This window comes from Aythya fuligula, chromosome 1 (assembly GCF_009819795.1).
Source record: "Aythya fuligula isolate bAytFul2 chromosome 1, bAytFul2.pri, whole genome shotgun sequence".
Taxonomy (NCBI): domain Eukaryota; kingdom Metazoa; phylum Chordata; class Aves; order Anseriformes; family Anatidae; genus Aythya; species Aythya fuligula.
The window spans coordinates 62,797,541-63,085,898 of NC_045559.1; the positions used below are offsets into that span (position 1 = coordinate 62,797,541).

At 39.6% G+C, this 288,358-nt stretch overlaps 2 protein-coding genes and 1 long non-coding RNA gene across 18 annotated transcripts; all 3 read right to left on the minus strand.

Annotated features, from left to right (window-relative positions):
* Window positions 1-26,873: 26,873 nt before the first annotated feature.
* BICD1 (BICD cargo adaptor 1) lies at window positions 26,874-199,605 on the minus strand. 16 transcript variants are annotated; one of them, XM_032205279.1, is made up of 11 exons: window positions 199,333-199,604; window positions 109,077-109,289; window positions 77,864-78,016; window positions 73,921-74,358; window positions 67,134-68,228; window positions 58,268-58,419; window positions 50,815-51,132; window positions 49,669-49,859; window positions 35,969-36,044; window positions 32,511-32,516; window positions 29,651-29,811 (listed from the first exon to the last, which is right to left on the minus strand). In XM_032205279.1, the coding sequence occupies exons 1-11, from the start codon at window positions 199,543-199,545 to the stop codon at window positions 29,724-29,726; spliced, it is 2,943 nt and encodes a 980-aa protein (XP_032061170.1). In that variant the 5' UTR covers window positions 199,546-199,604; the 3' UTR covers window positions 29,651-29,723. The 16 variants fall into 16 exon arrangements, 13 of the variants coding, with proteins under 13 accessions (XP_032061161.1, XP_032061170.1, XP_032061180.1 ...); XM_032205297.1 differs by having other exon boundaries at window positions 29,743-29,811; window positions 35,969-36,054; XR_004254278.1 differs by having other exon boundaries at window positions 29,749-29,811; window positions 32,511-32,942; window positions 35,969-36,054; window positions 199,333-199,605.
* A 40,473-nt stretch (window positions 199,606-240,078) lies between these two features.
* Window positions 240,079-248,221, minus strand: RESF1 (retroelement silencing factor 1). The gene is made up of 4 exons (XM_032185388.1): window positions 248,107-248,221; window positions 241,884-247,393; window positions 240,900-240,974; window positions 240,079-240,549 (listed from the first exon to the last, which is right to left on the minus strand). Exons 2-4 carry the CDS (start codon window positions 247,351-247,353, stop codon window positions 240,407-240,409), a joined length of 5,688 nt encoding a protein of 1,895 aa, XP_032041279.1. The 5' UTR covers window positions 247,354-247,393; window positions 248,107-248,221; the 3' UTR covers window positions 240,079-240,406.
* Window positions 248,222-248,241: 20 nt separating this feature from the next.
* Window positions 248,242-263,874, minus strand: LOC116488077. The gene is made up of 3 exons (XR_004253130.1): window positions 263,842-263,874; window positions 253,316-253,469; window positions 248,242-248,271 (listed from the first exon to the last, which is right to left on the minus strand). It is a non-coding gene; the product is annotated as an uncharacterized LOC116488077 (long non-coding RNA).
* Window positions 263,875-288,358: the final 24,484 nt, after the last annotated feature.

Genomic DNA, 288,358 nt, shown 5'->3' on the forward strand with positions numbered 1-288,358 from the left:
GAGGACACCTATTTTCTGCCTGTTTGTATTACTTTCACCTTGAACAGAAAAAAGACCAGGCCTGATATGAAATAAACATAGAGCCAATTAAGTACAAATCCCCTTACCTTTTCTTATCACACAGCCAATTTAGTCAACACAACCACTTCTATTGAATCGTAGCATTACCAGGCACAGAACATTTGCAAAAGGTTCACAGTTAAACTAAACCTCAGAGTTTACTGGCTGTAAACCAGTACTCAGGAGTTTCAAAGACTTCAAACAAAGTCAATGTCATTTGACCTTGTACATCTGACATTAGTCTCAGATGTAGTTCTTTCCTACATCACTCCATTTTACAATTTTACTCCATTAGAAGCAATGCCAAGTGGGGTGCTTCATTGGAAGACCCACAAAAAAGAAGATAAAGGAAAGCATGCAAAACAGATTTCTTTGATGGTGGACAATAGGGCAACCGCAGCACTCGAAGTCATAGGACCCGTCGTCATCCATTATGCTCCTTGGTGCGGTCACGAGCACTTCGCATACGACCAATACTGCTACCAGCTCACCATTCTCACCAGATATTAAGACCTTACCACCTCTAAGGAGCTCCTCAAGTTATGCTGCTGCTAAACCAGGGCACAGTGCACAGTCCAGAGGAGCTTGCCACTGCTGGAAGCCAGCAGTCGACACCAGCACAATGCTGGCTTCAACATGTGTCTTGCCTTCATGTTGGTGGACCTCATCCAGTGCTTTATCCACCTCCATCAACAGAGGGCTACAGGCAGCTGCTGCCATTTTAAGGCTCCATAGGTACCATATACTCTTACGTAATTTTCACATTTTCAACACAGCAATGCTGAGCTGTGTGTGTGGCTCAAGTTTCCAAAGAAACTGAATAAAATTGCTTAAATATAAATTACATTTATTACATTAAAATTACCTTAACTGAACTTGGATAAAATTCAGCCTTAGACTTCAAAAATCAAATTCTTGTCATATACAAACTCTTGTCTGAGTTTGTATAAACTCAGAATATAAAGTTACCTTCATTTGCCTCAGAAGATGCAAAACAAGTGTGTGTGGTTTATTAGGAAATGGGGTAATATTAAAAAATATATTTTTTTAAATCACCTTCCAAGTTAATACAGACCAATAGTAGAAGACTTGGCTTTGCTCTTCATATGGTGTTTTTGCTAAAGAAAAATAACCACAGGTAGCGATCAGTTGAAGGGAAAAGCAAATCTGTCTAAGCTTGCGTTAAGAAAAATCTCTCAGTGAATCAATATGCTGTGTAAAAAGGATCTTCAATTTATTTTTTTCACATTGTAATCACTGCAGCAACCATCATACAAGACTCAAAAAGGCAGCCTAATTGCTGCTAAATTAAGTGTTTGCTACTGAATTCTTCGATAATTTTTTTACAATGCCAATATGTATTTGGATCTCATCATGCTATGTAACATTAAAAAAAAAAAAAAAAAAAAAACATTCTGTAGAGAGATTGTTGTATTTTCATTATTCATTCCATTTGTTCAGAACAGAAAGAGCCTGTTTTCCTTCTACACAGTGCTGAGGCAGAGAAGAAAGGCAACTGAAGGAGAACCTCAGCAGACAAGGCTCCAGTACCACAGAAACTGCTGCTTCCTGTGCCAGCTCCTTGAGACTGTGGAAGACAACAGCTGCTGCAGATGCTGCTGGTCAAAGCACCTACAGAAAAGTCAGCCAGAGAGCATTCTGCATACTACACTATGGTGATAAAAGCATGGCTACAGTAACCATGTGAAAAGGGGGAAAAATTTAGCTTTAGAAATTATTTCAGGCTCTTGATATATTTCAATATTTGATTTCTGTATCAATAGACAAATGCAAGTCCCCAGTAAGTTATCATCAACATTTTTAATGGAAGGGGGAAAATAAAAATGGAAAGGAAAATCTGACTGCCAGAAACTTTTCTATAATCTATTAAGTTACCCTATAATACCAGATATACGTTAACCATTACCTTCAACATCTAAATACTAGAGGCAAGTAGTGTAAGAATAGAAAATATTCCAAAGCCAATGATAAAAAGAACTGGTAACTTCACTGTCTCACAGTTTGCTACCTTTGGCCTCCTGCACAATAGCCACTTTGTTAGCAGGGTAAGCAGGCAGCATTATGTAAACATACACGAGGGCAGCTAACCCTGAAGATCCTCAATTTCTTCAGTCTTTTTCCCTGATACTCCTAAAATGCATGGCCAACATGGTTATACCCAATGCAATATAGAAAACAATGGCTAGGAGGCATTGTTCCTGCTCTTTACTTGTTAATATGAAGAACAGCAAATCATGCTTAATGTCTGAAAGAAATAACATTATACGCTTGAAGGCGTTAACCATATCCAAACATTTAAACCCAAAACATATCCATATCCAACTGTATCCAAACACTTAGCTCAAGTTCAGTCTATCAAATCACATTAGGGTTTATAATGGCCCTGTTGTTTTATGTATAGAGAATATTTGTAGATTACCAACAAAAGCTGCTTAAAAACTGCTATACTGCAATGCCCGTGACAAAGCCAGCACATCGGGAAACCATTCCCCTCGGCACCACAAGACAGCAGAGCAGCTCGCTGAAGCTGCCCCTGCAATAGGAGCACTGTGAGCTAGCAGACACCTAGTGTTTGATGCATTCTCCTCAGAGAAGTTTGTGTTTTCTTAATGACATTTTTTAGTTCTTTCTTTCCTGCTTTAACTTTTAACAGTATTCCTTATTTTCCAGGAATTTTAGGTAATATTTGTTTGCTTTCATCTCCCAAATGGGTAAACACTGACCCAATGCTTCTTTGGGGGAAAAAAAAAAAACAATTTTTTTCCACTGTAGTTGAGGTGCAGCAAGTCACCTATAACCTTTTGAAAAAAAGGTAAGAATATCAAGCCTCCTTATTTTACATAACATTTAAGATATTATACCCTTTCAATTGACCTGAAGGGTCCATTTCCTAATAAATTCTAATTTAACAGGTTATATTTCCATAACAGGGTTTAAAAACAAACAAACACTCGAAAATCCACTAACAGGAGCCATGCTACAGTTAAGGATCACACCTCCCATATAATATAAACAACAGATCATTCAATGGCATAACATCTGCATCTAGAAAAAGATACATGAAAAATATATGTCTGCACATAAACATGAACAATTTGCTTCTATCTACTTAAATACGTATAACTGAAGAGTCTATGGTAAAAGTAGAGACTCCTTTTCATTAGCAGTGGATTAGCTAGTTTTATTCTATGTGGCTTGTTAGCAGCTGCTGTAAAGTAGTTTAACAGTTTTTAAAGTTTAACATGCTTACCAGTTATCAGAATTCTCCTGCCTTCTCTCAGAGAGATCTTCCTATGTAAGCCCACACACCAAGAAAAATTAAAAATTAAAAATTACTTGCGTAAAGAGTTATTTCAGCACCATGCACTCAGCTTGCAGTCCACTCTCCTGACTTGTGGTTACTAAATTGCTCCTGCTTTTCTAACCCCTTGTGTACAGTACCTGGAAAAACCCCTATCAGAAAGCTGATCCTGCTTCTACACCCTTAGCCACTGTAAACAACATTGTATTTCAACTTCAAACAACCTGCCCTTGCACATGTACAAAAAAGCCTCCAACTGTAACACTGCAGTTACTTCAGCTCTTTGTATTGCAGGTTCCAGCTCTGTTAGCCTTACCCACATCTTACTAAGCATGCACTTCTTGACAAGCATGATATATCCTCACTTTTCATATTTTAAAAGTATTTTCCCTTCCTTAAACAGAAGTTAATACTTGACAGTAAAGAACTACTTGGATATCTTAAGGGGGGAAAGAAAAGAAATTCCTCTGTTTTCATCCCAAACTATAGATTCAGGGTAGCACGTGGGGCATACAGGCAGCCCGAATATTACTGGCATGAATAACGAATATATGGGAAGCAGATAGGGGCAGGTATGCTTTTTTTTTTTTTATATTTCTGGTATGTACTTTTCCAATAGCAGAGCTGAACTGAGCACTGTGTGAGATAGAAGACTACTAAATACTTGCACCACCATAGTTTCTATCTACTTCTGCTCAGTTCTCTAATCTCCTTCCCAGAGACCAAAGGAAGGAAATAGTGAGATTTTTAATTTTTTATTTTTATTTTTTTAAAGCCAACACTGTTGTTAACAAGAGCACTCTACACAACAGGACAGTAGAGGGAAGCTGATTTTTTTATTATTTTTTTTTCTGCAAACTTGCTCCAAAATGTTATTCTAAAAGAGAATTTCTGTAATTTGTTACTGAACTGAAGAATATCTCCCAGACACCTCCAGGTTAAATTAAAGTGGCACTTATGACACTTACTAGGCATGAACAACAGAAGTTGATTTTTCATTTGCAGTGTCATACATTCACTTCTCTACAAGCAAGGGGTTGGATTCTGTAACTTGACCATATTCAGGACATGGCCAGATGTATTATCTGGAATAGAGTTAAGTTAAACTGCTGCGTCCCAGATTTGTTCCCCATGCAGATACTTCAGCAGCACTACCAAGGCAGTTTTGCTGACACTGGGGATTTTTTCCTCAGTGTCAGCTTTAAAATCACTTTCATTTTTGAAAGGACTACGTTAATATTCTCTCACAAAACCATAATGAAAACTATGGATTTTAAAGAATAAGAGTCTAAATTATTTTTACCAAAGAAATTTTAGAAGACTATGAAGGCTGTGTGATGTCTTATACTGGGGGATCTCAGCTGGACTCACAAATACCGCACGCTACTTCACATGAATGCTGAACATGTCACCTTGACCTGAGCAGAAGGAATCAATAAGGGCTGAGCAAATCCCTTTAAACATCACTGCTTAACCACATGCAGAAAAAAAAAATATAGAATCAGACAATTTGAGATGCATGGGTCATCCACAGAAATAATCTTTGGTTATCTAAATGATGTAAATACTAAAATCAGCAAATCATAAATCACCTTCATATCTCAACATTTTTAGTAAGTTACAGGGGAAAAAAAAGAAACAACAATTAAGATTAGTTTTACTTGGGATCCAGTTCAGCCCAACTGCCGAATAGCATTTAGGAAATAGAGGGTACAATATTCATGGTGCTAAGATTCACGTGTTATGCACCTCATTTCAAAATACAGATAATATTCAGAGTTTCAAATGGTAAGCCTACATTTCTGTTGCAGCTCAACTGCATTTGCTGAAAACAACCGAAGCAACCCCATATAAAACTAGTTAACTACAGTGTCAGCCACATAAGAAAAACAGAGATTATACTGTTAAAAGTAAGCAGATATTAATTGTGTGGAATTATTCCTTCCTAGTTTTAAGGTCAACAAATGCTTGGTTATTTAAGCTGTAGCAAAACCCTCAGATGAGCCAAGAAGTTCGTCTGGGTTTGTAAGTTTCAACTTCCCTAATAATGCACTGAATGCAAGTATCATTCTCGTTCTTATCATCAAAAGTCTTTTAGTATATCCTGTGCACAAGCAGTAAGCTCTTATAGACAGTAAGAAAGATAAACACTTAAAGGGATTAAGGGATAATTATCAACACTGAAGTTGAATGCCAAGGGCACCCTGTGCCAACACCAGCTAGGCTTCTTGCTGGCTACACAGAGCAGACGGGATGGACTTTGAACTCCCTCCTTCGCCTGCATGTCAGCAGAGTTATTCTGAAGATATCCTTTAGGTTTGATACGGGTCCAGGAAAGGATATAAGGAAGTTTTGAAATAGGTTATGTGCACAACCAGCCCCTTGGACTGCTGTGTTTTGCTTACACCCTTCCATTCAACCCAACCACAAAAGCTGTCACAGAGTCCTAGTGGCATTACCTTCTGCTCCCTGATCTGGCGTGGCAGTCCCTGAACAGCATGTGAACAGCCAGCTCAGTCGTTAGCATGCCCTTCACTTGTAAGCCTGGTGAGCATATTTGTCCACTGGATCAGATGGACATCAATAAATTATAAAGCACACTGTTTACTGCATAATCACTCATTACTCAAGAAAGCATGAAGGTAATTACAGAGCAACAGTTGGTCCAGATAACTGGGAGAACTTGATGAAAATCAACTTAAACTTCTGCAGTAATGAACAGGAATAGCTGTTCCACTTTCTAACAGGAACAGCTATTTTTACTGCTAAGTAGATACAACTTAACTGCTGTAAAATTTAAAATGCATCTTAATTCACAGTTAGACATTTAAAGGAAAATGAGCCAAAACATAAATGCTGTATGATTTTATGCACTAACAACAGTTCTCATTTTATTGTTTATACCACAGAATCTCATGTCTTATAAGGACTGCCCTGGAACCGTGTTTTCACCTGAGAATTTCTAAGCTTTTCTTTTCAAGAGATAAAAGCCCTCTTTCTTGAAAGGCATTCAAAGAGTTTGCTCTTAAAGGACCCCTAACTCTTGAAAACCATCACCAGGTATCTGTCCTCCTACATAAATTTCTTGAATATGACAGAATTGCTAAAATAGGTAAGCATTCACCTATGACGATTCTACCCTCACAGAGGGAATATGATTTCTTAATGACCAGAGTTATCAGACTGAATAAAAAGGAACGTAAACTATGCCTGTACTAAAATAGGGGTGTTTAGGCAAGAGTCTTCTGAAGAAGGTCTAGCAGTATAACTGCATGCAACTGAAAAAAAAAAAAAAAAATCAGCTCTATCCAAAACAATGTGTGTTTCCTGTATCAGTGACTTTATTTTGATTCCCAAATCCCCAGTTCTGAAGATGAACGTAATTAGCCATTAAGTTTCATTTCCTAACTCAACTGCTGATGTTAACACAAATAATGGACTTATTAATATTCAACTTAGAAACTGATGTACCATAGACAAGACAGTGAACTATGTAGTACGTGGGTACAAAGAGGAAAAATAGTCTGATTATTCACTGCAAGAAGTTGACATTAAGTCCTCCTGATACAGACAAAACATTTAGAGAGCCATATCTTCAAATATTATTATTTAACAATTTTACAATTTGGGTCATTTATAGGTTTTTTGGGTTTTGGTGTTTTGGTGTGTTTGTTTTTGTTTTCAAATCTCTTGTAAACTCAAACTTTGTTTTTTGATTTAGAAAAACAGTTTTCCATGGTGAAAGAGAACTTTGGAGCCTGAAATAGCATTAGAGACTGAATGACTCGGCCCAGAAGGAAAATAAAGTTTACCAATATACATGTGAAGCAAATGGAAAAAAGTCACCCTTATCTTGCACATGGGCTGGAGCTTAAAGAATTGGCACTTCCCAGAGGGAAGAGAGCTCAGTCGGTCAGAACCCTTAATCAGAATCAGCAGCAGGGGGCTCTGCATTCTCTACCTCCCTCTTCTACCTCCAGAAGTCACTGAGTACCATCACGATAATCTGCTCTCAGGTCTGCAAGTTTGCCCAGATATTGATCTCTCATACCTCATAGAAAGAGGAGACATGTACCAAAAGACCACAGACCATAAAATGGTTTGGTTTGGAAGGGACCTTAAAGATCACCTAGCTCCAACCCCCTGCCATGGGCAGGAACACCTTCAACCTCCTTAAAAAGTTGTCTAAGGACTTGTGTTTCCAGCTCTGCAAGGTCCCTACAGAGATTACACTGAAGCTCCACCAAAAATCCAGCTGGTCCAGAGAAAACATGCCTCGCTAACCCAAGTGAGAGGGGAGAGGTTCACCACTAAAGTAGGACAACTGCCCACAGCAACCCCGGGAAAGGCCTGGTATTGCAGCACCACAAGTAGCACTCAGAGGCACCTCAGACTCCCCAGGTTTCGAGTAGTCTGTAGCTAGATATAGTTACCACATAATTATATAGCTACAAGGCTGAGTATAGCTGAAAATCCTGACCTGTAAGACTTGGTCATGATGGTGACTAACAGAATCAAAAGCCTGGCATGGAAACTTCACACACTCCACTGAGGCGAAGTTGAATATTTTTTAAAGCAAGAAGAAATCAAGCCTCTGAATCAGTTAGAATTACTTTTAATTGCTAGTCAACAATTTCTCTATTCAATATTCATCTACCTCTGGGTACACTGGCGCCTATTTGAGAGGGGGGCACATGCCTGTAATTATCCATGAGAAGAAGGCTAGACCTGTAAGTCTGATGCATTGTCATCTGTGCTTCAAGACAACATTTATACAGAAGTCAGGAATAAATCACTGGATTTAATGTCTCAGATTAGAGTTCCACCACATTTTCCCTCCTTTCCAAGCTATTTAGCATATTTTATATTAACATCTGTGACACACTTAGCATTAATACTTCGTACTAACACTTTCTCATCACTCTGCCCAAGTTTCCACTCCATGTCTTTTGCCTCCAATTTTAATTCATTTTATACTCCAGTTTATACAATTCTGTGTAATCAGAGGCAAATTGTTCTGAAACTCATTAAAAATATATACATCTTTCTTTATGTATCTTGCTTTGCAAAATACTGTAGCAATTTAGTCCCTCTCCTCTTCTGCTTTTACTCATTTCTCTGTATCTTCTGTTATTGCCTGTTGTTTGTTTGTACACTGAGACAACATGTCTGATTTCTAATTCATTCACCAACATTTCAACAAATCCCCAACCTCCCTTCTCCACACTAATTTCTGAAGTAGTTTCTTCTGCAGAAGCTACCTGTATTAAAATGCTACTTCCAAAGCAGCTACTTCAACAAAACATTAAAAAATCCTTTTTCAATTTCCTCTTTTTATTTGCTTGGGTGATTGACAGAACTATAGCTCTGGGATACCCTCTCTGAGCAGAATTCTGTCTCTCCTTGTCAGAAGCATGCAAGTTTGTTGATAATGGCCTGAATATATCAAGACATCCACAGCTACACATTTGATTAAAACGCTTCTACCATCAAGAGCTCAAGGCAAAGTTTAATTCTAGATTTCACATGATGGAAGGGACCATTATGATCATCTAAATGTAATTATACATCGTAGATTGACTTATATTCAAGAGAAATACTATATGCGGTGTCCCACACTTGAAGAGAATGCCATTTTTCACTTCACAGAGGAATGTCGGCTACAAGATTTGTAGTCAGTAATTGGGTTAAAGTATTGAATTGATAATAATGTTCCAAAGAAAATCTACCCATTAATAAGATAAATAGAAGAGGAAGGGGGGAAAAAAAGTATCTTATTTTAAAATAATTTGCTTCGTATTTTTCCTTCCTTTCCCTCTGACAAATACATCATGTCGGGAAGATAATTTGTCTTCTACAGCAAATACTTAACATTACTTTAAGACATAACAGTGCAAAATACAGCAGTTAAAATGCTTTATCACAGCTCACACTGTACTCAACACATACCAACAAACAGCATCAAATAAAAATACTGCCCAGCTTTAAATGGGATTTTGACTGAAACGCTGGGAGATGAGATAGCTTGTCACCACAAGTTAAGAAGTGGGTGAAAAGTGTGACAACTGCAGTTTTAGGAAGCACAGATATTGACAGACAAAGGACAAAAAACAACCAAAGGGCAAATCATTATTTTCTTGTGTGAACAGCTTACTTTTTCAATATTTATGCTTAACTGGTTGCCCAAAAATAACAGTCCCTAAGCAGGTTCACCTCCAATTCAGAAATCTCCAAACCATATATTTATTTATTTTTATTTATTTATCTGCAAAAGCAGCATGATCCTGTGATTTCTGTAAAACAAACTAATCTGGATCATGTATGCAAGCTATTACCTTCCTAATTCAGCTATCCCTAAAAACACTTCAGGAATGGTGTTTACCAGCACCTTTGTTTTGGGTGGCACACTCCAAAAAAGCCTTTCCAGCAATGAGCTGATTTATATTATTAATAAACCCTTCAAATTCTTCTTTGAAACCCTCTGTGGTTCAAACCATTAGCAAGTTGAGCAGCTGCAAATTAGAAATTGAATTTATTTAGGGGAATCACCATCCTGATCTCCAGGAAGTCAGTATTACAAGACCAACAAAAATTACTGGTTAGAGGAGATGTTGCCTAGCAAAGGCTAAACAGACACACCAAGACAACCCAAAATACAGACAAGCAACTTTCCTGATAGCCTGTAAACTAAAACATGCACTCAAAGGGATACCTTGATCCTAAATATTTGGAGGAGAAGAAAAGGAAAAAAAGACTTAGAAAAATGTACAATTACATTCTGGAAACCAAGTTTAATTTCATGTCACCTTCCACACAACACATTTGCTTCAATAGGACGCACACAGGATTAACTTGGCCCACAGAAACAGGAAGTTGTCTAATAAGAGCAAACAAGGAAATTTAATAGCTAATGTATTTCTGTGCAAGTTCTGCATAAACCAATTCTTTCTACTTTACATTGCCTTATTTTTGAAGGGAGTAGAATTTTTAGAAGCAAATTCCTATATGTTCACTCTCCTTCCTCAATATTGTGAAGTGTCAGCTCTCCGTGAGATATCTCAACTTTAGAAAGATTTCAAAAACCCTGCATTCACCAGGAAAGCATACAAGGCAATCAGCTCTTTTGCAGTGGCCTCTAATGCATCTCAAGATCCCAACCACTGCTTAGATTATCCCTAATGATCATACAGGTTTTCCCTGAACATACTCAATAGCAAGAAGATTTTCTGTCACCACAGACCAGTCAACATCATACAGCAGGTAACACAAAGGAGAGTTATAGTCTGAAGTTAATCACTTTATTTTCAAAAATTAAACTAAAGAAAACCAGCAACAATGAAAATCAACCAGGCAGGCAGTTTTCATAGACTAGAACAGGATGCTACTAGAGTCTTATCTCATACTGCAAGAAGGAAACCCAAAGGACTAAAGAAGTTTTGTTAACATAATCCCATAAAATCATATCAATTTAACAGGCAGGGATGTAACAACATCAGCAGGATTTATTTTTTCTTTGCCTGTCAGTTTTATGCAGATATCTTGCTGCAGTAAGTGCTGTCCTGAATGTAAATTACCTTAGCTCCCCAAGAACCACGCTGTAATGTCTGAGAACACCAATGTACAGTACAATGCCAGCAGGCATATTTAGGCAAAAGGGAATGTGACAAACAGTCCAGAAAGGGTGTGAATTTGCACTTAAGTGAACAAAGCCAAGGAACCAGTGCAAGATTTGAAGTTCACAGGAAGTTAACCTAGTCTGTGCATAGCAAGGATAGAGGTGAATATACCAGTAACAGAAAAAAAAGCTATTTATGTCTATGAAAGCAAGTTACAGTGTCTTTGTGTTCAGAACTGTTTTCACTACACAGATAAATCAAGTTAAATCAGTGGATATACAACCTTCCAGGACAGTGTAATCCAATGCGGTATCAAAGTACTGCCATGCTCACACTTTGCAGAGCTGTTGGCTTGCAAAAGGTGCTGAACAAGCAAGCAATAACTTACACCTACTTCTTGGCAGACAGCTATTTTTGAGTTAAAACACATGCTTGCATTTGAAGATTTGCTCCAGTTAGTATGAATTCTAACTTGGCAGGGAAAAAAAAATCCCAACGGTTATTTGTTCAGAAATTGATTTATTAATCATGCTAATTCTACCGAAAGCTCTCCTCTAAACTGCCTCCAGATATCAGCCTTGACATTTCTCAACCATTTCAAAGTATCTCTGAAGATTACAGTACTCTTTTGTTCAAGTCCTTAAATTAATATCGAATTCTAAACGGAAGTCATTTTCACTCAGTCCTGTAGGTTGTTAAACACACCAATCTTTATCAAACTTCAATGCTAACAGAATTCAATTGCAATTTTGCTTACAACAATGAACCCAAATGATTTGGACAATCGTATGATGAAGAGGAGAGAGAGATTTCCATTAGAAGTTGGACACTTAGATTGAAAGACACAATAAAAGACTGATGCCATAACATACAACTTAAGCAGCCCATTTCATCATTAAAGGCATTTTCAAACACCACCATGAATGGAAATACTTCCAGATCTTATCTCCCAGCACAGAAAATCTGCAATATTCCCTTCTTCACCAGGCCAATGTCAAAGGCTGTGAGGACATTCTTAAGTGTAAGGCAATTGCACTAGGTCTTAAATCTTCTCACTAAATAACACACAATTTGTTAATCTGATAAGACTTCTGATAAGCTTGCCATATACAAAATCCAGATTTTCTTTCAATGTATTTATACACTACAATAACTCGTGATACACCTAGATTCTTCAGTTGCTAATCAGATGCAGACCTGAGACAACTTTAAGAGTCCAGTCCTCAGGCAAAACATAAATAACTACTGTATTTCACAACACCTGGTGGAGACTGACTGGAGATGTGAGGTCTATAGTAACTCCTCCTTCCCTCCAGAAAGGATTTCAACCAGGCCAAAGGTATGCTCTGGCTTTACAAGGCCTCTTAAAATCCAGTTAATGTTTTGTAAGCTGGAAAAGAAAACATAAGCACTGTATTTTATTTTTTTTTTTTTAATGGGAGAAAGAACACACCCAGCTTTATGTTGCACCTGAGGATTAAAGTTTGTACTTGCAGAATCAAGGCAAGAATCATAAATTATCTTTTATCAGCAGCAGGTGCAGGTTGCATTCTGACCACAAAGAGGCTATGAAACTAGCCTGGAAACAAGTCTATGAAACTATTCTGGAATTACAGGGTGATGGAGTACATTCTGCTGTAGTCACTGCCTACCAGAGGAGCAGGTAAGGAGCTACAGACCCACTAAGACCTTCATTTCCTCATCTTCATTTTGTTACTTTTTTCGTATTAGCAATCATATTAGCAATCATGATGCAAGGAAGTACTATGATCAATGATACAGGAGGATGAAATCCTTTAAGTCTTCCAACTACAAATACAGCTGCTAATTCCTATTTCCAGGTGTAATTATGATACTCTATTCTTATTTGTGCATACTCATGTTCAAATTAAGCATGCCTCTTGCCTGGGAATTCCTAAAAAGACAACCCCCCGACATCCTGTTCCGTATATTTCATACATTGCCGTTCCCAGCGATACAACACGCGTGCGCTGGAGCTTTCAGACTTTGTTTTGTCCGCTTTGGCCTTCCACATCCATAAAGCCGAGCTGCTGCGACATGAGCACAGCACGTCACGCCTGCTGGAGCGCTTGCTGCCATCACATCGCAGGATCACGTGCTGCATATATACGTATGGGGGTGTGCATTAATCTGCTCGTGAGCAAAAACTTTCTGCAATTCTTGAGTGGACTTTCAGACATCTTACTGTTACAGCAAGCCCCAGGTAACACCTGCAACCAGCCTGAGCTTATCGTTGCTTTTAACCGCGCTGCGCGAAGCTGATGTGGCTGCCTTGTGGAGCGTGACAGGTGAAACGCTCCTGGCACAGGTGCGCTGCTGAAAGAAAGGGGCAAGGAGAAAGGAGGAGAGGGAAGGGCAGCCACGGCTGCGGTGGCCAGTACCAAGCACCAGGCAGGTTCACCACCGCAGCAAGCCCGGCCCGGGCAGGGGCTGGGGGTACCAGCGAGCCGCACTGCCGGGCACCCCCAGCCGTGTCCCCGGGGCGAAGGGCTTGGTGGAGGGGCCGATAGGGGTCGTGGGGACCTGATAGGGGCCGTTACCTGCCGGCGGCCCCCGGGCGGCCTCCCCCCACGGGGGGCCGGCGGGGCAGGTGCGCGCTGCTCCGCTGGAGACGACGGCGAAGCCCGGGGTGGATTTCCTGCGGATGGCTGTCCGCCTGAAGTTTATTCCCCCGGCTCCGCTCATCCTCGGGGCGGGGGAGAGACACAGAGAGGCAGAGTGAGGGATAAACCCACGGGTCCTCAGCGCCCCTCCCGCCCGGGGTCCGGCGGGACCGGCATAGCCCCCAGGGCAGCGGCGGCTTCTCCGTCCCCCACCCGCACCGCGGCTGCGGCCGCCTCCTGAGCCGGCCCCTTACCTGCTCCCCGCCTCTCCCTCCCTCCCTCCCTACCTGCCCAGCCCAGCCCTGCCCGCGGTACCTGCCCGGCAGCCGCCGGCCCCAGGCTCGGCCCCCCCCCGGCTGCACGGAGAGTCCGCGGCCGCCGCCCTGCCCGGCCGGGGCCGTGTGGGAACTTCCCCGAGCCGCCGGCCGGAGGAGCGAGTTCCCCCCCGGGGAAGTGGGCGCCGCGGGCGCGCAGCCGCTGCCAGCTGGGGCCGGCACAGGGAGCGGCCCCGCCGTCACGGCTGAGGGGGCTAGCCACCTGCACCGTGTCCATTTCAATAGGTGTTCCCTTCCCCGACATTGCAGCGGTTTGTTTCTCCTCGCTGTGCGCTGCCCTCTGTCACTGGTCACCTCTGAAATGCCTTGCCTAGAAGGAGGTCCAGTTCCTGTGGGATTTGTTGGTGTATGTAAAAGAAATCGGCCATAAAGTGTTACCCCTCTGCTAAAGAGAAAATCAGAGAATATCCTGAACTGGAAGGGACCCACAAGTATCACTGAGTCGAACTCCTGGCTCCACACAGGACCACCCAAAAACCAGACCCTGCATCTGAGAGCGCTGTCCACATGCTCCTTGAACTCTGGCAGCTCGGTGCTGTGCCCACTGCCCTGGGCAGCCTGTCCCAGTGCCCAACCATCCTCTGGGTGCAGAACCTTTCCCTAACCCCCAGCCTGACCCTCCCCTGTCCCAGCTCCATGCCGTTCCCTCGGGTCCTGTCACTGTCCCCAGAGAGCAGAGCTCAGCACCTGCCCCTCCGCTCCCCTTGTGAGGGAGCTGCAGGCCGCTATGACACCTCCCCTCAGCCTTCTCTGCTCTGGGATGAACAAACCAAGGGACCTCAGCTGATACTCATACATCTTGCCCTTCAGATCCTTCACAAACTTTGTAGCCCTCTTTTGGACACTAATATTTTTATGCCCTTCTTACATTGTGATGCCCCAGACTATAAACTGTACTCAGGGTGAGCCTTCAGAAGCTCAGTGGGACAATCCCTTCCCTCAACCAGCTAGCAGTGCTGTGCCCGATGCACCCCAGGGTACAGTTGGCCCTCCTGACCACCAATTCACACTGCTGGCTCATGTTCAGCTTGCTGTCCACCAAAACCCCCAGATCCCTTTCTACGGGGCTGATCTCCAGCATCTCGTCCCCCAGTCTGTATGTACGTATAGCCAGGGTTGCCTCTTCCCAAGTACAGAATCTGGCGCATGCCCTTGTTGAATTTCATATTGCTGATGATTGCCCAGCTCTCTAATTTGTCCAAATCTTTCTGCAAGGCCTCACCGCCCTCGATGGAGTCAACAGCCAAAACCAAAAGGTTGATATCTTGAAGCCCCCTCTTTCATGTCCAACAAAAATGAGGTAGTCAGATCACCTCCTAGATTTCGTGTTCTTGCAAACATTGGGGTTTCCTTTTGCAAACATACAAAGAAGCTGTGACTCAGAGGTAAAAGACTGATTTATTTCCTGACTTCAGTCACCTGAGCTGGGCTGGGCACATGGAAATGACTATACCTGTGTTGCGAAGAGCAGAAGGTACTCCTGCTGACTTCATTGCACCAGGAGAGCTACAGATTCTTGTAAACTAGCTATGTATGGTTAATGGATATGTACTAAAAGATCAATCATTAACTTTTTCAGATAAGTATCTTGTTCCAGAAGACTGGCACATGCTTAATTCTTCATCTGGACTCATACTGAGTAATCTTCAGTATTTAAGCATGGAGAGAGAAGAAAAGCAGAGAATTTCTCATTAGTAATTCCCAAAGCACTTCACTGAGCAGGCAAGTATGAGGCTCATTTGACAGGGGAGGAAAATGAGGTATTACAGGGAGAAGTTATTTGCTCAAAGTTGTCCAAGATGCCAGTACAGTAATAGAATACAAAATGGTAATTTATGGGAAAGTGAGACTCTAAATAGAAGACCTTTCTCTGTTTGTGTTATATATGATAACTAAACTGACATCAACGGAAGTTATTACCTGATTGCTCAAAATGCCAATTGTTAGCCAGGCATAATTATCACTAGTTATTAAATTTTGTACTTGCCCCTTCAAACATGGAGTTCTGCTCCTGGAAGGAAAACAGCTAAAGAAACAAGGACAAGTACACACACCCCACAAATCCTACCCAAATGGTATTAACTTTGTTTTGTATGATGTTTTCAGTGAGTGGTAAATTACTGCAATGTGACTTGGGAAAATAAAGAAAATACCCCAGAACAAAAGAGAATACCTCAGAGAATCCTGGTATCTCTGTGCTGTAGCATCAGCAGATTGGCTGCAAAAACTCGTTTTGCTGGGCAAATCCTTCTTCAGAAGGACACTGAGGTATGTAATGCAGTGAGGTGACAGTCTGTGATAGAAGGAAGTCATGCAGTCAGTGGATTTATGGTAATTTTAGGGCATTTGTACACTGTGGAGCAGTACAGGCCTCTCAGAGTAGGTAATTGTCCCTTTACCCATCACTTAGCCACAGCACAGACCTGGGCCAGCTGGTTGAAGCTGGCTTGAACTACTGTCCACCAGCAACATGTATGTTCTGCCTGCTACCACGTGGTAACAACTGGCCTCCCTTCTGGCATGCCCTTCCCTTTTTTAACACACTGCTCTCAATCTCTCATGTTCTCCATCTCTGGGGAGAGACAGACTTCTGGCAATGTCAGGAAGAGGAACAACATCTTTCTAATCATAAAAAGTCAGAAATAGATGTTATCTTGGAAAACACCACCTTGAATGATTAAAAGTTTAGTGTTACAATAGGAAACAGGATCTGAGAAAAGAAAATATTGAAAAAGCTTAAACACAGACAAAGCTGCCTATTCTGCTTAAAATATGTGACATTACTTGACTAAAAGTCCTGCATCGGACCTCCCACCCTAGACAGTGTGTGGGAAGAGCTACATACCCCTTTGCTCTATGGCAAGAGAGGTAACCAGTAAGCCACAGCTAACCCACATTCAAGTGTGGGCAATAGCTAGGCCATCTGGCTCTAAATCTTTCTGTGAGGGTGGTGAGAAATGCAGTGGTGGAGAACTCATTTAATTATACCTATTTGCATGTGGGAGGTACAACAGGAACCATATGGAAACCCACAGAGGTGCAAAAGGTGGCAAGGACAGCTGGCAAAAAAAAAAATAAATAAAAATAAAATAAAATGAAAGAGCAAGTGAAGGGCTTGAAACTATTCACTTTGTGCTGCTGGATGACCAGAGCATTCAGGACCTTGAAAGAAACAGGACCTTGAAGTCAACCTTTCTTTAGTTTGTAAAATGCTTCACTTTCTCTCTGTGTAAACCATTGGGCCCTCAGTAAACGTCTTTGTAGCAACCTTTTCTTCTCCAAATGGAAACAACCTTCAGAAGACTGGATTTTGACTGCTTGAGACTGCTTGTTTCTATTTTTGCATCTGGTTAAGTTTCTTTATTTCTGCTAGAGCTTATCTTTATTTTCATCTGAGTTACAGTTTAAATCTGTTCCTGAATTCAGTCTATGTTCCTGGCTTCAGGTTATGGCCTCTAGCTTTAGTTTCCCTGGGTACTTCCTTGTGCTGTACCTCTCAGTAACTCTGTGGAGTAACATATTTCTGGAGCACTAATCTACACCCCAAAGAAAGAATGCACATGAACTCGGCACCTAACAAAAAGGAAAGTATAGTGTTTCAAAGAATTACACAACATTACCTTAGTTAGAGTAGCTTATTTAGAGCTGATGTGGACACTATGTTCATTGACATCTGACAGAAAAATGCCATTCTCTGTTAAGTACTAAACAAAAATTAAAATGGGCTTTATGATATAAAAGACCCATACTTCTATACAAAGCTAAGCAAGCCAAATCTTGACTAAGTCAGGATATAGATCATCATATATTTTGCATCTTCTGTGAACTAAATATTGTATAACCCACAAACCAGTTCTGCCAGTAGGGAAGTACAATGAAAACAAGAACTGATATACCAAAAGATACGGTAGGATACTAATTAGAGAAGAATCTCACGCATCTCAGGCCTTCATGCACATTCCAGATGAAAAGTTTCTTCTGATGGCAGCAGCAGCACAATGCACAAAGCAGTTGCAGTGTGTGCAACAGAGATGCACAGAACAAGCAAGTAAATGCGAGGGAGTTACTTAAACTCAGTTAAGTCAGCAGGCAAACACAGGATCCAGCATTCAAGGACATAATGTGAATTTTAGCCTGAGGCTGTAGACTCTGGCTTCTTAGTCTGGAGAATGGTTTACAAAGATTAGAGGGACTCAAGCCTCGTGCTTGCTCCCTGTGCAGCACCCAGTGTGCAAGTCGGAACAGGGAGACAATTTACAGTTTTATACTGGCTTACACTGACAGATACACCAAGCTGTTTTGTTATTTACTCCCCACCACAAAGTGTGGTACACGTGGTCTCTTAAGTGTGGTTTTACATCTACGTGAGAAGGAGCTGTAGAGTCAGTAGTATGAATTGTGAGCTAAACATCAGAAGTAACCCATGACAAGCACTCTAGTGAGTTTTAGGCAAATCCTAGGTATTTGCTGCTGGAACAAAAAAAAAAGGATGGGTAGGTACTCACCAGAAGAAAAGCCACAACAACTCCTTTTAGCCCAGTCAATAACATTCTTCATACAGCTCTCCTGTTTTGTCTATTTGACTGTATAAGACAGAACACAGATGTTGTCATCTGGGGCCCTAGCAAAAGTAGTTGGGGACCAACCAGCAACAGGTTTTGTAGGCTTCCAACCATTCTAAGAACCATATTAAGCCCCTACAGCCAAGGTTTCCTTCTCTACTGCAGAGTAGACCACCAGATGAATGCTCATATATGTCTGCTCGTGTATGTAGCTCTGCAAGAGTACCACTGGGATAATGAAAGGAAGAAACCTTCCTGCCTCCATGTTAATTTTGTCTTACATTTTTTTTTTTTCCTGCTGTGCAGAAGCATGTTCTCTTTTGCAAGCAAATTCCTGTAATTTGTAGAAATCATGTTGAGATAAAGCTATCACATATATCCCTTAGTTTTACTGAAGGGTTGCTGCTTAGAGGAGTAATTGCTATTTAATCAGTTTTGTTAGGTAAGTCTTGCTGAATGGCATTGCTCTAACAAACTGATTGCTTTTAGAAGTCTCAGAATATTCTTCATTATCAGCACCACAGGTTAACAAAATATGTTTCCCAATATCCAGTGAATGCCAGACATTTAGATATCATTAGCAAAAGTACTTCAGCTTTGATTTAAATTAACTACAGCTGAAAGCGAGCTTCAGTAAGGTCATGTTGGTAAAAGGGAGAGAGAAAACAAGATATGCTTGAGAAAATGTTATACTCTCCTTCTGTTTCTTATTTCCTTCTGCAGGAAGACCTGACAGCCACTATGAAAAAGAGTTTAAAAAACCCACCATAGGCTAAGTTCCCCATCTGAGACATTTGAATGAGGTCTGATTTCCAGGGCCAGCTCTTCAAGGTGTTCCCCACACCCCATATCAGTACTCTCTCTAGCTTTTGCCAGAGTGAGTTATATTCACTGCTGGGAAAAAAAAAAAAAAAAAAAAAAAAAAAAAAAAAAAAAAAAAAAAAAAAAAAAAAAAGTTAGTATATTAGAAAAAAAACTGATCCTGACAGGGCCCACAAGTTGCCTGAGGTCTGACAGGAAACTGTGTGCCAGCTTTTACAGCTTTTACCAGAGGCTGCCAGGGAGCTGTCTGGGGACTGTGCTAATTGCGCTGATGGTGGCAGCAGCCAGCTCCTCGCTGCCATCTCTTCTGAGCCCCGCAGCTTCTCCCTCTTCTTGGAGGGGTCCATACCTAGTTAGGTGATGGGAAAGTCGGTAGTGACTCCTGGGACCATGAACCATGAAACAAAATGTGCTTTGCCATTGCTTTGCGTTTATTCACAGTGCCTCCTAACCTCAGCTCTTTGTTGGTGCTATGATGTATGGGGTAGTAGTTGCTTAAAGAGCCATATATGCTGTTACAGTGCTGCATACATTAAATACTAGCTGTTCCGTCTACAAATGCTTACCTAAACAGTAAGCAAATGTTTTGGTCCTCTCCTTAACAAGTCAAGCCCTAGAGAGCAACGGGCTGATCAAACATTTGAAAAGAAAGGCAAATTATTAGTTCCAGCTCTGGAAGAAAATATAATGATCTCAATATTGCAGTACTCCCATAACTTTGTTTCTTATTGTAAAAACCAAGCTGTCAGGTACTTCAGATTTCTCCTAACGAGGAGGCATATGGTACAGGCACAGGAGTCTCAGCATGCCTCTTAATAATTTATAGTGACTTTAAACAGAGAGACTTCAAAGCTGTTGCTGCATTTGCAGACTCTTCTAAGTTAGCTGCCTTCATCCAGCTTTGTTTTCATTCTTGTATTCCACAGACTCCTTGGATCTTTCTGGTTTGAAAAGTGATTATTTGGAACAAAAGCTCTGAAAAGGATATAAATGTTGGTCCCATTCCACTTAAACTCTTTCTTGTATCCCAAATCTCAAAAGTAGCATTCCATTCATATTTATATATATTTTTAATGCATTTTTGGATAACTATATGGCACAAACAGATCTTACCTCCAGAGATCTAACATTGTCTAATTTTGGAACTCGGTACTTCAAGCAAATTTTGCTGTATACATCTCAGGCTTTATGCACTGCAAATTTGTTTACCTTTACCATACAGAATTGAAACATGCTTTTATATTCAAGCATAAACAGCACTATGCATAACTGCATAGATAAAGGTTGCTCATCTTATAGATGAGAGGAGCATGGACTGAGACTTCAGAAGCTCTAGAATCTTAAGTCGGACTCTGTCACATTACTACACTCATGATTTTGAATACAGTTGTTAAAGGAATGCAGTCAATTTAAAGGAAATCCGAGTTCTCTACCAGAAAAAGAACATCTACATGTTACTGCGCTGATACTGTTGGGGGGAAAAATGTTTTCATCTTTGGCAGTGTTTTCATCTTGAGCCTAGTGAGTCAAACTGCCTTTTTAGTCTACAGGTCTGGCACACACGGAGAAGGGGGACATAGGCCTAAATAAACTAAAATAAGAAAGTGAATATTAAACCTCTGCTATTTATAGTGAGGGTCTATTATTAGCAAGCACTGCAGGGACAGAGATCCAGCTCTGAATGAACTCAAATACTAGAGAAATGCTGGTTCTATAGCATGGGCTAGCACACAGATTAAATAACTCACCTTGCTACCACATCTAAAACACTTGGTGTTCATGTGTATGCAGGAGAGATACATGTGGAGAGATGGAAAGTTAAGTGTATGGAAACTTTTATTTTATTGCATGTTGATGATGTTTTCCATCCTCCGAGTCTCAATTTGTCTATCTGTAGGTGAGAGATAACAGTACCCATTTTGCAAAGATGTTTTGGCAATTAATTAATATGCATAGAGTGCTCTGAAGATAAAAAGAACTAATTTGCATTTGGCTTAGATAACAGGAACCTTTGAAAGCAGTGGTGGCTTCACAGAGGCATTTTCTTTTTCAGCAACTTAGGACTTTGAGATTGCTGGTATTTGTATGCAGTGCATTTATATAACATTATATAATAATTTTAAATTTTGCATGGTTCAATTTGAGTCACAAGCTGGTTACAAGAGCACAAGACACTCCATGTTGTGCCCACATTCCTCTAATCTGCTCCAAACATGTAAATACCCAATATCCAGATGGAGCCCTTTCAACTCCAGTGGAGCACTGCCCCGACCTGGGGATCTCTTTAGATCACATTTCAATGGAACAAGCTGAATGCCAGGTCCATTCACTCGACCAAATCAGGTTTCCCATCCGACTTTGAATTACCTTAGTCAAAACCCATCTGACTTTCAGAGTATGTTTCCCATTCTAAGGTCTGCTGGCAGCACCTGTAAGGCCATGAAGGAGAGCTGTCTCTTCACCTCAGAGCACTAACAAACTGCACTGCTGTAGGAAGACGCCTTACTTGGATGGATGGATCAGCATTGAATCATTTGTGCGTACAGAGGTTGTGTGTCTCTAACAGAGGTTTCCTATTTCTATAGCAAAGCATTTTATTTTTGTATAGGTGGATAGAAGATGGGTACTGTAAACACAGTAGCTCTTTTTCTCCAGTTGCCATATGCCTTTACCACTTCTGTAAGGTGAAACAAAATATAGGGCCTGCACTCTCTGCATTCAAAATTTGATCTTCAAAGGGAGCTCTGTACTCACGTGGCTCTCCATCTTATATTCCTAATCTCATTAAATAGTCTCAATTTTAATACTTTAACCAATATGACATTGAACACAACTTAAAAATAAGACAGCTCTCTCTTAAGTAAGGAATCCTACGAAATCATTTAAATGGCCACAACTCTCTCTTTATTCTTTTCCAAAATTTCCTTATAAGTCACTTGTGGGAGATGAAGCTTCCACCCTTACATGGAGCTTTAGCACAAATACTATTCTCTCAATCATGTATGATTATACCAATAATTTTAAAATTATTTTTATTTTTCTCTGAACCTGGTTAGCAAACCTTATTTCTGAAGCTAGATACCTCCAATATAATATAAAAGAATCTATAAACAATAATGAGTGAAATGTATGTTTTCTAATTTACTGCTTCAGAAAAGAAGGAATCATTATTGCATAGGTCAATATTTTTTTACCGGATTATTAAGCTTCTGCTGAGTTGTCAGCTGTAGTATTGAGCCATATTTTTGTGCAAAGTTAGGACTTTCTTTTTACCATCAGGCAATCGCTCAGATGTTCCACTGAGAGGAAAGCACTTGTGACTGCCTTTAGCATACACAAATAGATGAGATCTGGTTTTATTCCAAACATTTTTTCCCAAGATAAATATAATTATAATTATCTATTTTAGCTCCATTTCCCCCTGTATTTCATTCTATATATAGAACTTTCTCTTCTACGGTATTCACAGACTACTAGAAGACATGGATGTCAGGCCCTTCAACCTGTCTCTCTTCAATATTAGTATTTTTGTTCTTATTAGTGGTTTCCTGAAATCTGGGTTTCAACATTGCTCAAAAAAAATAATAATAATAAAAAAAATCTTTAATACTCTCTAATATTGAAGGGGAGGAACACCTGGCAGAAGAAAACTGTATCCTGAGCAATCACACTTTTGCTAAGATGATCACATGACGCCTTTGCCAAAGGCACTTCCTGCAAAGACCACAGCCAAGGTGGTGGGCTGAGAGACCTCCCCGTGCTTGAGGAGAAAAAGGAAGCAAAGAGAGAAGTGGGAAGGATTCAGGCAAGTAGCAGCTCTCACGCTGTCACTGTGCACAAATCCTGTTACTATCCAAAGCACCTCACCAGCCAGACGAAAACAAAGCCCACTAGTAGTTCCCATTGAGTCCAACATCACAGAGGCCAAGCAGGCTTGGAGGCACAATCCTTACTCCGGGCCTTTTCCTGGCCTGTTCCTAAAAGCTGCATACCGCTGCCTCTTGGGGACCTAGGGAGCTGCAGCGGCCACCTGCCTGCCACGGCCACGCACCTGGAGCACTGCAGGACTGGCTGCCAAGGGAGGGCTTTTGACCCCCTTGCTGTCAGAGTGAGGCACTTCCACAAGGGAAAAAGGTTTTTCTGACTTTACAATCAGCCATGATATGCTGTACTGAATGTGGCGCGCCCAGCCCAGTTTTATGCTGACTTCAGCCCTTACTTTGCTTACATATCTCCTGAGGGTGGAGATTTACATCTTACAAGGCATTCTTGTACTGAGACCTTATTCAGATGTTGGAGCATTTCAGAGTGCTCAAATCTACTGGTAACTTTATCTGGGGAATCAGTCTTTACTGTAATATCTGCTTCAGTCTCAGAAAATAGAGGAAACACATTTTCTTTAATTCTGATTCCCCTTTCCTTTAATGTTGATTTCCCATTTCAATTTCCTTTCCTTTCATTCCAATACCTTTTAAACTTACAATTACAGATCTTTAAGAGATAAATAAATGTAAAAGCACAAGCCATGAACACACTGCAAACTGACAGAAATACAAGCAGACCAGACAGCATGGAATTAAATGAACAAAAATGGCCAGTTTATTCACTGGAACAGTTATGCATTACACTGTAATTTCAATTTGAACATAAAGATGTAAGAATCGGTATATTGGCTTTTTAAATTATTTTCTTCGGCACTAGAGTGTTTTTCCCAACCATTTGACTGCATGATCATATTACACATGTTACAAGCACAGACTTTATGAATCCCTCACAAGGCATTAATCTGGGATTGTCTACAAGGACAGGAAAGAGTTAACATGGGAATTACTTCAATTTTAAAAACAAATGATGCATTTTTGGAAACAAGAATTATTTAACTTTTTTTTTTGCCATTTTCTTCTTTTTTTTTTTTTTTTTTTTTTTTTTTTTTTTTTTTTTTTTTGCTCTGCTTTTAGCATAAAGAAGCAACAAGAAGAGTTTCCATTATTCAGTCTTTAGCAAATGAACATATATACTTTCATATTCTTCACCATCTAGAAACACTTCATCATTTAACCCAAGAAGGCAGGACAACATAATGTCAATTCAAATAGGATTAGCTGAGTTATCACAGCAGAAAACATACTGTATACAAATTTGTGTTTGTCACAATCTCCACCAATGTTAAAACTCTTTTGAAAGGAACACAGCAATCTGTATGGTCAATTAGATACAGAACATCATGCAAATGGAAACATTCAATAGATTACAAAAGTCACAAAACATCAGTTTTCATTTTTTAAAGTTGTTTACAAAGGATCAAGTTAATTAACCCTTTAACAGTCAGACCACAGGGCTGAAAAACAATAGGGCAATAACTAATAAAATGGACTTAATTTATCCACTGGTATAGCACACAGAGCCATACCTGTGGATGGGGAGGAAAAAAAAAAAAAAAAAAAAAAAAGCTAGATTACTCTTATTTCTTATTCACAGCTGATGGAATAACAACTAAGCTAGCAAGCCAGTCTACTCAAAAATTTTATCAATTACTTGTTTTCGATGATTTCCAAAATACTCTTGAAATCAAGTAACTGTATAATTTGGTTTACAAATGCTGAGAAAAAAACACTCTTCTCCACTGTTTCTTTTATAGCAAATAATGATAATCAAAACAAATATGGTGCTTCATGGAAAGACACTTCTGAAACAAAGCCCTGTCACCCCAGAGTCTGCTTGCACATTGACTCCAGTCATGGAATATAGGATTTTTGCTTTACCCTTTGTCAGTTTGTCACTCAATTGCCATTATACTTCATGAAAGGGATTTTCAAGAACTCCACAGGAAACAGATTAAAATCCAATAAGGATTTAAGCCATGCACCTCAGAATGAAAGATACAGAGTCAGTGATAGTCCTCTTGCCTTTCTAACATGAGAAATATGCAGATCACACAAGAATTAAGAATTTTCTAGCTTAATTATGGATATGGAAAAGCTACATGATGTTAAGAATCTCATGCACGCATTTTATGTTGCATATTTAGATGCAGTTATGCCTGAAGGCAAAAGGCAATTGCTTTTTTTTCGTTTCTTTCCACAGGATGCTTAACTATACTAAAAAACAAAACAAAACAAACAAGCAAACAAAACCTTAATGGTTAAAAATAGTCTGAATACTATATATCCCTTTCAGACTCACTGCACACACAGCAAGCAAGGGAAAACTGAAGAAAAGTGATGACCAGCATTTTTAAAGAGGTAACTATAGCAATTACCATTACTTCCAAGGTAAAACATCAGTGTCTGCCATTTTCAAACACAGATTTCCTAAGTAGAGAGAAATTTTACAATAACCTATGTGGATGCACATCTTCCATCAGAGAAAGGAAACAGCCCTCAGAAGGGTTGATGCAATCTATACCTGATGGTGATGATGAATCCAGCTATAGCGGAACTGGCAGCGCAACTCTTGACACTGGCATGGCACGCTGAGCAATAAGGTTGGTATCAAAGTAAGGGCCCAGGCTCCTGGGCGTTGTTCCCAGCCTGCTGAGGACTGGTCCATATTTTATAAACAGCTGTACTTCGATATTTACAACCTAACTAGCACGAGCAGCCTTTGTAGGTGAGGTCACGTTGCATAAGTGAGGTTATATTTTGTAACGTAATCTTTCTGTTAACGCTTTAATATGGTAAATGGCTTAATCAAGTTATCAATCTTTCAAAATCAAAAGTAAACTGAAGGTCATCTTGGCATTAAGAGTTGCAGCATTACATTAGTTATAGTTCACTCTATGAGCCCTACTGTACAGCTATGGTTACATTAATTTACCGTGAAAAATGTGGATGGAGCAAGCACAGAGGTGCCAACCTGTCAGTCAGAAAGAATATCACTATCGCCTCCACATAGAAGGCAGAAACTTCCATATGATTAGCATGAGAAATGATAATATTTCCTCTTTCTGTAAAAGCTTCTATTAACCTTCTGATAGAAAATATATTTTCCATACTATTATATCTTACATCTTTCATTCCCCTTATATTTAAATCTTTTTTTCTTTTTTTGTTTTTTTTTGTTTTTAATTTTCCACACATTTCCTATAACTGGATTTCCAGACTTTTATCATTTCACTGAACAAACAATATTTTTTTCCACTGCATTGGAAAATAAAACTCAAAACAGAATGCTGCAGAAATGAAAAGGCTATTCTAAATCCAAGGAAATTTCAAGGCCATCACAGAGAACAAAAACTACATTTCAGTAGTATGCATGTGTCCTGCTTAGGACACATTTCAGCAGTTCCGAGTATACTCAACCATTAGGCAATATATATACCCTTTTCTTCTTAATCTTTAAAAACCAGGATAGATAACACCACATCATAAATTAATTTTAAACGGACAGAGTATAATATTTTGCAACTCAAAACAAACATACAAAAAAAACCCACTTTTGTGTCTGGTTTTGTCTATGTAAATATTTCCTACAAAATATCTCACAAAGTTGCATGCTACCAATCACTATATAATAAAGAAGAGTTTATCATCTCAAGTTCAAGATATGTATTTTATTTTGTAGTGGTTAACTGACAAAAGTTGTCCCAGGGACCTACACAGTTTTGTAACTTACAATGCAATAACTACAGCCTTTTGTACATTTAAGTTGGTTTGTTTCTAGTTCTCTTAAATTTCCAACATTTACTTGTTTTATTACATATTAAAAAATGCAAATTGAAAACTTAGAAATGAAGAATTTAAAGCTTAAGAGAATAAAAAATTTAATAAACCCACTTATTTCTATAAAACAGGACCACAATTTCTATACCATTAAATGCTGTTTTGTAACTCTTGATCCACATGGACATACCAGTACAATGTTTCAGTTTCCCAAAGTTGCTCTGCAAATTACAATTGGAAACAAATACGTTACTAAACAAATGTTCCACTATATCATTTTTTCATAAATTCATATCTATATAGAAAGGAAATGTATTTCACTGAATTTCTGTTTAACTAAAATTCAGGGCAAATGTTTGCTTTGGATATGAAAATAGGAAAAACTATTCCAAGTACAGCCCGCAGTAACTCTGTTCAATGTGCAATGCAAATTCTTTTTTTTTTGTTTAACAATATACAGAGCTTTCTTTGTTGGACGTAGCCATTGCCATGTTTTACAAGGTAACTATACCTGTCTGGCAATGTCAGGAATTGTGAGGTGCTCTTGAAAGGCAACATTTGCCTCAGACACTTTTTTATTATTTTTTTTAATTTTAATAAAAATCAAAATAGCAGCTAATCTCCATGTCAAACTATGATAGCGCTGAACAAGTTTTACTTGACTTTTGTATGACAAGACAACACATCAGTTAAGTACGATACTAAATAGTTATGTAAATGTATACAAGAAGAACCATGTGAACTGCATGGAAACCTAAGCAGAAACACTGGTGAGTATTGTCTGTTTGATCTGGTTAGAATTTGATATCAGTCTGTTCCTATTTTCCCCACCTTTGACTCTGAATGTTTTGTTACAATAGCTCAGCTGCTTTGCCAAGGCTGTACAACATACACAGTTGATTACATAGAATATTTCTATTTACAGCACCTTCATTACTGGTACCATGGAAATAATGATTGTTAGGCACACTGATTGGTCACTGATTCTTTCCTCTGCTGATGTTTTGTGTATCATAACATTTGGTAAGCACTGTTGCTAACAGAAGACTGAGTTCATTTTCTCAGATTCAGGCAGAATATAAAAGAATTATTCCAACCATATCTGCAGCATTTTTTTTCCAGCTGCTCTGTACCTAAGGCTGTACTGTGCTTCTCTCTTGTAGATCACACTCATGCTGCAGGGAAGGAATAAAGATGTGGAAATATCTAAGCCTTTCTTCCGTAAATAAATTAAGGCCACCTGACCGAGCAAGGAGTATGCTATACCAACAAATAGGCAGCACTGAGGACTTCTCCTAGCTTATGGCCAAACAGGAAGACCACGTGTGCTGAACACCTTACATAGCCACTTGCCTTGCTGTCAGGTATTGTGCAAAATAAATTCTGCTATCCTTGGTTTTGTTCTGAAACTCATTATTTAAAAACAAACAAATAAAAAATGATTTACTCAGCTTTTACAGGAAAGAATCTTTAACTAGGAGCACTGTGCACTGTTGCGATAGAGTCTGCGTAGCGTAGATCACCTGAGTATTTGTCATAAACTGACATTAGCTAAGGTTCTGTATCTGTTGATTTTTGGCAAGGAAAAAATGCACTACAGTAAAGTCCTGCTAACTTTGATCCACCATTAACCCTACCTGCAGCAGTTATTTCACCACAAAATACTTCACTTGAAGTGCCTACAACTTGGCCTTTCATACTAGCCTTTCACAGTAAGGCCTCAAGCTAGTATCCTGAATATGGGAGCAAGAGGAAAGAATGTTTTTAATTAGCACACAACAGTTTACTTGTTTTAGATTTTTTTTCTCAGATACCAAATAGAAAGCAGCCCAAAAAAACAGCACCAATTCATCTACTTGTCTGAAATGCAAAAATATAATCACAATGCAAGGAAACAACTGAAAACAAATCAATACATCCTTTCATCTCCTTCTTAGGCTTAATAATTATCTTTCAGTGAAGAGCTAAAACAAAATCAGAAGCTAGTGAAATAGGAATCAAAAAAAAACAAGTGCATAAACAATATCAGTGCAGCAGCAAAATATACAGTCATTGTTAACATTTCAATTCCACCCATTGCCAGCATTTTTGTGCAATAAGAATTGGCCATATGCTGGCCAATGCAACAAGCCTCTTTTTAATATTAACACAGTCATTCTTTGCTTAAGCTATTTCTGCTTGTTTTTTAAAAAAAAAAATGAATTAAATACAATTCTCACAAAAAAGACTGTATTTTATAAACACAGAATTATGGTGCAAATAAAGTAAGAAATAAATATCACACCCTTAATGACAAAAGGAAGTTTGAACTGGTTCCTATGGCTGAACTTAGAGGTTGTGAGGGTAGGATTTTAGTAACATACTTTTTTTTTTTTTTTTTTTTTTTTAATATTGGCTTAAGTCTCTCATTGTATCAGAGGTAAAGCCAAGCAGCTGGGAGGAATAACTTTGTTGAGATATTAAATTTCACTATACTTTAGTTGTGATAGCAAAGTTTGAATACAATCAGAGGAACCATAAAAAGTCTTCTTGATAGGTTGGGCTCTGTGCTTTGTGTTCTTCTTCTCAACCTTCCCTCACTTGCCAGAGCTGTGGATATGAATCCATGCTTGTCGATGCCGCAACAAGGCAGGATTGTCTACCTGCTTGTTGGGAACAACCCAAACCTTTGTTGCATGAACTCCACTCTGTTTGGATTTTCTCTTACGTTGCATATGAAGATTAGGGATAAGGAGGAGGCTTAGAGAGACAGTTGAGAGGGGCACACTGAGAGCTGGAATGTGGCTGCTCTTCTGGAAGAGCACTAGGACTGAAAATTAAAAAGAAAAGAGAAGAAGTGCTTAAAATACATAGCAAACATTTTACAAGCATGTCAATTGTACAATGCTTGAAACAAATTCTAAAAGGCAATGAAACTGCATCTTTAAATCTGTATCCTCAAATATACAGTATAAAAAAATCCTCAGCGCACACACACTTGTTGGCACCTGGATTTACACATGAAATACCATTGATAGCCTGCCTGACAGTTTCTGTATGCAATTGTTGTTTGCATGCTCTGATGAAAAATACTCTTTGGAAAAATAAATGCATTTGTGAAATGGGAGAACAAATTTGAAGGGCGATATACAGGTGCCATCTTTATGTGAATGTTAAGAATTGTATATATACAACTGATTAATTGCTCTAAATGAAGGAAAGTGCTAAATTGGAAATCAGGTTTCAACACTTCGTGAAAACATGTCCTCTTACTAAATGCAACCTATTATCTAGTACATTCAAAGAAATACAGGGTAACTTTCCTCATCAGGCGACAAACATTATGTATTTTGTAATCACCACTTCCAAAGAGTTTTTGTTTTACATTTTTGAATCCTCTTCAATTCTTTTTGTTGTTGTTGTTATTTCACTATTTTTCATGAACAACTGTTCCGATGACAGCATTCACCTGTCAAGCCTCTACACATGCATTTAGAGCGTAGCCTGTAATGTATTGCAGAGGGATCTGAACTAGCTTTCAACAAACGTGGTGTGGTTGGAGTAGCAGTCTAGCAGTGGCAGCCCGAAGATAAGGGGCAGCTAACAGGAACACACCCTGCTTCTTGGTGCAGAGTTCCAGGATGCTCCTGCTAGAAAGCTTCAGATATGCAGGCTGTCTCACTTAAGTCAGCCATCTACACTACACAGCAGCAGGCAATGAGGACACAGCTCAACTGAGTCCCATATCATTCTGCAGCCTTAGCCTGTGAGGATGAACTTCAGCTCATCTAGCTGATGTCAAGCTAAGTGTCAGCCATTAAACATTCAAGGAAAGCACACGGCAAAACAAGATTCAAAAACAGAATACAAATAAATGGAATTCGTTTTTAAAAAAAATGTCTAAGAAGAATTTTTACTTAATGCTTCTTTAAGTTATTCCAAGCTCAACAGCATGATGTATGATGAATCACAATCATTCACAGCCCTTTCTTCAAGAAAATTTGCCTTTTCCATTTTCCTTCTTTAGAAACCGTGCTGTTACACATTATCTCTACAGTACAGACTATTGAGTGCTGGCTGAAGGAATGCAATTAGTCTATTGTTGGAAATGAATCAATTTGAAATGCCAGAGGTATTTGCAAATCTGCCTTTGGAAATGCCAGCAGTACTGAAAGCGTCTGTATTTCCACATATAGCATCTACTTCAGGAAACAAAGAATGGCATTGCACTTTCTTGAAGACAAAAACAAGTGTGTATCATCACCATTAAGAAAGATGATGACAATGTCTGTTTTCAAATCAGGGGAGCCAAGAAGATTATGGCCAAAAATCCATAGGTATTACAATTCAGCAGGAGCTGGAGTCCTTGCATTGCTGAGCTTATTTGAAGATCATGGACTTCCATGTCTTCAGTTAAACTCTGTCACATTTGTGTTCCTGAAGATGAGCTGTCTGATTTGCAAAATGGCTGGTGAGAGCAAGCTATAGGAGCTTAGGACCTCACTGGCTTCATTTTGCACTTGGCTGTCTGAGTAGGTCAGTCCCAAAGTGTTTACTGTTTTTTTAGGACTATGACTCCTCAGTTTATATATAGTCTAACATTAACCACCTAGGCATAAATATTTCATCCAAAATATTTTCTTGAAGCTTAGCAGTTGGACTTGTTTAATCAAAGACTGAAAGAACTCAAACCTAAGCATTTCTTTCCATGGCTGTAATCATCCTTTTGTTCTGTCATATTCTGCAACATATAAATGCAGATAGAGAACCTAAAGTGGGATCTGAGTGAGATCATTACCTACTCCTCTCAAATGAGCCTGTATCAGGAGTGACTTAAGATAGACTCAAAAGCTCTGCGTTTACTCTAGAACTTATGAAGAGCCAGCTCCAGGCTTCAGCACCTCCTAAGTTTTCAAGATAATCTTACTAAAAGCCCTACTCTTAAGACTTTCAGAGAAATTAAAGTGAATTGAAACTTTAATGTGACATCCGGGGAAGATGAACAACAAGGTGGTCATGTTAGCCTACAAAGATTGCCTGGCTCTCCTCCCTTGCTGCCCCATTGCTTTTTTATGGAGGACTTCTGTAATTGTCAGAAAGGAACAGAAATTGAATATTTTCCTTGCTCACTAGCAGAGATGTATTTGTCTTTTGGGGGTTCCTTCCCAGCTTTAAAAATAAACTACACACGTGTCTATGCTTCGAAGCAGAGGACTGGTAAGGAAACAGCCATAGTTAGTACTAGTTATTTAGAGGAATGGCCTGAAACAGGACCTCTTCAAGACATTAGATTATCCTCTATACAAATATGTGCAGCTTCATTAATGTACTGCCATCACTTTTAGTACAAAATCATCCCTGACTGCAAATACTGTAACACAATTCCAGAATATGCTAGGTTAGGAAGCAATGGGTTTAGAATTACTTTTTTTTTTTTTTTTTTTCTTTTCACAGTAATTCTGTGTTACTTCCCACTTTCAAATACAAGCACATTTCTATGCACAGAAGAAATATAAAACTTTGTCTCACCATTCCCTTTTCAACCAATAATAAATATTAGGGGCATTGGGAAGAGAAAAAAATGATTACAAGGTTATCAGTACAAGTACCTTTGCAGCAACACATATACACCCACCACTTACAGGCCTGGTAGATTTGAATCTTATCCTAATACTCTACTGTTACACCATTCTCCCTTCAGAAAAACAGTACATCCAGTTCGGTAATGCAGATTACTGTAGCAGTGTCTAAACAAAAATTACATCATCCATCAGGCAGAATCAGCAAGTGACACATGGCATGCAGTGTGCTTTTTATGGCAGTATAAGTGATCGTGGTAGCAGGTCCTGGAGCTGAGCTATCAGGCATATTGTCAGTCACAGGCAGTAGAGGCTGGCAGGTGATATTAAGGACACGATGCAAGAGAAAGCCATGGAAGAACCTGAAGCTGTTGAGTTTTAACTGAGAATAAGTGAGAGTATTGTTACATTCTGGCCATGAAATATGTGCTGCTCTTAAAATACTTAGTTTTAATACATTATTGTAAACCTCTCTTTAAAGGCTGGTATAATTTGGAGATACATCCATTCAGTTGACGGATGAGGTCTGTGTCACTCTTATTGCCTGTTTCTAAGCAGCTCTTCTTCCCCACCACAGCACTCAAAATGCTAATCATACATTTCTAGTATCATTCAGAAAATATCATGCAAAGCCCCTTGGTGTTAGTAAGTACTCTGTTCTTTCTTAAAGATGTCATTTGCATGCAATATTATATGGCATAGATTGTAATTGTAATAAATCAGCCATGGAAAATACAAACAGACCGGTGATATTTTCAGGATTGAACCATTTTGCATGCGTTACCTTTTTTCTTTTTTTTTTTTTAATCTTACTTCCTTAATATTTAATGCTATTTTTAGTTTATTTAATATTTTATACAAAATAAAAGCATTATTTCTTACAAAATAATTAATATTGCTTTCATTTTAGTGTTACGGGGATTTTCTTTTGTTTCTTTTTTAGATAACTTGGGTCTAGCATTTGGCCCAAAGATAGACATGTTCTTTATAATATTGGTTGACAGTAATGTTTTGTTCTTGTGCAATATCAGACAGATTTCTACAGATGCTAGAAAGGGATGAACATCATCCAGTAACTTTCAGTCCTGCATTTGGCTGCCTGCCTCACATTCCTGGACGGAAAAACTGAGGTGATGCATAGAAGGCAGTGTGAGATTTTCATGCATTGCTTCATCAGTTTACTTGGAAAATCTCTAAAGAAAGTTCTCCCAGATTCTCCAGACCAAGCTCTAACAGAAGTATGCAAATATAAGCAAAAAGACAGACAAATGTTTAGCTAACTATACAGTATAGCTATAATGTGTAGCTAACGTTGACTAAATGTATCTTGAAAATCTGTTCTTATTTTTTTTTCCAGTGTGAATCCTTTACACTGGATTCAGTGAACTTTCACAGTGACTGTGAAAAACCCAGAGATACGTAAGTCCCATTTAAAATTCAGTACAAACGTTTGATGAGGAAAAGCTCTCTATGTTTAATACTGAAGCTCAGACTGAATCTATTTGTGTTAAGTCAGGCACAAAAACTAGTTTGAACATGACTAAACATATTGCAGGATGTGGAAAGTGTCCGTGTGAATTACAAGTCTTAACAAGCTATTACTTGATCCCACGTGAAATGCCACTGAGATGTCACATCACTGCAAGAGTAGTGTTAGTGACTTAAAAACAAGCATACCTCTCTCTTAAAATGGGTGACTTTAGGGCTGGGCACAGCTTTAATCTCCCTCATTTGGTATCGTCACACAACTGAAAGCAGTTGTGTCACACCAGAAGAGACTATCACAGGAGGAAGAAACATATTACAAGCTCCTGTCTTCCTCCTCTCCTGGATTTAGAAAATCTGAACCAGTAAGTCTAAATTTTTTTAAAGGTTCATAAAAAGCCTTTATTTTTTACTCCAAACTTCAATTACTTTATATAAATCACTCACAAACATTATGCTGACTTTATTAAATCTGTTGTTACGCTTCACTGCTTTATGAGGCTATGCAGCTATATGGCTGAGACAAGCAAGACATCAGTGTTAATATACCAAAAAGAGTGGGGTGTTTTCACTTACCGGAAGAGTAACAATCTAATGGTAAAAAATGATAGTCATCTGAAGGTCAATAGTTCAGCCAAGTGTATAGGCGTGTGTTCTTTGTAGGATGACTGATCTGAATTTTTAAAAATGTTGATCATATAAAAAAAATTTAGCCTTTTAAATGTTATTGCTTCCTGAATACCATGGTTTTGGTTTGGAAACCTGCCAAGAAAGGCTTCTTGATGAACACATCCAGTTCTGGTTGTGGCTAATGAGATCTTTCTAACCAAGGAAGCATTCATGGACAAGCCAGAAATCCCTGAGACTTGCCTTTGGAACATCCCCTTCTCTGCTGGTTTGTCTGCAGAACAAGGCGATGCTTGCAAACAAACATAGGGCAGAAGAAGATCAGGTAGGTCTTCCCTTCTGAGAAGGGCATATAAAATTGCAGGAACAATTGTTTGTTAGCATTTAGGTGGGGCACAACAGAGAAGCACAGATGAAAAGGCTGTTCCAAGATTACTGAGGGACTTGTGACCTGGCAGAACACGCACAGCAGTGCCTGATGTGCAGCCTGAAAGCAGTACTGCACCCCTTCCCCAGCCTGTGTTATGGCAGACTTCCACACACGTGGAGTTTAGCACTGTGTGGGAAACAGCTTCGTTATACGTAATAAGGCTGTAGATCAGCTGGTTCTCTATAGATCGAGGTAAGGTCTAAAAATAAAGTAACCTGTTTCAAATTGCAGAATATAGTCAGAAGTGACTATATGCATGGAATATACCATGAACTGATAAAGATACTGTCATCTCTTTTTTCTTAGGCTGGTTATTATGCCTTGATTAACTCAACCACCTCAGAAGCATGACTTGGCCTTTGCACTACCTACGAGCATGGACACAAGAGATTACTTTTAACAAGATTAGGAACTGACTACGGTGAGACTGAGTTTCCAGGTTAGAGAGAGCTGAGAAGTGTCTGCTAAAAATCTCACAAGTGCCTTTAAAATACCACCTTACAGAAAGAGAAGTCTGTGCATAACTCTATAATCAAAACCCCCCATTTAAGTAAATATATCTAGCAAAAAAAAAAGTTAAATCATTACTGTTTTGGCATCACTGAGGAACTGTCTGTATAAAAAGACCAAATGAGGAATGCAAGATTCAATTTTGCATTCTTTTCCATGTTTACATGGATATAAGTGCTCAGATCCTGTGGTTCATGTTTGTATTTTCCCTGCAGAAATCATCACAGTTCCTCCAGTTGTTGAAAGTTTGCTATTAGTGAAGAATCGGAGCAAAGAGGCTTTGTTCAGGGAAGACAAGGGGAATTGCAGACATACATGCAGCTATGTGCAAAGAGAAAAGAGTTAGTTAGGATTACCTGACAGTCTGGCAATCTGGCCCCCTGGCTAGTTGTGAGCCGTGTGGCGGTATGGAGGCAGCAGGCTGCTGACAATCTACAAGAAACTGATAAATTAGACATATATACAGAGAGATTACAGAGCAAGGGGTTAGTAACAGCAGTACACAGGCTGTGCATCTGATGGGGAGATTTAGTGAGGAATGTTTGCTCGGTTCCTTATCTGACAGAAACACCTTTTTTGTGATAGTAGTAACATTACTTCTTTTCTTTTCTGCTCAGAAGTAGAGAAGACATTTTCACTTGCCTTCCCTTAACACTGTCAAATTTTTGTTTAAACAGACAGCCTAATGGGCTGTGTTCAGAATCTGGGTTTAAACCTCGTACTCATCGTTCTTCTGCAGGTGATGAAGCTGTTTTGCTTACATCTAATATAAAAAGTGTCAATAAAGCTACTAAAAATTTCTCCAGAGAACTTATATCCATACAAGAGATGCCTTCTCATTATGGTATTGGAGAAAATGTTTGCAAGAAAGTCTTCACAAGTTCTAAAGAGTGCTTATGAGATTTTTATTTTTTTTATATAAAAAGGAAGAGGGGAATTGTTACATTAGGTTTTCTCTATTATATTTAGATTATTTTATCAATATTCTGTGAAAGCATTTTCCACATAAATAACTTGCAAAGCTAGTTCTTATTAAATAACAACACAACCAAATAATCCTTTGAAGACAGAAAACAGCTTTGAACTCCATAATATTTGGAGGAGTTAAGAAAAGTAGCTGAAGAAGACATAACCCTGCTTTGCGGCTTACTAGTTTCCACCAAAATTTACATATCTCAAGATGAGCTAGCATTCCCCACATTAGTCTGGCCACAGCCTGCATGACTCAGGTTGTCAGAAAGTGCAATCATCAGGGTCCTTTTGAACATTTAAAAATATGGGTGAAATTCAGACCATCTGGAGAGCTACTGGAGATTACTTTTTGTCTCCAGCAGCGTTTGCAGATCTGTCATTAGGTCTTGCTGCTTTAACTTGATTCTCAACCTAAAACTTTGGTGGTAAGGAGTTACCTAAAAATGAGATTACACAATTTCATGTGATAGGAAAGATTTTTTTATTATTATTATTATTTCAATTGGCTACTACTTAAAGCTCAACATCAGTAGTCTTTTCTCTTTAAAATATGGATGACTTCTGAAATCCACATCTATTCTTTGTCTCAGTCAAGTGGAAGAACCTGTGAGTAATTTCCGATCAAGTCTTTAGATAATAACAGGTACAATGCAGAGCACCACAGCTTCCCAGCAACAATGGGCATCATATCCAGTACCATAAAATTTCCTTTATAAGACCAGAAAGCTTCTCCTTACTCCCTATGAAAATCTGTGCTGACCTCCAGTGGGTGGAAGCAACATACCCAAATTGCTAGTTTCTTCTTGCTTCAGCTAGCAGGAGAGGATTTTGGACCTATTTTCAAGCTCACAGGGATCTATTTCAGAAATATATATGCATAGCTATATATGCTGACACCATTGTGTCAGGAAGCAGAAAGGATAGTGGGCCATTCTCTCATATGCCAGGATGGTCACTGTAGTCCTGAGAGCAGAGGAGTACACGAATTTGCAACATACCTGAGCTAAGAATTGAAGGGGCTGTCACTTCAGCACAAGGTTCAGATAAAAGTGGTGCCTGACAGACAGAGCAGGCTAACTGTAGAAGGGTAATGATGGTGAAAGAAAAAGTTAGTCTTATTCTAAACAAACTAATTTTCAGAAGTCCAAAGCAAAGTTGTCCCTGACAGCTTAAAGGAGGTAGTCAGTGAGAAACCGAAGACAGCAGAATTCTATGTGATGAAAAGGTGTGGACAGGTTTCATAAATGCAGAAGGAATTGTTCTGACAGGCTTTGCCAGGAACAATGAAAATGCCTAATTTATGATCCTACACTAATATCTCAGACATCCTGCAAATATTTTATGAAGCCTCTTCGTCTGCTAGATTTGGCAGAGTGCATAAATACAGAACCAGATCCTGTGAGAATTATGCAACCTGGATAATGACTGACATGAGTAAACTCCCTAGACTTCACATGAGGCAGCAGCTCTACTTGGCACCAGCAGCACTCACAGAATCTGGCTCACCCCCAGTCACACCAATATGAAACCTAGTGATCCACATGAATTAAAATGGCTGAATTGTCTTCCTACACCCTCCAGGAGTGAAGTTTTGAAAATTATGCAAGGAAAGATTTAAGCAGAATGCATATGGATCACATCTATGCATTTCAAATTCAAAGGGGCTTATATCTACTTATGTCCAGGTAGCTGTGCCACAGCCAACTTTATTCCTTGTATGCTTAATCCTTTTAAATGTTTCAGAGCATTTGCAGCCTAAATTCTTTAATGCCATGACAGTCATAAAATGACTTCTTGTTATGTCATGTTGAAAGGTGAAAATGAGAAGACGGTATTTGGTCTTTTTGTTCTGCTGTGGAGCTCCCGTCTGTATCAAGTAAAGGATTGCTTATTTCTGAAATGCCCTGTTGAAGGTTAAAAGTTTCAAACATGTTTTTACTGGCTTTGTGGGCAACGTCACATACCATAAAAACAGGGAAAGACAGGCATGTGTGCTTGTTATAAAATAGTAATAATAATAAATTACATTGTTAGAGGCCTGTTCCCCTATTTTTCAAACCTGAGAGTGCCAGTCTAGCTACCAAGCAAAAGGACAGTTTGTCATTTGTGCAAAAGATACTCGAGGAACAGACATAGATTATATATGGTGTGTCCTCAGAAAAGAGCACCAAAAAATGATAAAGTTATTAAATACAGACTCTTTTATTTCTCTTATCTTCTCTACTTGCTGTGAGGAAATGAACTACTGAGGCAGGGTATGGGCTGGCTGATGTCCTAAGAACCCTTTTATGATTCTATGAACCTGTAATAAAGAAATGCAATTCAGTGACAATTTCAGTCATAAACAGCAAAGAGGAGCTATTCTACATGCACAAAAGTCATATGTCAATTTGCACTGAATTCAGCAGGACATGAAGTGAGTACTGAGTCCTACAGCAGTATCAGACAATGGTCACTATAGCATCTTTTGGAGCTTCAGAGGCTTGATTCCTACTGTAGATTAGGCCTGTTCAGATTTTCCAGTTCTTAACATTTCGGCCATTTGCTAGGAATGACAATGTGAAGGGCCCAGAGATTTTCTCTCACACATTAGTCACTGTTGATTTTCCTTTGGAATCTAATGCCCAGTCCTAATTGGGCTAATCAGCTCTTGATGTAAGAGCTTTAAAAATAACAAGCTTAGTGAAGCTACATCTGCTTATATGAGGACTGAATGTGCAACTATAAATTAGTTGCTGAGAGCAAATCTCAGAAAAAAAATATTTTCCTGTGCTTCCCTTTGGCTCAGCCACCAAAACAACACATTTTGCTCATGTCACAAGGTGTGCTCTGCCCTCCAGTCTATGAACTGGGTGACTCCAATCAACACAGGGCTGCTAAACTGGGTTATTAGTGTCTGAGAGGTGGGTTTGCCTGCTGTTGACATCAGCAATGTCCCCAGTGAAAATCCTATGTGCAAGCATTTTTAGTCCCACCTGTTCAAGACCAAGCAGACTGCAGTGGAACATTTCCGTACATTTTGACACTCAGTAAATTTGACAGCACTCTACAGAGATCGGTAAGACCAAGAATAGTAAAAATCCCAAGATAAGCATTGGGGATGCTGTGAATGAGTAACTGATATATAATACAGTTTTACGTGTGCCTGGTTTAGTAAATCATTAGAGAAAATTTTCTTTTATCTGAAAGGATTAGACTGAGTCAAGCAACAAACCAAAGTGGTGTTTTCCCTTTGTTTGTTTGTTTAAAAACAATTAGTGTCACATATTTGGTATTTCTGATATGGAAAACATTGGGAAATCAGTTCTTAATGAAAAGAAAATCTCTCCAGAAATGCTTATGGAAAAATGTGAGGCAGAGGCTTTTTTCAGTCTTTTAAAACAAACTTTTCTTAGTATCCCATTGACCACTCCAGGCTGCCTGGAAGTCCTTTTATCCTAGCAAAATGTTTTACAGCATCTATAGCAATTTCACTTTGTGTCATGCTACCCAATATTAACTGAACTTGCTATATGAAGTTTGAAGAATTTGATAACATGTCCATGAAGATGTTATTGACAATTTACTTGAAAACAGAAGCTGTCCCTATTTATATGGTAATTATTTTCTTCCCTCAGATGTCAAATTAATAGGAAAGAAGGAACAGTTAATAAGATGAGTCCAAAGTATTGGGCAAAGAACAAACCAGTAGTCTCCTGGTCATTGAGAGGCAGAAATATATTTTATCACACTGCAAGTCCTACAGAGACAATAAATCAATCATCTCTACTCAAAGGTAGGGAACAAGGAGAACTTCCAAACTCGAATGGCAAACATGATATGTCAAGAAGAACGGGGTAGAGGTTTTTAAAACACTTGTCCATCTTGCTGAGTTGAGATTTGTAGAAATGCTTTCATATTGTAATCGGAAAGGATGAGGCAAGTCCCAAAACTGTTTCTGTACTGAGGAAAAAAAAAATCCTTGTTTTGTATATATATAATTTTTGTACTTTGTTAAAACAAAAACAAAAAAATGTTTACGCAGTTATTTGACTAGTTGGTTTCACTTATCATTTATCTCTGCGTTTCTAATGGATGCCAAGAAAACTTTGACCTTCCTCAAGGCCAAGAGGAACTTTAAGTGGCAATGGTTATCGCAAAGAACAGCTGGTGAGAGGACAGCTGTGGTTCACTGTAGGAAAAAGACATGAACAATGGTACAGGTCAAAGATCAGAAGTCTCTCTCCCTTCTCCTGCTTCCAGGGTCACTTTGGGTCTGGAAATAACAGAGTCAGTTTTGCCCTGTACATAGCCCCAGCTGGTAACCCTGCCAGCTACAAAATGGGTGCAGCTCTGCATTTCTGCAGGACGTTCCTATAAGGAGAGAGCTACAGCAAAGCCACCATGCAAGCTCCAAGCAGAGCCTGGCCAGCCTTATGAACCCCAGCCCTCTTAGAGCAGGATTGACTCGGGTTGTCCCGGCCTCAGAGCAAAACCACCAGTGCAGGGGGGAGTTGAGCAATGGTACAGCGCCACTGCACAGCTCTATGACAGCCAGCCCTGTTCTGGCATCAGTAGTGCTCAGGAAAGCTGATAAATTTCACCAGAGGCAAGTTAGCTCTTACATAGACATTTGTCAGTACCCAAATCCTCTGGGTTTTCCCACTGAGTTCTCTCTTTTCCCATTAAACTGAAAAATGGATAGTTGATTGTAAATAGACAAATATATCAACCAAGTATCAGTTTTGGCTTATGTCTTGGTAAAGCTGACCAACTGTGAATTTTTTATGTCAAGTCTTAGAAATATCCAGGTAACTCACATCTTAAGCTTAATATTAAGAGAAATTTGGCATCTTAGATTATTGTTGGTTGGAGATGTTTCAACAACAAAAACAACAAAAGTATTCTTCTACAACTTATTCCTTAGTCTTCCCAATAACTATTTGAAGAATAAACCTTAAGAGATGTGAGCCTGCTGCTGAACTCCAATTTGCACACAGAGTGGAAGGCATCAACAATACCTGCACACAGAAGCAAGCTGCAGTAGGACAGCAGTAGGATGCATCTAAAATCTTCAGTTCCTATCACCTCTGCCTGTTCTCTTTCTTCCAAAGTTGGCCCAGGAAGGTCCCACAGTTTCTACACTCCCAAGCTTCTGACATCTGCTCCTCCCTCCTCTTCTTTCCTGTTTACCTTCCAGATGAGGTCAGACAGGACAGTAGCTCTCAGTAAATGTAACTGAGAGCCTTCTGTTACTTGCTTCTCGGATGATTGAGCTTATTGGAACAGGTAGGGTACTTAATTGCTATTTTCCTATAACATCTAGAGAAGTGCTACCTGCCTTACCTGATCTCCACAATGCAACTCATAGAGCTTTACTAACAACTTTCCATGCTATCTGATATATTCACATGGGCACACATAGGTAGTTCCCCAGAACATGTCAGGTTTCTTGGCTTCCAACTCTACAACAGTAACAACATACTTCCCCACACACACCCTTTATTTCCTTATTTTGCATGAGTTGACTTCTACTTTATTTTTAGACCTGAATTATCCCCAACATCAAGAGCTATTTCCCTATTAGCCCATGTGCTTCAGTAATAATGTGATTGCGACTGTATGTTGAGCTATCAAAGCTATGTGCCAGCCTTGCCCTTTGCTATAGCTCGTATTAAGAATACTATTAAAAATTAAAGGAGAGGGGAGGGGGAAAATGAAAAGGAAGTTTTTTTCTAGTCACTAGCAAAATTAGTGAAATGCATTTTTTTCTCCAGGGTTGGGCAAAGAACATTAAGAGACTTCTTGTCAGCTCTGTAGGTTTTTTCACACTTTTTATATCATGATGTATTTATGTGATTTTCTAAAACGGTTTCTATGAATTCTTTAAATAATTCCTCATTAAATCTGTCAAGAAGCGAAATAATGGGTTAGTAAAACAGTAGGAATGGGGATGGGTAGAAGCTGAATATACACATATATATATCCGGTTCCTTTCTTTTATATACAGTTCATAAAACGCACATTTGGAAAGGTCTGATGAGTCATGAAATACTTATTCACTAAAAAGATGCACACATTTTAAACATTGCAAAAGAGGAAAAGGAAGGTCATAAAAATACAGAAATCGTCATACTTCTGTCTTGTCGATCACTCATCTTTCATGGAAACATAAGTGTCATACATTTCAGAAGGCCACAAATACATCCAAACAAAAAGTACTTGCACTATTTTATAGGTAAAGGGCCTGATCCAAAACTTGAAGTTAGTGGGAACAGTACCTTGAGTAGGCTTTGGAAGAAACATAAAGTACAACTATAAGCTTTCATAGCCCTAAAAATGCAGACAGGAAAATACTTACAATTAGGGATACTAGTCTTGATTAAAGAATTGCTGGTGAGCTTACTCCATACATCACAACATCTTAAGGAACTGCTCTACCAGAGAGCTAAAATATCAGCGTGTCTAATTTAAACAGATACTCACTTCTGCTTTGCCTATTTTATGAGATGAGAAGCACAATATTGAATATTCCTGTATATTTGACGGTAAAAAATCAGTAAGTCATGAAACCACATTAAACCTTGTCATAAAAGAAAATAAAGACATATGACTTTTGTTACCAAAATTTTCAAGAGACTTGCAGAGGTGTTTCAGTTAATAACACTGGATTCCAAAGCCCAAAATTTTCATAGAAAGAAATATCTGGTAACACACCTTACAGATACGTGTCACCTGTGTACCTATTTTGCTAGAAACAACCAGAACTCTAATAAACTTTTATCAAATAACTTCAACAAATGATGTTAATATTTACTATTCCATCTAACAGTGACACCATAACTTGGATACAGAGATAAAAATGTCAATAACCTTTTAATGAAAATATACAACAGTAAGGCATGGGTTTCACTGCAATCTCTTTCTTATTTTTCTTTTTTTCTTTTAACCTTTTAACAATCAGATTTGGCTTTCTATTAAAAATAGGTTTTATTTTGGAACTGTTTTCTTTACACAGGGAAAAATACAAATAAAAATTAAATGTTCATAGAACTGCAGTGAATTCATGCCATAATAGCTAAATTATATTGAAGTAGCTAAATTATATTGAACAGCATGAAATGTATGGCTTTGATCTCATCTGTGATAATTGGAAAGCTAAATATAAGAAAGCAAAAGCGTAGAGCAAAAGGGTCCTATTCACAGTGGCACCAAGAGGTAAAAGTACATTTAGCCAGCTGATTTCTTCATCAGTTACAGCCAACTAATGTCCTTGGCAAGGATACTATTCTTCAAATTCAAAACGGCCTCCACAAGGACAATGTACCATGCTTGAAATAGCATAAACATGTAATGCTCATTAAGCTTAGTTAAATGAGCATTCAGATGCACAACATGGCCCCAAGAGCAAGAAGGTATATACATATATCTGTATATATGCACTAATAACACTTATTAAACAATGAACAATTATATACACAGATATGGCATATTTACAAAACCCACAGAAAATAGAAGAATGAAGAACAAAAAGTGAATATAGATAATAATGTCTGAATTATCTTTTTTTCTGAAGAGCATCATGTTCAGTAAAAAACAACAAAATAAATAAACCTAACTTTTAAAAACCCTGATAAAATCCCATCATATCTGTTTTTTCATGGAGAGCAGAGACACACAAGACCGGTAGCATAGGAGCCTTGCATTTGCCAGTAGCCTGCCTGATTATACAAGCTCAGACACAACATTCTCAAAAGTAAAAAAAATATGTGGAAAACTGTTCATGGGATGACCTAAGCAATCATGCAGATCTACAAAACACCCTCTTAACAAAATTCAGGTATCATCTGATAATGTTCCTCAAAGAACTTCTTCCACAATGATTTTCAAAATAAGCTATGCTTTCCTCGATGCTGAGATTTCTAACAGCCCTGCCATTTCAAAAGTGAAAGAAGTGCATAAAAAAAGCAAAGTTTAGGTACTGAAGTAGTGGTTACAGTAGCAAGGTTCAGAAATCTGTAAAGAGCTTTGTGACTCTGGTAATTAAATTCAAAAGCAAAGCTAGAACAATACTTTTTGTAAAATATTCCTAAAAAAAAAATAATGTGCAGAGCTACAGACCTTGAACTTATGACTTAATCACCACCTAATGAAAGAAGACTCAAATTTACTATCAAAAACATATTCTCCCTACCTTTCCAATGCTGTGAGGTGCATGGGTCATCTCTGTGGAGAGCCTCCACTGCGGAGGGCAGCATCAACCTGAACCTCCTTCAGCTATTTGCCCAATCCCTTCATTCAAAAGGGGAGGGTAAAACCAGCTTCATTTCCTACCAGGACTTTCTACTTAAAATATTCCAATTGAATGTGCTTTCCATGTCTTTGCATTGCCTATACAATGTGAAGAAGCCAGGACAGAATCCAAGAATCTTGTCCCGTATGGTAACTTCCACAACATTATTTTAAGAAAAACGAATGAGAAGGAACATAAGCTTTTGGTTTCACAGAGAATAACATCCCATAGAATATTTCTGAAAAATAATTTTCTAAACATTGCACCTTGAAAAAGCTCAAATTCCAGAGTGAGGAAATGGGAATAGCAACAGAGGGTATTGCTCAACCTTTCTGTCTGGAGAATTTATCCAACACCTCATATTTCATACCAAAAGCCTTTCCTCCCTGTAATGACCACCCTACTCAACAGACTCTCTGTCTCTGTAGTCTTAAGACAGCAGACTCTTGCAGTGTTAAAACTGTTTGTGCTATATCAAACACATCCCTACGTTCCCAGGTTTCCAACCTATTCTTCTCAGGTGGAAGCACTACAAGTGATTCTATGATTCTATGAAAAGGGTGGTTAACAAAGACAACTCAAGCAATTCCCCTTGACTTCTGACTTAACTGGAACACTTCTTAGGACTTTCATATTTGGGTGACTGAATTTATTTCATTTTTGTTTTTCTTGTCAGCTTTAAGAAATAATTTCTACCTACAGTTGCTCTAACTTAGCTCTTGGAGACTCTATTAGCAACTCTCTATAGGAATTTCTTTCCAGTTAGAATTTTAATAAATTTAGATTTTTTATTTTTTTTTTTGTAAGAATGCAAACAAACAAAAACAAAAACTAGTTGTTTCAAATTGTTAATTATATTTGATTTTCATGTAAGCATAGAGCCACAGCAGAAATTAATCTTTGATGACTGCATATTAAGAGTATATATATTTATATACTCTTAATTATGTATGATATGTGTCAAGCTTAGTGCTTGAGCAGTTGTGCTATTATATGGTATTCCTTGTGCTGTCTGTATCTTCCATTTGTGTCTCTTCTTAAGAGAAGTAAATGCCTTTCTGTAAACCAGCCTTGAAAGGCACCTGAAAATCAAGCAAACTTTCAGGTTTAATGTGCTTTCAGAAAACGAACTCTGCAAAATTAACTGATTTTAACACTAGCACTATTTTAAGTGTTTTTCTGTGTAAGATTTAGATACTGAAATTTGTCCTGTGGTACCTATAAATTAAAACAATATGGAAAAGAAGCATCTATCACAGTTTGTGTGGGGGGCACCTCAGTGAAGGGGAGACTCTCAGACAGATCATGGTTGACCCTTAAATCACCCCTGTTTAAGGAAGAATGCTGCAGGCATTGATTATGTTTTGTTTCATGAGCCTGTCACGAAACCTTTATTTTCAGATACATCAACACAAGGATCCTTATTTTAAACTAAAATTAGATAACTTTAAATTCAACTTTGAGAATGTCCATGCTAAAATAATGGACAGAAAAAAGAACAGTATCAGGGCACGTATAGTAGATTTTTCTTCTGTCCTGTTCTTTCCTTGAAGCACAGTTCATATTTGGGACTGTAGGATAGTAGGAGGCATCTAGCAACTTTTTTTTCAGGCCCTGTATATGGAAATTTGAAAGGCTTCTGAATGCAACTTCAACTGAAAGGTCATTTCTAATGCATTTTTACACCATCAAAAACAGTGTTAGGACTTCTATATGCCCTGAATTCTTCATGTAATCATGAACATAGCCACATGCAAAAGAAGGCTGGAGTTGTGTTGAGCAAATGCAATCTGGATCTGTCTATCAGAAGAATAAAGATTTTAAACTGTAAAAATACAGGTTAATAACAGAAGGGAAGAAGCAGCACACAGCAAAGCTAAATGTGTGCTATTACCTAGGGGAAACAAAACATGATACTTTGGAAATAGACTGAGTGATATTTTTAGCCACAATGATTAGGAGCCATTAGTTCCTAAATTCGTACTGCCACAGCTTGATGTCAGTAGGACACACGTGCTGATTTAAAGCTGAGGACAGTTAAGTGGAAGCCAAGAAAGAAATGATCATCTCTTTCTTGAGAGGTCTTTACTTCAGTTGGTCTTCACTAGTCTTCATGAAGTTCTTCTCTGAAGAAGGCAGAAAAAGTAATCCCAGCTTTCTGTGGAGGGAGCCAGTCAGAGCATGGGGCAGAGCATGGTGAGGTCAGCCTCTTCTAAACACCAAGTCCAGAAGAAAGTGCAAGAGGACAGGCATGGCCTGCCGACTGCAGGAGGAGCATATGACAGAGGAACCTGCCCAGTCTCTCTACCAACTTCAGTTCTTCTGGTTCTTGGTCTCCATCAAATGCATTCGCAGCTACAGCCTCCTAGCCCCGATGGCAGTGGGAGCTAATGGAAGAATAGGGAAGCCCAGACATCACGTGGGTGAAATCTTTATGTAAAGGAAACCTTTCAGGACTTTAAAAAGATGAAAAAATAAAAAATAATTTAGGCCTGAATCATTCCTCCTCCACTTGTGAGGACACAGCCTCAAATCAAGTTGTATTCTGGTCTGTAGTGTTTGAGTTTGGATGTTGCTCTTCTGCAATCTCTGTGATGAAGAAGCAGGTAGGAGTTGCTACATTGCTTGCTCACTTGCTTTACTGCACAGATCATTTGGGAAAAGAATCTCTTTCTGATATGAGGCAGACATTTTAAACATTCACTTTGCAAGCAGTAGAATAGCATCTTATTATACTTATTCCTTTGTTCTATTAACAACAACTATCTTCAAGAAATTGGTAAGATCAATGCTAATTCTCGACCTGATTCTGACATGAGCCCTGCTGATAACGGAATGAATGTGCTGAAAAAAATCACTGGTTTGAATGTGTTAGGCTCACAGAAATCAGTAGTACTGTCACAAGCCTTTATACTATGAATATTTAGAGATGGTGGCAGGTGAGACTCCAGATAAACATTATTTTCTGGACAACTCTATTTTTTCAGGCTGCTTTATCCCTTGGTCTCTGTTATTACAAAAAGTCAGAGACTGTGTCAGTGTCAATCAGCAGTTTGTGAACCTATGATGCTCTGTGAGGTATCACATGCTGGTCTATGAAAATGATGACAAAAATATAGTGCATGAAGACAGTCAGAACCCAGAGTTCCATATTAAAAAATCACATATTTTATGGTTAGTACTCACAATTTTGCAAAACAGTAAACTTGTCTCATCTGTTGAGCATTCTTCTTTTTAAATCATTACTCCTTCCAACCATCAGCATGCAAATACAATACAGAGGTCACAGGTCTTCAAACAAAGATCAAGTCCTTGAATTAAGGATTCTTAATGATTCTCCTTGGTGTCACAATCTATTGTAAATTGTAAACTAAAAGTGCAATTACAATTAGAAATCTTGTAAATTGTAAGATAGAAGATTTGTCATTTTGGGGTCTAATTCCTTTCATTTCCTTGGAATTCCAAAGCGAAGTGTTTGGTTATACAGGAAACTCAAAATCCACTTCTTTAAAGAGAGGTAAGTGTCCATCAGAAGTTAAACCATTCTTATTCTGTTGAAGGATGAAGAGGAAGGAACACAAGAGACACTGCCAGTGTTTAGGAAATGGATTCCTGTCTATAGGGTAGAAAATGAGCACGTGGGTTTCCCTTTCTTAGCATACTGCTGCCTTCTCCAAATCACAAGAATATTGGTATAACTGCTCACACAAGCTTCTTCTAAAGTCAGGTGGGTATGCCCGCATATTTTGGAGTGTTGCCAACAGAATACAAAGGAGTTGTTGAAAGCTCAGTACCATTTATTTTATAAATGTTGAAGTCTTTACTTTTCTCACTCTGCCTTTCCCCCCTCTAGGAAACAGCTCTTCGGTTTATTTACTTCAACAAGAGAAGGTTTTGTTTAGACTCTGCGGTTTTACACTTGTCCTCTGAGTGTTACTTGCATGGCACTTCTCAAAGGTGGCACTGAGATATATCTTGCTGGCACTGAGATATAATGTATTGTATGGCATTGTTCAGCTTTCCAGAACAGACTGTTACTTTAGCAGAAAGCACATTATGGGCTTTAACTTTTACATTTTCTACTTAAGCTTTTTGTGTATAAGAGATTTCAAAGCAAATGAACGAAAAAAAATTATCACCAGACAAGGGTGTGCACAGTTGAAGGCTGGAAGTTTGGCATGGGCACCGAAGAAAAGTAATTATTACTTTGTAAGGAACAGAGAGATGTCACAACCTTTGAAATGACATTCAGTTCGCATTTCCTTTCTACATATCGTTCTAAGCAGATACTACAGTTTGGCAGAAAATGAAGAGCAAAAGCTTCCTGTGAAGATAAACTTAATGATTCAGTTTCTATAAACTAAACCTCCAGTGAGTTTAACACTACACCTTAGAAACACCTCTGCTGCCATCAGGAGAGGGACACTGCTTAGGTTCGTGCACATCGCCAGCCACTCCATCATCAGTCCTCACCCATCTAACTCCTCTGTCCTGTTCGATTTGGGTCTTCTGTGGGGACTACCAACACAACCACCAGACCAAGCACCACCCGGGCACAGGGGTGCAGCCTCTGTGGATGCCAGCAGGACTGCACCCACCTATTCCACAGCAGGACTTCCCCCACTGCATCTGGAACCAGTTTGGGCCACAGCGAGCAAAATGTCAGCTCCTGCTGCAGGTGACACAGGAGGAGACATTTTGCTTTTCAGGTCACAAGAAGGTGCCCAAATTAGATTGCATCTGCAGTGTTGGGAGGACGCACTGCTCTGCTAACCACTCAGCACCACATGCACCCAAGGAAAAAATGTTTACCTGGTGTGGCCACGGTTAACCTTTTTTCCTTGCTGAGACGGTGCCCATGGATGAATTCACTCATGGAAGGGGGGCCCCTCAGAAGATATGATTCTGTGGAAGCGGGATGAGGGGGGGCTCTTAATAATTTCTGGAGGTAGGTCCCTGAAGTCCTGGGATGGCTCTGATCACAAAGGGAAGGTGAGAATAGTCTTGCAGGAGATCCAAGAAAAATACATATGGAAACAAAAGAGTTTTACTTTAATTACCTTTCAAAGCCTCACGAATGACAACATCATGTTAATTTGATTAACAGGTAAAAACAAACTAGTGTTGCCACCCCATGTCATTTCCACAGCAGAGCACCTTGCCTGCATGGGAAATCCTGGTCCATATTAGGGGAGGAGGAGATGAGGTTGACTTATATCTCAATATCCTGGAGTCGATATGTACAAGGCTCCCTGAATGTTCTCTGCTTTTTGCATTGTGACTAGAACGTACAAGAAAAAGGAATGATTATCTAGGACTTCTCTAACAGAGAGTCCTTTTCATCTTCAGAACCATGGAGATCCCCACACCTATAAAGCTTTGACAGGACAGTCACAAGACAAGATGAGAACTCACTGCTTGAACAGCAAAATATTTGCATTAGTTTATGAATTGCAGCCATCCCCCTTCAAAAGGTTGCTTGCTCCTATGCAGAAAAATTGATCGGAGTGAACACATCTGTATTCTTTTTGCGCTGATGAAGAGCAAGTGAGCACTAAAGCTTAACAAAGCGATGCAACTTCTTTTGTGTTAAGCATTGAAATGCTCATAGAGAACAATCCTTTTTTATTTCAGATGCTCATTATGGAAAACCTTAAGGAAAACTTAAGGGAGAGTTGTTAAAGAAAATACATTCACAGTAATATTAAAGACATACAAGATGCACTGAGACACTGACAGATAATAGTGCAAAAACTTTGCATTAAGAAGGAAGAAATAACATTGTGAGTAGGAGGATCAGAATGACATGTTGCCAGGCTTTGAATTTCATTTTCATATCTTCCCCACCTCCTTCTCCCCAAGTGCAAAACAAAAAAATAATAAGGTTTACAATTCAGTGAACGACTTTAATGAAAGTCTGGCCACTGCACTGTACTATAAAGATCACTGCATGCATACCTTTTCCTCTGAGTGCCACTGCTGACCAGTAAGTTTGGTTGCTGTGGGCCCTGACTATGCAGGAGGAAAGTGTCTATGGTTGGCACGGTGGCTGATGCCTCCTCACTTACTTTAGGGCTGCCGATCTTGCTCTTTCCAAGCTTGCCTTTGCTGCGTCGGGACTGCTCATGGTCAAACTCTAAATCCTCCAGTCGCTGGGTAAGGGCAAGTTTTTGTTGGATAGCCATGCGCAACAGAGAGTTTAGTGTCTTCTTCTCATCCTCTGCAGCTGCTAGCTGCCTTTGCATCTCATCCAGCTGCGTGACGTATTCATCACACCTGGGAAAACAAACAAGGCAGAAATATGGGGAACTGGTCCAAGAACCAACTTTACCAGTGATCATATTACCGGGCCTCAGTTGCAAGCATGGATTCAGATCCAAGCTTTTGTTGAACCTAACCCTGCAAGCAGACAGCCTGACAACTTCTCTTCCCACTTTGAACAAATACCTACTTGGATCTGAATGCCGAAACTTCCCATTCAGCAGTATAACCTATGTCTAGAATATCAGAGTATTCTATGACTATAATATGCTTCTAATGCACATAACTAGCAAATGGAGGATAGGCTTGGGATTATCCCAAGGTTAACCCATAAATAACAACTTGGGGGGCTGGTTCAGCTGGTAACTCACCATGGATACAGATGCCTACTTATTAGATAGTAGTATGTTCCACAGATAGTAATATCTACTACATAAAAATATTACCCAAAAAATGATTAAAAACAGACTAAGTATTTTGAACACTTCACAGATCAGATTTTGTGAAATTAGAAACCTTCACTTGTTTGCCATTTTTAATTGGTTAATGCAGTAATATTCAGGAAGCCCCACACTTGGAAACTATTTCACATTTGCTGTTGAGCCTTCTGGAGGTGTGCTCAGATATGAAATGTCATGGACACTTACTCCTTTTAAACCCTCAGCCTCTCTTATCTGCATGAAAAACTTTTCATTCTTTTTCATTAGCTTTAGATCGCTGAGATAGATTTTGAAATAAAACCACCTTTCTGATATGAGTCTGTTAGCATTTAACATCAAATCCAACTTAGTCTTGCTTTTTAAAAATGATTCAATTAAGTTAACGCAAAGAGCAAGGCATTTCAGAATTTCTTAGTCAATTTTTGAAGTGAAATAGTTTTGGTTTATTAAAAATAGAACCATCTAACAAGTAACAACCAAGAGTGAAAAATGTATACCATCAGTGAAATGATTCATGGCTAGCAGCACTATCTAACCATAAGACATTTGTGGCAACATCTAACATTTTTTCACATTAAATAATACAGATTTCATTAAATTTCCTCCCCACATGTGATATGTTTAAATCTAAGTAGATATGCTGTGTAATTACATAGCGTAATGGATGATGATTTACTTTTATCAGTACCATTCTCAGAAAACAAGCAAAGAAAATAATTTTAGGTTTCCTTCTCCGAATGGGTGAAGCAATAAATTTTGAATTATTACAAACTGAGTGATGAAACTTGTTTGTAATTTTAATCTTCTCCTTCAGAAACAGAAATAAAGCATACTCAAAAATTCATACTTACTCTTCACTCACATACACACACACATATATATATTGCACTCTCCTTTTGAATAATTTAGGCACTTTAACTGGAAGCAAAATGACTCAGCCAGCCATAGCTTCAGCTACAGTTTCAGTATTATATTTCTCTACAGGACCTTAAAAAGCGTAAGTATCTGTATTTTAGGCCTGAGGAAGAGAGAGATTTCTGAATTATTGGTTGGCTTCAATTCAACTTGCACCTATTTCTACTGCAAGTTATGAGATGTTTATTGATGTCTTAGCTAGTTTCTTTGATAAAGACATTAGAATAAGCCAGCATTCTAGAAATTAAAATGAATTCATTTAAAATAGAAAATGTCTGAGTTATCAGGGTTTTAAAGACTCATTCTTGTAAACAGATGGATCCTGTATCCACCTCCCTCTTTTTCTCTCCTGCTCTCCTCTTGTCTAGATGAGACTTCAAATATGCTTTCTATTAAAAATTAAAATTAAAAAGTAACATCTGCAGCAACACCTGTAGCACTGTGCCATTAAAGGAATGAACTGTCTTGCTTTAGTATGCCCATAAGCCAATTTTCTTTTTAGAAGATTTTTTTATTTTTTTTCCTCAGGCTTTTAAATATGTTCTCGTATCTAGACATCTGCTTTGTAAAAAGAGCATAACTGAGCAGTTAAGAAACATAACCTCCTGAGGGTGGATACCACTAAAGCAGATTTAGGCAAAAATGCTTTTCACTACCTGCTATGAACAATAACAAGATAGACCTAGAAATGTGGATATGCTAGATGCAGTTAGCTGGCCTCACACTCAAAACAAAAACAATCTCATTAATACATTTTCCAGCTGTTCTCGCTAACTATATGCCCTTCCTAGAAGTCTCCCCACAATAGCAATCCAGCATTCTTGGCAGTTCACTGCAGTGTTTGGGTGGTTCCAGTCATCTGACCTCCACCACAACTCGAAGTTTCCTATTATTTTGCACAAACACATGGCCCATTGTCTCTGTGTTTTGTTGCTCAAGCGCATATATTTTTTGAGAAATAGCGTTCAGAAAGGTTAAGCCTAAATCAGTCAAATGAAGGCCATAATTGACTTTAGAAACTGCTGAATTAACAGCCTCAGATCTTCTTGAAGTCTGCAGCAGTGAAGGTTATTCCACGTAGTGGGAGGTAGCCACTGCCTGCAGACATGGTCCTGTAACGAAATATTGCCTGATATATGCAAGTGAAGGATAAAAAGAAAGGTGTTTCCAATTAAAAAATAAAAAAAGCTTTACACATGTTCATCTTGCCTTTTACCCATACATTTTATAAACATTGGTGAAGTCTCACAGCATACAGAGGAAGAAAAAGGCTAAGAGCTCTTAAGAGAGAGGATTTCTGGCATGGTGTGGACCACTGCAGAACAAGCAGGGCTCCAGGATACACCAGAGCTCTCAATGGATCTTCTAGAAGTGCTAGAGTAGTAGTTCATAACAGGTTAGGTTACATCTTCCTGCATCAGAGCTCTGTCACAGTTTCTCCCTTGTCTCATGACAGGTGTAAGCTGCAAGTGACTAGTAAATTATCTTGTATGTTGGTCTTAAGATTTATGCAGTGTCAAGTTTTCACATATTTCTTATTTCTCCTGTCTCAGAAAGGAAGCAGACAGATGCATAAGCCTGTTTATTTTGTATCAAGTGATCCAAGAAGCTTACGTAGGATTTTTTCATATTTCTCTGTCATCTACGAATGCAAACCAAATACCAAGTCAGGCCTAGGCAGAATTTCAGTCACACAAATCATAGCAGAGCTTGAGCTAAACCCAGTGACATTGACAGTGAGAAATCCTGGCTCTACCACATAAGCATAATTCTCTTCTGCTCATGAATGTTTTCTCATCCAGGATAGCTCTGGGATCTGTCCATACTTCTTAACCCATGTCTTCAGCACAAATTTTCTTTAAGTATTAATCATAAGAAAACATCTTGATGGGTAGAGAATAAAATCAGTACATGTAGTGTCTGGAGTATGGCAATATCTTGAGTAATATTTCTCTACTTTTGAATATCTATTTAGCATAGGAAAATAAAAGTATGCAGGGACTCAGTAAAATTAGCTTTCTGAATCCCTTCAAGATCCTTCTGTACAGACAGTTGTTTCTCTCCTTCGTCACGAGACATTTTATCCCTTCCCCTCTCAGCTCAACCCCTACTCTAGATGGAAAAACTAGAGTTTTAAAGAATTTGTTTTTTATTTGCCCTCTAGAGGAGCACTGGCTGTCAGCATCACCACCCCACAGCTCACACCATGTCAGTGTCTCGGGGCTGTGGCAAGGGGCTGCAACAGAAGGGGCAGGAAAGGCTCACACCATTTTCTGCTCTGGGAATATCAGAAGCAGCACAGTAAATAAGTAGACAGAAGCTGTGAATCTGACGGGCAGCACATAGCCCTGCTATCAGGTGGGAATTTAAACTTTGCCCATTCCATGCATCCCACCCACAAGCAGCCACAGAAGATGACTTCTCCAGCAGAAGCTGCAGCAGCAGGCTTAATGCACCATTAAAATATATCAACAAAAGTGCTACTATGGAAGAGCCCTCATCAGTGGTGTCTACCCCAAAACATTACCACAGATATAAAGACACTGAGTTTTAAAAAGCAAAACAAAAAATGAACAGTTAAGGTGTTTAACAATCAGCTGTTCTTCACAGCTGGCAGATAAATTTCATCACTCCAGTTAATTCCAACATTCTGACCTTCTCTAGCTCTCTAAACTTTCCAGATAGATGATTAAAAGAGTCTAAAAAATTGAATTTCTTTGTCCTATAAGTGTGGTGTATTTTTTGTGGTTTTAAGATCCAAAAGGGTTGGTGTAAAAATTGAGTGATTTAAAAAAGCAGCTGTATCATGAGTTTGATAACAGAAAGTTTTTATACTTTTGTTTTATTTTTCTTTTTTGAAGTGTGTTTGAGGAAACAGGAGCTTGAACTGCGGTAAGAACATATTCTTGCAGGTCTGAATTAAATTCAGAAAGGGATCGAGGCTAATGAAGAAGGAAGAAGGAAGCTGTAGAGATCAGAACCACAGAGATTGTGGATTGGGAAACAAACAGTCCAGGAAAATAAAAAGAACGAAAGAGGTATAAGGCTGGACAGAAGGAACTTTGAGCGGCAGAAGAGATCTGAAGAAAGAAACTGAGGAATAGAAGGACGCACAAGTGTCAAGGGAAAATCACAAAAAAAAAAGGAAGACTCTTGCTTTCTGCATAGGGAAGCTTTGCAGAAAATTGTTGTCTTTACTGTTCAGACTAGAAACACATCCGCTATACTCTCCTTATAACGTGGCATGAGCTTTATGCAGTGGATATGATGAAGGATCCATACAATTCAGCACCAGAATGAACGTCCATTTTAGAGTCAAGTGAACAGAAAAGAATGGGTTATGAAAAAGGATATTGCTCAATCAAGCAGCATGTAAAATCATTTTGACACCTATGAAACAACTCTACTTTTAGAGAGATATTCTCCCTATAGGACAAAATCAATAGTATCATGTGATGCAGGATTACCATGGAAATCACTGTTTTATTTAACATAAGACTATATATATAAATATACATATATATATATGTATATATACATTCAGCATTTATATATATATATATAAATTTTTAATATAAAATATATAATTTTTTATATTTAAATATTTATATATATTATATATATATATATATAAATATATAAATGCTGAATGTTGCTATCATATCAAATGTTACTGCATAGAGAATCTCGCATTCTTCTATTTCCAAACAGGTTTCTCTTCTTGAACAGACATTTATAGTATATTGTCTCTTTGTCAATTAAGCAAAAGCTATTCCAAATGAAGTACACAGAATGAGTCAATGATTTGAACATTTAGGAAAATTGATTTAATTATGAAGGTCATTAGATTCCAGGGTAGGGAAGGAAAAGCAATATTCTACAACAGAAAAATCTATAGAAGCCCACTGATATGCAAGATGTTGCAGTGAGTGACTTTTAATCACTGTCTCTACAAGATACTGGTCAAAACGTATGACCTCAAGGGCAGGAATACATCCATAGGTCCTGCAGTGAGTTTTTAATCACAACTGCATGGCATTTACCAACAGTAGTCGATGCTCTGAGTGGGGGTTATCTCTACTAATATTAGACATTTACAAAGTGGAAATTGGTAACTCAGCAAGTGACACAGATTCCTTTTACAGTTGTAGAAGAGACATGTTTCACTGCATCCTACACAAGATATCTATAATAGGCATCTAAATGAATGGCACCCTTTAAGCTTAATTCTTGCAGAAAAGATGCTGCTGCCTCCCGCTGGCTGTAGGGCATGCCTTAAATCCAGCAGAAGTGTGCATGTGGGATGCCTGAATACAGTAAAGAGCACTCAGTACACCAACCTAATATTCTCTTTAAGCATCAGCTTCCAAATCTTTGCAAACTTGTTTCACCTCACAGGCTGAGATTTAGACTCCACACATGACCCTTGTTTGCTTTATGCTCGTGATGCCACACCTCTCTTCAGGAGTTAGTAGCCCTCCAGGTAGCCTTATAGAGTTAGTACATTCATTTACCTCCTAGAGTAATGAGCCGGTAAACAAAGATTGACACGTGCATTTCTAAAACACACACAGAAGTTTGCTTTCCTGAAGGCATTCTCTAGATGGCAGTGAAATGAATGGAGCTACCTTGGTTCACACCACCTGATGAGTTGGCTCTTCATTTCCATTATGGCACTACACGTACTCTTCCAACGATGAACCTATGATGAATTTGTACACAGCACCAAAGTCACAGCATGGAAATGGCCCCTTCTCCATCCTTCCCACCTCTCAGCTGCTGCTGCTACCATGACTAAGCAACAAAAGACTGAAGAATGGTGGAAGAGGTGAGATAGCACCTATATAGTGCAGGGAGCACACGGGCACAAGGCATGAAGAAGTCTTATCACTTATGGACTAAAGCACAAGCAAGAAATCTTCATTGTGTTCGATCACAAACAGGGAGAAGAGGGAGGGGGAAGAAATAATAGAAAAAAAAGTCCCAAGATTGCTGTTTTCTTTGCTTATTTGAGTGTTAAGAATTTATTAATGGAAGCACTGGATCTTCAAAAACGAAATACTTGTAGCTAACATTTTGAAAAGCACCTAAAACCAAAAGCTCTTTTAAGAATGTATGGAAGAAGGAAAGAAGAGAAATGATTAATTACTGTCCTGTCAGGAGGACTTATGCTACAGAAGGTAAGTGAAATTTTTATCCTGTGTAGAAGTTAATAAATTTGATATTACAGCTGGAGAAAATAAGAATTCATGTTGGAATGTGAAATTGCAGTGACCTCACAATTATTAGTGCTGGATTACAGCACAGGCTGGTTGATGAAATAGATTTTTCTAGTGGTAGGTAATAAATCTCATGATAATGAAGCCGTAAGATTCTGAAGATCTTCATTAACCATACGACAGCTTTATGTGACAGAATCACTGTGTACTTCTGAATGTGAATATCAGCCATATAAATCTCCTATTTGATTTTCACTTAAAAAAGCCCTATAAATGCAAATGGACTGAAGGCTGATATTGGCCTTTATAACACTTTACTCAAGGTTGTATTGACATTGCTATTCTCCAGCATTATTTTCCAAGACATGCATCCCAGTAGCACTTGAAAGCTTGCAAGTTTTGCACAGCAAGCACTGCAAGACTCGTTCACCTTCATCCAGCAAACCCTTGACCTTGCAGAAAATAATTTCTGTCTCTCCTCCTAAGTACCGAACATACACAGGTATGTCTGTTCTCGCTTTGCACACTTATTTACTTTTACAGTGTTGAGTCAGACAGTGAAATCATTTCCCTTACCTGGTTGCAAACATTGCTCTCAAGGATGAGAAGGTTGCTGCATCTTCCTTCAAAGCCTTAAGTTCATTCCGTAGCTTGGTCATGGTTTCAGTCACCATTGCTTTTTCATTTTCATACTTATTCTTCAAATTGGCTAATGCCACTTCAGCTGTCTGAAAACACAGATAAGGATATTTGCTTATGACAGAGATATCTGATAACAACTCAGATTCCATGCTTGCTTTTACTTTAAGTTTCCTTCTCCATTCAAACAGCAAAAGAAGGTTAGACCTGAACCGTGCCCTTTAATGGCATCTTTTAAGTTGTCCTCCATAAAGTCAGGAAAAGGAGAAAGCAGTTGAAAGGACAAAGCCAATTATAATGCGCTGGCTACAACTCAACACCTTAAATGTCTGTGCAAAATGGTTCAGCTGCATGTTGAGGGCTCAGGCAAATGAGCAAGTTACTACAGCTTAAGGATTTGCTACCACATCCTTGAGAAACAAGGTGCATCTCTGACCACGTTGCAAATGGGACACACGGCACATTAGACTCAGCCTTGGTATCTGAGGGCTGAACTGACTTGGTTTTCCTCATGCTTTCTGCCATGGCTTTCCTTGCATGAGGTGATTGCTAGGGTGTGACAGCTGGTTTTCATGTCTGAACACTGGCAATACATACTGTTGAGCTACATTATTCTGTCAGCTTTAATTACTACAAAAAAAAGAACAAAGAAAGCGTAAATTACAATTTTCACTTAAAAGGAAAGCAAGGCTTTGTAGCCACCTATTTCTTTATTTCTGTGCTTCCTTCTTTCTTTATTTTGTCCATTACCTCCACTAGAGTTCTTCACTTTCCTGACTATCTAACTACATTTTAGTAATTACATTTGTCTTATATTTACAAGAGTTGAATCTTCTGTTTTAGTTATGAAATGTAGTATCATTTTGAATTTATTCAAAATACGTACTTTACAGGGGCTTTACACTACTGCTATGAGACATTTTAAATTATTGCCATTGAATTACCTGAAGAAAAAATGTTTCCTTTTGAATTTACCTAGAGTGGAGGGGGCGGGTATTATTTTTTCACTTCACTTAGTGCAGAATAAGTTGTAGCATTTCATATCAGCAATGAGTTTTCCCTGTTGATCTTGTGGGTTTGTGAACCATCATAAGGGGAAAGAATTGTGGAAAACATTATTTCAAAGATGCCAGCAAAGGGATGCTAATGACCAAATACTTGGAAACTGATTTTAAACTCAGTTTTCTGAATCTTGTCACTAACAATGCCTCTTAAGAAAAGGACATTATTAACATCTCCTACTAAAACACAACTCTATTCATTTGTACCTGGGGAAACAGCAGTTACAAATGGCCACACTAAAATAAAAATTCCTTTTTTTTTTCAATTATATATCCAGTAATAAAGTTTTCTCTACTTTCACACTAGTTTACATTGAGAAAATTAAAAAAAATGCTAATAACTTCCTGAAATTTTAAATATTTATTGTTTCATGTCAAACTTGAAATTATCAGCAACACATTGTAAAATAAAACAAAACAAAAGCCACTTAGGGTTTGTAGAAGCCTTGATGACATATGCTTTGTTATAATGTAGGATGGTACCATCCTACGCCTTAGCAAGAAGAAAACAGAAATCATCAGCTTTCTGTGTTTCCAGCCATGAGCAAAAATTAACACATAAATTAACATGGAGAAGAAAGATTAATTATGTTTAACAAATATATATTTTTTAAAACAAATCTAGAATGTAGTGAGTCAGCAGACAAATTCCTTCTTAACAGGTATTATTAAATCAGATTAATTTAAGAATTTTCAGGTCACTAATGAGACAGAAGTGATTTATGAGAGCAGAGCTAGGCTCTGTTGCTCAAACTGAGTTCTGCTTTGGCCTAAAGCAGGAATTCAGATGTCTTTGTTCTGCAAGAGAAGGCCAGACTACTGTCCCTTAACTATGGCAGTTCAAATACAGAATTCACCTATTCAAGATTTTTCCTTTGTTTAGGAATAAAAATGAGTTAAAGATATGTGCTGTGCCACTTAATGGTAGGCTTATAAAAAATAAATTAATTGTTTCAGTATTGGAAACATACATATTCCCTGTAAGATTTTACACAACAGGGGAACTGTGTGCAAGGACTAGAGCTAGTTAACTGCAATCAATGCCCTTTCCTCTTGCCCCTCCAGTTATTCTTCATAACCAAAATTCTCTGTCTCAACAGAAACCAAAGGGGAAAATGTCATTCTGCAGAAATTCATGAAGATCACCTCCCGTGCAGAAACTCAATATTCATGTTCTGGCTGGTTGTGCTGATCTAGCAAAACAAAGTTTCAGTGCCTGCAGTTCAACTGACCTGTTTGCTCTGGCCATTTTGCATTACCAGAGAAGTGTGCTAGAAAGCATTAAGTGTTACAGCTCAAGACAAGGCAACACTTTATTACTGCCTTTTCTCTGAATGATTTAGAAAAACATAATATTGGTATTCTGAAGTGGGAAAGGATAACACTAATTAATTACTTCTATTTTTCCCATAGACAATCAACAATTTTATACCCAGTAGCTTTCATGTAGCTGCAGTTGAAATTTATTTTCCAGGTATGGTAGAACCATGAGAAAGTATGTTTTTCCATCACTAAGGCCTTAATATAATTTTATTGTAATAAAAATTTAAAATATGCAGAATATAACAAAATATGTATTTTATCATAAAACAACAAGGACCTCAACAGTCGTTTCTCATTGTTAACCATTTTAATAGGTTCTTTATATATGCCTAACAAGCTTTTCAACATGCTTCTTTGCAGGCTGCCCAGGGTCTCCCTTCTGAAATTCTCCTAAGTGAAGAATCACGAGCAAATGTACAGACCAGCAAAGCAAAACTGAGCAAAATGTGTTTTTAGTAGGCAAGACAAAGTAGAAAGTAGAAATCAGGGGATGCTTCTGCTACAAATGTGCAGACAGGCAACCACAGCCAGTGGAGCAGAAGGGCATTGCTTTAATGTGATGTTCAGCTTGCTAAATCAATCTGTGTAAGAGCCTGCGTGCAGCAGTCTATGCGGATGCTCAGGTTACCCAGAGCTCATCAGTTTGGGACCTGGATGCTGACTGAGGCCGACTGCTGTCAGACTCCCTGGCTCTGAGGATGCTATTTTACAATGCAGCTAAATCAATCTATATTGGCTAGCTGCCACTGAAAGAATAATCACCCAGCCTTTCCCCATCCCTAACCTTTGCACACCGGATGGTTTTCTTCTGTGCTTACCACCAGCTGATCTAGGGAGCTGAACAGGCAGAAAATGAGCCTGAAGCACCTTGGAGACAGGATGCATGATGGGGAGCATGGCTGAGGGTACAAAGGGTGGTTGGATCCCCTCTTGCAGAGTATCCATGTGTCTGGTTACCTCTGCTGCACTGCTAGGCTGTGCTGTGAGTACCATACCCAGGAATAAGGCAGACTGAAGACACAACTTCATGCTGTTCTTCCTCCAGCAGAAGCTACAGCCTAAATTATTTGTTTGTTCTTTCTCATTACCAATCTCCAAAACTGTGCCCACTGAACCATGTGTGTGACTGTGCCTGGAACCAGCCCTGGGGATAACCTAGGATAATCTAGGGAGGGAGCAAAGAGCTCCAACAAGTGGACTCCTGCCAGTGTGATACACCATTAAGGAAGAGAGCTAGGGTACACCGAGCTCACCATACCTGTTCCCCCAGAATACAGTTGCAGCGTTTGGGCCTTCAGGAGTTGAGGTGAACACATACCCAAGGTGCTGCCAGAACTAATAAAGTCCTTTTCATGCCTTTCCTTATCCTTACAGAAGAGATGCATGCTCAAATCCAGCTTCCTAAAGGTTGCCCTCCTGAAATCCATGAACATAGCTCATTTTCTCTATATAGATTTCACATTTCAGGAAGACTTCATATCTCATTTACTTTCTATTAAGAGTAGAAGAAGCAAACCAAGTAAAACCAAAATATTGCTGAAAGAATATTAAGTCCTGCAGTGGTAAGTACAAGAAAGGAGAACAGCAGCTTGCCATTTTAGTGCAGAAATCACACATGATAATGAATCTGTCCACCCAGTTTCAGTGTACAAATTCCACTGCACTGTCTATATAACAACTGAGCTTTTGTTTATAGATCAGGTGCTGCACATGTGGTGTTACCCAGCCCAGTTATCTGAAGGACTTTTACCGATATCTCAGTTATGGAAGCTGCAGACAGCATAGTTATTGCCAACAATATGGATGTGAAAGTCTTCCTTACTCATACAGCTCCTTCCCATTCAATTATTTACCTACAAGAATGACTGATCATATTTCAGTCACAATTTCAGGATAATAAATTACCCATACAGGCATGTTTGCTCTCTGTAAGCTATTAGAAACCAAAATCAAAACCATTACTGAACTGGCCCTAAAAGTTATTATATCATTAACTTGATATTACTTCACAATTTATGCTTCCTGTTAATCCTAATGTTACTTGGTTTTGCTGTATGAAACTGGTGCTGACACAGTAATTACAGCTACAAATAAACAGATACATAAATCAAGCTGAAGTAAGCAAGCAAGCTAGCAAGATATATGTTGTGACTTGCTATCTTGAGCCATTGATTTGTTTAATAATCAATTTCCCTGGTCTTAGGTTTGTGGCTTCTCAGAGCAAATCATGTCCTCTTTTCTATCTTACAATGTTTAGTGTCTTCTATTTCCGGCCCAGCCTAATGCTAAAATGCTGATGTGAAAATATTACTAAAGAAAACACAGCTAGATTAAAAAGAAAGACTTTAGCATCAGAGATTGTCAAATGCAGAAAGCTAGGCAATAGCTTATCAGGTTCAAACAAATTTATTGCATGTTGTTAGAGATTTAAAAGCTGTAACTGCACTGCCAGAGTGCCCAGACCATTGCAACAGGAGCAAGAAACAGAGATTCCTTCAGTGCTTTCCTGCAGTCAGGTAATTTCCTGTAGTCAGGTAATTTCCTGGTAGGAGAAGTGAACACAGTTCAGGTTTGTTCTTTTTTTTTTTTGCCTTTTCTTTTGTCTGTTTTTTTTTTTTTTTTTTTTTTTTTTTTTTTTTTTTTTTTTTTTTTGACAGCTGTCTGTCCCTGTACCTGGATAACAGGGGATGTTAGCACACTGCAAAGAAATGTATGGCCAGGAAAGCCGAACATTTTAAATGGAATGTTGCAATACTTCTGGTGGTCACTAGATAGCACCAGTGCTTCCCCAATAAAGGGTGTACCTCCGTTACTGAAATCCAGCCCCAAATACCCAGGGCCCGGCTGCTGATCTGCCCCCAGGATTTGAATGTTGGGATGCTCTAGAAAGGCCAGATCTTGTAAATTTTTTTCCAGTGCATTCGATTGTGCTAATTTTGCCTTCCAAAATTGTTCAAAAAATAAAAAATAAAAATCACCTTAAGTATCTCACAGTACGATGTACAGGATGAAAAGACATCACTGCATGTCAACATCAGCTTCATTAGGTCTCAAGGGATGTTTTTAATAAATTACAATACAAACATTTGTGGTTTTAGAGAAAATGAAAAAAACTGATTCAGATGTCCTCTGTAGGCTTATCTAAATTGAACCCAGAGAGGAAAATATCCCCAACCTTTTGCTGCTTAGAAACTTATTATTTTGGAGAGGAAGAACTCAAGGGGATGAATCTTGACTTATGTTTTCTGAACATGAGGTGTGTTTTTGGCTGCTTTTTGTCCTTGGGATACACTCATCGCCAGAGTGACAGAATGGCAGTACTGCTACACCACAATTAACTCAACCCCCATCTCTCTAACTTTAAATTTCTTCACCCCTTTTATATTATTACACCTTTTAACTTGAAAGTTTGAGGATATTGGTATTTGGTTTGCATTACAAGAGTTGATACCCAGTTGAATAGCTACAGACATTTATGCTGTTACCCAACAAAGAAAAGTTTAGCTGATAGCACCTTCTTACTCAGTAAATCTATCTTTCCTATTTCAGTGAGCACACTTCAGGATGATGTGTTACTTCTGACAGTAATTTAAAGAAAAAAAAAATCTTTAGAAAGATTGAGCTAGATTAAAATAAATGATAGGTCTACTGTGAAAAAAAAATAATCTTTGTTTTGGTATCTAAAGATGTACTTCAATTACATCTTAATTACATGGAAAATCCTCATGTAATTGCTCAGAGCTATTATTACTTAGCTAAGGATAGTACTTACTTACTCCAATTAATATTTAACATGTGTTGTATGGGGGGGGAGGGGTGTGCATGGTATAAATGACTCAATATATACTGATATATAGATGCAATTTAAAAATCCCCAGTACCCAGAGATACAGCTACAGATCCAATCATCAATTAATTTTCAAACTTTAACTTCAGATTCATCAACTTCTGGGAATTTTAATACTGAAATCCTATCATTATCATCAGAGAATAGGATACCAAGCTATTAACCAGGATTTATGCCCCCATGTGGTTTATACTACACATCTTTAAGATGAGAAAAGTCCTGGGCAATCTGGATACTCTGTCCCTGCAGAGTCTTGCATTCACATGTAATTCTGTGCATAAGAGGACTATCTGAAATAAATAGAATTGTTTGCATGTTCAAATTTAACTTCTTAAAATATTTGCAGACCCAGAATCTATCAGATACAAGGGGTTTGGGAGGATATACCATGCAAAAATATTGTGAGTATTCTTGAAAAACACACCATTATGCGGTCCTCTTTTGGCATTTAATATAGAATGCTGCAATTCTCAGCCTATTTACATCAGTATAACATCAAAAATAAAGAGGGTTTGATGATTTGATGGTAAGACCCTGATAATTACAGGCCTGTCAGTTTCACTTCGCTGCCTGGCAAAATTATGGAGAAAATTATTCTGGTAGTTATTGAAAAACACCTGAAGGACAATGTGGTCACTGGCCATAGCCAAGGCGAGTTCATGAGGGTAAGGTCCTGTTTAATGAACTTAATTTCCTTTTATGACAAGGTCACCCATCTAGTTGACCAAGGGAAGCCAGTTATGTAATCTTTTTGGATTCCAGTAAAGCTTTTGATACTGTTTCTCACAGTATCCTTCTGGACAAAATGTTCAGCATACAGCTAGATAAAAACATAATGTAATAGGTGAACAATTAGCTGATGGATCAGGCTTGAAGAGTTGTAAGTAAATGGGGTTACATGAGACTGGTGGCCGGTCACTAGTGGGATTCCACAGGGCTCCATTTTGGGGCCAGTTCTCTCTAATGTTTTCATGAATGAGTTAAATGTAGAACTAGAAGATGTACTGAGTAAGTTTCCAGATGATACTAAATTGAGCGGAGCTTCTGACTCCATCAAGGGTAGAGAGGCCTTACAGAGAGATCTGGACAAACTAGAGAGCTGGGCAATCACCAACAATATGAAGTTTAACAAGAGCAAGTGCCAGATTCTGCACTTGGGAAGGGGCAATCCTGGGTATACGTACAGACTGGGGGATGAGAGGCTAGAGAGCACCCCTGCAAAAAGGGATCTGATGGTGTGGTTGATGGCATTGAATGTGAGTAAGCAGTGTGCCCTGACAGCCAGAAGGGCCAAAAACACCATGGGGTGCATCAGGCACTGATAGCTGGTTAAGGAAAGGATTGTCCCACTCTGCTCTGAGCTTTCGAGGGCTCATGCTGAGTACAGTTTATAGTCTGGGGCATCAAAATATAAGAAGGTCATAAAACTATTAGTGTCCAAAGTACGGCTACAAAAATGGTGAAGGGTCTGGAAGGCAAGAAGTATGAGGGGCTGAGGTCCCTTGGTTTGCCCAGCCCAGAGCAGAGCAGGCTGAGGGGAGGCCTCATGGCGGCCTGCAGCTCACTCACGAGGGGAGCAGAGGGGCAGGCGCTGAGCTCTGCTCTCTGGGGACAGCGACAGGACCCGAGGGAATGGCATGGAGCTGGGACGGGGAGGGTCAGGCTGGGGGTTAGGGAAAGGTTCTGCACCCAGAGGGTGGTCGGGCACTGGGACAGGCTCCCCAGGACAGTGGTTGTGGCACCGAGCCTGCCAGAGTTCAGGAAGCATTGGACAGCGCACTCAGACACATCGTTTGGTTTTTGAGTAGTCCTTTATGGAGCCAGGAGTTGGACTCAGTGATCCTTGTGGGCCACTTCCAACTCAGTATTCTGTACAATTCTGATTGTTTAAGCTGTTTAATTTTTCAAAATACTCACTTGAAAATTTTAACTCTTGTAAAATATAACTTTATAATTAATCTGTCTCAAAAAAAAAATGCAGTTACTGTTTCAGGTTGCTTTATCATATAATGATGTTGTCCCTTTTCTTAAAAATAAACCAAAAATTTTATATTCTAAAGGATAAAAAATGTTACAATAGCAGGAGAAGTTATAAGAATAATATTTATTTATTTATTTATTTATTTTAAATCCAATTACCTGTAAATAAAATAACCCAGCATTTCACTTGGTGTTTTATCACAAAAATGCCCTGCTCTATACAATCCAAGGTGACCGCTTGCACTCTTACACCTGCCATTCTCTTCAAGAGGTGTGCTTTAGCTTTCTGTTTTTTAATTTAATTTCCTTAAAGTTGCTGCAGTGCTTGACTGTAGTGGATCCCTCCCCATCTCTCTCCTCTGCTTTTCCCTCACTCTCTCTGCTGCCTGAGCCCTTGTTTAAGATGGGTGCTGGAAAAAAGCAGAGATGGAGAGCTTAGAGAGGAGGTAGGGTGGTAGATAAGAAAGGCCTGCCATCACTGTGATTGAGAGGCTCAGTAAAATCTCTCCCCCTGAAATACTGATGGATAAGCTTGCAAGTGACCTGTGTAAATAACAGGCACTCCTAGCCGGCTCCCTTTTTGGTACCTTACCTGCTTGTTGGCTTTCAGCACTGCTCTCAGGGTTGCTATCTGCTCCCGCTTGGTACTCAGGAGGGATTTCAGCTTCAGTATCTCTTCCATTAAGGCCTCCTTGTCTTTGTCAATCATGGGTGCCAGCTCCCGAGCTGCAGCACGCTGGCGCGACAGCTGCAGCGACCGGTCTACAGCCTTCTGCAAGTGCTTGATTTGGTCCCTTATTATGGCATTGAGGTTGTAGATGTTCATCGGCTCTTTGCGAATGTCACTGGTATCGGAGACAGGGGAGGAAGGAGGGGCTGTGATGACAGGGGAAATTGTAGGTGTTTTAGTTGGGCTCTGCTCCTTGCCAGGCTCCATGGCCTCTTTTGTCACCTGCTCGGTTGGGGTCCTGGCTTCTACGGGCGATGCCATTCCCCTTCTGGCAAGTCGTGGGGAAAGGAGACCTCGAGGGTCATCTGGTCCTTTCAGGCTGCCACTGCGGGTGACTCTGCTTTGCCTGTAATAGTCCAACATAACCCTGTTTGGTGTCTCGTTGTTGCACAGGCAGACATGATGGTAGAGCTGAGCCAGTTCTTCACTAAATGTCACTAGCTCATCCTGGGCGGTGTTGAGGGTATTGTGGTTTTCATTCGCTATGCTTGTCATCCTTTGTAATTCCTTTTCCATGTGGACCATTTTTTCCTGGCTTTCCTTGGTCGACTTCTCCAGGGTTGTCACCTGTTCATCATATGTCTGGATTCTGCTCTCATACTTGGCCTTCTCTTCAGTGTAGTTTTCCACATGTTTATTATATTTCTCCTTTAAGGCTTTGATTTCTGCTTTAAGGTCTATCACCTCTGTAACAGCTACTTTGTATTTACATTCTAGAATCTCCAAGCCATTGATGTCCACTTCATAGTCATGTGCTTCCTCGCTGGGATCTCGGCCCTTCTCACAGTCATGCTCTGCTTTTAGCTCCTTGTTGCTTTGCAGCCCCCTCATGGCATTGACGTGTTCCGTGAGCCTGTGGACTCGCTCATGTTGCTCGGTCAGGGCTCCCTTTGTGTGCTCCAGCTGCGTCTGAGACTCTTGCAGGTTGGCCAGGAGAATTGCCTTCTCTCTCTCCACCTGCAACAGAGTCAAAGTTAGACACCTGGCATCTGATCCTACCCATGCTTTTCTGCTGAACGCCAAACTCAGCCAATCATGTTCATCACTTCCATTCCCCCACTCTGCATATGCAACCTGAGGGCTTCCAAAAGACTCGACCCATATATCCCTAAGCCATGAAATTAAATCAAAGAGATACGTGTAACTTGTAGAGGATTATGAAGTCCCAGCTTCTGCTGCCATATGCAGTATCTCACACATTGCCCACGGAAGAATTAGTGCCCAAGCCCTAAGTGCATAGTCAGCTAGCGTGATAATACTGGATTTATCAAGACATATGTTCCCTGAATTTTAATAGGCATAACTGCATCACTGTCAACTATAACATGTTACTCTGATACATACACATCTCCCAGTGGAGTTTAAATTCACATTTTCTGTGAATAGCTTTACCATCCTCCACAATTTTTATTTATATCTTTGGACTGTTGCAAATTTTCATAAAGGAGGGCTTGATTACTGAATGCAAATACAGTAAACAAATGGCTGTGTACATTTCCAGAAATTACATCAAATAACCCACCATGTGTGAATACAACGCAGATCAGGAGCCTGAACACATGAAGCTTCTAGGAAGCCCCATTCCCCAGCACTTCAAGGAAAGCAAAATCCATCCTTTTAAGGATAATGCAGAAAAAGTGGAATTTGCAGTATAATTAACAAACCACTGGTTCTGACCTATTAAGTTCCTTTCTGAATAACCACAGAGAAATGTGGATATTGAAAAGTGGAAGAAGACCTAGAGGACTCTTCTTGTAGTTTTAAAGCACAGCATCTTCAAGCGAACAAGAAATATCTGCTCAGATATTCACTGCTCATAACACACCTGAATGATTCTCATTTCAAATTTTAGTGTAATGTTCCAACTTTTTCTTCTTTGCCTTCATCCTGTTCTGAGCTGTGAATTGGAAAGCAGAGGAAGGCACAGGGGCATGGCATGATTCTCACTCTCGTGGCCTTTGCAGTAGGATCTGGAGCCTATCAGGCTGACTGCTCTTACTCTGCTGCAGTATCTCAGCCCAGTATTTAGACGTGCGAAGACATCATGTTCCACACTTCCATTGTGCATGACTGAATTACTAATTCAGAGAATTCAAAGCTGTCAGTTCTGAAAGACCCTTCAAAAAAGCATTGCCTTCCCTATCAGCATCTCCCCAGGTAGTGTTTGGAAGAGTCAAAGCAGCCACCATGAAACTCACTGATGGAAAAGAAAAGCCTTTTAGAGACTTTGAGCTTATTAATGTTGTCTCACAAAATGTTTGAAACAGTGGTTCAGACTCTTGTTATCTCATAATGGGGCTTCTGAGCAGTAGCTGCTGCTCAAAAATACTAAGGTTACTAAGGCATATGATGATCCCCTGGCTTTACAGAAAAGCTTTCAAAACATTGCCTCAATTATAACTTGCAATCGATCGCAGGCAAAGACCGTAAGATTAAAAATAGAAGCCACGTTAAAAACATTTAAATAGTCGTCCTAGTTTTCTTGTGTGCAGGTGACTGATGACTCCAGAAGAAAAAAAAAAAAAAGCATCATCATTATTTTATGACCCATGAAAAATCTGTCTCCTTAAATATAGGAAGCGCCATTTAGGCACTACATAGCCTGTGCTGTAATGCAGAAGAGGACAGCTGAATGCAATAAGTACACTGGTACAGCTGTTCCTGAGTTGCCATGCCAGTCTGCCTTTAGCCTGTCGTGCAGCTCACCACTGGTGTCATCCCACTCTTGCTGAGCATCTGGTTTACCGAGAGAAAACGCAAAACAGCACAGTCCTCCCTCCTGCCGAGTCACCTTCTTAAACAGTGATGGCTCTGTGCAGATTTCCCTGCCAGGCCTATCCTGGGGACCAACACAGAGCTACCAGCAAAAGCATTTTCATTATCTTCCCTATGAATTTTCCACTGAGTAGCCTGCCTGAGGTCTGCTCTCCCTGGCAGCTCTCAGCTGAATTCTAGTTGCTACCACCTGGCACAGAAGGCTGAAGTGTTAATTACATTATCCTCACCAGCTAATGGAGGTATTTATTCCTTCAGCCTGGTAAGGAGAGATACATGTGAGCTTCTGGTAATTTAAAGGACCGTCTCACCTTATGGTAAGAAGAAGCATGGATAATGATGCACGCAGCAAAGACAGTTGGCTTTTTAAAGCATATGTGTCCACATGTGTGGGTGGGTATGTTCACATGGAAGCAGGCAATTAACAGTGGATTCCACCACTGTAAAAATTAACAGCCAAAGAGTTCTTTCTTACATTAAAAACAAAAACAAACAAAAAAACTTGGTGCTAAAGAAGCACTGTGTTTCAGTGTCTGCTTAAATTTATCAGACAGAGTCCTACCAGATTATTGACCTCAGCTGTCATATTCTATAATGAAGAAAAACTGCAACAGAGCTAATAGGGATCATTTACAATAATTTTTCTGCTAAACATAAATGGGGACTGGAAACAAACACTTCTTTAAAATAGGAAGGATTGTTTCCAGAGAAAACATGCAAATTTAAAGCCCATACACCATCTTGTACAGTAAGTAAAATGAAATACACGGATCTACTGAATTTTACTCATTCTAGTTCAGTAATAATGGATGACATTAATCCACTTCTGCCTGAAGATAAATACATGCTCCTACTTCCAGGGATAAAAAATGAAGCCCCAACTGAGCCCACAGTGCACCTTCTGAATATTAACAACTCTGCTGTTTCTAAGGACAGTAGTTACATTTATTGTTCTAGACAATAGTCTTTTTTCCACACAGAACAAATGTTTGGGAATAGGCTGCTCTTCTTCCATCTGTTTTTGTTTGGTTTTGTTTTGTTTTTATGATAAAATTAGTAGCTGTGGAAAGGATCCTTGTCATTATCTTAAAGTGAAAATAAAAGCAATACAAAAGTATTTGTACCCATTTTGAAGTGTATCCTTCATTTCAAAGATTTCAGTTTGAGAAGTTTTCCTTTCCAATTTGTTTTATAGTTTGCAGTTATGGAAGCCAATTATAGCATTGCTATTTAACTTTAAAAAAAAAAAAAAAAAAAAAGAATATCAGTGACCAATTCCCGGTGGGACTGGAATAAACAAAAAGGAGAACTCACTTCAAGAACGTTGAATCTTAGACACATCATTTTTGTCAGAGAGTAACAGGCAACTGGAGGAGTGTCAGAATCTGGGCTGATTGACACTTTTTCTTTTTTAAAAGCAAGCTTAATCTAAGTTTTATAATGTTGGCCTTGGGAAAGCACCAGGAAGAGAGGAGTCCTAGGCTTTAAAACTGGGATGGATAATTCTTCCCACTGGATAAGAAAAGTGAAAGCAGAACAGAAAGCCTGGAGCAAATGGAATATGAGAATTTTCATCAAAACATTTATTATCTAGTGGATTTAAAAGATGGAAAGTTTTCACTTGCAATTGAATCTCTTCTAGGGACCAGCACAGATCATGGAGAATCAGCCTCTTTAGAATTTGCAAAGTTGCAAAACGATCTTTATCTGTCATGATAACTTTTTTGGTCCAGGCTTCTTTTTGAGAGAGAAGACTATGAAAACTTGCCACACACATGCACAAAATGGCAAATCTTAATTTGATTCTCTCAAAGAAGAAGCCCACTGTCCTATAGACAACAATGCTTCCCAAGGAGAGGGTCGGTTCTTTCAGCACTCTGTCATGGTATAAACTTCTTCTGAGTAAAGAAGAGGAGTATGTACCAAATACTGAGACATGACTGTATGAACAACACATGGCAAAGACACTGCTGAGGAGAAAAAATCCAATTTCACTGAAGAATTACCTTTTGTCAGTTTGAACCCAATTAAATCTCCCTCTTACCATGAGGAAAAACTTTTGATGGAATTTTTCACAGTTAATTCGTGTGACCCAGGGTGCACTGATACAATGAAACAGAGAAGATGATTGCTTTAAAAAGAGGACACATCAGCAGTTTGTAGTAAGCCTTCCCAGTATCTAAAGAAACGAGGTTTCCAGCTAGGGACAGTCTCCCTTTTTCAAACCTTTTAACATCACTAGAATACTAAACAAAAATGGAGGCTATTTCCATGAGCTGCTGGAGCCCAAAGAAGCCACTGTGACCAAAAAATGGTTAGATTTATCTTCTAGGGTCCTTCTACAGTCCTAAGATGGACAGCTAGCAGGTAGTGACTGTCAGAAAGCTGACTCTTTGTTTAAGGAGTGTAAAAGAAGTAAGTAATGTTAAAATCACAGATTATAAACACATTTACAGTATCTTTCAAGTAGAAGCCTGCTGATTCAACAAGCTTAATACTTAATATAACCAAGAAAAGACTTAGCCAAACAACCTTGTTTTTTTAATTTCCCAACAGCTTTCGCTTTATATTTTTATTGCATACTCTTCATTGTAAATTATGCTTGAATATAGTTAAACTGTATATTAAAATATGAACATATCAAAGCACGTTTTTCTGAAAACAGGTATTTTTTCTTAACATTGTATTTCTGAATAAAATCACAACTTGCATATAATATGTATGTAGAAGCAAAATATACATGCTGTTTCTATTTTAATACTGGAAGAGTCTCTACCAGAATTTTTCACAGAAATAAAATTCCAAATTTCAAGCTTTTCTGGTTAAAATATGTATATTCTGCATCAAAGTAAACTGCACTAGATGCCATTAAATTTTTCCTTGTCGTAGCTCAGATCAAAACTTCCCATGGTGAGTTTGGCAATTAAATAAATAAAACAACACTGCAGCAAATACAGGACAAACTCATGAGGATTTTATTGTTATCCAGCAAGAGCTGAAAATTGGGTTTGCTCAACTTTACCTCCAAATCATCTTTCATGTTGTAAGCAGATCTTTCTTTAGGAGAGACCCTCTTTGTCATCTCACAGCTAGAAAATGCTGGATGTTTCTCTGAGGGTGCCAAAACCTTTCAAGCTCTTTTGGCAGAGCTGATGCTCAAAAGCTTGGACAGACCCCTTCACTGTGTTGCACTGTACTCCTTTCTAAGATAATGTCAGCTCTGGGCTATCAGCTTGAGTTTTAATTTGTGTCACACCCCAAGCTCCTATTCTGGTTATGTCTGGGCTGAGCCTGTATAAATTGAAAATAAATGATCAACATGCACTCACCTACGCATCTGCTGGCACTGCCCACATGGACAAGGCCATTGCGTGACACCTCAGATGCTCTGTGAGTGCACAGGTATTAAGAGGAATGCTTCTCCCCTTTTGTTCTCTCCTGATTGCATGCTAAGTTTAATGGCAAAAAAAACCTCTGACTTGCAAGGATCATAATTAAATCTACCTGTATTTCACTTTTTTCCAGGATAACTTTGGTCATACTGAAGAGGACGTTATTCTACTTGCAACCTCAGTAATATTTCCCATTATTAAACCAGGAAAAGAGAATCTAGCCACCTGCAACTACAGTAACTAAGTCCCTTTCTACTCTTCCCAGTAAACATCAGCTCAGATGATGCTGACTCTGCACAGACAGTTATTCTGTCCTCTAAGGTTATTTCTGGCAAAATCTGAATATGGAGAAACACCAAAGTAGAAATACATGTACATGGTCAAGAACAACATTGGGGTAAATTGAGGTCAATGCAAAAACTGGCACCTGGGTCCATATGATGTGTGCCCACAAGTTTTAGGACATTAAATTGAACTCTTACCTGCATGAGTTGCTGCTTCAGTTTCTGTATTTCTGATATGTTGAGCTCACTGAAGAGGTCAGAGACAGGGTGCAGAGATTCTCCTTTCCTACCCGTGGGAGTTCGGTAGTCACCATTGAGTTTCACAAGAGGCCCATGGATATGTCCGTTCATTTTGTCATCATTGTTGGGCTCACTCGCATCCTCTGCAAACTTTAATCCATCTACTGATATATTAATATGGTTATTATACATACTATCATTGAGGTTGATATACTGGGAGAGTTCCTTTCTCAGATTGTTCTTTTGCTCCCTTTCATTTTTTAAAGTTTCCAAGGCTTCCTCCAGCTGATGCTCAGCTATCTCCTTCAGCCGGATGGCGTCTTCTAGCTGACTGTTAAGCAACACTGTCTCCTCCTCAAATCGTTTAATCTCATGCTTTAAGCCTTCATATTCAACCTGAATTAGACAAGACAAAGAACATTCATAATACTAAAACTTGAGTCATGAAAACCTGCCATTTATCAGCCTTATTGAAATAGGTACTACAGAAAATATAAAGTTAAATACCAGGCATTGCCTGCAGCTGCAAAGAAATGTCTGCACAGAAAACGCAAGTGCAGCTTTCTCTGTTGAAGACTCAACTGCTCACTTTTTATGGCAGGTGTGAAACAGGAAATGTTACACCTTTCCCAAATAACTTATGACAATAAACAATGTATTTCATGGAAAGAAAGCTGTTTAGTAGCAGGTGTGCTAGTAACCATAGATTTATTACGAATTACCATTAGCAATGTTGGTATATCATGGTACAAATAGATCTCAGGTTAATATAGGCTGATTTATTAATTACAAGTGTTCCAAAGATTACTTCATATCTAAATTTTTACCAGATGTGAAGTCACTCAGGCATGGATATTCTAAAGTACCTTGGTGTCTCAGTAGTGTTCAAAAATATTGATGGAAGGAGCAGAAACTGCAGGAGAGACTCAACTCCTCTCTGTGTTACATGTTCTCCTTTATTCAAAAAGCATTTAATTTTAAAAATTGGACATCTAGCTATTCACACAATCACTTTAAACTCTGAGATGCCTAAACTATAGTACATTCAGCCACACAGTCCTTGAACTGTGTTTAGGGATGCCATTTTGGAGCACGTGGCAACCTGTTGTTGCCTGAAACACTTCCACCACCGACCTGGCACTGCTGCACCAGCCTTGGAAGGACTCACGGGTCCTTTGCCTTTGACAGCCCCATACACATTGCAGGATTTTATCAGTGTATTTACGTGCAGTGTGGGCTGAGGTAATCAGCTCTCTTCTTAAAGGCAACTCTGACATCTCCCACAACAACAAAAGTGCAGTCCTCTCTATTGCACCTAAAAAGAAGCAAAGCCTACAGAAAACCAATTCTAGCTTGAAACCAGTTGCTCAGCAATGTAAAGACAGTGCAGAAGTTCCCCAGAGTGGCACATCTTCCCTTGCTGGCCCTCCTCATCTTCCTTTTCACTGCTAAAAAATCCCACAGCATTGAAAAGGAAGACTGATAAAAATGATCATACTTAGATTTTTAGTTTAATATAAGCATTTAGTCATCCACCATTTCATTTCTAAGTGCCAAAAATTCCCTGAAATTCCCTGTATTGGGTGAAATAATTTGATGGTTTAGCAAAGAAGGAAAAGAACTCTGAACTTTCATGCTTCTATAAAAATAAAAATAATAAAAAAAAAAAACTTTTCATTTGAGATATTTCTAATTCAAATGAATATGCATTACTATGTGCAATTTTAAGCCATTGTCTAAAATATTTTTCATTTGATATATGTATGTATGTATGTTTTTAAACAAACTATAAGATTCTGGTGAATACAAAAACATTAGCCATTCCTTTTGGAGTAGAATGTTTATCAACCTGTCAAACGTCTGGTACTCATAAGCTTTTGGAAAGGCAAGCTTAAAAATCAAAGTACTAATCTTCAAATCCAGAGAATGAAAAAAATATTGAACAACAAAGAAAGTTTCCAAGTTATACTGAGAGAAAAGAAAAATCTGTGGTATTTTGAAATTTCCATTTAGGTACGAGGTATCTTCTGTGATTGTAGAAAGATGTTCATCTAAATATATATATAAATATTAAATCCAAACAAGTATCTATGTTTATAACTTAAAGACTTGGAGGGAAAGAAAAAAAAACAAACCGCAACAACAACAAAAAACACACATCTTCCATTTTTCCATTTTAAGTCCATATGAAAACCAGAGTTCTACATTATCCATACAGTAACCATATCATAGATTCTTGCTTACAAAAGCTACAAAAATGATGACAGTTTCTCACCAATACTTGTAACATATGGTTTTGTAAATTAGAGTAGTAAAATATAAAATGCTCTTGATATTTTATCTTGTAGATTAAAATTGGTTTTGGAATCACATGTGCGTGGGTATGTGATACAAAATGACTGACTTTTTATGTCATTCAAAAATGTGGCAATGCTTTTTCTCTCCCCAGAGTGCCAGCATTTGATTCCATTAAGAATGATATACTATGACAAATACAAACACTGGTAAACAGATTTTCTTCTGGGGGAAACTATGATGGTCCTTAAAGGGGTATTTATGTTTATTTTTCCTGTGAAGATGCCTCCTATGAGGTTGATGTGGAAAAAATATATTCCTCAAAGGCAAAATTTGCTGGCTTGTTAAGTAACTCTGACATAAAGATGATCTGCTAGAAATTCAGTTTCAGAGTGTGAAATAAGGGAATGACACCAACTTGCATTAATTGTGCATTCTCTGCAGCACTGCTCCATTGTTCTACAAGCTTCAATTCCATTTGTGCTAGTGGGGTAGAATAGCAAAGACAGATGAAATAGTGCTGCATATTCCTGCTGGAATAAGGCAGCCTTACTAACAGACTGCTGCCAGAAACTGCCGGTCTTAGCTATTTGATAAATGAACCATTACATAGCCTAGGATATAAAACAGGGTCTGCAAAGCAGTACTACTGCAATCTACTGGAAGTTGGGGAAATGCTGTTACAGAGCACTATGTTATGCTGGTGTGGGAAGTGTCTAAAAGAAACTGTTTCATCATCCAGATTGAATACGTACTTATTTATCATGGCAAGCTCAGTTTTCTGACATTAGAACAAATCTCTTTCATTCAGTTTAAAAGACAACTGTGTGCCTGATGACTTCCTCTGCAGTTTTTATATCCGGAGGCAATGGAAACTGTACTTTTGTAAAGGCAAGAGGACAGACCCAACCACTGTTTGCATCTGGATGTAAAGGGCTGTGATTTACCAGCTCCTGGGGGAACATTCTGCACTGCAGTGAGAATTACCGCATGCTGCCTTGCTGTCAGCTGCATGTCACTGCCACAGGGAAAACATAAAAGAAACTAGGAGCACCTGACACCCCTTTGCCTATTTTTGGAGCATGCCAAATGTGCAGGTTAGCATTGCTGAGCAGAGAGCAGCACTGGTACAGGAAAACCCAGTGAAAAGAAAGAAAAAGGAGAACAGGTAAAAGATTATTTCCTCTTTTCTCCACTTCAGACATGGAAAAGGAACACAGGAAACAAAGTAAGAGGAAACGGAGGGCTGACCTGCTCCTGCTGCTCGGCATGGAGGTCAGTGTGCAGGGAGGGAGGGGAGGAAACACAGAAAGGGAAAAGATGCAATCATGGATATGGTAATCGTTATCCCACTATTACAAAGTTCTGTGCAGAAATAGTCCCTCAGGATTTTCCCAAAACTGAGGTAAGGGCCACCTCATATGTAAAAAATGGCCAATAACACTGTTACGGAATAAACATCCAGCAAAAATCCAACTAAAAAAATACCAATACACATACACACACAAAGAAACTTCTATCGAAGTGTTCTGATTGATCACATCATGGAAACCTGAGAAAATGCCGTCATTTTCCAGCACAGCACCTAGAGTCTCCCAGTGCTTACTTGGTTCTGTTTCAGAGTGGACACCAGCTTCTGCAAAGTGATATTTTCTTCTTCAAGTTCAGTGTAGTCCTGCAGGAGCCTCGCCTCTCGAAATTTGTACTCTCGAATTTCATCCTTCATTCGTATCCTCTGCAGTTCTACCATTTCATTATTCTGGTGAGAGAAAAAGCAAGCACGTTAACATTTGTGCACAGCCCCTTTAACGATACACACTGCCTTTGGAAAAGGCCACACAAAAAAATTAATCCTGAAATAGAAAGGATTTAAGAGTCCAAATTAAAACAGCATCACCCTTTGAACTGAGGCAAAGCGATACTCTCAGGTGTGTGCCAGCAGCACAGTAATGAGAACATCTGATAAGGAAGCTTGATTAAAACAATTTCAAGATTAGATGTTTATTGAAATGGGAAGCCTGGCAGGGCTTTATCATCTCATTAGTTTTATTGCTCAGTGATACAGTTGGATCTAAATAAAATTACCACCTGTTTTCCACCAAAAGATGCTCTCCACATTCATACAGCAAAGCAGTGAATTACAGCATCTATTCTGCAGAGACATCTGTTACTCACTTGCTCGTATCAGCAGCATAGGCAGGTGTGGGACTCGCCATGCAGCCTGCTGGAAAGCAATTGTCCAAAACGGACAAAAGCCTTGGTGTGTGGGGCAGGACTTTACCTGCAGGGCCTGGGAACACACGAGGTCACCACTTTCATTTTTCCATTAGCAAATGTGGTTCCTGGACAGCCTTACGGGAGGTCATGAGGGATCGGTTGCACCAAGAATCACTTCCAACAGATTCCAGGCCTGAGTGCTTTTTACATCAAGGGTCAGGATGTTCTGGAAAGCCCCCTGAATCTGCTGACATAACCCTGATAAGAAAGCACTGTGGGAAGGTGGAGTTAACACAGCTGGAGGAGAACAATGACTGACACAGCGAGTAGGAGCAATGCGCCCCTCTGCTGTGATGAGCAGCCTGGATTTTCCTGATCAATAGAAACAGGTGTAATCGGTCACAGCTTTCTCCTGCTTCCAGCAGTAACTGAACACCGCTGCAGAGCTCCTGGAAGGAAATACTGCTGGGTCTCTAATGATGGGGCAGGGCCTCCTCTCTGCTGGGGTGCAATAAAGAGCACGTGGGGGAAGCAGTAACAGGTTTCTTTAAAAGGTTTCTGTGTGGAGGGAGGGCAATATATGCAGCCTTATATCCACCTGAAAGTGTGGAATGTTTAAGAAATCATTACAGCAGAAATTGTAGTCTGTGAGCTCTGAATATATCCATCTCTGCAGCTGACCCTCTAGTACTTAGAGATAAACCCACGTGGCCTGAATTCATAATAAACGGAGTTTTGCTTAGCATCTAGCTTAAATAAATGGTAATAAAATCCTGGGAAATAACACTACAAAGCATGAAACAAAAAAGAGTTATTAAGGTGACTCTTTAAAATGAAGCCTTTTTGTTAAAGAAAAATTAAAAAAAATCATCATCCCCACTCTGGCAGCTGTGTAAAAAAAAAAAAAAAAAATCAATCTGATTTCTTAACTAGAAACATGCCTTTGGTTTAAAAGATCCCCAGTGGCAAAAGAGTGACAGAGCATGAGATAAAAGTAACTCTTTGCAAATATTCTTGCATCCCTCACTTTCTAGTAAACTCATGAGTGAACTGTAGAAATGGCACCACAGCTTATTTCACAAGGTGAAGGCTTTTTATACCACAGAGCTGTTTTCATATATGTTGTTTCTGTCAGCACATCTGCAGCGGCAGTGTTCACTTATGCTTTTAGGTGTGGGGACATGGGCAGGACTGAGGCTGGTGGTGGGCAACACTGAATGCACAGCTCCGCCATGTCAGGTATAATCAAGGTATTCTGCAGTTCCCTGGTGTTTGCCATCAATTTCAGTCTTCAAAAGGAAGGCCTCTTCAAAAGAAGGATAGAAGGGGAGAGTTGCTGGTCAGAGCATCCTTTCCTTGCCTGCCTGCCCTATCTCTGCCTGCAGCACTGCTCTGTCACAGGGGACAAAAACTCATCTTACTTTGAAAAGATGATGAAATATTCTCTAACGGAAAGTGCATTTTATCATGGAAAAAACAGACATGGATAGTGGGTAATAATGGTGGTAGGGGATGGTTGGACCAGATGGTCTCGGAGATCTTTTCCAACCTTAATGATTCTGTGATCATTTTCCCTGCTACGAGATCTCTCCTTCTGTTTGCAAATGTCTGCATTATGCTGGCAGATTCCCAGCTGTGAAGTGCTCAGTTGCTTTCACCGTTTTGTATGAAAGGCAGTGAGTGCTTTCACATTACGGGGCAAAAGCCTGCTGTTGTCACAGTTTACAAGTGAGTAGCCACAGGAGATGCCAGACTCCCATTCTGCTTTCATTCATATGGAATCCCTGTGTGTTTTGTGCAGGTAAGCTGTTCTTCAATCTATACAAATATCTCATGCTGAGATTGTACTTTGTTACTGTCAGTAAACAGGATATATTTATTTCCATCAAATGCTCTGGCTAAATGCATTACCTTCTCATGAGTGTCTACTGCTATTTTGAAATATTTTAAATATTTTTTTTTTCTCAAGCAGACAATACACAGTTATAGAAGACATCTGGCTGTACTGACACAGCGTCATTAAGGTATCAATTTTTATTTGGTCATTGTATCAGCCCTCTTCTGAAGTGACTTGGACTTGTATGAGAACAGCAGGAGAGGATATAAAAACACAAGTCTCTCAGCAGGGCAGTTATCTATGTGAACCACTAGAGGACAATGTGACCCAACTTATTCTCCAATCAGTAAAATGATTCATAATTAAACTTAACTGGTAATCAAGCACTGAATGTTGAAACTTCCAGGACAGAGCAATTGATACGGGTGCTTTTACTAGGGCACAGTCTCAGTAGTTTTTACACTTTCAGAGAGGATTCTCCTATGAACTACTGCATCTGTAAATAAAAAACAATTTAATCCAAGAGGTGGAGCTAATGACATGTGAGTAACATTTTAATGTCTGGAAGTTATTTTTGCTCCTAGTCACCAGAAGAACATAGTGCAATGCTTCTAATGGACCCATGCCAGAAAAGCAAGAGGAAAAAAAAAAAAAAAAAAAAAAGGAAAAAAGAAAAAATGATAAGGCCTTTTTGTGAAACTATAACAAACAAACAACAGAGTCCTTGTCAGCATTGCATCTAATTATATGCGAACAGTAATTGTGGAAGATGTCAATCACATCATTCAATGCATGTCTAATGTAACAGAACAGACCACGAGAAATGAAAGACAGAGGGCTCCAGTTCAAAAATTGTGGAGCTAATGTTTGGGCTTTTCCCTACATTTTTTCATGCAAATTTTCATGAAAAGCTTTCATGAAAAAGCTTTCATCCTTACTGCAGTAAATTGTGCTATTTTTCATCCTACAAAACAGCCATGTAATCAGAAACTAATTAGATGCCCCAAACTACCCTGACAAAATCACTACTTATCTGCTGGAAAAAATGCAAGCATTAGCATGATACTGTGCGTTACTTTATAATTTTCATAACTCATGAGTAAGAGAACAATGGAAAAATTATATACTTCCGATTTAATGTCACTGTGTTATGGCTGATGCAGTACAAAATCTCATTTGATCTGATGACAGTTTTATTGCACTAGCAGTAAATTGAATCTAATAGAAAATTTACGCTTAGACTAATATCCATGATCTTATGTGTTTGTTGATAAGTCTCGCTTTCCTTTAAAGAGGAAAATAAAAAGTGCATTTTTTAGGAAAAATAACAATAAGCAAATAGTAGAAAATAAAGTTTAATAGAGTTCAAATTTAATTACCAACAGGTTGACTTTGCATGGGGAAATGGCTTAGAGGGCTACCAGCACAACTTTGACAAAAAACAGGTTTGGGTCTTCCTTCAGGATTATCCCATCACAAAACTAATCCTATTTATAAATGATTTTGTCTTCTTGCTACATATATTGTTTGCATCTATTTGGCAACATCAAACCATAAATAAATTCACAATAAATTAATGAGGAAAAAATTCAAACTCTAAACTATCTTTGATTCATTGCTTTTAGCAAATAGAATCATAAAATCATTCAGGTTGGAAGAGACCTCCAAGATCATCTGGTCCAACCATTCCCCAACCACTAATGTCACCCACTAACACATGTCCCCAAGCACCACATCCAACCTTTCCTTGAACACCCCTAGGGATGTTGACTCCACCACCTCCCTGGGCAACTCATTCCAATGCCTAACTAATCTTTCTGAGAAGAAATTTCTCCTGATTTACAACCTAAACCTCTCCTGGTAGAACATGAGGCCATTCCCTCTAGTCCTATCGCTAGTTATCTGCAAGAAGAAGCTGATCCCCAGCTCCTCACAACTTCCTTTCAGGTAGAGAGCAATAAGAGCCTCCCCTGAGCCTCCTCTTCTCCAGACTAAACAACCCCAGTTCCTTCAGCTGCTCCTCATATGGATATACACTTAGAAACTTTAAAGCTCAATTACACCTCCTATTTAGAAACCTCTGATGTGAATTGTGGATACTTTTTCATCTTCCTTAAGAAAAGGAAAGTCTATTTCTGCATCCTACAGAGATGTCTTCTACCCAGCATAGCAGGAAGTGAGAGGACACCACTGGAAAGCCATCCCTCCTCCTTCCTATAGAAGGAAAGAACCACAAAGGGACTTGCCATACCAGGCATGAAAAGTTCTGCAGACTTGCACACCCACAAAAGGAAATGGTTCTCCAAAAAAGTAAGAGTCTATACTCACTTTACTCAACAGGGGGCAAGGAGAATTGGGGTAAGTGTAGCTTTGGAAAATCCTGGATAAAGGCAAAGCATGAGGTTTCAAGCAGCACTGCCAGCTAGCAAGAAAATGGACAAAGAGAAAATGCTTTATCAGGTAGGATATCAAAATAGTGCTGTGCAATAAGGAGAGAGGTAATCTTGTTAACTTCACTGGCTGAACCAACAGGGCGGTGAAGCATCTGAAAGTGTTGGAAAGCCAGTAATGGCCTCCAGAGATATCCAGCTTGCCCCTGGCACATCCTGATTTTTCATTCTGAAGCAGACAGAGAGAAGAGAGGACAAAAAGGGGAACAGAAGAGCAAGGACCATTTTTCCTTTTATTTACTGTCAACTATTTTCAGTCCCCGGATGAGGTCCTCTAGACTTGCCTTGAAGTTTCTCTACCGCACATACAGGATTACTTACTTTCAACTGAAAGAATGATATTTTCAGTGTTTCAGAGGATAACAAAAAATACAATGGGATTTTGTGGATGACCTAGTCTCTCCTGGTCTGACATTTGTGTAGACTTTGCAGCCCTGATCCTGCTGATGAATCATAGATGTAGACACCCTAGCAGAGTAGAGACAGAGCGTCTCTTATAGAAATGTTTGTTCTTCCTTTTCAATATGTAGATACCTCTATATCCCAAAATAAATTACTTCAGAGATTCACTTTCCTTACTGTAAAAAGTCTGCATCCTCCTTTTTAATCTGAATTTATCTGATTTTGTCCTTCAAAACATTTAATCCAGGTGGCATTATTAGAGTTCATAATATCATATATGATCTAACCATCTGTATTGGCACACTACTTTAAAAGCACAAACACCTCTCCTACAGTAACCGAGAGCAGAAACCACTAATAATTGAAATGTTTGATTCTGATATTAAAACATTTTCCTTAGCTTTTGGTATACTATGCAGTCTCAAAAAAAAAAAAAAAAAGACATACTATTGCGAACAAGATCTGTAGAATAATAAGTACCTATAATCTTTCCCTCTTATGCATTTACTTGCACAATGACAGCATTATGACAAACAAGGATAAAAAAAAAAAAAGTGTTTGTTAGCTACAGTATGTTGAATAGAAAGCAGATTAAGATAATGCATGTTTCAAATTGCCTCACCAGCAATGGCTTTTAAATAAAGTGTTTTACAATCCACCTAATAATTTCACCGCCTGAGATTTTCAACACATTTAATTGGATAGATAAATCTAAAGAAGTTAAGGTGAATTTCTATCAAAAGCAATTAAATGGCCCATTTATGTAGTCACTACAGTTTGAAACCAATAATATTCAATGTTTTAAACCCTCCTACATATAAATCCTTATAAAATACTTATTTTATTGACTTTCATATGTAAGTATATATATAAATATAAAATTAACAAATGTTCTTATTATTTAGGCATTTAATTTTCCTTCTCTGTAGCAGGGGTACATAATATTTTAAGGACTTTTGTATAAATGAAGTATAAATATCTAATCATATATATTTACCTGGTGAACACATGAAAAATAATAGTTTGATCTTGACTGCATTAGTAGCACTCCATATTTTATATGGGCACCTTTAACAAACACTGTTGCAATATTCCTAAGAGTTCGTTCAAAGAAAAATAAACTTCACTTAACAAAATTGTATTAAACCAATGTACAAGGAAATCCAAACTCCAGGGTTACAGCACAGTTCAGTTCATATGATTCTTTCACATATCTGTGGAATGAAGTTGTGCATTTAAACATGAGCATGGCAAATGCTAAAATATTTGGCTGGAATAAAAAAGTTTTGCTGTGAGAAAGACATTGTGGAGGTCATTTTGTTTCAAGTTAAAATTCTGCTACTTATCTGTCTCCTGAAGCTCTGGTGGCATTAAACATTTCTGATAAGTGGGAGTATTTGTTTTTAAATGCCACATTGGCTGGGTCGAAGAACGAATTAAATACCTGGGCCTTGAAGCAGGCTCATAACAGCATCCCTCAAAACAAGAGCAGGCAAGGCAGGACTCGCCACCAAGAGTCTTTCCACAGTCCATTCAGACCAACTTTGGTCTTCAAATTTCTACTGGTTCCAGTGGACCACAGCCGTCCAGGGACCACCTCCGGCCCAAAGTCCAGTCCTGCTCTCTCCCTGTTACCCACTCTGCATCACTAATTATCCCATGCCTGAGCATGTCCTATTATAAAGATATCCTGAGTATGTCCTATTATAAAGATATTAAAAATAAATTGCGCAGAAAAAAAAAGTAATTTTTTTTAAAAGGTGTGTGTGTATTCATTCTGTGGCATTTTGGATTACATAGCCTTTTTTTCTTCCCAATTACAGACTTTCCTATGAGTGTTGTCACTTTCTAGCCACAATTAAGGAACCCAACAGAAGTGATTCTACATGACAATGCCTCAAGGCAGGGTTTTTGATGAAGGATTCACACAGGCCTTTTCAAGCTTGTCAAGAAACCCAGGGCTTGTTCTAAAGCTGAGCAGATCACTTGGGAGAGGCATCTGCCAGCTACACCATCCCTTTGAGAGGCCATCTGTCAGGTGCAAAGTGCCAAATTTCCTTCTAGACCCAACGGGGCACTGGCTGACCGTCAAATGAAAAGTTGTGCTAACAGGGTGTGGATTTGTGCTCCTCTGTTTAAGCTCATCAGTGGGACAGCTGCTGTTCCTGGTCCTGGACCCCCTTGGGCCAGCACTCTCTTCCACATCATCAACCAGATCAGGGGGCAACAAGCCACCCTCAAAAGCAAAACAAAGTTGTTTTTCATGGCATTTACTCCCTGCTACTGTTGGCAGGGTGAACACAAAGACACTTGTGCTAGCAGGAGGTAGGAAACAGGAACACGTACCATCTCTATTTTGGATATTCTTGCTGCTCAGCCACAAATACATAACTTACTTGAAATTCCAGAGGCAGAAACCCAGACCCATCAATGTAAACTGCAAAATTTATATAGCCTCCAGCAGGACTAAGATTTCACTGTATGAGGAGTGGAGAGGAGTGAAGTGAGTTGCTGAGGATGGGAGGAAAAGACACTAAAGGGGATACATACAAGAACCTAGATAAGAGGGGTGAGCTTTGGCTATTTTTGCACCCATTACGGTTGGTTGGTACAACAAAATATACCCCTGCTTGCTTTTGTGCTGCTTTCTGCTATACTACTCCACCTTTTGATGTCAGGATGTTTTCAGAGCTCCCTGCTTTAACCTCTCTCTGAGCGTGCCAGGCAGCAATTCCAACCTCCTATGCTTCAGGCACAGAGCTACACTCTTTGTACGGTTTCCATTCCCCATGGCAACTGCCTCCCCTCCTTAGGACTCAGAGCTATTTTAATTACAGCTTGCTGCTAGCTCAATCTTACATCCCTCATATTTCTTACACCGGCAACCCAGCTGCACTGCCAAGGGACATGTGCGTGGGGCCTGTGCTCTCAGCTCAGCCTTGCCATCCTGCACTGCATTACAATACCATCCAAGCTCTGCTTTCTTTCAATTTGCATGCCGAGCCAATCACCAGTCTTGTAAACACCAGCTAGAAGTTGTAGTAACAATGACTGCTGACAAGTGCCTTTGCTTTCCCCAGTTGAGCAGATCAGTTTGCTGTGGTAGAGCCCAGGAAGCTGAGAGCCTGTGGACACACAGACCCAGTGCTGGGCAGCAGAAAGAATACATCTGGTCCTGGGGAGAGTGCAGCTAAGCTAGCAGGGGGCTCAGTTCAAATTAACCAGGCAGGTAATTAATCCTGATCCACAGCTCACAAAAGATCATGGAAACCATAGAAAAATGGATCACAGAAGGGCCTCTGGAGAGCATCTAGTCCATTTGTCTTTCCCTAAATAAGAGCAACTACATCTATGTCATTCCTGATATGTCTGATCTCCTCTTAAACTCTTCCAACAATAGATCCCACCACTTTTTCCAGAAACTTGTTTCATTACTTCACTTTTGCCTTTCTCGTAACACTCTCTTGAATACTTAATCTGACCAGGTCTTTTGCATTGTATTGAGAAAACAGTTTTTACTCTCCTACCCACAAAAGACAGGAAAATAAATACATCTCTTCCTTTCTGCAGGAGCTTTCCATTTACCCACCATATCCATCTTTAGCCACCTCTCCCATACAAACAGAAAAACATGCTAAAAGTGAAGATTTCCAGATAGCTCCTACAACAGAGAAATCCTGTAAGATGTCCTTGCATGAAATATAGCAGGAACACGGAGAGATGGGTGATGATGATAAAGGTAACTAGATACCAGGGAAAAAAAATAATAGGAGACCCCAATTAACTCTCTACATTCCTTTTAGTGCAAGGCTCCTCACAAAGGATTGAGAGAGGAGGAATTCATTGAAAGAAGCAAAAAAGAAACTTAATATCTTTTAGAAAGTAGTATGAATACAGTATGAATAAATAACTAAAGGATACAATAAATAAATAAAACTATTCACAGGTAAAAAAGCCTATTTCTAGTAGTCATCTGCTGAGACACTCTCTGTTGTGCTGCAGAGGAGCTGCAAGAGTTCAGCAAAGGAGCTCTGTAAAAGCCCATGCTTATAGCACAGCTTTCCTTGTTATAATTATTCTTACAGAGTGCCAGCTGCAGAGGTGTTTTAAAAGCGCCTTGTGAACGTGCACACACCTCCTTCACAATTCCAACAGACTATTTCAAGTTATCATTGAAAAATATCTATATTGTATAAAAGGTTGCTAAGAGAGGAGGAGCAACAAGCAAGTAAAACTTGAGTAATTCTCATTCTTCTCCAGAAGGACAGAGGCGTTTTTTTAACAAACATATCTGTGCCACAAAATTCAAATGTTATCGTGTGGCCAATTATGTCACTAATAAGGCAGAGTATTTCCTAAAAGTCAGGATTAATTTCAGTAATTAAAATCCATGTAATGTTATCCATCTGCTGCTAAAACAAGCACAGCATTCTGCAGCAAATTTGACCTTGTGCACAGAACCCCCACCAACCCCCACACACTTATTTTTGTGACAGTAGCACAAACATCAATTCAGAAACAGCAGTTGATTAATATTAAAAAGATGAAAATTGACTTGATGACTAATGCCTTTTTACTCGAAGACTTGGCATTTTTATTTTAGGTAATAAATCCGAGTGACTTAGGTGGCAAACAAGCAAAGATAAGTATCTCATCTGTCTATAAACTGCATTCTTTAGGACTGAATTTTACACATAATTTTAATTCATTACAGCAAACACGGTAATTCATGAGTACAAATGCCTTTGTGAAAGATTTGATAAAGTAAACCGCACTAAAGATTATCTAAATTTATTGATAAGGACAGTGAAAATACCTGTACTCAGAAAGTCTGAAACATCACACTGCTCTTGACAGTTCAACACAAATTGGTTTGACACTTAATCTTGGCTCTTATAATCTGACCTTTTCTTTATTTATTTTAATACAGACTGGATATTACACAGATCCACTTAATATACATGTACATATTACAGTCTACATGGGTAATTTTTACAGGGACAGTTTTCTATCTTGCACTCAAAAGGCACACAAGATTCTTGCCTTTTGGCACACAGAACAGAAACACAGATGTAAAATACAGTCCAAGGGCTGACTATTAACGACATTCTCTGTGAGAGTTACTCAAGCATGTTGCTCGTGGCAGCACAACCTTAGAATTAAATTATTCTTTTGGAAATTGAATAAACACTGAACATTATGCAGTGCCTGCAATGCACCAAAACAAGAATTAAATGCTGTAAAATACTCTCCAAGAAAATGTGGCATTTATGGTAAAATATTAGTTTGACTCTGGATATTATTTTATATAATATATATATATATATATATATATATTTATCCTATGATTTTGTATTCCCCTTTAAAAACACTGTTGTTTTCCTTTCAGCATATTTCCAATGACTATCGACTGACTTCCATACAGCTGATGATGGCTGTTGGGCTGAAAACAGAAGCCTTCCACTGAGAAGGATTATTAAATTATTAATAAGACATGGTTAAAAGAACAGAACTGGGAATGCCCACAGAAACTTAAAATGGCCCTTTATTTACCTAAAGATAGCATTCACTAAATCGCTGCTGATTGCCCCTGAGGACCTTGTAGCACGAAGAGGACAGCGTCTTACGACAAATACAGAGTGACCACCATGATTCTTAGGGCACACACAGACAAAGGGACTTGGCAGCTCTTGGACTGTAAAATCCACAGTTCAGCAAGACAGCTAAGCAGCTTCTCCATCCTGGCTTAAGTTATGCTCAAGGACTTTGACAAATGAAGACCTACTCTTTTTTCAGATTTATGGAGAACCAGGAAAAAAAAAAAAAAAAACACACTGATATGACAAGTAGACAGGAAAGCTATTTTACTTTTTTTTTTTTTTTCTTTTTTTTTTCTTACCTACCTACCCCAACATCAGTGTTTTCAAGCTCTAAGCTTGCAAGCCTGCTGGTGTCTGCCGGATAAAACAAGGGTGCCAGCCTGGCCACCCCACTCAGCCCCCCCCCAGGTGCCCCCCTGCAACAAGGGAGTGCTGGGCTATGAACCTCCAGCTGTTGCCAAGAAACCTCTGTGGCAGCAAAGGATTGCAGTCCAAAGTCTTAATTGCTCCCTCACGTTTTCTAATATCCCAGCAGGACAGAGCTGATTGATAGCTCTTGCTTCATTTGTGGGTATTTGTTTTTTTCCCCTTATTTTTATTACAAAATATAACAAATATTGGAGGAAGGCTCCAAGCTCATTTTTGTGTTCTACAATTTCCCTATTTTCTTAAGCACTCCAGTAAAATCTAAAAACAGTTTGAGCAATAACTATTTAAATGCAGGCTTTTCGGTTCTGTTGTACTTTCTATGCCTCGATATAGCATAACTGAATTCAGGTATGTGCTGCAAAAATGCAGCAGAATAATCAATCTAGTGAAACGACAGCCATCCTCATGGGGGAAAATCAGCACCACACTTGAACTAGGTCAAAATTCAGACAAGCAACAGGAATAAGATGAGATTTATGAACCTCCCTTTGTAAACTGATCAATATATTCCCTGTCATATAGCCCCACAGCTGCAGACCATTCTCAGCTTTTTCTTTGAAATACAGCTACCAGTGTCTCTAAAGACAACAGCCTCAGCTGCTCACTGGTCCTTGTGCTTTTAATTATCACACTGAGCTTTAATTCACCCAGCATCTTGACTAGAGAATTGACTTTGCATCTTCCTGGTCATTGTACGCCTACATACAAATACACACATGGTACATGCAATATGCATCATATCTGCACACTTGCACCATGCTCTTTGTGCAGTACAATGTAGGATGCCACCAAATACATCGGCAGAATATAACAACTGTGGTATAACAACTTTTGGCAACACATTTTCCCTGTCAGGGGCTGCACGTTTGGTTAATAGTCTCTACCTTTCACCTTTGATCACATGGAAGTTTCTGCAGCACAGGTGATTTTGCTTCAGCTTGTATAGAGTGTAAGCACTGGTTGTGAAAAAATGCAGCCATGAAAAGAAAAGTTAACCTTACAGCTGCATCTGTCAGTTCTTCGTCCTGATCCTGCCTCTACTGATGGAGGCTCCTTATGGATGAGTGGCTGAACTGCCACACTATATAAACACTGTCTGTGAAATGTAAATGGTGCCCATTTTGGTGATCTAGAGAATGGCTAGCATCCCTTTGCAGTAATTTGGCATCTGCTGCAGGAGTGGCATAACTGTAGCAAGCACAGGGAGAGAGATGAGTTGCTTTAGGCAAAGAACATCCCCACTTAGTAATCATAGACATTAACAGCATGGAAGGTACTGGGTTTTAATTAAGCGTGGTCTTCAACCTAGATGCAAGTCAAAGACTCAAGTTAAAAATACATTAAAAATCCATTTCTTGCTTGGGTCCTAAGAAAGTAGGAACTTTATTTCCCTGTGGATCTTTCCAGCTATTACCACTAAATGGGAAACCATTGGAGACAGCTCTCATATAGCAACAAACAGATGAGGATAACATCAGCCACTGAATCCTAAATATTTTGCCCACACTCCTGAGCCCCTCAGAAATCACATTAGCTAAGTTTTAGGAGTACGTAGGCACAATTCAGATGTATTCTTTGGTATTAGCCTAGCATGTTGGATCACAACTCCTAATATGGATTACTTTGCTTGCTTTCATAAATAGAAGTGACACAAAGCCTAAACCTTTTTTTTTTTCAGTCTCATTAAGGGACTGCAACTGCTGTAGCACTGTTCCTTTGGGCTGCTGTTTGACATTAAGCTGAAATTTTATTTAGGAGCTGCTTTACTAAGCAAACTATGTACTTAGCTAGTTTTTTAGCAAAAGAGATGGATTTCAAAGAAAACTAAATGCTGTTCCAAACACTGTAGTTTTTCTTCCTGCTCATTCCCTTGGTGGAGTGTTTTTGGTGACCCAGACAAAGCCCTGCAAATCGTTTCCAATCACTTGTCTCAAATGTAAACACCATACTGTAAGCTTCTCCTGCCCTTACTTGTTCTAAACTCACCAATACAAACATCCTGCCCTGCCTAATAACACTGAAAATTCAGAGTTCCCAGGCGATTTTTTCTCTCCATTACCATCTGTGGATGGAAGACTGCCAAAATATATCTTTTTACTGCCCCTCCAATTCTCTCTCCTTAGTCCATTTTTCTTTAACTAGAGGTATGAGCATGCTTAACATGCAGCAAAGACTAATTGACTAATTTCTCTCAAATATGTCATTTTACCTAAGCAGGGGTTAATGAAAGACATACATATAACCATGTATAAGAGCTAAATTTAAAGTGGCCAAAAAAAAATAATAAAATGATCTTGCATACTGCTTATTTGCTGTACTTCTTCAATAAAGTGCATTAGTACCCCAGTGATGACAAATGTTTCAAGCTGTTATTTGCTATAAGACAGGAAAAGTATTATGCCCCAGTAACAAAAACCAGTAATGGAAATCAGCAGCAGTCTATCCCATGGTGCAGACTTGTGAACAGAGGGACAGGCCAGTTTCTCTCAATGCTGCTTTTCCCCGAGGATTTATGAAATTGAGGATACCTTCTTACAACCAAAGTTTTTCTTTTTTTTTTTTTTTTAATCAAAGTTTTCTCCCAATTTCTCCTTTTATTTTAAAACTATTTTCTCACATTCATGAAGGAAACTTAATTAAGAAAAATAAAACAAAATTTCACTTTGAAAAAGAAAACCCAAGCATCAGTAAAACATCTTGGATATTCTTTGCTTTCAGCTTGTGAGAAAGAGAGGCTGAGGAACACTGTGGACACAATTTTTTATCTCACAATTCATATGACAAATTAAGATGATCGCCCAAGATGAAAATTCATGTCTGACCATGCATGAGCTTACATTTTAATTTAACATGTTAAAACCATACAACAGAGAAAGTAATACTGTCTCTGCATGATGCTTAATTGAGCTCAGCCTCATCAGGTGCTAATACTGTAATGTGTCACCATAAGGATTTTTATACTTATCCACAAATACCTGGGAAAAATATCTTTTATTTATGTTTGACAAAACCCTAAGCATTAGCTCAAAATTAAGAGTAGTAGTCAAGATTTGTCAGAGCTTGACTAATCACACCTGAATCTGATTTTCTTCCAACTACAGAATCACACACGCACATTTCACTTAGGTCTAACAGACTATGGTAAGAGATATTGCATGCCACACACCCTGGCATCAGTCCCTTTCTCTTCTACAGAAATCCTGAGTCTGATCCAAATCCAGAATAACCAGTGGAAGAATTCAGATGGGAAATTTAAAAATACTGCTAATTTGGTGAGCTTTGAATCAGAGCCCACATTTCGCACAAGTCTGGAACTGGAAGGTTTGAGTAAGACAGTAGCAGACCACAAAGTATACACTGGTCTGTGGCTCAACTATGTTCTTGCAGTGACCTCAAGGTCAAGCATCAGCACTCTAACAGGCTCTGAGCAATACCAAGGCCTCCTTTTCTCTCTTAGCCCTGGGAAATGTTTCAGAGATGCAGCTCCTGACTGTACCAGGTACTTCGTCACACCATCACTGGTGCTGATTGTGCACCGCACTGATAAGAATGGTCAAGGATCTGGATAAAGCATCTCCTGGCTCAGTACAGCTCTTTCAATACACTGAAATGTCACAGTACTTATTTCAGACAGGAACTCTTCTTTGTTCTCAAAGGTGAAAGAGGACTGCTTTATATAAGGCAGTCTCCATTAATATGGGCTTTCATGGAAGAACAAAAGGCAATGATGCAATTTTTGCTGCTTGGAATCTCAATTAGAAACTTGGATTTAGCAATAGCACACAGCTTCAAGAGTAACTGGGAAATGGGAGAAAGGAGTTGATGCAGAAGGAATTTCTTGAAAATTGAAAAGCTAAAAAAAAAAAAAAAAAAAAAAAAAAAAAAAAAAGCAAGATAAATTCTTTACATACTCCATCAGGGGAAATGCAGAACATTGCTAGTGTTTTGTGTGTGTGAGCACAAAACAGATGTGAAAGAGGTGCTACATGACACTTTGTATCTTCTCTTACAGGATATCAAGAAGAACCAGACAGATTCATAATAACACAGTTAAAAACCAATCAAGAGCATTGGGAAACAGATTACAGTATTTGAATCTTGAGTAGAGAAATCAACATGTTTCAGTTAGTATTGGGAATACAAGAATCCCAGGAATTTCTGAGCTTTAGGATGCAACACAGATCACCGAGTGTAAAAAGAGCCTTCAAATGCAAGGGGACATTCAGTAGTTGAATATAAGAACCTTAGCCTTTACTCCTTAAAATCTCAATTAGGAAAAAAAAAAAAATCATCTGATTACAGTAAATTTGTATAAATTATATATCTTAAGAATTTAGAGCATATTTAGAACACAGTGCAAACATCTGATTATCAGGTAAAACGAAACATATATAAGGAGTTAGGAAATTCATAAAACAAAACTTGGTTTTCAAAAAGGAAATTCTTACTGCAGGCAGAATTTATTTACATAGTATTTTATCTCTCATATGAATAGGATTAATGTTGCTATAAGAACAGACTTGTTAAATCAGCTCGCCGAGTATGCAGGGAGCTGAGCAGATGGTAGCACCACTGACGCAGCAGCAGAAATCACTAGTCCTCACTTATACAGATGATCTTGATCATTTCCATAATGTGAGAAAATGACTCACCTGTGAAATACAATGTTCTGTGGTTGAGGCAGAAACTTTCAGTTTTGTTCCCTGGAATGGAAGATTACAGACTATCCAGACATCGGCATTATATTATTACCAGTTCTGGAAGGAATCACATACAGTATACCCCATCTCTGCCAATTTGTGGAGCTTCCTTTCTAAGGACTATTTATTTGACAGATCAAGAATAAACATTCTCTAACTCAACTATACATAGTTTGCTGCTGGCTACTTCAGGTTATTTAGTTTCTTTGTAGCTAGTTTTATTCCTTGGATAAGATTATCTTGAACTTCAAGGAGGAAAAGGCTAGAAATATATATTTATCTTGTCCATAAAGAAGACTTGCTTAGAGTACCCAGTCAAAATTTGTATGACAACATTTATTTAGAGTAAATCCTTTACCCATGCTAGGTTTTGGGCACTTAAATTTATTCTGTGGTATGAAACGTCCACTGAGGGGAGGGAGAAAGGGGGACGACACTTTGATCTTTTCATATGTTCCAAGGCAAAGGAGAAAAGCCTTAATTATAGGAGTTACTGGAGTACTTCATTGCCTACATAGCACAGCAGAGCTTTTTCAGAAAAATAATTGCTTTTATCACTGTTTTCATTAACAGCTAAAGCTCACGAGTTAAGTGCAGCATCACACACTAAGGCCAAGAAAATCAGCTTAATTTTACTGAATGGAACAGAGCAGTGTATGTTCTAGGTTTAGAGCTCCCTCGTTTTTTCTTCAACTTAGTGTGGCAGTATGCAAATGGTTAAAAAGTAACATTTAGTAATTTTTGGTAGCAATTTGTGTATAATGAGGCAAATATAGTTCAGCTGAGGTCAACATTATTGCATTAAGGATTAACTGCAGCCAAGGTCCATAAACATATGTACATGTATGCAAACAAATCTTTGATGAATCTTCATAATGACATGAGACCAGTTCCTGAGAAAAAGGGGTGTGGGGGATGGCAGGGGAAGGGAACAGCATTTAAGGGCTCAGAAACTCCTCTATCACATAAGCAACTGAAGAGAGCCACATTAGGTCACAGACTCAAACAGAGCTTCTAAAGTCTGATCTAGCACCACAAAAATTACTGCTTGCAGTCAGCTGTCTGTACCTTACAGAAAAACAGCCTCTGAGGGTAACTCACAGTATAAGAAGGTTGGACATTTTCTGTGTGTTACAGAACTTTGTTCCCATGCAATTCTTGCATTCATTTTTCAACAGCAACTATGAGTTTTAATGTCCTTGAATCAAGGCAAGTGCACAGAGCTGACAGATCATGACTTTTCTACAGTGCTGGAGAGTTTACACACTACACTCCCCTGAATCCCTGCAAGGGATTCCTTAATTTAGTCGAAGATTCAATACATCATGAGTTTGCTTTCAGTCTATTTTTGCACTGAGGACAGTCGAAATGTGGGCATCTGGTCGGAGCAAGGCAAAAGGTTTTAAAAATATATAAGGCAACAGAATATACTGAAAGTCAATAATGCACAGGTAAGAAAGGAATATAGTACTCCTGGGATGTGATGCATGGGAAAAGGTGTTTGAGTATGCAAGAGAAGATACGCATACAGTTCTCCCTTTACTAAGAAACAACAGCAGGTGAGATTTGCAACTGCCATTTCCTGGCTGAAACAAAAAACTTGGTGGCATCAGATCTGGATATTTTTTCATTACTTGCTCTTCTTAAAAACACAAACACCAACCCTACTTACATTACACAGCAGTGACACTGGCAAACAGTGAAAAGCCTGAAAACCCATCAATACAGAGACAACCCATCTGTGGAAGGCTTGCATACGCCCCTGTAATGTTCATTATCTGAACCAGGGCAGATGTGCCATCAGTGCTTTGGTTGTTCTGGCACACACACAGGGTCCCTCATAACTCAACTGCTGTCCTGCTTGTCTGCTCCCTGAAGGCACACTGGACCTACATTTTCCAGTGACGCTTTCCACTTCGAGGTGTGGGAAGATGCAAGATACTGATACTGCATGGACCTGCTGGCCAGCTGTGAGAGCAGGGTACCATGTGTACCAGGAGAAGCTGTAGCACAGAAAAAAGGTAGGAAGGAGAGAATTCACATTTTGCTGAAGGGCCAAACTAATGCTTCAGTGCTTTTTGTCATCTTCCAAAAGAAAACAAATAAAAACTCTAGGAAAACACTAATTAAAAAAAAAAAAAATCAATTTGTGTTCTGAAGAACATGAAAATTGTGTCGTAAACAATCAAAGGTAAAATGTCTACTTCGTATAATTTTCTTTCTCAGAGCAAATTATTTTTCCCCACCCTTGGCTGAACCATAATAGGCTATCAGCTCGGTGCAATAAAGCCCAACATGATAAAGTGAAAATTGCAGGAACAAAAAAAAAAAAGTATCTAACTAGGCAACAGTTTAGCTGAAAACACAGGCCCCATCTGTAAGAGGTGGCAGCAATAAATCATGTTTAGAAGTTAACCTCGATCATGCTGAAATAATGAAAGTTCCTAACAGATTACAGGCAGGAGATGTAAAGCAGAAAGCCAGAAAAGGAGAAGGCACACGGTTCTGCACTGCAACCCCAACAGCTCCTGAGTTATGGGCTTCAGCGGAGGAAGTGACATGTGTTTATTTTACTCTACTGTTGTTTTCACAACCCATTTTACCACACCATTGAACGACACCATTATAGGATCTGACCTGTTTTTCAGCTGCAGCATAAGCTTTAAAAAGAATTTGACCTTCAAGACCTCAACAGAGACAATGCTTGGAGCTGCCTCCACTACTTCAAGGTAAACTAAACTGGGAGTTTTCCTGTCAAGTACAGCATAAATAACTATTAGACAAAAATGCTTAAATATGCATAATAAAAGCTGAATGCAGTTTTAAGTTTCATTAATATGACAAGCTTTAATATTTCAGAAGTTGTAAGACGGTATAGCTCATACTAGAGTTTTGCTGCGGTGCTGGACAGGAAAGAAACAGTCATGGCTAAATTTCCTTAAGTACTAACATGTAATGAAGAATAAACCAACCTATTGTGTTCTTACTGGTCTGAGCTTCCTTATAGCCCCCCTGGGAAAAGATCAGTCCAATATTATAGGAAAAGCACCATGATAATCCAGTCTTTGTATCTGGTTCCTGATTGAATGAAAGATCACCTCTACAGTTCACTCTAAGTTACTGCCATAATTTTAATGGAACAACAACAGGGCTGAAGAAAAATCTCCAATTAACATGCTACCTTTGGAAGCAAGAAGTTTTCCAGTTTAGGTCAAAGAACAAATTTTGCTAACTATTCTGCCTTTAAATAGATGATCATGGCTCTTCCTGCCTCAAGGCACAAAGTTACAGAGGCAGTAGCAAAGAATCATCATTTCTGATTATTTCTAAATTCAGCTGAGAACAAAAATGTAAGATTACGGTAGGGGAACTTAAAAGTTTCAGTTTCTGTAATGCATTTATTTGGTCTTGAAATATGGTTCTCAAAAGTAAATGGATATGAAAGACTAATTAATCCACATTCAAAATACAGCTGAATCTGAGCTGATAGTTGGTTTACTTTGTCTTTCTGATTGCTGCAATGTGAAACTAGGTAATAGTAGTATTTGAATTCCTGCAAACTAGTTCTTAGCTCACCCATGAAATTCACAGCCTGAATTCAGTGGGAGGCAGGTGGTGTAGCTGACCTGTATCACGGCTGTTGATACAATAAAAGTTTATTGCTATTGATAACATAGTAAAAGGAGGATGATTTCTTAAACAGAAACATCATCAGGTTTTCCCATTTCTTATCGTAAGCTTCCAGACACACATAGGCGTGGCTTTTTGTTTCTGTTTTTACATTTTAAACTTCATAACACGCACTATCATTACTTCTTTCCCTTGAGGATGTTAATACAATTTCTAATGGACTAACCATATAATAGTATTTCTAAACTCTATCAGCAACTTTGGATTCAATTTCGTTTATAGCCTATAGAGTGATTTATTTTAAAACAGAATTATAGCTCTGCTGTGTAATTCCATCTTGTAACAAATTTGGTGAAAATAAATTATGTAATCAGGCTGAGAGGAAGACCCAATCGTAACTTGAGAGTGCAAGGAAAGTGGTTGTGGAAAGTTCATAATTGGCTTTTTGAAAGTGTTTGCAAAGATGAAGCCAAAACTACAAAAAAACGTAACAGATAAAAGCTGTCAGAGGATAAACTTCAAATCGCTAATGACATCTATAGAGCATAGGCAAACCAAGCTGTATTAAAAAATCATCTGTACCTTCTAGTCTCCAAAATAAAATATTCTGATATCTCAAAGATCTACAATAAAAAGTGTCAAAAATACAGTAATTGTATTAAGTCTACATTTCTTTTACCGCTTACTCCACAATAAAGTGCTTGTTATAAACGCTGCCAAAACAGTGAGCACCAGTTCTACAAGACGCCTACGAACACATCTCGAAGTATCATCAATACTCCTATCCCTATGCTTCCCTATATATTTTTCATGTTTCTGCTTCAAAACACGCTTAGATGTCTTTGTGAACTGAAACTTCTTTTCTAACATCTTGCAAAGGGTCTGCAGGTCTGTGTTCAAAGTCTTGGATAAGAAACAAAAGCCATCCATTTTCTGTCAGATTTTTGGAGCAAAGCCAGAATGGGTTTGTGAAACCTTGCTGTTGACTTGATATATACCAAAATATTGAATCTCTCTCTATAGTATATTTGCAATTATTTGACAATTAACCCCTATCTACACCTATTGTTTAGATCTTCCACTTCTTCTCTGCTTTTCTTATCTGTCTTCTTACATGTGAATGCCTCTTTTGAGAACTGCAGATATTCACTGCACATGAAACACCAGTCGAGAAAAAACACTTTGCTTCCTCCACATTGGCCAGAATTCTGCCCTTGTCATTTTAATCGAGTACAGATCCTAAGCACAAAAACTGTACTTCTCACTGCTGTTGTGTTGCCACTTCCCTTGGTAAAATGAGACAGGAGAGAATATGAGCAACAACTGTAAACTACCCTGTATCACTATTCACAAAGTATTGCATTAGCAAACTGTATTGTATTTGAGTCCCATTTTCATGAAGAGGTATTTAAGACTGACAAGATGTACAAGCTGTGTCCCATTTTTAACTCATTCCACTCTGAAGCTGACACTATAATGTCACAGCAATCCTTCACATAAAGTTCACAGCCAATATCAGAACAGACATCCTGACCGTGGCACTGAAGTGAAAAATGACACATTTATTATGATGCCTTCAAGACACATTTGGCCGAAAGAGCCAATGTACCATGCTTCAAAAGGAGAGGAAAGTCTACAGAATTCATTCTACAGAATGAAAGAGCAGTGAAGGCAAAAATTGCATTCATATCTAGTTCTACCTATTTGGTGTGGTTTTGAAACAATGATGTCACAGAAGCAGACAAACTCCGATTATGTATGAGCATCTGCACGTACACATCTAAAACATTTGCCAGCAAAAGTGCATTTCTCTCAATCCTGAAGCTTAAAAGTGGATTTGACCATCACAATGAAAGGGTGATAACACTGTCTGACCTCTGCCTGACTCGCTGCCCTCCTCCTGGACGCTGACTGGCACTAACTGTTGAGAATGACTAAAAATAACTGGCTTGTCTCATATACTATAATAAGGGCAAAGGGAGAAAAAGTGGCATATTTGAATTTCTTGCTGTTCACCCTCCTGTCATATTTATTTTTTTTCCCCTTGAGAACAGAGTTTGTTGCAGAAAACACAATTAACACACATGGTGAGAGCCAAGAACTTATTAACAATTTCATACCAGTGCCAAGCTGGTAATGAGTTTGGGGGTTTGAGGCAGAAGAGGGAACTGAGTATGAGAACCTGCTCCACAAAGGGCCATATTTAAGCATGGCATCACATTGCCACACAGGGCAGACTTTCTTTTCCGAAGACGTAAGCTGTTAATTATCCAAAGATATATATTTAGGTGTGTCGTGCTCAGACTCATTCTGCATAACAAATTGTCCAGTCCTGGGGTCAGGTCATCAACAATGCTCTCTGCCCTGGTTTCTAAAATATTTCCCTAGGAAAAGTTAAATCTCATTTCTCAAAATTACCTAGTAAATCCCAGGAGAAAACCTTACAAGTAAATCAGTATTGATTAAAGGACAAGGAAAAAAAAGCACCAAAAATAAATGTGTTCATTGAATACATAAGAGCAGATGTGGAAGCAAAGTACCTTGGCTGATAATTACTATCCATGTGTGATCAGCATGTATAAGTTTCTCTCAAGGTCCAAGTACTAATCACAGCTTCAAAGAAGACTGTTAGCTGTTTCACGTTTGTTTGGTGGTTCCCATCTCTGAATCAATGTCTCTACAGTGCCACCATTTCCACACCCCTGAAATCATGAGCGATGTCAGAAGTTAAGGAGGAAGCAGGTTATGAAAACAGCCAGCGATAGATACAAAAAAGAAAATCAACAGCAGAAGGTTAAACTAGGTAGAGCTACAATGTGCATGGGGACTCCCAGAAGAAGAGAAATACAACTGCACCATTTGTGCACTGATCGCTGGGAATACATCAAGTTTACTGTTTGTATAACCCAAAGGAGTCCTTAAGGCATAAAACATTCAACAATTGCCAGGCACATTTTAGCACTGAAGAACTGGTAAGAATAGTGTCAGTCTCTCAGAAAATATTTAACTCTTTTCTTTTTTTTTTTTTTCAATTGGGAACTACTCAGGATATTTTCACTGGCAGTCAATGGGAATTAATTGGAATAGGGACAACACCTTATTTTCATCCTATGCTTAATATCCTTTATCAGCAGCACATGCTGCTGAGGCTTACGCTCTACTTGCCCATTCACTCATGGGGGTGAGGACTTTCAGCAAACATTTCTTCTGCTGCTAGGTTTATCTCAAACAGAACTTAAGCCTTTGGACTAGAGCTTCAGAAAGTCTGGCAAGCAGAGTACTTCACACTTAATCCTAGGCAAATGAATGAAATCACAAGGGTAAAAGTAATCACTGCTCTTGGGCTATTGCTCCCGAGGAGTCTAGATCACGTTGCAAGGATTCTTTAAAAATTGGCAACACAGCTAATCTGAGTGCTGCCAAAACCTCTTACTCCATGCCACTTGAATAGATGAATGCACAAGTTATTCTTAACTAGAAAATTAATAGTGAAAAGAGTGAGTCAGCACAAGCAGTTCTTATAAGAAACATCCAGAAACAAAAACAAGTCAGCAAAGTTACGCATTAAAAACAAAACCAAAGGTAGAGGATGCTCAAATCTAACATTTTCTCAGATCAGAGCGTTGTTAGTCCAATATCCTACTTCTGGCAGTGGCTGCTTACATGTACGTAAGACACGAGAACTGGAGACACTATACATGTATGATGATGCTTTTCCTGGCATCCCCTCCCAGCATCACTCCACTGAGGAACTGTCTAAGCCGGGCACCAAGTCTGAACCTTCAGATGTAATAAGCAGTGATGGTCCCATTCTCCATGTTGTTTCTCTCACTCCTTTTAAACTCGTTACCTCTGGTCTCCACAGCTGTTCTCAGTGTGTTCTCACAGAACACCTTGTGCATGGGTGTACACAAAAGGCTTTGAGAGGTTACATCAGCACAAATAAGAGTTCATTATTTCACCAGACTTTATGTAAGAATGGTTTATTGCCAGGTCCTGATTTGATTAATCTGTGCCTAGAGATTACAGAGTACAGCTGAGTACAGAGTACACCCTCTTTCATTTTCTATTTGAGGCCCTGTAAAGGACCCTTTCTGAAAGAAGCTAGGCATTTGAGCATTTATAATAAGGCACTCTGTATTTATGCAACAGACCCTCGGTTATGCCCTATTATCCTGCCTGGCCTTTTTTTGACCTCCCTACTGTCCATTGTTTGGCTCTTTTATTCACAGTAGGGCTAAACGCCTGAGCACTGCCAAAGAAAACAGTGTCATGCATGTGTCAGATCACAAGTTTGCATCCTAAGTCATTATTCCAGGCTCATTAACAGGAAACACAACCAGCCAAATCTGCATTTGGTAGACTGCAGGTATATTTGGATGCGAGAGCAGCAGACCGAAGAGCTGAGGATTACCCTAAGAAAATAACATCACAACAAAACATACTTAACCTGCATGGGTAATCTTCATAAGCAACAAGTGCAATATGAATAGGAAGAGTATGTGCTTGGAAACACAACCAAATTTATGAGCAACTATAGGATTATAAACCACAGATCAGGAAATATAAAAGTGAATCTTACATGTCCACCTTTGGTTTCACTTGCTGGAGTTACTGGTTCATTGGCCAATGTATGAAACAAGAACCTCAAGATAATGTTTGGTGGTATCTAAAAAGGAGATGAAATTGAATGACAGATTCATAATTAAACCTTTATCTGTTAATAAGGGAAAGGCTCAGGAGCAGCCAGGAGCTTATCAGACCTGGACAGGTCGTGTTGTCTATACTTAGAGCTCCTTCTCTGACAGATAGACAGTATCAGATACTAGCGTATTTATCCCTCTCACAGCACAAGGAGAGGTTGGGTAGGATTACAAGTCACAGGTTCATTTATTTTTCTCTCTCCAAGACATAAAGCCATTTTGTTTCTTTCCAGAAAGACATTCAATGAAGTTCTGTGAACAGGGAGAGCGATAAGAAAGTAATGCGTCAGTGTCCAGCCCTACAAAATAACACCCTCACAAAACTGCTGCACTAAGTAGGCCAAAATTAGTTACCAAAAGCTTTGTCTGCAAACACTACAGAAGAACAGGTCTCCAGTCCATCCAGAGCACAGGCAAGCATCTTCACAGGAAAAGCATTAATATCTGGATGCTTAAAGAAACTGTTAGCATGTTTTTGAGGATGCTCAGGTAAGAAAGACACAAGGGTATATTGGAGTTTGATTTTAAGGTCAGCAATATCTAGTAAGGTTTTCTATGTTACAGAACATTAGGCTATTTTATGATAAGTAGGATTAAAGTTGATCTGATTACACTTTCTGTAAGCCGAAGAAAATGTGTGTGTTTGTTTTTTTCTCCTTTGACTTGAGAAATTGAAAAGCTTGCTAAAGCATTAGCACTGTCAGCAAAGGAGGCAGAAAATATTCTGAGTGTGGCTAGGCACCAGCAAGCTAGAAAATCTCCCTTCAGCACGCTTTCTCTAAAAAGAGGTGAGGGAAAAACACTTCCCCCTAGGCAAAGTAGCAGATATATATTCTAAGACTAATTTAGAGCCGGTTCAATCAAAGAATACTTCCAAAATAAATGAATGTAAATATAGTCAGTCAGAGGAACTATGCTAATACTAGAGGAACTATGCAAATACTACACTAAATTATGATGAGAGAGGTCTCCTGACAAGAGAGACAGCTTTTATCTCTCTACCACTCCTTGGCTGCTCTGACCTCTATAGCAATCTCTATAGACTGCTCCAGCATCACACTCCTGCAGCTCCTTTTCAAAAAGCAGCGTTTGCATGGAGGTACATTAAGATGAAGACGCCACTAGCGATACCAACTCTGAGTACTTCAGTATTGTTTCCTTTCTTCTTCTCTATAAACAAAACCATTGCTACAAGTACCTGCATAATGTGATAAGATAAATACATTTATGATGAAGGCTTTATCTGATCAGTGCAAATGCCAAAAGAAACTCCTGTTCATCAGCTGGATGGCTGCATGGAGGGACAGAATAACACCATGAGGGAGAAAGGTGAGCTCATGGAAGGAGGTTGCATGCATTGCAGCTGTCATCACTGCAGTAACTTAAACCACCTTGGTGGCAGAATAATGGTTAGATCACACACACAGGTTTCCTATACAGTGCATGAAGAAAGCTAGGCAACTAAGAGGGGAAGCAAGCTAATAACACTGGAGGGAAAATATCATTATATCACTACGGCCATGCTGCTAAAAAGTGCTTCCCACAGTGCATGGTTCATAGCAGTGAATCCTCTCCTGCACTTGCTCACCTTCTCCAGCTTCCTACAGTAGTTAAACTGCTATGGACATTGGAAATCTGGGCTGAAGACCACACTCTCTCTGAGGGATGGAGACAGTGAACCTTTGTTGAGGGCAGTCACCTCACAGAGGAAACACTGGGGTTCTGGTCTCTGCTCCAATTAATATTTAAGTATTTCTTATTAAACATTAATTGAAAGAGAGACAAGAACTAGTTACCTATTCCCAGCTGAGTGGCTGTAGCCTTTAGGCTACAGAGTCATTCATTATAAGCTTGCTCACTCTCACTCTGCCTGACCCACAAAGTACTAACTATCCCCCAACAAAGTGGAACAGCTTCATCTGAAGGAACAAAGAGAAATCTCACCCCAAAATTGCCTGTCAACTGACTGCTGGGGCACTTTCTTTGGAGAGAGAAGTGGATTCATATTCCCTCAAGCAGAGAATATATTTGCGTTTCAAACCTTACTGCAATCATGGAAACAGAGTAGGACATCAAGAGCACCCATATCTTCCTCTGACCAGGTTGACTCTAAAAATACCCAGGGTTGGGGAAACATCTCCCCAGGGGATTCCCAGTGGCACCTTCAGCCAGTTCTCAATATCCAGCAACAGTGTAGTAACAAACTTGAGTCCAAGCCAGAGGTGCTCCTGAACATGCCTCAAACAGACCACTGGATGGGCAGAAGATTTTACAGCTGGAAACTTAGGCACCTATTGACTGAAGGAGCCCCAAGGAATAGATGGCAATTGAATGAGTCTGCCAAGGATCTGGTTTGGACCTACTTCCTACATTAAACAGGAAGCAATATATACCCAAATCCCATTATAGTCTAACCCAAGAACAACCAAAGAATGTGAGATTGGTGTGGAGATTTATTAGATATGTGCTCACAGCTGAAGTTTTTAGGTTTTATTTTGAATTGTCAAAAATGAGAGAAAATCTTAATTCTTCTGACTCTTCAAAATGAGTAAGTATCATTTCTAAAAAGAAACTAGTCAAAAAGGATTTTTGAAGGTGTATTTAGTATAAAATACCATTTTTTTGCATTACTCACGTATTTTTCACAAAGATGCATTTCTAAAATGGCTATAGCTAGGAGTGAAACTTAACTAGCAGTAAAACTAGCACCCAGCACAAGTGCTCACACTTTGCATCGTGCACAGGTTCCCCTCAGGAGGAGTCCAAGCCATCACTCCCTGATTAGCATGAAGTACAAGATCTTAGTACCACTAAAGTGAATAAAAATTTAGCTATTGATTTCAGTGGTATGGGTGGCTATGCAATTTAATCTCAGACTTTTTTCCACCTATTTCAGTACATAATCCCTCACCAATTTGTTTTTATTCCCTATCCACATTCCACTGCTCTCCTCCCTGGTTTTGCCCTCCAGAATCTCAGATGTATGTTGTTGCCATGGCTCATTAACATTTTAACATTGCCATCCCATAAGCCTCCCTGCTCGTCTGTTACCTCCTGGACTGCAGGTAACCAACCAGGTGAAGATTTCTTTCTACAAGCTGCAGTGCTATTTAGTAGTACAGACTATGGAGTTTAACCTTTTGCTTCCCCACATTTGTATGCTATTCTTCCTCTTATTCACTATTCCTATTCCATATATGCATGAGTGCTGGGAAGAGTTTACCAATACCTGCCAATAAGCAGCTTCTTCAGGCACAAAAGCATTCATCCACCCATATTGCACAGCTCCTAATCCTAGTCTTATAACACCTACAAAACTGAAACTGTACTATTTTTCATATCCGTTTTCTACCACTTCCTTTCTTCACCTCATGAGGTTTCCCCTGCAGTCGCCACTGATTTTGGGGCAGACACCCAGCTCCAAGGCATTCAGCCTCCTTATAAAGGAGGAACACGATCTCATCACAAGAACTTTCTGCTTCAGCTTCTGAGCTGGATCATCTGTACTTGCATAACCACCTCTGTCAGTAGGTTATCAGCTTCTCAGGGCAGTGACTTCATCTTTGTTATCCATCAAATAAAGTCTGCTTACAGTTATCTCAAGGAAAGATTTTTTAGTGGCACAGATGGAAGAACCAGTCCCTTGTCTCCTGACTGCAAATAAACAGTGTTTTTAAATTAGAAAAAGCAATCACTGGAAAACTAGAAAATGATGAAAGACTGTGTTTTTAAAGCATGTTTTTAATAGTTTGTGTTTTGTTTTGTTGTTTGTTGTTTTTTTTTTTTTTTTTCACTTAACATTCATTAAAGGCAGACAGTTCATACACAGAAAATGAGCTAATGACCATACTGAACTATCCAACACAGAGCGGCCATCTATACAAAATCTGTGATTCATAAAATACATTAAATCTAGTCTCTGACTTCTAAAAATGATTTCTCTGGCATCAGTTTTACCATCAGTATATTTTTCTGGTTCAAATTACAGAAGTTTTAACAATCACCAAATAACATTGTGTCCCATGTCTGAGATCTTGGTGGGAGAAAAAAATCTACCTAGTTTCTATTACTTGACTTACTTAGATGATGATAATACTTCTACCCAAAACTTCAGGAATTTTTATTACATAATAAATAATAATACCGGTGTTTCACTCTTTTGATCATTTTAACAGGGATCTAGAAAGACATCTAGGTACAGAAATTCTTGGTTCATCCTTCACCATCAGGGTGAAACAATTTCTTCCAAACCAAGTGTTTTTTCTAGTGATGAGGATTGAAAATGGTTTGCTTTCCTAGACTGAGATGTGTTATTTCCAGAGACCCGAGCCTGATACAGCAAGAAAGATCCAGGTCAAGCCACCCTGCAGACATCAGCTGTGACAATATGGCATGCTCTTGCAAAAAGGCATGATTTTTTAAACTCTGGGGCTACGGAATTCCCAAGATTTTTAAAAGTCATCAGCATTCATGCGAGTGTATTCTGACAGTTCAGAAAATGCTCACATGCCTTCACACGACTATGGATTTCCATGCAGATTCAGAAAGCTGAACTTATCCAGAAGAGAATTCCCAGGGAATGGAAGAGCACTGACTGTGTTATTTAGGGATGTGGGACTGGTAACAGGAGGCTGATTTTCTGAAGACCAAGGAATCAGTCTTCAGTATCATAAGGGACCCAGTACACAGCTAAAATACCATAAGTTTATGTTACTTATTCATAAATGTTATTTCTACCTATATGAGAAACACACAGATTTTTGTTGTTGTTGTTTGTTTATATTTAAGTCTAAAGGTAAAAGGAATGATTATTTTTGTTTTTAGTTTGCAAGACGCTTTAAATTTATAAGAACACTTCTAAATTGTGTAACATTGGTGGATAGGGGTGGAGGAAACAGGACACAACCAAGTAACTTAAGTCCAGAATCCATCTTTATATTGCTTAGCAGAGCTGCTCAGATAAAGACCATCCTTTCTTCCTTTTTTTTTTTTCTCTAACTAGATTGTCAAATATACTGGTTAAAGAGATAAATGATTTTCTTATTGTAGCTATCAATCAATGGCAGCTCTTCTAATGACTGCTTTTACACTAAAATGTACCAGATGTTTCATTAAAGAATACTTTTTTTTTTTTTCTTATCTTAGTCTTATCAAGATTTGGATTAAGCTAAGTCTGCCTTTTCCTATTAGCTGTACCCAGAACCAAAGAGACACCATTTTATACACACAGCAGAAAGACAACTCATTTCTGAAGCCACTTGGATGTTACTGCCTTAGGACTTATATGATTGGACCAAGGTATACTGAGCTGGGAACAAGGATGAGATCTCTTTGAGCACAAGGTGAAATATCAATGTAATTCAGTGTGACAAGGTTGCTAACAGCCTAGGGTAGGTGTCAATCACCATCTATCTCTTATATTCAAGCAATTAATTGTAGTAGTGTCTGTTATAAGCTTGGTAAGTGAAGGCACAAATCCCATTTATGTTGAAATACATTGATTGTATTTCCATGAAATAAGTTCAGCATTGGACTTCATCTTTGTGGTCCACTATCATCTTATAAATAAATGGTTTATAAGCCTGATTTTTATTCAAGTAAATTCCTTCCTCACACTGTAATTAACTATTAGGGCTTGTTCTGTTTAGCATCTGAACACGAAATAACTGCAGCTGGGCTCACACTAGGAGTTGTTATTACCTCAAAAGAGATGAGGACAATCAATATTCTAGGGAGGACAGGTACTGAAACTGCCTTCTGAATAACTTACAGGTCAATAATCATGATAGAAAATGGAAGGGAGTTTTGTATTTGAAGGAATCCCAAGGAGACCCCTGAGGAAGAAATTGTGTACAAAGATGAATGTGTATCCTCTGACTTGATTGTTTGTCTGACTGAATCCAGGTCACAAGCATCCTGCTCTCCTGCAAGCATTTGGGTAACCAAATGATTCAGTAGGTGTGTCAGCACAGTACTGTGTAGCAGACAGTAGGAGAAGCTTTTAGCATATGATTTTAGGATACGTAGATATAAACTTGATTTTTTTTTTTTTTTGTTAACCACTATGACCAGAATTATAATCACATATTTCAGTTTAGTACTGGAAATAAATAACATATTTACCTCTTACTGAAACCCGACTTGTACTACAGGCTAGAGTTCAGTGCAACCATTAAATAAGAATATTTGTTCCTTTGGTGGTTGATAATCTTTAAACCGAGAGTAAAAGACTCAGTCCTAGGGTTTCTGTAGGTTAAGAGGATACCATTCCACTCAGCTACAGAAAACGTAATTTTAAAAAATACAAATTATTAAATATTAATAATTTCTCTTTTGAAATTAACCAATAACCACTGTTTCCCATGTGGAAAATAATGACATTTGGCTTCCTTAATGTTGCCTATTTTCTGAACATGAGCATGCATTTTCATTTTTACTGTACAGTACAAGAAAGCTGTTGAAAGCTTTATCTAATCGCACCAGCAAGTCCAAACTACCTGAGTAATGATGCGGGTAGTGGGAAAAAGAGTTGCGTAAATACTGGAAATTTTCAAAAAATAAAAAGCATTTATATAAAACACACCTTCATGTAGGTGCTATAAAATGCAATACAAAATCCTAAGAGTACTTTGAAAAATTATAGCTTCCTAAAGCAGGTTTTAATATGGTTTTTTGTTGTTGTTAAAAAATATTTTTTCCCTTCCTTTTCTAAACCACATCCCCTCATGCTGGCAGGTCTCTGGGATAATCAAAGACTGATGGGTGTTTTCACATGCTGTAGCATTTTCATGATTCAGTGTCGTGTCATCCATGAAAAATTACTCCTTTGCTCCCTGCACGCACCCATTTACCTCTTTCAAGTCTTGGACAACAGCAGTGAGTCTCTCATTCTCTGCCTGAACGTTGGTGACCACGGCCCTGCTCTGCTTCAGCTCATTCTGCATCTCCAAAATCTTCCCCAGGTAATATGCTTCTTTTGATGCAGACTCCTGGAGGAGGGTCTCTTCACGTGTTTCCCCATCTTCGGCCACTTTACGGTGAATTGAGAAGGACTGTCCAAATGCCTGCGAGAGGGAAACAATGCATACTATTAAACTACTGAAGCCCTAAAAAAAAAAAAAAAAAAAAAAAAAAAAAAAAAGTTATCAACAATAATGAACACCTGCATAGCCAGAGGGAATGAAATAGATTGGTGTCCTATACTCTGACCTAATAAATACTGCCTTAGCAGCTTCCTAGCAGCTGAGGGCCACCATCTCATTTAGCTGAAATGAAGCATCTTGAAGCTATTTCCAATTTGCAGTATGGATTTATGGCCCCTATCCAGGCAGTCTCCACTGAGATCAAGATGGTGCACTGCTAACTAACTCTTAATTATTGCCTGTATTTTATCTCTCTTGAATGAGGCCAAGTGGTTATTGTCAATACCTTTCTTCTCTCACACTGCAAAATAAGTATGTTTTCTTTTAGAGAACATAAACAGCTCAAAATCTTTCTCAATTGTTTTCCATTTTCAATGTTCTTTTCTGAGGGAAGCTGACCTCATGGTATAGAAGAAAGGTTTCCTATAACTTGAAAGATAAATGAGCTGAGTACCAAGCAGAGGTCGTATATGCTATGTGTAAGGTAAACATGAAGTTTGACTGCCACTTCTTTTTATTTATTCTGAAGTACTTTCTGCTTCAGCTAAAACAACACAATATTCAAGTATTTAAGACATTTCTAAATAAATAGGCACTTTTTAGTGATTCTCTTGCTCTTCTCATTATTGGCCTAGGGTGAGCAGTTGAAAAAGGTTATATTTTTCAGTGACAATATCTGAAGGAATGTTATTTGCATCAGCTCTGACACAACTTTGAAGAAAGCAAAGTACAAGCCATGATATCAGAACTGAAGGATATAACATTTAACCGTGAAAGACAGAGGGAAAGACCTTGCAATAATATAGTCTAAAATGTAATATAGAAAAATAACATACATAAAACATAAATATTAATATTAATGATAAAATAATACTTAAAATAAAGCCAAAACCCATTTTGTATTATCTTTAAAAACACATCATTTGATGAAAATCGCACGGCCTAACTCTGGTAGAAATTTACAAAACCAAAACCAGGCTCCTCATGTCATGAATATTTAGCTTAACAAAAGCTCTCTCACATATCTTAATTCAAAGAAAGTGTATTTCCACTGAGAAACCACGTTCGTGTTGTTGCTGTTGTTGTTTTCTCCCAGTGTTAAAGAGGAAAGCCATTGTAATAACTGGTTTTACAGAGGGAAATTCTCCATGAAAGCTTAATCTCTGCCAAGACCTAAGAAACCACATAGCATAGTATATATTTGCACCTGCTGTAACCAGTGATCTCTTCTGCCTTCCCATTATTAAGAACTCCTCACCAAACAAAAATCATTGTTTTACTGTTATTTATTGCCTTTCAGAACACGTTCTAAGTTTTACTGTCTCTGCAGCAGCCCCTTAGAAACTTCAAAGCAAAACCCCGTATAAAAACTTTGCAGCTTTTAAGTCTACTTTACTTAGAGAATCCTGTGAACTCAGCATTAAAGGATTCTAAAAATATTCAATAATGTATTAACCCAGCTGTCTTCTCTAAAGACTGCAAGTTACTGAAATAGCAAGCATCAGCAATTTGCTGAATAGGATTTTCCCAATAACAAGAAATTCAATTTAATGAGACTGTTGAACAGTGATTCAGTCACTGTCTGTGAATAAGACAACTTTCAAAAACACTGCTAATAAATTTTATCTTACAACGCATACTTATATTCAATGGCTCACTACTCCTAATTTGAGACCTAAACAGAAAGCTCCAGTCTAACAGATTCCCTAAAGGACAAATGCAAAAGCCATGTACCCAGGGAGGAAAAAATAAAAAAAAAAAAAATCAAAGCACAGCAGGACAGCAGATAGGACAAACAGGGTTCATGAAGAAAGGGAATCTGGAGCCCTTTCTGGTAGAGGACTACCAGAGCACCATGGATTAAAATCAGTACACGGCAATAATGGCTTTCCAGATACATATTGTACTTTCCTCAGATGAAACGAGGGTGCACTTTAGCACATGATGTCTGAGAATGGCCATGAATACAGATTTTGGGGAGGATGGTTGGTTGCATAGTCCTCAGAAACTCTCCTTGTCTTTATTTTGGGCCATTTTGGTTTTGGAAAATAAATAAGTAACTAGATAGATAAATAAATAAATAAATAAATAAATAGTCTCCTGTTCTATGTATTAAAACTATCCTGGGGCACCCACAGAATTTAAGATGGCAAAAGATTTATCTAAAAAAAAACATTTTAATTTATACATGAAAATTGAAACATTTCTGTGGCGTGTTTATAAAAGTGCCGTTGACATTTTCCAAATGCAACTATTTGTATTGGAACCATTGCAACAGCACATAGAGCCTCAGCAAAACAGAAAAACCAGTAATTAACCAGGTATTTTTTCTCCATTGCATTTTTCCTGTAATATGATGAATAAATCTTTATTTCTTAAAGGAGGACAAGACAAACGACTGCCAAAAACATCTGATCTTCTCAGTAGATTAGTGAACTCACAGTATTTTGTTTGCACTGCATCAAACATCCATTTTGTTCTTTTACTTAAGGCAAATCATTTAATCATATCAGCTATTTCACAAAACATTTTAAGAGTGACTATAAATTGTTTTGGACTTCTGAGCTGATCTTCAATGCTGTAATGTGTTACGTTAGCTAAACATTTGCTCTTACACAGCATAACCTCACCCCATTGACTGAATCTTCACCTCTGACAGACATGGACATCATATATGAAGGAAAAGGGAAAGTACAAACATAATACACATACAGTGCATAAAAACATAACTGAATTTTCAAAATTTTAAATGCAATTTTTGTTAGTGTAACAAAGTTACTGTGTACTTAATTATTTGTGCTTATAACTATAGGAAATGTGAAAAAAAATCATTGAAACATTTTTCCTATGAAAGCAAATCTGAACTTTACTGTACATTATACCAGCCTCTTTATTTCTAAAACTGCTATCAACGTGTTAAAGATCTGGAGAAAGAAATAAAGGAAGCACAATTATTTTTCCATATCAATGAAAATTATGCAAATCCATGCAGCATGGAGAAGAACACAAGATGACTTTTAATTAAAATGCAAGCAAAAAGTCCTGCTTCTGTTCTTCATGGTCTATATAGAATGACAAAAATTTAAAACTTTACAGACATACCCACTTCAGGACTTCCACAAGATTCCTCACTTCTAAATTAAGCCATACAGCACTATTTTTCATCTGGTAGCCAAAAGCAGTGCCAGTCTCTTACATGATTCCATTGGATTCAAAAGTCAAGAAACACTAGAGTTCCCTAAGCTAACAGTACCCAACTAACTCACTTGTGTTGTTTCTGTAATGGTTTTTGGATTGATGCTGCAGTGTACAACACAAACACATTAACGGCTACAGTTATTGTTAGTATGGTGCTGTCTTGCTTGGTTTGATTACTCATGTAAGCCACTTAGAAACCATTACTAGTCCCTTGCTAGCTCTTAGTTTCATCAATCACATGGCAAGAGAGTTTCTGACAAAGTACATCATCTTCCAGAATCAAATCGGGACATAGACAAGTCTGTATATATCCATGCAAAAACCCTTCTTAGCTTCTGTTCCCTGGAGAACCTTCTTCCCAGCATAAGTACAATAGCTGAAAACAGCTACAAAGGCTGAGGCACACAATGTTTTAACACAAAGACTGTTCTATCAGAGAATTTCGTATTGTATTACTCCCATCACATCTCTCAAGACTTTGCTTGAAAGGATGCTGTTGACTGAGTTAGGAGATTTATTTATTTTAAGTTGGTGATAAAAGATGAATTACAAGATGCCATTCATTAAGTATTGTGTGTGTATATATATATATATGTATATGCATAGAAATATACGCACACACTGAGACCTGAGAACTGTATTACATAATTGCATTACACGTGCCCAAAGTATTATGACTTCTTAAGGGGTGTTTTAAAATATGAGTTTATATATATAAATAAAATTAAAGCAATAATTAATATTTGAGTGAATGAGAAATGATGGTGGCAGCAGACACATACAGGAAAGAAGTCAGTCTGATCACTGAAACAGGTATGAGGAAAAAGTCATTTGTCATTGGACTCAAGACAATCCCAAACAGAAATTCCAGTGCCCCAGAAGCAAACTACCATGAAAAAAAATAATACAGTGAATAAAATAGGCATAAATTTATAAAAGTGCAATAGAAAAATACAACTGATCCAAACAACATATGTGAGAATATTTATGTCAAATATAAACAGCAATAAATAACCTAGTATATAATGATGTGAAATGATCCCTGTACAATGAAATTCAGATGTAGTACTTACAAAAGAGGGGGGAAGAGAAGTTACAAGTTCAGTTTAGCTATAGATAGCGGCGTATATGCAAAAGATCACCTAAATACAGAAGTAAGTAATGAATGAAGCTATTTCTGAGTTTGTTTTAATTTTACTAGGCACCTCCTGAGGCAACAGATCTGCATAGAAACTTGCTCTTCTAGTATATGATGATTAACAAGCAATAAAACATGACTTGACTGCTAGCTGGACGATCAGGCAGCCTATCCTTACAGCTTTGACACTTAATGTAGTTTCTCTGATGCATAATGCAACAGCATTGAACTTGTTCAAATCATTACCTGTTTCAGCTGCTAACTTGCTGCAAAGTGGAATGCATTACATATCAGTTACCTCCACATCCTAATAAAACAGCAGGGGAAAAGCAGGTTGGGATTATCCAAAGGGGTAGCATATTTCCAAGGCAAACCAGTATGACACCAAAGATGGAAATCTTTGCTAGAGAAGCTTCACTGGGATACTGTAAGAGGACAGCTCTTTTGTGGTACCACTTGCATGCTCACTTATTACATAATATTCACTTAATCACTTGCAGTTCTGCATCTGTCTTTCTATATAAATATATATATTTAATTAATCTCCCTATATATTTGTGGCCTTTCTTCAGAATTCATTCACTAAGCTCAGGGTTCTCTGACATTTTTCTGCTAAGAAGCAATACGTTGTAGACATAGGTCTATGATGAAATCCTTTCTCAGCAAGGCTGAGCAGGGGAGTGAGTGAGCTAAGCAGCTCTAGCCCTTCTTCAAACCTAGTTGGTATGAAACTGCCCCCCCCCCCCATAAGATGTGATGTGGTGGCAGCTGCACTGGTGCTCCCATTTAGATGCATTCTCGTTTTGTACTTACCTCCACTATTTCACACCCTGCTCATTTGAGGAACCTGCTCTTGGTGGCCCTACCTGAGCAGGGACTTGGACAAGGTGACCTCCAGAGGTCCCTTCCAACCTCAGCCATTCTGTGATTCTGTAATCTGAATGCTGCAGAAGTTATCCAGGATGAAGTTTCTTCACTACTACATCCAAGCCAGCATTCAGCCTCACTGGGAACCTTTCTTTCCATAGGCTTTTCTACAGGCATGTGCTCAGTGCTTTAGCTGTTTGTTACTGCTTGCTCCCTCACCCTTTCGGCACACAGACTGTCCAGCATCTTGGACAAGGATTGTGTTTTATCCTTGAAGGATACAGCAGGTAACAGAGTCTAAACCTGACTTGTATGTCTTGACAGCATTGCAATGCAAAGAATAAATAACAATGTCCTTGCAGAAATGACAGATGTGTGGACTGATAGTCATATATATTTTCTAAAAATTGGAAAAGTTTTATGCCTCTAAGACTTACTCATAGTTTAGACTAAATCTTTATGTAATTGGAATGACTACCTGCTGTTCATTTAAAATAGCTGGCAGAGGTCAGCTATTTGGAATCTAACACTGAAGTGATTAAAATCTTCGAATGCAAATAGGCATATTGCAATCAAAACAAAGATAGATGCATGTTTAGTCAAAAATGGTCTGTAAACAAGGGTTTTCACAGATATTGTGTAGACAGTGCATGTGAGATAGCCCATACCAGGAAGCAGGTTTCATACTTAGAATGCAGGCTGAATCAGCAAGGTCACACAGGAAGAAACCTAGAGAATGAACTTTTGGGTTGTCAGGCAAACTAAAAACAGCTCGTTTTACAGACATTGAAGTGTCTCATTCATCTGATTCCTCTTCTGTTCACTAAAGCAGGGTGCTGAACACTCCTACAGACAGGCAGAAGATAGAAAGATGCTGGATCCCGTCAGTAATTTCTCTTTCAAATCCTAACAAGGAATATAAGGGAACTGATCAAAATGCAATCATATCCAAGCAACCACCTAAGCATGAGCCACTGCATAATTTCAATACTCATGAAGATGATCAGTTTTGCTCTTTACGTCACACAACGTGAATAGTAAAAAGTAACAACATAACGTTTTACTTCATATGCCCCAATTTGGAGGAAAAAAAAACTATTAAAGGTTTTATACACTTTTAAGTAAACTAACAAATTGAGGTTTCATTATATGTTCTTGAGAGATTGGGCAGCCTTATAAGAGGGGTGAAAATTAAACCTTACAGGACAGTAGTTTCCAATTCATGCTTGGCTAAAGACACTCAATATGACCTTAAGGAAATTGTGCAACTTCCCATTGGAAAATGTAAATGACAGCATCTGATACACAGAGAAAGAGACTGCTATTGTGCACCCATTCATGGCCTGAGACAATATACATGTATTATAGTTATGAGCATAAATGCTACCCAAAGAAGTTATTTTATTACCTCATAAAGGAAAAAGAAAACAAAAACACACATTTATTTCCAAATACCAGTATATCTAATCTACTCAATTCAATAATATTCTGTAAATTTTGGTACAATGGTAAAGTCATGTAAGTTAATACCTGCGTTAATATTTAACTTGCAAATAAGACTTGCATACCAATGTGTTAGAGGTTTTATTTGTCAGAAATACTGAAGAGATCATATACATGGAAAACAAAAGTAATACCCAGACTGTTACAGATGCAGAACTGTAGCAGAAATGTAAACAAATTCATAGTCTTTTCTCTAGGGAAGCTTTGAATAAAAGCATGCACGCTGTCGACGTCTTCTGTTTGCTCTCAACAGATGCCTGCAGTGTCTACAGGCCTGTTGAAATTCATATATCAGTTACTAATCAAAGCCTTCAGAAAGTACTGGGGGAAAATGGCATTTACATTCAACTCGGCTACGTGCATGGCCATGCTTCTGTAGTCCCAGTACATCTTGTGTTGATTTCAATCAATATGTCACGGTATGAGGCCTTAGGCAGCCATGCTTTATATATATATGGAACAAAAATATTCCTAAATGTGTCAGGAACAAGAAAGCACTACCACGAAAATGAACATTCAATAGTAACCTCCATTGTTCATCATCAACCCAGTAAAAGCAGAGTGAATAAGAATTTCCATTTAATTGCCTTTAACAGCACTCAATATGAGAATTCAAATTCCCTCCAGGCACAGAAAACACAAGAAAGAAGAAGCCTGCAACAAAAGAGCACCACTTATCTACAACACAACTAATTAGTTTTATGATGGCAATTTTAAAGCAGCTCTATTCAAAATGAATATGGCCAATAATAAATTTATTTCAATAAATAATATTATTAATGAACCACAAGACAATTTAAAAATTTGCACAATGTCTATACTGATGCTTTTATGAGTTCACACTATCATCAGACCAACCTCCAGCTATTACAAATTTCCAATTAAAACCAGAATAAACATGAAAGACTGACAAGGGTGTTTTCTTGTAGCTTTTTGTTGGTTTGCTTTGCAAAAAAAAGTGTCTAAACTCTAAACTTTGTTGTGTGGCAAAATTGGAAATTTAACTAAACTTTTTTTTTTTTTATTATTATTGTCTGCTTTTCTGTTCCTCTAACTATGAGGCTAAGATGTACACATTTCCTTGTCCTGCACTTGCTTGAATAAAGCATTTCCTTGTCCTGCACTTGTTTGAATAAAGCTGCATGCTGAAATCCAGTTCCTTAGTGGCTGTGTGCCTGCCTGTGATCTCTAGTTATTTCACATGAGCTCCCCATACGTAAATTCATGTACCATGGTAAGTGTGTGTTTGTAGTGCATTTTGGAAGTGGCCTAAGATAAACCACATTGCTAGTGAACGATAAAAACCACCCATGAAGAATACTGACTGCTTTCTACATTGCTGCTGCTACTTTAGCAGTAGCTTTCTGCTGGAGAGAAGTTTCAAGGGTAGTATTTATAAGAAAGGATTATTTCCAGTTGCAAAGTCAGAACAGCAGCGACGAAGGAGGAACTCTTTTGTCACATCAAATTAGGACTATCCCAGAGCAGTTTATAACGAAGCAGAGGCAGCATGCCCTGAATGCATTCTCTAGAAAAGAAAAGAAATGAGAAATAGGGACAGGTCTAAGCCTTAGGCAGGTACACACAAACCAGTGAAGTCGGATGAAGCAAAGAAAGAAGTTTGCTTCTTAGAAGAGAATATTCTTTGCACATTAAAAATTATAATAAAAATAAGCAATGGAGAAATCCTGTATCCTAGGCCCCATTTGGAGTAGTGTGTCCAGGTCTGGGGCCGCCCAGCACAAGAAGAATGTGGACGTGTTCGAGTGGGTCCAGAAGGGGCCTTGAAGTGGATCAGAGGGCTGGAGCACCTCTCCTATGAAGAAGGTTGAGAGCTAAGGTTGTTCAGCCTAGAGAAGAAAAGGCTCCAGGGGGACCTTGTTGCAGCTTTTCAATACTTAAAGGGGGCTTATAAAACAGATGGAGAGCAACTGTTTGCTCAGTCAGATAGTGACAGGACAAGGGGGAATGGCTTTAAACTAAAAGGAGAGAATTAGATTAGAGGTTAAGAGGAAATTCTTCACTCCACTCAGGGTGGTGAAGCACTGGCACAGGTTGCCCAGAGAGATTGTGGATGCCCTCATCACACCATAAAACTGGTTGAAAGTGCTGGTGTTGCAAATAGTTAAAAAATAAGGTTTGTTTGAGCTTGAAATCAGCTTTCCTAATGTTGATCTTTCCTGTTTTTATATGCTCCTTTATATCTAAACAATCTCAAAAATCAGTCCCTGAGAGAGGAGCTCAGTCAAAGTCATTGTAACCAGGCAAGACTTAGCTCATATCTACAGCAGCAAAAGACAACCTTCCTAGCTGCTAAAACATCATTAACAGCTACACCTTTTGTACCTAACTACATTTAATAAACACAAATACTTCAAGTCTTAATTTGTCTGTTATCACATATTCATATTGCCTGCAATTCCTTCTGCAAACCAACAGCACAGCAGTTCTGACTACTCCATAGGTGATTAATATGAATCTCAGCCAAAACCTGAATTGTAAATAGTTCCCAGACTTGTTCTCTGACATAGTATAAATACATAGTACTGCCTGGTGATGAAAAACCCCATTTGTGAAATGAATCATCTCCTACAAAGCAATTAGCAAAGGACAGCAAATTTAAGAAGACAATATGCTTTTGCTTTGTTAGCAGTTTTGTATCAAGGTGACCTATCTTCTAAATTATGAAATAATTGCATAAGAATATGCAAATTAAGGAGCCATGACTTCTCTAATTCTACTGAGAAAATAACCAGAACTTTCACTGGCTTCAGTGGATCCCAGTCTTCAGCCCTAGGTACTTCCTTATGAATGATAAACTATATTCTGGCTCCTGATTCACTATATTTGCTCATGTGGAAATTACAGGCAGGAATAGCAAGCAGTTTAAATAATTAACTTTTAAGAGCCACCAAAGCCTATCAATCTTCGCTCTTTTAGGTGCAGTCTTATTTTCACAGAAGCTTTCAAACAGCTTCACAAGCATCATCAGTTTTCCCTTTAGTAGCTTCAGTCTCACAACAGCAGTTTTTATGGAAAAGTCTGCTTTCTTCCTGCAATTCCCTCCTCCTGCAGGAGGAATGCCCATGCTTTTGTAGAGCAGGGGATCAGCAGCACAGTCAGGAGAAGATTCCAGGCAGCAAGGGAGTGTTTAGCTTGCAAACTAAATCTGTCACAGCACTGGATGCCAGAGCTTTCCTCTTTTCTCCAGAAAGGAAGCTTTCAAATGTCTCTTATCTTGATAATTGGCAAAATGTACAGATGGCCATTCACATTGTTGCAGCACTAGAATCCTAATATTGATGTCTTCCACAAATGCTTAATGATTTCCTACCCTTTTGAAGAGAATCATAAGCATTAAGATTGATACAAATGAAGTACAAAAGCAACTATTTGCTGATGTTTGCACACGTGCTCACACGCACACCATAAGAAAGAGCAGAACAGGGGGATCAAAAAAGCAAGTTAGCAATTGTTGCTACAGAGGACCATAAGTGTGATTTCATGCAAATTATAAAGAACAGACTGACCTAAAGATAAGGTGCCAAGATGATGAAGAACAGGACTGAAACCATACAATATACAGATAAGGAAAACAAGAAAAGACATTTAGAATTTTTGCCTAGCATTTATGAGGAACAAAACAAAATAGTGAGGCATGATACCAAACCCACCATCGACTCCTAGCACATACAGACAAAAGCCAGTCAATAAGAACTCAAAGTACGTTATGAGAACTTACTACCTGATGTCCCCATCACATGTTGCACATAATCCTGACCTGACTACTTGTGCACACATACACGTTTTGATTCTTACAAGTATATGGTTATGAAAGTGAGTGAATGAAATCTGTGAGAGAATAAGTGTAAACAAGCAGAAATCAGGCAACTTATAGATTCTGGAAAATACATGTATGTATCACCTCCCCCTTTCATAACACCTCCAGAAGCACTAGCAGCTTGCCTAGCTCTGGAGGCAACATTTTTTAAAATAAATAATCTGTGTACACACAATCAACATGCAGACAATCAGTATACACAATGTGTATTCAATTGTAAGTATATTTACCAAGTAAATTGTAAGTATATTTACAAAGCATTGTCATGTCGTTGAAATACTATGTGCACCTGTACAAGGACTATAACATCACAGATGTAAGAAATTGGAGCATATTTATTATCCAACGGACTTTTCAAAGCTAAGTCCACCTTCTGAACTTGACTGCTCGCAGTGACTGATGAACCTGTATTATGATAAAAGCCCTGTAAGAGTGGTAGTGAACAGAAAAGTGGGCAAAACTCAGTGAATGGGAACAGCTCAGCATGTTGTGATCAACGGTGGGCGCATCCACAGCCAGAGTCCCGTCATCTAGGGTCCTGTCATCAGGAGGGATGTAAGTTTGCTACCACGTTACTACTGTCTTTATAATTTCTACCCTCTATTATTATTTTTTAATAGCATAATGAGCTTCAAGTGTTGGGTGCCTTTCCTACTGAGATTAAGAAAGCACCAGCAACTCCTCAATGCAAAACATGTTTTCACAGGCAGCTTTAATTTATTGTTAGTCTCTCATACTGCTTGAAATCTCCATTATATGAAGAGCATTTCTAATCTACATTTGTAATTTACACTGAATCTACTTGATGAGTCATTATATAAAAAAAAATACTATCACAGCATAGCATCTGACAGAGATGTCACAGACACATATAGGGATATTCATTTTCCATTCATTGCTTTATGGACTAAACAGTCTTTGGAGAGCATCATACAAGTATACATTGGAAAATATCTCAGTTAATCAAAGGATTTATATTATCAGAAGGAGACAGAACTATCAACTCTCACTTTGAGGCAGTTCTTGAGAAGTTTCTTTTTTGATTATGTGTGTGTGTGTCCATCCCCTAAAGCAGCACATTCATTAGACATCTTAAAATTGAACCTCTGAATTGCAGCACATCTACACGTGCATTTGTTGGTAACACACATCGATAGAAAAGGATACAGGGCATAAAACAGTCTCATTGAGCAACACATTTATTTTAGAGTGGATTTGTATTTTGACAGAGAAGAGTATTGACAATTGTAACTACCTTCACTGTTGGGAATCTATAAGCCAGCCTTTTAAACATAGCAGTGACTCCAAATTAAATCTGTACAGATGAAGTCAAACTGCATCACTGAAATCTCTGTGTACCCAAAGAGGGACATCACAGAACAAAAACCACCCATTCTGAAGAGCCCTGGGAAAATGAAGAAATGTACATGTATGCTTCTCGATGCACTTTTCAAAGTCCTGTAGACACAGCTGTGTGTATACTAATGCTGATATACATTGATATACACTGATATACATTGATGTGCAGTGTGCCACCAACCTGGATCTTTAGGAAGACAGAAGAGATCCATGGGGGCCTCTCACTGACCAGGCAAACCCAGGTTGTTTATGTAGAAAGCCAGTCATCTATCTCTGTACTAAGCTTCCGCAGAATACTCCTTTCTGAACTGCCCCACAAACCAGGGTTTTTCAGTGGCTTAGCCCCTTTTGCACAAAACACTGTCCCAAGACAGTGAATTCATGCCATAACCAAGAGTTTCTTGAGTGTTTCCCTTTACAGGATGAATTACAAATACATTCATATACAGGTAACACATCACCAGGAGCTGTGAATAGATATCAAAGTATAGTTAGAAAGGAAAAAAATCAAGGAAAGGACAACAAAGATATTTTATAAAAATATCTAGTATTACATTCCCACACTTCTCTGCCCTCAATGCAGGTTAGAAAATTCTAGTAATACCAGGAGCCAGAGGGTTGTGATGCTATATATAAAGATAAATTGATTAGGACAGAATTCATATGAAAAAAAGAAACTTAACTGATCATGACTCTGTTGTTTATTACACAAATAGCACAAAGACACTGTGCTGCGTATTTACACACAGAGACACGTAATCACATACCATTGCTGATGATTTCAGAACACTCCAGGAAATGGAGATGGATTTTGATTTAAAAGACTGTCCAAACCCCTTAGGCTGCTTTCAAAATAGCAACTCATAGGTTTATTTCAGGGCTATTCAATCCATTTTTGCTAACATGCTCCAAGCAATTTTATGAAGGTCTGTTCAGTAGGAGCAGCATTACAGCTCAGCTGGGCCAGCCACATCTGGCATGCCACCTCACAGCTCAGAAATAAAGGCACATATCTAACCTGCTCCCAAAGAGATCAAGGAATGGTAAAAATAAATAAATAAATCTGAAACATCATCACAGCCATGGCTGCAGTAAGGTTTAATCACATGCTGAATAAGAGTGTTATCCTCTCATGACAGGAAGAGCATAAAAGCAATGAAAAATGGAATAAAGGAACCAACAATGTATAACAGAAAATATTCAAATTTTTGGCATTAAAAGTTCTTTGATATATTACCTGGCATGCTTTAATTTCTAACTAAAGAATTCATGTAAATGTCATGCACTACTGAAAAGTCCAACACAGATTTATTAAGGTATGTTACAAAACAAAACAACACAACCAAAAAACAAAAACAAACAAACAAAAAAAAACAATGCATGAGGAATGTAAAAAGTGCAAAACAATACATGTTTAAAATATTTGACTGCTTGGAAATACAGCAAACAATTCAAACGGCACTACTGGCATAGCAGTGTATTTATTAGGAGGTTAGTCCCGATGGGTCAAAAGGTTATATGTCTGAGCCACTGAAAGAATTACAGGAGACAGGAAACTATTTCATTAGATCTCAAGATTAACATGTTTCATTGCTGACCCTGGTGATACAGCGTAGAATACAAACAATATCAGCAAGACACTACACAGCAACTCCTGGTGACAAAAAATAAGTATATTTGGAAACAAAAACAGGCTTAGGTTTTAACTTCATTGAAATATTACAGAAGAAGGTCTGAGGTTTTGCAAAGGTCATGGCAAAAAGATGAAATTTTATACAGAAAAAAGAATAATGACATTTGTTGAAAGTATTGATAAGTCAGGCTTCTTGGGACAAAAAGCACTGAAAATAAGCACGGAGAAAGTGTTCAGATCTCATCTTGAGATACTATCATACTATTTGTTATTTTCAGAATGAGGTTCTGCATTCACCATACAGCAAGATTTTTATCTATTTTTCACTATCCAGAAGATTAGACCGAAGAGTTGTAACAGTTATTAAAACTGGTGAGTGATTCTTACTTAGCTTGAATTGCTGGAAACCATCTGACATAGAACATTTTCAAAAGCGACAGAGAGAACTGTGTCTCAAACAAAGAGCTTTTCATGAAACAGTCACCTTGAAGAGGGGTAACCTGTGACCAGCTTCTTGATTTTAGAAACACTGATCCCTTGCTGTCCAAAATAATTTAGAAATGGAAACATGTTACCCACTTGATATCTCTAAACAGAAAAAACATCACTACACACGAGATACCCAGCCTGTTTTTATCAGATACCTGGCCAAGCCTCCTCCAAAAGACTGAGGAGGTCACTTGAATCCTGTGACTGGCCACCGTTTTTGACCATCACTCCTTTGGAAGAAACCCAGACTTACATTCTGTGGCCTTTTTTCAACTACACTGTGACCACCACTAGGTTAAAGAGAGGATGAAAGGAGGAAGAAAACGTCGGCTGTTCTTGGTTACACTAAACAAAACCAAACTAAAAGCCAGCCTTCAAAATGCACAGAGGGAACACATTTCTGCCCTTTCAATTCTGTTTTCATAGAAATGACCACTTAAACATTGCCCATTTATTTAGATCAACTAATCAACTTTGTCTATCAAAGATGTCATTTATTTTAAAAATGCAGACCCATTTGAAGGGTAGAAAATATCAAAAAATAGTCAATAGAAAGAGAAAGATCTGGAAAGTGGAATAAACCACTAGCAAGAACAGCAGCTTCTTCAATGCTAGAGTCACTATATTATAACCAGGAAAGGACAAAAATATAAACCCACACAGGTATTTTAACGGTAATTAGCTGGAATTTAATAAAAAGTAGTTAGGTAGAATCTACACCTCTTCATTGCCCTTTTCCTTCAGAAGGAGCTTCACAGAACTGTTAACTGATATCTTGGACTGTATCTGTATATATATGGAAGTATTGCCCAACTATCATTGAAAGAAAAATGTATTTCAATTATTTGATCTAAAGTTTGCTGTTCATGTTTGGTTGTTAAAGTGGTTTCATGGAATCTAATACAAAGCAGAAAGACTATGAAGAGCAACTGCTTTAGGAAATTTCCAGTAATGGGAGGGTTCAGCAGAAGAAATGGGGTAGCCATCTTCTTTAAAGAAAGAACACAAGAATGAGATAAGGAAAAAAAGTGTGAAGTACCAGCTGTTGTTTAAGTCATGCTAGACAAGAATGCTGCTAATCCCATAGTAATGAGCAAACAACAGCTTCCAAAAAGTTAGCAGAAAAGCAGGAAGAAAACGTACAGTAACAGCCATGAATTTGGGGACAATTATAATGGAAACATCTAGCGTGACTCACGTTTTGCAGGACATTATGAAGGTCCCAAAGAATACAGTACACGCTTTCCTTACTCCTCATTAGAAACAAAATAAACCAAATGCAAAAACTTTGTGACAGAGACCGTTATTAAACAGAGAGAACTGGGGATCATATGCAAAGCAAAAATGAGCAAACTATTACTGAAATAAAATTAGACGTCAGTCAAGTTAGAATTGTACCTAATTATATTAGGCCCTTAAACAAGAAGACATGAGCAATTTGCAATAGAAGAGTAAAATATAGATCAAAATCAAATTGCTTAAGCAATCAGAATAGTAGATGACAGGGTTGTGCTCAGTTCATAAATGCAAGCTTATCCAATAACTAAAAATGAGCTAATAAGATGGACTTGGTGAGTCTTGCAGTGCTTTAAAGGCTTTGATGTATTATCAAGATTGTCTTTATACTATACAGTCCTCAGATCTCTCATTTTCTTATTGCTCTTCTCAGAAGTCACTACTGGGAACTACAGCTGCATTTGTGCTCAAAAACAAGAGTCGACAGTTATAATGAAGATAGCTTCAAATTAACTGTACATGAAGGATGAAGTCACCTCTTAAAGGTGATTATTTTCCACCAGAGAGCAGCAGTTAGGTTGGGTGAGCTTGCATATAGCATCTGAAGGGTTGAATAATTTTACAGGAAGACAGAGATGATTTTTGCATGCTTTTTAATGAAGATGAAGAAGAGCCTATTTAAGTGGTAATCTATCACAATGAAGGACTAGAGAGTCAAGCAAAACTCAGAGATGAGGAAGAAACCATAAGAAATAGAAATGGATATCTTTTAATACAAGTTAAAAGACTGATAGTCCTTAAAGGATACCAGAAACAGAAAGAGTGGGTGGCACAAAACACAAGAATAGAATTGGGTCTGGAAGTAATTAGAAGGATGGGATGAAGATACAGCTAAGGTTAAAAAAAAAAAAAAAAACCTGCATAATGAAAAGGCTTGGTGAAATAAAATTTCAAAGCCCAAAGATAACAATTAAAAAAAAAAACGAACAAACAAACAAAAAAAAAACAAACACTTTATGATAAGATTAGGATAGCAGTAATTGTTGTATAATTGTTATAATAGGGCAGGAAAAAGATAAACAAATCCTAACCAAAACCATGCCTTACGTTAATTGATTCCAGAGCAAGGGCAAGCAGTATATAACAGGCTTAAGTATTTATAGTCAACAGAGGAACTACATAAATAAGAAACAAAACTCACAAGCAGATAGCAAGCATATGTGGACAACCTGATGTTACAGCTGCAAGGGCAGAAGAATATTTATTTAGCAAGGAAAAGGACTATTTGTGTTCAAATGAAGATGGACCCAAAGGAACATGACAAGTTACATTGAACAGCTTATTTGTGAGGGACAATAATTTGGTGCTGATTTTGCTAATTGCTGTCTATGGAGTAGCTTGAATGAGGCTAGTGAGACATGGATTTCTATGGTTCACCCATATCAGGCAATAAGTACCCGGCCCAGATGAAAAACAAATATGACAATATTCAAGTGAAAGCACTTATTATTGGTCCAGCCACAACCCCACAATGCCAGTATAGATATCTACCAGAAGCAGAGGATTGATTGCAGTTTATTATTGATAGTTAAGATCAACAACTGCTCTGCATCACTGTGCAGCAGCCTTGTATTATCTGCAGCTCTCCATCCAGTCTACTGCAGCATTAGCCAAACAACAGACAATCCTAAATATATAGAATAGGCTCAAATCCTAAACCCAGAACAAGCCCTACATCTTTGAACTCCATCAAAAGCTCCAGATGCAGCCAAAATGCTACACTTGTTGGAGGTGTAAAGCGGTGTTCAGAAAAGCATTTAGCATATCATTTTTATAACTCCCTTAGTGCAATAATGGTGCAAAATATAAGCTTTGATGTTCCAAGGGAAACAGTAGTGTCTTACTGACATGCCACAGGCTTTCCTTAATGCACCTGTGCTTTATCCACTTATCATGCCACAATTATATTCACACAGAAAACATTCCTACCCAACATACCGAGCTGGTAATATTTGGAGGTAGTTAAAAATAAAGATCAATAGGCTAACTGGACCAAAAGATCTTTTTACCTTGCAAATTCAAACTGAATCTGAATTTAAGAAGCAATACTCAGATAGGAAACAACTTTCGCCATGCATAGCCTAAAACAGAAGTTATAGTATTACACTGAAAAACCCTTTCAAGAAGACTCAAGATAGAGCAGGACCATATAAAACAGCTCCCATAATATGTTTTTATCTCCCTGTTGTACTGTATCAAGTGTAGCACTGTTGGAGTGAACCTACACAGTAGCCACAACCACTCAGTGTCCAAAGGAGTTATAGAAAGAAAATAGTTACTCAGGCAGGAGGCAGGAAGGTTATGCTTCTGGAGAGAAACCAACAACTCCAAACCACCGTGGAGAGTTTCACACTTGGAGTACAACACTGTGTTCAACGGAACTGAAGTTAATTTGCATAAAACTTAAGTTCCCAAATAACTCACCTAGAAGTGAAGTATCAAGCAAGGTCTATATTTATCAAGTGGACACAGAAGTATCTAAAATTGAACTGGAGAGGTAGAAATCTATAACAAACCTGATAAAGGAGGTCTCCTCACCAGGTGTCCTTATCAAGAAGTTTGAGAGTTGTGAGCAATAACTAGTTAACTAGCAGTAACCCTTAACTAGTACAGATCTCAAATACATTTGAGGTAAATAATCAATGCTGAGCTGAAAGGTTTTCATGTGCTGAAAGCTTTCTAAATGAGGGAAAAAAGTTTCAAGTCTTCATATGTAATCAAGCAGAATCGTTGCTTCTTGAACAGGCTACATCCTCATTATTTTTAAACAGTCTATGTGGCGTGCTGATGTGAAAATGTTTTGAATATTTCAATAAATATTAATTCATATATTTGAATATTTCAAGAAGCTAAACTAAACCAATTAAGGATAGAAATGTCCACCTTGATAAATGTTCTTCACTCTGCGAAGAACTGCTAACATACGGGAAGCACTGAAGCTGGTGCAAGGAGAAATGAACTGTAATGTGTGGGTGTGGGAGCACCAGAAGATGCCAGAAAAGAGCAATAGAAAGGCATGTGCTTACAGCAGGTCATCAAGATCCCAGTATGCCATTTCTCAAGATGCATCATTCAGGAAGACAGAGGACTAGAGCTTCATGGCTTGATAAAGATAGGGTTGGCACCTCAAGACACCCAAATAACAATGTAAGAACAGCATGGAAATGCCAACAGTTTATGAACAAAGTTAGGATGACCCCAACAAATTGCAATTACAGCTCCTAAAGAATACAAAATGTACATCCTAAACCAGCACGTCACCAAATTAAGGGCATGACAAGAATTTAACAGTGGTCATCCCCTTTTTTTCTGTGTCATCAGGAAAAAAAACCTTGACAGAGCACTTGAACACACATTTATCATGGTGCTTGTGGGAATGTGGCTACGCAAGCGTGTGTGAGTGAAATCAATTTTGGTTCAAAATCAACTTTCTCCTGTAAGTAATGTTTTGGTTCTAACATACATATCTGCATATTCTAGCAAGTTGTTTGCCACCCACCACTGGAAAAAAAAAAAATCTATACTTTCTGAGGCAAGGCCACAGTATTTAAAATTGAGAGCTCTATTAAGAGGATGGTGGCTATAAGGAGTCTACACAGGCCAGGGGCAAATGAGTCAACAAACTGGACTTATAAGATGATGGAAACCTGAGTAAGTCACTATCAAAGAGGAAATTACTGTAACCTGAGAAGAATCAAGTTTAAACGTATGCCAATATATATTGCTGTAATTACATGATAGCAAGTCTTTAAAGAGGTATTATACGTGCCCTTTTATCATTTCTAAGTAACATCAATTTGCAGTTACTCTAAGAAATCAGGGAACCCAAATGAATACATGATCAATGACGTATTATAACTATCTTGAAAATACAGAAAAAGAAAGAAACAAAATAAGGAAATCACATCTTGACTTTTCTGACTGAAGAAGTAAAGCTGCTTCTAGAGTGTCTAAACAAGATATCAAAAACACCATTTAGTCTTCCTTTTTCATTAGAACTTTATATGCAGCTTTGATCACTCTGATATCCTGGTCCTTATTGCTACGTATTGTTTTATTACCATTAAAAGAAACAAGTATTTCTAGTATTTGGCTTAAGGTTTCCTAAACCATCTGTTACCTGGTCTTTGAAGTCTGGTGGTAAAGTCTTCATCTTGTTTTGGATGTAACAACTGCATTATTCAAACATAACATCATGGTCTCAACAGAAAAGTGACTGATTTTATAAGCCGCATTTTACAGCAGACTAAAACAGTTAATGCAATGATTTCTTCTGGCCTTCAGATTTATTCTGCTCTTAGAACACAGTCTTTTAAAAACACACTTGAAAGAAGCTCATTAACCTTTCTCTTTACATAGATTTAACACTGAAAACACCATACTGATAACTATTAAGTTGACTTCAGTTAAATGAAAATAGCATTTTAATACCATAATTATACTGACAAACACTGTCTCCATCCTCAAAAGTCTATCTTTTCCTCTTTGATATTAACGTAATTAACTTATAAGAAAAGAATACTTCATGAGCAGAAGTTAGATATCATCATTTTTTTTTTCCAGAAGAGTGTTAAAAGTTACATAGCAGTTGCAACTCAGTTTCTTGTTTTCTTTTATTCCTATCTTGTAAACTCTTGTAAACTAACCTGTAAGCTCTTGAAAACTTTCACTATGACCACACTCATTTCACTTGACCTCTGTGTACATCACTACACCTTGCCACTATTTGACTGAATTAATTATTCATTAGCTAAAATAATCTTTCTCCTAGATAGCTAGAACTTACAGATACCACTTCAATATGAATAAATAATAGCATACTGACAGGAATATGGTATTCATTTTGGTCAGAAGGATGGTGAATAAAATGATCATTGATCTAAGTAGATACCACAACAATCACAGCAGCTTTAAATATCATCACATCTTTCTGGTAACATATTTAAATACTGAAGAAAATAGCCCACTTTGTTCAAAGAGCCTCAGGTATCAAATATCCACACTTCTACACCTCAAAGGCCTTTGAGTTTTAAAAGGCAGGAGGACAGTGCTTAATAAATATCAAGTCCCCTGTAACCTAGTTTCAATACAGGCACTCATAAGTTATTTATTATTGTTGTTATTTTAGAAGCTTCCTGTAAAGATTAATTCTAGTTAGTATTCCACCTCAAAAACGGAGTGGAAGGTCTTCTAAAGATTTAAGACACTTCATATTTTTGGAATGTAAAAAACATACTAAAATTTCAATTTGAAGAGCAAAGAGTGTAGGATCTGATAAAGGGAAGAAAACAAATTCCTCTCTTATGCTCCTCTCGACAATCCAGGGCTCTGTAACAGGAAACATCTGCTTATTTCTTGAAATAACAGATACAATTTATCATACATTTAATTTTCTGTTTAAATTATCAAATTATATTTCTCAGTGTTACTGTCTTTGACTGGTTGCTTTAAATTTCCTATGGAAATTTGGGTAGAGGGCAGTTCCAAAAAGAACAGCTTTCATTTTGTTTTTAAATAAACACTTACTATGAGCATTACTTCTGGCAATGGCAGGAAATTACAACATTTAAGATTGTAAAAAGTAAAGTTACATGTTCTCTCTAAGTGAGATAACAGAAGATATAGAGCTTGAAAAGTTGAACTTTACATTTCCTATTCCTCTTTAATTACAAATAAAACCTTTAAAAGTAGTTTACGTGTGTATAAATCATCAGTTGATGTTGCAATTGCGTATTTTTACCGGCTTATCAGAATATTTTTTGAAAACCTGCATACATGTTTTGAGGTAAATCACATAGCAGGAAGGATAGAAATGCTACCATAACTCTCTAGTAAAACAACTGTGGCTCAAGTACACAAAAATCATAACTATAAAATTACATAGCCGATTTTACTGCTGCTGAAATAACCTCCTGATTTGAAGAAAATATCCATGGTTTTCACCTAAAGTACCATAAATGTCAACTGTGACTATTATTCAAACTATAAAGGTTAGTGCATTTCTGTACTCAGAATTTAGATTAGCAAATCCCTATTATAAAGAGCACTTCTGAGATAAACTAATTAGATTTTGAGCTGTTAAAACACTGACAGTGAGTGATGGCCTGGCTGCTTGCCCTATTATTTCTGCTGAACCAGAAAGAAACTCTTATGTTAATAACAGTACTTTACTAGAAGCTTTTTAAGATAAAACACTACCTGTAATAAGGAACATGCATTAGTGCTATCTGAAAGTACTTTGCAATGACCACTGAAAGATCAGTAGACAATGGAGTGCTAAAAGCCAGTACTAGTGATATTCAAGCTGAGGTTCATTGTGAAGGACAGTGTTAAAGTAACAAGGCTTCCCAAAACCTCTTCCATAACTTGTATAAAAATATGTATGTTTAAGCACAATCTATAATTGGTGCAAAAAAAGCCACATATTTACATCCCCTATATTCTCTCTAATGACATATCCAGCATCCATCCTGTGAGAACTACTTACCTAGAAACCATAAAGCTGCAACAGCAATTCATCTACCAACATGACAGAGACAGCAGCATATTCAAGCGCCTTTAACAGCTTGATCAATTTTATAGGGTAAAGCTGCTTTCCGTTCTGAAACTATATCTGTTATATCAGAAACATCCTGAAATTCTTTTTAAATGAGTTGAGCCAATGCTGAGTATACCAAAATACTCTTTAACATAGATTTTTATTATTTTTTAAAATAGAATAAGGGCTTAAGTTGAAACATTTAAAGGCATTTCTTCATCTACAAAACCATCATCATCTTTTCAGAAAGACAGAGAATTAAGCAGCTTTTTATAAGCATCTGAGATACTGATACAGACAACTAAAAGGAGGTTCTGGTTCAAGGATTGCTAGGCTTCAACTAAAAGCCTATTGAAAGGAACCCAAGGGCACCATTCCTAAAAACATACCAGAAGAAAAATAAATGGAAAAACACCCAGTATTTTTAAGCATGTTTCCAACAGTTAGAGGCTCATTTTCTGTTTTCAGTTATGAAATGCAACTCCTTGCACATCATGGATTTTATATGTAGCTGAAATCTATTTCTAGAATATGCAAAAAGCCTTCAAGAGATGATAGTCCCCACACATGAAAACTTCATTGGATATCTGGGTCAGCTGTAGAGTCATCACATAGAACATATGCCCACAGTGTCAGCATGGTGGGCAAACGAGCTCACAATCTGTCTTTTTCACTCTAATTGCAAAAAAAAAAAAAAAAAAAAAAAAAAAATCCAGTAGTTGTTTTCCATTTACTACTCCTTCTTCTTTCCCTTCTGGTAGCTAATTAGAGACTCATCAATTATACTTTCAGGCTGCTTTGTAATAAGCATGCTTCCACACCCAATTACTCCACTTTATCAATCAGAAAACATCTCATTTCCTTTGGCGGCTATCCTCTGATTTTATTCAGAACTTCTGTAATGATCTGGGACAGAATTCATCCCTCCTGACTAAACAAGCTGTTTTCCATCACCTGTCTTGTCCTATGTATTACTTTAGGAAATCTGTGCTATTAGCCCATGGACTTTCCATGCCTACACAATCTGTATTTTCCTGGCAGTATCAAATACAGCATAGTTTTAAGATATTTTATTGTATACAGGAAAAACAAGTTGTAACTCTGTAAGTAGTTGCTCAATAATGGGATGCAATTTTTTTTGGTATTTATACATACTAATGTATGGATATCTATGTATATCTAGTAATTATGAAAAACAGAAATATTTACTGTAATGAAAGCAGCAAACATTTACACTATTAGATCTTTTAACTCTACTGAGCTGATGAGATAGGGGGGATGGCATGGGAAGAAGTACTTTTTATTAAAAAATAATCTCTTCTCTGCTTTGGATTTAGTCCAAGTTCACAGTCTGTGATACAAAGTAGCCTACCAAAACACTAAAGATTATTTCCTTGCATATATTAAGGATGGGTTGTTTTTAACTTCTTTTCAGAAGATTATATGCCTTATCTACAGTACAACCATACTCGGAAGTTATACCCCAGCACATTTCAGACTAATCATATAGTTGGTGCTGCTCGCTTTTATAGTTGATTTGCTTCACTATTTTAGAGAACACAATTTTCTTAAAAAAAAAAAAAAAAAAAAAAAATTCACCTCCCACTCACTCCCCTGCACAATTTATTCATTCAGCAGTCCTGGAAATTCAGCAGGGAATTTATCAGCCTTCTGTTCAGTAACACAGATGAGCTCCAGGGAAAGAAGCAAATAAATAAATAAAGCTATAATTTGTGGCTGCCATCACCACCAAATTTGACTGAAAGTCCTTCCTGGTAAATTGCAAAAAAGGCATAAAAAAGAAAATGATTTTATTTAGCTATAGAGAAGAAAAGATTACAAAGACAACCTGATACTTCAATGGATAATTTGGTTCAATAAATAGGAATTCTGCATGGCTTAAGAAATCAAACAAATTGTCCTGACTCAAATAGGCCACAAGTGACTACTTCACACGTCTTTGTGCAGCTAGCCCTACTAAAGGAAGATGGCCTTAGCTCCTCTAGGGTAGGAAGGCTAGCCTGTGCTGTCAACCCTCAGCCTGCCAACTGGTACCTCAAACTGTAGATGAAAGAAAGATCATGTGGACAGATGACAGGGTACTCACTCAGCTGTTCATATCCCAAGGAAGAAAAGTGTTTTTAGGAAGAACATGTCCCCGAACCAAAAACATCTCGGTAAGGTACCTCTTCAGATGGCTACAGAAGACCCATCCACCAATGAACTGGCTGACACATTACACAGGGAAGAGCTACAGCCACCAAGGTCATCCTTCAGGCTGCAAAGAAAGAAAATGAGCATTAAGTGCTCATTCAAATGAGCATTTAAGTGCTCATATGACAGAAAAAAGCTGTCATATGACTTGAATACACTCAAGGTATACGTCTCAGTTGAGAAGTGTGTGAGAAGGCTTTCCAATATCTTCATGAATGACATACGACAGGATTGAGTGCATCCTCAGCAAGTTTGCAGATGACAGCAAGCAGAATGGTGTGGTTGATACCAAAGAAGGAAGGGATACCATTCAAAGGGACCTGGACAAGCTAGAAAAGTGGGCCCATGTGAACCTAAGGGAGCTTAACAAGTCCAAGTGCAAGGTGATGCACCTGGTTTGGGGTAACCTCAGACATGTATACAGACTGGGAAAAGAACTCATTCAGAGAAGCCCTGCAGAAAAGGACTTGGAGGATTCTGGTAGACAAAAGGCTCAACATGAGCAAGCAGTGCATGCTTGCAGCCCTGAAGGCCACGTCCTGGGCTGCACCAACAGAGGAGTGGCCAGCAGGTGGAGGGAGGTGATTGTCCCCCTCTGCTCTACCCTCATGAGGCCCCACCTGGAGTGCTGCATCCAGGTCTGGGGCCACCAGCACCAGAAGGATGTGGACCTGTTGAAGCAAGTCCAGAGGAAGTCTACAAAGATGATTAGAGAGCAGGAACACCTCTCCTATGAGGAAAGGCTGAGAGAGATGGGGATCTTCATCCTGGAGGCTCTAGGGAGACTTCATTGCAGCTTTCAAAACGTAAAGGGGTCTTTAAAGACCCCTTTAATAAAAAGGAAGGAGAGGGACTCTCTACTCAGGTAGATAATGACAGGTCAAGGGGAAATGGTCTTAAACTAAAAGAAGACAGATTTAGACTAGACATTAGGAGGAAATTCTTCACTTTAAGGAACAGGTTGCCAAGAAAAGTTGCAGATGCCCCATTCCTGAAGGTGTTCAAGGCCAGGCTGGATGGGGCCTTGGCCAACCTGATCTAGTGGGTGGCATCCCTGCCTATAGCAGGGGGGTTGGAGTTAGATGATCTTTAAGGTCCATTCCAACCTGAGCCATTCTATGATTTTATTAAGCCTTTTTTTTTTTTTTTCCTCAATATTTTTTTTTTTTTTTTTTTTTTTTTACCTCGAGGAAAGCAGTAAGAACAAAATCCAGACCATTGCTCAGTCTCTGAGGATCTCATGAAAGCTTTTGCTCCAGTCATTTGGACATCATTAACCAAAGCAGGCTGCCCTGAAAATGTCAGCTAATGAGTTAGTTCTGACAAGGCACATCAGCCACTGAAGATGAGAACACCTGAAGCCTTCATTTATCTTGCTAAAGAGAATAGGGATGTAATACTTTCAGTTTTGATCAGCATATTTTTCTCCTTCATACCCATGGATGTTTTCAGGTTCTTGGGTAAAGTAGTTTTCAAGTGAATGATAAGTTTTACAGATCTTGCTGCCTACAGCAAACATTCTCACAAGGTCAGGGTTAAGTGGCATCTAGGCTATGAGATGCCTGATCTTAAAGAAGTAAATGTATCTGTCCATCGAAAATAATTGGTACTAGAGGGCAGCTGAATGCAAAGACAAGGAAAGAAAAGAATGAATTTCTGGTGTAATCACGTTTCAGACAAATGTCTTCCAACTAGTTGCAGAAAAGCAAGATGGATTAAAAAAAAAAAAAAAAAAAAAGCCCATCAGGCAGTTGTCCTTGTATAGGAAAAACATTGTTGCCAAAAGTTGGATTTTCACAGTCACATGAACTTACATAACACAAGACAATAAAACATCTGCTCATGTTAAGTATCTTCATTGCTCATCCCGAGCTATTTTTACCATCTTCTATATATATTGTTACCCTGGAATAGATTTACCCATAGGATTCAGAGATTCCTGCTCAAAATCAGTCTGTGTAAGCAGTTTCCTGCCTTTATCTTCTTCCAGATCCCTAGAAGAACTTTGCTGTAAAGTGAATTTAAGTCTACTGGCATTAAGTCTGCGTTTAAGTCTACTGCTTCATTAATTACTTTCATGCATCCCTTAAGCAATATCATTTGAGAGCTGCTAGGCACGACTAGGTCACGCATCAAAAGCCATTCACAGGCTCTCATCTAGGCAGTTGCATTATATAAAACAATATTACACGGGCTTTTAAGTTACCAAGCTCCAGACATTCTCTATTTATGCTTTCTTTGGGGTCATGAAATAAAGTTAGACTATGAACATTTGCTAAGATCAGGTGAAAATTTAGGGCATGACTAATATTTTCCAGAGGCATTGGTGGGGGTGTGGGGGGGGAGACAACACCAAAAAGAAAACAAAAACCAACCAAACAGCAAACAAAAAATATCCCCATCAGATAACTTTCCATTAAAGATGTTCCTTTTCTACTACAGAAACAGCCATTTCATCATTCCCCTCCTCTTCCCCCAGCTGATATTCAGATACATTTTTTCATGGACGTACAGACAATTCCAAAAGTCAGAAGACTTAAAAATAAACAAATAAATAAAATCATAGAATGATAGAATGGTTGAGGTTGGAAGGGACCTCTGGAGGTCATATAGTCCAACCCCATCATTCAAGCAAGGCCACCTACAGCATGTTGCACAGATGTCTTTAGTGAGACCTTGATCCCGCAGGTGTGGTCCTAACAATAATGACAGGCTATGTCTTTGCACTTTAAGAAACCTTGACTAGTAACTAGTAATTTATGTTTTGAATCTCCATATCGAAACAACTACTCAGTTTAAAGCCCCAGTGGTTTAAGATGCAAGAAAAGAGTTGAGTATGTACACATTCAACCAGGATCAATCTCATTTCTTTGTAACATCATTTTGCATTTTAGAAAACCTTATTCTTCCTTTGCATATCTCTCCCCTTCCCCCCCACCCCCCCCTTTTTTTTTCAATATAGGCAAAGTTTTTATCAAACATTAAGTTCTCCAGAACTGATTTAAAATAAAAATCAACACTGAGGCATCTAATATGTACAACTCAAGTGGAACACAGAAGTCCAGCCCTACCAAATAGAAATGGAAGCTTGAGCCATCTTCAGTAGGTGTTTTAAGATGCAAACCTGCTCTCCTAACTTACGAAGTAGAGATACTTAACAGCAAATACGATGTACTGGTGACTTTCATTCAGCATGCAGAACAAAAGCAAGCATTTAAAACTAGTTGTACCTCATAGCCAGTGAGACAGCATTGTAGATAAACTAGGGGTGGAGTGGGTAAAGAGAGCATGCTCTGGACCCTAGCTTAGGGCTGCTGAGCAAAATATTTGTAATCACACTGCAGCTACTGACAATGGCATCAAAGTCATCATCCTTTAAATGCCAGGGGCATTTCACCCTGTCACATTAGTTGTCAGGAGTCTAAAAAGGGGACTGGTTCACTTCAAGCCATGAAGACCCATAAAAGCAGTACAGAAGAGACTCAGCATTACTCAGGGAAAAATAACTGTACAGTGAACCACGTTTAAGTGTTAAAATAGGAACAAGATTGATCTAGATTAAGTAGATTTTCAATAAAGATACAAAAGAGCTCTCAATGTAGGAAAGCTTTTAGGCATGTGATAACCTTAAGCATGTAAATAGGCCTCCAGGTTTCCTCGGCACTAATAACAAAGAAGGTGTTTGATTGGATTAGGACTGAACCCCTTTATTTTCTCCTTGCAGCTACTCTTTTTCAAGCTGAATAAGGTCCAGGATATTCACATAAAAATGTAACAGATTCACTATGAACTGGAAAAAAAAAAAATGTTATAAATAATACCAGTTAAAGTTATCCTGAGTGCATTTAACAATCCTAAAACTGAAAAATTCCCAGTCTTTCAATTTTCAGAGAAACTCTCAAACTTTCAATATTCAATAAAAGCAGAGTATTTTATAAATAACCTATTTAAAATAGTTAAATGAGAGGTGCTATCATGAATTCTGGGTATTTTTTATTCTACTTGAACTCCTCGTGCTAGTATTTTGAAAGACTCAATTCTTTAACTTCTTTCAAAACAGTCTTCCAACTATCATTTGTAAACAGAAATATACAATAATGAGTATTTCATAGAAGAAATGGGATCCTGGTCTGTTTTCCCCAGTGATGCTCTGTCTTTAATACAGAAAGATTACTTCACAATTCTTGTTTTAACAAGTCCATGCTATTAGCAAAGCAGAGGAAGTAAACATCCTCCCAAATAAACAGCCCTGTCTACTGAGTTATGAACTTGAATTAATATTCAAACCCTGCTGCATAGATTTATTTTATACGAGCATTGGAATCTATCCCAGACAGCCACATATTCATGGCATAGGCTGTTGTGTTTTTTTTTCCCCCTCCATATTTTTCCTTCCAGTAACACGTCTCTCTTTAAAGACGTAAGATGTGCTAAATCAATGGCATCACATAGCAACAATCTCAGAAGTGTACTCTTGCCAGAAAACCTCATCTGTTTTTTGTGGTTCTGCTTCTCTAGTGCTCACTAGAATCAAGTTTAATAACATAATTGAAATACTAGATAAGCTCATAGATTACAGCATCTTTTTCAGCTAATTGAGGGGTGGGTGTTTTTGTTTGTTTTCGTGTTGGTGTTTGTTTGTTTTTTGCTAGCTGCAGTAACAAAGGGGTAACATGGTCCAGATCAATTGAAAGGAAAATTAAAGTTGTATGAAGATAAAAATCCAAAACAAATGAACTTGTTTTCTTGGAACAGCAACACATTCGGAAACATACACTTCTATGCAAACATATTTGAACAACCTATTTTACTATGCCATCCCAGCCAAAGCCTATTGCTGTTTTCTGGTCCTCCATCTTCTGAGGAGTCTGGAATAGCTGCCCCTCATACAGTCCTCTACTGCTAGCTATCTGAGAGCAGATAAACAAGGCGGGTATAGAAGTGAAACAGACTGCACCCACAACAGGGCATCCCTCTGAACTGACCTGCTACTATCAGATGTGTCAAGCCAGCCTGGCACAAAGACCCCAAATCAAAAGCTCAGGCTGGCAGAAGGTAGGGACTCCATATGCTTTCCTCTGCAGTGCACCCATCAGGTCTAATCATTTCCTGGGTCCCAGATAAATGGTTCCAGACTGTCACGATCTTATTAACTGTTGATCCAGGAAAATAGGTTTGTAAGTCCTTTTTTTTTTTTTCTCTCCTGGAAAGATGTTTTAAACAAAGCCTAGAATAGCTTGCCTCTTCACATGCACAAAAGGCTACATCAGCCACTATTCTTGTTCTCAAGCCATTTCTTTAACAATTTGAGTTCTAGAATCTAGCCTTGCTTCAGTGATAAAAAACAAAAAAATGAGGTAGATTAATAAAGAAAAAAAATCATGTTTGAAGCATTGTATTTGACAGAAACAATCCCAGTCATGACCATTAAGAGCACTTAAATATTTTTATCATGTCTTTATTGAACAGATCCAGAATAAATCCTTAGCATAAAAGCCATATTAAGTTGCATTAATATTTTATATTTCTGATGTAAACCAAGCTTGTTTATCTCAGTAAAACTTCCTATGTGTTTTTGTTTTTGTTTTTTTTTTAAATATGCATCTTGAAAAAGCAGTTCCACATCTGTAACAAGATACAGAATCCTCCTTGTAGAATCAAGCTCTTTGGGTTCAATCATCCATTCAGCCCTCATAATAAAAACACAATGGATTCAAAATGAACAACGTGGAAAAAGCAATAGGTCTACACCACTGAGTTTCCTGAGGCTTACTTGCAATAAGACCTTTCTTTCCCCACCACTTCATGCTTTGAAATGGCTTTTACATTGCCAGACAGGAGTTTAACTTACTCCCTGACAATTTCACTGGTGTTAGAGACAGCCAAATCACAGAACTTGAGGCTAGGAGATAGAATTGCAAAATAAATGTTTGCTTTGATTTTACCAACACACATTTAGCAGGATCAGAGAAAGCTTTTGGTCAGCTAGAAGAATGTCTCACCCAATGTGCATACTTTTGGCACATACCTAGATTTCCCTTTCCCTCTCCTTTATTAAAAAGGCAATAACATATACAAATGAAAGCAAATTCTTGCAAATTACTTCAGGAGTGAATTAATGCTTTTAATGGTGGCCTAATTTGAAAGGCTGTCTCTTCAGAAACCACTTAATGAATCAATGTCCCTTACTATTTCCAAGGAGGCATTGTCATGAAGGGAATTATGCCCTTCAGTCATGAGAGAGAAGCAGCAATATATTTATTGATGAAAATAGTGATTTAGTAAGGCTTAATCATGGATGAGACAGTGATTTAACAAAGTTCTAATGGTAGATGTGACACTAACAAGATTCGTGTTGGCAAGGTCATTTGATTATTTACTGCACAGAGGACAGGGTCAGACTAAAAGCTTCAGGGAGACCCTGAAGTTGAGTCATGAGGTTCAGAACGGAGTCCCTTTTGCCATCCAAACTCCAAGAAGTCTAGATATGACAGGATGCCATTCCAATCCCAGACTTACCGGTTTATGCCTAAAGCATTATATACACATTCAGTCCTTTATATCACTTTGCTAGGTTTGCATAGTTTCAGTATGCATAGTAAATTACTTGCAAAGTTTTAGCAAGCTAGCTATTACCACATATTGGTCACAGGTAAGGAATCTCTCGACCTCAGGGAGTAACCTTGAGTGGCATCCCTGCTCAAGAGGAATATTCTTGCATCCAGCCCACTGCAATATAGGTTAGTTCAACAGGCTCTGGGCTGTCCCCTATTTATGGTGTAAGACAATTGACTGCTAGTTATATTTGCATACCAGCCACGTTTGTGTGGTGCATGTTCTGTCAGCTTTTGGATCCATCTCACCCAAATCCACCTTGAGCCCAGTTCAACTATCATGGTCAAACACACTCAACATAGTCATCATGGATGGTTATTACCCAAAGCAGGGTTACAAGTGAAGGGCCAGTGATGAGGGGCAGGGAAGAGGGGGAGTACACTGTCACTAGCATGTGCAGATTACTTTGCATCTTTAATTCCAGAGTCCAGAGACGGCAACAGGAAAATTGCAGTTGCTGCATATGCATATATTTCACCCATTTGGAAGTAACAAGCTACCAAGTGCATATTATTATGTTATTTCAAATATCCCTGCCTGCTTCACAATTCCAAATGGCGGAAATCAGATAAATTTGTTTTAGTTGTTTTATATGGTTATTATTAAAACAACTAATATTCATGTAATATTATTACAGTAGATTGTAGGGGGGGGGGGGAGAAAAAAAACAACCACAATGTTTTCCTAAGGTTACAGTCACTCAGCTTCTGCAACAGCTAACTTACCCCAAGACTAGCCACAAGGAAAAAAAAAAAAAAAATAGGATTATGACATTCTTGAGATGTGCAAGCAACTAAAAAACTTACCTTTTGCTAGTAAAAAGAATTGAATATTTTTCACTACCACCACTCCCTGAAAAAAATCAGCTTCAAAGCGAGGAAGGGTAATATTCTGTTAACTCAAGTTATCACATGCTTTTATGAAACTAAAATCTTCCGTAGTTGAAGAGATACACATCTATATTAACATTTCATTTAACAAGCAAATGAAACTTAGAAAAAAGTTTATCTTTCAAGTAAGATGCTTGTTACAAATAAATGACTTGTTTTTGGAAATACTGTGCATGAGATAAGTTCAGCGTGGACCCTAGTCATCACATGGAACAGAAATTCCTTTCCATCAATTATTTCACAACAGGAGAAATCAATTATTGCCATACACAACAGCAGCAACCACTTCAGAAAAAAAGGGGAATGTACTGAAATAGAATAAAAACAACACATTAAAAATAGCACTATTTGAGCACAAGCTTCTACTGCATTTCATCAGTTATCCTGAGAGCTTTCAGAACAATTTGTAATGTATTGCTCCATTTCTGCAATTGTATGATCAAACTACCAAGAACATTAAGCAAGTGAGATTAATGTTCCTCACTCACACTGATCTCTGTAAGAATCTTTCTTCTATGGTGTTTTGAATTTGGCTGGGATAGAGTTAATTTTCTTCCTTGTAGCTAAGTATGGTGCTATGTTGAGATTTAGGATGAGAATAATGTTGATAACACACTGATGTCCTAGCTGTTGCAGAGCAGTGTTTACACGAAGTCAAGGACTTCTCAGTTTCTCATGCTGCCCTGCCAGAGAGGAGGCTGTGGGTGCACGAGGACCTGAGAGGGGACAGAACCAGTAGAGCTGACCACAGATAGCCAAAAGGGATGTCCCATGCCATGTGGCTTCGTGCTCAGCAGTAAAGATGGGGAGAGTTGGCCGGGGGCTTCAATTGCTCAGGGACTGGTTGGGCATGGGTAAGCAGATGGTGAGCAATTGTACTGTGCATCACTTGTTTTGTGTTTTTTTTTTTGTTAGTTTGTTTTTTTCCTACTTTGTTGTTGTTGTTGCTTTTTTTTTTTTTTTAATGTCTTTATCTCAACCCACAAGTTATTGTGCTTTTCAGTTTTCTTCCCCATCCCACTAGAAGGGGAGTGAGTGAATGGCTGTGTGGTCCTTAGTGGTCTGCCAGGTTAAGCCACAACATAACAGTTACAAAGCAATACATTACCCCAGAAGGAAAAGAAATTTAAGAATTGAGCTTCAGAGTCCTACCCAGAGTGAAACATCCATGCAGCTGAACTGAGACTATGAATCATAGAATCATAGAATCATAGAATATCCTGAGTTGGAAGGGACCCTTAAGGATCATCAAGTCCAACTCTCGACACCGCACAGGTCTACCCAAAAGTTCAGACCATGTGCCTAAGTTCACAGTCCAATCTCTTCTTAAATTCAGACAGGCTCGGTGCAGTGACCACTTCCCTGGGGAGCCTGTTCCAGTGTGCAACCACCCTCTCTGTGAAGAACCCCCTCCTGACGTCCAGCCTAAATTTCCCCTGCCTCAGCTTAACCCCGTTCCCGCGGGTCCTGTCACTAGTGTTAATGGAGAAAAGGTCTCCTGCCTCTTGACAACCCCTTACGAGGAAGTTGTAGACTGCGATGAGGTCTCCCCTCAGCCTCCTCTTCTCCAGGCTGAACAGGCCCAGTGACCTCAGCCGTTCCTCGTACGTCAGGAAATTTCTGCATCTTTTAGATGAGCATAAAATCATCCTACTAACTTTGACCTCAATCAACGTTTTTGTGACATGCAATTGTCACCATCTTTGGGCAGAGGCAAAGAGACAAAATTTAATGCTGAGACACTTGAAGAGGCATAACTTCCCAACACAACACAGTTGACGAGATCTGCCATGTTTCTTGAACTATCAGCTATTCTGCAGCTGTCTGAAGGCTTCTCACACACAAACAGGGACACTCTCAGGATTCTCTGAGGTTGCCTTGGACAAAACCTGTGCTCTAGCTGCACAAATACCAGACCACCTACTTGAGCTACAGTCCTCAACCTTGCTTGCCAAAAATCAAAGAAGAGTGAGTCATAAGTCAGTTTTATTGACTTGGAGTTATCTCCAAGAACTGCCAAAGACCATTTCAATGCTCAGTGTAACAGAAAAGCATTCATCACCTGCATCTGGCTGCAGTCATGCCCTACAAGACTGTCCAGAGGTGGCACTGTGCAGGTGATGGTCTTTTGCACATTGTTTTAGCCAATGAAGCTGAGAAGAGCAGCTGCCATCACCTGAGAATTTCTTAATCAGCAGGACACCCTAGCTAACCTCACTGAACACACCTTGAAGTCTATTATGCCTGGCAATCACATTGATGAACGAGGACAACTAATGAAACTCAAAACAAAATAAAGTAATTTGAGCAGGTGAAAGTATTAAAATAATTCATTTGCTAGAGTGACATCTTCTGCTACATGGCCCACAGCACTAGTATTAAAAACTAGCTTGTTTACAGCATGGGTACACTTACACAAATAAGCATTCCCATGGCCTGGCACAAATCAGAGACCCTTACAGCATGCAAAGGATATTTCTCACTGCTGACACAGTACTAATATACAAATTGATCCTTAAAGCTTGTGGAAATGAGCATGGCATGGAAACACACTGCAAACCCTATGAGCAACAAAGCCTAGTCTGGATGATACATATAGAGAAGTTAGTAGCATCCTTCTGTATTTAAACTTTGCTGCTCACCTGAAAGAAAAGGGGTCCTGTACCTAACAGGTTTTCTCTGAGCACAAAACAAAAATAAGGAAGAAAACAATTCATTCTTGCAAAGAAAAAATGTTTTGATTTCCATATCCAAAGCCTCATTACCAGATGGAAGTATAGACCTTGATTTAATTGGCATAAGTGGCTTAGTGGCAGTTCTCAGATTTAAGAAGCTAGAAGAAAAAATACACAGATGTGAAATCAAGAACTCATACCTAGTGTTTTCTGTCTGGAAGAACAGGACATAAGACACCAAATAATGAGCTGTTTTGTTATCTATGTTTTGACTGTTAGATTGCTACACTTATTGCCTAGTCGTGTACTTAAACTTAAATATGTCCAACAAACCCACAGGTAAAGAACAAGGGGGAAGGGTTATACAGCACCAACTAAGAACCTTGGGTCATTCTGATCTAGTAAAAAAAAAAAAAAAAAAAAAAAAAAAAAAAAAAAAAAAAAAGAGCATACAAGAAAGATGCCCTACAGGCTCTCTCCAAGGGACAGGTCCATTGTGACTGATGAGATGGCTCATCAATAGGGGATTCACTTCTACAATTATGTTACTGACAGGCTAATCTCATGCATATTCTCTTGAATAAACTTCTGCTCTAAGTAGGCTGCAGTCTCATCTATCTTGAAGTTGAAAGGCTCCTTGAAAGTTCAAACTCAGAGTAAGATAAAAAATAAAACACAAGGCTAAGATATTCTAGCACAAAAATCCTTCCTGAGTGGCTTTTGTATTTTAGTTTAAGGATGAGAAGCTAGCTATTTAGCTCTGTTCTCTTCAGGCATACTACATGGCATGAGACCCAGAAATCGTTCCTAGCCTGTTCTTTTCTTAAAAACGAACCTTTCCATTGCACTGTTAATGTTTTACAGCTATGTTGAAGATGAAGCCCTTTCTATTGCTATTGACCTCTTATGTTTTTTCTCTTCCAGTTAATTTATCTGACAGAAATGCATGAACTTATACTAGCTACAGCTCTCATGATGTGGTTTTCCTCTCACTCTAAAGAGAAAATTTAAATCTCCTTTTCATCCTTAAGGTCTTCACAGAATTGAGGTTTCCAGTGTATGCCTTAACTGCTACATTCTCAGTAATGACTTCAGTGCAATTTACATGATTTTCCTATCAGAGATGATAAAAATCACATTTGTTAGAAGAAGTGGTCACAGTACACACATCATAACAGATAGATAACTCCCAGCATGACTAGAGTTTTCAGTAAATACAGCAAATAACATTATTAAAACAGATGATTAAAAAAGTCATTTCAGTGCCAATCCTAAGCTTTTTTTTTTTTTTTTTTTTTAAATCATGTCTTCCTTCTCCCAGATTCTTACTGTATTGGCAACCCTTCCCTCAAAAGCACATAAAGTCAGAAAGAAAAGTTAAAATGCCTTGCCAAGGACTGCTCAATGACATGGGCAGGCTTCCACCTGGCTCTTAGTAGACAGTCTTTCTTTGCTCCCTCAGCTAACAAGGTCAATTAGTTACTAACACTATCATGGAAAACCATCTTGAAGACCAAACAAAAATTCAGCTTCATTATTTATGGAATGCTTTAGTTTAGATTATTTTTATTTCTTAAGCAACAATCCTCCACATCATTCTCTGTGCCCAAAATATCAGACAGCATCCCTTATTTGAAATCCTTATATTCATAGCAAATGTAATCCTGCAGTATCTCTAAAGACAAAATGCCAATCCAATTTTGGGTCCTGAGGCACTGCAGTGATGGCTTCTGACAGGGTAATCCAGGCACAGTATCTTTTCAAGTGGCTAAACCTGAGCTGGCAGCTCTGAGTAACATTAGCTCTGCTGCTCCAAGCATCCCTGGATAGAACAAAAGCATCCCTTGTGTCCTCTTAGTCATATGCTACTCAGGGCTTTCCTTGCCTTTGCCCTTCCCAAAAGTACCAATATTTCTTGCTTGTGCTGCATGCAAATCTGCATGTTAGCTTGTATCTGGGTTTGAACCCTGCCCTGGAAGTTTGAGTTATCCAACCCTAAGGATTTCTCTCTCTCACACTGACACCAAGTGTTTTGCTGTTTCATTTAACGCTTCCCGTAACAGCCTTTGCACTGACACCTTGTCCTTCCCTTTGTTCAAGTGACTGCCACAGAAATAAGGTAAAAATGATTTTGATTTAAAAAGGCAGGAGAGATGAAAATCAGCTTTGTGCTCACTGAAGCCTCCTTCAACCCAGTACTAGGGTTTCGATGAAAATCAATTTGCTTCTCTTTAGATTAAGAGATTCATTTTTGCACTTCAAGGCCATGCTAATGAAAACGTTTCCTCTTTCTTTTACCCATCAGGGAAACTCTACTCAACTTGGAAATAGGGAGATGTGTGGGAGAGCTCTGGGACTTGCCTGTTCAACCTCAAAACATTTTAACCAGTTGCAGATCATTCAGTTTAGCGGGTGTTCAGGCATACAGCAATACTTGTATACACATATATACACCAAAGGGCAAATACCAACCTTTTATTCACCTAGCTAATCTAAAATATTTCTTCGACCCGAAAGAATTATTTCCATCTGCTTTAACAACATCTGAGATCAAAGACTGGCTTGATCCATCCTTTCAGTATATGAATATTGTCACATACGTAAGAAAAAATTTCAAAAAAATCGTATTTGCATTTCAAGTCTAAAATAACCAACAAAACAGAAGACAGAAATGTAAGTTTTAGTATCATTCATGTTATCTGAAGCTGTTCTCAGCCAATGTGCACAGCTAGTGCTCTTATTCAAGTCTAGCTTAGTGTTCCCATAGCATTACAGGAAAAAGAGGAAGACAGGCAGCATTTTTCTTTCATTCCTTACCTGACCACATCAAACTTACTTGAAGGTATGGGACAGCACTATTAGTGGCTGTCCCAAAAGACAGATGATTCCACACCTCATATAAATCCAAGCAAGGCTACCATGAATCTTCATTTAGAAGGAATGACTTCCCATTGATTTATTATTTGCCATTTCAGCTTTAAAATCTATGATTGTTTCTGCTTAGAAGGTAATTAAGGGCATACACTGAGCTTGCTAATAAAGCAGTTAATTGCCAAGAATGATTGCGATGAATTTAACCACAGAGGAAAGAAGATGAAAACATGAGATTAGCATTTTAAAAGCTTGCAATTACAGGAAGAACAGCTGCTTATGTTTTACTAAGGTTACCAAATTTGAAATAGAAATGGAACCTCTTCATGAAATTGAAGTAAAAACAGATTTCCACTAAACCACATGGTAAAGCACAATAATTGCTCTATAGATTGTAGAAAAGCAAAAGGTTTCGTCTCACTGCTGAGAATTATACAAACACTCAAATGTTCAACTTCTCATTTTACCTTGCCCACATATTGTGTGAAAATGCCTCCTCATATTTTAACAGGGTCAAATGCTGGTTTAAGAAACCTGGATATATCATAAACACTGTTTCTGACAATATGTCAAGGCATTTACTCCATCATGACTTGCTTCTTGCATGTATCTACTGAAGTCAACCAACAGAAGTCATGAAGGAAATAAGAGTCAAATATACAAATAAAGGGAAGATTTTGCTTTCTCCATTTGCTTTGGTATGTGCAGAACCAGCCCCTATTTCAAGGAACCTTTTGCATCGTTATATTCAATCAATTACATATGCAGTGAGGAAAGGAAAAAAAAAACGTACAAGATTTGTCAACCTTTTGTTAAATGGCTCATAATACTATCTACAGGAAAGCAAAGATTTATATTGCACATTCCCAACACAGAATATTAGACCTTCAGCAGCACCGCGTCTGTTAGTCCTCATCTTACAGCATGTTACTTCACTTGCTGATCATAGAATTGTTTGTGTTGAAAGGGACCTTAAAGACCATCAAGTTTCAATGCCCCCTGCCATGGGTAGGGACACCTTTCACTAACCAGGATGCTTAAAGCCCCATCCAAGCTGGCCTTGAACATCTCTAGAGATGGTGCAACAAAAGCTTCTCTGGGCAACCTGCTCCAATGCCTCACAACCCTCTGAGTGAAGAATTTCTTATGTCTAATCTAAATCTCCCCTCTTTTAGGTTAAATCCATTTCCCCTTGCCTTAGCACTATACTCCCTGATCAACAGTCCCTCCCCAGCTTTCCTGCAGGCCCCTTTAGGCACTGAAAGGCTGCTGCAAGGTCTCCCCAGAGCCTTCTCCAGGCTGAACAACCCCAGCTCCCTCATCCTGCCTCCATAGGAGGGGCACTCCAGCCTTGTAGTCTCCTTGATCAGCCTTGTAGTCTCCTCCTTGTAGCCTTTTGCTCCAACAAGTCCATGTTCTTCTGGTCCTGGGGCCATAGAGCTGGATGCAGGGCTCCAGGTGGGGCCTCACAAGAGCAGAGCAAGGGGGCACAATCACCTCCCTCACCCTTCTGGCCTCTCTGCTTTTGGTGTAACCCAGAATATGATTGGCTTTCTGGGCTGAAAGCACACATTGTGAGCTCATATTCAGTTTTTCATCCACCACTACCCTCAAGTCCTTCTACACAGGGCTACTCTCAATCCAGTCATCCCTCAGCCTGTATTCATGTTTGGGGTTGCCCTTACCCAGGTGTAGGACCTTGTACTTGGTCTTGCTGAACATCTTGCATGGGCTCACCTCTCAAACCTGTCACAGTCCCTTCCAATGAAAAGGAAATCAACAGTGGAGTCATTAGATCAACATCATTTTTCCTACAGAATTTCTATTCTGTGCTACTTCAACAGGGAAAATGGTAGGAAGTCTGCTGAAGAGTAGGCTACTCAGCCTCCACCAACCTGCAAGTCCAGCCACTAAGGTAGCCTTCTTGCCACATCTATAGAGGAGAACCCATACTGAACCATTCTCAAGTATCCAGCAGAGCCCTCAACATGCATAATTTCCTCCACTAGTCTTTCCAGGATTAGACAGTCCTGTGAAGCTCTCTCCACTGCCTATATAGGAATCAATGTAAGGGAAATAATGCAAGGAAGGTCACGGATAAGCAGGAGTAGACGTAAAAAACAGCTTCTCATATCCACAGAGTATCAGCCTGCTCTGCACACTGATGAGACAAAGCAGTGAATTTATAGGAGTAGGGTTAATACACCGTCCCACCACCTTCAACCACCTCATTTTCCAGATGCTTCTCCAGCTAACAGCCTTCTCTTGAAGAGCTTATATCAGCTGTTTACTAAAGTCATCCATTTAGAGAAGCCTAAAAAGACACAAAGAGAAACAAGAGTACATAAAGAATGGCCAATGTAGATAAAAGGAGATTCCATGCCTAATGCATTTAAGAACATCTACAAAAGGACAGACTGAAAGCAAGGATTTATATTTGCTAAAGCCAGTAAATAACTTTACCTTCTGCTCTCACCTTATCAATTCTGAACTAACATTATGTTTTTGAACCTTTACGTAAGCTCCCTTTTCAACTGCAACAGAAGGGAGGATAATATAAAGAAGAAAGATCTGTAATATTTTATAAAGCATTATCTTAAATTCTCCAAATAGATGTTTATCCATCTGCTGAGCACAGCACTATATCTTCTGCATCAATAAGCTCCATTTTTCTCTCTGCTTAATATCTAACCAATGAAACACACTAAGATCACAGAAAGTGTAACTTCTTGGTTAAAGCACGCAGAGAGCTATAATATCCACAGTCATCAGAGAACTGAAGAGTGGAAACAGTCCCACTAAAGCTGTCACTGAAACACAATATATTAAGTGCTGTCATGAATGGAGTATACCTCAAGGAAGAAAGTTATTTTATTTGTGCATACATGTGGCAAACTTGTGAATTAATTTGATGTTAAATATGGTATTACAGAGCTCCTTCATCTGAAACGTGCCATATAAAATTCATTTAGAAAGCTATCTGAACCAAATTTGTTCATTAGATGTGTTGCATATGCACATTTCAGTTCTGGCAATGAACAGTTTGCATTTAAGATAGCATTAATGGAGAAATATTCCAGCTATGGATGTTGGCAAAAGAAAAATATAAAGCTTTCTTTTTCTAAAAGGCTCCATTTCTTGTTTCTATTCTTTACATTTCATCTACCTTGATTCTCTGTCTCAGAGAGCAACAGAAACCAAATTTCTACCTTCTACCCACTGTTACATTGAAAGTTTGACAGTGTCCAGAATTGCCCTTGATTAAAAATGAGCTTATAGATGCTGATGCAATTTGTATCTACAAATTAATTGTATCATGATGTACTGGGTTTGGCTGGGATGGAGGTAACCCTCACAGAAAATTACATGGTACAGGTTTTTGTATTTGTGGCTGAAACAGTGTTGATCTCACCAATGTTTTGGCTATCACCAATCAGCATCAGGGCCTTCTGCTTCTCACTCTACCCCCCAGTGACTGGACAAGAGTTTGGGAGGGTACACAGCTGAGACAGCTGACATAAACTGATCAAAGGGTCTACCATATAATATCACACTCCACAATAACCAGGATGGAGGTGTTGGGATAGCCATTGCCTGCCAACACAGCTGTGAGTGGTAGCCTTAGGTAGCTGGAAAACTTAATGTCACAGTCACTGACCTGACCAGTGCTCAGTAAATCAGCCTATCTTTCTGCTCCTTTGTTTCAGTTCCTGCATCAAGTTTGGATTCTAATATGAAAGGGATAGGGAAATTCTGGTTATTTGCAAAAAAAAAAAAAAAAAAAAAAAAAAAAAAAAAAAAAAAAAACAACTATTTCACCAAATTTGTTTTGTTTCTGTAGAAGGGTACAAATGAGTAGAAGTAACTGTCTGTATTAAAAAGTTGGTTGTGCTATATAAAGAGCTCAAAAGGAAACTTATACATGAGTCTCTTATTAACTCCTTCAAAAACAGAGTCAGGCCTCAGGAAGATAGAGAACATAATTCTAGCAAATAAAATGTGGAATTTAAATTAGAAAGGGCAAATGTTCCTGAGCAGAATGACTGAACAGAGTAGCTGCAGTTGAGCAGTAACAACAAAAGCTCTGTTAAGTACACACTATAGTAAATGCAATGCAGAGTTTTCTTCAGAGAAATATATCAAATAACTTTTTCAAATTACAACACCTGGAGACAAACAGCTCCCAACTACTAGTTATATGAATTTTTAGGACCAAGCCAAAACCTACCAAGCAAATGAGACTGGAAATTCAGGTTCCTTCCCAGCTCTGCCATTGATCTGATTTAGATACAATTAGAAATTCCTCTGCTTGATTACTACCAGCTGCAGGTTTCCTAGAGCACTGTATAATTCACATTGACTTAATCTTTAAGACTAGAAATATCAATAAAGCAGCATATTGCTGTCTATAACTACACCATCTTTTTTTTTCCTTTACTGATACACAATTTAAATTAAAACAAAAAAAATTGCTTCCACTACTACAGAAAATTCTTATTTGATATTTTATGAACCTCAAAAATCAGTCAACTAGAGATCACCAGTATTTTAGTTAGGTCATAACATACACCATCTGTTAGCTCATAACAACATACAGTTAACTTATTTCCTGATTTTGGCAATATAATGCTTTTTCCTACACAAACACGTAGATAAAAGAATAGGCAACAGAATCCAGGTTAGCTTTTCCATATCTTCTCCTCTACCTTCATTTTATTCAGTTACTGTCTTGAAAATAGAGTACTATGTATTTCACACAGCGCCATAATCTTGCATAGAGCCTCTGGGCTCCAATGAAAAATAAATACACCTGTAACAATAAAATGAAAAAGTTATACCAGGTTTAGAATACATCTTTATCTGAGCTGTATTTAAATCTCTTCCATGCAAGTATTAAACTATGCACGTGTATATGGTGCCACATATATATATATATACACCCACAAACATATTTTCACATATACATATTTCAAATAATATTTCATAAGTATATTTATATACATACACACACATGTATATATAAGCAAATAAAATGGTGACTGGTCACCTGCTTCTTCCCAGATGTTAAATCCATCTCTCTGTAAAGGGACCCTTTCTCAAGGGGAGAACACACCAGTAAGAGTAGCAGAAGCAGAAAGTGATGGGAAAGTCCAGAAGATGGAGAAAGAATCCCTATACTGATTCAACTTCCCAACAGCACCAGTCTAGTAGGATATGGGCTCTGGGAAGCCTCCATGGGAAGGCAGCCACAGGGATGCTGTAAACAGAGCCAGGAACACAGGAACATACTGCCAGCCTGAAGAGGACTGGAGGGGCTGTGAAACCCATGGAAAGATTTTCCAGACAGAACACTAAAAAAATAGTCCAAGATGGACCATTCCAGAAGGAAAGTTTTGTCTTGGTAACCTTCCTGCCAGCCTTATTAACTCCCCTACTAAACTCGTGGCTTCATAAACCGGAACTGAAGCACTAAAACGATGTGTCTGCAGACTTCAGTGTTGCATAAGCTTAAAACTCAGTAGACTTTGACTGCAAGCCATTTGTATTGATTTATTCACTCCATTAGTGAAGGAAAGATGAAATTCTGCATTGATAGAGAATCAAATTGAAGAAGGAATAGCTGATTAAACGTTTTAAGATCACATTCTAAAATGAAGTTTTAGAAAGATGTATCCAAAATTAAATACCAAGATTATAGAGTTCAATAATCAAAATCTACAGTCAGAAACTTAAGCCACCAGTCTTATTTGTAGATGAAGTTATGCAGCCACTTTTTTACAAACCATCGTCTTAACTCTACTTGATAAAGCTTTACAAGACTTGTTAATGTAATTATGAAAACTAATTGCAAAAATGAGTTCACAATTTTTTTACTTCTAGGCTTGGAAGTAACTGTGTTTATGGAGATCAACAGCTTCCTAGAAACATAGCTATATACTTAACACAGGAAGTCTCTTGCTGCCAGTCACTTCACACAATATAGGAAACAACGTGCCTTTGAAATTCAAACAATTTGGTCATTTTCCTTCAATGTATCCTCGCTAGCAGAGCACTGACGTAACTGCCATTAAAGCAATATTGTGGCAAGCACAAAACAACATCTGTTTTAAGTGAGAAATTAACCTTCCCCAAGTAAGTATGCAAATATGTAATTTTAACGTAAAAAAAATCATAAGAGGAATAGGAAAAAACTAATCCATGAATAATAATACTTACCACCTTTTTGTTGGGCATCTTGAATTTCTATAAAAAGATACATAAGCATTATTTTCCTGATTTACCTATGGTGAAAGTTGAGAGTAAATCGCTCAAGGCCACAAAGTGAACCAGGGGCATAGCTAAGAAGCAAAGCTGAGGCTTTTTAGTGCCACGGCAGTACCCTGCTATTGTACTACTTGTTATCAAGCGAATAGTTACAGAAATTACAGTGAAGAAATCCACGCTTCTGGTGACCTCCCCAGTATCACACCCTTCCTTTGGTAGCTTTCCACAGACCATTTCCAACCTACCTTGCCTTCTGGGTAACTCGGCCACCTGACGAGGCCTGCCTCGAGCATCCCAGCCAGCACCAAGCCCAGGAGAGACCGCAGCACTAGGACACCTGGAGACTACTGGGTGACTGCACCGGGAGGGACAGGAGGCGGCACACAGGAGGATCTCCTGAGAGGCTGAAGTTCTCCATAGGGCTGAGTAAGCTTTATTGCTACCTCATGAAGATCCAGGAATGGACGTGACTGAGCATGACATCAGCACTCCCAGAAAATAATCTGTCACATCAACCTAATGGAGCCTGCATCTTTAATGCGGTATTGATTCCACTAATGTTCCCCCTTTGCTGACATCCGGGAGCAAAATACCTCTGCTACACAGTAAACTATACTCAGGTCACGCTGTACAATAGCCCATGTCATTACGAAGTTTTTTGTTGTTGTTTTGAAGCAAAAAGCATTTAAAATTCAGCTTTCAAAGGCAGCCACTAGCATTATCATCACTAAGATACAAACAGGTCACGCCTAGTCACGGTAACTAGTCACCTTCTAAGGAGAAGACTTCTGAACATAGCAGGTATAACCTAAGCAAGCAGGCAAGGCTGGCAGAGCCGCATGGGCTACAGAACAGGGTGCTGTACCAACACTTCAGTGCTCAGTACTCAATTGAGGGCTCTTGTGGTTTGGGGATTTTGTTCTTTGTCCATTCTCCTTACTCTGAGAGTCAAATATTTTTTTTTCCCCCCTCCAAACGGCTAACTATACCCACTCTATTTAAGTGTCAGGGTTGTTCACTTGAAATCAAGTGGTGACCATTCATCAACTCCCACTGATTTCAGTACAGCTGTGTTACTTGTCACCAAGCTGCAGGCACTGGAAACCCAGAACTGGTTAAGTGATCAGGGAACTTCAGTTGGCAAGAGGTTTTCCGACTGGACTCCCTCAATGAACCCCCGCCCTCTTTCTGTTCTTCCCTTCTCCCTCACTCCCTGTACAACGGGGATAGTCTCTAACCCCATTCCTTCCCTCCCTGAAACCCACAGCCAGCTCTGATCTGTCTTCTCACACCTTGTCATATCATCATGAAGGTTTCTGGAAAGGAAGTGAGGAGTAACAAGCTTTTTTTTTTTTTTTTTTTTTTTGGGGGGGGGGGGGCACAACTCTCCAAGGTATCTAAAGAACTATGTTTTTTCCAGGTTTTGAAAGATAGTTATATTCATGCTTACTCATCATCTTTGCCTGATTTATATCGTAACTTCAGACAGATAAGTTCATTAAATAAAAAACGTGGCAAATAATCCCATACACCTCAATAAGATATATATTTGAGGACACTCCTCTCTACATCCCTGTAGATGTTTGACACGCTAATGGACTTCCTATGCAAACAGCAGCAAACTGTACATTTGGAAAGATAACACAATGAGAAAAGCAAGAAAAATGCACCTTTGGTCCATCTACCCCATCTTTTCCAAATCCAGAGCTGGCCCCCAAGCAGGATCTTACTTAAAGAACCAGTTGCCCTGCTTCTGAAATGCTGAGAAAATCTTCACTCTGCAGACAGCTGTGAAAACTTGTGTCAGTGAATAAATTATGAAACGCCTTTCAAAATGTTAGAACTATAGTTAGAATATAAGATGAATCATGCTCCAGAAAAGAGACACCCCCATCTGTCAGATCTGCAAAGCTGGGAACTTAATATAGAAACTATACAACTTTCCTTCAGATAAAATTCTCCTGCCAAATATGTATATTTTCTAAAATAGTAATCTGCCTTGTTCTCTTGCTCAGAATGCTCCACTTTTTGATGATGCCCAACTATGAATGAGCATTACCTTGTTTTATTAGCACTCTATCCAGCTGCAAACAGATAAAATCTTGAGAGGAAAAAAATAATCATTTTTTTTCACAAAAGGACCTCTGCCAGATGATCAAAGTAAAGGATGCATTGGCTTAAACACATTTCACCTCTGAAGAAACTTATCCATGCAGATGTAGTTTTACTAGAAATTATACATCCATAAAATAAATGCCACTCATAGTAGATATTCCTGAGGAATTCTTGGGTGCACCCTACTTCTTCGCTTTAATTAGGTCAATCAAATTTGTTCCTGTTTCAAATCACAACTCAGGGCGTTTCATTGAGTCTGTTCCTTTTTTTCACTGAAGTGAGCATAGAATGAAGAGAAAGTTGAACTCTTTTGTACAAAAGAGCATTGAGGTCATCACAGAGCCAGAACACCTCCAGTGACATGAATTCACCCATCACAAGTAAGAACTTTTGTTTAAGAGAAACCTCTAAACAGTTTCTCTTCACAGTTTATGAAGCTGAATCACAGCACTTCCATGGTAAAGGAAGTTTGAATGTAATAAAAAAAAAAAAAAAAAAAATCAGTCTAGTGCAGTATCACTGTCTTCACTCTTGCTCTTTAATTCCTCAGAGCTTTCATCATTTCCAATCTTCCTGGCAGCTTTCAAGCTTACATTACATATAAAAATAAACAAGCCCCTTCCACCCTCATTATGAAGACTAATGATGTTACAGGAGCTTAGCAAGCAGACAGGCAGAAAACTTATTCGCTACAGCCCGGAGAGCACAAGCTTGGGAGAAAGGATTTCAGTGCTAACAGCTGAGTACGAAATGGACAATTTCTCCAGATGTTTTGGCCCTTAATAGGGAGCAGCAGGCAAGCTGCTGGTCCTCACAGTAGCATCCCCTCAAGCTATTACATCACGGTAACAGTTTAAGATATGAGCCTCACCAAACTGCTGTCATGGACAGTGCTGGTGAAGAGAATTTCCATCCTGTAATGGAAGAAAGCAAAGGACTTCAGCAGGAACCTGGTAGTTCCTGCTACACAGCTCTTTGATTCCATCCCCATTTTACCTCCCACAACACATGAACACAAAACAAAATGAGAACACAGACAAAAAGGAAAAACAAGAGGAGAAAAAATACCAAACATAACACCACCTGGAAACTATCTATACTAGTTTCATAAGACAGACGAAAAGGGACAAAATAGCTTGCATAGGCAGAAATATAAAGAGCTTAATTCAATCAAGGTGTATATTGTGGCACAAGTAACAGATTTCAGGGCATCTTGCAGCATTAAAAAAAAAAACTCCGTGGTTTATGAAAAGGGAAGGAACACCCTCAAATTCCTGCTCAATGTGAATAGCTTTGCAGATCTTTACATGGGTAAATTTTATAAAAGAAATTAAATTATCCATAAGCTCAATTAAATATACACAAAATTAGACCAGGATAATTAGTGAAAAAGCACTAAAAAAAAAAAAAAAAAAAAAGCTTATTCTGTGTTAAGCTTTAACTATTAAGAATATTAATGTTATTAATTACTATAGCAATTATTTTACACCTAGACAGTTTGTATTTTGGTCTGTAGGTCATCGTTACCTTGAAGTAAAAGTTGTCTACTTTTTTTTTTTTTTTAAACATTTCTTTTAAAAATTAAAAAGCCATGCTTTTTGAAGTAGGTATTGTTTTGATTTTTTTCATCTTTTAAAAAAGATATCATGGTTAGTTAGGTGAGCTCAAAAATAGTATTACTATCCATTTTATACAAACATGATCTACACACACCACTTTCGTGTACCCTAAAGCACTAGGGAACATAAAAAGCAATTTCCACGTGCCACAGGAAAATAACAAGAGACAAAGGTATTAATACAGGTCAGAACAGAAAGTCACTAACAGGAATAGGCTTTTAACACATCTAGTATCTGAGGGAAGACAGGATGCTTTTCAAGGCTGTAAGGGAAAACACTTTGCTATAAAAACGGAAGTTCATTGGTCATAATTTCTAATTCGGTGCTGCCAATATTTGCATTATTTAAAACTGCTTCCCACTCTGTTTAAGTGCATGTTAACTGAGCATGCACTTTCTCCAACACTATAGGGTTCAACACATCATGCAACTTCTCCACTTCCCCATAGAAGCTCTAGTTGACCAGCAAATGCACACCATCAACTGTTCATCCTCAGAAGAGCCTCCTTATTTCCTAGTCATTTTGGTCCTTACTCCAAGAGGGTTATGCATGGCTTACACTCTCCATCCCACCTATAGCTAATGAGAATGCTGTGGAGCTTACCCTTTGCTTACCCCAGCTGTTGGGAACATTGACCTATTTTGCAAGAAATGAATGGCCTGTTTCTTCCTATATTTCCTGCTGCTAACTTTATTCTTCTGTTCTTTCTTCTGATAGAACCCCAAAAAGAAATCACTTAAAGAGTTCATCTTTTTAAATGGTTGCTGGCTCACATTCTCAAAAAAAAGACTGTGAAAGATTTCTAAAGCCTTCCTGAGGCTTCTGAGCTCCCTGGCAATACATCCAGGACAAAGAATCTGTACCCTAACACAAATACTTTTTTTTTTTTTCTTAATTCCTATTGTAAAACTGCTGCTAAACTTCTTGTCTAAAGAAATTGCTAGCTGAATTATTTGCTAGTTCAAGCTTACCTATTAGCCAGTAGGATCCAATAGATTTATGAAGCTCTACCTACAATTTTACACCTGCTTCCAAAAAGAAAAACAATTTTAATTAAACAAATGCAACTTTCATGCAAAGATTAGGTGCATGAGACTTTTATGAGTGAGCTGAGGTGCAAGACTTGACAGTCTAAGTTAACCACAAGCTGCTTCCATGAACAGCCTTCCCCGTTCTTCCTCCTCCCAACCACATTTTCCCACCTTCCCACACTAGGATGGGTACAACTGTGTTAACTGGCAGATCAGGAAACCAAAAAAGCCAGACTGTTGCACAACTCCAAACAAGCCCCATACCAAATAGCATTTCACTCACTTTTCATTCACCAATGACGCTGCCTACTCTTTGGTGAGCTTGTTCTAGGTCAAGGTGTACAACCAAGAGTCACACCTGCTTTACTGAGACAAAAGAAGAATTCTCACCTGCTTCTTTCAAAACAGCAGCTCTAAAGCAGCTATAAAATATTAGGAATGAAAAGAAGAATTATTTGTATACAAGAACAAATCTTTTAAAATGTGTGTAATTTACAGATATTTATCCATAAATTCAATTTTCTATTTCCTGGGAGGTAAGAAAAGCTATATATGTCAGCAAAGGCTCACCTACCATCTCCAACAGTTAGCAGAGTCCTAGGGAAGCAGCCAAGAAAAAAGCACAGTACAGTAAGATATCCTCAGAATACACACCAGCTTGCACATTTGGAACTTCCTGAGCCATAAATGCTACCTGTGTTGAACGGCTCTCTACAGGTATTTCAGAAACACATTCTGTCCCTTTGTGAAACAAAGCAGCAAGGTGACAAGTTTCGCAGTTTAACTGCATTTTGTTGTTGTTGTTTGTTTGTTTGTTTTTTTGCCAATACTGAAAGACAGTTTTCAAGAGAAAATATTTTATAACCTTTAGACATCACATCTGAAGTGAAAGTGCCAGCTCAAGTCAATGTGCTTGTGCTTCAAAAGAGCTTCAATAGGTTAGTGGGTCATAATTTCTTGTTGCAAAAGTTGTATTGACTATTCTGCTATGCAACCCGTTTATCCAAAGGTTAATTCTGCATTTGAAAGTGACCTTACTTAATCTCCCTCAGAGACAATTGGATTTTTGGTCTTTCCTGTAGATACTGCCTCCCCACCTCACCCCTTTTTACAACCGTTTCAGCCGTGTGGTGCTGAATCATGTTCCAGTTCTATGATGCACACCATATCAATGCTGTGACTTGTTACTATCTATTTTACTCATTTGTTCCTCCAGCCCCCTTTTCTACAGAGAGAGAAGAATCCTTTAGTATCCTCTACATTAGAACGAAAGATTGTGGAATGCAAGTCTTCATTTTCCAATGCAAAGACAGGGAGGAAAAAAAAAAAAAAAGAAAAAAAAAAAACCACTTGTGCTTTTACTAGTATGACTTTAAATATTCTCAAATATATGTATTTAAATCTTGTAGTGGCTTGTTGTCCCTGCAAAAACTGGTGACAGTATTTGTACTCCCAGTGCATCTCCAAAGAAAATTTAATGTGACCTGAGAGGTTTCTTTTATTTATGTTTCTCATTTTCATCCAACTTCAGCTTTCCAGAGGAGTCTTCAGGGAGTTAGGGTTATGTGTTTTTTCAGTTACACTGCCCTCTTTTTCATTGCTATATAACCCCACTGTACCCCCTTTTATTTTATTTCCCAATAGACAATACTCTTCCTTGGAGCCTCCAATAAATTGTCTTTAAATGTTTGACCCTTTACTCTGAGACTTGTAGTGTTTAACAAAACAAAACAAAACAAAAAACACACATACAAAAACACCCTCCTTTTCTGTTCTCAATAGCATTGTCCTTGGCTTCTGAAAGGAAACTTTCTAGCTCTTGCTGCCCCTGGAGAGATGCTGTATTTCTGTACACTATTACAGGACAGCCTTTCTGCCATGACATTTTGAAACCCCTCTGCATACACAGCTCAGGAACCAGCTGCTGCCTGTCCTCTTATGAATCCTCTCACTAGTCAGTCTGTGAATTGGTCACTGTGTTTGAAGCTTAGTTTCAGTACTCCAACCTACTATGATACGCATGCAATCCAGATGGATATTAAAGACCTCTCTCTCCCATGACTGTTGTACCTCATCCCTCTACAGTCCTTCCGATCTTCCTCACAGTATTACTGTTAGTATAAACACACTGATGATATAGTCATTCTACCGTATCTTCCTTTTCTGTGCCTATAGTCTAAACTCATGGGGATTTTGTTACTTATGACAAGCTGCTAATCTGACCTGACTTTAAGCTTTATCATGCAACAGTTTCCCCATCTGCTAAGCCTGTCTTTCCCTGTACTTTAATACTATATTATCCCCACAGTTGTCATCGTCCTACCAACTTTAGGATGTATATTCTAATCAACATCTTTTTAAGATAAGCATTTAGTTCCTGTATTTTTCCTGTCAGTTTCCTGATATTAATGCAGAAATGTGTATACCATGTCTGATTTTTTTTTCCTTGATCTTCATGCTTAAAGAGCACTCCGTTCAGTTTCACTTCCCTTCTGTTTCTCAAAGAATGACTGCTTATTCCCTTCTGCCCCTCATGGAGGGCACAGCAAAACAGTTACTACCTGTATTTTGTTTCCAGAACCTCCAGATTCACTGTGCTATGAATATGGGTAAGAGACCTCAACTATTGGGTCCTCTCACTTCTTTCTTAGAAACCTGTCCAAATACCTTGTGATGCTTACCATACACCCAGGAGTAAAGTCACTGGGCAGTCCTTCTCTGAAGAATACCCATTTTTAAATCATTATTTTTATAAATATATTCTTCATAGATTAATAGTTCTCCATTTCAAAATGCAACATTCTGGGAAGACACTTTCAGTGCAGTGAGATGTGTAACAAGAAGGACTAATTATTACACCCTATTTCTTCATCACCATGTCACTGCCATCCTGCCATTAGCCTGGGGCTACTAGTTTAGAGATGGGATTGCTCTCCTTAGTCCCTGACTTAATCCTCATCTATCCAGTCGTTTCCCCTTTCTCAGCATCTTTGGCATTGCTCAGCTAAAAGAAAACCTGCTCTGTAACAGTGGTGTCTGTGGGCCCCTTCATTTCCCTGCTTTCAGCTTTTAGCCACCCTCAAATCAGAAACGCTTTGCCTCAGAGCCGTTCTCAGAGGAAAAGATGGAGCACATTTTGGAAATTCTGAGCAGGAAATTGAGAACCTACCTCTCCCTTGATGGAACTCTGCCTGTATTTTATTAGAAGGGGTTGTTGCTAGTTTAGTCTGCATCTACATAGTCATTTTTTAACTATATCTTTCAAGATTCATTGACAACACTGGGGAGTGAGAACTTAGTGGCCTTTGCCCATGCAACATAATTGGATTCAACAGGCTTTCTAGTTGGATTATGTCTCTGAGCTGCAGAATTACCTGAACCTCGTATGCTGGGAAAGAAAATATTGAAGACAGTTGACCTGACATCATCTCCACAGGTGACCTAGATTCACTTCATAACACAACCCTGCTAGAGACAAGCATCACAATTCCAGCAGCTCCACTGTGTAGTTACACAGCTCCTCTGGCTTGTGACCATGGAAAGATTCATTGCCACCATGTTTGCTCCCTTAGGCAATATTCAACTACTCAGGTTTGAGCAAGATTCTCATCTCTACTACAAAGCTGCATTTTCCACACTTTCCATCTCCTTTTCCTGCATGAAGAGGGATACTGGGCTTTGGTGACAGTGTTTTATACTCGTGGCAGATTTCCATCTGTTTCAGTGAAGCTGGAAAAAGCAAACATCAATGAGATTAAGTAACCCTACTTTTACCTGTCAGCTGGTACTCTTAATTCTGTAAGAACACTCTATGCAGAATCTTTCACAAAAAAATATAGTGGCATTCCATCATTGTGAGTAAAATATTTTCATATATTTTAGGGTGTTTTTTTCTTCCACAAGCAATCAAGAATAGTAATGTACAAATAAAAAAAAAAAAAAAATGAGCTGCTATGAAGGAAGCCACAGCTTCTGAGTTAGCATAAAGACTTCAGGAAATAAACATGGGAACTGGACTTCATTTCACCACAACTACTTCTTTCTCTGTGCCTCGTGTACTGCTATGGTGCTGTCATTAAGGAAGAATTTCAGTTCTATATAAACAATTATTTTGGGGTGCCGGGGGGCGGGGGGGAAGCCCCCATATAAATAGTAGAAAGTTAATGTAAAGACAGCTTTGAAAAACAGTTCTTACTGGCATTAGCAAAGATCTAAATTATTCATATTACTGAGTGCAGAAGGAAGTGCTGACACAGGTAATTGTTTGCATGAGGAACTTTCCAGCCTCCACTAGCTACCTTGAATTCCTGTTTCTAGAAATATGCAAAAGGTCCTAACCTTTGATAGCTATTACATGAAGTGATTACTTGTCTACTTCGCATCTAAATTGCTTAGAATTAAATTTGAACTCCTCTAATACTTGTCTGCCTATCCAATAAAAACAGAAGTTTACCAGTTGTTAGGGAATTCTTTTCTTCATCTCTGTTATTCAGTAATATCTCTCCCATGTGTCAACAGATACAAGTATACTGAAGGAGAAGTTTCCTTATTGATTTATCCCAGACCTCTGATCCAAGAAGCCATTTATCACTGTCATACCAAGAGTCGCAAATATATTTAACATAATGTGTTAAGCACAAAGGCTATAAAAGCAGTGAACTGTATTTTCCAATAGGCTGCTGCTTAACCTCTTTTCTTTCTCTGTGAAACACATACTACAATTGCATCTATGCTTTTTCACACATGAAGTTCAGATGCTTTTTTTTTTTTTTTTTTAAATGAATCCAAATGTTTTGGTAAGATATTTCTGTTGTCATGCAAGACCCATTTCTTCTAAGATCTACTTTTTACACATTGCTGTGTTACAGCTTGAAAAACTTAAGAATGGGTTTGATGGTGGTTTTTTTTTGTTTTTTTTTTTTTTAAGTTACATTGACTTGTGTCAGAGATATTAAACACTGGAGTTTAACAATCTGTATTCCTGTCCTCTCTACGAAAAACGTAACACAGGCTAAAACTTTCTCACTGGTCACGATTCATCACATACTTATAGGCAAGACTGTTTTCTGCTGGTGCTTTGATTTAATTTTTGGGTCCTTATTTCAGAGTAATCCTGGGGTTCCCCACTTAATTACATTTCTAGAGATAATATGTATTACCGTCATCACTGACAGGTATTGTAATGGAAGCGACAAATCAAACTCTACTGAATGCTTTCGAAGAAAACTCACAATATACATAGCCATGAAGAGTTTCACCCACTGAATCTACACATTTAAAAAAAATGTTGTGTCTTCATCCAACATCATCAAATGCAATGCCATGTGAAGGCAATCCACATTAGAGTATAGCACAGCTCCTTGTTTTCTCTGACCAGTGAAAAATACTGCCAGAAATATTGCTACAAATATCTTGTTTTGTAGGAAGCACATACGCCGATATCCCTACTGCAAAACAACTGGACACTCAGAGATGACACTTAAACACAAGACAATTATTATGAGTCAGTAGTTTGCTTGAAGTTAATGCTCCTGTTTCAAACTCAAGCAAAAGCCTAGATCTTGAAAAGCTGGTTTGCTTTTACCACTTTTTCATTTGGTCTAATAAAGGCTATCACGTTTCCTTCCTAACCTATTATAGATTTATTAGTATTACTGTAACTGTGATGGTCTTTGAAACCTTACTGAAAGTTGTAAGCTCTTATGTTTCAAAGAACTTCCAAATATAATAATGCTGGTGTGGTTATGATCTAGAGTCCACACTCATTTACTTCCAGAAAGAGAAGCGTTATTTTTTTATTTTAAGACTTAGGAACTTCAGTTTCATAATGGCAACTTCTTTATAACTCTACCTGAAAATAAGAATTTTATAAAGTTTAATCTAACTTTTTATGGTGTTTAAATAACTGACAGCATACAAAAATGAAGCACATCACATGCTGGTACAAATCAATGCATGTCCAAATATACATAATATACATTTCAGTTTACAACACAAACTTGGGTTGAATGAAAACTATTAAGACTTTGAGTAGTTTGGACCAAACCCTTTACCATTGATGTGAGATTACCTGATACTTTCTTAATTCAAAAAAAAAAAAAAAAAGGATGGTGAAGTAGAGAGAAAGTTTTACAATGGAAGGGGAGGGGCTGTTTGAGTTATAACAGAAGGTAGCTCATTTGGAATTGCTAATGCATAAACTAGAAGTATATTAGGTATACTAAATTATGACAAAACTTTATTTTCAAATATTCAGTGTCCTAAAGGTCACTGTGAAATAATCCAAACATGTAAGTCTTGAATAGATTAGTCACACTCATGTGATTTACCATATATTTAGATTTTTTTCTCTTCAGTTCTCTGCTGTGTTTTTCATGCCTTTTACTTCAAGATATTGGTGTGTATCAAATCTTAAAATCCAAGTACTCCCAGATGTTGCAGATATTCAGATTTAGACAGCAAACTAAATCCCAGGGTGCTATCTGCCCTAGGGCTTTCCACTACCTTTCCCTGATGGCCAGGTTTGCCACACTGAATTAAGTATGTAATCTCTTACCCAAAATAAGCCAACTGAACAGCCTACCAAAAAGTGCTGCAGCAGTTCATTTTATAGCCCCAACAACAAAACACACTGGCACAATATATGAAAAGTAATGGAAGAGGGAGACACTATACATAACTTAGTTTTTAAAAATGCTCAGTGTCTGAAGGCATTGGGGGTAAGCAGGGGAAAGGCTCAGGAAGTTTTAATTGTAAAGCAAAGTATCTCACTATGTGCTAGTTGGTATTTACACAGACAAAAACACAAAATGTCCCTTATTTTATTAGAAGTTTTCACCAGATGGAGAAAATAAAGCAAAAATAAAGTTACACATCTTCCAAAAAGGATTACTAAGGATTTCGGTCTTCATATTTAGCCCAAAGGTATTAATGTTTTTGCAACAGTTACACCCATAGTTCTCCTTACTGCATGTATCAACACCTGATTTCAGAGACACTGAATTTTGTCTAATGCAACCATGAAAGCTCCTACGAATAAGCGGCTGTCTTGCTGATGTTTAACTACGGGTAGAACAAAGTTATACTAGAAACTTTGGAAATAATCTGAAGAGGCAGTTCTGAGATATTGCTGAGAACTACTTCCAAAAGGCAAAGATTTTGTTAACAGCTAATGCTGAAAAATGTTTTCTAGAATTAATTCACTGACAGAGATATAATCACCCTTTCTCTCCATCCCTTCAGTCAGGTTTATGGGCTAACAGCTCAAAGGCACTAAAGCAATGAGCAGTCAAAACCCCTCTCTGCAGATGGCAAGCATTACAAGAGACCATCAGGGGCTTTAAGGTTGCTGAGCCTGGATGGAGGGTGCCCCAACACAGGCTGTAGAGCATATTTAGGCAACCCAGGCACCAGGACTGACTGATTGCTAAGGAGCAGACTGAGCTGAAGAGGGCCAAAAGGAGCTGTTGTGCAATCAATCCACACTCTGGCATCTTGGCCAGCCCCCCAGCATCCAACTGGAGGCTCGTCTCAGGGACCATACACAGCAGGAAATCCTTGTTCGAGATTGAATTATGCAATAGCAATACCTGGAAGTTTCCACACGATTCAGGAGCCAGCCACTCTGTCTGTAGGGTCCAGAGGGTTGACCTCTAGGCTGACTGTTCTTTTCATTTTTAGGTGTTTGCTCTCACCAGTTGACTGGGAGGGTTCACACTCACAGCTTTCATACCAGAGCAGGCTCACCAGCCCCTTGCCCAAGAGTCAGGGATTCTAGTAAACAACTCAGAAGATTTAAAATGCCACTGTCAAATAAGCCTGGAATTAAGTTTTCAGCCCTGCCATCATATATTAAGATTTGGTTTTCTTTTTCAAAAATCCGTATCACAAAGTTCCCACAGCAACCAAGCATTACATCCATATAACTTCAATTCTCACCTCCTTAACAGCTCGGAGATATGCCTGCAATAACTGCAAGCACAAATAATTGCTCTGTCTATCCTCCAGATGATATCTGCAATAAAGCATGTTAGAATGTGACCAGGATCCTAAATAGGTAATGTGAGCGGTTTTTGTAGTGAAGATAAATTAACAATGATGATGAGTCATTAATATCTCCTATTAATTTCCAGTATTGTTTAAAAAGCCTCCTAGAATATCAAACAGTAAAGAATCTATTATAAGAAACTGTTTGGAGAATTACTCAGCACTGTTGCAAAACCAGAGCTACTGAATAGAGCAGCAAACAAACAAAACTAAAAACAAACAAAACTTTAAAAACACCTGAGGAGCACCTCTCTACCCAGCCCTTTCTGCTCAATCCCCACAAGCAAACTGATGTCCAGAAATAATATTTCAAATCAGCTTAAGGTGCTCACAGACACACAGCATGAACAAAGGATCAGTTTAATCAAGGGTTTGCACAGTTGTCTCTAGACCTCTGCCATTTCGTAATGAGCGCTGCTTAGTCAGCAGGCACCCACACAGCCTGCACAAATACATCTTTACTTTTTTATGGCAAGGTGAAATTTTATAGCAAGAAAGTGAAGAACTTCTTGCCAAACATAGTAGCCCAGTGATCTGTGCCAAGGCCTACATGCTGCTTCATGTGTGCACCCACCTTCTTGCAGACCCACAGCTGCTCCGTCCCCAGACCTGACCTCTTCTTCTCCTGGAATCAGGCCACCAGCTGGTGCTGATGGAGACCATACCAACTCTGCCCTGCTTCCCTCTGCCTCTTTCTACCTCCACAGAGAAAGGAAGGATTGTCACAAATTGCAGCATCTGATGCATACAAGGATTTTACTTTCATCACTTGTGGCCAAACATTCAGTAGCTTGATTATTTTTGGACAGAGTTTTGAAGTGCTGACAGGTCAAAGAGTGGCCAACCTTTAAATAATCAGGCCCTTAAGCTATCTACAAGTACCCACTTTGTTGGTGTGAAGAAGTACTTGGGCAGTTGGTTTCCTATGTCTTTATGGCTAAGGCTTAAAAAGTAATGTAGCATTCTGTCACTGAAACTAGGATAGAGATAAAATGAAAAAATACAAATTAAAATGGAATTAAATGAAAATTAAAATGAGAATTAAAATGAAAAATTAAACCCTATGTAGTGTAAATACATAAGCAATATCTGCAGTTTTGAATGAACAGATTCTTTTCCCATCTGTAGATGATAAACCAAATCCCCCTATCTACTATCTAAGAACTGTTTTCAACTTCCACGGGTATGTTGTTCCTACTTATGTGGCATAAAGACACTTGGAATAGTGAAAATTAGAAATATGTGACAAAATCTCATTCACTATTTCCCAGAACACTAGGTATGAAATAAGTTTTACACACAGGTAAGATGTTATGAGCTTCACGAGTCCTCTGCCTCCTCCCTGCATCTGCCACATTGGTATTATAAGAATAGTGCATTGTCTGAAGACAGAAATACCAACCTTTCAAGATAATAGCTGATGATAATATTGACATTTTAGTCCAGTAAACAAACTTCAGCTGGACAATGTGGTTAGCATACATTAATCTTCCTCCTCTAAACAGTTCGTTCACCAGATTCTTCCTAAATAGCTTAAACAACTGGATACATAAATACTTTTTGTTAGCACTAGAAATAGCAAGGTTGTCTCTGAATTTTCCTCCTTTACATGAAGCCAGCCTATAAAAGAAAAGAGACACATACTGCATTGAAGAAGCTGTTGCTATGAGACAGAAGCTGTATTATTTCTCCATGTCGTCTTGTGACAACCCTCAGCTGCCACCACAGGACCAGGGGAACTGGGCTATTCCAAAATAAAGGCCTTGGCCTTGTTTGCATGCTATGGAGCTAACCCCTTCAGAAATAAACAAAATGCTATTTCTGCTGACTTGTTAAACTGTAAGTACATGCTGAGTGCTCGCAGAGTAGAGCTCTTCTCAAGAAACGTCCAAGCGAGAGAACTGGAAGAGGATGGAACCGAATACGAAGAATATTCAGGAAAACAGCTGGTCTGATGAGCAGCAAAGAGATCCCGGCAGAGCTATGTAATGTTCCAGGAAATACAGAAATAGAAAACCTGCAGACAGGGTAGGCTGTCGTGGTTGTTTTACCCTCTTCCATTTCTCTAGCCCCATGTGGATATACAAAACCACTAACACCAGCACAGCTCTTGGCAGTTTCTTAAAGATAGCTGTAAGCAGATTTGTTCCTGTCCCTCATGTACTCAGGCCATGCCTTCCTTTATTTCTGTTTTATCCTCCCAACACCATTTGCACAGGCACAGCTTTAAATAGGTGCACTTTCACAGAGAGGACGAAGAAAGCATGGACATCACCCAGCAAGGCAGAATTCCTCCCACTAGGAGGAGGTTAACAGTCTCATGGAACAAATGGAAAAAGGAAGATCTTTGTGCAGACCCTTCTTGGAAGTACAGCCATGCAAACAGAGCTGAACCAATGTGCTGGTGGAAGCAGCAGCTTGTGAAAGCAGCAGAAGAACAGCACAGAACCTTGCCAACTAACGCACCATACCCAGGTGCAGATTTGGGGCAAGTACCATGGGATGTGCTCCACCACTTCCAGGGAGAGGAACCACCTCCTGCCTAATGCACAAACAGAAGCACCAAACAGACCTATTAGGGCCTCCCCAGGAAAACATGAAGCTGCACAGCACCAGACTTCACACAGCTCCTAAGGCCAGAAGCACAGCAAAACCTTCATGTGAAGGGAGATCAAATCACTGTACCCTCAGCCAGGAGCAGGACTGCTGAGGGTGTCATGTTCCACCCCCCAGGAGAGGGATTTCCTTGCTCAGAGCAATTATCACCTTGCCAGTTAACTGAATCTGCACTGTGTGATGAAAAAGAAATTGTCCTGTTCTCCTTAGCTGGAGAAATCAAACATCTACACTTTCAAAGGCGCACAATGTAGACTAATCTGAGAAGAGATGAGATTTAACTAGTAGGGGTTGTACTTCCACATACTATTTCCCTCATATCTTTCACAACTTAGTAGAAGGAAAAATCATGTTTCAAAGAAGAGCTTTACAGATTCTGGCTTTTCCACCCCAAAACTAAACACAAATCTGAAGCACATATCTGAAGCTCCCTTTATGTCCTTTTAAGCCAGTGTCTGACTGGTGATGGATGAGTTACAAGCTATTTCCTCTGCATAGACACATGAGGACTTTCAGCTTAGGAATGATAGTTATCACCCCAAAAGAGAAAATTAGCATTATTATGACCTGCTCCAATTAAGGAGTCAACTATTAGCCAGCTAAAGCATTCACTGTTCAGTCCCCTCACCTTCCACTTGACTTGATTCACAGCACCATACAAAACAAAGTAACTCACCGCCCAGCCTCACTGAGCAAAGACTTCTCTAATACGGACATAGACTTCTACCTTAATAACACTAACAACAGCACACAGTCCTCATGGGTTAAAAAGGTTGTTTTTTACCATAGCCTGAAGAACGAAGGTTTAGAGCAACACACAAACCTGCCAATACAGGTTCTGCCACCACCATGCTTATGTTTGACCCATTCCGTGACCCACCATTGCACATTAGGAAAGTCTTTCTTTTCTTTTTTTTTTTTTTTTAAATTTATAATACACCTTTTCACATGCAGCTCCTTTAACACTATTTCCGTAGCTGTTTATACTCTGCTTTGAGCAGATTCATTGATCTAGACAAAACTCAACCTTTAAGCAGATAAATAGTCCCAACAGAATTTAACACAGAAGCTTGCAGTACTACATGGCTGTTTTGGCAATACTACTGAGTGCAGCAGTGTAGCAAGAATACGCTGAGTAGTTTTGCTACATCAGCCATGACAATGAAAGCCTTGCAAATAATCAAGTTCCATATTTAATATCATACCATCCATACCTAAGATCATTTAATAACCAAAATACTTTTCCAAACAAGAAAAAATGTTATTAAACATGCTTTATGAAGCAATAATAAAATACATTTCATTGTCATCTGTCTATACCTAAGCTTAAAGATTCAAACTGATGGGACAGCAAATGCAAAAAAAAAAAAAAAAAAAAAAAAAAAATCAATGACTGCACATCATTTGGAATAAATAAATACCCAAGAACTGCTGGAGAGAAACTAATTACTGCTTGTGTAAGCGGTATGCTTTAGATGTCTTCTGTCTTGAGCTGCACTAATGATCTAAAAATTCAGGTATAAAGATTCAGTCACTGTTCTCAAATCATAAACAATCTGTTATGATCCTGGCTGCAGCACTGCTACTTTTGAGGTTACTAATATATAAGTGACATTATTAATATTAACCATGCTCCCAAACACAACCAAACCCATACAAAAAAATAAACAAATAAAGATTACTCTATCACAAATATTTGCAGATCTGTAGCTTAATTTCAGTTGCCAATTTGCCTTTGTCAACCTGCCAGCCAAACATCTCTGCACAGCCAGGATTTTTTGCTTCACACTACAGGGCCCTGGCTGCACTACCTACCGATCATTATTGAGAACATGACCCTAGATAGAAGGCACATTTAAACCAACTTTCTGGCTTCCTCATCCTCTGCACAAGTCAGGCCTTAAATTAAAACAGCTTATTTAATTAAATTAATTAAAACAGTATTAACCCAGGGAGCACACCTTCACAGCAAGGTAAAGGGAGTGGACTAGAAACTATGACCTTACCAACCAAGTTCTCAGCATGTTCAAAATGCAAGTTCTACCATTTTTTGTTCTTCTGAGTGGTGCAGCATAAGCAGAGTGGAGGCTGACAATGCCATTGAAAATAAGAACGTGCCTATACAAGTAACAGTTATAAGAAGGAAAAATACTAACCACACAATTGGTAATGAGACTTTCTGAGAGCATCACAGGGACTATACTATAGATGAGCTGTCAAAAATCAAAACATGCCAAATTCTGAAGGGGTACTTCGTCTTGCACAACTGGGTCCTTCAGTAGCAGTCTTGACATTCAGCAGCATTACATCTTGAACATACAAATCTGTGATTTGCCCCTGGTCACAGGAGAAACACTTTGCACCCAAGAGACAAAAACATTTACAAAAAGCTCAGAGTCTCTAGACAGGCTTTGAGCTCTTTCCTTTTTCCTGGCCGCCTTTCTTCTCTGCTCTCTGCTGGTCTTTCTGACCATGGAAGCTAGATGTCCTAAATTTACTCAACAACTCAGAACAGGATTTGTTGTTGTTGCTTAAAGAAGTGTTGTTCTGTAGGAGTCTGGGGTGGTATGCATGTTACTCATGCTGCCAATCATTTTATGATATAGGCAAAAGTGAGCATTTATGCAGATACTGCTGCATCTACACTTCTGGTGATTTTATGAAACCCTGAGAGAAACAGAAAGTCTGTATTCAGCAAAATCGATCTGCTAGCAACAAAGGCATCACTTGAGTAAAAAAATCCAAATAAAGACAGAAAATACAGGAAAAAAACAGTCTGATGTTATCACTAATATACTATACAGTGCTATTAATAATTGAAATAGCCATATTATTTTAAGAACACTACAGAAGGCTTCTTGTTAGTATCGAGTAACCATTACATCTCTCAAAATCAAAACTGGATCAGTATATTCTGAGATTTTGTTAAACCTAAACTCTACAAAGGGAAAGCAATTTCTGCTGCAGCTGAACTAAACTGGAATAGGAAGTATGCTACTTCCACTTGAGATAAACTTAGTTTATGAAATGAACGTGCTTTATCACAACAAAATTACAGACATATCAAAGTATCGCCTGTTGGCATTGTCAGTGAAACCCTTTGATGCTTTGTTAGACATCAGACTGCTTCATGGATATGCACACACAGGAAATAAGCATTTGGAGTATCTTTTCCTTTTTTTTTTTTTTTTTTTTTTAATGTAATTAAATGTATGCAGTAGTGTGTGTGAAAGATATTTAAAAAATGGTGTAGTATTCTAGAGAAGACGCACACAATTACAGGATCTTAAATATGTACTTTCTGTATGACCTACCTTTAACCCCTAGAAAATAAGAGACTGAAAATACAGAGAAACAGCTGCACTTAATTCCTCACCAATCAACAGCACATGACACCAGGAACTAATAACTAATTAGTTTTCAATTAAAATGCTTTCATCCTCTCTGAAGCAAAACAGCAGCAATATTTTATCTCATTTTAGCTGAAATCACCATTAGCAGGCTGTAAGAAGAGGCACTGTAGTTAACATTGTATGTTTAATTCAGTGACAGATTTCAATGCCAGACTAAAAACAAAACAAACAGAAACCCACAAGACTTCTTGTTTACGCGACTTAAACTTCTATGGTCTGATTGCAAAGCTCATTAGCTACAGAGATCTAAACATACCAGGGTTTCTACACTGTATGTTATCAAATTAGGCAATTATCTCAGACTCATGGGCTATACTGTACCCACATATAAATCCAGGGGGTAACATCTGCAAGGGTTTTGATTTAAAACAACACCTTAAAGAATTATACTTAAATTTAATATGCAGTTATAAAGGTTAGCCACTCCAGAGACTAATCCAACGTGCCTAATAAAGGCAGAGTGTGTTGCAGGAAGAATGACTGCATTACTTACCATTCATTGAGTGAGGCATAGTGGTAGTGATGCCCAGACACACCAACAGCACTTGATTTTAGTGAATTATAAATTCTACTGGATTGGTAAAACACTATAGACCATTACATTTAACCCATTCCCTTGCAAATAAAAGATTCAATGCAGAGATACTTAGCCAGCTGCCAGCCAGATTCTTTCCCCGAGCTGTCCCAGCATATAATTACTATTATTTAAATTGATAAACAACATTTATAGGTTCATAAACAATACAAATTTATTTCTGTTTCCACCCCATCCTGCAACTATGGCAACGAAGCAATTGCTCTCATGCAAATAGCTGCATAGAAAAGATCTTCCCAAAGGGCTCTTATCACTTTACAATTAATTGTTCTACCTAACACCCCTTACAGGCAAATTCCCCTCAAGCCAAACAGCAGACCTTGTCTGTGCTACTATTTCTTTCCTTCTTTTCCAGTCTCTGGACTGGAAGCACAATGGATTTATATGCCTTCCTTATAACTCAAGAGGAATCCCCTGCAGCCCAAGTTAGTTTGTGGTCTGCTTGCCTAAGGACACATCAGCCTTGGCTAGTGATGACTGCCACAAGCCTTTTACCCTAGAAAACCTGTTTACTCAACTTACAGAAGTATTCCCCTTTTTCTTCCTCCTGCATCAGATTGCTGTCTGCCTCTTTATATGTCAAAGAACATACCATAAATTCAACCTACACCTCTCCACACAAAATCCCTTAAAATAGGATACATGTTGATTAAATTCTTCTAATAACAACAAAAATTTCTCATAACATATAAGGAAAGGTGATTGTCCTGGAACCCTACATTCATTTCTTGGGAGTAAATACCCGGATGGGGGTATTGGTAATGGGTTACACAGTGAAACTCTACTAAAAATAAAAACACTACTAAAAAAAAAACAAAACAAAACAAAAACAAACAAACAAACAAACAAAAAAAAACACTAAAAATATGAATAAGAGAAAAAGCTTCTTAAGGAAAATCCCAAACTTAACACCTGTGCTTGCCTATATGAATGTATTTATTCTGTTAAAGTCAAATGTATAGTTTGTTTCCAATTATATTGCCTTTTTTATATTTTAAATGAGATCTCTCAGCTTCCAGTTCCTCCAATATTGCAAGAAGTATTTTAACAAAATTTAGATGTTTTCATACAAAAACTATGAGCCTAGTTATGTCACATTTTTCATTATTAGATCATGTGCTGGACAGCTATAAGATTCAAGGGGCACACACTATCTTCTGGTCCTGTGCGTGCACAGTTTACATCAGTGAGGTTCTATTCTGTTACCAAAACTCAAATGGGCCATAGTAAGGCAAATAGTAATCGACAGTGATGAAAAGACATGCCCTCCCAAGCAGATAGTGGAAATGAGACGACATGCCAACCTATGGCAAAGATGAGTGACCTCCCGCTCATACAACCTGTAACTCATTTAGATAACCTCTACGCAGAGAGCAGCAAAATAGCCCCATCATGGTGCTCATACAACCTCCAGTGAAGTGCAGAACTGCAACACCATCTCCTTCGGGAGGTTATTAGAGCAATAATGTGTCCAGCCTTGGAAAAGCTGTGTGATTGGCAACCCTGAGCTCACAAGCACTTAGCTAATGCAGTGGGCTGAGCAGCTACATCATGCTCCACATAGAGGTCAAACAGAAACATCAAACGTGTTTAAGCTGTGGGGAAGCAAGCACCAATGGCATTGCTCAGCAGCTGATGCGTAGCACTGAAATGATGGTATGCCACCAGGAGCCAGCATGATGTCAGACCACCATCAGGTCTGAGAGGAGCTTCAGAGGTGCCTGCTGCCAAGTGAGGTACCACCATCCACACCATCATCCTCAACAGAAGGATGCAGATGAGTTTTCACCACCTGTTAACTACCGTATTTTTTGGTACCTCCAATCCCTAACTGTAGAAAGGCCCTGAGATTTTACTTGAAGACAGACTAGGTAAAGGTATAATGGCAGGTTATTACCTAGCAGCAATGTTCACAAGAGCCCTATGCTCAGATTCTGGCAACATCCCACTGGTTACCTTAGTTACCTTACTGTTAGCCCCCTGGGTTGGTCAGATCAAGGTCATTAAAGAAGACTGAAAGCTGCACTACACCTCCCTAAGATATGAACAGCCAGATGCTGAGGCTTCAGGCTGAACAAATCCAAGGCAAGCCTAATAAAAGTCTTGTTTCTCCTATTAATTTCTTCTCAAAACAATAGGAGACAGCTATTTTTAGAAACTGTACACACAAACACTATAATTTTCAACTTTGGCAGACTTTATTTGAAAAATATAAGGTTCAGATACAAAAATATTTTGCATCTTACAAGCACTGATGGAATTCTGTTGTGAACAAACTTGCTCACAGTGCAAAACCTGTCCAGAACGTTTTGAGTCTTCACCCCATCTCTGAAAACAAGGCTTCCCACTCAGAGAAAGAGCATAGCAGAGAACCCACCCTGAAATAGTTACCTGGCCAGGCTACTCACATAGCATGCCAAGAATTTCCTTCTGGATGGCATTTCAGCTAATTTTGAAGAATACTTAACTCTAGACCTTTTGGATCCTCTGGTATTGACTTAACTGTTACAGTATTAGCTAGTTTGACACCTCTCTACTTCTAGGAAAGTTCAGATTTGCCCTGACTTGAACTGCAATATTCCCAGAAAGGAATTCCTCTATTCAAACCGCCTTAATTAACTTCTGCTCAATGTTTTAGATTGACATCCAAACACATTAACACCTATCTTAAAGCAGAGTTAGTTAAGTACCACCTGACATCGGTACCAAAAAAGCTGCTTTCCCCTTAACTTGGTCCAGCAGCTTAGAATATTGTACTTCAGGTGATATGACTCAAGGTAAATATACTGCTGTTGTTTAGTTTGTTGTTTTGTGTTTTTTTTTTTTCTTTGTTTTGTTGTTTTTTTGTTGTTTTTTTTTTTAAATCATACTTTTAAAAAAGAAATTTTTCAACCTTAAAATTCTCTACAATAGTGTTTTTACAAAACCGAGCAACTCATCTACAGCTATACAATAAAAAATGGAGATAAGTATTTTTCTTGCTGTTGTTTGAAGGGTTTTACTATTACACTTAACCCATTATATCTCAAAGATATACAACAGTTGTTTTCCCACTTCTTTCTTCTGAAGAGATATTTAAAATTTTCCAGAATTTGCCTGTCAAAATCCTTGTATTTCCTAATTTTACAGCATTATCTAGGTATTATCTGCCTAGAGTTATGCAATATCATATATATACATATACAAGATATATATATAATATACAAGATATATATATAATATACAAGAGATAAAACGCTGGGTCAAATATGCTTTTTTCATGAGTCCTTGGCCACCATTTTCTATTGAGGACCAGAAACTGCATAGACTTAGCTCTCATCTAAAGTTGCTCCTTAATTAACCAAGGCCAGGCCTGATGCTATTCTTTTCTTTATTTATTTATTAAATAAGTAATGTAGATAACTACAAAAGCTCTGAAAGTTAATGAGAAATGGTAAAGGATAAGCAACTCAGTGCAATTCTCAATACAACTCCATGTCAGAAGAGAGTAAGTACAGTCCTCAGATGTATAGGAAGGAATTAGGGAGCAAAAAACATTTTCTCTCTTTCCAAGCAAGGTGTTAGTTACCAGATACTGAATTAACTGAGAGTTCCAGTAGTCAGTTTCTTTTACGAGACACTGAAAATTTAGTGAGGATGCAGAGAATTACAGTAGTCTCAAGGTTATATGAAAACAGCACTGAAAGTAAGCAGCTCACTCTGTTCAGCAGATGAAAGAAGACTGCCAGGTGACTTGACTATGACATCTAAAAAAATCACCTCAGGCAGAAATTTCCATGTCCTTTGGGATATTTTTTCAAGCAGAGAAAAACATAAAAAAGAAGCACCAGCTGGAATTTAAAACAAAGTACATACAAATATGAAATTAGTTACGCATTTTTTAAATAACAGATGGAGTTAACTATTAACATTTCTTTGGCAATTAATTTTAGAGTCCTGTTGATGCCTTCAAATCCAGACTGGATGCCTTTTTGGAAGGTACCCATGAGCCACGTGCAAATTGTGGGGTTCAGCACAGAGCTAACAGGAGTGTTATATTCCAGCAGTTACTCACAAGGTCAGACTACACAAACATTAAGTGTTTCTTAGTCTTGAACTCTACAAATTTGTTCACCCAGCCATAAGCAAATCTGAATGTTGGAGCCACTTTGGATGGGATATCTCTTCCCTAACATTAAGCTATCCAGAAGTCTGTTGTCCAACCTAAACAAGCCAGTAGCTCCTCTCAGTGGTGGTACTTCCAGAAGTGTCCTCTTGCAGTCTGACTGCCTCTCAGCCTGTCCCTCTCCCTCCATGAGGTAAGGAAGGAGCCCCAAGGACTACATACCAGCAAGAGGAACCCAACATTTCATTATATTATATAGGGCTATTGAAGACAAAAAACAAGAATTGGTTACTCATACGCTCGGAATTAAATCTCAGCCCAGCTTAAGTCAAAGGGAGGTTTGCCTTTGACTTCATAAGGATAGGAGTCCTACATTTACTGAGGAGTTACCCATAAGGCAGTAGCAGCTACTGGCCTTTTAGTCAATGCCCAGTATTGACACAGGGCAAGGTGTCCCCTGCTCCAGGGAGCTCACAGTCTAAAACAAGGAATAGCAGAGCAGTGCCTGAGGGCTTTGGGGAGGAAAGTGACCAAACAGTATTTGTCAGAACTGATGGCTGATGGTATGCTATGAGGTATGCTGTTCATCAGGCAGCACCAGGGTTACTGGAGACAAAGAAAGGCTTTGTGAAAACAACTGAAAGGAAGATGACAAGATTCCTCAGAGGTCTGAAGAACATCTCTCCCAAACGTGCAAGATAAGTTCATCTTACAAGGCATTATCTATTAAAGCAAAAATAATACTTCACTGTCATGCAATCTGAATCTCTTTCAATGAGGGATTTAAAATATTTAGTGTGTGTAGCAAAGCACAGTTAAACTGAAGTGTTTCCTTACCAAGAAAAAAAAAAAAAAAAAAGCATAGCAAAATAGCAGAAAAAATAACTCATAGCAAAAGCAAGTGATGTTGCAATGTGACAAGTTATTTGACAGGTTATCAATGTAGCCCAGACCTCCAGCTTTAATGCTGGATAACATTTTTTTAAATAACCTAAATAAGAGGAATCTAACAAGAGAAGCCTTGTGATCATCCGCCCCATCCCACTCACCTTGATGTTTCTTGCCTTAATGAAGTAACTTATTTCTATAAGACGTTAAGAAACTGGATACAATTTTAAGTGGTTTTGCATATAGAAAGATTGCCAGCAAATAAATGTTTTCTCTTCCAAGAGAATCCCATAAGTTTGTCATTGCAGTAGTCTCTGAATACAAGCCAAAGAAATATTTTTGAAAGTCTAGACAGCTGTGCATGATGCAGTTTTCTCAAATTTACTCCAAACACTTGAAAAAGAAAAGCCTAGTAATTGTAAATAAGTGACAGAGCTACAGAAGACAAATAAATCAGAGACTAAAGCTACATAGCAGAAACTATGGACAGACAGCACATCATACAACAGCAAATATCAATGATTTAAAATAAAGAAGTGTTTCTTCTGCGATCATTAGAGGAAAAATTATAGGCCAGATATGGGGCATTACAATTTTGAAAAAAGGACACACCTTCCTTAAACCAAAAGAGACAATTGAAGCAAAACATGAAAAAGATTTTTTTCTCCTGTTAAACACAGTTCTGTTAGCAGTCACAGCATGGTCACAGCATGCCTTGTTTTGAGGGCACACTTCTGCACTCATGCAAGGAGGAGTTCCTTTAATCTCAGCCACTGAGTTTTGGGACACAGCTACAACTAAGAAAAAAAAAAAAAAAGGCAAAAACAAAACCACTTTCTTCTTTGAGTCCTTTCAAGCTACAAATGTATTCTGCATTTTCAAAAAGTGACAGGCTGGCATTGACCAGGTGATCTCTCCTCTCACCTTTTCAGAGCCAGGAAAAAATTCAGACAATACAATAAACACAGATGAAGTTTTAGCAAGTCTGGGATTCAAAAAGTTAACTTTAAATTCTATGATTCCTTCTAAACAGTGTTTAGCAAAACTTGCTGCAACAGAAGTGAAAACAAGATAAAACAACATTCAACTCAAGACTCCAGTATATATGGTCTTGATCGTGCCCAATGATATTTCAGTCTAAATAGTTTGGAAGAACAATCACATTTCACACTTTTATTTGTAGTTTGAAGCATAACATGAATGCCTTGTGTATATAGGTAAGTCATAAGGACAAGAATGAAGTTTTGAGCTTTGCTATGGACTAGTCTAAAACACAGCTTTAATTAAGGGATCACAAGACAAAGTCATAATCTGGTAGTATCACTTTATGAAGAATATCCTGTCTAATCAACAATTAATCATTTAATAAAAATGTGTGTCAATGTGATTGCAGAATACAGTCTCTTGAGTACATATATTTAATCAGAGACCCAATACAGAGTTTTGCAGCAAGACAATAACTCTTAAAATATAAGAGTTATAAGCAACCATCCACTTTTTTTTGGAGAGACCATCATGACTTGCCATGAACGCAAGATTTACATATTTAAATAGTCATGTAGAAACAAGTGTATTAATACTACACATAATATAGAAAGTTGATACATAGAAACAAGACTGGTTTGTGACTTTGACAGACTTTTCATCCTGAAGTATCATTTGAAATCTCTTATCCATCCATCATGGACTGCAAGAACTGCATCCAAATTCTCATTCAGACAAGGAGAGGTGTACAATACCACACCCAAAAAGCTGAACATTAAACTAACCAAGATCTTTGACCAACTCATCCAATGCCTGACTGAATAAAGAAGCCTTATCTGTGGGATTAAGGCAAGAAGAAAAATACCATACAGAAAGGAAAACAAGCAGGAAAGACTAAGCCATCAAAATATTTAGTTTCATAGATTCACTCTCTTGTAAAGGGCTATGAATGTTCAAATTAATGCACTGTCTGACACACAGAAGTATCAGATGCAAAGTTATTAGCTAGCAAGCAGTAAAATTAATCCCTGTCGCAGTTCTACCCCATCTGACCCTTGGTTAGATGATGGGATCAACCAAGACTGCAGACAAAATAACAAAGGTCTAATTTTGCGCTGAGTTAATAGGTCTTTTCCTCTTCCATTGCCACCTCTCCTCCCTGTCAGATAAGAGGGCAGAAAAAAAATGATGTTTTAGCATTCATGCTTAGAACTGCATGGAATCCACAGCAAATGTGCTTGAGCTACAGTTTAAAGAGGAAAAAAAAAAATACTGAAGGCTTTTCTAAATGTCACTGGACATAAAAGTCATGCTGAGTTCACCACTTCTCATGAAACCTCAGTAAAAAGGACTGCAGAAGCTCAGTTCCTACCTCAGTTATATTTCCACAGTTAAGCTACTGAAATTGCAGAAATGCAGAATGAGCACTATTTGAAACCTTATTTAGCCAAACACAACTGAGAAGATTCTGATATCTTTTAGGACACGTCAGCAAAAGCAGCACATTTTACCCAGCCAAGGCACGCAGCTAAATTCCCACAATCCTGAAGCATACACATAGAATATTTCTGACCACATTGGAAGTGACATGAATCCAGATAAATATGTATTAAGAAAAATACAATGTTTCCTCCTAAGGTAAGCTCAACCCACAGCCCTGAAAAGACTCCCTAGTTGGGTGCTCAGCAGGCTCCTCTATGCATATCCCACCCAGCTAACCCCTACTGTTCTAGGGCTTACCCCTCTGTGAGCAAAACCCAGCATCATCCCTCTTCTCAGGTATCCCCTCTTCTTCTATTGGGGGCAAATTGGTCTTCACAACCCAGGTTACTAAAAAAGCAGCACTACCTTCTCAAAAACAGGCAGCCTCAACAACCTTCCCTGCAAGGGACAGCAAAACTCACAACCCATTGTGCTAGTGAAAACCCATTTTCACCTGTTCAATGAACCAACACTGTGCAAAGCTGCTCCCTGACACTGCAGCATGAGGAGGTTAAAGTCCAGCAGAGGAGTAGGGCAGGGAGCCTGGAGTTAGCTTGTCTCATCTCTTGACTGCAAGCATGGCAAGATTATTATTATTATTATTAGGCTCTCTGGAACATCAAAAAACTCCAGAACAAACACAGCAGACCCTGACCCAAAACATACCCTTAACCACAGCTCCTGTGCTGTCAGCTGGCCTATACTGAGCTGGCCCAGCCATTAGGGACACACAGCTGAACCAGGTAACACTCTGTAAAGGTCTCAAAACCACTTGCTTTTTATTTGGCATAGCAGTGGAAAGATCCAGATCAAAGGGTAGTTGCCAGCTCCTGTGTAAAGATGGTGTAAGATAGAGAAATAACTTCTTGAACATTGATTAGGACCAATCTGTAGCTTTTTAGACAATTCAGGACCCACAGGGCTCCCCTGTAATAGCCAAAGGACATCCCTGTCCTTCAAGACCTACCTCCTTTCCTTTTTCCTGTGCTGTATTTCTTCTTTCTCTCATCAGATCCTGTTGTTACATCAAGCCCATAAAAAATGGATCTCCTGCATTTCTCTTTTCCACACAATATTACTAGAACTCTGTGACAAAGTAAGTCTGAAGACTTTAGACTTTGCTTTTCATCATGTTTTCCAAAACTCCATTAAGGAGCAATCAGGCAATCATTGGTAGACAGTGAAAAGCAAAAAAGGGAAGATCAATAGGTAAAGGCAGTAATCCTTTATTCCAGTGAAACAACAACAGGAATAATTTATATGACTGCAGGCTTAATTATCCCTGTTCTCACACGGTGGGATTTCAGGGAGTGTGAGAATACCTGGTCTCTTCAGATTGCTGTAAATTAATTCCTGTAAACCCCAATTGTGCAGAAAATCTGGGTCAGCCTGGTTCTCTTAGAACATTTTTCTTCAAACAAGTCTCTTATCCTGAGGTGCTCTCTAGAAAAAATGCCATCAAAATTCAGCAGCTCTCTAGACCTCATTTCATTTGGAAGGCAGGTGGCCCAGACCTAACAGCAGCCCAGTGGCTTTGCTTCCAGAGAGGCATTTGTTGGTGCACCTATAGACACCATCAGTTTTCATACATGCAGGTAGGCATATTCCCCAGATCATTTCATTGTATGTTTGGCACTAAAAGTTGTCACTTTATGCAATCCTGAAACCATATGAATTAAAAATGAGCTTCTTCATGATTGTCTGTGTATACCTATAATAAACTACTTCAATATTCAGAGCTTGTGGGAATGTGAGTGTAATTCATAAATTATGAACAAGACTTTTTCAAGCCAGGGTAATTATTATACGTATATAGCACTATGCAGAATTGTAATATTTGTGCAGAAATGCCTTACTAAAATGTCAATATTATAAATCCTACAGTAACTGATGAGATTAGTTTGGACAAGAACTTTAGCATATACGAAACAACACAGTGTGATGCTAACAGAGGCAGTCCAATTCACTAGCTGTAAATTACAACTGTTTGCTGCCTTCCAGTCCTCCGTTGGATCCAGCACAAAGCATGATTATCTGCAGCTCTTATAAGGACTATCATAAAAAAAATGAAATCTTGCAATGCAGTTCACACTAATTCATAAGTCACAAAAATATTTACAGACATGAAAAATATTTCACAAACATTTTATGTAATTACAGACAAAACAAACAAAAAATGTTACATAAAATACAAATCATTATTAATAATTTGAAAAAAAAATAGTAAGTGCAAGCTTTTTTTCCTCAACGTTTTGTCAAACAACTTTACCCCCATTACAAAGGAAGCAAAAACCTACCATGCTGAATGATATAGATATGTAGATAAAATTGAGACAACTTCTAGGAAATAACAGGCTTCCACTGGAATTGAAAGGAAATACTGCAAACTACTTTAAATTATTTTAATCTTAATTTTGAAAGTATTTCATTTCAACCAGTTAGAGATGCAAGCTTAATTTCTACTTTACAACAGAAATTATTGTGATCACTAACAGGAATGATTGCTGTAAATAAATATATACATTTGTGATTGTTTGAGAAGCCATCCCATTCGATTCTTAATGATCCTTATATACTTATTTAAACCCCTATACCTAGAGACAGAAAGGACAGGGCATTTGCTGTTTATTTGTTGCTGTTTGCTTTTGAGGGAAAGGGTTGATAACATCATCTTAAACTCTACAAGCTTATTATGCAGTTAAAAAGTTTTATGTTAAAAATGTATTTCAGTAGTTACTTTAAAAACCAATTATAAATTGGCCAACTCATGAGTAATTTGGAATCTGGAGCTCCTGTTGTTATGAGAACCAATGCCGTTTTCTCTCCCTCTGGTCCTGGCAGGTTACTGTTCACAGATGCTGTAGAAGATAGCTGTTTGCAGACATGGCACATGCAACCCCGTGCAGCTTGGTGGAAAGGATGTACATTTTTGGAGACCTGCTGTTCCATGAGTATCTATCTAACCTCTTAATGTTGTCTGTTACTGTGAGATCAGAGGCCTGCATATGGAGAAGTTTCGTTATTTAGATTATACTTATTACTGGATAAAGCTCAGAGAGAAAAAGAAGCCCAGCACATTCCATCAGAGGTATGGTTAAACAAAGGCTGTGACCTTTAGCACTGAAATAATACAAACAAAACCAAATTTATATAATGTTCTCATTCAACACCTATATTCCAGTTTCAGCTAGTTCAGGAAGCTGTCCACAGGGTTATGAAGCTAATTCTGGTATTGGATAATCTGTTGTGCTGCCCTTCATGGTGAGATGCTCCTTCTGGAAATCTGATCTCTTGTTTTGCTTTCCTTTATTTTATCTTTAGGGATAAAAGGGAATTCAAATGGAGAAGAAAATATCCTTTGTGGGTTTCACAAGTACACCTGGAGTTTTAAAGTCAGTTTTATGAACTCCTTTACTTAGAGTCACAGAATCACAGAATGGTTGAGGCTGGAAGGGACCTCTGGAAGTCATCTGGTCCAACCCTCTGCTCAGACAGGGACACTGAGAGCAAGTAGCCCAGGACCATGTACTTGTTTGCTAATTTAATGTTGCTTTAAACAGTCTTGCTTCTACAAGACTTCTATAGGGGAACTTTAGGTGTAAAGTCAATTTCTAACTATCCATAAACAAAATGCCACAAGTCTTAGCCTGTTTCCTACGGGCTCTTAAAGTCTCCCCTTTTCTAATAACTTGGAATCTTCTGGCTAATTATGACCAAATTTGACTGAGAGATTAATATTGCAAAGGTGATTAATCTTTCCTACCATCTCTGTAAATGTAGACAGCCAGGGACAAAGCAGTAGGGAACAGGCACAGAGTAATGCGGTCCTTCTCCCCAAAGGCTTCTCAGAAGATGATAGGCTTGATTTTGGAAGCTGCTTTGTATTTGTCACACCTACTGAGGTCATACAGGCTCCCATGTCTCTGCAAACCAGCTCCTTCTAAGCAGAAATCACTTCACCACTGCAATATGCAGACAATGCTGAACAGAAACAATGTACCCATTCTCACCCATCAATCCCTTTCTTCAATTGTTTTTTCTTGGGTTGGTCTTTTTTTTTCCCCCAGAGGAGAGAGTGGTATAGTAGTGAAACACATAGTTCAATACTAAAGAGTGGACTCGTCATCAGAAGTAACTATCTTGACATCAAATTTACAAAAAAAAGCAAACTACAAACTGCACTGCAGGAGCCCCCATTCACTTCTGACTCAGAAGGCAAAGCATTGCCCACTGAGTCACCAGAGCTTGCTTCAGCTGCCAAGTCTTCCCATCCAAACACCTTGTAGTTCTGGGAACAGCATCATGACAGTTGCTATTAGAGTTGTGTGACTTAACACTACGAACAGCCAAATTTTCTGCTAGCATAATTCTATTGTCTTCAGCAGAGGTGCAGCAGTGAATGCAGATCATAATTCATACTGTACTGTCACAGAAACCAATCTGTTTATAAAAAAAATAAACTTGCTGTACCTGGCTCTTTATACCTTTTGAGAACAGACAAAATCTTGTTCTGTATTAGTCCCAGTGACTTTGGCTGCAGGCCACAGCATGCTCTTTCTAAAAATAAACTGGTCACCAAAAGAAGTTTTGGTGATGGAAAGGTTAAAACTGCAAAACTGTAGTGTAATTGCTATGGTTACCAGCATGGAAATAGAACAGACATTGAAAAATAGATTTGGTAATGTCTATCTTCTTCATTGGCAACAATCTACTGAGGTTGCTTGCATTCTTGAATTGCTTACTGGGAGCCCGGTACTCCAAAAGCCTTAATGATGATGTGACCTTACCAACCATACTCATCTTCACCATAATGTCAACAGCTTCCTGAATAAAGCAGGTTTGCATTCATTGAATATGTTTGGTGGTGGGTCTTTTTAATTATTATTATGCAACAATTTGGAAGGACAAAGTATGTTTTGGATAGGTATTCTTAAGTTTAGGAGCTGCTAATCCTTTTTTTGGCAGAGCTCTGACAAAGGCTACAGAGAATGTTGTAGAAGAGGCTTCTGAAGGTCTCTAGACTAGCTTCCTGTAGATGGGGGAAAGAAGATGGACAGAAAAGGGAGAGAAGGAGTCTTCAGACCTCGATGAACCCTGTGGGCAGGTGGACAAGTGTCACATTGCTCCCTACACAGTGCAACCATCATATGCTAGGTTTATCTAAATGGCAACCTGTGGCCAAGACACCACCCCTACTGTGAAGGGGATGAAGAATGGCTGTTGAAGGACTGCAACGTGTCAAAGCAACCAAACGCTGTATCCTCCTTTTAGACCCAAGCTGCCTGTGTGGGTGAAGGCAGAATTCAAAGCCGCCACCATCTCATACGTGACATCTGGAGACAAGAAGCCACAGCTACAGCAGCTGGATCACCCTGGCAGCAAACCCATCACAGTTCACTCCACACAGTGACACTGTGCACTATATGTAAATCAGGTGCAGAGCCATAGAGGATCATTGGTTTGCTTTGCATGATTTTACTCTTTTTTTCCCTTAGAAGAAATACCTATGGTTGAAACCTGCTTGTACTGAGAATGGTCTTTAACCAAAGGGTGATCCATTGTATAAGACGTAGGTTTCGCAACAAGACATACACAAACCAGTGAGCCATTAGGCAATTCAGTTTTGGGAATTTCCACCCTTGCCTACATAAACAGAGTTAAAGGTTTGTGACAGCTGCTTGTGTTTTGATTATCTCTTTCAAGGTCTCTGAGTTCAAAACCACATTCTAGAGAAGCAACTGGCAGAAGGAAATTATTTCTAACAGCCCATCCATAGAAGTGGCCCCATTATTATTATTAATTACTCATATTGCCATAGAACCTAATTGTCCCAACCAAGAATAGAGGCTCACTGTGTTGCATTCAATACAAACAGGCGGGCAAGGCCAGACCTTGCCCAGCAGAGCCTGCTGCCCACAAGCACAAAGGCCAAGCTTCACATTAACTATTGCAAGTTCTCCAAAAAGCCTGCCCAACACACCCAACAAGGTTTTGGTGGGTCTGAGCTCCCAGTCACCTAAAAAAAGTCTTGCCTTGCAGGATTAAATGAATGTTTCCCACATACAGCCATTATAAAGGGAGCCCACCCATCAGGGCCTGGTACAACAACCCACAGCCTCTAACTTTCCCAGATGCAGCCATGACAACAAGGGGTGCATTGTGGTAAAAAAGCTGCCCGGGGGCAGTGGAGGAGGAGAGGCATGGCTTGTCCTTCGAAGGGAGAGCTGGCTGGAATTTGTCTCCTCCTGCAACAAACAAATGGGTATCGGGAAAGAACAAAAAGCACAGCAGAGAAGAGCTGTGTTTTGGAAAGGGCTGAGTGGGAAGGCATAGGCAGACTGCTACAAATGCCGCAATGGCAGCCAGGAACGGTCAGCTTCCAAAGGGGAAGGGCAGGAAAGAAGCCAGAAGTGGCAAAAGAGAAAGGACAGCTGGGGAAGAGAGTCAGCATGCTCTGACATCACCAGAGTACGTGGGAGAAGGACCAGGAGAAGCTGGAGGGTGAAGGGGGCAATCCCACAGGAGGTGGGGGTACAGGTGAAGATAAATTTAGAAGATAAAGTATTGGATTAGAACTGAGAAAATCTGTTTTCTTTGTGATTTAGCTCCAGATTTCCCATGAAGTTATGGCTGAACAGCCTATCCCTGCACAGCTTTGGGGCCTCCATTACTCATCTGTAAATTCCCTTTATTATTCCTTTATAGCAAATCCCCAACAAGGTTGTCTATTTCCACAGTAAAATCTCTAACCTTTTATTTATATGCTTAAATTCATTGTGCCAGGCAGCACAGAATCCCCAGATACTACTATCAGGCAATAAATAAAAATTTATCCCACCCTGCTGGGATCTAGGGGGCAAAACAGAAGCTCATGAAACAAGCAGTATTTTGATTTTTCAGAACGTTTGACAGAGTGCAGTCTGTTCTTTAACAGTATAGCAAATTTTTTATGTTGGCTAACAAAATTGCATTTCAATAGCTACAGACTGTTTTATGCTGATGCACATTTTCATCACTGCTATATACATCTTGTCCCTTTTGCCTGTCCGACACACTGTCAGTGACTACTCCAGTGAGTTTTATTTCACTGTAGGCTCTTCCCAGTGAAGACCCCAGCCAATGCCAGCCCCCGTTCCGTGTGGAGGCAGTGCCCATCCCTCTGGCAGCAGCTGAGGTCGTGCTGACTCACTGCCTCCAACCTTCGCCTGCACCCACTGCCAGTGCTCTGGGAAGCACCCTGTTCAATTCTCCACACAAATCACCGGACTGCAAGCTCTGAGAAAGATTGCTGATCAGATTTTGGACTCCTTTCCACTAAAAAAATAACTGACTGAAATAGAGAATTCCTAAGAAAATAGCTGAGCTGAAGAACCTGGCCAGAGAAGAATCTCTGCCGCAGGTTTTTGGGGTAGAACTCAGGTTTCCATCTTCCAAACCCACCTCTTTCAGCTGGGACAATTATAATTAGTTTCTCACAGCAGGTAGATCCTTGCATAATAGCAAGAAAACGACAATGGTCTGTGCCTAGCCCAGCTGTAGGTGTGGGTGCCCAACAGAAGTTCTCACTACTAGAGAAACCAGGGACACCATCTCAAGAAGAATCTTGCAAATAAAGGATCATTACAAAACAAAAAGCACATGCAGCACAATCATCAACTGCAACTCTTCCTGTTATACCCAGGGAAAGGGTTATTTATACCCAAACAAGGCTTATATGCTCATTTTACATCTAAGGTTCTTTTCACCAGTCTAATCTGATACAAAGACAAATCCAACAGCAATAAAGCATAGGAATGATTCTGATTGGGTATAATCTCAGCCCAAAGAACAGTGAGTAAAGTACTTTTCAAACACCAAGTGTGAAAGGTCTGATTTACTCAATGTGTTGTTTTATTTCTTGTTCTTGAATATATTCCTCCATGCTATTGCAAGCAAGAATAGAGAAAATACTTGAAACCACAAATGATGAAGCAGTGCTAAGTAGATTACAGAAAAAGAAAGCATAAACAAGGGAGGCCTAGAGGTGTATGCTGAAATCTACATATAGTCAACAAGAACGTGGTCTGTAATTTCAAAGTACGTAAGCAAAAAGATGTCATACAGGTTTCAATACAAGATTTGTTCAGCCTGCTTAACAAAGCAAGACAATATTTTCCATGATAACTAAGATACAGATTTTAGAGTCCAAATTTTCAGGTATCTGAATCTGATAATTCAGTTCTGTCACTTCAACATGGCTTTTATTTTAGGAATAGCAATCATCAAATAATATATAGTATCCTTGTAACTTTGAATTCAGCCCATTTGGAAAAAAATGTTATCACTTAACTATCTTGTTCCAGATTTGCTCCTATTTTTACACAGCTAAGCTTACAGCATGTTAAGTGAAAGTCTTGTTATTACCAGATGGCAGCCATCGGCCCTTAACTGGCAGAAAAAAGTAAGAACTTACCTAATGCCCAAGAAATGGAATTACCTAATGCCTGAAGTATCAAACTCCTAACAAATCTTACGTGCTTCCATCTCCCATATTAGTGTACATGGAAAATTATATACAAATCATACTACTATTTTTCTTACATACAGTTATATACCATACACATTATTTCACAAAGGAGTCCTTGTGACCATGTCTTTACATTTCACTTTAAAAAACTGTCCCTAAGGACACAGATTTATGACTGCAGTTTTACTTTTTTAGTAAGTAACTGATCTAGTGCACATTCTCAGCTCACAGCAGATGTAAGATACATGCCAGATAAAAACTCATTCCTTCAGGTTTCTGCCTTTTTGTTTGCTTGTTTGCCTTGCCCTTATGCATTTGGACCAAGTGCACATACATAATCAGTAATTGAAGCTCAGCTGAGTTATGACAATTCATCAAGCTGCAAGAATAAGATCATGTGTTTGAGACCAAGTAATTACAATTATTCCAGTTCTCCCTTCTTTGGTGAGAAGAAATGCAAATTCTCAGTTTATAACACATTTTATCATTTACATCTTGATGACAGTGATGTTTGCCAGCTGGTGGTGGGCACCGACTCAATAATTAAATTGTTGTCCCATTTTACCCTTGACATACACAGAAAGCCAGGACTTCAATGTTAGTCTTCAAGTCATACCTGCTATGAATGATCCTGAGATATAATCCTGAGCATAGGGTATACTGCTAAAGGTAGCATTCTTCACTTGAGGTTCTTAAATTAATAAACAAACAATCTGTAGGTGGAAATCACATGCATTACGAAAGAAATGAAAGAATGAAAATGTTCTCCTCAGACTCAGGCCAACTCTGCATGTTTGTTATCACTGTGCATTCACCTGGTTTTATGCAAAACAGTGCAACCTTTTAATGCTTTGTGAATCTCCATGAGGTACTCCGGGTATAAAAAAAACTTTTCCCACCCATCTAAAAAACAACAACTTGTTAAATTAAAGCCATGAATTATGCAAACTACAAGCTACTCAGAGCACATTTTTAATAAAAGAAATCCGAGATTACAGTTGGGTAATAATTGTTAAGTATCCTGGATTAGCCATCAAATTGAGAACCAGAGGCTGTGCCTACAGAGAGAGTTTAATAACCCTGCTGTGAACTCCCCATGTGCCCACACCTATACTCACACCAAGTTCTCTCTAGCCCTCTTAATACTGGAGTGCCAAAGGCTGAATGTTCTGTCTTGCTGGAAGCCTGAAGCCATGTCTTGGAGTCTGGCATCCTGCGTCTTGCTATGAGGATGTGAGTAGAGGAGATGCCAGTCCTGAGCAAGACTAAATCCAAATCATGCTGTGTTCATGTTTGGCCAAAATCCAAACTTTTATAAATGAATTATTTCACCAAGCCACCTGTTCCCTCTGCCTCACCCAAAATTCTACCTTCACTCTTAGAGATTTGCTGCTCCTTTTCCATCTTCCTAGCTGAGCTTTACAACTACTAGGGGCTGTTCTTCCCCCTCCAAGTATCCAAAACAGAAGTTAAAACTGCTGCTGTTAACAAAGTCCAACTTCCTTCCATGGATGTAGCCATCAGTCAGTGATGACAAAGCGCACTTCACAGTTCATTCTCAGCGCACTATATTTAAACCCATCCAGAGTAACTTGGAAAACCAAGGAAAGGCTGTGTGCGGTGGCTAAACTTCCCAGGGTGCATACTAAATGCATGGCATTGCCCCTGCCATGTGTCATCTGTGATTTCTGAGAGCACAAAATTAAAACTGAACAAACACAAACAAAAAAAGAACAGGAAGGAGTTCGTATAATTTATTTGAAATTAACCCAGAAATGACTGACTGAAGTGAAAGGTGACCAGCTGGTAACTAAGGGCTTCTTTTATGCCTCTGGGTTAAGCACAGTGTTGTGTGTATTACTGCTAGGACTGGAAACCTATTTGCTGTGTAGAGGGGTTTAACGTGGCTGTACAGCACGAGGGCAAATTAAGTGTAATTCAAAGGAGAAAGGAAGAAGGGTATGGCATGGCTGTGTGGGTAATGGGTTCCACTCCCAGCTCTGATCACAAGGACTTGAGTGCATTATCTGACCTCGCCATGCATCAATTTTCTTGCCTGAGGTTAAATAAATAAATCACCCCAGAAACAAAACAATGGGAAAAAAAATGCAGGGTTGCTTTTTGCAAAACATTATGAAAAGATACCTTACTGTGCACTCCTTCAGCCAACCAAATTTTAAAACTGCCTTAGAAGTCATCTTTTGCAGGATGGTTTTAATGGTGAGGCTGCTATGAAGCAGAGCTGACAAATCCTCTGCTGTTTCATTTTCAGCCCATGTTAAAAAAGCATTTCTAGAGTATTTCTATGATTCTCTCATGTCATTGCAATACCAAGACAGAGTATGGAAGGTCTGGTCTGCTACAAATGGAAAGATTTCTTACATTCACACAATGACAAAAAGGATCTTTCACATAAAAAATTCAGTTCAGTGTCTAATGAAGCATCAAATCTACACTAATTAAGATGTAAGGCAGAGACTGCAAAAGGGAAGATAAAAAAGTGTATAAACCATCATGGACATGAGATGAACACTAATCTAGAATGCACGGCAGAAAATTAAAGGCTGCAGACAGGAAGGAATCGCAAGAGAAATGCAGAAAATGGGAATAGACCAATGTCAGTCTTAGCAAAAGCCATTTGGTGTTAATAGTCTTAATAGGTCTGTCCCAAAACCATAGATTTAGGACAGTGGCCTGATTTTTCCTTTAACTATTAAGTTTGTTAAACTTTGATAGTGAAAGACATTTGGAAACACATACATTAGACTCCTGAAATTATTTTTCTTAATACTACCCCTCCACAGAGGAGCACAGTTCCCATTAAAGCACTAACCTGCAATCTAGCTCAATTCTACCTGCTTACTTCAGCTTTAGACATCTGCCCTTGCTGAGATGTGTTTTTCACCTTTGGAATAGCCCTAACTGCTTCCATCTGTAGCTGGTCTATACTCTGGACTGCTTTCACAGGACAGTATGAAAAATTGCTCTTTTCTCCTCATAGTCATCTGCTGTTAGTGATGCAAGCAGTCCTGGGTAAAGGGACAAAGGGAACATTCATATCTTTGCATGCCATATCAATTCCCCTAAATTGAGGACAGGAATATACCCTCTCTCCTCCCCCATAAAATAAAAGTGTTATAGAGTTCAGAAGGAAATGAGGAAAGAAGAGGGAAAGAAAGTCACGCCACAAACGTAAGGCATTTCAACAGAAATGAATACTGGCGTTTCATCTGTGCCATTATAAATTAAAATCATCCCAAAGAAAAAACGTACAGTACAGAATCATTCTGAATTAAACATCACCCCCTCAGGTACCAGACAAATAGGAAAGGGAAATCCATGGCAAAGCCAACTTTTTAATGAAGCTTACAACGTAGCAGAGCTATGAGGGATACAGAAACACAGGTGAATCAGATTCCATTCCCATTGTCCATAGGCTGAACAAACAACACCAGTGTGAAAACATGACAGAAAATGAGCTGCTTAAATGAACACATACAAGATTGAAAAAAGTGAGAAGTTATTTGAGAAGCAGGTTACTTTTCCAGAATCCCTCAATACAGCTAGAAAAACATCTGATCTCATGTATATTTTCTCCAAGTGGCAATTGCATAAAGTATGTAAAAGTTGGCCAGGTGCAAATTTAGTCTATGCATCTGACTTTGAGAATGCTCCTCATTTTACTTTGATGAATGCTCACAAATTACTATTTCATGCCAACTGTTATTTTCTCCAGCACTGTTCTGCCCCCAGTTGCATTTTCCATAAAGCCAGGTGTTCAGTCTGACTGGTGTTCTGCAGACAGACTGCACCCACACATACCTTAGAAGGCAAATCTGCTCTGCAATACAGAAGGGAAGAAAAAATATTACACATAAAGGAAGGTGAAAAGATGGCAGTGAATTATTGTTATTTTTTTAATTCATTACAAAAGGCTTAATTCCAAACAGATGCAGACCTTTAGATTAAAGTCTATTCAGTGAGCCATCATTCTGCATTCACGAGCCTTAAACAGGAAGTACTTCACAATAATGATGCCTGGCTCCCCCATTAACACTTCAATCAGTCATTTTAGATTCAGTACTAATTCAATATTTTATAGAAAATCTATGGAAAAATCAACTTTTCCATGGCATAAAATCCAGTTCCAACTCCTAGTTATCTCAGAGGAGCTCAACACATGGTGGATTCAATCCAAATCCCTCAGATTGGCAAGGGATTTCTTAGAAGAGTGAAAGTATGAAAATGATTTAACTATGAGGAGAAAACAAAACAAACTCACTTCAGAACTATTTTAGTAGTATGCAAACCCCAAGCATTTCAAGCTGACTATCACTATTTAAGGGTTGGCTATTGCAGGCGGTGTAACAAATCACTGCACTGGCTCATAAGGATACAATGCAATTAGTGAGAGCAACTGGCGATGCAGGTCCTTGGGAAAGGAAAAAAAAAGTTCGTCTGCATTTTTCATTGCATGCTGCCAAAGCTCCAGCAAGAGCTCTAATTTCCCCTAAGATGATTTCAGCTGCTTACGTTTTCTGTAGGCTAATGCACAGCATTCATTTCCCTTCAGAGGAAGCCATCCTGCCACAATTTGATAAGCATCCCCTTTAACATCAGTACCTGTTTAAGCAGCTCGTTCCATCCCCCTATTTCTCTGGCATCTATTCCTATCCTATCCAGTCTGAGTTTTTGGCTATGCTGGTAAAGCAGTTTATGGGAATGTATTGTGAACCACATCATGTACCCAGGTCTGGTTACAGACAGCATACACCCCCCTCTCAGTTATTTTTAACTGAGGTCACTTTTCTAGCTAGGTGGGACAGTATAAACAGATGCAAAACTGAGAGCTAGCACAGGGGCAGGCATGACAAAGGCAGACACAGAGCTGTCTCGCTTAGAGAAAAGCACGTCAAACTACTCCCTTACTAATACTAGGTCAATGCAGGCTCAATGACAATCAAGAGAAAGTGAAATTCAGGCATGGAGCAAGGCTGTGGCTCTGCTAACAGTCCCTATTTCCAGGCAGTAGGCTGTTACATGTTGGGTAACATACAGCAAGCAGCTACTGGAATTGAGCTGGACATAGCGGGTGCTCTCAGAGACCTTGCATTGTTCCAGGTCCCTTGCCATCTTTCTCCTCTAGTCCAACCTCCTGCTCACTGCAGGGTCAGCTCTAAGCTCCGACAGGGTTGCTTAGGGCAGTATCCAGCTGGGGCTTGAAAACTCCCAGGGAAGGAGACAGCACAACCCCTCGGGCAACCTGTGCCACTGCCTGCCCTCATGGGGAAACAGTTCCCCTTTAAATCCAGCCTGAACCTCTCTATTTTCAATCCATGCTAGTTCTTCTGTCCTCGCACCATGCCCCACTGTGAAGAGCCTGGCTCTATCTTCTCACTATTTTCTTGTGGGCATGGGCAGGCTGCTGCTGGGTTCCCCAGATCCCTCTTTTCCAGGCTGAACAAGCCCAGCTCCCTCAGCCCATCCTCACAGGGGAAGCTCTTCAGCTCTTGATGATCTTGGTGGTCCCATGCTAACTCAGCCCCAACTATCCATTCCTTTCCTATACTGGGGGGGAGACAAAAATGGATGCCATTTTCTAGGTGGGATCTAACAAATGTCAGTTCCAAAGTAATCATCACTTCTCTCAGCCTTCTCAACGCTAAGGTCCTGCCAGCACAGTCAGGGCACACTGCTGGCCCACATACAGCTCGCAGTCCTCCAGGATCCCTAAATCCTTTTCCACAGACCTGCTCCTCAGTCGGTCAGTCCCCTGCCTGTGATAATTGAATGAAAGCTTCGCAAGGTGCAGCTTGATTTTGTTAGGGCATTCCTTATAAGCACAGCTCTGCAAATGAACTGCTAAGAGCATCTTCAGACTCTTTGTTGCAGACCTGTGCTTATGGGGAGAGGAAAATACAAAATGATGAATGAAGAGCTGGAGGAACACCCAAAGCTTTGTCAGTCTTAGGGCTCTTCTGGATCCAAGCACAGTGCAAGCCCCTGCATAACAAACAGCCCTTGCATTGCCTCCCACGCTCTCCTTTCCGTGTGTAACAGTTTCCTGTGCTGCCCTGCTCTCCTCTCCTAACCAGGCCAGACATGAAAGGGAACTGGGTAAACACCCTTCCATTAGCAGTGTACGCACACAGAGGCAGCGCCAGCTGGGCTCCGGAGGAGACAGCACTGCAGCAAGCGTCTGATCACTGCTCCTCACGCACCCTTTCCCTGCCCTCACCTTGGAGCTGGGTGCTAGGCAGCACAGCCCTTCTGAGTGGCACAGCGTGGAAAGGCTCACAGAACCAAGTGTTGAGATCAGGATGAGGTGTTGGAAATGCTCACCTCATCTCACAGACATTGTCGCTGAAAGGAGGTGTAAGTATATACTGAGGTGGCATCAGTTCACAGCTCTTAAGTTACATATTTGGGACACATTCATCTTTAGGCGGAATTCAGAAAATCTCACTGGGATGTGTGAGCGTCATCACACTTTCCTAAGCGTCCCGTGCTGCATACAGGTGCACAGAGTGACTGTCCATTTAAAAGGGCATTATTTGGGATAGGGAGCCTCCCCCTCCACTGTTCTGTCTTTTTGGATCCAAGAAGCCCCATTAACTGTACACTTCAAAGATGGAAAAGACAGAGAAGAAACTGCAAACACACAGCTTCAGAGAAGGGTGGGGGAGTCAGAGGGACAGCACTGTGTCAGGGGACTGGGGAGATGGAGCTTGAGTCATCCACATGAAAGCAGCACAGGCAAGAGCAGAACAACACAGAAGCTGTCAGAAAGAGCTTTAGCTCTACTCTCCAAGAACCCTTTCCAGTCACAAACCAAGAATTATTTGTGGAAGCCACGTTGCTAAACTCACTAAGCATAAAACAATGATGCAACATCTCTGTGAGGTAAAGAAAGCACAGATTTTTGACCTGCAAAGGATAGGGCTGCTCACCAATAGTCTGGTTTCCGATTATTTACCAAGGATATTTGGGTTGAGTGTAACATGAACACTAAACTGCACCTTCAAACTAAAAATCAGATAGCCAGCTCTATGTGTAATCCAGGGGAAGCACTTGTCCCCATAGAACTACACACATAAAAGCCAAGGAGCTGAGTGAGAAACTGCTCAAACTAGTCAGCCAGAGAGTGAAGGAGGGGAACCTGAGGATCTGCTCAGCTGCTATGTTCGTGATTTGATTTTTAAAGGGAAATCTCTGCCTAGCATTTCCCAGGCCTAGATGCCTTGTATGGTTGGATACCAAAGCTGCCTTCAATCCCCATTTTATCACAGCTGGAGGTGACTGATATTTCTCCCCTCTAAAAACATTGCCAGCCACCAGCGAACAGCAACTAATCACAGAATCACAGGATGGGTGAGGTTGGAAGGGACCACTTGAAATCATCTCATCCAGCCCCCAGCTGAAGCAGGGACAGCTACAGCAGGTTGCCCAGGAAAGAAGATCAATATGAAGCCATTTTACCCTTCTTTAAAAGAAAGAAATCTAACAACAGAGATTGTACTTACAGCAAATGCAATGTAAACATATAAGACCACAAATATGACAGACTGGAAAATGGTTTCCACAGAATATGCTACTAATTACACTTTCAACCCTGTAAAACAGTGAAAACAGAGTACCTTTAATCACATGACTAAGAGCAATGAGTCTTATTCCCTGCACTCTTATTCACAGCAGGTTAGACAGCACATCTCCTAAAGCAACCTTTTGAACAGGGGCCCTAAAACTACAGCATTTTTACTGCAGGGTCAAAATTCCACTAGTTTGAGATGTAATTGAGCAAGGCACAGCAACATATCTTACGGACTGGAGAAAAAATATGAACATTAATAAAGCTTTAAAATAATAATGTTTTGTTTAACACTATTCCTACAGTCTTGTCTAACTTCAGGACCACCAGTGCTCCATCTCATAATGCTGAAGGCTGTTAAAGTTAACACAACAGAGTGTATGCTTTCACACTCCTACTATTCACTTCATTTTTGAAAACGAAAGGTTGGTAGCCGACAGATGTTTTGAGTCTTTCCAGAACAGCTTACACATGTAATAACTGCTCTATTTTGGAAGAAATATTTATTAGGTCACTGTTTAAAACTTCCAGCTTTTGCAGTATAAACCAATGTCATGCCCCAAAACATTCAAGTCTTAGGCTAAAGCAGAAACCTCTGAATAAAGCACAAGAAACATTGGAGCTTACTATAATAATTCATTTTGCATGGTGCTTAGCATATATTCTATATACAAGTATTAATATTTAATGTAATGTATTGCAATTTGCTTTTAATTCTACATCCTATAATGGCCTTACTTTCCCATCTCACCCTCCAGCAATGGAAATTATTGTATAGCTGAGGCTCTGTATTGCAATCTGTATGGAAAAAGCCCCACTGAAGTTCACTTGAATTCTGAACTGCCAAGGAACATAGGAGAAAACTTCAGATCCTAGATGGCTAAGCCATGACTAAGTAGTCAAAGACAGGCAGCTCTGTCTGCTGAGCAATAAATGCAATAATGTCCTAACAGCAGAAAAAAAGGAATAATGAAATAATTCAGAAATGAAGACTTGCCTCAGGAAAAACATAGGATGAGATTTGACCCCAGTAAATGAATCTGTTCAGAGAAGAGGTAACGGCCCTACACATAATTGTGCCCCCACCCGTGCACCTACTGTTCCTCTTGAATGGATAAACCATTTGTTTCAGTATAAATCTGAGGCCTCTTTCCTATACCCCACTATGACTTCAGAGAGGCTGCAGATGTAGAGATACAAGAGTGGAAGAACAAATCCTCACTGACATAGCAGGAGTTTTCCTAGCTCCAGTCCGGCCATGGTGTTTGATGTCCCACCATGCAGACCACACCCAGGCCACAGTCCAGGATGTTCTCTGCAGCATCTGCTGGAGACAATACACAGGGACCCTACTCCACACATTTTGGAGGGAGCCTTAATAAAAAGCTGGCAAAGAGGCAGAGGCAGCTCAGAGCCAGAGAGCTTTCAGACAGAACTCTACAACCCCAAAACCCAGGCCCCCAAATCACAGAACAGCTTGCCCAAACCACCTCGGTCTGAATCCTGCCTTGCTGATGCCATCTGAGGCATCATTTGCTTATGCTCCAGTGAGGAATCTGATCTGCACACATGGAACAGTCATAATGGAGGTGTTTACAGAGAAGATGAAAAAATACATTACAGCGACAGGAAGGAATATGAGCAAATTCTTTTTGCAGGGCTGCATGTGTGGTGAGAATCAGTGTGGTTTCTCCTATAAAGGTTGGAAGCAAGAAGAAATCTCTTGCAGCCTACATGGAGGATGGAGATGCCCTATCTGCAGCGATGAAGAGCTCTGGAATTGAGAGCCCCAGACCTGAACTGGAAACTGGATCAACTCCACTCTTGCTTGGCATCAGGCAAGCTACAGGATTTTCCTCTTCCTTTCTCCACAGATATCTCAGTGTCCATGCTGTGGTTGGCACAGCATGAAGGCATGGCCCTGCGGGACAGCTTCTGGGCTGCAGAGCACACCGTCCTGTTGGCTTTGAGGGGAAGTAAACAGGAAGAGAATTTGTGCATGTTTCATTTCAGTTAGCCATGTTGATTGATCCCTCTAGTTTAATAATTTAAACTCAGTTCCTTGCACTGTCCCTTCTGTCTGCGGCCATGTGTACAAATGTGTCATCCCTAGTTTCTGATGAGTCTTCTGTATAACAGCTAGGTAGACTGCTGCCTCTCTCTTTTTTTTTTTTTTTCCCCACAGAAATCACCTTGTGTATTTTCCCCATGATTCTGCTCCTCTATTAATGCCAGGTCATTTCAAATAGCATTGCCTTCATGCCCGTGCAAGTCACATATCTCCACCCCTGAACCTGTGACTATTGATTTCAAAGTCCTAAGCCTACTGCATAGTCTCAGCAGGGGTGGGGAAGCAGATATCAAGTTTAAGTAGATCGATAGGTTTTTCTGAAAATTAGCTTTCCTCTTCTTGAAAATACATTTTTAAATCCTTCTGGTCACTGAGCCAAGCCTGTAGCATAACACATTTACCTGCAAGTAGAATAAATACTTTGTTTTATTAAAAAATGCTTCTAAAAGTGCATCAAAGCTAGTACTCTAAAGAATATTCATATATAATCTCAGTACTTTAAAGAATATTCATATATAATCTAAGTTTACAAAGCGATTTCCCTCCATATGGAACATGGTCATGATTTCTGACTGAAGAGAATTTCTGCATGTTATATATAGTGATACATTCCTTTTAAATTTGGAAAAAAAAATCTGTTTGATGCTTTAACGTCTCTTTTTGAAATATGTAATCATTTATGTTCCCATACAGTATAAAAATACTACCAAATGTAGAGACGTGAGACCTGCACATGTGTGTACACATAGCCCTTCCATAGGTCCTGTGGATGTGCAATGTCTCAATCTCAAGTTATTTCCCTTAATGATGACTACAGGAAGAACGATGATATTTCAGAGTCATGTTGAGCAGAGCCAGAAGGTTGGGTGCAGTCATTCCTACCTACTTTATACTTTAGTTGTTACAGAAACACGTTTGAAAGATGAAGTTGAAACACCCCTCAGATCATTTATCCTTTCAGCATGACACAGAAGTTTAATTTCCACTGACTGGGGGTGACCTCAAGACTACTGTACAGCTACTTTGCCTCCCCTTAATGGCAGCGCTTCCCCAGAGCGGGGGGAATAAACCAGGGCTATAAATAACTTCAGAAGGCACCGTCTCCCTTCCCATGCACTGCGGACGACTGTTTACACAGCTCCCCTGCCTATACACCCTAGGTTTGCCGAGCTCTCATCCTCCGTGCTGGTCGATCCCCTCTTCGCACACAGCGCTGCGGCGATGTCTTGAGGCAGCCCGGTGCCGCAGACAGCCGGTACCCAAAATTGCGGCTCCAGCGAGGATAAGGAGGTGATGCCGGGGGGCTGCGGCGCTGTGTGAGCCGTCCTGGAGGCCGCGGTGCTGGCCGAGCCTCGGCTCCCCGGAGACCCCCTCCTCCCGTCCCCGCCAAGCCCCGCGGCCACCCGGGGCCTCTCCGCTCGCCCCCTGGCGAGGGGCTCCGGCGGGGACACGCGTGGGGCGCCCCCGCAGCTGCCCCGCGAGGCGGGGGGGAGACAAAAGCCTGGGCTCGCTCACCTCCTTCAGCTGCTCCAGCTCCTGCTTGAGGCCGTCATACTCCGCCTCCAGCTCGTCGTACTGCTGCTTGAGGGTGAGCTTCTCCTCCAGCACCACCAGCCCATACTCCGCCGCCTGGATCTTCTCGTGGGTCGTCTCGGAGAGCTCCCGGGTCAGCCGCTCGATCTCGCTCTTGTAGTGGTCGGCGCCCTGCAGCACCTCCTCCGCAGCCATAGCCCCGCCGGCTCTGCCGCACCGCCGGGCCGCCGGGGCAGCGAGGGGGCGGGCGCGGCCGGGGGGGCGGCACCGGCACCGCCACCGGCACCGGCGGCCTGGGGATGGCGGCGGGGACGGGGATGGGGTTGGGATGGAGATGGGATAAGGATGGGAAAAGGATGGGGATGGGATAAGGATGGGGATGGGAAAAGGATGGGGATGGGGGTGGCTATGGGGATGGGATAAGGATGGGGATGTGGTCCGGGGCTATGGGGATGGGATAAGGATGGGGATGGGGTCCGGGGCCGCCGCCCAAGCCGCCCCCGGCCCCGCCGCCGCTCTCCGGCCCTGCGGGGGGCTGCCCGCGGCGGGGGCGGCTGGGCCGGGCGAGCCCCGCGGCCCGGGGAGGCGGCAGCGGGAGCGCGCCTCGGTGCGGCGGCTGCCGGGGAGCTGCTGCTGCTGCTTGCGGAGCCCGCACCCCCGCCTCCCCGCCGCACGGTCCCTCCCCTGCGCTCTTTAAGGCGCCGGCGCCCCGGGGTTTGGCATATCCCCCCCCCCCTTCCCCGGCAGGCGGGCACAGCCCGGGGACGGCGCTGGCCGAGCCCGCGGGGTGCTGCCGCCGGCTGGCGGGACCCTCCCGGTGCGGGGATTATGGCAGTTTTATGCTGGCTGCGGAAAGACAGATGATACTTGCCCGGCATAAAACGGGTGGTTGCATGCAGACAGCAACTGATCCCGCACAAAGCCCGCCAGTAAAAAAGTTAACGCGTCGGATTAGGGGCTCTTTGCATATCTGAACTGGAAGAGTGAGTTCAGCCGGGAACAGTGTTATAATGTCTCGCGTCACAGCCTTTTTGACTTGGTACTAGGAGTCTTAAGCCCAATTTTATTGTTTCTTCAAACTATGGCTTGCAAACAAAGACCTTATCCTATTGGTATCGACCAAGCTTTGCTATAAGTACTAACGCAAACAGGTTTTCATGCTCAACAAACGTTTATTTTTTTAATACTAGCAAAACCAGGCCTTTAAAGTACAAAGTTTAACAATTGACTTAGAATTTCCAGGAAACAGAAGATTAAAAAGAAAAAATAAAAAAGATGCTATGTATAGAAGATTGATATCAGAGTCCACCAATGAAGCACTATATTGGAAATCAAAGACATAAATTTGCCTTCTTCCTGACCTGTTAATGTAGTTTTAAACAAACCACATCACCTTTCTACCTCAGCTTCCCCATGTTCTGGGAAAGATATAAAAATGTCTAGACTCCTCAGCAAAGTGCTTTGAGATCTGCAAATGGAAGCTCTGGTGCTAGTCATACAGTATGTGCATGCAGTATATAGCCTCTATCAATACATGCATACACAACTAACACACTGTAATCTAGCCTGCATAAACGCTGCTTCTTGTTGCCTAGAGAACATAAATCAAAAAAATAAGTCAGGTAATAGATGTTCTGTCAAGTCTGTACCTTCCAAAAATTCACATTTTTAATGAATTCTAGTGCAGAAACAAGAGTGAATATTAATGAGAAAGAAACAAGCATGCATATTAATAGGTAAGGAGAGTGAGTGGCTCTCACCAATGGCTGAATATCAAAATGGAGGAGGAAAAAACACTATTCCAACTGTAATTCCAACTGTATGACTAACCTTAACATCCTTTTCTTAGAAGAGGATGAAACACTCCACAAATCTTACAAAAAAAAAAAAAAAAAAAAAAAAAAAGTAGCAAAATGTTGTATTGAGAGCTTTTGGATGCTCCAGTCTAGCTGTGTTCAGCTTTTGACCAGCTTTTTGTCATTATGAAAACATTTAGTGAAATTTCATTCAAGAACACATTGAAAAACACCTTAAGACCAGTGCTGAAAATGAGCAGTTGGTTCAAGGCAGTGTGGAAACAGGCTGAAGCAACAGGATGCCTATAGCTAATCTATCCTTGTTGTAGCTCCATATACATCATTTAGTTGACAATCTCACTCATAACCCAAGGGCAGCCTCACCACATGTCTGAACATCTGTGCCCTGGAGAGGAAATCTGGCTTGTTAAAATGTGTCATTTTTCTGCAATACCTCACAAGAAAGTTAGGGAGAATCTTCCCTTTTAAAGTTGGGAGGAGGAGTGAAATCTGGCTGATGTGCACTGTGCAGAAGTTTACAGGGGCTGCGGTAGGGTTTTCAAAAACTTCAACTCCTCTAGCTACTCCAACCTGAAAACACCTAACATGTCTGTCATTTGATGTCATTAGGTCTCATTTATTCTGCATCATGCCCCCTTGTGTATGCACCATCAAATCTTGCTCCTTTGGTGAGAGTTGCCTTTGTTTTAGAAGTCTACTGCTAAAAAGTCATCTTTAGGATGAAATGAGCCATGCCTCAGAGATGTCAGTTGTTAGTTTCTCTACTGACTACAGAGGACCTGGTGTGGCCAATTCAGACACAGATGTATACATTCCAGCATACACATTTAATTAAATGAATACCACCTTTTGCATCTATAGCTTTTCTTAGGGCTTAAAACTAGCACCCACTCTACTTTCCAGACTCCCCCTCCTGTATTCATAATGTTTCCAATGGCTCTGAACAATTTTTAAGTTCTTTTCCCTGATATATGGAGTTCTGGTTCATCTCATTCCTGAGTCTATGGAGATGAGAAAGGACAGATGATCCTATAAATAGCATCTTAGTTATAGGGACAGACATTATGAAAGAAGGAAGTGCTGCAGCATGACCCAAAGGGGGTCAGTCTCTATTGAGTACCTCACAACTGAAATAGCAGGATCTCCATTGATTCTTGCTTTCTGGACTGCCTGTATATGTATGGATGAAAGTAACTGACCTGATCTCCGAATTGGAGAGATATGGATTCAAAAGGCAGGCCACTCAGTGGATAATGAATTGGCTTGAAGACTACATCCAGGAAGTGGTGGTCAATGGCTCTATGTCCAGGTGCAGTCGTATTTCTCAGGGGCCTGACCTGGGACTGGTACTGTTTAATATCTTTATCAGTGACATAGACAGTGGGATCAAGTGCAGCCTCAGTGAGTTTGCAGATGACACCAAGCTGAGTGGTGCGGTCAATACCACAGAAAGAAGGGATGCCATCCAAAGGGAGTTGGCCAATGTGAACCTAATGGGGCTTAATAAGTCCAAGTGCAAGGTGCTACACCTGGGTTGGGGCAATCCCAGACATGAGCACAGACTGGGAGAAGAATTCATTGAGAGAAGCTGTGCAGAAAAGGACTTGGAGGGTTCTGGTAGCCGAAAGGCTCAACGTGAGCTAGCAGTGCATGCTTGCAGCACAGAAACTAACTATGTCCGGGGCTTCACCAACAGAGAGTGGCCAGCAGGGGAGGAGGGTGATTGTCCCCCTCTGCTCTGCCCTCATGAGGCCCCACCTGGAGTGTTGCGTCCAAGTCTAGGGTCACCAGCACCAGAAGGATGTGGACCTGTTGGAGCAAGTCCAGAGGAGGTCTACAAAGATGATCAAAGGGCTGGAGCACCTCTCCTATGAAGAAAAACTGAGAGAGCTGGGGATGTTCAGCCTAAAGAAGAGAAGGCTCTGGGGAGACCTCATTGCAGCTTTTCAATATTTAAAGCGGGCTTATAAAAAAAGATGAAGAGCAACTTTTTGCTTGGGCAGATAATGACAGGACACGGGGGAGTGGTTTTAAACTAAACGAGGGGAGATTTAGACTAGATATTAGGAGGAAATTCTTCACTCAGAAGGTGGTGAGGCACTGGCACAGGTTGCCTGGAGAAGTTGTGGGTGCCCCATCCCTGGAGGTGTTCAAGGCCAGGTTGGATGGGGCCTTGGGCAACCTGGTCTGGTGGGAGGTATCCCTGCCCATGGCAGGGGGGTGGGACTGGGTGGGCTTTAGGGTCCCTTTCAACCCGAGATGTTGATGTTCTATGATTCTATGACTGCATGGTGGTGCCAGCAAAGTGCTGGTCTCAGGCCACAGATCTGGTACTTTTTGGAGCATAGTTTCTAGTGTAGATAGCCCTAAAAAATGATGTAGATATTTTAAATAATTTCACTACACAAATATGCATCACTTCACATTTTTTAAGTCCTTCTACAATGCTTTATGCTTTCTGCCTTAAAAACCTCGAAATATATGCTCCAGTCTTACCAAAGATTGACATAGCACCCTGCATTGTTATTCCTCCTTCATTTTGCCCTGCTGCACCCCTCTCACATGAATATTTTAAAACACTTTACAGTCATTTAGTGACATTCAGCATGCCCTCATAAAACAAGCTTCCTTATAATTGCATTTCTTTCATGAACAGAAATTGTCCTTTGAATTACTGGCACATTACACTGGTAAACTCTTACACTAAAGACAGTAGGTTCCACTACCAAAAAATGCCATTCTGGTTGCACATTTTTTGAGACACCCAGATATTCAAGGATAGGCAAAATGATGTGGTTCAAACCTTGCTCAACGTAGTATTATCTAAACTCCAAAGCCATTAAAAAGTATTTAGTGACCTATGTGAAATGAACTACTGGTTCTACATCTTAGTGGAAATGCAGCTATAAAAGCCACTGTTGCAGATGTCTAAATCACTGCATCACACAGAAATCGCTTTGAGTCCATTTGCATGGAGGGTCTCACTGGGACAGAGCCCAAATCTAACAACTGCTAATTAGTGTTTGGCAGGTTTGCCAGTGTCCAAATTTAAAAAAAAAAAAAAAAAAAAAAAAAAAAAGTATGAGGACTGTTGTCATTAGTAGGAATGGGATTGATTTCCTGAAAAATAAAAGGGGAAAAAAGCACTGAAAGAAGCCAGTGCTGCAACTACGCTGTGTTTTGGAGATAAACAAGTGACTTTTATACTGCCAAGGCTTCATCTTTCTTGAGCACTGAATATACACAACGTATTTGTAATGAATGACCAGCCAAGAGATAAAAGGGAGGCACTGAGAAGGAAATGAAATTTTAAGAGATATTTAAAGATCATAGTGCAATAGAAATGGTAATAGGTTTTAAGAAAATTCATTTATAAAGGACATTAAGAGAAACTAAACAAAAGTTAATAAACAATAATGCATATAATGAAAGGTAATGATGTTATAATGATTAACACAAGTATCAGTGTTCAAAAGAAAAGCTTTCAAACATCTGTGTCCTTATCTAAATTTCTCTTAAGAAGCTTCAAGGGTAAACAAAAACAAAAAAAATTAACCCTATGGTCAGGTGGGCTTAAATTTGGCACACTGGAGCTTGCATCTCCATGAGAATAATTTTGGACCCCAAAAACCTGAAAATTTTGACAACTGCTAATGTAGTACATACAGAATCCAAAGAAGAAAACAGCAGTTAGTGTAAGTTTTGCGTGCAATGAGTAAAGGGCAGAGAAACAAAAAATATTTTTACAGGAAAGCTATGAAAAAATAAAGCACAAGGACATTTAGAAAACACATTCAGCAATAATCAAACAGCAACACAATTCCTACAGAATATAAATAATACAGCCAATAGCAAAGGATGTGAATTATTTTTCTGTTAAAATGAGTAATATCACCCCAGTTTGAAAGGATGTTGCTTTCAGCATGCATTAACAATAGGTCTTGGTTCATCTCCATGGACATCATCTGATTCTTTTTCTTGACATAATTGCCCATGGGCTCTGGACCCAGGACACAGCTCTACCATTCCATGCAGGGTCTTACAGTAAAAAAAAAAAAAAACATAGAAAGCATTATTGTGTCTATTTAAACTACTAGGCACTTTTGTGTGGTGCAAGGAATACCTGTCCACTTAGAATCCACTTAGAATATGTTGCCCAAACAGCTTCTCAGCAATTTAGTCCAGATAAACCAGTGTCACCATGCAAGCTGTTTCTTACTGGACAGGCTTAAAACCAGAAGGAGGGATAATGCAGTTTATCTTGGATTAACAACAAAAATATCCATTGCCCAGAGAATGAATATAGTGAGGGCTGAAGCAAACTGCAATTTAGCAGGTTGCTCAGGACAGCAGATTTTTATGAGAGATGGGCAAAATAACCATATTTTAAAACACTTTGTAATATTACCTGATCCTTGGAAAACCAGGTACCCTTTGCTGCTCTCACTGAGAGCAGAGTAGGTTGCATTTTGGAGACTGAATCCTTCCAGCAGCAACAATTTCAGCTCCACTTCCCCCCCTCTGAGCTTCAGCAGAGCAGTAGCAAGTGTCTCCACTACCATCTGGCTGCTCTTTGCCCCTTGCCTCCCACCTTTTGCGGTCACTCTTTGGCATCACCACTTGTCAGTCACTCTTAAGAAGTCTTGAGATGGTCTGTCTCTGCATTAGAAACAGAGAAGTGGAAGACTAAAAGGCATCTTAGAGGGCCATCGAGTCCAATCCCACATGCAGGTGGGATATCAAACATATCTAGACCATTCATAGTTAAGGGCTATCCAGCATGTTCTTAAAACCCTCAATGACAGATACATTACAACAGGCCTTCAAAGCCTTTTCCAATATCTCACCACCGCCATCACAAATAGAAACATTCCTAATATAGAATTTCAACTTTTTTATCAAACAGATCTGCTCCTGTCCTTTGGTAAACACCATGCCTTTTTCATCAATTTTTAAAATGTCTGAATGCTGTTCCATTTTCCCTTTTCTTCATCAAACAAATTTCCAGCTTTTCCTCAAACCCTTCAGACTGTCCTTATGAATCATTCCTTCTAAGTCTCTGGATGACCTTTTCTGAATGGTATTATGTCTTGCTCTTCCAGGCTGACCATAGTCCTTCCAGCAGAACGCTTCTTTACTACTCAATAACATGGGCCAAATATCTCCTGTGTTGCCAGTGTAACTCTCCTGGTACCCCATCTGATTTTTTAAGAAGCAATTATTCACATTATAAACATTATTAATGAGCATTATTAATGAGCATGTACTTCGAAGTCTACTGTACCTTCATTTTTTGCCCTACTTCTTTTCCAGCCACTTACTTCTTTGCATTTGTGTTTCCTGAGATTCATCTTGTTTGTCAAAATCATTTTGTATATCCTCTTTTGCATATCCTCTACAAGGCCTGCAATTGTTTCTAGTAGAGAGGCATCCACAAAGTCATATAAATGTGTGATAAAACGTGCAAGCTGGGCTCAATTTCTGGATGCAGGATGAAACACTATTTTAGATCTCCATCTAGAAACCTGGGAAAAAAAAACAAACTCACAACATACTGAACTTGCCACTTTGACCTGGTCTTCTCTGGAGAATCTGTTGGCCATCACATAGTGATAAATCGAAAGCTGCTCCCCAGCACCTTTGTCTAAAGCCATCACACCACAACCAAGCCATTGGTAATGACCCTCCAAAACTGGTATCTCTGGACATTAGAGAGGATCTCTGCTGTGAAGAGCAGCCGGTCCTTCCACAAAACAAGACCTTTTGGCTGCCACTTACCTTCCTGGCCAGCTGCTCAAGCAGAGAGGGACTGGGCTGACACCCTCTTTTCTTGGCAATTCTACACTGGCACTCTTTAGACCCAACACATTGTTTTCCAGACGCTCACAAATCAGTTGTTCAATCTTCTTTAGTGTCTTTCTGGGAAGTGACATAAGGCCGTACATCATATCCTACGGTCTCCTAGCTTCCTTTTATTATGTCAACTCTCTGCCAAAGTTCTCCTGCCAGCACAGCATGGGCAAAAACAGTTGGCAAACTCAGATGATTGGGTAGATCCTGTGTTTGAAATGGAAGCTGGCTATGAAATAAAAAAAAACAAACTGCATCTTATGGTCCCATTTAACTGTTTTTTCTCCTCATAAGTGATTAGTGTGGGAGAGGAAGAAATTTGTATTCAGCAATGTGCCTTGTCTTGAAACTGAAAATCTAGGATCTGCAGTGCGCCTATTAAATGTAGCTTCAAAAAGCACTTATTTCTACTAAAGCTAGCATTTGTCTTACAATTCTTATCATGCATCAATGGCTAAAAACATTTACAGATTATGATATCCAAGAGAAAAACTGAAAGTTTTATGTGGAATTTAATTATAATGTTGTGTTTATAATACTAGGAAAATTTGATCCAGATAATAAAAAACGCATGCGATTTAACTTGTTTTTTAAAGAGATATAAGCTACTATGAGCACTCAGGAATGGGTTGGCTTTGGCCTTCTTTCAAATGCAGCTTTCAAACACACATTATAATGAAGACAGAACACACAACAGAAATGAAATTATGTTACGTTTATAACCAGGGAGTGTAACATTTTAGAAAGGTAGATTTATGACAGTATCCTGTAAACTTGTTTTTGTTTTGTTTTGTTTTCTGGATTTTCCTCAAAATACTTAATACAGATCAGGCAGTATATATTTAAAACACCAAAATAAAGGCTTACAGAGAAGACATCTGGATCAGAGCTACAATTGTTTTCATCAGGTAACAGAGAAGATAAAGCATAATTAGGAGATTAAGATCTTGACCTGGAGATTGACTTCAGTGTGAATATTTCCATTCATTCTTTTTATCTGTTGGGTGGAATGACTGGTCTGTCACACAACAGGTTATCCTAAGAGTAACAGTTTAAAAACCTTGCTAGAATATTTTTTTCAATAACTTAATTTATGCTATCAATACTTTTTCATTTCATAATCATATTACTCTGTGTTGTCAAATCCAACTGTTCAAAAAAATGAAATTAATAAAAATCCTAATGGTACTACCTTTGTGGCTTGTTTTAGAGGAGAGATGATTAGGGTTTGCTTTGCCACAATAGTCTGAGCTATTTGATTCACATTATACTTTCTGAGACAGGTCAAAACTGGCTGGTATCTGCTTTTCCATACAACCAACAACTTTATTTAAAAATAAAAATAAAAATAAAAATAAAAATAAAAATAAAAATAAAAAATAAAAATAAAAATAAAAATAAAAATAAAAATAAAAATAAAAATAAAGGACTTTTGAGGCCCAAGTGACATGGACTGTAACTAAACCTGCAAATTAGCAAGGCATAATGAGAACACAGCAGTTGCCAGTTCTGACCTTACAGAGCAGAAAACATGACTGAGTTCCTAGAGCTTGTCTGGTGGGAAACAGAGTAATGATTTTAGGTTGAGCGCATTTATTTCAAAAGCAAGCCCTGTCAATGAGCAAATCTAGAAGGGTAGGTAGTCACATTTTAACAACAGCTATCCAAATTAATCTAGATGGGATAAACAATGAGGTGTAAGAGTAGAGTAAAACAATCCCACGGAGCCAGAGCCCCGAATAAGTAATACCACTTTTGTGAGGGTGATAAAATTAATTGGGACTTTCTGTGAGGTTATCTCCTGAGACTTTTTTTCATTCTTTCTTGGATGATTAGGGGTTTCTGAAAGTGCAGCAGATGGAGTTTAGCATGTGGAGCCTGGGAATTGGGGAATAACCAAACACCTTTGGGTGATGCATGTTACAGTTCCTTAGAGGAGTTATTGGTATAAGTAGGGGGAAAGGTAAGAGGGATGCTGATATTTGCCTACCTTTGTTTGCCCAACTGGGCAGCAAAGGATCAAGGGGGACTAGGAGAAACAATCAAACTCTTGCCAGTATTGCACAAAATTGGTAAGAGAAATAACAGATGGCAATTCCTTTGATGCAAGCTACCCATCTGCTACTGCTTCCCCTATGAGCTCCTGGAGGTACTATGTGGAAAAGCTTTAGAGACATCCTGTGAAAGGCAAATGTAAATGTGGGTTATATAGGAGAAGATGGAGGAGAGTAATTCTGCTCATGGAAGGGGACATAAAGAGAATGAGAGCAATATTTCCATTCAGCTCGCAGTGAGTCCTAAAATAGGCTTTTCAAAAGCAGGAACAACTCAACTATATAGGACAACTTGCAAAGTAACTACTCCGCACTGTTCCACACAGAATACAGATGAGTGATGGTATCTTCAGAAAATCCACTTACAAGCAAAGTTAGGTGTGGTACTGGATCGTGCAGTCCTGTTGAACAGCAAAGTTCTACCAGTGGTGTTGTCTCTGGTCATAACTCTCTCCTCTGCCTGCTTTGATGAGCAAAGAGGTAATGTATCTTGATAGTATTTAACTTTGATGTTTAACGATTACCATTTATTGTACCTTTTAAGATGAATAAGCTCATGAATCTTACTGTTTTCAGGCTGTCTGAAAACTCCAGCAGCTACTATTTTCCCGTTTATCTATATGAAATGAAAGGAACAATCTCTGCAAACGGGGACAGTACTCTTACCTGGAAGAAACATGATATTTTGGAGCAATCAGTACAACCCTGGGAAAACATACATGGGCACCTGGTCATCCTCCTGCTTCAGCCTGACTTTCAGCTGCTCTGCTGCCTGCCACCAATTGATCAAGGCAACTGAATAGATAGGAAATACCCCTCAGTTAGAACATTAACTGCCATGGAGAAGACAATACAAGCATCCAGCTAAATGGAGAAAGCTAAATACTAACCATCCTCTCCTCTCTAGTTGTGTTTAAGAGAATTCCTTCTCCTTAATATTGTGAGAAAATGGCTGCATTTTAAGAGATTTGGCAATTTACTGGTGTTAGATGCAGAAGGGAAGGCTGATTTGTAAACTTGTCACAGATTCTCTCTGCAAGGGATCTGTCAGAGGAGAAACATGCTCTGAAAATGAATTAGCAGGATGAGAGACATGCTTGGAACAAGGAATTCCTCATAGGAATGGTCAGGAGGTATATCTCTTGGCTGACCTCCTAACACCACTGTTGTCCTTTGATCCATGGAAAGCTGGAAGAGATGCACACTCACAGGTACATTTCACAGCTACCCAGAGAAAAGTGAAAGCAGAATATTTTTTTCATTGCCTGTTGCAACGAGGAGTTGAGGCTTGGTGCTGGGTAAACACATAACAGGGTTTAGACACCCTCCCCACACACACATTTACAGAATCACAGAATCACAGAATTTTCTAGGTTGGAAGAGACCTCAAGGTCATCGAGTCCAACCTCCAACCTAACGCTAACAGCCCTCCACTAAACCATATCCCTAAGCTCTACATCTATAAAGATATTAAAGGAGTATCATGATTTTGCCTTGATCAAAGTTGAAAAATATAATGAGCCTTAGCCAATAGGATAATGCAGATGCCTGAATGTGGTGAGCCTTGGGACAGGCCATGGGTCAACAAATGACAGGAGAGCATCACCTGGAACTGTTGGAAAGGTGGCATCACTGGGGACAGATTTGACTGGTGGCCTGTGCTGACATCTGTCTCTAAACTCCCTAGAATCAGAGAGGAATACTAGGGAGGGCACTGCTCTGAGGATGTCCAACACTGCATGGAAGCAGGTTTGCTGAAGGTGGATCCAGGCTATGAGCTGCTGCCAAGAACCCAGTGCTGGGGCAGGTTGGGTTGGGCAAGCGCCACATTCCCCCGGGTTTGACTGTGCCAACTCTCTGTGCACAGCAAAGGTCTCAGCTAATGGAGGGTGAGTGAAGCTTTACCTGAAACTACCTCTCCCTCACTTGGTCAAATAGGTAAGTTGAGTTTGGCAGTATCTCATTGCGTGTTATTTCTTTTCCACCTGCAACAGATGACAACTAGAAAACTAGAGAAAAGGAGAAACAGGGATGGAAGGATGACTTTGGGAACATGACAATAATAAGGAAAATGTATAGGAAATAATAATAAAAAAAATCTATAGGAAAAATGTGTGACCTCACTGACTGGCCAAAGGGGATTATCAGCACATCGGAGAGAGAACTGAAGAAGGGAAGGATTAGCCTACCGAATGTGGCCATCGGGAATAGCAACCTGCCACTCTGATCCCTGCCAGCAATGTCCTGGGGAATGACCAAAGAGTGAATTGGGTCCTCCCTTCCTGGCCCTTCAGGAAACGCAGCCAATAGTACATTGGTGCTCCCATTCTCACAGGAATAGACGTCAGGAAAGAAGCTGTTTGGCATTCCAATGCAGCAGCCCTCCCCAGCGTGCAGCTTTCACTTCATTCTGGGGCTTCAAGTGCTCCAGATTCTACAGTCTCAACAGAGAGGACTGACTAAAAATATCAAGGAAGTAAGAGGAAACTTACTTAAGTGACTAAGCATTTAAAAATGAAGTGAGAGGCTTATCACAATCGGCCTAGTAGATGAAACAATTTTAAAAAACGAGGTTATATACAGGAAAGCTGTTAGGAGCCTAAGGGGAAAAGAAACCTCACTATTAAGCAAAATTTCTTTTAAAAAATTTCATTTAATCAGCTGTGGTTGTGATGATTGGATGTAATAAACGTAGGTAGAGGTCACGTTACCTGATCTAGTACTCCTTGTTTTCTTTTTAACTGGTCATCTGCTTAAAGAGAAAAGCAAAAAAATATATATATATATTTATATTTATATATATATATATATATATATTACAGAATTGTGGGCAGAATTTTCCAGCGGGTCACTTCTCTGACCCTGTTCAGGGCACAGCACCACAAGCTGCCAGGCTGATACAGGGAACAAGAGGAATGGGGAGTTGGGGCCTTGCAGGCAGGCACTGCTCTCCAAACACCCGCTCACCAAAACCTGATTGTTGCAATTAGTTTGGTGTGGCTAAACTGCCTCCTCTCACTGCAGCTAATCAATACACAACTAAACAAACCTTAGGAGTGTGAGGTATTGACTGGCAGCATGAGCTTTAAAAAAAACCTTTGATGATATAGGTCTCTGCAATCTTTTGATTTGTTTTCTCCACATCACACAGGTCTGATGTTTTCATTGAATGGCTCTGCATTAATAATGTATATTTTTGAGTGAGGAATCATACCTGAAATAAACCTGTAGTTTTCTAAACAACACTTTGTGCTGAATTTTGCAGACCTGCTGAAACACATGAAAGATAACATTTACCCATTCTACAAATCACATGACATTTCATTGTCTAAACCATTAAAGCATCTCCATGCTGACACACAGAGGCAGTAGAACCATAAAATGCCTGTTGTGAGTGCTCATTCTTTCAGATGAAGGAGGTAGGTTTATGAGGTGGTTACTATGGTAAACTCCAGATGTTTCTGCACTTCCCACTGCATCATTTGCAGGCATTTCTTAACAACAGGTAGAAGCAGGCAGGGAGAGCTCACACCTTCTGGATAGATAATTTGCCGCAGGCATCAGTGCTTTACACTTCTGCTTTCTGTTCTTCCTTGCAGTTTTTAATGTCAACAGTTCCCAAACAAATTCGTTTGGTTCTCCGAGAGACAAAAAACTGCTTGTTTGGTCTTTGAGATGCTTTGTTTTTTCTCAAATACCCCTCTGACTCTATGTACCACTGTGTTCTGTATATTCTTCTTTTTGTCCTCTCTCCACTCCCCTTTATACTCCCTGTTTTCCTCAGGCTTTTCCTGCTCCAGTGGCAATTCTAAATTGTTCTACAAAAGCTACACTTTGGATAATTTAGTTTCATATTTATATTACAAAAAGCAAAAGATAAAAAGTCTATCTCCTGCAAAGCTGTTAATAAAGTGAAATTTCACAGCATTTCTGTATGTAACTATAACCTAAATAATACTGTCACTGCTGCTGGGTTCAGATGCTATATATTGGCAGGACACTATATATAAATATATATAAATGTAAAGTAAACATGGGATGTATTCACATCCTCAAAAACACATATAAAAGAACTATATATCAATGAGACCAATTATTTTTCACTCAGTATAATGAAACATGCCAAAATCAGCAAGGACTCATTGTGCGCCTATTGATTCAGTTTATAACTGAAAGAAATGGTTTGCCTGACAGTTTGAGAGGAGAAAAAAGAAAGAAAAAAATAAGGTTGTAAAGAGGAACCTTTGTATGTTGTTTATTTTTCTCTAAGCTGCTTAAAAATTGGTAGCAAACACAAGAAAAGATTTTTTTGTGTGTGAGATTTGGCATAAACACCTCTGTAATTTTTGTTGTTTTTCCAAGCATGCTCATGCTTCAGAATGCAAATTGCCAGCCAGGGGTTACAAACATCTCCCAGTACTGAGTGGCCAACTAAGTGTTAGCACCAAATGCAGCACCAAAGAGTGTAAAGCAGTTACATACAGTGAAGAGTGACTCTGATTCAATACTCAGTATTGTGAACTGAATCACAATATTCTCCTATTACCTTTTATCACCAAGGAAAAATATTCTCCTTTGTCACTGCAGATAATTCTTTGAAAGATGAAGCTTCCTACTCACTGGCCATCAAATAGGCCAGGAAGGGAATAGAAACTCTCATTGGTACTCTGTAAAACCATGGTTTACCCAATCTCATCTGAAGCTTGAGTGACCTCACTTCAAAAATGATATTTTACAACCAGAAAGTATACAGATAAAGAGAACCAGGTTGGTCAGAAATATGTAACAATTTCCACTGTAGAAGAAAATGAAGAGATCTGGTTTCCTCAGCTTGGAAAAAAAATGACTGAGGACATGACAGGGGTCTAGAAAACCATAAATCACATGGAGTAGGTGACGAGGGAATGATTAGTCATTATTTTCCTGAGACAAGAACTGCAGGGCACTATACATGAAATCATCAGGCAGCAGGTCAAAGACAAATGAAAGAAAGCACTTTTACATGCAGTGCCTAATTGCATTGCAGGACATTACATCCAGTTTTGTTTGGATGCCCAAAGTATAAATAAACTACGAAAGCTACTAAGCAGCTTCGTAGCAGAAAGGTCTGCCTCTGCACTGCAGAAAGCAGTGCTACTTTTCCACTAGAGAAAATCTACATCTCTTAAATAATAACTGTTGAAAATCTTAAAGTTGGAGGGGTAGAGACAAGAGAATAATAGAAATATTTACAAATGAGAAGAAAGAAGAAAAAAAAAAAGAGAGAGAGAGACAGAGAACATAAGGAAATAGATGTCGTCTGTGAGGTTGAAATCATCACTCTAATGAAATCAGACATTTTTCAGTTGTTCGCAGCAAGTCTAGGATTTCAAGTGGAGGACTATACTTTGTGAGGAATAAATGTGGCAAAATGATGCCAATAACAGATGTATCATTTCTCTCCCTAGCTGAGGGAAGGAGGAAAAAAAAAAATCTCAAACTGACTGAACACAGAATTTAGTAGATACAATGTATGAACTGCAGAAATACACAGAAATGATATTGTGAATTTAAGACTGAAGTTTGAACAATTCAAACCCAGTCATTTTTCATGTTTTTTTGAAGGTGATGCCAAGGAATTTAAGACAGACTTAAACCAATGTACTGACTTCATATCAGTACTTAACTTAACCTTCCAGCTCACTTCCCAGCCGATGCCAAAGACGTTTTAAGAAATCAATTGAGAGATGTGTTTTTCATTGTGATAAGCAATGGTAATTACTAGGAACTTCTTGACAGGTAAGTACTTCAAGGAATTATTATTACTATAAGACAAATCTCTTTCCTTTGCTAAATAAAATACACTGTCTTACCTCAGTGCCTCTGTAGCAGATTTAGAGAAAATATTCTTCAAATAATAGATGCCTAGGAAAGATTATAATATTCATCATTCTTCACAGGACACCTAGGATTCATTATTTCAATCTAAAAATAATTTTTAATTATTCAGGGATATACTAGAGATTTCTTTATAACCCGCTGAGCCTTGCAACTGTTGACAGTTGTTCTTCAGAGACAGTTGTTGTTTATCTTTTTTGTTATTAAATATATTACTGAAACTTAAATCACATTACTATGTATGAAGATCTATTAGCCCTCATAAAGAAGGCAAAGATTCACAAAGGAGATTTTGGCTTCCATTCAGTGTCTGTATTTCTTTAAATTCTTTCAGAGTAGGTGGTAGATATTTTATTTGGGCATGTTTTAGCATATTTCCTTGGGAGTGGGGCCATTTATAATGCTCTAGAGGGAATCCTAACAGATACCACTAGCCTCTTTCCATGGGAATCTCCAGCCCTCATAGACCTGAAGTCCCAGTTTCAGTGCCTAAATAGAACAGGTGCTGGTATATTTGAAAGACATGCTAGGAAAGGAGGCAAGTTCTCCTCAAAAAGGTTTTTTTCAGCTGCATTTTTCTATGCTTCTGTAATTTGCATTATTATCAAACCTCACTGGTGTCAGAAAAACAGCAGGCTAAGGTTTGATTTTTCAACAGAAATTTCCATATGGGTCAGCCTTTTTGATCTCATAATATTTTGCAGCACTGGAGAACAAACTAAGTCAAATTATCATCAACACATGGAAGCTGAAGATAGATTAATGGAAGTTTTTGTCCTTATTTTTTCTCTTATCAGCCCAAACTACTTTATTTTTAGATTATATCACTTTGTTCCCTTTCCATAAATACTCCATCTTTTCACTTTGATGACAAGATCATAATTAATTTATATTAACATATTTAAACCCAGAATAGGCATACATAGGATGATTTCCAGATTTTAATAGTTCTTTGCCATCTCCTGTCCCATCCTACATCAATCATCTACTTTATTTTCATACCAGAATGAATAAACTTTAATCTAACTGTTAAAGTCCCAGACAATCTTAATCTGCAGGAGCTACATGCTGACCTCAAACCTTGATTTTCTTGTATCAATGCAAAAGGTGCTGGCTCTTGTTCAGCATTGTACCCATCACATCCAGGGTTCTGAGCTGCCATTCCTAATAAATACTCTGTAGCCAACAATTTAATGTAGTTCAGCTGCCCAACACATTTTCTAACAAGTACTGGCTCATTCATATCATACCTGCAGGCTGTGACAGGTTTACCTCTTCATTGGCAACATTGTAAGACAAGTTACTCAAAGAGTCTTCAGAGGAATCTCTAAACTCAAGCCTTATTCTAAAGACCGATAAACAGAGCAAGGAAAAACATCAACACCTGCATAGAATTCATTTTCTGTTTTGTTTGTTTGTGCAACATCCTATGCAACTAGTCCTCGCTTTCGTTGGCTTTGCTCTATCATCTGATTCCAGGCTCTGACTTCTTATTCTCTCTAAAAATGGGTCATAAAAGAATTATCTTTTTAAAATTTCCTGTCTTCTGCTAGCAGAAGGCCTTCCTCAAGGACTTCCATCCCTTACCAGATAATGCGATGCCTGTTACAAGCTTAGATAATTGAATAGGTTCCTCAGATAGGAGCCAAAATTAATCTGATTATTTTGAGCATCTATTTTTTATTTATTCTTCAGGAAGTCTTAAAACACCCCACAAAAGTCTAAAGTTCCAGTAATTTAGAATTCATTATATCTTTTTCTATAGTGATTCACTATGTCTATTTCTGGTTTTACTGGTATACATTTTTCATCAAGCACAATCAAGTTTGCAAATAATCTGTTCCTGATATCTTTGGTCCATTAGAATTAGTTACTACAAGCAGTTTTCTGAACCCAACTGCATGACTTGTGTCATACCAAACAGTTTGATTTTTCCAGTTCACATCGGGAAGTTCGTGATAACTGGGTCAACAGGAGGACAAAGTTTCATCACAGTTGAGAGTAGTCGTGGTCTTCTGTTTCCTTCTTTCTAATGAAGCCCAAATAAGACCAAAGACAAGAGGTAATATTTTGTTCAACAGGGGCCTTGTACTGTTAACAGGAACAGTCAGATGCATATTTTGGGGGGCATTGTAGAGTTAGCTTATTTCCTGATATAAAAGCAACTTTTGCAGAATTAAAATTCTCTATTAGGAAAAAAAAAATCAGTTTACAACTGGAGTCATTAAAATGAAATATTTTCATGGTTGAACTCAAGGTAGAATACACCTAAGTTGAAGTAAAGTTCAATATTTTTTCAAGTGACCCAAAACGTTTCATTCTAAAGCACTTCTGCAATAACCTGCAACTGTTTATTGCAGTGTGCTGTATGATATGAATTACAGTGCAAGCCTCCATTCTTTCTTAGTGGCTTGGTTTCCTTGCCACAATGTATGCTGCATAATTCAGTGTGTTCTTTATTTTAACAACACATATGGTGCACTGTAGGAGCTACAGAATTTTTATAGCACTATGAAACATACGTCTGACCAGGAAACAGCCAAAATGCAATGCAGAATATTGGAAAAGTTGTATGTGATGTACTACTATAAACAACAACAGCAACAGCGAAAAACAGATCAAGAATTATTTTTCAGATGTGACTTAGTCACCAAGTTATTTACATGGTGACTGCAACAATTGCAACAATTATCAGTAGTTATATAGCCAACTACTGTTACCAGTCACAACAAATTGATTTTAAATGGTGTTGCACCAGAGTTGGGTCTGTGTTACTACAAACACTAAAGCAATTTCTCTGTATTTCTCTTTCAGAAATGTTGTTGCATTTGCTTTTTTGCAAATTTTTAACATTTCTACATCAATCTTGGGGGGAAATATTTCATATTTGCATTCCAATTCAGGTCAAAACTGATGCTGCATTATCAGGTTTTCTTGATCCCTTTTCCACCCAGATCTGTTACCTCTTACAATCTCAAAGCCTTGCCATGAGAGTTGAACTAGGTGAATATCAACATTTCTGCCTCCAAATTTACCTCACAGCCACTACTAATGAGATAAATACTCTCAGCTTTTCCTGAGACCTTAGGTAGCTTAGAGGTCTCCTCTTCACTAGAGCATTTAAGGGACATGGCTTAGTGATGGGACTTGGTAAGTCAGGTTGACAGTTGGACTTGATTATCTTGAATGTCTTTTCCAACCTAGATGATTCTATGATTCTTTTTACAGAACTCCTGTATTATAGTGCTGCTTTTCTTTCTGCAGTTTGCATCATTAGTCTTTCTATTTTAGCTTACAAAGTTATTTTCATAAATAGCAATCCAGTATTTTTTAATTCAGCACCAGGGAGCTGAGGTATATCCAGTTTGATTAAATAAGCTTCTGTATATTTATAAATGAATGGAATGAAAATCAATAAAAATGACTAAATGTTGTATAAAGATCTGATGCGTATTTAACATGAATAGTTTTTCTTCTAAGTAGACTATGTAAAATAAAATGTTTCTTTAAAAAAAAAAAAAAAAAGGATTTTCTGGATACTTGTTTAACTCTTTGCTATACTAGTAAATTAAAACTTTTTTTGGTAGTATTGTGTGGCCAAGAAGTTTTTGTAACTTTACATGTCATGGCACTACAATAAAACAGTCATTGCAATGTCAGAGTATCCCAAAAGTATAAGTGCATTCATGAAGTACTTAGTGTGATTGCTCTTGAGCCAGAAGTACCAAGAGTTTTTACAATGGAGAATTTTCTTTCATTTAAGGGTCAAATTCTGCTCTTAATCACAAAGAGCTGAGGATTGTGTGAAAACAGTGCTTGGCCAAACCATGCTTCTGTAACCTCCTAACAGTGCAGACCTGACCATCCCATCACCCCAAGTATGAGACACAAGCCCAGCCCCAGCCACGTACTCACCAGGAGAAATGCTCCTGCATCTGCCCTGGGTGCTAGGCTCAAGGAAATTCAACTTCAAGGCACAGTTTCACTGGTACACTGAAAAAATATAATAATAATAATAATAATAATAATAATAATAATAATAATAATAATAATAATAATAATAATAATCCATTTGATTATGCAGCTGATGAGTCCATAGATTGTCTAATCCAGAGGTAGGTAAGCTTTTGCCCTTGGCTGTAGGACTGCAGATGACCCATACATACATCACCCCCAGCCTCCCCCTCATACAGCCCAACAACACCACCCCTCATGCTCCCACCATCAAACACAAGTCTGGGAGTGTTACTTTTCTAAGGGCACAGTGAGGAGAGAGGTGGATGGACTGCAAAACACAGTTCTTGGTTAGCAGTACTTCCGGCTGGCTTGTTGACAAATCAAGGCTTTACCACAATTTAACACCAGCTTGCCCACCTTCTGTGTGAACATTGCTGTCGCGAGTGGGGCAGGATGCCCTTTGTATTTCCATTTATTTCATGCACAGAATCACAAAACTATAAACTATTGTTAAGATTCGCTGTATCATATCTGCTTGCAAGAGCAAGAAAAGCCATGAATACAAGTATGTCCTCCTTTGTGCCCAGCACAGTTCAAATGTGCTGGGCTTTGAGGCCCTCCTAGCGTCCCTTGATGCCTAGTGTACTGGTGGTAACACCAGACGAGGTAAGGTAAGACAAATTTTTTTCTGAAAGTGTCTATCATAAGCTCATCCTCTGAGATAATATCTCTTATCATTATTTCACATATAAAATTTTATTAAATTTCTTCCACTGCTGTATGCAAAAGGCATTTTATGGTATAATTTTCTAAGACAGACATGATAACTTGCCACACTATTACAAACTGGGAATTATGGCTTTCTTGGGGCCTATCACATTCCCTGTACTGACAGAGTAAATTTACAGACATCTCACTGGAAAAATAGGGAGAGGGAACCTGCCTTGTAACGAACCCATCAGGAAGGCTACGGCAGTCCCAGGCTGTTCATCCATCACCTCTCTCATCTCATTTCCCCTTCTAGGATGAGCTGGTGTCAGTCCAGAGGATTGCTTACTTTTGGTCTTGCTGGGCTGGTAGCAGAAGACCTTTCTGGGGAGGAGGCTTATTTTGGCCCTTTGGACACAGTGACACCACACAGCAGAGCATTACACAGGTGCGCTCTTGGGGGCACCAGGAAAACCACATCTGGGAGCCAAACCAGATGGGCATCCAGGGCCCTGGCTCACTTCTCCACACAGCTCTGCAGCACGTTGCTTTAATGTACTTGCTCTGACCACCTTTCTCCCAAGCATCTCTATACCAGAGCACAAGGTGTGCACCCCATGCTGGCCTAGCAGATAAGGACAGGTAATTCCCCAAATTGCACTGCTGCAGGGGCACTGCGGATCCTCATCAAATGCATGAAACATTCAACTCCTGCCTACAAAAATCTTCCCTCCTATTTATTTACCCTCCACGACTGCTGGTGGCATTCCTCCTTCTCATCTTCCTTAAAAAACTTCAAACCAAGGCCCGTGTATATAACTCACAGATGACCCAATTTTAAGCTTGCTCTGGGTGGCTGACCCAGAGACCACTGACAGCTCACTGAGGTATAGTCTTGGTACCTCTCCTTCCACAGCTTGAGTATTGCAGAAGCAGATCTTAAATGTTCATGAGCCTGAAAAATAACAAGATTACTTTGTTTTCTATCCTAATTTTTCATTGCCTGGGCTTGTCTGCTGGCAGGCAATTTCATGAAGATGCGCTCCGATAAACTGACTTTGAACAGTGAATCAATTGCTTGATTTAAAGTAAGAGCCCAAACTCAGCAAGCAAGCCATAAAGCAAAAAATTCATTAGAAAGAGAGCAGCAGTAAGCTGGTCTAATAAAGGGCATCCTAATAGTTTTATGTTCAAAGCATCCTTTAATAATAAATAACAGTGTTTGAGAAGTAAAGAGACTGAAATAATTGTTCACAAAATTGCACGATACAGTTAATTTAGAAGAACAGGAAGATTCATCCTGATCCTGATTTTAAATTCTTCTCCACACAGCTGCCTGATCCAAAGGCCATGAAAGACTAATGGATCAGCAGTTATTAAGCAAAATCACTCACAGTACTTCCTCTTCCTTGTTACAGAAAGGCTGGTAAAGAAAATTAGACTGACAAATCTTCCCCTAAATGGAAAGAAAAATTTCAAAGCAAAAGAAAATCCATTCGTTCTCACTTGTGGAATTTCATGTTATCCCATATAAGGTCAAGTTTCTACAGCACACAAATGAAAAATCTTAAAACCCTGGCTGCTAGCTGATATAAAATCACCAGGACAATTGCCAACTGTCAGTTTCAAAGCATATGTACCAGGCTGAGACAGAATTGAGGGCACTTTGGGATTCCAGTGCACAGCAAGCTGTGCTACAACAAATGGCACAACAGATTAATATTTCATGCCAAGCTAAGACTTTTTTTAATAGGGAAAAGACAGAATGGAATGGAAGGGGGTTGACCATGTGAGCCCCACAGCCACCCAGTGGATGGTTTGTGCCCCCCGCAACACTCGTGCCCCTGGAGGACACTGCTGTCACCCGTCAGAGAAAGGAACTGCAGAAGAGCAACTAAAAACCATTCATGTTGCAAGAAAAGGACAGAGCAATCTGTGAAGCTGGTATGAAATGTAGACGTCAGGACAACTACATGTGGTGTCCTACAAAATGAAGGCTATTTGAGAAGGTGAAGCAATAAAGATCACATCTATCACCTTAAAGCAGGGTTAATCACAGCAACCAAGATTTGGAGACTCATTAACATACATCTTGCCTGCACGCTGGTAGCACATTTTTATAATTGTTTTCATAAAAATGGCATTACGGTAGTATATCTTCATTTACTTTAACCTAGTCTGTACTGATTTCAACTCCAATACAGTCTTTGCTTCTATTTTATTTTTCTTTTATGGTAAATCCCAATTGGGTGTTAAGTATTCATCTATACTTTTTAGTGGTTCTTCACACTACACAGCTACAGTGATACTGTTTTGTACTGGGTCACACCATGCCCTCGATGGAAAGAGAAAGTATGGGGGAAAAAAAAAACAGTGCTATGAAAGGAAACCTGTTGTATTTCCTGGGTGTTCTTCCTTGCTTTGCCCATTACCTCATACAAAACTCCAAAACTGCAGAAATCAATACTGTACATGCATCTAGTCCTTGTCACCCCACTGCTTTTCCCTTTTTTCCAGCTTTTTCTTTGCTGTGTCCATCAGGGGTCACCGGGGGACTGCAGGGCCAGGCACTGCAGGCTGTGGGAGTGCACCAAGGGGTGCTCACGGTATGCAAACAAAAGCATGGCTGTCTGCAAAGCTGCAAGGCACAGAGGAGAGAAGGTGGCTGTCCCTCCACATTCTTTAGCTCACTTTCCATCACCACTTCCCAGTGTAACCCAAGATCCCAGATCTCTAAACTTAAGGGAAAAAAAAAAAAAATGCTGGAAAAGTGACAGTCATTTCTTTCATTTCAGTGGTAGGTTTGTTATTAATACCAAACCAGACCACCTTCCTTCCATGAACACATACAAAGTTTCTGGGCACAAGCATATTGCAAACTTCGATTTTATAGCAGAGAAGTGAGGCAATATCCACAGGCCTGTGAAGCACAGAATGGATCTTGCTGTAGCACTGAATTCAGTCTCCACACTGTCATCTAGTGGATGTAGTAGTGATAACCAGAGCTCAGTTTAAGACCACATTGTAATTTCCCTGGACATCCCAAAGCTAAAATATGTTATGTGTTTACTTATTTATTTATTATTATTTTTCCCCTGTGCTGTTTCTGCCTTTTCTTACCCAGTTCTCTTGGGATTTCTCCTTTCTGAATCACCTTTTCCCAATAATTTCATTCTCTCCTTTTTAACCCTTTTGTACAACAATCTCCTTTTCTTCAGGTTACTGTAATTTCCAAACAGGCTGGTTCCCCATTGTCACCTAGTGCCTACAGAACCTCCTCTTTCTTTTCTTTTAGAAATTAGCTCTTTTCCTTACAGCAAGGTAGAAAATACTTTCTTGTATGTGAAAAACAGAATAAATGCCCTTATGGATTAACCTTTAGTGATACAGGTGCCCTTTGACACTCTTCTGGTTTTCAAAGACACCTCTAACAGGCTGAACACTAGGTATGTCTTTTGCTTCGTATAGCATCTCTGCCTCTCCAGGCTTCAGCTCCACACTATTTGCAGTCTTCTGCTCTGAGGAATTGCCCAAGGAGCTCAACAACTACAAGGGTGAGGAATCGATGACATACAGTTACATCTGTCATTTATTTAGGCCTAAACCTAACTAGTATGTAACTGTGGCAGACTAAGCGGTATACAAATAAGATGAATGTCAGCAAAGTGTTGTGGTTAGCATGCCAAGCATTCTCAGAATCCTGAGTTCTCCCAGCTCAATAAGGCCTGCAAGACTTTTTTGCCTGTTGGCCACTAGGGTCCATGCTCACGACACCATAGCTCCAGGCATGTCCTACCTTGTGTATCAGGACGGCCTGGAGAAGATGTTTGCCTTTGTAGCTGTTGATGCCCAGACAGCAGCATTTTTATAGTGCTAATCCTCTTCTGCTGAGGCTACCTTTCTTTCTTTGATTTTCCCTTTTATCCTCTCAGTTTCAGTGACCTGTGACCTTCTGTATTTCCTCATTTATGCAGCCAGCTTGCTCAGCATCCCTGGGGAGTCAGCTCTGAATCCATCCTGAAGACAAGCTGCTGCTCCATCTGCATCCTGCAGCTGCCTTCCTGGGGAGTCAGCTCCGCAGGCCGACCCAGTCCCTTCACCCTCGCTCCGCAGCTGGCTTAACCACAGCGATTTCACAACATGGACCCCATGGTCCACTAGATGTTAAATCAGCAATTAGCTAAATTCATTACTGCCAAATCAGCAATTCTATTACTGCCTTATAGTTACACTGATTTGACCAGTCTCTTTCTCACCAGAAGAAACACTAAATATATTTGTGCTGGTTTGGCAATTTTGTTACTGGCCCATCTTGTCTCAACAGCCCCTTTTGCACACCAAGGGTCTGTGATCCCCCCACCATCTTCTGTTTTTTCTTACAAAAATTGAGAAAAGAGGAAAAATTACTTGCCAGAAGTCATAATGGAGGAATGTGAGGCCATTGACATTCAACAGAAAGGGTGAGACCTTAAGCACTGTTTAGTGTAACAGTTTATAAACAATCACCTAATAGTCCAGACAAGATTTTCTTCTCATACTTTTGCATTTTGAGGGGTTTACTCAAAAACCTTCTTCATAAGTGCATTCTAAAGTTATTTTTAATAAAGAGTTCCAGTTAAATAACCATTTTAATAACCCTCCACCAAAAATCCTGATTAAAAATAAATAAATAAATAAACTGATGCACAGTCTGCAAGATTGAGTTAGCTGGGCAAGACAGAAAATGCCACATCTCTGCTTGACTACTAGAGAATCTGGGAGTGAAAAGTTCAGGCAACCTGTTCTACTGAAACCTGTTTGTGTTTTTTTTTTCACCAATTAATTTTTAAGAATTCAAGTTGACTTAGGTAAATGGGCTTGATGCACAAAGAACATAAGGAATTCAGAAGAATGGTGTATGTGCTAGCTTCAGAGCTACAAATGACAGTTGGAAATTAGGTCTGTTACTTACACCTTGCTAGCAGGTGGCAGGTCTCCTGGGGATGATGGCTAGCCCAGCCCACCACCAAGTTCTTAACAGAAACTGTTCCCTGTTGGAGGGACCACTGGAATAGCAGAACTCAGGACAGAAGAAAAAATATTTCAGAGCAGAGCTCTCCTTCCATAGTCTTACCATGAATATGCATATAGACCAGGGGATGAGATGCTGGAGAGCAGCCCATAGAAAGGAATTTGGGGGTTTTGATAGACAGCAAGCTGAACGTAAGCCAGTGGTGTGCCTTGGTGGTCAGGAGGGCCAACAGTACCCTGGGGTGCATCAGACACAGCACTGCCAGCTGGTTGAGGGAAGGGATTGTCCTGCTCTGCTCTGAGCTGGTGCGCCCTCACCTCGAGCACTGTGTGCAGTTTGGGGCACCACAGTATAAGAAAGACATCAAATTGTTAGAGAGTGTCCAAAGGAGGGCAACAATGATGGTGAAGGCTCTAGAGGACAAGATGTATGAGGAGCAGCTGAGGTCCCTTGGTTTGCTCAGCCCAGAGCAGAGCAGGCTGAGGGGAGGCCTCATGGCACCTGCAGCTCACTCAGGAGGGGAGCAGAGGGGCAGGTGCTGAGCTCTGCTCTCTGGGGACAGCGACAGGACCCAAGGGAATGGCATGGAGCTGGGACAGAGGAGGATCAGGCTGGGGGTTAGGGAAAGGTTCTGCACCCAGAGGGTGGTCGGACACTGGGACAGGCTCCCCGGGGCAGTGGTGACAGCACTGACCCTGCCAGAGTTCAAGAAGCATTTGGACAGAGCTCTCAGACACATGGTCTGATTTTTATTTATTTATTCATTTATTTTGGGGTGGTCCTTTGGGGACCCAGGATTTGGACTTAATGGTCCTTGTGATTCCCTTCCAACTCAGATATTCTATGATTCTAATACGTGAACCAAGTCTTATGAGTGATGGAACAGCCATAAAGGTGACCTGGTCATAACAGAAACATACTCTCAGAGAAGGATATCTACTTAACTGGGAGCCTGGGACATCACTGATAAGGGCAGAACAAAGAAACTTCAACAGCAAGCTGACTTTCTAGGAAAGCTGAAGCAAGCAACAACTGTTCCAGGAACTCAAGTCCACTTTTGTACCTACACTAAAGATAAAAAAGTAACTCACTATCCAACCAAGGCAAGCTTCTCTGTACAAGATCTCACGGTCAGACCAGACTCTAACCACAGATGCCAGATGACTCTGTCCTCCATGATGCAGCTTATCCATGCAAAGAGACTTTCCGTGGTTGACTGGCTTCACTCCTGGAGCAGTTTGGTGAGTGAGAATAACAGTAATACCTCAAAATAATAATGTGTGCCTATAGTAAATATAATTATATACTTATCCTAATAGTAATAACATGTAGCAATTTGTAATAAATAAATTAATGAAACAAAAACATCCATGTCATTGTGTTTTGCAGAATCTTACAAACACAGCATTGTGATCCGGTGGGTTGGGTAACCCTTATAGGTCATGACATCAATTAAGCAAACAGATATAATTTGTTACTTGTGGATAAGCTTATTTTATTGGTCAGTTTTCATCCATTTCTCAATTCTGAATTGTCCCATTTCTAAGCTCTGTCCTGCAGTGCTATATGCTACTGATATAACTCGGTCCAATTTAGTAGAAGTATTTATTACCTCTATAAATTATCATTAGTACAAATGATAATAGAGTTCTAAATGTCTAATTCACTCTACTGCAAAACATTAAGGTTCACAAACTTGGCTGATGCCACAAAAACTGAACTAAACCCTTCTATTTTAGACATGCTGACAAAAGAAAGAAACTTAAATGCTTTTCACACAGGGATAGTAGAATGCAGTAGGAAGCTTAAACTACAGCAATATTAGGGCATTTAAGCCTATGTTAATAAACTGATATGTTTCCTTGATACCAGTTGCTAAGTCACAGAATATGAGACTGAGTAGATGAAGTCTAGTAGGTTTCTCCTGGGCTACATGACAAAGACTGTGAAAATAATCAGCTCAGGTGTGGGAGCTACAGTTAGTGGTACTGGGGGCTTTCTGAGTTCTGCATGTGAAACAAGTTCCAACACCTTTGAAAAGACACTTACAAGACGATTTTTCTTGCTGTGCTTCTGCTACGTTTTCCCTTTTGGTGAACAAACGGCCTCTTTGCTATAGCTATAGTTAAGATGCACATTGAGCACTGGTGTCACAGCTTCTGGGCATCCTGGAAGCTAATGCACACCTAGGATTGGAGGACATGGACAACAGGGTAATATAACATCCTGGCCATGGGCAAGGAGTGGATTTTATGTTCTTCACCTGCTTGTGCACTACTGTTACAGTAAAGGTTACTGCTGCCTCAGAGTAGAGTTAGTAGAGTTAGTTAGTAGAGTTAGTTTTAAATCTGTGGTGCATTGGCCCTGGCTAGCAGGTCCACACTGCTTACACATCCCTCATTCATCCATCTGTAGAACTGGGGAGGAAAGAGCAAAAAAAGAGAATGGGAATACTCAATAAAGACTGCAAGATCACTTACCAATTACTGTCGTGGGTAAAACAGACTCTCCTTGGGGAATTTTAATTAATTAATTGCTAATTAATATAAATACTCCAGTAGTGATTTGGGTATAAGGAAATAAAAAATATATATTAAAAAAAATAATAATAACATTTCCACACTTAGGGAAATAAACTTTTCTTCTCCCACTCCCCAGCTCAGGTCCACTCTTTCCACCTTTCCTTGCCACAGAAAGACAGTAAGCAATGCAGTGGATTAGGGGTAGGACAGAGCAGTTTCTCTGTCCCACTCCTTCCTTCCCACCCTTTTACCATACTCCATTGTGGGCCCTCAATGGGCTGTAGTATGGCGTGTACCTGTGTTAGCCAAAGCTAATCAGTTCATTTTGATATCATGATTGAAAAGAGCAGAGCCAAACAACTTATTAGCTAATCAACTAACTATATTAATCCAGTTACCTCAATTATTAGCATCAAATTTCTATTCATATTAACATGATATACAAAGTCATCATGTGTCTACAACAAACTAAATTGGAACTCCCCTCACCCTTCTGTTAACTCTGGCACCACCAGCATCTCTCAGTTCACTGGGACAGGAGAAGTATCTCCTGTCCCAGGAGGTGATCACCATCTTGCTAAGAGAGTGCTCAGTAACTACAGCCCAATTTGCTGCTGTGCCTCAAGTGTATTTACACCTCGCTTGCCACAACCATAGTTTTCCCAGTTTCAACATACCTTCCCTTTTATGGTTCTTCTCCTGGAATTTATTGCTGGGTATATCACTGACCACAGCTGCCCTTTGTTCCACGTCTTAGCATGTGCCAGTTGCTTCAAAGAAACATTTCCTCCCCTGCACTTAACTCAATTCCTCCTCTGTGGTTAGTTGGCATTACACAAGGCCATGATGGTTCAGCACACTAGGGTTTATTTCTGGGTGAAACACACTCAGGGGAGGGCATCTTAGTTTTGCTACCACCTGCTCTGGCATGGGCTCACCAGGGGCCACAGTCCCCTCTGGGGAAGCATCCACTCCTGCGCAGGTCCTCCATGGGCAGCACTTGCTTCAGGAATACTTGATACACCATGGAGTACATGCTCCTCCTCCAACCTCAGTGACACCTCTGCTGTTTCTCACTTTCATTTCATCCTCCTTTTTCTCTTTGTTGTGGTGTCTGTCCGTTCTTAAATATGCTTTCCCTGAGGTGCCACCAGCTTGGCTGAAGAGCCCAGCTGAGCCCTGCCACGGGTCTGTTGTGTGGCTGGCACAGGGCAGCTCCTGGCCTGCTCCCATAGAGGGCCCACCTGCACCCCTCCCACTGTGAGCAGCTTGCCACCAGCACCTAGTACGTCGTATCTGTGTTATCAGAAAAATATATCCACATATACATCTTACTATCCAAGTAAGAAAACACTAGCATGCTGTTATGATGTTTTACTGTCAAGATTTCTCCTCAGACTGTCTCACTGAACAATCCCTAGAGTCAGAACTGAAGGGACATCTTAGCTGGACTAAACCAAGGACCCCTTGCACAACATAGCTATTTGCTAACTTCAGGTTTATTGAACTAGCACTGTTGACTCATCATTCACCACTGATGTATTAAAACAGAAGCTTCAAGCAGTAAAAAAGCACATTTTTCAATCCACACTGTGCTTCCTGCAAATTGCATCCACATCAGAACTAACCATAAATGTGCACAACAACCAAGAAGGAGGACTACAGAAAGACAATAGGCACTTGTGCTGAAATCCCAGGAAGACTTCTGACTAACCCCATAGAGGAAGCAGCACTTACAGTTACATCATCCGTACATCAAGCCCCTGTTAACTCTAACATACATGTTGAACCCTTCACCTCTCAGCAAAACACAGACCAAAGGAGTAAGCAAGTTTGTCAGCAAAACATCTCAGCAAAACTCAACACAGTTTATTAACTCCCTTGGAATAAAACATCCCAGAAGTACAGAAAAGCTTAAAGCCACTTGCACTAGCCCAGTACAGATAGCAGTGGGACTTCTCATCTTACTCTGTTTTTTTCCCTGAGAGCCTTTCTTTACATTATGTATGGAAACCTATCATCTTGGTGCTAAATTAACACAAACCAAAAGCGCTGTGGGTCTAGTGCTCACAAATAAATCTAGTATGAGTATCCTCAGGATGCAGTCATTACTAAACATCACTTTCACCTTGCTCATTATATCAGGGTGAAGTTTTTTCTAAATATGTCTATATGAGAGATGTCAATGACTTATCCAGAATATATATTTTTATAGCAGAGCAAAAAGATATTTCTCAACATTAATACCCCAGAATCCATCTAAACTAACCTTTAGTTGGTTTATATATGTAGGTCACCTCCAAACATTAAAGCATGTCATGACTTTGTGCTTTATTCATGCTCTCTTTACCATACTCTTTCTATAAAGAAAGTATCTTTTTGTCATAACAGCATTTTAAAATTTAAAGGCTAGAACTCATGCATGTTTAAGTCTTGTCTGTAGTTATTTAAGGTCATATCAGAGATTAAAGTAGCTTTGGATGTACTTGCACTTCAGAACAGGTTCAATCATAGTTTGCTGTATAGTAATGTAAAGTAGAAATGCAGAGGAGCAACATCAGGTTCCCCTAGAGAAAGTTTTTGTTTTGTTTTGTTTTCCTTGTTTGTTGTTGTTGTTTTTGTTTTGTTTTGTTTCTGTTTGTTTTTTGGCTCTTCTGCCATGCTGCCCATACTGCAGCTGCTGGAGGTGCCCACAGGTGCAGCAGACAGTACCAGAGACAAGCTTTTGGTCCTATGTTATGCAGGTCTGTGGCTTGAACACAATAAGAGGTTTGTTGTTAACATGTGCCATTTATGTGCATATCCAGAATGCTGCTTTTATGGAGCAGATGGTCTTCAGGCTCTTTATGCTGCTCCCTGTAGATAGGTCTTGTAGCTGTAATGTTGCTCCTTGCAGGTATTTTCATCTGAGCAGCTGTCTGAATGGACAGTGGCCAATATCAGTCACAACAATTTATCAAAGCAATTCCAATATTGGCAAAGTCACTATGAAGTCAATATGATGGAGACTGGAACTGCATAAAGCAGTTTGAAATAACAGCAATTCTGCTGAATGTGGCATCATTGAACCCAAACTGCAGTTTAAAGGACATTTGCTTACAGAGCTTGGCAAATTGGAAACGTGTAACAACCCCAGATGTATCCTGAAGAGAATGGTCAGTGAACTAATTATTTCATGTTGATAAAATCAGGCAATAATCCTTTTGTCAATATCCCTCTGCAAGCCAGTTGTGATAATAAACAGGAAAAAAAAAAATCTATCTAAATGTTTTGCTGTTGTCTCTTTTATGTGCGTGTTTTGATATTTGTTCATATTTGGAAAAATTGGGATCTTTTCTGTTTTATTGACAGAGATTCTTACTACTTGTGTGAAGACTGCATTTGTCTTTTCCTCCTGCACTAAGAACTGGATACAGCAAGCAACATGAATCTCTTATGCGTTATGTTTGTGGATACGTTTGCAGAAGTTTCCTATCAAAGTGTGCTTACAGATCCACAGATTGTTACAACTTCGCAGATAAATCTTTAAAGGACAACACCTGTACCACCAGCTCACAAGCTACTGCTGTGGCCTTACTGGTTTGTATTAGAGAAACTGCCACCCACATACAGAATATGTCTGTTATACCTATCAAGTATTTTTGACCTTTTTTGGTTCTGATAACGTCATAGATGAATTTGCAGGGTGGGCCACAATGTATCACCCACCAAGGCCTAAGAAGAGCATTCTTTTTACTTAGAAAATGATTATATGCACAGGTAGTGCATTTATCTTAATTTTCATTCATATCCTTTGTATTTATAACCATTTCTTTCCAATCTATATTAGTTTTTTGTTCCTTGAAGTCCTCCTGAGAGAACACAATTGATTAAACAAAGCTTTTCAGGTTTGTGCTGGTACTGCCCATTCTAGTTGCTTATGGCTTCAAGCATGAAGAAGCAACTCTCTGTGCCAAATTTAATTTTGGTTCAGTTTAAAGGTGAATCCTGCAGTCATTTCTCCTTGCCTAGACTTCTATTTGCTTCTGGCAACACTACATCTTGCTTCTGCAGTGCCTCAGATTCAGGACAGGCTCTGTATTTCTAAACCAAAAGTGACATGCATCTTTTCTTCAATGCAGTTAAATCGTTAAAGAACCAGACAGGCTGAGAAGGAATTAACAAATTAACCACAGGAATTAACAACGTGCATATCCAACATTTCCATAGAGATACTCCCTTAACTCTGCAACCAGCAACCCCTCTCCTCCCTGTTCAGACCTGTATTTTCTCTGGCCCAGACACTGCACTCTAACTGCATCCCACATTGTTTTTTTGTGGGGTACAAGTCAGCATCCCTTGTAGCTAGCTGGGAACCCCGAGGGCTGAGTTCTTGACTTTACTGCAGTGTTGGAGGGAAGGATTTGTCAGCTTTCTCATCTCAAATAAGCCATCAATTATCTTCTATGGGTTTTGCTTGATGGTGGTCAACAGAGCCAAAAGTTTCTCAGTGACAGCAAACTGTCAGGATAATTTCATTATTAAAAGTACCTACATTTTGGTCTGAAGGCCATCGTTAGTGGTGCGTTAGTGAAAGATTGTTTTGTTGCAACAATTTTAGTCATTGTTTTAAGGAGAATGCTGTTTATGACTAGAACTTTTAAGCACTGATCATCACAGAAAGGGAGATAGTGCCTAGGGGATTCAGGAGGGTTTGAAGTACACAAAGGTGCAGGCTCACTTTTACAATCCTAACAACCTTTCAGAATACGGTTGTGCTTACCATGCTCTTGAATTACTAGTGCCATTAATTCAAAATGAACTAACAAGTACTGTAAAATGCTTACATGCATGCAACCACAGAAAGCAACGTTACAGAAAACACACCTTTACAAAGTCTACCACTACACTATCTGAACATCTCACTTTATGCTGATATATCCGTAAGTCTTTTCCTACTGTTTAAACAAAAACATCAAGGTGAATTTTACCTTTAATATTGAAGACTGTAAGGCCCACAATCACTTGAGATTCAACAGACTATCCTTCCCAGCTTGCATCACCACAGCCTTAATGATGAGATGTCCTTTTTACAAGTTCTCAGCATTGGGACCGATGTGCTTGCAGAGAGACACATAGATCTTTATTTTCCAGAGAATTTTCATGGCTTTGGATTGAAAACTTAAATCCATCTTTGACAATGTACTGTGTCTGGTTGGCATGGAGTTAGTTTTCTTCATATTACACTGGGTTTTGGATTTATGGCTGAAACAGAGGTAGTAACTCGCTGATATTTTAGCTACCACTAAGCAGTGCTTGTTCAAGCAGCATCAAGGCCTTTTGTTTCCACTCTGCCCTGAAGCGAGTGAGCTGGGAGTGACCAAGAGGCTAGCAGGGGACACAGTTGGGACAGCTGACCCAAAACAATCAAAGGGGTATTTCACACTAGTTAAGGTCCTGCACCGCAATAAAACTGGATTATACTCTTTCTAACATAGCTGTTACCTGGAGAGTGGCTGGTCATTGGTCTGCTGATAGGATGTAGCCTTTACATCACATTTTTTGTTCTTGTTGTTCCCTTTTCTTCACTTATTAAACTATCTGTACCTTGACCCCTGAGTTTTCTTGCTTTTGTTTCTCCTACTTTCTGCACCCTTCACATCGGGAAGTGAATGGCTACAGGGTGCTGAGCTTCTGGCTGGGGTCAGCCCACCAGACTACCAAACTTGAATCGTCTTACTTAGCTTTACGTTATTTTTAGTTTCGTTAGAAATAGGTCAGTCATTTCAAAGAAAATGCTAGAAGATTGTGCTGTGTTAACTGGGAAGCATCAACATCTTCCTATTGACAATGAAGGTCTGGAAGGGTTGAGCCATCATGGCCACCTGTCTTTCAATCTCCCCCAGAGATACCCCTCTCATCTGCACACCCACTCTCAAAACAAACAAACAAACAAAATGAAAAACATGCATGCATGTGCCCAGGGGGGCTTGCTGGGACTCAGGAGTAAGTGCTACAAGATTCCCACTGCCATGGCCACACTCCAGCCCAAGCCTGCAGGGAGGAAGCAGAATTTCTTACTTACTTTTCTCATCCACGTGGAAGATGTTCTACCAACGAGCACAAGAGCTGAAAGCAATGAACCATTTTTCTCTTGTAGCTGTGGTACGGATGAACAGACAGCAAACAAAGCTGGTGGTGGTGGTGTGGAGAGGACTGGTTTATACAGAAGTTAAAACTTGAAGTAGGCTCTACGTGGCTGAGCTAGTGGTACTAGAGCTGGAGTCTAGGAAAAGTTTCAAGGCCAGCAGCACTGCTGGGATGGAAACTTGCTGGGGGCCCTGGAGGCAGAGGAAAACAAGTTGGAGCCAAGGTATATAAGAAGATAAAAAGATTTAATAATAATAAGGTTGCAGTAGCTACTGAAAAAAATCAGTACAAGAAATCCTAAGAAAAAAGAAAAAAAAAAAAGAAAAAAGAAAAAAAGTAAGCACGAAGGCAAGATTTATAAAAGAAAAGTCTAAGAAAGCAGTCAGATAAGGATGGTAATGGGAGAATAGTAAACATAGAGACTACAGCCAAGTCTTAAGATTTTTAAAGGACCAGGTTTCTAGAGAAGAGGCTACAGCCCACCAGCCTGCCATGAAGAAAATCACCCTTGATTGGAAAGCAGAGCACAAACCTTGCCAGCATTCAGCTAATGAGGTATTAGCAGGAGAACAGATGAGTTATAACACCTGGGAGCGAAAGTACTGTTAGGGCCATATTCAATGGTGAAATTCTTCCAACTTCTGTAGTCCAGCACTCTGTAATGCCTGTTATGCTGCACATTTTGTTTTTCTTGATGACTGGTTCTATTCTAGGTTCACAGGGATCATGTATGACTGAGCATGTGACAAGACAGTAGGTGTGATTTATGATGTGTTACGACATGTATGTGTGATTGAAATGGCTCCTGAACGTATGGCTTCTGTGTTTGTATTTGGTCAAATGAAATTACTGTTGCAATTAAGCATATTGAATTTGTTACCTCGCTGTTACACAAACTTCCACCCTACTCGCCTTCAATCACAACTTCTGGTTTGATGGGAAGAGCTAAGTACGTGTTTTCTTACAATATGAGACAAAATAGATGCATCTACACCAAGACCCTGAGCCAGCTCCTTACAGAGAACTATGTTCACAAAGGAGGTCATCACCAAGACTTCAACCTATTCTCCTCTTCAATGCAATTCATTGCTTCTACGTTTCACCATTTCTCTGCTGCTAGAAAACTCTGCCAAACTCCCCCACAGAGCATGGCGTTTCTCCATCTGTAGGTCTAAACAGAGCTCCTGTTTGGAGGAAAATTCCATTTACTCTCAGTCACTTTCTGTGTTGAAAGGCAGCAGCAACTCCAGCAGCTTTGAGTTCTAGCTTTGAAGTTGATGCAGTAGAAGATCAAAGGGACACTGTTTTGCACCAGTGAGTGCCGTCATTTAAGATCCCAACAAGAAATGCACAGGACTACTACGCAGGAGGTTACAAAATACATTTATTGTGAGGCTAGCAGAAGTGAGAGCGCTCAAGCTCAGTCTACATCCCTCTGGATGCTGGGAACCCTGAGATGATACAGCATCAGAAGGACCTCTGATCTGAGTAAGGCATGCTCCCATCCACAGTGAGGTTCACTAGCCTTCTAGCGCTCAGTGCTTAGAGTATTTACAGTTCTCCTTCTACTGCAAAACTTAACCAGCCTCAGACGAGCGATGTTACATGTGGGTGAGTGTTTGATAAGGAGTAATCAAAGCCTACCTGAGTTTCACATGCCAAAAGTAATTATTCTAGTGGGTACTCTCTGCATTGCAGTCATGCATCACAGTCATTTAAGTGCTTCAGCTGCCACAGTTATGTAGCAGTCAAGCACTCTGTACAGCCTATGGCATCATCCAGGTCAGCCACTGTGTGGATCACTGTCTTCTCCATACAGTGGTCTTCCATGCGTGTCCATTACAGTTATCCATGTGTTTTCCAGTTTGAGTTTGTAAAATACTATCAAATTGGACAAGTCAAAGTTCTGTAAAAAGAACACAGGAATGGAATAAAACATGCACAGTGAAGAAATGTCTATGGAGTTTTAGTTCTGCTCCACCGTATGGGTGCACTGTACTCAAGTTTTAAATTGTATGAGCACATGTAATTATTTTTCCAGGATAGATCAGCCAAAAGATGATTAAAAAGGTATGGCAAGTCCTGTACTGTGAGCATTTTGACTTTTACAGTAAATAAGCAGATTCTTCTACTATACAAGTCTGATGTATGATATAATCTTTTTGATCTCTCTGAGCACACCTTTAAAAGTGTCAGACGTTATACAGAACTGAAGGAAGAAACCTCCAAGCTCATTGCAAGCTTCCAATATTTATTGACACAGATATTGGCATAGATGTCTTGCAAGCAGCAACAATACTCACTACACACCAGCCACAAGGAGCACTCAGGCTCAGAAGCCCCAGCTTAGAATCTGCTTCATGATTCACCCTCACCCTCTAAGGAAGTTTGCACATGTGCACATACTGGCTTACAACTGATGATTACTCCTTCATCCAGCTCGACATGCCAGCTGTCTGCCAAGCAGATTAGTGTTATCCTCAGCAACATCTACCGAACATCTGCAGAAAAGACCTCTGTGTAAGCCACCATGTTAGATACTGACATACCAGGGTAATCAGCTCTTAACTCCCACTGTTTTCCTCTATTGAACTGCTCCAATTTTTACAAGGGAAAGAAAAAGATAGTGAAATGTGACTTATCTCTGACACCAGACGGGAACTTCCCCTGGAGGGCCAGCAACACACCCCACTCATGGCTCATTCCGGCTGTTTTTTCTGTTACTCTGCTTGACTCAGACAGACCTAGTGCTGCACGCTGACACAGAGACTACCCCTAACTAGCCACATTCTCTCACGTTGCTGAAAAACACAACTCGTGCTGGCAGCTCAGTGGGCTTCACCATTACCAGAAATGGATTGCTGCATGTAAGCCACCTCTCAGCCCTTGATTATCTGCTCTTTCACAAAGCTTAAGCAGTGTCTTTTCTGATTAATAGCAATCTCTTTGCCTGTGTCAAGATACTCCACGCACCTTCTGTTCTTAGATCATGGTCTCAGCTATAGAACCCACACTGCAACTTTACATTAGCAAATCCAAATGAGACTGACGCTTGAGCATGTTTCCCTCAAGGGTCTTTTCTGACTGGGCAAATTAGAAACTAAACACACTGGATCTATAAACCTGAAAAAAATAAAATAAAATAAAATAAAAGGTTCCTATATTGCAGCCAAGACCAATTAAACCTTAGTGCACTTTCTTCCTGCAAACAATTCAAGCAAGCATCTGGACTGAAACAGTTATGAGCACCGACACACACTTCTGTCAGAACGGTGTCAGCTGCCAGCAAGCAGTTTCTGAAAGGCTGTCTCAATGGCTCTTCCTTGCCTATTTTTATACTGCAGCCTCGTTAAGCCAATGTCTCCACCTTACATGTTTCTACCTCATCACACCATTGGAAGTCATCTCTTTGTATCTCTGCCTTCATATGTTTCAAGTGAGTGAGAGGAAGCAAGTTTTTTCAGGAGGCCTTTTCTCAGGACCCTTTTTCATGAAGAGTCTTCAAGCCTTTCCTGAGCTTCAACTGAAAGTTCCCCTTGACGTTCCTAAGAAGTCCCTTTCTCCACACAAACCTGCAAAGGTTCATTACATCCTGTTTTCCAATATGTTAATGAATGTGGTGAGCAATGACAGCCCCGACATCAACTGCTAAGCAATGCCAGTAGTCATCAGCTGCCAGCTGGACTTCATACCACTGACCACAGACAGTATCCCTCTGAGCCAAACATTCAGCTAATCTTCAGCCACTAAGGTAGGCCACTTATCCAAACTGTGTCCCTACCATTTGGCTACAAGAATACAACCAGAAACCAAGTCAATAAGCCTTGTTAAAGGTAAATGCCACTTTCTACACTCCTCTTGCCCACAGAATCAGTTATCTCATCACAGAAGGCCATCGGGTCAGTCAGGTGTGATCTACCATTTGTAAATCCATGGTGACTGTTTCAAATGACCTTACCCTTACCATGCTTGGGTAAACATGGCTTCAAGGATGGTTGTTTATGTTATGTTAGCCAGATCTCCCATCACCCTTGAATGCATCCTTTCTGGTTTCATGGACCTGTGCACAAACAATTGGCTGGGGTGGTCTTCAATTCCATCTTCCTCTGATACAGCTAGCTCTTCACTCCTGCAGACTGGAATGTCACTAGGCTCAGGGACACAGTAGGTCTGACACAAATAGCAGAATAACAGAAGGTATTTCCCCAGTCTCTTATCACAGGGTCCACTGCCCACAGAACAACAGGATCACATTTTCATTATTCTTTTTGCTGCCAATGTACCTAGGGGAATACCTCTTGAAACCTTTCTGAAATGGTTCCCCACAGATTGGAGACTACTGTGCCTTGCACAATGATCTTCACAATCATCCAATTTCTCCATTCAAGTTTGCCAGCCAGCAGTTGGGCACCTAAATGCGCATTATACTTCCACCCTTGATCATAAATGGAATTCCTGCACCCATGAGAAGAGGGTGTGTGTGCTCACATAAGAGTGAGCACAACCTTCAAGGCATTTTGGTGCTCTCAGGGCCATGACAGGATCCACAGTTTGTACAATAACCCCACTGCTGACATTCATATTACGAGTCCTTTCAAATACAGGGAGCATAAGACAATGGCCATGTATTACATTAATGACATATCTTCAGTGCTAGTGAGTGCCCTCATGTTGATGTTTGTCAGTTTTCTCCAAGCAACAGCACTTGTTTTTTCACAGTAGCCACATCTAGGTGGATGTCAGCATCTTGCCTGTCCCAGACCAAGGGCTTCTTGTACGATGGTGGCTTCAGTCAGCAGCATAAGGAGTAGGAGAAATGGAAACTGAGTAACAGCATGTGGCACAATTCTCTTATCCCACAGGCACATGCAGCAATTATGCAGCAAGTGTAGCACAGGCTAGAGGCCAACCTCAAGTGCAAAGTACTTTAAGTGCAAAGGCTTACAGGATAACTAGCTAGTCAACACATGAACCAAACACAGAAAGCCAGTCTATTCCAAAAATCCTAGCCATAACAAAGCAGTGTAGCAGTGTAAGTCGCAAGTCATCTTGCATACACTATGTCACAAAGGCAGGCTCTTAACACCAAGGCTGGCTTCTTGGTGTTAGGGAGAAGGAAGATGTAACTGTCTGCACCAGCACACAAAACTGGCATTCTTATGTTCTAGATGCACAGGGCCAGCAAGCAAACTTCTGCACACAGTTGCAACATAGTCGTCATGGCCCAATGGACTGAATAATTTCCTATTGAAAAGAATTCATTGCGCCACTTCAGTCAGGTTCATGTATCATTATGCAGAACAAAACCCAAAATAAATTCTCAGCAGGAACTATGTGTTGCTGGCACTAGGTGTGCTTAAGGCTACAATGAATCTTCCTTAATGCAGCCAGTATAACAGGTGCTAAACTCCCAAGAAAGCGTAAAATAAAACCTTTTTAAGAGTTGCCAACATTGTTACAAAAATTCTCCAGCAGCAACTTCCAAACTAACACTTGGGCATCCATCCAGAAAAAACGTAAGTTATTAGGACACATGGGCCAGACAGGGGAATTTAAAACCTCACGAATAGTTCCTTCAATTGAAAGAAGAAATCTACAAATGATGGAAAGGAAAACCATGTAATGTTATGTGCTCCACTGGGTAACAGCATACAAGATCCCTACAAGCGTGTCTCTTCATGACAGGAGTAGCACTGAAAGCTCTTTAAGTACTGACACTTCAACACAAAACAGAAAATGAAAAAAACAAATGAAGAGAAAGAAGTTCCTGATGTGTTTTCTGAAATATAAGCACCTGCTGTTAGTTCAACAGATTCCAAAAGCTTAGACTGAAATCCAGTTCCCTCTCTTGTATCTATGAAACCACTCAAAGAAGGAAGATCTGACAGTTACTTCAAAACTGTGTTTAATGTACAAGGTTCTCTCTCGTATTTATTTAACTAACTGCAATAAATATGACTACCTGCTTTTTAAACAAACAAACAAAAAAAGACTATGCATAGCCTGCAAAAAGTTTATTTCAAGTATAAAAGTCATTCAGCGAAATATCTGCAGTTTTCACTTTTATTATAAAGGCTTGAACAGATAAAAAGAAACAGATAACCACAATTCTGAAAAAAATATATATATATATATATAATGCTTCGATTCGAAATTCTGAACAACAACAAAAAGACACTTAAACAAAAGGTATCCAACAAAAAATACAACTCACATCACAGTGAACGTTTAGTCAAACATTAGCTAACATTTTATAAACAAAGAAATTAATTACAGTCTGGTTAAATTGAGCATCATGGTCTAGACAGAAGTGAATTCAAACTCCCCGCACTTCAACAATTGTGCTTTTCTTTCAAATGTAAAGAAAGTAGAAAGAGGGAGGAAGGGAGGGAAGAAGGGAAAAGTCTTCAGTCAACTATCAGTTTACAGCACTGTGTTCAGATAAAGAATTCTGAGTTCGATTTCTACAAGTTCTACAAAAATAGAAGTGAGAAAACTGGGCAGCAGCATAAACACCTCATAGTATCCCCTTATCTTTACGTTTGATTTGGGGGTTTTATATCTGTATTCCAAGTTTTAAAAAAAGGTTTCCACAAAAAAATAGAAAGTCTTGTTAGGAGCACAATAATCGAACTAGAATAAATAGAAAATAAAGGTGTCATGCCTAGGAATCCCTGCAATCCTTCCCTAGTAGGAATATTTTTCCACTGCCAGCAATGGAAAGTATCACAAGCATAACTTTTCCAGAAGAAGAAAGTAAAACAGATTATGATTTAAATGAGTTTGAGGTTTGTTGGTGCATCTTTTTTTTTTTTTTTTTTTTTTTTTGGTCAATATAGAGCTAAATCCTGGCTCTTTAAAAGTAATTCAAATATAACAAAAACAAAATGTATTTGACAATGACACTGTCAGCACCAAAGCCTATTTGTGCAATAAATACAGATTAAGCAAATTATCAGTTATTCACAATTATTAGGCAAACAGGGCTGAAGTATTGCCAACAACATGATGTATCTCTCTCTATATATAACAACTATGCAGAAATATGAAGTAAATAAGAAAAAAAATCGTAGTGTTGGCATTTTTTTTCACCAATAATATTGAGTAAGACCTATGATACAGGAGTGCTATCTAGGCCTTTGCATTACTTTTTTCCAGATACATTTTCTTGTAGGTCTGAAACATCTCTTTTGAGTCTTTGATTGGACTGTGAAGAGCCACGCCATCTCCTTCCAGGATTTGTATGGCTGTATCAAGTGGAATACTGTCCTCAACTGAAAGACAGACAGAGAAGCAGGTTAAAGCAAAGGTCACCAAGCAGCTAGCTTGGGCTTTGCCTACAGTTTAAAGCTCTGGCTGAATCTCAACATGGGTGCTCTCTCTGATTCAACTGTACACATTCAAGCAGGAAAATGCCATTGATCTCCAACTACACATTCTCATGACAATAAAAATCTCCACAAATCTTTGAAACTCTTATGTCTACTCAGTAGTATCCATTCTGGCAACAGAGACAGTAAAGAATCAGTCAAAATAGACAAAGCCATGTTGAAAAGGAACACTTAAACCAAGCAAAGAGTATTCAACTTTTATTTCAAAATCAATAATCAGAGGGGCAGTTCACCTGTCGAGATCCCTTCCTTTTTTTTTTGCTTCACTGGATCGTATTTTAACCAGTCTTCTTTTTTACTCTTTACACCTATAAAGAAAATTAAGAGGTTTTTTTTTAGGTTCCTATACGATAAGCAGTGATCTCTATTCAGCATTAGGTTTTAACATATATGCTACCACAGGAAAAGGGAAATTTTCTTTGGCTGTGAATTTGACTGCAAGAGGCAGTATGTACAACTTCAGGTTTGTTTTTATTTAAAATCAAAGATAGTGTTTGACAAAAATATGCTTCAGAATACACCACTTAAAACATATAAAGACTGGGGATAAGAAGAGGAGGAGGGAGAGAAAGACAAAGTAAAGATGGCAGAAGTTACCACAACTAAGAAAGTGCTGCAGCAGTTAAAAAAGTGCAGGATATATTTGGCCCAAGACTCCTTCCTTCTTCAAGGCCTCACTCAGATCTCTCCCTCCTCTGTCTACACAGCTGAACTTACACACAACCAGGCTAACATTGAATACAAATCAGATCGCCTTTAGTAACAACACCAGGGGAATCTGCTCTCCACAAACAAGTCAAGCTACCTTCCACAAGAAAGCTTGAAGGCCTTCTTGCAAAGTTATTTGAAACTGCCACACTCTAAACTAACTTCATTCTGTAAACTTTAAGGAAAAGAAACAAAACATGAAATTGAAGAAGTCTCACTTTTTTCAACTTAACATCTGCCAGAAAGCTAGATAAGCAACTTCAACCTTAAATTTCTACTCCCACATTTTCACTGTCTGCAGTTTTGTATAACACAAATGAAAAAGGAATACTTTTCACTTGCAAAAATTTCTTAATTATTTGGGAAAACAAACTGTAAGTATAGCCAAAATTCTAGCAATGACTCAGTTTTACACACAAGTATTCTACTATACTAAATTCACGACTCTCAACCTACAACTGCCTACATCCATTTGAAAGTGGAAGAAAAGAATTGCACGTGCACCTTACCTGCCACAGTGGTTTTCTCACTTTCCAGAGAATTCTTTGTACTTAAGCTTTCTTCAACAGTAGCTGAATTTCTGAACAGGATCTCTGGACACAGTTTAAATTCAAGTACTTGTGGTTTCCGTGATTTATCATCTTCCGAGGGAGAAGGATCTCTTTTTGAATCTGTGCTATTTTGTGACGCTTTGGACTTTAAATGCCAGACAGGCCTGACAGGTGATGTCTCTAACTTTGTCAGGTATATGCGTTCCTGCGCAGTACGTTTAAATGCAACTCTATTGAGATAATGTTTTTTTGGTTCTTTTTGAAGATGCAATTTTAATCTGTTTGTTCTTCTATTTAAATATAGCATATTTTTATCAGAAAATATTTTCTCAGAACACTTGTCTTTGTTTTGACCATCGAGATGTCTCTCTTTGTTAGAAAAGTAGTTTCTGGAGATGGCAGATCGACCCCTTTTTCTCTGTAGTTTAAGCATAGTGTGATCTCCTATTGAGTTCCTGGGTTTCCAGACATTTTCTCCATTCAATTTTTTAGTCTTGTCAGTATTTATCATGCAATTATATGAGCATTGCTTGGAATTCTTTGCTTCAGACTGTTTTAGTCGTTCATCTTCCACCTTTGTTTTCTTACAGTCTCTCTTTCCAATAATGTCCTTCCTCTTCCGTTTGTATGACTCCTCCTGTGGTGGATAAGCTTTTACAGATTTATGTGGAGAATATTTCTGGTTTCTTGACTTCAAATCTTTACTGACAAAGCCTGGGAACTTCATGGTTTCAGTGTGATAACTATTCAGCTTTTTTTGTCCTTTTTCTGCTGCTAATTTTGCTTTCTTTTTGGTATTAATTCCTACATTTTGTCCAAGTGTGTCTTTTTGTTTCCCACAGTTTTGTTCTTCACCTGTGTTCTCATCACAGGTGTTTTTTTTTTGGCCTTGATGGGCTTCAGCATGCTTAATTGCAGCAGTGTCTGATTTTGTACATTTGTGAATGTCTGTTCTGGATTTCATGATCAAACCTGTTTTGGTTTTATCTTTTGAAATGGAATCCACTTTGAAAACTCTCTCTTTTTTTGATGACTTTGTCATGTTGTCTAAATCCGCATGACCAGCTTTCTCTGATAACTCTTCTTCTGAGGCTTTCCGATTATCTTTTTTATCAGAATTAGATTCTTTCCCTAATAGTGGAGTGATACTACACATTTCTGGTTCTTCTTTACTGTTACTGCTCTTTGATTTATCAAGATCTTTTTTTTCAGAGGAATTGAGTGGTCTAATTTTTTCTGTTTCTGTTGGAAGTGGTTTCTGTTCATCATCCATCTGGAGCCTGGCTTTTTTGGTCATTACAGCAGTATATTTGCATGCATCTTTTTTATTTTTGTGAACACGATTTGTAACATTTTCAGAAGTTGGTGGATTTCCTGATGCACAGTTGTTCTTCACTGGGGCATCAGATTTACTGTTGTTTTCTTGTCTCTCTGCAGAGTTGATATTTTCAGCTTCTGAACACTGATCATTACCCTTTTTATCTGAACCAGAAGTTCTGCATTCACAAGAGCCTTGTGGCACTCCACCTAGTTCAGACAGCCAATACATTAAACAACAGTAATTGTCTTCCTTTCTGGAATTGGGTGGTGGCTGAGGGTTTTCTTTCTCCTTACATAGGCTTTGATCAGGTTGAACACTGCTTTTGAGCTTCTCCTCCTGGGGTGAAGCCTTTTCAGGTTGAGTCAATGCTCTGCTGCTTTCACTAGAGGAACATGGCTTCTCTTCAGGAAATATTTCTTGCACCTGACCAGAGCTTAACAGTGCAATTTGTAGCTGATCTATTGGGTCCTTTGAATTCGACTTTTTGTCAGAGATTTGAGTCTCTTTTTGAGTTTGCTTCTCTGTCCGCTCAAGCACAGAATCATTTCGTACTGGCTCTTTTGTAAGCAAATCAGCCCCTTCAATGCCATATGGAAACTCTTGCAAAAGTTCAGTCAGCTGATTCTTTAGATATTTAATAGGCTCTGCTCCAAAAAGGTTCACTTCTTCTATGCTATTTTTAGTAGAGGTGTCATTTTCTTTATTGACATCTGTTGTAACAGAGAACACATTTGTTTCAGCAGTCACACTCATCAAGAAATCTGGTGAACTTTGAGCTAACTCCTGGTCTAACCTAGGAAGAACGTCCAAGTTATTTTCAGGATGCTTGTAAGATGCATTTACCAGCATTTTTTTCACTAAGGCAGAATTTGTTCCAGGAGGATTGCCACTGCTTTCTTTCTCAGAATGGATGGTTTTAAAACTATCCAAAGTCCTACCTGCTTCACTAACACACCTAGATGACTCTCCCAATGTGTTTCGCAGCAAGGTCTCTTGCTGGAGAGAGTTCTTGCTCAAGTCATTTTTATTCAAGTCCAGCAATTGCTCCTTTTGCCTTGGGTCAGATGCATTTTCTCCTGATGAGGTACCGTTATTTAATGCATTAGTCTGATGGACGGAGCTGAATATGCTTGCTATTTGTGGATTATAGGATGCATCACCTTCAACAAGAGAGCATACACTAGAAATATGAAACATCTGTTCTTCTAACAGAGCTGTAGGAATATTTCCTGTCTCTAACACTGTTTGCTTATCTTCACAGTCTTTATTACCTTCTTGAAAGATTTGACCATAAAAATTCAGGTCCAACTCAGAAAGAGATGACTTGTTTTGTGATCTGAGATTTTCACCAGCATCTTCCATGGTTTGACAAAGTTTCCTTTGTTTTTCATCAGACAAATCATTTGTACTCATACTGTTTTTTACTATTCTGTTTCCATTAGCTGATTTGTTCTGTTGCAAATGTGAGTTTTCTTTCTCTACCAGAATACAGTCAGCGGGTGATGAACAGACAGGTTCTACTGTTCCTTTATCAGCACTTCCCACAGTTAAAACATTTTTCCCCTCTTCTTGCAAGCTACGTATGCTTCCTGTGTCAATTACTAGACAGGTTTTATCTGCAGATTTTTGACACTTGTCTGCCTGCTCACTCTGTGTTACCTGTTTAGGAAGCACTAAAGGAGAGACAACTGCAACTTGGAGTTCAAAACCTTTTATCAAATTGCAGCCCAACGTGTCGTGTTTTTGTCCTACAGAGGCAGTTGTTAAAGGCAAGACCGCTTCATCTGTACTATCTGGAAGATTACCTTGTTCTCTCTTACTCACTGTGTTTGGGCTGTAAGGTAAGGGTAAGATCTGATTTTCTGTGGGGCTTTCATTTGACTGGCTATTTTGAATACTTGCAGGTTCTGAACCACGTTTTCTCCACAAGCCCAGGCATGCAGTTAGTTCTTCTGCAGAGTAACTACAATTGCTTTGTTTAAAACATGAATTTTTAGTAAGCTGCATTTTTTTCTTTTTCTGAGCTACTTCACTCTGGACTTTATTTTCATTAGACTGCATTGTTTCTGATACAGGAGTGCGAGTGTGGACCATAACTGTCCGCTCACCTTTCAGACTGGCTACATTCTTTTCTCTACAGTCCTTCGATAAGCTTCCATCTTTGCCCTTTAAATCCACCCGGGGTTTTTCACAGCAAAGGAGATTAGTCAGTATGTTATCGGCAGTAGCACCAGCTTTCTTCTCTTTCAACATATTTGTGCTGCTCAATACAAACTGAAGAAAGGATGAGTTCTCAGGGTAAGCTGATACATTCTTTGATGCATTTCTGACAGAGCTATTGGTTTGATTAAAACCTGAAGTATTGTTGGAGGATGTGAGAGTTTTTTGAGAGGAAGCCAAGGCTGACGCATCTTTTTGTCCCAGGATGGGAGCACTCTCAGGATTATTTAATTGAGCTGGGAGTTTGTTGTGAGAAGGAACAGGAAATGACTTTGATAAAAGGTTTCCCTGTTCTACCTGATGATTACTCCGAGCCACCTCTAATTCTCTGTTGTCAGCACCAGCTTTCTGTTTGTCATTTTTCTCTTCAGGTGAAGAGTTAAGAACGGGTTGTTGCTGAGTGTCTGTCCTCACTGCTTCAGATGGGGACGGTGCTACGTTTTGATTGGGCACCTGAGGAAGAGGATTAGAGAGCACGCTTTCATCACTGGCAGCAAGTGTGGGACTGCTCTTACCAGGTTGTGAAGCTAATAGTCTTTTAAAATGATGCATCTTTTCAAGCAGGGTGCATTTCTTTTTAATATAGTGCAGTCTTTCAGTTTCTGGAACTAGATCACCCTCTGCTGCTTTCCTTTCATCTTCTTTTGCTGAAGAAGTTTGAGAATTAACAGGTACATTCACTGAACTATTAGTCTGACTTTCCTGAACTGAAGCAGGATCACATGATGGCTTTGTAGCAACCACTGAAGAAAGAGTTACTATTTCATGCAAAATACTACACAATTCTTTGGAAGCATCAGTGGATGATGCAGACAATTCATTAAAAGTCTGATTTGCTGTCACATCTCCACTTGAGTTACAGGCATTCATAACTGATTGACTGACTTCTCCAGATTGCTGCGTCTGGCAGTATTGCTGAACACTGTTAATACCAGAAGCATTTTTTTGATCTAACAGGCACCTCTGTTGGCTGAGAGTATATCCAGTAGACACATTTTGAACTTCCTGTTGTGCACCTAGCAAAGGTTGTGCTGCAGCTCTTGAATCACAGTTGGCAGGCAGCAAAGCTGGTGCAGAACATCCACTGGGAGCTTCCAATCCCATCTGATTTGGTATATATTGTGGCAGCTGTGCATTTGCTGTAGTATTTTGACTTGGTGACTGTGAAACTTGAAACTGTTTACTGAAATAATATATTTGGCTTTGCACATGTTGCCCAGGCGTACCAAGAGACAAAGAACTGTCCTGAGAATGGACATATTGACGGGATGACTGATGGACCGGTAGAGAAAGGCTTTGAAATGAAGCAGGACCATTCGTGTTATACTGCAGTGTGCACCCCACCTTTGAAGAATTAGTGCATTCGCGGTTACTTTGATACAACATCATAGCTCTCATCGAATTATGCTGTGATGTTTGTGACTGCATGGCATAACTGTTCGTGGTGGCATGCTGAGGTCCCTGAAGCATGTTCCGCAAGTTATTCCCATTGCTCCTTTGAGAAGGCAGGGGAGCTAACTGTCTGTAGGAAGAAGTATGTCTACTAGAGCTTTGCCAAGAGTTCTGAGTCATCTCTGTCTGTGCATGTGACATTTGATTGGGAGGTCTTGGTGCAATTACTAAATATGATGGTAGACGCTTATTGACTGAGTATTCTGAGGCATGAAAATCTTTGCCAGACACAGATGTTCCTGGTACAGGAACATTGACAGTTGGTAGATACATAACTTCGTTATTTCCAGCATAACTACACACATTTTCAGAGGAAAATGTATTTCTTTGAGGAAAAGCATGTGCTTTAGGAAGCAACTGAGTGTAACACGCTTGTCTACTTTGCTGGTTATTCTGTGCATCAGCATTCTTGAGTGGTCTTGCATTCCAGTCCATCTTTTCTTGATTTATTTTTTTTCAGTATAAAACCAAAATTCTAAAAACAAAACCAAAATCAAACCTTAATCTCCTATCAAAACCTATTTCATTTGCCAAGAAGTAATTTAGAACGCATTACAAACAGAACCATTCGAATTAAATTGCTAGATAGAACAGCAACTCCTTTGGCACATCCAGTGGACATCAATGAATGTCAAGCCATGTAGATTATTTCCCAGAACACTGTTAAGATACAAAGATACAGAATAGCAAATAACAATTCTATTGTCTGTTTAATGAATAACAGGATCCTGAGATTATTTTGCTAATTCCACTATCATTCAACTTTTTAATTTAATAATAGATTGCTCTATTTCCCTTCTCATCCAAATCTCATTAAAAAAAATTGCATCTGTATAGCATGATATAATAAGCAAATTTTAAGAGCAGAGCATAAGAGGACCCTAAAGAAATAATATAGGTCAGAGTTTTCATACAAGACTGGACTTCAATTATTCATTCAAACGTGACAGAATAAAGAAGAAAACAAGTGCGGGTTCAGTAAAGATCTCTCATAATAATGGACTAAATAAAATTTAGCAGGCTTGAAGGCGTGAAGTATGAGGATGACATCATCATCATCACTACTTTTTCAGCTGTTACTGTAAGTACACCTGCAGGAGGCGACGGTCACAGATCTGTAACCCTTCATGTGTTATATTCCATAATTTACATTGATTATCAACAAGCCCAGCTGCGTGAGTATGTTACCTGTGAATGACCGACAGAAAGCTGTTATAGCCAGTATCTTCAAAGCCAAACACTACTTTAACCTTCAGAAATTTTGGTCTGTTTTTTTTGGGTGGTCCTTTGGGAACCCAGGAGTTGGACTCGACGATCTTTGTGGGTCTCTTCCAACTTGGATATTCTATGATTCTGTGGAAAAAAATAAAAATAAAAATGGTAAATTCCTCTCAGTACAATCAAACCCACCTAGGACAGAACCAACAGCCTACTTTATGCTGGGTGTTACCCTCAATTTCTTAACAAAATATTTCACATGATTTCTCCCAGGTCAACCAAGGCTCCTGACTTTCTAACATGAGTTCTTTCAGATTAAGTCTCTCTTGATTTCAAATTCAGAATTAGACATGTAACTCAGATCTAGCTGATAAAAGCCATAAAGTTAAAGCCATCTAGCTGATTGTCCAGGTGTTATTATTAATGGAAAGACAGCTGTATCTCTTCACTTTCTTACTTCTGTGCTCTCAGAGGACAATAATACAAAATGAAACTGGAAAGCAAAGTTGCATGTGGAATTTGAAAAAAAAAAAAAACAAAAAACATTACAACAGCACAAATCATCCAAGATTAACAACAGTATTAAGGCATTTAAAGTAATTAAATTACATTTAAAGTAATAAAAGAAGCTTAGATGGGAACAGAGGCTTTTGCACCCAAGCTGAAGACTTCAGACTGATAATATTTGACTGGAGATTTCCTGATAAATAATCATGGGATAAAACAATCATCTCCTTGAAAAATAGCTGCTGAAGCTACTTAATACACTCACATTCCAGAATTATCATTTAGATGTGTGAACAAGACTGAAGTGACATCCAGTAGTAACTCCAAAATCTTCATGAAACAGGAGAAACTTTGACTACATGCAGTATACAACCTAGTCAAGAGTAAAGCCCAATTCCTGGCAGTGTCAAGACCATGCAGATGAGGAACACAGCCTTACTTCATAGTTGCTAGCTGAATTAAGACAACATTAAGTCTGTGTAGTACAGCAGCTCTCCCCTAACTCTCCCCCAAGCATCACCCCTTTGCTACCCATATGCCTGGTCTATGATTCATGGAAGAGCTGTCACAGCATCATTCCTCTGTTATCTATAGTGTGGTGGAGCCTGACACTGCATCATCCCTGTTATCTACACACTACAGGCACGAGACTATCAGGGCTCCCCCAACTGTATCCAGTGCTCCTGTGACATGGCTAATTGATGAAGGCATTATTATATGCTAAGAGAGAGAGAGAATTGCACAACCTGAATCATAGCCAAAATAGAAAAAGACCTGAACCATGAAAAATTACTGGCTGAAAGTCAATCATCTCATGGTCCTACAAACAGCAATCTCAAGCAGGAGCCCTTTGAGCTCTTCAGAATCACAGTGGGCTGTGACCCAGGAACTCCCACTGGAAGGGATCCCTCTCAGGGAAGACTTCTGCTGAGAGCCAATGCATAATTGGGAAGAGCGAGTATTACACTCTAATAAGGTGGAAGTCCTTAGGCACGCAACTAACTTGAGAAACCCCTGATACCCTGCAGTAAGTCTCATGTGAACCTTGCCATTCTGCAATCTTTGTTAACTCTTTGTCCCATTAGACTCTGTTAATTGCTATACCATATCTAACAGCTTCAAAGTTTTAGATATCACATAAATCCAACTTCATAATTACCACCAAAGTGGCAATAAATTTCAATCGCTGCTAAATATTAGTTTATCTGAGTAACATTACAACAGCCTCCAACTGTGATCACAACCTGAAGCATCATAATTTTAATACAATAAAACATGCTACGAAAAGTGGTATTTGGCAGAAAGCATTTGTCTTACGAAGAACGGTTGAGAAGATCAATATCAGTACAAGACTTCAAAAGACAAAGAGAAGACTACTCCTCACATATGCCTGCATCATTCACCTGCTACATTCTCTTCTTGACCAAAAGCCTTAAAAACCATCAGCAACTGTTTGGGCTACTGCCAGTTCTTCACTGAAGGTGCACAGAAAGGGAATGGAGAGACCCAGTGAATGCAGGAGTAACAGCACAGCCCTTCCACAAATCTATTATGCAACTCATGTGGCTATACCTAGATTTCTCCATCAGGTAGTTTAAGGCTTGCCTCTGTATTACATAGTGTCCCTGGATCACCCTTCTGAGAAGCATCACATTTCACTTGCAGAGGAATTTGGAAGATCAATATAGATGACAGTAAGTTTAACTGGAATGGGTTTTTAGTCTAAGGTTAAATATTCAAGGGGAAAAAGAACAATACTTTCAAACGGTGGAAAACTGTTCCCTTTGGTTTTCTAGTAACCTTGATCTACACAAAACATGGTCTAAATTCATTTCTGATAGAAGGCAGAAAAGTCTCAATTTTCATTGGCAATTTTCATTATTGCTTATTCCTAAGAGACCATCCTCAAAGAGAAAATATTAGACAAATTAAATGAAACACAATCAAAACATGTCAGTCTTTATCTACTGGATCAAGATATTCCAGCAAAAACTTAATACTTCATTCACTGAACATCAGAACTTAACATTAGAGTACCCATTCCTGCATACTGAAGCCAGAAAACACCTAAATAAGGAAAACGAAGTGTGTAACTCACCATTAAGACTTGGGAGAACCTGATGTGTCACTGTAAGACAAAGGTAACATAGCAAGAGGCTGCAGAACCACAGTGGGAACTACTGTGCCAAGACAGGACAGTAACTGAATTGCCAACCCAGAGCAAGTATTTACCATTTCCGTAATGAGACAGGGCAGTAACTAAACTGCCAATTTAAAATTAATATACTTGGCATTTTGACTAAATCCTAAAAGCACTAAAGCAGATAAGGCACTTGCATAGCTATCATCAGGTAAACTGCTTGCCTGCCCGTTGGTTTCTGTGATTCAAAAGGGGACACAGACTCCCAGTTGAAATGGAGTGAGCAAGATTAGAAGCCAACAGATTGCAGAAACCAAAAGTAATAAAAAGATTGCTTGTCAACTCCAGGTAAGGCCAACTTCAGAGGATCACAGCATTGAAGATCCCACCACCTGGTGGCAGGTGTTGGGACTCAATGGCAATACAGGCAAACTTTCTTGACCAGACTACCTTAATACACAAAGACGGACACCCCTGAAGCCTCCATGCCGTGAATGTGAACTCCTAAGGGCCAATAGAGGGATCCTGCAGACTTTAGCAGGTTGGGAGAACTCATTCTGGGGTTGCTCCTACAACCAACTCCTGACAAATGGGCTGGTTAACACCTGGTAAGAGAAGAATGAAAACATAGCATGCATGCATGCTCTTATGAAAATTTGCAACTGGCTCATCACCAGCCAAGGACAGAAGTCGGGATGTAGAGTATAGAATTACAAGACAAAGTTTATTCATGTGTATGAGGTGACTCAATTGGAATTGAGCACGCCAATCAGACTTCACACACAGCTTTTATGCTTTTTCAGATACTTAGTTGTGTACGGTCATCTTGTCTCTATATGACACATGCATTCTCAACAACTTACACATCATTTTTGAAGCACAGCACAGCGTTTTCTAGCAGTCAATTCTTCATGCCACCTTGCTGGCCCAAATACAGAAGGAGATCTTATCTTTATCATCCAGCCTTACTTGCAGAAAATTGCAAGATGCAGCATGAGCCTACCTGGACATTCTGATGGATGAGTGGGTTTGTTACACTGCTCAGCAGGCAGTTTATCAAGACCCTCACTTCACTGCCCCCAGACTTACAAAGTCGGTCTCCCACAGGTTTCTGATGTCATGAAATCCATATCTCACAAGGCTGGATTAGGTTCCTGAACCTAACAATTCTATACAGAACTTCAAGACCTTCTGGTAAAACTCCATCCACTTAACATTTGCAACAGTATTGGGCTGTAGAGTCCATACATAGTACATCTCTAATACTTAAGATTTTTTGTCAGAGCGCACACTGAGGTTGAAAGCAAGTTAACCTGAAGGGCATTTGCCTAGAAATGATCAAGTCAAAAGGAAGGCAATCACCTGGATTAAACAGGATCAGGAAAGTTCAAAGACACTTTTAAAATAAAAGAGGAATCAACCAGAAAAATATAAAAGCAGCATGAAAATTTGTATCAAAAGGAATATACCTTCAAGTAGAAACAGCAGGAGCCAAGAACATGATACTGTCCATGGTCACTTTGCCAACATCAGAAACCCTACTTGCACCAAAAAGCATTTTCTCCATAAGATGCCTTGAGCAGCCCAGCTTGCATCCAGCTAGTGTGGCTGAACCCACACCTCAGGCATCTGTATGCAAACTCACGGGATGCCTTCTCACCAGCATGTGGATCAGCAGGCTGCAGGGCACAGCAAAGGCTCATACAGAGCTAGAGCATACCCATCTCCCACAGAAGGGGTGTGCAAGAAGAGGGCGTGTGCTTATAACCCATACTTTGGGGGAAAAGAAGGGAGATGAAGCACTTTGTTGGATGAAAGGTAGTTTTTTTTTTTGTTGGTTTTTTTTTGTTTTTTTTTTTTTTTTTTTTTTTTTTTTAGAAACTGGATGATTAATGTTTCATGCTTTGTTTGTCACATTACTAATTTTCCTTCTGAAGGTATCACCAATGGATTCCCAGTTAATTACAGTTGTTAATAACTGATTCAATAATAAACAACATGAACAGACTGGTTCTCTACTAGCTTACTAAACCTGTACGTTATTTTATGTGGGCAAATTTGTGTTCTGTAGTTGTACACTACAGTGCTTGGTCTATTAGAAAAATCATTAACGTGTGCACAGTTGTGGTCTCTGTGCTTCTGTAGTACAGTTACACATTTTGCTTCTGGTAACAGACTGACCTTAAGCACGATTAGAGGAGCAAGTAAATTCACCTGGAGATTAGTGACCTCAACAACTCCAAAGTACCATAGGAAATAACCAGGAGTAGGAGATGACAGGAACGATGAAAATTCGGGAATATTTGATCAGACAACCCATGCAGCACTCAGACCAGCAGACTGGTAATTTAACCCAGCCTAGCAAAGAAAACTGTGAAATGGCCCTTGATGACCATTTTAAAGGGAACAGCCATCGGCAGATCTCGCTGCTTTCCAAAAGCATTGAAGTTTACTTTGCCCAAGCCTACCGATAAGGGGGAAGCCAGCATTGTACACTGATTTGAATGGCAGTCAGGGAAACTCAATACTTACCAGCATGAGAGCCAGCACGTGGCCAACCTTCCTCCCGTCAGGGGTCAGGATACGTGCACAGGAGCACCACTTCTCCAGTGTAGCTGTCACAGGGCTCCACAAGCAAGCACCCACACAGGCACTTGCTCACTCCCAAGCAGGACAGGGGAGAAAACTGGAGGAGCAAAAACAAGAAAAGTCATGAGTTGAGATAGAAAGCTCACTAGGTGAAGGAAAGCAGGAGACACAGGTCAGAGGGGACAAGCAGCAAAAGGAGATTGCCCGCTGTCTCCCTCAGAAGACTAATGGCCAGCTGCTCTCTGAGCAAGCCACCTTGCAAGCCATCCACCCTCCATCCCCCTTTTACCACCGACCATGATGCTGTACCATGATGTTATATGGCTGGTATGCCCTTGCTATGACCCCTCACAGCCCAGTCACTGGGAAAATAAGGAAAGCGTTGATGCTGCCTGAGCACTGTAGCCAAAATACTGGCGAGTTATCAATGCTGTTTTAGCCACAAATCCACAGCAGCAGCATCTGGGCACATAACTCCATCCCAGCTCATGTCTGATATGCACATGTGGTAAGTTTATAAACATCCCTTGCTGTGTATGTCATGCCTTACTTAGCCAACAGGTATACAAATTAAGGCTTGACTATTTCCCTGGTATATAACCACTTCCATGCTAGTCAATCCACTGTCACAGCACACCTTGCTGAAAGTGAGAGCACAGAAGGCATAAAGGTACTGACTGCTGCAAAAGGATCCTCGTGCTCCAGTACCATGGCTGCCCCAGGCAGATGAAGACCTCGGGAGATATCATCCTAGTGAAGCCCAGCAGAACCCACTAATAATAATAATAATAAAGTCCTGGTCCTCTCAGAGCCCACTAAAGTCAGTAATACATGCTAGACTTACAGGCCCAGTGTCATGTGGGCCCAACCATTTGTAAATTCCTGCTGTACCCATTCCATCACCTTCCCAACTCTCTTAATAGTTAACTGCCCTTAGGGGTAAATATCCCCCTAAACACAAGCAAAAGGGCCCTGACCCAAAGCAGCCTGAAGCATGGGAAGCCTGTTTGGCCCTGGGCATTCCCCAGCAGGCAATCCAGAGTCCCAACATCTGTTTTACTGGCTCTTGTCAAGAACCCTCAACACTACCATGTTTCTCCTACCAGCAAGGGCCCTAGTGGCCCTCCTGCCACTTCATCAGGTAGAAACTGGGAGTCCCCCAGCCCTGCATTACTCGGACTTAGCAGACACAAAATTAACACCACAGGGGGACTGGTCAGAACCTAACAATCCCTCTGAGGTGGCATGGAAGGTGCAGATAATAGGGATTTCTGATCCAAAGGTAGATGTCACCATCAGTGATAACGTCTGTGTTGCCTCATTGATAGATGTGCTCAAAATTCTGCAGTCAGTAGATCAGCCTGGAGGGGACTGATTTCCTCACAACCTGCAGTAGCCCACGGGTTCAGAGGAGCCCCTCCAACCCTTCCTGTAGTCAGTCGAGTGCTACTTCCCTAATGGGCAGATGGCCCAAGGATCTGCAATTATGGGAGGTTCTAACATCTGTTGTGGAGTAACCCAAATACAATTCTGATGAGGTCAGAGCAGAAGCAGTTTAATACTATAGGGGAGGACACAGCAGCAGTGACACGACTGATGATATGGAACTCTGACCAACTGGGACAGTTGTAGAGTTTAAGTAACTTCAAATTAGCCAACTCATTTTTTCCACAGAACTACAGTGTCAGATGTAAGCAAGATGTAGTAAATTACAAGAAAGAAAGGTAACAAACAGATTGCTTCAGATAAGGAAGCTCTACTCGAGGCCAAACCTTCCATGATTCTCACAGAAAGGTACTGTCTCCTGGTACTTCTGAACAGGAACTCTTCCCCAAAGTTCACATACTCCACCAAAGTTCACATACTCGAAGAAGCACCTCTCCTACCTTCGATGATCCATGTTGTTAAAAACCTGGAAACCTGCATGCCCAGAAGCCCACCACCTCTCTTCTAACTGAATTTGAAGAACATGGAGCACTCACTGTGGCTGGTACTCTCTACGTTCGCAGTTGACACAATTCTTGCAAGCCACAGTAGGCCTTGATGTGATCATTCCTTGAACTGACGGCTCTAATAATGGAGCGACAGGCAGGCACTCAATGCCATGAAGTCTCTGACAGGAAAATGATGGATTGCATCAGAGTCCAGGAAACTACAGGATAAGAAATCTGAGCTTGACTACGAGTTCATCACTTTATCTAATATATATGGCGCCTCATCCCTTTGGTATCTTTGGTATTCAAGGAAAATCCATCATAATATCATTCCTCTGTTGCTTGCAGAGTGTGGTGAAGCCAGATGCTGCCTCACTCCACTGTTTTTTGTACAATACAGGCACTGGATGATTAGATGATCAGGCCTCCCCTGACTGCATCTGGGGCCCCCCGGCATGACTAGTTGACAAGGGCACAATTAAGTGCTACAGGGAAGAGGATTGCACAACCTGAACCACAAGCACAGTGGACCATAAACATAATGAAAAAGACCAGAATCCTGGAAAAATAATCACTAAAAGTTAATTATCTCACAATCTTATAAATAGCAAGAACTCTCTGAGCTCTCCAGGGACCACAAGTGGGCCGCACCCTCAATCTCCCCCTGAGCTGCACCCATTTGCCTTTTTAACAACCCCACCCAGCCAGTGCACAAACACAATGGGGTCTTGGCATCTGACCATTGAGTACCCAGGCATAATGTTTGCCTCCTCTCTGCCTCATACAGAATGGTCCCAATAGCTGATGAAGTAATCAACTCCATTTACCTTCCTTCTTATCTATGCATGGTGATTTGGGGTGTTAAGGACATGCTCTTCTTGTGGCCTATCCCCTTAAACAGATGTGTTCGCTTTAACTTATACTTGGAGTGACATGTAGTATACCTTTACTCACTCACCTTAAGGCTACTGCCATAGTCCTACCATTGCTTGTGGCATCTTCATCATTAGCTGAAACTTTTCCCACCATCACTATATTCCCTCCTCCAAAACAGAACCTTCAGAGCCTCCTAGACACTTCAAACTTCTGGTGCAACATGGTCTTGGGCCTTGTGTTTCAGTCTGCTTGTCTGTCCTTTCTGTTCCTTCCACTTGGGACCAGAAAACGAATCACCAATAGGCCCTAACCCTTCTCTTAAAAGGTACTCAATAATGTCAGTATTTGGGACCCCTCACTTCTATTGGTGGTCCGCTACAGTGAAAACAGTGCTTAGAGGACCTACCCCTAAACCAATCCATTTGCCAGCGTGGGGCGACAAGGTGTGCAAACCCTCAGATTAAGAATGTGAGCATGCTTTTCTTGACACCTTCCTTGTCCTTTCTGATATTGACAGACTCCTTGGGGATCACCCCCTTACACATACGGTTGTACATCCTGTTCTTCACAACGTCCTTTGCAGTGTTTCTTTCCCTGAGGGATGTGCACAATCCATCACCATTCAACCTCAGGCTGTTGGTATCTCCACCATCAGAGCCCATCTTTTCAGTCCCAAACATATTTTATTCTCGCTCCCCTCTCCTTCAAGCTACCTGTAGTCCCCTCAGACTCACCTGTAACAGAGGTCCCTCCTTTCCCATTCCACAGAATGACATCTGGTTTGCTGATGCCCCTGCAATCTTTAATCATATCTGGTTCAGGCATGCCGCTGCCACCCATACTACAATGATCAAGTCCTTACAGACAATTCCTATGACAGTGCCCAGGTGACTGAACCCTTCACTCCTCTGACATCTTCTAGGTGTATCCCCCGACTTCCCTGGTAGAAATCAAGCTCCTTCTGTACCCATACCAGGGAAATTTGGGGCTACCTTCTTTGTGAAGAAATCCAGGACTATGTCCATTTGCATACTTCAGCTGTTGGCCGTGTTGATTCCCATTCTGCTCACCCCACAGCCAAGGCACACAGCATGCCCAACCAGATGCCACTGCTGTGATCAGCAGGGCAGCCGTGGTGGTGAACACTGACACCTTTGATAAAACCAATCACGCCCCAATGCTAGCAGACAAAACTGAGTAAACCAACACAAGCCTCAAGCTGGTGTCTGTCACCATATCCTTGATCTGTAATTTCATCCACTGCCTTAAGGCCATACAGGCCTCTGGCCCAACTTTCATATTCTGGAACCACCTGGCTATTTTAAGGTTTTCTGTATGTAAAAGCTCTTCTCTTTCATCCCATAACCTCTGCAGAAGGAAATCTTACTCTGCTTCAACAGATTATTTTTCTATTCTACTGCCCGTTCCTAGATTAATCTCAACACAGGATTACTCCATTCTTTCACACAGCATGAAGTAAAGCAGTGTAACTGAGCCATTCACAGTAGTTACATGATATTCTTATTCATTACAAAGAGCTTTCTGTAACTGGGCCAAAACTCTAAATACCAAACATACACATTGTAATGCCAGCCATTCTGATCTCAACTGTTTCTTACTTCTTCAGGACACAGAGTTCAGAGAGCAAAAGCTCTAAGAACTGAAAGTCCAGCTCTCTAGGCTCATGCGCCCTCCTTCCCACATTTCTGCTTCTGGACTTGCAGCAGCCAGTCTCAGATAACAGAAAGCACTTCCAAGTAATTCAGTACACTTGACATGTAGTATTATAGAAAGATAATAGCAGCTCCACAGAACTGCACCTTTTGTACAAGGTAGCCTGAATTAACCACATTCCTTTCTCTAGCTCCAAATGCCTGACCAAAAGAAAAACTATATATACATTAAGAATGGTCATTTTTCTTGTTTCATAGTTGTACTTCAGATGTTGTAGCAGCCCCAGCACACAGGGGGGGTCTTGCCACAAAGATTCTCAGCAGTTACATAGGAACTAATTTGTCAGATGTTACCTACATCTCAGATGCAGGCGATCATATGGTGGTGAGAATAACTTCAAGCATATGCAGACCACTCACTTCTCTCTGCAGATTCCATTCCACCATTTCCAGCAGTGTATTCCTGTCTCACCTTCTGCTGTTGGCTTTGCTGTCCTAATGCCATCTGCTGCTACAGACGCAGGCTACAAAAACTGATCTTGAATGGGCCTATTTGAGTTTCACTCTTATGAGTTGAATCAGGTTCTTCCTCCCAGCCTCCCTTTGAATTCTCACTGTACTCTCCTCCACCCAGCAGGACTTCTAATCTGACTTTATTCAGTATTATCCAACTTTACTCCTGAGTCACTTTGTTAGCTTACATCCTCCACACACACAAAAACAAAAAACAAAAACAAAAAAGACTTTTCAGATCAAGCAGTAGTTATTAAAACATAACCCACAAACTTACCCTTTTCAAATCACCTGTCAGAATTATCTTCTTCAAAGCTTCTCATTAGCCTAGCCCACATTCCAGTTTTGCTTTTTTTTTTTTTTTTTTTTTTTTTAAGCGATGCTGTAAGTGACCACCAGCTCCAGCAGGTCTAGGTGGGCTGGGGGTTCCTCCTGCCCTGATGCTGGAGCTCAGCCTGGAGCCCCCAGTGCTGGCCAACAGACACAGCTGCTGACTTCAGGTGTCAACGAGGTGTCCTAGCTGTACTACCACGCTTAGGATAGAGAGTGAGATTATGCAGGGAGAGTTAAGAAATTATTTCTTAAGAAGACAGGACAAGCTGCAGCAATCTCACACAGGGCTCAGTCAGTCAGGCATCCTGACCAACCAGGGTCTGCACTTGACTGGCCCTCTTTATACCCCCCTCTTCCATCTGTCCCCCGCTTTGTTCCTCCCCAGCCAGCTCCCCCTGTCCCCCTGCACTTTCTGCATCCCTTCTCACAGATCCACCATCCTCTTCCTCCCCCTTCACCCAGGACTCCAGGCCTGGATGTTCTCACCATGGAAAAGCCCAGGTCTGCCTGCAGTTTCCTGATAGCCCATCAATTAGCAATGCTGGCACAGTTTGTTTCTTGTCATTGCCTCCTTTGTGCTTGCCTGTCAGGTTTGTCTTTTAAGTTTTGTTTATTGTTTTCCCCTTTTCTTTACAGCCCCACTTGACAAGATGCCTGATCAGATAACCTTGCTGAGATAAACGTCCTCACATTCCAGCACTCCTAGCAAGTGGGGAGCAAACCTCCTGGCGACACTGCTGTCTCCATCACTGGATGTCAAGTTTGTATCTGTGTGATTTCTTCCCCCTCTTCTTCCTTTCCTTCTGCACTGGAAAAGTCCTTCATGAAGCCCATGAGGTCCTTCACCTCCCCCAAGCCCTTATGCTGACCACGTTCCCCAGTTTTACTGTGGAAAAAGGTGTCCTGGAATGGCAAGCCTTCACTGCACCAGCAAGGGCGATTCTTAACCTTTGGTCTGCTATTTCTTCTGCTGCTTTCTCACACACTTCCATTCACACGCGAGCCACATCAATTTTGGTATTTAAGTTACAAATGTCAAATTAAGTTTCAACAGGCATGCTTGAAGTAGGCCTGTTGGACTATTCAAAAATTAGCAAATGCTTAGGGAATGCCTCAAGTGTGGTGAAAAGGGAGGGGTGAGCAGGAACAACATGAGAGTGGAAAAGAAGAAGAAAAGGGTCTGACCACATGCAAGCAGGTCCATCAGGACCAGGGGCTCACAGGTCTAAGGGCAGCAACAGAAAAGACCGGGGCCAGCAACAAAAGGACCTCTGTGTGCTCATATTTCCCCACAGCAAATTTTTATATATGTATTTATAATTTGGTAGGAAACTTCAAGCTGAACTAGCCCAAGTAGGAAAAAAAAAAAAAAAAACAAAAGATGCCACCAACTAGAAACATACCAGTAGCAAAGTAAATGATCAAACACTCATGCAGTTATATATCACTGTGTACAAGAAACTGGCCAATAAAATGATTAACTCTTTAAAAAAAAAAAAAAAAAAAAAGTGCCTTGGCCAACTTTCTCCAGCTTGCATTGAATACGGATTTATAACAAAATAGTTGACAACTCTCACAGGTACTTAGGTACTTTATGTTACATTGGCCTTGGTACATGACACTGCCTGCAACCCTGTCATCACTCTTCTGATTGAACTAAAATGGCATTTCTTGTGGCAGGCAGATAACTGTAGAAATTACAACTATGTAACTCAATTCAAAAAAAATATCCAGAGGTTGTAATAATATCGAAGAGCAAGGAAAAAGCACTACTTGGCACCTGGCAATAAACATAATCTGTATTCATACAGCTACAGCATCAGACAGTGCCTCAAGAGTCATGGGAATTATGCTCACAGACAGAAGGAAAGCAGAAAAGAGGTCATTCTTCTCACCAAGAATGAGGTAACACAGATAAATGCTATAACAGAAATGCTGGTTACAGAAAAAATCTCAGATTGTCACAAGCAGCATCTAGACAAAGCTTGACAGGATTATTCTGAAAGAAAGTGAATTTTCTGCAACCATCACAGACTGCAAGCATTTGGAAGAGCTGCGATTCACAGACAGTTTTAAAATTCTAGTCCTCCACAACACCAAGCAACACAAACATTGTCAAAGAGAGGCCACTGCTGAGAACAGACCCAAATCCAAGGGGAAAAAATATCTCCTAAACAGTGTTTCTAAAACACTTTTTATGAAGCGCCTACACCCCACAGTACATTTGCAGATTTCTAGTCAATATCACAATTCATGGAATCAACCTTGAAATGTGCTTCATACTCTGAAAACCCTCCAACTTCCAAGTTTTCAAAAAAACTTTCTTACATCTTTGGCAGCTGTACATAACTCCATTTAGAAGTACTGCTCTCAAACCATTCGACATCTAATGAATGCTACTTGAAAAAAAGTTTGCAACCTAAGTACAGGATGCTGGCTGAAGCACACACTAGTAAGTTAATTGCATTTCAGTCAAGCAGAATGATAATAATCACCAAAAGCACATAACAGGAGAGCTGTTTGGCATATCTGAACTTTATGCAGGCCACTATACAGACAGCAAGGCCTTAAGAGCCTTCAAGACCATGGGAGTATTTAAAAAAACAGAAGTACAGTCATGATAATGACTGCAAAATCTTTCTTCTCAACTGATTTGTGAAGTTTGCTGTAATGAACAGTATAGTCAGCTATTCCACTCACTGTACAGTCTTCTGCTTGCAGTGCCTCTAAGTAATAAATCCTGAAGATTTTTGTTATTGTTTTACTCTTTCACAGTGATTTGCAGTTTCATAACTGTTGAGAACTTGTGTTTCTGTATAGGAGTCATAAATAACAACACTATCCTAGTAGCGCCTATCAGTCAAATGACTGAAAAAGCAAAAGCCCGTTCCCTGCCAGCAATAGAAAAATACTGCAGTCCTTGAAAAACTGTGGTCATATCAGTAGTAAATATAGTTCAGAAACTTAAAGTGGCAAAAACAGGTTGAGAAATTTCACCTTCCCCAACACGCTTTTTTTTTTCCCCTTCCATATCTTCAGTTGCACTGACCATACTACTTGTGGTGCTTCTGGGGAAAACAAATAGCTATTAATACAGGAAACGTATTTTCAGTTTTTTGTTTGAAAAGCAAGATTACTTCGGCAGTCTTGTTACAGAGCATCCCTTCAGACAGATGTGTAACAGCTACTGGAAGAACAGGACCTCCTTATGGTCTTTGCTCCCAGAAGGGACAATGTCATTAAGCTGCAAGCATTACTTTTATGCAAGCAGCAAAAACCTGTACCAACGATCACTGGGCAGTCTCCTGCCTCTAATAACACATTAGAAAATCTCCTGGGACATTTATAAGTCCAATTTACTAAGAAATAACAGCTTTCTTTTCTTAGGACACAACATCAGCTCATGAATGCAAAGGACAGAACCTCCTAACACTAACAACCGTAATACATTTCTTTACTATACTTCCTTGTTTGTTCCACACACACCCCAGCCCCCTCTTCTTAAGCATCACCAGCAGGCTCTACAATTTCTCACAAACCCTCGGTCAGGTTTAACGAAGCATTAGCTGCTCCAAGATTCAAGATATCCACCTCCTTTCTCTTCTGCTCCCTTTATTCCTACTTCACTGTTTTCAAACCCTCTTCCTGCCCCCTTTTAAAAGAGGGAGCAGAGAGTATTAACCTCCTTCCTGCATTCACTCACTATTAGCTATCAACAAAGAGAAGAAAGGTTCAACACCAAACTCACAGGTCAATCATTGTATTGATTAAGGCCAGGAAAGACCACGACCACCATGACAGAGCCAGCTGAGCAGTTGCTCACAGTTGCAGCAAATGAAACTGAGTGAGCCCAGCACATCAACAATTTATGAAATCACTTCCCCTGTTTGCAATCTGCAGCCAAAAGCTAATGGCCCCAGGTGGGTCCATTTTTTTGTTACGGGCAACAGGGCTGGCAAGGAGCACTGCCTCGAGAGCACACATCCTTATCTGGCCAGGTACACCACCACACCTCTGCTCCATCAGCGTGATTGCTGACACAATGAACCATTTTTGATTGTTTTTTCTCCTGGAAAAGGCAAATATAAAAGCTGGACTTCATAATTTTACATGAAGTTTGGAAACAGATCTAAAAACACTTCAGTACCAGAATGTGTTTGCCTGCAGAAATGATCTAAGGCAAACAACTTGCTGGGTTTTTAAAAGGCACTGTTTGAAGACAGCTTCCAACAGATAAGGGCATTTTACAGATCTACAATTATTGCAGTTAAAGAGTGGGGGGGGAGGGGGATGGAGGAGGGTGAAAAGACATCTGTGCTTTCAGTAGAAAACAACTGAAATAAGTTTCTCCTCAAATCCTGGCAAACCAATGAACTAGGGGAAGCTTTAGCTACGATCAGGCAGGAAACCAAAACACCCCGTAATATATTTTATTTGAATCGGGAAGGGAAGGGAAGGGCCCATCGGCTTTTCATTCAGCTTGCACATGGCAGTTCCAAGAGTTGCCTTCCACCCCCTGAAGCACCAACCAGCAACACAATGAATTAACAGCTCCTGATACACGGCTTCAGAAACAACTTTGCACGTTTTCAAGGCTTTGCTTTGTTACTCGGAGGAACGCCCGACCCGGCACAGCTATCAAGACTAAAGGGCTCGATTTGGTGGATAGCAACATAAAGGCGACCATTAACACAAGCTTGCTTAGCCAGGAATGCCCATCTGAATGCTTTCAGCCTACCGGCTGGGTCTATTTCAGGGAAATGAGGTGACAAGACCGCATTTAAGCAGCTTTTGCCACCAGCGAGCCACAACTTTCATCCTTCCCCCGGGCTCTTTTCGCTTTGCAGCCCTCCGGGGCGGCCAGGGGGGAGCGGGAAAAGGCCCGGCACTGCCAGAGCTCCTGGAAAAACAACCTCAGAGAAAAACAACCCCTGGAGGGCTTCCCAAACACCCCTGACCCTTCCCCGCGCTCCCCGTGAAGCCGACCCCCGGCGCGCCGCAGCCTCCCCGCGCAGCGCGGCCCCCGCCGAGCCCAGCGCGGCCCCGCGCAGGAAGCCGCGGCCACGGCCCCGCCGCCACGGCCACGGCCACGGCCTCGCCTCCCCGCTGCCGCCCTCCCGCCGCCGCCGCCCGGCCTCACCGAGCCCAACGCGGTCGCCCCGCCGCCGGTGGCTCCGCGCCGAGGCAGAGGCGGAGCCGTGGGGCAGGCGGGTGGAGGCCGCCGCTGCTGCCACCGCCGCTGCTGCCCGCCCGCAGGGCAGCGGCACGGCGCCGGGGACCGCCTCGGGGCGGGACCGGGACCCAGACCGGCCCCGCTGCAGGAGGAGGAGGAAGAGGAGGAGGAGGAGGAGGGGGGAGCTGCATAGCTGGGAATTGCTCGTTTCGGCTTCTGGGCTCGTCCAGCCCGAACTCAGGACCGGCCGGAGTGCAGGGGGAGCCTGCCCGGGAGGAGTGGGGAGCGGTAGCTTAAAGGCTCTGCACAAACGCAGCGCGTAGATTTAAATAAATGTATAAACGAGGGAGAAGAAAAGGCATGCAAGCGGTACTTGCAGGTAACCTCCGCACCACAGCACCGCCAGAAGTCCGTGATGTGTTTGGAAGGGCTACGTTTAAGTTTTAAATCGGGTGACAAGCTAGTACTGAATAAACCTTACCTTAAATTTTGCATGCTGACACAGCATACAGGGAAACTAAGAGATAGAGAAGGTATAAGATAGAGAAACTATGTCAGAAACTCTTACATAACCACATAGTCGAGAGGATGATTTTTTTAGTTAGTTTTGCAGATAACCCGACTCAGCTCTTACACGTTGTGACCCACGCAAGTGTTGGGATGTGTGTCCAAGCGGTCTAGCGGGACAGCTGGGTAAAGGGATTGGCAAAGGAGAGATGATTGTGCCAACTACTGAATCCTCTCTCTGCGTCTCAAGGTTCTCTTTGCCAGTGAGAAAATAGTCCTTTCATGCACAGCCCTTATGAGTCAACAGTTACCGTGATCTTTTGCCCCCACGTGAGCATTAGGCAACACTGCTGAGTCAAAGCTGTCTCTTTGTTTTCTCTATCTAGTTATCTTCTGCCTTTGAGTCAGTTTATTTATCCTTCCTCATCTTATGGCTTCATTCTTGTGTAAGGAATGTTCCAGCAAATCATGTCAATAGAGGACTTGAAGGTGTGGTGTAACTATGTTATTATTTATACCTTGTATGATACCTTGCTTTACATTATTGATACGCCGAATAATAAATAGTACCCAATTTGTGATGACTTCGGTAGAGAAGAAAGGTGATGTATCAATAATGATGCTTAAGAAATGGACCCCCCACGAACTGACTGATGAAATCCAGTTGTTACTGGCAAAAGTTGAAGAGACACAAATTGAAAATATTAAAAAGAAGATGAGGGATTGTAAGGAATGTTCCAGCAATTTGTATCAATAGAGGGCTTGAAGGGTAAACCGTGGGTCTCTGATATCCGGGGAGGCTCAGAATAACTGCTAACTGTTGTGACTATTGCATGGGACACTTCGCAAGTCTCTGATATCCAGCCAAGAGATTAAAGAGAAAGGGGGAGCTGAAGGACAACTAAAAGACAAAGCTTTCATGGGACGCTGCACAATTCTCCGACATCTGGACAAGATGGACAAAGAAGAAGGACAAGGACAAAGCCTGGGAGGAAGCCTACGAGCCTTCAGCACGAACAACCCCCAGAGGCATCACTGGACACTGATACACACCAGAAGTAACAGACCCACAGTAGGGGAAATGAGACCATTTCACCAAGACAGGACAGTAGTCAAACTCCCAGCACAATACAAATGCGTTTAGCATTTCTTGCTTTGAGACAAAGACCAAACTGCTGATTTAGCACATTTAGAGGACATTGTTTTAACATCTGGAAGGCAACAGGGTAAGAAAAGTAGCACTACTGTGCTTGAGAAAGCTACAAGATGAGGGTGCAGTTACCAATTACCTTGGATTGTCTGTGGGCTGGCTTTAAATACTGTGATTCACCAGGGACTATTAGCAATTAATCTAAAGGATTTAAGGAAGTACAAGGAACCACAGATGACAGAAACTAAAAAGCATAAAAAGGCTATTCAGAGACTGAGGTAGGACCACCAACAGAGAATCAGCATTGAAGACCCCACCATCTGCAAATCAGTTGCTACAGGGGCAAAATGCTTCTCCAGGCCACCTCAGTACCTCATCCAGGTTTCTTAAGACTAATAGATGCAATGCAAATGAGGAATTCAGACTTGTTTCTTGAAAACAAGCTCAAAATCATGTTATGTTTCTAGTTAATCTTGCACATGTGCGTACACACTCAAATACACAGCACAACTTCCCATTGAAGCAGAGAGTTTAGGCATCTGTTGCAGCCATCCGCTGGCTTGGGTTTGTTAACAGTAGCTACTCTTCACATAGTGGTTTTCTTGTTGTCCAAGGCTTTATGCTTTCCTTGCCACTCAGCACTTAATCTTTTGGGGATCTTTGACCTTTGCCTTCCCCATATTCCAAGCTACAAGAACATGCCTCCCTATCTGATTCTGTTTGATCCCTGCCCCCTTCTTCCACTGTCAGGCATGGCTTCTTTCCTTGGTCAAAAGTTGAGTACTAGGCAAACAGGAACTGACTATAAGGAGCTGAGGCCAGCAGTGAGAAACAAACAAGACCTGGGTGTAACAAGCCCTGGTGCATGCCATGGTTGAACTAGGGAGAGAAGAGCACCTAGGAAAAGTATGGGAGTCAAGGACCAATAAAATCATTCTGTTTAAAAAGCATGCAATGGAAATTAAATGTGACCATCATGAATTAAAGTGTTGGAAGGTAGTGTCTGATGCAAGGCTGCTCTACTTCAATGCTGGTAAAATCTAGCAATTGTATCAATAACACTATAGGGAAAAAAAATTCTAAATAATAGTGTTGAAAACCCTCAATCTAAAAGCAGGAATAGTGGAATTAAGGCCAATGAGGAAAAAGTACTTAAGAGAGTGTTGTTTATTTGGGAGTAATCTGAGCAGAGGAAAGGAAGTAGATGTGAGGAGGGTAAAAAGATGTGTTCAGGAAATGAGAAAATGGGTAATTAGGCATAACATGAAGCAAAGATGAAAGAAGGGAAGTGCCTGGTGAGGGGTGCAGGTGCTTATTGATGGTGATGTTAAAAAAATTGAGGTACCATGTAAACACTTCTAGTTCCTGGTTTCGATTTCTACTCTGTCCTGTGATCTCACACTTGATTTAATCTCAGTCCACGGTGTTTTCTGTTCATGTGTTTGAGCTCATCTAGATGTCCAGATTCCATTACAACTGTTCTATGTTACACTGATTTTCAACAAGACATAGTCTGAGTAATCTTTCTAGGTCAGGTTAGTGACAGAGTTTATTTCCTTTCAATCAAAAATGCCCATCAGTAACAGTGGTATTCTCAGCATCTTAAAACACAAACAATATTATTGCACCAGTGCACTGATGCTTGGTAGTTCTCAGAGTGATAAAGGCAGATGCACTCATTATTTCCACAATAATTATCAGTAATAGGTGGGAAATCTCTTTTCACCAAGAGAAAGAGGGTTTCTTGTGCGATGAAAGTGCTGTCAAACTGCATGCATGTTTTCTTGTTACTTAGACCTACATCATGGCCCTGAGGGCAATGCCACGCTGGACCATCCTTGCCAAACTCCCCCAGGGCTTCCCCTCCAGCCCACAGACCAGGACCTAATTTCTGCCCCCAGTGCCATCAGCCCCTACCTCAGCAATGTCACAGCAGGGCCAGTCTCCAGCTCCCCTCAGCCCTGCCATGCCCAGTCATAAACCCCACTGAGCTAGGACAACACACAGGTCGATGGCCTGGCCTTGGCCCATCACCATCCCCATGTCCCTGCCCAGCCATCTCAGAGTTTTGTCTGACCCTGTTACCTCTCACTGGATCTGATCCTGGATGTCGCAGCCTGGCCTCAGCCTGCTCCCACCCCCAGGGAGGTGCCAGATGCCTGGGGATGGGACAGAGATGGGCCCTGGCTGCCAGGCCCTGTCCCAGTGGCCACCATATTGTGACCCTGATTGCCCTGGGGATCCCCTAGCACCCTGTCCCTGTTCTGCTCTTGCTTCAAACTTCTGTCATGCCCACTGACCTATAGAAAAAGGGTTTTGATCATCTCCGTCTACAACTTTAAAGCCAGAAATGCCAAAAGTCATGCAACCTGTATTATTCAATGATATCCGAAGGAGTAGAGTGGATCATTGAACAATATATGAATGTAGGTGTAAAGGTTCTCAGAAACGATTGTGTTATTGGACACCATCGGGCAAAATACAAGACCACAACAGGGGTCAGACAGCTATTAGTTTATTAGTAATATACTCACACTCCAAAGAGTATGGCAAGTTCCCTTCCATGGAGGGACAAGGGAAGCCGACTGTCGGGACAGGATTCCAACTGGTACTCAGCTCAGGGACATCCCTGCCTTAACTTATATACACTTTCATTTTTGACAGTAGATAATATATTATCATGCCCATGTGGTTACACATCAAACAATGCAAAGTTGCAATCAGAAGCTTGAGTCACAGTGACCTAATGATTATCAGCAGGGGCAGGATGTTCACTTCGTGAACTGGGGCTAGGTCAGGAACACACAGCCATGTCATGTCCTTGACTCCTTGCCAAACTTCCAAGTCCCCCCCTTCCTATGAATAATGCTGATATCTATGGTATATTAAAATGGCAGAATGCCCTTTGCTGTCCACACATTTCAACTGTTATGCATGTCTCCATTTTTCACTCTGGCATTTCACTGATTTGATTTGACAGAGAACCCATCCTATTTATAGTCACAGATGGACCTTTTCCTTTATCTTGAAAATCGTGTTCTTCAGTCAACAACTTCATACATAAAGCTGCGTCCCCCACCTCCACAGATACATATTCAGACAGACACCATTATTTATAAAATTCCACCTGATTTTCTGTTGTATTTCTGACCATTCTGATCCATCCCTGATAACTAGACTAAAATATCTCCTTCTTAAGAAGTTTCTAGTAAACTTAGGGGCATAATGAAGAGCATATCTATTCTAAAAAGAAAGTCTGGAAAGAGCTAAATTCCAGATGCCAATGAGCTGGAGCTTCTTAAAACTGCCAAGATCAGGAATAATTGGTCATTTATGTCCTTCCAAATTACTATGCACTCTCTTCTGTAATAACTCTGTAACAGTTATGTTTTCATGTACCACTTTTGTGAAATCAGGATGACTGAGGGTTATTCATCAATTGCAACCTCTTCTCCATCTTCACATCTTGGAGGATAGTTATAGGCACTTCATCTTGAAGCAAAGGCCTCCAGTTGAGTCAGTGACCTGTGGAATCGTACATGTGGGATACATTTCCAGTTGTCATGTAACATATTATGGCATATGTTTATGTATTCCTCTGTCTTCCTTTCTCTTTCATGTTTTCTTCATCTTCATGTTTCTGTTGGGCACAGATATTTGCTGTTACTGATTGCGTCACATGCCTTAGGCTGCCAAATAATTTAAGAGGCATATCCACCATTCAGCTTCCTAATTCTGTTCCTCTGATGAGTTTTTACGTGTCTAACCCACAAATGGTTCATACAATGTCCCATCTATTTATCAATCTCTTAACATGGATCCCTATTTGAAATAAGTTTTCCATCTCCTGACTTTCACCATCTTCTGGCTCAAGGACATATGCAAAACTATGTTCCCTGAACACAATAATCTGACCTTCAAACCAACCAGCCTTGATCACTTGCAGATCTGCATGCTGGGATTACGGGCTTGGCAGCATTCCCAGAACTTTGTCCTCAAGTATGTTGCGGCACATGTAATGTACCATCTTCTACTCAATGTTGAACTTCTATTACTGAACCAAATTTTTCTTGGCCTGAAATTATGCATTCATGCTTCAAAACTTTCTACATTCTTCCACATAGGCTATTCTTTTGCAGTGGTTGGATATTCGTGTTTTGCTAAGGGTGTAGCATCATAACCTGAAGAGAATCAAAACGATTTAAACCCATACCAGTAATATGCCATAATAGATACTAGGAACAAGTGTTGCATGCACATATTATTTTAACATTGATATATAAGGTGAATTGTCAGGGATAGTAGAACAAGAAAGTGTGTAGGATCTAGTCATTAACCCTAGAAGAGAACTGTATTGGAAAATGCCAGGACTGCTAAGACTAGACATCCAGATAACACTATCAAGATACTATGTCTTAAATTATGTTAAACTACATCATAGAAAACATAATGTATGCTATTAAGAAATTAAGTTTTACACAGTCTCAGGGGTGGGATTTTCCAGAACTGACTTTGTCCAGGCTTGTCTTGTCCAGTCTGGGTCCTTGCCTGGGGTTGTTAAACTGCAACATCTGTCGTCTAATGATCAGATCACCTATAATAAATACCTAACTTGTATTAACATTAGTTAGTTTTGTGCAAGTGTGTCCTATAGTCACTTTAATGGATTTCTTTAATAGCTGTTAGTGAAAATAGGTCATTTTTTGTTGCAGAGGGAACTGTCTGTTGAGATGGGGAAGATGCTAAAACTTATCTGAATTAATATTTAGCTACATATATGGTAAAATAAGCTGTTTACCAAGGAATATGGATAAGAACATTATGAAAAGCAGATGTAAATGGAAGATATCTCTCACACTGACAAGGCCGACGGATAAGGGAAGGATAAACAAATTACTGGCAGGAAACAAGGCAAAAAACTCCTACCTTAAGAACTGTCCAACAGAAGGTCAAAGTCCAGGAAGGTAAAAAGTTTAACCTCCTCTTCCTCGTTGCCTTCATCGTGAAAGACCCCAGCCAGCAACCACCAGGCTACATTGCGTAGGCACAACCAGGAGGAGCTAAGGGTGAGGAGTATGGAAATGAGTACTAGGAAGAGATCTGCCTTTTAGTGGAAAAGAACAAATATGTATTAGAGCTCATGTAATATGTAACAGTATTCATGTATAAAACTGTGAGAAACTACCAGGAAGGCACGCATTTTTGAGGTAAGCTATTCCCAGTGCACTCGGTGCACCGCAATAAGATATATCTACTTTGCAACCCTATGGTTGTGAGTCACTTCCACACATCATGTATGACCTTGGAATGGAGAGGAATGCACAGGATGATAGCTGAGGCCTTGAAAGCACAGGCACCAGATACCAGAGGCCCCAGGGTTATAAGCAAATCCCCTGTGGTCAATTACTGGTCATTGAAGGAATGTAACCTTGGGAGCCGGGTAAATCCGGTTTTAAGGATAACAAGGGGAACAAAGAGCAAGTATCCAGGTATTATGGAAGAAACCCCCACCATCAACACCAAATTGCTCCCATTGCAGACTAAGGGGCAGCAGTGACTCATCACTGTCAATCTTAAGAGCTAGAGGGGTAGCAGAAGGGTGAAACCAACAAAAGGGAACAGGCATAGATACTGGGAAGTTTCTGTACAACTGTTTTAACTGCTAATTATTTTAGCTTTTTCTGTATTATTCATACAAATTTGACAATTTGTGTGACCATTGTCACTGGTCTACTAATGATGCTTTGCTGCTAAGACTTTAGTTATACAAAAAGTATATTGTTTATGCTTGCAAAGTGTTTATTATTATTATTATTATTATTTCACAAAAATGTTACATATTGAAGCACAGTACTGAAGAAAAATAAAAGCTGTGAGCCAAACACTGCATAAGGGACATGTAATTTGACCATGCACAGAATCTACTGAGGGTACCTGTAAGTGACTGGAACTGGTGATTTCAGAACTGGAACCACCTTCAGGTTGTGTGCATGTACAAGCTCAACATGGCCACTATGGTTAAGAATAACAAAAAAATGTTTTTATAAAAATATTAATGGCAAGAGGAGGGCCAAGGAGAATCTCCATCCTTTACTGGACACAGGGGGGAACATGACTACTGAGGATAAAGAAAAGGCTGAGTTTCTTAATGCCTTCTTTACATCTGTCTTTACTAGCCAGACTACTTATCATCAGTGTACTCAGCCTCCCAACCTGTAAGTCTGAGATGGGGAACAGAATAAACCCCCCACAGTTCAGGTGGAAACAGTCAGAGACCTGCTGCTCCACCTGGACTGTCACAAGTCCATGGGGCCAGATGGGATCCACCCAAGGGTGCTGAGGGAGTTGGCGGCTGTGATTGCTGGGCCACTTTCCATCATATATCAGCATTCATGGTCATCCAGAGCGGTCCTTGAAAAGCTTGAAAAGTTGCCAATTTTAATCATCTTACAGCCACTCCTTTCCATGGATCCCATTTCCACTCTGTTTTCTTCTTTCTACTGTGCTAGCTATATCTATAATATTTAAAAGTATGCAGGCACAAATTGCTGATGCAGTTATTCCAACACCATTCATAGCAATCCCTTACATGAGCTAGCATTTCAATCAAAGATTTTAGTGCTTTTTGTTGTTGTTGTTGTTTTGTGTGTGTGTGTGTTGTTGCTATTTGATGTTCATGATGTTAAAATTTTATTTCCAATTGTCTTTTATCAGTCTGCATTAACTGGACTTTACTTCAAATTATTTTGAATTTCCTCTGCTCAATCAATTCTAACACCCTCTTGGTTCCTGTTCAAGTTTCTTGCTTTGTATCTCCTGTGGTTCTAGCTATACTAAAGACTTACTTTATAACATTGTCACCAACACCAGTCTGTGCCTTAGCATAACCTGGTGATAGCTTTCCTCACCAGTCTCCCATGTGCCCCACAAACTTCTAAAGCTTTTTCTACTGACAGTTGCAGTTGTAGAAAATCTTTTGCTGACTTATAGGATTTCTACATATATCATTTGTAATGGGCAGCCTGGAAGAAAATTCTAAGAGGAGCAAGTGATCCATATATCTAACCCAGGTTTTTGCCTCTGTGTCATCAATATCATGTGACTGTTGCTTAACCCTAACAGATGTGCAAGTAATCAATGTGTATTTAATCATTTTGTAATTAATCAAGGTGTGTTTAAGCCCTTATGTAGTGTATTGTTCTGTCCACTTGAAATATTGTGCAACTTTGATCACAAACTGCAGATTATTGATCCCAGGAACTGTAAGTTTATTAATGTGGTAAAGGATATTAAGGTGCCTTACCAAAGGACTCTTCAAAGCTAAGTCTACATACCAGATCTGATTGCTATCGGAGCTGATGAATCTATGTTGTGAGCAAACTTCTGTAAGAATGCAGCTAAGCACAGAGCTGACTGGATCTACACAGGCCCATCCAATGCTGTATCATCTCAGGGTCCCCAGCAGCAGAAAGGAATAAGATTTTATAACTTATTATCACATTTTCTTGGATATTAATAAAATAACTATTTTTCTCGAGTGTGTGTGCACTTCTTGTATTGGAATCCAAAAAGAACTGACACCTCTTGCTGCAAAACAGTTGTTACCCCTATTAAAAGAAACTACTGTGGATGTGAAAACGTTGACATGAAACCAGCACGAGTTGATCCAAAATTAGTGGCACTTCCTCGCCAGAGAACACTAATCAAGAAAGAGTTAGTGTATATGTGGGAATGTACCAATGTAAAAGGAGGTAATTCTTTAAGAAGAAAAAGAAAGAGAATAATTGTTTATCAATAAACTACATCTCCTTCCAAAGAGACCAGTGCCTAGCCAATAATTCATTTGGTTTCAGTGAAACTGATGTCAGGTATCAGCCCCCTTATAGCTTATGTTTTGCTATACTGAGACACAATAACATCACTCATTTATCAAGAATTCATTGCACCTTATCTCTTGTATTGCCATAGTGTTGATTTTCTAAGGTCAACTTTACCAAACTTGCAGACTTGTCACCTGCTTCTGATACACTTGCAATTAATTTACCTTCTGTGCAATAGTGATTAAGTGTACATGGAGGTCTATAACCCCCTCTTGTATTCCCTGGTTTAGTACATGAAAAGTGTAATTCTTTTGTTGTACTTCCCATCTGGCTATTCTATATCTGAGAGTAAACACATTGTTGTTTTTTTTTCCTGTGAGAGGGCCCTTTTGGATGGCATAAAGCAGATGCTAGTTTGCTTCTTTTTACATATTTTACATAAAGATGTCAATCAAAACTTTTCTCATTGTCAGTTAAAGCTGCATTTTCTGATCTCACTTTATCAGTCCAATGACTAGGCCCCTGCTCTTGAATTGTCTTCCTGAGAATGGATGGATACTTCTCCACAAAACTTACATTCTCTTTTCTTTATTTCTAAATGTATTTATTATCAGCAAACACCTACCCAGCAGCTGGTCCGCTCAGAGCTACGGTCTACCCTTTGATGTACTGTAATATTGATAACAATCAAGATAACAGCCACCGTCTGTCTCTATGTCACCGACACATTCTTTTAACTCTACTTTTAGTTACAATCATAGAATCATACCATATCCCAAGTTTGAAGTTCCCGTGTGTATCCCCACATGGAACATCAAGTCCAGCTCCTGGCACCACACAAGTCTACCCAAAAATTCAGACCATATGACTAAGAGCACATATGCATCTTAAACTCCTGTTATAAATTCCGAGTCAATTTAGCTTTGTAAGATTTATTTATGGGGTCAATAAAAGGGTGCGTGGGGAGTCTGGGCTCCTCCAACACACACACACACACGTTACATCAGGCGGCTGCTTTTTATGCTCCTAGGCTAATACATATTCATTACTACTTCTAGAAAAGGCAGGATTATTATAATTAGTTCCCAGAATCTGAACCCTCCCACTGGCGCACGCATATCAGTCTCTGGTAGTCTGTCTGGGGGTCTCTCGTGCTGAAGGCTTGTAGTCTTCTTCCCAGGCTTTGTCCTTGTCCTTCTCCTTTGTCCATCTTAGCCAGATATCAGAGACTTGTGCAGCGTCCCATGAAAGCTTTGTCTTTTAGTCGTCCTTCAGCTTCCCCTTTCTCCTTAATCTCTTGGCCAGGTATCAGAGACTTGCGTAGTGTCCCATGCAATAGTCACAACAGTTTGCAGTTATTCTGAACCCCCCCAGATATCAGAGACCCACGGTTTACCCTTCAAGCCCTCTATTGATACAAATTGCTGGAACATTCCTTACAATCCCTCATCTTTTTAATATTTTTTATTTGTGTCTCTTCTTCAACTTTTGCCAGTAACAACTGGACAACTGGATTTCATCAGTCAGTTCGTGGGGCGTCCATTTCTTAAGCATCATTATTGACACATCACCTTTCTTCTCTACCGAAGTCATCACAAATTAGGTACTATTTATTATTCGGCGTATCAATAATGTAAAGCAAGGAATCATACAAGGTATAAACAATAACATCATTACACCATATAAAAATAAAAATAAAAATAACATCCTTTTAACCCATGGTCCACTGGGCAGCCATGAAAACAAATCCCAATCCATACCCTTCCAAGTTTGTACTGGGACGTGGGCTAATTTCCTAATTTCCCCTGTTACCTGTTTAACCACTTTTCCATTATCATCAATTTGTAAACAACAGTTAGAGTCATTCAATTTTCCACACACTCCCCCTTCTTCTGCTAGTAAGTAGTCTAAAACCATTCTATGTTGAAGGATAACATTCCTCATCTGTGTGGATTGATCAGCCAAAAGATCCAAAGCTGTCACTGTTTGATTGGTTACAATTTCGAGGACAGCTTTCAACCTAATTATAAAATTCAAATTATAAATAGGTTCTCGGGCCCCCGATACTACCTCATTCAGGTTTCAGGTAGCTAGTCCATAATGCTGTATGATTCTTTCAGGAGGCCATTCATTCTCTTCCCATTTTTGGGCACTACCCCCGGCTAAGGAAGCATCAGTAGATTGTTTTACTCTATTCAGATCATCATATAATCTTATTCCTAAATGATTTCCTTGTATTCGTGACAATAAAAAGAACAAGGGTCTTATGTACCCCACATAGCATATTCACAACCAGTTTTCAGGTAGCCTCTTGTAGGCATGTTTGCCACACACCCAATAATGTCCCTTTAGGTCCCACATCTCATTTGGAAAAGGACCATCCCATCCTTCTTATCCTTCTGATCAGACAGATAAGAAAGGATTTCTTATCCTTTGTGCCATCCATTCTTGAGGGTGTGGGCAACACCTTAAATCAAGGAGTTGGGCCCGCTTTCAGGATTGATTTGAGCTTGTGTTACCGTTCAACCTTTTGAGGTGATCCAGCTCCTGGAAAACTAATCACAATTTTATATGGGTTTAAAAAAAGGTTCTTATGTTATTTTCTCAGGACAACCTAACCTTAGTGCGGGAGAAGTCCAGTTGAGGCCTTCTCACTTGGCGGTCAATACCCTCAGTTGCCTCCCTCAGTAGACCATACACACCGCAGTGGAGGGTCCTGCCCTGGTCTTGCCTTCTCCCTTTCCTCCCTTCAGGCTTGTCTTCTTTATCTGGTGCCCTTAAATCATGCAGAGCCTCATTGCCAGAATATTAGTTCTTCTTTAGCTTTAGTTTCAGTTCCTCAGGAGTGGACTCAACCCTCCAAGCTTCGGTAGTTATTCATCCCTTTACTCTGGATGCGTGGGTCCAACCCCTTTCTGCTGTTCTCACAGCTGTTTCAGTAGTAAGTAAAACAAGGTACAGTCCCTCCCATCATGGGTTCAATGACTCTTCCCTCCAGGTTTTTAATTTAGACCTTGTCTCCTGGTTGTATCTTATAAATAGCAAACCCCAGTGGGGCGTTTTGTGCTAAAATTCCTTTTTCCCTCAATTGTTGTAGTTGTTTCCCTGTCATGATCACATATTTCTGGCTTTCATAATTCTCTATCAAAGAATAATCCAGTGGCATTCCTTGGGAATACAGCATTCCATATAGCATCTCATGAGGTGAGATACCTGTTTCACTATGGGGCATAGTCCTAATATTCAACAATGCCAATGGTAAACATTTTATCCAAGACAGTTGGGTTTCAATCATTAATTTAGCCAATTCTTGTTTAATCGTTTAATTCATTCTCTCAACTCATCCTGAACTTTGTGGATGCCATGGAGTATGGTATTCCCATTTAATGCCTAGGGATATGGTTAAGGTCAGAGGTTCTTAGGTCAGAGGTTGGACTCAATGATCTTGAGGTCTCTTCCAACCTAGACAATTCTGTGATTCTGTGATTCTGTAAGTCCCATAACACCTTAGATGTGAAATGTGTCCCCTGGTGAGAGTACCAGTGGACCTGCTAATGTAGAAGTCCCAGGTCCCTGTCATTCCTGCCTGCAGCCTAAGACAATTTCGTTCTGATATCAGGGGACAATTGCCCTAGAAAGAGGCTAGCCAATTGCCTGTTTGTATTCTAAAGCCAGATCCAAATTCTTTTTGTTTTCTTGTTTTGTTTTGTTTTCCATTGCATTTCAAAGTTGGTCCAAAAATTCCATAGTGGTTTCTTTTGGACCTTGTTGGAACAGATTCTCAATTCCCAGTTTAACCAGATTTTGGTATTTACTGTTCATTATTTCCAGGGTGATTAGGGTCTCAGTGGGAGGTCAGTCAGAGGAATGCAATGGTCAGCAGTTCCCTGAGAGGTCCCATTGGCAATCTGAGCTCACTCATAAACTCAGGTTGTTAGCTGCTTTTCTGTTTCCATGACACCCCTCTCGGACCCATCATGGTTCCTCTGCCCCAGAGGGCTCACACCCGTGATTTTGAGATCTCAGCCTCCAATTGAGGTGGAACTATTAACATTCCTACATCCTCTTTCCCTGCTCATTCAACTTCAAACAGCTCTATCAGATACTACATGCCACACCTTTAACACCTTCAACAACCCTTTTAACGCTTCGTTTATCTTTCTCCAGCCTGTACTTTTCTTATGGCAATACCAAAGGCTCAGTCAGGGGCCAACTTAATTCCATCCCTTTTCCCTCTAAGATGCTGAAACAACATATCAGTGTATAACATTTCATCCTATTTTCCTTCTCTCCTCAAAAACAACATTAATTGCAAGACAGTGTTGTAGTCGATTGATCCATGGCCACATGGCCATTTAGTTTATATAGTGGCCACCATTGATTGCAATACTTAATTAAATTAAATATACGAGTGGCGGGCGATTACATTAGTCCCAACCAGGCTGCAGCATACTTGCTCTCTTCCAGATCCATGGGTATTCTACTATTAACATAAATGTTCAAAGCCTGACAGACCCAGTCCTCCATGGACCCAAATACTGGCCAAAATATGTGGGATCTTAAGAGTTCTTTTGATCATTTAACCATACAAAATTGAATCATTCTTACCTTATCCTTATGTTTAGTGCTTCTAAAACTATCCCATTATCTTAACATTAGCTCTAAGGGATTATCTGGTGGAGTATCTGGCAAGTTTTCCCCCTTTTTAAACCAGAGGCCCCTCCTCAAACCTCCCAAGTCTAAGGATCTGCTTTGTCCCCAACCCATTCCTGGAACTTCTTTTTATACAAAAAAAGTTCCAAAACTCCTGGCTGTGCCTGTATCTAAAGGTGTCTTGTGAGTGTTATCCCACCCACGAATACCTAGAATGATCACTTTGCTCCTTCACCAGCTGAGTCCCTCACGAGATATCGGAACTGCTTTTAGAATGCTCCGCACTCGCGTTGGAACTGAGTCCCATCTCAGCCACACCCTTACACACAGTCACGCAACTGAATCCACCCAACCAAAAGGCATGCTCACGAAACAATAAATCTTCATTTGGATCCTTGCGCACAGAATTACAGGTTTAAACCAGAGAAGGGGAGACCCCTTGTTCTTTACTTGCCTCTTATGCTGCTGGGCTCCGTAATGCTTCCAGCAAAGGGCCACAATGAAACAAGGGTGGGGGTGCCTCCGTTAGCCATTCACAGCCTCCAGACCCAAGACAATCACATCAGGGTCACCAAATTGTCACTCCTACTATTCAGTGGAATTCTTAAACTCTACCATTCCATTGAAAAGCATAGGATGTATGTGACCAAATGTAAGAAAGAGTGTTTTTGTTTTTGTTTTGTTTTGTTTTGTTTTGTTTTGTTGCAAAGAGTTGTTATATTGTTTAGGAGGAAGGAATGTGATGTTGAGATACGCTTGCAGTAATAACAAAGCTTACCAGACAACGTTGTAAAATACAGACAACAACCAGACTCCTTAGTGCAATTAGGTGAAAATCACAGTGTCAAGTCAAGTCAGATAAGGGAAGAAATATTACCACCTCACAGAGATGAAAAAAAAAAATGTCAGGAGAAACTTGAAAAGTAACAGGATGGCAACTGAAAGCCATGTATTATTTGTGAAGCCTTGAATAGGTTGTGAACCTGCACTACCCAGTCAATGGGAAAAAAAAGGGAGGGTCCCGGTCATTGAGAGATAAAGTACATAAACTGTACTATGCAACTAGTAGGCGCGCTCCTGCTTGTGGGACTCCTGCCATCGCAATCACGAATAAAAATGCTACTTCACTGAGATCCTCACCTGAGCCTATGTTATTGGCTACAGAATGTTTCTCACAGTTTCACATCCTTTCTGTACTTTGGTGCCCAGAACTGCACACAGCACTTGAGGTGAGGCTGCACCAGTGCAGAGCAGAGCAGGACAATCCTTTCCCTCGACCAACTAGCAGTGCTGTGCTGGATGCACCCCAGGATACAGTTGGCCTTCCTGGCTGCCAGGGCACACTGCTGGCTCATATTCATCTTGCTATCAACCTCAACCCCCAGATCCTTCTCTGCGGGGTTTCTCTCCATTGTCTTGTTGCCCAGTCTGTACATATAGCCAGGGTTGCCCCGTCCCAGGTGCAGTACCTGCCACTTGCTCTTGTTAAGCTTCATGCGGTTGGTGATCGCCCAGCTCTCCAATCTGTCCAGATCTCTCTGCAAGGGCTTTACATCCTCAACAGAATCAACAACTCCTGCCAGTTTTGTATCATCAGCAGATTTACTCAAAACACCTTCTAGTCCTACATCCAAACCGTTTATGAAAACATTGAAAATAACTGGCCCTAAAATGGAGCCCTGGGGGACCCCACTGGTGACTGGCTGCCAGCCTGATGTAGCTCCATTTACCTCAACCCTCTGAGCCCTACCCATCAGCCAATTGTTTAACCATCGTGTGATGTTTTTATCTAGCTGTATGTTGGGCAAAATGTCCAGTAGGATCCTATGGGAAAATGTATCGAAAGCTTTACTGAAATACAAAAAATTACATCAGCTGGTTTCCCTTGATTAGCTAGATGGGTGATTTTATCATAAAAGAAATTTAAATTTGTTAAACAGGACAGCTCTTATGAACCCATGTTGGCTGGGACCAATGCATTGTCCCCCAGGCTGTAATTGTTATTCTTTAATTAAAAAACCCTGCATCAATAGATCCAACCATTGTATAGAAAGCTTTTAGTTTTTTGTTTTATTTTGTTTCATTTTGTTTTGTTTTAAATTTATCTAAATTAGCAGCCACTGTATGTGGTTCATATCATATTTTTTTTTTCTAATGAATGGATCAAACCCATTTTCTTTTACAGTGAAGAGACAAAATCCCATACTGGGTTGTCTACAAACAAATATGGCAGCTGGCGAAACAAAGCTCACTACAAAACGTATTAAACTTTGCGAATAAGCTGACTTTTCTTACTCACATTTTCACCCAGAGAAGAAGCTGGACACATGTGCCCAAGTAGTTTGGCCAGGGCAGTTTCTTCATGACATGTAGGACAAGATGTGCCAGGTAGTGAATCCTCTCTGCATGTCCCTCTTCACTACTGAGAACTGACTTTGGATAGGCTTTTTATAGCCTTCTGGAATTACGTTACTGTGATCTTTTGTCTTGGCATCTTGTTTTACCCCACAAGAGTCTTAGGCAACTTTGCTGAGTCAATACTGTCCTTTTGTTTTCCTTATCTAGTTATCCTCTGGCTCCAGGCCAGTTCATTTGTCCTGCCTCACCTTATCTTATGGCTTCATTTTCTTGTTATCTGGTTATTGAATGAAACCATACATAGGCTGCACTGGGATCCAAGTGAACTGCTGACTGTGGGTAACAATACGTGCTTTTATTTTAGTCCTTGTTCTACAGTTTCTTCTCACATGTCCATGCACATTTACACTCCCACTTCATTCAGGAAAACTTGAATAATTATATTGCAAATATCTGCGTAAGTCCCAGACACAAGTTTGGAGTTCATTTGCAAGTAAGAATTTCAAGTTGCTTTTTTATTCCTGTATATTATCAAGCACTAACACAACATAAATAAGGCAAATTGCTAGTTTTATTTGTCTACTTCATTGTCAAGTTCTAGCTGGACCCACTGTAGGAAAACCCTTCCCATCTCTGGCTTCTGATGTGTCTTGTCTGTTATGTTTTCTAATTATTCTGAACCTTTGTAGTAAGAATGCTTTCATTTTATAGGTGAATATACTGAAATAAAGCTTGCTAAGTTTTTTTGCATATTTAGGTATTCATGGACCTAACAACCTAGGGTCATTTAGCATCACAAGGGCTTACCGAATGCCCTAAAAGTAGGTCTACAGTTTTCTTGGCTTACCTCTCTGAAGAATGTGTGCCATGCAGAAAAATGCAGAAAACTTAACAGCTTACAGAACTTTTTTGGGGACAAAACACAAATGAAAACAAGCCAGTGATTCTCAGTCACAACAGTCACAGTCACCATTTGTTTAGCTCCTCTCTTGGCTGTCCATAATGTTATAAATCACTCAGTCCCAAAATAGGATTATAATCAAAGTTTACAATTTATTAAAATAATAGAGGTAAGCAAACAGTGCTGGGTGCGTTGGGAGTCTCCGCTCCACCTAGACGCGCACCAGCTACATCAAGCAGCTGATTTTTATGCTCCTAGGCTGATACATGTTCATTACTACTTCTAAAAGAAATGGGTTATTATAATTAGCTTCTGGGATCCAAACCCTCCTACTGGAGCATGCGCATCAGTCTCCGGTGGTCCCCCTGGGGGTCTCTGGGGGTCTTTCATGCTGAAGGCTCGTAGTCTTCCTCTCAGGTTTTTTTCTTGTCCTTCCCCTTTGTACTCCTTGGCAGCATGTCAAAAGCTTACACAGCGTTCCCTGCAAGTTTTGTCTTCTAGCCGTCTTTCAGCTTCTTTCTTCTCCTTAATCTCCTGGCCACCTGACCAGATATCAGAGGCTTGCATAGTGTCCCATTCAGAAGTCATAACAGTTACTAGTTGTTAGCAGTTGTTCTGAAACCCCCAGACATCAGAGACTTCAAAGAAAGAACATACAAATACAAATAGCTCTCTATTGACACTTCACGAGTTGTTAAAACATTCCTCACAGGCCATTCACAGGGACACTGCGGTCACATCTATAGCAGTGCTAAATCAACCACAAAGGAGGCAAAAAGGCTGTAACTGTTAGGAATAAGAGTTCAGAATAACAAAAGCAAATAGTCTCCTGGATTTGAGGAATATTTCTGAAGATTTGATAAATTGACTATAATGAGGGGGAGACTGGGACACTGGGAGGAAAGGGAAGAAACCACATCTGTGGAAGAATTAAATTGCCAGTGCAGGACCCAGAGACAGAACTGCTCTCTATTGACACAAATTGTTAAAACATTCCTTTGCAAGGTACAAGAACTATGTACATTGACCATTCTGTTTTTCTTAGACTTGTGGTTATACAAGGGTATGTAAGACAGAAGGTCACATTCATCATTCCATGCAGCCCTAGCACTGTTCAATACTGACACGAATCAGATGAACATATCACAATAATTTTCACACAGAGTCCCAGTCTGATAGAAATACTTCATCCCAAGCTAGGCTGGTAATGCATTGCCTGTGCAGGGCTAAATTCAGAGGTGACTTATGGATCTGCCCCTTTGCTGTGCAGAAACATTCTTTGCCATATTTGATTTTTACCTAAATGCTAAACAGGGTGCTGTCTTGCACATGTCATTTTGCAGCCTACTTTATCTGCAAGTTGGTCTGCTGAAAGAAATCTGAGACTTTCTGAGTACCTCAGCTTGGTCATTGATCTGAATAGGCTAAGCTTGGCTAAAACAGTTGTAAAGGCTCAGACTTTGAGACCTGTGATGACTGAAATGTTGTAATTACAATTTTCCTTAGGGTTCCTGCAAAAGTTTTGATTTGGTTTATCTGTATTCCCATCAATTCCCATCAATAACCTAGTACCTTGAAAATATATTTTATAACCTGTAATTTACAAATCAATTGAATTAATTCTTCTGTGAAGTGTGACTGGATTGTATAACAGTTGAAGTGCCTCTTCTGAAAATTATGTGTTTTGTAAGCTACAGAAGTGCATTAACCCCTATGCTAGCCTTTTCTAGAAGAAAGTTTCAATCAAGTTGCTTAATGGTATCTACAAAGACAAGGAAATAGTTATTTCCTGTTGCTGGAGTTTGCAGGGACCCTGCATAACTGATACAAATGTCATGGCAATGACATTGGTTCTTCAGGTATTGAGGAAGAATCATAGTTTTGGCTCATTAAGGCCTGATTATTCAAGGCCAACTGATTAATCAAGCCTTGGCACTGCAGTACTTCTAATTTTTTGTCTCAGCACAGTTATTTAGTGCTTGTTTGGAGGATTTGGAGGATTTGGGGGAGTATTGGATTAAAACCTGCCTGCAAGACAGAATGCTTTATGGCCAGTACAATTAGCTTCCTTCTTTTGCATGGGGAGTGCTGTTGCCTCTGAGGAACTCCTTCACTTCTGTGGGTTTTTAAAACAACCTATTATATGCAGATACATTATGTCATGTACCATGTCTGTGATGATTTCTTTTATATTGTTTGACTAGTTTTAAAGTGTTTATCAAAGGCGAGCTTAACCACAAAACATCTACATTAGCCACATGATGTGAATGTATTATAACTGTTATAAACAATTTAGACATAGTTCTGGGTAAGTGGAGATGTGTGGGGAGAATATGGCACTATGTCTCTTACTATGCAAAAGAGGTTTACAGAATAGGTACCTTGCTCCAGGATCACATGAATATTTGTTAGTCGTGGTCTGAAAGGGACTTTCTGGACTCAAAAGTGACTCTTCCCCCTTCCAAACATAAAGTTAAATAAAATTATTCTGACACAGGAATTAACAGTACAGGAAGCAAGGTCACACAGTGAAGCTAGGTTTTGCTTGTATCTCATGGGAACATGTTTTCTTGAATAATTATCACTGAAAATATTTGGGGAGGCATTGCCAATAAGTCAGTATGGGAGTAGCAGGACATTTTTCTCATGCTGCAAAAAGCATTTAGTTGGATTAGGTGCAAAGTTAAAAACAGCCTAACAATTTAAACATAGATTAACTATCCCACTATTCCATGCTGAACAGTTTCTCAACCTATTCATCCACATAAATACTTTATACCCTGTTAACCAACATCCTGCATTCACAGAATACTTGTCACACATGTTAAAATATATACATATTACAGCACTCATAATACTTTACAATCTCATTTAACTAGTAAGCAAAAATATCATCAGGCATACAGTTGTATTCTCTACAAGGAATGAAGAACTTATTCTGAAGATTCATTATGTGTTCTTGTAGGAAAATAAGCACACGTAGAAGACAGATTTATTAACTTAATTTATCAGGGCTGAACTTTCTAAACATGAAAAACTGTACTATGTTTCTAGAGTAAAATCTTTGTATTTGTCCAGGTTCATGCCTTTAAGTAGCAACAGCAAGTTCAGCCATCTGTGTCTGGTTTTGAAATAAAGACAGAACCATCAGTTTCTGTCAGCTGTTTGACTATCTGGCTTTTAAACTCTGCTGTATTGCTTTGTAATGGGTTAATATCTTTAAAGAGCACTAATGGAAAATTATTATATGGCTTTGGAACACCCTGCACAATGTCTGTCATCTGCTGTTGTTCTAAGGACAGAGTGATCCTCCTTGGAGATAAGTATTCTCCGTGTTTAATTGCATATCTTTTTAATCAAATATTGCTTACATCTAGGCTTCTTTTGATCAAAGGCAGAGTGTTCCTTTTGGAAGAAATCAAGGAATGTTGGCAGGAGAAGGTATCCTTAAGTTGTCCTTAGGTGACATGTGACCATATGTGGCTAAAAGCAGTTAGGGTACAATCTCCTCAGTGTGTGAGTTGGCTTATTGCACACTGGATAAAAAGATCCAGTTTTTCAGATAGCAGCTTGGTTGGCCTTCCAGAGTTACTCTGGCCCAGGTTATCTGTTTTGAGTCGATCAGACGTTTGCCTTGTCTTAAATGCTCTGGAGTGAATATAGATTCTATATATCTCTTCTCTTAGAAAGGGAAGAGATTGAAACCCTGCTATCCTCCATGGTAAATACAAGAGGCTTCATCAGTAGACAGTGAAACAGGTTCTATCTCTAGAGGAAGGAGATGGTAGTAGTTTCTTTTTCTGGTTCTACCATAAAAAGCCATGAACTTTGGTGGTTCTCAACAGCTTTTTCATCATTCCTCAAATGTTCCCTTCAGCTTGGATTACCCAGATGACCTGCTTAAGTACCTCCATCCCATGAGAAAACAGGTAAGCAAGCACATCTCTGGACAGTGGTGTTAACCTACTCAAATGCCATTTCATAAGCTTATGTAACAGTGTCTCTGGCTATGCTTGTGCCTGGGTTTCCCCATGCCATGTTGTTAATCTTTTTCTTTAGGATGATACCGCCTACATCACATCACGAGTTAATTCCATCTGGGAATTTGGATTTGCCTGCCATTTGTAAACTACATTAAAAAGAAGTCTGTCCACCTGGTTTACAGAAGAAGTTGAGAAGTGTTATTCACAAAAACAATCAAACAAAAGCAACCACCATCACCCACAACACAGGAGACAGGGAGTGTCTTCTCAGTGTTTTCTCTTCTGACATAAGCACTTCTTTTTTTTTATCATCCGGGGTAAACTAGTTTATTAGCACTTCCTTCAAGGCCTATGTTTCACAAATTGCTGGCAAATCCTGCTGGTTTTCTTCTGAGAATCTCTGGGAATTTGCTGTTTGCAGCCATCAACCACACCTTCCCCTGGATTTCCCAGAAATTGCACGGGATGCTGAAGTGACAAGAACCATGAGCCCATAGTGAATTTGGCAAAGAATGATCCCCACCCCACCTTCAGCTGGCCAGCGTCTCTTCACCTCCCCATAGCTGCCAGGCCAGCTGAGTGTTTCTGGCAGTGGCAAAGCCCTGTGCCACATCAGGGCCAGGAAGATCACCAGAAGAGAAGGATGAACAGAAATGCATCAGAAGCAAGGAAGGAATGGAAGCACAGCCTGCTGCTGTGTGCCAGGCCAGAGAGAAGTGCCAAATCCCCCCTCTGCAAATCCAATCCAGAAGCAAGCTGCTGAGGGGCACATGCTGGAGCAGGGCACACGGTGCTGACAGAATTGAGGAGGTGGTGCTCAGGGTGCTCCATGTGAGCTTGCAGAGGGTTACTGAGTTATCTGCACATGCAGATGACCAAAACAGAAGAGTCCTGGCCATTCATGGCCCTCAGGTGAGATGCTGAGACACTGGGGGAGTGCTGCAGAGAGCTTGTCAGGACAAGGCACAAGCTGGGAATGGCCTTATTCTGAATCCCACTGTTGCACTGGGAAGGGGCAGCATCTTCCTTGAGGACAAGGGAGGTCCAGCCCTGCATAAACTTTACAAACCCCATTAAAGCCTTTTTCTGTAGTTGGGCCTCAAAACACTGGGAATAAAAAAGAGGTTCTTGCAATACTGATGAGATTGTGTTTTTTCCTAGGAGTTCCTTTGGGCACTGAGCCTGCCTTGTCACTCTAACAGTGCCCATGAATGCTGTCCACGGAAACTTGTTACAGCATTTAACAAAAAAAGCAGGGACAGAATGCGAAAACTGGTTCACAGGAGAAAGCTGCAAGGTAATGTGCAAGGAAATGAGCATTTTTCCTATTTTCAATTTAATGAATATTTTCATCTCAGTGTTGTTATCTTAATTGCAGATAAGCTACACTGTCCTTTTGTCAAATACTGTTAGCTTAAAATGTCATGTGCATACATCTAAGTCTGCTACAGCATTTTTTGCTGGGATCCCCCCAATTAAAAAGTATTGGAGACAGTGCTGCAGTGAACAATGTATCTGCCCACACAGATATGTCCAAAATCCTTTCAAGTGTGCAGAAACTAGGAAAACAGCCAGCGGTTTGGATAGAAACAGCATATGGAGAGAATGTGTAGCTTTTCACTTTTCCTGAGCTGGTGGAATAATCTTGAAAAACACAGTCTTCGACTTTTTCAGGTTAAGGAAAAGAAGAGTGTAAAGACTTCATTCTGTCAAAGTAGATGGGTAGCAATGCTCCTTTTTACTGTTCTCACAAAGTGGCCGTACAAATAGTTAGATTATCCTAGAATGGGAGGCTTAACAAAAAGGAACAGAATGTTAAACACTTGAATAGGAACAAAAAAGCTTAAGTTTCTCTGTGATGGCATGCTGAATAAAGTGATTAGATGTGGCCATTTGAGAAAAATTACTTCATATTCTGTACTTTGCTGTCAAAAGGTGATTTCAAGTAGTACCACTGAAATAATAAAAATTCCCTGACAAAATAGATCAGGTTAAGACCTGTCAACCTCAGATCTTTTTTTGTTTGAATGTCAGATTGCATTTTAAAGTAAACCATTATCAGAAAATTCACCACTATTCAGGACTTTTTCTTCAGGCACCTAACAGTCATAGCAAGGTCAAACTCTCTATCTTCCTCCCTATTAACCTCAATCAGTATGTTATGTTTTAAGACTGATGGATACTTTGTTTTTTCTTTCTCACCCCTAAGGCCAGTTTTGCCCAACTCCCCAGTTTGCATTCCTTTTAGCTATCAGCAACTGGCCACTGGTAACCAGCTTTAGCACCATCCTGTGTGTCCACTTTCAAGGCCTCTGTTATCCCATGCACATACTCCCCTGCACTACATCTTTGGGCAGAAGTCATAAATAGTTCATTCCACTCAGCATAAATGCTCATTAAAACCATCTGTTTAAAAGCTGTAGTTAGAGTGCACAATCATACATGTACAAAGCTAAGCAAAAAAAAAAAAAAAAAAAAAAAAAAAAAGGAAAAGTGTCAGAAAAAAATGCAGTTACTTCTGAAAAGCTAAGAGTGCTCTGGTGCTCTGGGAAAGCCACAACCAGTGCAGGGTAAAGTTTTACAAGTCCTGAGAAGTCCTGAAGTCCTGAGACCTGTATTGTTAACTTAAAGTGTATGACCTGTAATTTGTGAAGGCATCACCATATTTATTGGACTAGAGATATGCATTCACACATCACAAACTGCAATGACCTCTGCTGATACCAAATCAGAATGACAGAAACAGAAACTGATCAAGTTACCTCAATGAAGGAATATTTAATTAAAAGTTCCACCAAGCACTACTTCCATCTTGTGTCACATCTTCGCCCTATTCCAGTGACCAGTGTTGCCAGCTCCAATGGCTTTTCTTGACCTCTGCATCCTAAACAATCCAGAACATCAAAAGTACTACAGCTTAAAAAGCAACACTAGCTGCCAAAATTAGTTCACCATATATATGCAATTGAGACATCTCTACAGAAACAACTGAAGAAACTGGAAGCTAGTAGCAGCAACTGCATTGAATGAAGAATATTGCTAAGGACCCTCAAATACTGGAAATGAAATCAAGCATGAGAAAAGGCAACAGTAATTCTTTTTTTCTCCTCTT

Excerpts from the sequence above, each read along its gene's own strand:
- BICD1 (XM_032205270.1), bottom strand. The coding sequence starts at position 199,545 with ATGGCTGCGGAGGAGGTGCTGCAGGGCGCCGACCACTACAAGAGCGAG. Across the intron at positions 109,290-199,332 it reads AGCTGGAGCAGCTGAAGGAG|GCATTTGGACAGTCCTTCTC; the intron begins GTGAGCGAGCCC and ends TCCCTCTCGCAG. Across the intron at positions 29,812-49,668 it reads GTTAACCGTGGCCACACCAG|TCCTAGTGCTCTTCCAGAAG; the intron begins GTAAACATTTTT and ends TTTAATTTTCAG.
- RESF1 (XM_032185388.1), bottom strand. The coding sequence starts at position 247,353 with ATGGACTGGAATGCAAGACCACTCAAGAATGCTGATGCACAGAATAAC. Across the intron at positions 240,975-241,883 it reads TGAGAAAACCACTGTGGCAG|GTGTAAAGAGTAAAAAAGAA; the intron begins GTAAGGTGCACG and ends TTTTCTTTATAG. Across the intron at positions 240,550-240,899 it reads AAAGGAAGGGATCTCGACAG|TTGAGGACAGTATTCCACTT; the intron begins GTGAACTGCCCC and ends TCTGTCTTTCAG.